General features: G+C 41.4%; 3 protein-coding genes across 3 annotated transcripts; all 3 read left to right on the top strand.

Moving 5' to 3' along the window:
* Positions 1–25,140: 25,140 nt before the first annotated feature.
* On the top strand, positions 25,141–42,919 carry RAB21 (RAB21, member RAS oncogene family). The gene is made up of 7 exons (XM_061639732.1): positions 25,141–25,689; positions 36,936–36,995; positions 37,144–37,251; positions 37,647–37,710; positions 38,483–38,537; positions 39,801–39,889; positions 41,147–42,919. The coding sequence occupies exons 1-7, from the start codon at positions 25,525–25,527 to the stop codon at positions 41,284–41,286; spliced, it is 681 nt and encodes a 226-aa protein (XP_061495716.1). The 5' UTR covers positions 25,141–25,524; the 3' UTR covers positions 41,287–42,919.
* Positions 42,920–46,760: 3,841 nt separating this feature from the next.
* On the top strand, positions 46,761–101,386 carry TBC1D15 (TBC1 domain family member 15). Its single transcript, XM_061639730.1, has 17 exons — positions 46,761–46,878; positions 55,651–55,749; positions 55,956–56,030; positions 65,246–65,384; positions 66,917–67,127; positions 69,044–69,137; positions 70,350–70,547; positions 70,653–70,781; positions 73,008–73,111; positions 74,703–74,797; positions 75,800–75,916; positions 79,976–80,076; positions 81,063–81,162; positions 82,028–82,125; positions 83,569–83,685; positions 84,916–85,002; positions 100,021–101,386. Exons 1-17 carry the CDS (start codon positions 46,855–46,857, stop codon positions 100,222–100,224), a joined length of 1,992 nt encoding a protein of 663 aa, XP_061495714.1. The 5' UTR covers positions 46,761–46,854; the 3' UTR covers positions 100,225–101,386.
* An 11,052-nt stretch (positions 101,387–112,438) lies between these two features.
* TPH2 (tryptophan hydroxylase 2) lies at positions 112,439–203,727 on the top strand. The gene is made up of 11 exons (XM_061639729.1): positions 112,439–112,557; positions 124,085–124,237; positions 125,905–126,088; positions 126,190–126,290; positions 135,652–135,719; positions 144,109–144,305; positions 152,029–152,164; positions 163,185–163,311; positions 197,454–197,549; positions 201,979–202,112; positions 202,216–203,727. The coding sequence occupies exons 1-11, from the start codon at positions 112,453–112,455 to the stop codon at positions 202,388–202,390; spliced, it is 1,476 nt and encodes a 491-aa protein (XP_061495713.1). The 5' UTR covers positions 112,439–112,452; the 3' UTR covers positions 202,391–203,727.
* The last annotated feature ends 5,131 nt before the right edge of the window (positions 203,728–208,858 follow it).

Below are 208,858 nucleotides of genomic sequence, written 5' to 3'. Positions count from 1 at the left end.
TATCCTTGAGATTGAATCGAACGCTGACTTAAAGTCTATAAAAGCTGTATAAAGAGCACCACCAGAGGATGACATGCACTTTTCCACCAAATGGTGGAGTACCATTCCCTGGTCAATAGTAGAGCGTCCTGCTCTGAAACCTGCTTGTTCTTCCGCTAAGATGTTTTCAACCTCCAGCCAATCAGAGAACTTAGCAAGGAGATGGCTGGCGTAGAGTTTGCTGATAATGCTCAACAAACTGATAGGACGGTAATTTGCGGGATCAGCTCTCTTCCCTTTTTTGTAGATGGGGATTATGATGGCTAAACTTCAATCTTCAGGGATAAGGGCTGATTGATCTATGCATGTAAATAGAGCTGCCAAAATTGGGGCCCACCAATCTATGTTATTCTTAAGTAGTTCAGGGGGGATATTGTCACACCCGAGCTCTTTACTCAGTTTAAGATTATTGAGCGAAGTAACAATTTCAGAAATGGAAACTGGGGGCCATTTGGGGAAAGTATTCAAATCAATATCCTCCCCCCCTCTACTCGAGCTGGTGTGCCTCTTGGCAAAAATAGATCTAAAATGAGATTCCCAGACACCAGATGGAATGTAAAATCCTTGCTGGCTAGCGAAGACTGCCTATCCTTGGAGACTAGACTCCAGAAAGCAGCTGAATCTTTCAATCGGGATGCTTTTATTAGATTTTGCCACATCTCTCTCTGAGCTTGATTCTTTTTCATCTTAATTAAGGTTTTATAGCGTTTCTTAAGCTCAAAATACTCAGCAGGGACTGATGATAGATCAAGGACCCTATATGATTTATATGATTCAATAAGTGAGTGCTTGAGGTCAATACATTCACAATCAAACCTGGGTTTAGACTCGTAGTAGAAACCACGATGCCTGTTCAAACTGTTGAAAGACAGCTTGATAATAAAGGCAGCGGGACAATTCCTGATAGCATTCTACGGCTGCTTCGGGAGACTTAGCAGTTATTATGGCCTCACGCAGATGTTGGATTCTCCCTAAATGGAGGAAGTTTGTCATGTCCTTGGCTAATTTAAGAGACCATTTAATAAACGCGGCCCTTTGTTCCGCTGCCAGATTTATCATCGGCTCATTGGTCAACTGGAACGGTTCGTGTCCGAGGTTAAGGCGCAAAGACAAGGGTAAGTGATCGCTATCGTCATGGGCGCCTACACAACAATTGGTCACCAGATTTAGCAAATTGTATGAAACAATAAAATAATTGTGGGTCTGTGTGAAAACAGAACATGTTTAGAGTTGAGCTTTGGGCTGGGAGTGGGAGGGAGCGGGGGGGGAGAGAGAGAGAGATCTGTACGTTTGCAGCAGAAGCTGGCTGCCTGGAGTACTGATTAGCAAGCAATCTGATGTAGCTAAGAAACGAATAACTTAAATAATGGATCAACGAACAGCTGAGCTTATTCAAAAAAGCAGGCAACAGATCTGAAGGAGGAGGAGCATGCCTCACAGATGAACCAGCTTTTGACTCCCCAATGTATGCATCTGTCATTTTAAAAATCACTTGTGATTCTGCTCAAGGGATGCTCCTGCCACTGGGAGCAAAGTCAGGACCCAAGCAACCTTGTGTGAACTCTAGGCTTAAATGACTGCTAAAACATCTGAAAGACCTCTTTCAGACCCTCTTGCATGTTGAGATCAGCAGAGGGGATCCTTTTGGTAGTGCCACCATCTCAGAAACTGGGGGGGGGGGGAGAAAGTGCATCCTCTGTGGCAGCCCCTAAGTTGCGGAACTCCCTACCCATTGAGGTGTGTCTGGCAACCTCACTGTACAACTTTAGGTGATTGCTGAAGACCCTGACCTTTGACATCTGAGACGTATATTTTTAGGACCCACCCTATTGTAACTCACCCTGGAACCTCTGGGTGAAGGGTGGGCAATACATGCTAATTATAAAAAAAAAGTGGAAGATTTTAAGCATGCTTTTTAAGATAGCCTACTGGATAAGGCAGCTTAGGACAGGGGCTATATGGAATCTATCGAATTTTGCAAACCTACTTCAACCCAACCCTTAGAAGCAACATGCTTGCAGAAGAGGTGCAGCAAAAACAGAAGGGGATTAAATATTAAGATGGCTGTATTGAAGAATGGTGTATGTTCAGAAAAAGTATACTTCAGAACGTAGTGCAGGGGTGTGCATGCTGAGCAACTGATCATTTTCCTCATTTTAAAAACTCCTTGCCCAAGAGAAACTAGGATGTTGGCTTGTGGACAGATAATAGCTTTTGAAATCATTTGAAGTGGCATTGTAGACTCATTGTCTGCAGAGAACACACTTTGTTTCTGTTAATGCGAGTCACATTCTCCAGTTAAACCAGATTTGCAGGTTTTGTAACACTTCAAGAAATACCAGGAGGGGAAGCTGAAAATGCCTTCCAGCAGCAACAGGGATAGCACTGTTGCAATAGACACATAGGCTTTTTGTTGTGTCTGTTGTGGGAGCCAGTTAGTATCTATGATGAATGGTTCTTCCTCTTTTCTCTCCCACCCTTCAGTGTTCTTTTGAAAGGGTGTACTGTATCTTAAATATGGAAAACATCTGCACAGAGACTCTTCCTTTAAAGGGCTGTAAAATTCCTTTCTCTGGCAACAAGGTTAGGTGCCCTGGCTCCATTGCTCATCAGGAATTACCTATATACAGTCACGGAACAACCAGCTTGCCTCTGCTGCCCATTTCAAAAGGCTGAGACTTTTTGCGAGCCTATGCAATAAGCTGTCTTAATTCTGATCAGACTCACTCTGTAAGATTCTGTAGATCTTGTGTCAGAATGAATGCCTTTCCTTTGGTGTGTCAATTGCTAAACATGTGTCTAAAAAAGGCAGGCTGATGCTATCGTTCTGACATGAGAAAGTTGAAATCTTCAACTGAGATGCTATATTGCTGCTTTATCCTTGTCATGGCATATTATCATTGCATAAGAATAGTTTCAAATTGAGAAGGCATTCCTATATCTAAACAAGTAGAAGTAGGCAGGTTCTAAACCATGATGAAAACTATTTTTGGGGAAAATATTGATGACGCATACAGCTTTCTAACCTCTAAAGGCAGAATGTTATCTTTCAAAAAGTTGCTAAAAATAAGCAATGAAGAACAAAAGGTCCTATTTCAGATGACAAATCTGAGTTTTTGCCCCTCTCCAAAGTGCACTGTTAGTGAAAGTGTTACACAGAGACCACCTAACAATATTTCATATTCCTGTCATCTGTGTGTCTAGCAAGGTAGTGCATTCAACCTGACAATGTAGTCCATACTTCCTAAATAGATCTGTAATTAATCTGCCAATTACAAAATTCCAAGTTGCACTTTTTGAGATCTGAAGTACTTAAACATTTTCTACAATGAGTGTGGAAGAAGAGAGAGGCTTTAGGCAACTAGTATTGCAGAATCGTGAGGATGGTGAATGCGGAGAGAAAGGGAGGTGGTCAGGACTTGAGTGAGTTATTGCATATTAAATACTGTCAGTAGAAAGACCCTATTGTTTCAGCACCGATCCATATAACTTTGCTCCTATTTTATAAACACATTGGGCATGCATGAATAATATATTACAATGGCTGGTGTATGGAAAATGCATTGGTTACAAGAACAGGTATTGGGGAGGCAGGGCTGATAAAAATAAATTTTAAAACATTTAAAAAATGAATATTTTTATTTAAATTGGATTTTTTATTTAGATTTCAAAATTTTCTTAAAACAATTAGTAAAAAAACAGCCTAGGTCAAAGATATCATCATAAATACTAATAATACAACTTCTTATTCTATGAATATGTTAACAGCAGCTTATGGAGATAGGAGATAACCTAGGCCACATTCACATTGTAGATTTATTCCACTTTAAACAGTCATGGATTTCCCTCGAAAGAATTCTGGGAAGTGGTTTGTGAAGGGTACTCAGCTACAGTTCCCAGAGTTAAACCACTCTGAGGATTGTAGCTCTGTGATCAGGAGTCTCCTAACAACTCTCAGCACCCTTCACAAACCACATTTCCCAGAATTCTTTAGGGGAAGCCATGGCTGCTTAAAGTGCAATGATAGTGGAATAAATGTACAGTGTGAATGTGGCCTTGATCAGTCCTATTCTGCAGGCCTTGCCCCTCTCTGTAAATGCAAAGATAGAGAAGCTCAATGAATAGAGAATTTGGGGAGATGGGGTAGATCTGAACAAGGAGGGACCACTGAAATTGTAATCCGGCTTTTAACAGCAATAACCTCTTCTGCAGGCGTAGAGAGAATTTCTTCCTTTGAGAAATAAGTTGGGAACTGAAAAAGCAGGAAAGCTATTTCTTTTCCAGATAATGAACAAGGAAGACAAAGATGAACAAGACTATGCTAACTGTACCACCCAACAGTTTTAAGTTTTTCATGTTGACTTGGTTGAAATTGCCTAAATTATGTTTTTTAAAGAACTTTACATTTATCTAAAGCTGAAATAGTTAGCCATTCAAAATCCATGTGCATGTTTTGTTAATGTTATTGTTTGCTGAAGAAGAAAGCTAACCAGAAGAATAAACAATCTTATTAGTACAATTTAAAAGCCTGTTTGGTGGTGGTAATTCTGGCACATCATGTCAAAAATATCATTATTAACTGAACGTTTGGTACATCACCCAAATCACTAGTTCATTCTGCTTTAGTACTAAAATGACCAAATTATCCAATTTCGTGAAAATTAATCTGAAAACAATTTGGAATAATTGCTTAGTGTGTACCTACCTCTAATGAAACCTATATCCCGAATATGTATTAAGGTTATATTAAACAATAATGTTCTACTTCTAAAATAATGATGATTAAATAGAAACTTCCTCACTAGTGATTTAAACTGATTTAAATAATTAAAATCGAGTTCTTCAAAGAAGTGATTTAAATGATTTAAATCAGTTTGATTTATGATTTAAATTAAATCAACCCTGTGGGAGGGGTCAGTGAAGTTCAACAAATGAGTAGCTAATGGAATCCAAATCCACAAGCTTGTCTGGAAATTCTTGTAAAATAGATTAGCAATCTGAATAGAATGGTTTCGACTTATGGGTCTCTTATCTGATATTCTACACTGACATATTTTATTTATAGATAGTACAATGTACATATTCACGTGAAGATAGCAGGGTCAGCCCTACTAGGAGGCAAAGTGAGGCAGCCCCATGATTGTTCCTTCTAAACTCTCCTGTCATTCTCCTCTTTTAGAGGAAAGAGCTGTATACGCCGCACAGCCCAATTCTGGGCCCCTGTAACCTGGCCTACTGCTGTAGTGGATGCTCTCTTGTCACCAGTGTTGAAGTAAAGATTGAACTGCCAATCAAACCGGCTTCTGTGTATGGAATGGGAAAGAGCACCATCTTATTCCTTGCCTCGGGCAGTAAAATCTCCACTTATTCTCCGATACTCTCTATAAAGCACCAGAGTGTTTTGTTTTGTTTTAAGTTTCAAGTTCCAAGTTCTGTGAACATTCTGGAAATGTTCAGCAATTCAAATGCTGGTTCCACTATAATGCTACAAAAATGTAAAGCCTGTATGAACAACGTAGAACAAGTAGAATATATGTCATTTTTATAGCATCATATGTTCTCTCCTTACCACAGGCCTACATAACCCCTGACAAACTGAATTGAATGGAGTCTACCAGCTGTGCTTGGCAGTCTATCAGAAAATTGATAAACCTCCTTTTCAGGCTCCTTGTCTACAACTGCAAAAACAGGAGCAATTTAGCAAGCGAAAATACTTGACTATGTGTCTAGCTTACTGAATCCAAAGTTGTGCAAGCCTGTCTCTTCACATTTCATAGCGATTATGGTGTATTCATTACACACCTACTGTAAGTTTTAGTAAGGGGAAAATATCCAGAAAAATAGACAAGAGATAAAAGAGAAAGGAACAGAGAAAATGGGCATAAGGGGGAAGAAGAGATCATGGAGGTATTATTCCTAGGAAGAGCACCAGCTGTTTATTTCTACAACTTAATTCTGTTAAGGCCACATATTCACTTTCTCAGAATGATAAGATTCCAGCAGAAATGTTTGCTGAGCAACATTTTATTATGATCTCTGTCTCTGATGTTGAAATTAGACTTTAAAAAGCAATTATTGACACTGGAAATTGCAATGGGTTTTCTCTTACTGGCTGCATCTTCCAGTAAATAAGGCCCAGCATTTGTTTTGTATCCATTTTGAAATTATGAGACTGAATCGTGACTGTAAAATATAATAAAATATGTGGTTTCTAACATCTTGGTTTCTAAAAATAAATTTCAAAGAGAATTTATTGAGTAAAACAAATAGATATGATTACAAACAACTAGAAGAAAATTTTCCAGGGCCACTTTTTGGTAATACATACAATTACTTAATATTTATTTATTGACTGATTTATTTGATTTATATCCCGCCCTTCCTCCCAGCAGGAGCCCAGAGTGGCAAACAAAAGTACTAAAAACACTTTAAAACATCATAAAAACAGAGTTTAAAATACATTAAAACAAAATCTTTAAAAACATTTTTAAAAAGCTTTGAAGACATCTTAAAAAAAGGTTGAAAACATTGTTTTTTTAAAAAAGGTTAAAAAATATTAAAAAGCAGTTACAACACAGACACAGACTGGGATAAGGTCTCAACTTGAAAGGCTTGTTGAAAGAGGAAGGTCTTCAATAGGTGCCAAAAAGATAACAGAGATGGCGCCTGTCTAATATTTAAGGGTAGGGAATTCCACAGGGTATATGGAATTAAATTAAATTCATTTAATTAAATGAAATAAATTTAGTATTTAATTCATATTAATGTATGTGGTACCTATCTTCTGAGCCACTGGGAACACAATAATTGACAGATCACTTTCTCTCCAACTCTTTCCAGCCTCTAATTGAAAATGTGGCTAAGGCTGCAAACACACTAGTCACCAGATCAAAGCATTTCCACCAGCCACACCTGGAGGGGAAACGGTTTGATCTGCTGATCAGTTGCAAAATCTGTGACACTGAATTTTAAAAAAACCACTCAAGCTGATCCCACCAGGTTTTACAGTAAAAAAGGGCAGGGTTTGACTAGTGTTGTGTACCCCCATTTTCGGAAAAGAGGTGGAAACACACTGGAACCAGCGGAATAGTGAGTGTTTCTACCCTAAGAGTTCAAACCTGACTCAGTTGTATACAACCAGCTTTCACCTGCAGATGGTTACGCCCACAAAACCTCACCTGCAGATGGTTACGCCCACAAAACCACACTGCTGGAGTCAATGAAACTATGCAACAGCTCATCAGATATTGATAAGCATATATACTTTTCAGTTTTTGGAAAGAGATCTTTCATCAGAAAAAAAGCTGCAGTATTCTTACAACAAGGATTCAGGTACAAAATAAATATTTTAATTGTTTGGGCGGTGGAAGGACTCTTTAAAATCCTGCAATATATTAGTTGTTCACCAGAGTGTCAGCCAATTTAACCAGAAATTAAACAACCACAAAGGTACTTTTAAAAATAAAAAATCTACTAAAAAAATGTTTTCTTTGTACCAGCACACACAGAAGGCAATTATTAAAGCATTGAGGAATTAACTGGCTAAACAACTAATTTGTTTTTCTAAAGCCAGATAAATGCAGCTTTTCTTCTTTAATTTGTTTTAGAAACCTTTCACTTTGAGGGGCGTGGGAGATAGTAGCATACAAGCTGACAACAAAGTAGTAGTACAGTTTTCATTCAAGATTATTTCTAAAAATTTAGGTAACCTAAGTAGGGATTTTTAGAAGCCACTACCAACTTCCTCTTCTCACCAGTTTCTCTTTCTTTCCATTCCTCCCACTACTCTACACACACTCCTTTTTGTCCCCATTTCAAAGCTGCTTGCCCTCTCAAGTTCAGCTGTATAACAAAACAATGCAGCCACATAAAAAGGGTTTTTTTTTTTAATTGCTTACAAGGACAATTTGATCTGAAGTGCTGCTGCTGCTGCTGCTTGGTTTTCAGATCCCTGCTGTTTGCGGCCTTATTTGTTTGGTTCAGCCTTCCTGGAGGAGAAAGAGGCATCCAACTGACGTAACTACAGTGTGCTGCCTGTGCTTTAGAATTGGAGCGATTTGGTACCTCTATTCACCAGCTGCCTACCATACACTTACCCAACATGCAATGCCCAAGGGTTCATTGGGTAATTTTACAGTGGACGGCAGTTGCATACAGGAGTCAATATGCTCTAATTTAAAACTATCACCTATCTGCCCAGTGCATTAGGTCCAGGCTCCTGGTGGGGTGGAAGGCAGCTGGCGAATGGATGTATGTCAGGTTGGTGGGCCCCTCAGAACCTGTGACCCAGGGCCAATATCCCACCTGTCTAGGGTTGCCAGGTTCTTGGCCTGAGACTGATCCTGTATCTTTAGGAGAAGAGAAAGTCAGTCAAGTGCAGGTGGTCTTGCAACACTGTAATGAGAAAAACCACAAGGTGGGATTCTCCCTTCCCCCTGCACAACTTTTAAAGATACAGAAGACCTTTTGGTTGCCAGGCCCAGCCTCCAAGAGGTCTTCTGTATCTTTAAAAGTTGTGGAGGGAGGAGGGAGAATTCCACCTTGTGGTTTTTCCCATTACAGAGTTGCAAGAACACCTGCACTTGGCTGACCTTCTCTTCTCCTAAAGATACAGGATCAGTCTCAGGCCATGGACCTGGCAACCCTACACCTGTCCCCACTAATGCTGGCCCTACCTCTTCCATTAAATGGTGTAACTTGCTCTGCAACCATGTGACACAGAGCTACCTATCTGTGCACATTTATAAAGTGTGGCGGCACCTACCCTGTGGAATTCCTTCTTAAATATTAGACAAGTGCCATCTCTGTTATCTTTTTGGCACCTACTGAAGACCTTTCCCTTTCAACAAGCCTTTTAAGTTGAGACCTTATCCCAGTCTGCATCTGTGTTGGAATTGTTTTTTAATATGTTTTTAAACCTTTAAAAAAAGTTTTTAACCTTTTTTTTAAAGATGTTTTGAAAACTTTTAAAAAATGTTTTTAAATATGTTTTGTTTTAATGTATTTTAAAGTCTGCTTTTATTATGTTTTAAAGTGTTTTAGTGCTTTTGTTTGCCACTCTGGGCTCCTGCTGGGAGGAAGGGTGGGATATCAATCAATCAATCAAATAAAATAGAAAGCAAATGAGAGAGCTACAAGATGGCCAAGGCAATCCTTTCCCATATTTTGCCCTCTATTTGCACAACCAGATGGAAACCTTTTGGGTAGTGACACATTGTAGGCTTACAATGCAGTCGCCCCATTCTTTGAATCTGAGTACTCACAGCACCATCAACAATTCATTTGCAATTGTGCTTGTTTCAGTGCTTCTCCAGCTCTGTTTATTGAAGCCGGAGACACACAACTAGTCAAACCTCACCTCTTCTTATTCAAAAACCTGGAGAAATGCAACTCCAGTGCCGTTCTCAGTGTGCTTTCCATGTTACAGGTGCCACATAGTACAGAATCTGCCTTATACCAACTCAGGCCATTTGGTACCATCTAGGTCAGTAATGATGACATGGACTAGTGTTGGCTGTCCAGCATTATAGGCAATAGCCCAGATATTGGATTTTGGACCTTTGCATGCAAAGCGTGTGCCCTGAGCTATTTTCAATTCACTAATGAATCTAGGGCAGATCCACACCATTTACTTAAAGCACATTCAACACACATTTGAAGCATGAATCCCACCACAGAATCAAGGGAACTGTGGTTTGTTAAGGGTGGTGGGAACTATTACTGTGAGGGGGAAACAACACTTCTCAGAATTCTTTAAACGCAAGTTGGATGTGCTATACATCTGTTTTGGATCTACTTAATAAACTTTGCCTGCATGAAAGTAATTTTAATTAGTTTTTAAAAACTGAAATCAACTACAAAGTTTACTGGGTGACCATGGGCTACTCACCTCTCAGCTTAATCTGCACAACAGAGGGGGACCATGACCACCTCAGGAAAGAAAGTCACACTTAAAATGTAGAGGAAATAATAATCTACAACCATAGTGTGAAATCAGATATTTATCAGGGCATAGTATGAAGGAATATTTATAGAAGCATGATTGTCAAAGATGATTATTATTTACACAACCTGTAATGATACTTATAGTGCAATCCTATGCATGTTTACTCAGAAGCAAGTCCCAATGTATTCAATGGTGCTTACTCAAACAGGGAAACATGCACAGGACTGCAAACTCAAGTGATAAGGAACTTTACTCACTCAACCCAAAATTCAGAATCATGCCACTTTAAGCTATTTTGCAAGTTTTATGCTTGTTTTATGGTTATTGGATTTTAAATGGATTTATTTCTTGTTGTGAGCTGCCTTGGTTTCCAGCCCTACCTCACACAGTTGTTGGAAAGATTCCATGCACACACACACACTGGAGATGTAAAAATATGTACACCTCATATAATAGTGTATGGCCAAAACTAGTTGGTCATTGTAGAACGTTTTTTAAAAAATCAGTATAGGTAAGCCCTACCTAATTGCTTTAAAAAATAGGATTGGTGGGAGACAGATTTACAACAAAAACACAATTCTTTGCTATGTTCGATTTTTATTCGATTTATTAATCACCCATCTGGCTGGATTTACCAGCCACTCTGAGCGATGTACATAACAAAACATATAAAACAACAGAATAGCTATGTTCACTCAAAAGTCCCCTTGATTTACAGCACAATCCTAACCATGTCTACTCAAAAGTAAGTCCTATTGAAGTCAATGGGTTTTACTCCTGGTGTGTTCAATTAGCATTGCAGGTTTACTCCCAGAAAAGCAAGTATAGGATTAAAGCTTCATATTGGGAAGGTTTTCAAAACAAGCTGTGGATTAGACAAATAATAGCCCAGGAAAATTTAAACTTCTTTTATATTTCTGTGTGAAAGATAAAATGTACAATATGCTATTTTTGCAAGTAATTTTAAAAATCCTGCATGTACGCTTTTATTATAATCATAACTGAAATTATTTATAGTAAACAATTGCCTAAGATCCTGCTGTGATTTTTGTTCTATTTCTCCTAACCTGCATATAGACAGAAATAGACTTTCACTACTGCTGAAAGCTATACACTTACTCAATTATGAGATTTTCAGACAAGCAGGAAAAGACAAGTGTTTTCTGAATTTACAATGGGTTCTAGATACTGCCTGGAGGTCAACAAATCCCTTGTAAATCACAACCCTGACTTCACTTATTGGCTACAAACCTGAGAGTGTGGGGTTAGAGCAGCTAGCTATGAGCTCATTTAACAGAAGTTGTGGGGGGACAGCAGCTGATATTAGTGTATATCTCTTGAACCAGACCACCTAGAAACTATTTTTTTAATGAAAGCTGAGAATTTGAGATTGGGGTGACTCACCCAGAGACCTGGAAAGGACCCCAAAAGCCTGCAGTCTCCAGGGAAACACTGGAGACCTGGTAACCCATCCCTCCAGGTTTTATAGTAAAACAGGGCAGGGTTTGACTAGCATTGCATGCTCCCTTTTTCAGAAGAGATTGGTGGAGACACTGGAACCAGCAGAACCATGAATGTGTTCCTACCCTCCGTGAAATCAGCTTGAAAATGAAATAAAAATTGTTTGGTAGTTCAACTCGTTTTTACTCCCTGCTGTGTCCAATGAAAAGGCTTTGCTGTAAGTTGGACAGAGATAGTGACTGGCCCAATGCTTTGCTGTGGGCGGTCCTAAAGATGAGCAATGGGAAAGGGAGTTGTGTCCAGCCATGGACAAACATATTCTGAACATGTTTTAAACCAAAGCGAGATAAAATGGCCTGGGATGTTTTTGAAGCAGCTAGTATGTCTGCAGTCTGAAATACTAAGTTTTGATGCAGTATAAAGAAAACCAGCTTCAGAGAAACAGCTCTGACTTCCTGTTTGAGTAGAGAATCCCAGGTGTATACAATGGAAACATTTCCTGGGGGTGGTCCTACATGCCTGAGGTCAGCACGGTGTCTGTGTATATATTGTTGAGGAGCATCCCATTTCCCACCCACCCACTGCCTGTTCACTGCAATTGTACCCTTGTCTACTCAAAAGTAAGCCACATTGAATTACTCCCTGGTAAGTGGGTTAGGACTGTAAGTCTTCCATTTTAAAACAAGAGGTGGTGAGCAGTGGGGAATATCCGTGCTCATCTTGGCACATCAGTCTCTGTAAACAAGGGAGGGATCTGTCTCTTCTCACTCACTTTGATTATTTAAAGTGTCAATACCAGGAGAAACAAGAAGATGATTTCCAGGGGGATGGAGTTGGAGTGATGAAAGCTCCACCAATAGGAACTGCGGTGGGCAGAGGAGTGGGGAAACCGGGTACAAACAGTGGGTGGCTGGAGATACTGGGATGTGCAAAATTGAATTGAAATGCTGTGAGAAAAAACAGACTTGCTGCCTCTGCATAGCCTTCAGTTAGCAGTTTGTATTGTGCAGATTTGTTTTCTACAGCAGAGGAATACAGAGGCATAAGAACACAAGAGCCTGCTGGATCAGGCCAGTGGCCCATCTAGTCCAGCATCCTGTTCTCACAGTGGCCAACCAGGTGCCTGGGGGAAGCCCATAAGCAGGACCCGAGTGCAAGAACACTCTCCCCTCCTGAGGCTTCCAGCAACTGGTTTTCAGAAGCATGCTGCCTCTGACTTGGGTGGCATAGCACAGCCATCATGGCTAGTAGCCATTGATAGCCCTGTCCTCCATGAATTTGTCTAATCTTCTTTTAAAGCCATCCAAGCTGGTGGCCGTTACTGCATCTTGTGGGAGCAAATTCCATAGCTTAACTATGCGCTGAGTAAAGAAGTACTTGATGAAAGTGTACTTGATGAAGTATCTACAAAAACATTTTATAAAAAGAGACAAACAAGTGCATCAAAGCAGAAGATTGCTTTCTGGGGTATGAGATTGTTACTTAAAAATCATAACCTGATTTGAGAAAGATAAGACTGCTGGACGCACCAACTAGTGTGTTTTTCTTTCAGCATAATTACAAATCATAATTGAAATGAAAATGTGACTTCCACCCCCCCTCTTCCTTTAGGTACATCTAGGAAAGCTGGAGGAATTTTCTCTGGGCACATTTCCAGAGTTCTCTGGGAAGAGGGACTGACTGTTAAACCACTCAGATTATAGCTCTGTGAGGGAAATAGGGGTCTCCTAACAACTCTCAGCATCCTTCACAAACTACCCTTCCCAGGATTCTTTGGGGGACGCCATGCCTGTTTAAAGTGGAATAATAGTGCAAGAAATGTATGGTGTAAAATGTGGTAGCTGAAAGAAACCTCACCATGAAACCTTCATCTAGAAATAATTTTAACTAGTGACTAGAGAAGGGCAACTAACAGCCCCTTCCCAGCCTATTTCACATACAGAAGATGAATAGACTGGCGGGTCAAAATTCCAAACATCCTCTACCACACTTCAGGGCAACAGGCTAGCTTAGGCAGTGCAGGACATGCTGCAGGGCACAAAGAGCTCTGTCCTCCAACACTTTTGCTTCCTGAAGCAGTTGCCCAGTTGTAATGCCTGATATTCTGCAGTTCATATCTTGAACTAATAAATGAAAAGCAATTCCAGCCCAGGATAGAACATTTCAATAAGGGGTGGAGGTGGGGTGCAGGTGCGGGTGGGAAGAGAGAATGAGACTGAAACGGACTACACATCATAGCCAAAAAGTGCTTACGTCAATCCTTTCATAGTTATGCTGTTATTATTGATTTATTTGACTTATTAGTTGCTTACTATAAGAAAAGTCTCTTAAGTGACTTATAAAAATATAAAATGATACATTTGAATAAAACCATTCCAACAACTCATAAACACAGCATAACAACAACAAAAACGTTAGCAGTGAGAACATTTCATCCAAAATAGGCCATCAACCAGCTTGTCATAATCCATCAATTGCCTGAGAGAAGAGAGAAGTTTTAGGCTGGTGACAATTTTGTCAGAGGAAAGTCTTTTCTGCATTCTCCGCCTGAAATAACAGTATACTTCACACGCTCATTTATTCATAGGAATTATAAAAAGTGTTTGGACTCAAGTACCCAAGGTCCTCCTCATGGATGTATTAGAAAGGCATCACACAACAAGTTTTCAATTTATCAGGATCAAAATACCTACATGCCTGACCATTGGCATGTCACATTTTACATGCCCCTGTGATATGCATTTTCCTTTCTATGCCTAGGGTAGCCAGATTTAAGGGGTATCTGTGCTCTTAAATGTAACAGTAATGGACAGAAGATATTTCTGCATGGACAGTTTTTCTCACTCCTATTGTAAGCTGCACCGGCTACAATTCCTTCTCTTACACAACTTTTTAAGATACAGGAGTCCTGTCCTCCACCTCTTTGTGGAGGGACCACTTAGTTTAGTGGCAGAGTATACATTTGGCACACAGAAGGTCTCAGGTTCAACCTAAATAAAAAAAAAGAGAAAGCTGGTTTATACCAGGAGAGACTATGGTTCACCCTTTAAGTTTCAGAAAAAGAGACTCCACAACATTTAATATCTATTCCCTCTACACACACACACACACACACACACACCAAGGTGCTGGCTGGGAAGATGTGAACTGGTTTTGATGATTAGTCATTGTTATGGGAAAGGAAACTTTTGCTGGGACACTGCCCTCCCCATTGTTATTTCACATGTACTAGATACCATATTTTAATTGGAAACAGGATCCAAGAAGACTGATGACCTCCTTTATTGAGCATTGATATAAGAATGATAAATGCTGATTTGTGGGTATGCCCTGGCCCAATTTAAGTCCTTTGTATAATGTTACATGAAATGTTATTTTATAATGTGAAAAGACGTAAATCATGTAGTGATTCAGAGGAGGGAGTGCCACCTACTGGTTTTCTCATGCACTTTCTGGCAGGCCTGGAGCTGGAAAACCAATGTATTAAATCTAATTTGACCATAGTCCAAGAACAGACACACTAGACTTTTAAAAATAAATTCACTTTCCATCATACGTTCTCCCAGGCCTACTGCTCAGGATATCAGCATGACAATTTAAATTGCATCCTGGGAGTCTGCCATTTTTATATTTACTGTCAGAAATGTATGTCCTTTTAAAAAAAAAACATTTTCTGCTAAAGTCCTGTGTGCACTTGCCTGGGAGTAAGTCGACTGAGTGAGGCTTTCTTCTCAGCTTACATGTGTAGGATTGCACTATTAATTGCCCTTAAGGAAAAAACGTTCATTATAATGTAATTAGCCACTCAGAAAAGATGTAGGCCCCAGAGCTTGGAAGACGAATTACTTGTAATTCATTACTGTTTTGAGGAACGAGTGTGTAATTCCTTTACATTTTGATTGTAATAGAACTAGGAGTAATTTTATTACTTTTGTGGAGTAATTGTAATGTTTCCAGCATTACTTTTGGGCATTACTGGGGGGGGGGAAGTAGGGGAAGTCTTCTGCTCCTCTGATTTGTGGATGAAAATCATGTGCCTCAAACTGGGCTTCTGTGCAGCGTTGCTCTTCCCTCATGCTCTGTTGGTGGGTAGGAGGTGACGAGAGATGAGGTGGAGAGTGAGATGGGGGTGGAGTGGAGAAAACAATTGTTTTAAAAAATGGATGGTGGTGGAGAAGAATGGAGTGGAGGGAAAAAGGAGCTGGAGGGCAAGAACATGGATAAAGGAGGAGAAGGAGGCAGCAGCAGAATGGAGATAAAGAACTGTGGGGGTGAAAGATAACATGTGTGTATGTGTGTGTGTTTACACTTGGCACACAAAGTGGCCTCCACCACCCTCTCTGGCTACTGAGCTGCATTTGCAGTATTTTAACTTTTTTGTATCTCAGGGGAAAATGTTTGCTTGGGTGAGTGTCCCTTAGTTGGTGGCAGGGTAAGGTCCGGGAGGTGGTTAAGTGAGAGAGATTATGCTTGCTGGCTGAGTGGGAGGGGGGTTGCACTTGGTTTGACATGCAAAGACCTGAGTAGTGGCCTCTGCCTCCCTCCCCACCTCCCTTACCAGTGGAGAGGGCACCATTGCTATCTTATGGATAAAAAGAATTATTCTACTACCTCTGCATGTGTGTGTTTATTTTTAATGTTGTTTTAGGCTACTTAGATGTGCAAGCAGCCAAGGCCAGCACCTTGTAGGCATTTTTTTTAAAAAGTAACTGAAATGTAATTGTAGTGATTACTTTTGAGAAAAAGTAAAGTAATCAGTTACTTTCAGAGCAATTGTTATTGTAATGGTAATTACTACTTTTTGGGGCCATGTAATGGTAACTAATTTACAGTATTACTTTTTATTAGTAATCTTCCAAGCTCTGGTAGGCCCCATATGCACTATACATTTAAAGTAGTATCATGCCATTTTAAACAGAACACTGGGGACTGTAGCAGGAAAGGCTGCTGAAAGTTGTTAGAAACCCCCTGTACCCCGCACAGAGCTAAAATTTTCAGTTTCCTGGGAAAGGGATTTATTGTTATCTGAAACTGTAGCTCATATAGGGGTCTCCTAACAAAGCAGCCTTAACAAACTACAATTCCCAGGATTCTTTGGGGAAGCCATGACTGTTTAAAGTGGTATAGCACAGCTTTAAATGTACAGTGCAAATGGGGCCATAATTATATTTGCTCTGCATCTAAAATTAATTTCCGAGCCAAAAACTATGAGGATTAGGGATTCTTGAACACAGCTTGGTGCTCATGGGGAGGGGGGGAATGCAGCTCTGGGTCTGTACCTTAGGCAAGTGGAGCTGCTATTTTTGGATTGAATTTTATTTTGGTCAGAGTTGTTATGTGCCTTCAAGTTGACTATGACTTATGGCGACCCTATGAATCAGCGACCTCCAAGAGCATCTGTCATGAACCACCCTGTTCAGATCTTGTAACTTCAGGTCTGTGGCTTCCTTTATGGAATCAATCCATCCCTTTTTTGGCCTTCTTCTTTTTCTACTCCCTTCTGTTTTCCCCAGCATTATTATCTTTTCTAATGAATCATGTCTTCTCATTATGTGTCCAAAGTATGATAACCTCAGTTTCATCATTTTAGCTTCTAGTGACAGTTCTGGTTTAATTTGTTCTGACACCCAATTATTGGTCTTTTTCACAGTCCATGGTATATCCACAAAGCTCTCCTCCAACACCACATTTAAAATGAGTTGATTTTTCTCTTATCCGCTTTTTTCACTGTCCAACTTTCACATCCATACATAGAGATCGGGAATACCATGGTCTGAATGATCCTGACTTTGATGTTCAGTGATATATCTTTGCATTTGAGGACCTTTTCTAGTTCTCTCACAGCTGCCCTCCCCAGTTCTAGACTTCTTCTGATTTCTTGACTATTGTCTCCATTTTGGTTGATGACTGTGCCGAGGTATTGATAATCCTTGACAAGTTCAATGTCCTCATTGTCAACTTTTCTGATATACATGCTTCTGATATACATGCGTCTATGCAATTTTTTTGCAAAGCAATTTCCCCTAAAATAATGCATTTTTGTATGTTTTCACCAGTATATGCATTTTTTATGGACACTTCACCCCACTATATGTGCTTTTGTACCCATTACTTGGCTGGAGAAATGCACTGAAAAACTCAGAAAAGTGCAAATTTTGAAGGATGGCTTCAAAGCTTCTCATAGTGTTTCGGTTCTCATATTGTTTCAGAAAGTGTGAATTAGGTGGGTTCATATTTAATTGTGAACTGAATCTAATTTCATCCTCATCCCTACTCATAATCAGAAATCGCTACATCTCAGGTTCTTAACCCTGAAATCCCCCCCCCCCAAAAAAAAAACTATTCTAGGCAGAGCAAAATTATGATAGCTGGTTTTCAACAAGCCATGTTAGAGACAAGGTAGTGGGGAACTTGGCAAGATGTGGGCACAACAGTGGAGCTAATCCAGTACTCCCACACTTCGGTGCTGCTTCTCCCTCTTGGTAAGCAGCAGGACGTCCAGTGTTTGAAAGTCAGGTAAGCAAGGCTGCCACACTACTGGGTTAAATGTGCTGTTCAAGAATCCCTTGAATCCCTCTTGTGGGAATCCCTCTTAGCACCTTCCATTGAGCTGCAACCTGGTGGCAAGGGTTAAATACGCTGTTCTCTCTAGAGCTCTCTCTAGTAAGAGGAGAAGCCTTAAGGATGATGAGCAAAAATTGCCGCCCTGGGCTCCTACTGGGAGGAAAGGTGGGATATAAATCAAATAAATAAATAAATGCGGTTTCTCCCATCAGAGATCAAGAGATGGTCAGCAAAGTTTCTCAATTTCAAAGTTGCCGCTCTGGCTAGCTCTCTCTTGCTTGCTCTTCCAATAATCACCTACCCTTCTAAAAACATTTTAAAAGATTTTACAGCAGGAGTTCCACCCAAGTTTTGTTTAAAGTGAAGGGTTACACCATTGCAGAAAAGTGGTTCTCACTGCAATTAGAACAACTGTCCAAGAACATTCATTCTGCTTGTGTATTGTCTCCCCCTCTTTCTCCAGTCACAGCCATCTAGTTTTTACATAATCAATGCACCCCACATATACATACACACACACGCACATACACACACACACACAACCCAAGAGATGTAGACCAGAGGTAGGGAACCTGTAGCCCTCCAGATGTTGTTGGACTACAACTCCCATCACACATGAGTGACTGAGTTTCCTATTTTCCTCCTCTCTACCAATCCCTTTTCCTTTTGTGTCATGTCTGAGGGCAGGGACTAGTTAATCAATAGTTAACTAGTTAATCAATATTTGTAAACTGCTCTTGTAGCCTTTTCTTGGCTGAAGACCAGATAAAAATGCTTTAAATAAAATAAATGGCTTTTGAAGATATGCAGGTGCCACTTGAGCACTTTCCTTATACGTTTTGCCCATTTTTAAAATTAGAACTTTTGTTCTAAAATGCAGCGTCTCTTTCAGTAGCAATTTGTCCATAAGTAGCAAAAGGAACATTTGTAAATTGCTTTTCAAAGCACATTAGCGACAATATAGTGCAAAGGCAATGGTACAAATCAATTTGCGTCTTCAGCAGCCAGAGTACCTAGCTGTTGTAACCACATTATTTAAAGGTCACTTCTAAAAATGCATTCTTTGCAATCTGTTTCTTGTCTTTAAGCTTTAAAAATGGTTTTCTGATAAATGACTTTCATATAAAAAAGGTGGCATGATATAATGGTTTAGTTTGTTCCTATAAGCTCTAGCAAGCAGAGTTACTCTAAGAAAGTAGATACAATTGTTTACAAGGTGGATATTAAAGATGTGGAAAGTTAAGGTCTGATAAATCGGAATGTACATATGTGATCCAAGGAGCAGTTATTACTTCATCTCAAAAGAGAGCCATACTTGAATATACAACAGAATATACAAAGTGATCTAAAATGGCTGTGTGATATGTATTGGTGAGGCAAGCAATGCTAGCCCTACAGCAACATCAGTCCTATCTCCTCCCCCAATAAAACTCACTAACAGGAAAAAAACCTTGCGGTTTAAGAATGTACCAATAGCCAACAGATATTTCTAACAAACTTTAAAAAGCAGGGAAATTGAGTGTATAGTGAATGCACCAGGAAAGCAGGAGACCTGACCTCCACTCTGAGATATTGTACTGCCCTACATGTTTGTCAAAATACAAACACAATTTGGATTGGTCTTTCCCAGTCCAATCCACTTCCTGTGTAGTTTGGAAGAATTTGGTAACGTGTCTCTGAGCATATGGTGAGTGGTGGCAACACCTGCAATCATTTTGACGAATTTGTAGGGCAGTCCAATATCTCACAGAGGAGGTCAGATCTCCTGCTCCCCTGGTGCATTCACTATAGCTGCCCAATTTCCTTGCTTTTTAAAGTTTGATAGAAATATCTGTGGGCTGTAGCTACATTCTTAAACTGCAAGGTTTTTTTGCCTGTTAGTTAATTTCTCTGCTTTTTAACCCAGGAGGTAAGAAATGGGATCCTGTTCAAGTTTGCTGAGAATGGATTAATCATTTGCATGCTTATTGAGTTAGTGGGATTTACTCCCCTGCAATCATGCTTAGGATAGGTGAAACTTGACCACAGGGGATGGGAGGAGGCGGGGGGAGGGAGGAGGAGGGCAGGTTTGATCATTTGCATGTTTATTGAGTTCAGTAGGATTTACTCCCATGCAACCATGCTTAGGATAGGTAAAACTGACCATGGGGATGGAGGCCTGGAAGGAGAGGGGAAGGAGTGGAAAGTCAGGTCTGATCATTTCCATGCTTATTGAGTTCAATGGGATTTACTCCCCTGCAATCATGGCTAGGATAGGTAAAACTGACCATGGGGGAGGGGAGAGTAAAGGGAAGGAGGAAGGGGGGGAGAAGGGAGCAGGAGGGGATTGGGGGAAGGAAAAAGAGAGGGAAGGATGAAGGGAGCAGGAGCAGGAGGAGGAGGAGGGGGAAGGAGGGGATTGGAAAGGGAGGGGCAAAATACAATCATGCTTAGGATAGGTGAAACTGACCACAGGGGATGGGGAGAGGAGGAAGGGCAGAGAGGGGAAGGAAGGCAGTTTTGATCATTTGCATGCTTATTGTCCTGGCGGATGCTAAAGATTTTATCCTGGAAGTGCCTAGCTTCTGAGGAAGCTTAGCAGTCATGGAATAAGAGGAGAGGTCCTCTTGTGGATAAGGAATTGGTTAAGAAGCAGAGAGTAGGAATAAACGGACAGTTCTCCCAATGGAGGGCTGTAGAAAGTGGAGTCCCTCAAGGATCGGTATTGGGACCTGTACTTTTCAACTTGTTCATTAATGACCTAGAATTAGGAGTGAGCAGTGAAGTGGCCAAGTTTGCTGACGATACTAAATTGTTCAGGGTTGTTAAAACAAAAAGGGATTGCGAAGAGCTCCAAAAAGACCTCTCCAAACTGAGTGAATGGGCGGAAAAATGGCAAATGCAATTCAATATAAACAAGTGTAAAATTATGCATATTGGAGCAAAAAATCTTAATTTCACATATACGCTCATGGGGTCTGAACTGGCGGTGACCGATCAGGAGAGAGACCTTGGGGTTGTAGTGGACAGCATGATGAAAATGTCGACCCAGTGTGCGGCAGCTGTGAAAAAGGCAAATTTCATGCTAGGGGTAATTAGGAAAGGTATTGAAAATAAAACTGCCGATATCATAATGCCGTTGTATAAATCTATGGTGCGGCCGCATTTGGAATACTGTGTACAGTTCTGGTTGCCTCATCTCAAAAAGGATATTATAGAGTTGGAAAAGGTTCAGAAGAGGGCAACCAGAATGATCAAGGGGATGGAGCGACTCCCTTATGAGGAAAGGTTGCAGCATTTGGGGCTTTTTAGTTTAGAGAAAAGGCGGGTCGGAGGAGACATGATAGAAGTGTATAAAATTATGCATGGCATTGAGAAAGTGTATAGAGAAAAGTTCTTCTCCCTCTCTCATAATACTAGAACTCGTGGACATTCAAAGAAGCTGAATGTTGGATGATTCAGGACAGACAAAAGGAAGTACTTCTTTACTCAGCACATAGTTAAACTATGGAATTTGCTCCCACAAGATGAAGTAATGGCCACCAGCTTGGATGGCTTTAAAAGAAGATTAGACAAATTCATAAAGGACAGGGCTATCAATGGCTACTAGCCATGATGGCTGCGCTCTGCCACCCAAGTCAGAGGCAGAATGCTTCTGAAAACCAGTTGCTGGAAGCCTCAGGAGGGGAGAGTGTTCTTGCACTCGGGTCCTGCTTGCAGGCTTCCCCCAGGCACCTGGTTGGCCACTGTGAGAACAGGATGCTGGACTAGATGGGCCACTGGCCTGATTCAATTCAATTCAATTCAATTTATATACCGCCCCATAGCCGAAGCTCTCTGGGCGGTTTACAACAAGTAAAAAACATCTGACATACAATTAAAACCTCATTAAGCAGTTTAAAAATAAGTTAAAAATATCAAGAATTAAAACATAATTAAACACACACTAAAATGCATATTAAATACTAGAGTATAAATTTTATTGCAAGCTTAGCCATAGGCCATGTGCAAAATACAAACAAACATTTTAAAAAGACATATCTTGAATCAGGACATCTTGCATTGGTTTTGTCCTGGCTGTCATCTCTAAAACAAAGGACTCTCTCAATTTTTGGGCCGCTATTGCAAAATTGACAGTAGCGGTAGTCACTAAGTTTGAGTTGTCGACTAGGAGGGCAATTATCATCTCTCCATCAGAACGGAAGTTTACAGAGTTTAAAATTGGGGATAAAAACTTTTGCCTAGGGTCATCATAAAGTGGGCAATGAAGTAAGTAATGCGCAAGCTCTTCAATGGCCTTGCAGCCATAGATGCACTGGTGCTGGGCCGCTGGAATGCCGAGAAAACGCCCTTCCAGGTAAGCCGTGGGCATTACTTGGAAGCGGAGGGTTGTAAATGCTCTTCTGATGGGTGGTCGATCCAAAACTTCCAGATAATTTGACATAAAATGATTTAGTTTAATATAGGGGTACCATCTTGAAAAGGGGGCCATCTCTATGGATGCACGATCCTGGGCTGCATCATAGTCAAAAATCCGTTCACGGAGGGCAGTATTACTTAGCTCCTGCAGAATGGATGGAGAGAGGTCGTATTTGGACAGTATCATCTGCCATTTTGCAGTCCCATTAGCGGACTGAGTTTGTTCTTGCCAACATTGCTTGGCCAGAGTTGTATCATCCATATTGGTAAGGCGAAGCCAATATCTTAAATAGGCCAGGTCAATGCGTGCTGCTATTGAAGGCAGTCCCAATTCTGCTCCAGCAGGCTCTTCTTATGTTCTTATATTCATTACAGCAGGCCTCAGATGGTTGTACCATGGCCCTGAGGCCAGAGTGTAATAGCCCCTGGACAGTTCTGAAGAGCTCTGCTGGGGGGCAGATTGATGATTTGATAGTGGCAGCAAAATATTGTTTTTTTGCTGCCCTTACTGCCCATAAATACAGCTTACCATAACATCTTTCACTACAAACACGGTTTTTTTCAAAGAAACGGAAAGAAAAATAACACATGCTTCTATCAAAATTTGCTAGTTCACTTTCTTCTGCCTTTACGCTTTCATTTTAATTTCAAACTCTAATCATGTACATTGACTTGTAGATAAATCAAAGTACGTAGCCAGCACACTTCCCTCTGAAAGTGTTCATTTTAAGTAAGCAGTCTTCCGACTTTATCAAAAACCTTTTATTCCTCCTTACAGTAAGCAATGTCACAGACAAGAAAAATGTAATATCAGCATTCATTTAAAAAGAGTCTTTTTTAAAGATTCTGGAAAAAATGTAGATTTGAATGGGTGACATAGTGGGGACAAGATATTGGATCAGATATACAGTAGGACCCCACTCATATGGCAGGTTAGGTTCCAGACCTCCGCTGGAAAGCGAAAACCACTGAAAAGCAGATCAGCTGTAGTGCAGGAGTCTGGAACCTAACCCGCTGATCTTCCCCTCCTCCGGCGCAATCAGCTTGAGGAGGGAGTCTGATCGTACCAGAAGAGGAAAAGATCAGCTGTAGCCAGCTACAGCTGATCTTTCCCTCCTCAGTGCGATCAGCTGGAGTGCTCGAGTCTGACCGCCCCCATGGAGGATAAGATCAGCTGTATTATTTGTGGAAGGCATTAGCCTCTTTCAATGTAGCAGCTAAAATTTGTTTTGAAATGGAAACGGTCCTCCCTCAAGTCGATTCTGACTTTTGGCAACCCTATGAATAGAGGTTTCATGGTAAGCAGTATTCAGAGGGGGTTTAGCATTGCCTTTCTCTGAGGCTGAGAGACAGTAACTGGCCAAGGTCATCCAGTGAGCTTCATGGCTATGTGGTATTCAAACTCTGGTCTCCCAGGTTCTGGTGTCCAACACTCTAACCACTAATAATCTTCAAATTCTTCTGCACACTCTTGAGATGAACAGGAACACACAGAAGCATTTTAGGGAAAGGGTTCTACAGAGCTTCTCACAGGATTCTGTTATTGATTACAAAGGTAGCTGGCAACAGGTGAACCCTGCACCAAATTTGAACAGAGATCCTTCTCTTGCCAGGAGCAGATCTTGTGCAGTGGAGGAAGAAAGCAAGCAAGGAGAAAGTGGAAGTAAGCAGGGCAGTAAATAAAGTAGCCGCAGCAGCAGCAGCTGGGAGAATTGTAGAGGAAGGATTTTGCTTGCTTCCTTAAAAGGAGTCCTGAGCAAATCTGATTGCCAACACATTCGTGATAAGGTTACAGGTGCAGCATCTCCCTATCTGAAATCCCAAAAGCTGCCTGTGATACTCAAGAGACAATGACTAAAAAAAAAAAGACTTTCTCAAATCCCCACGGTTACCCAATTTCTAATTAGCACCTGCATCAATGTCAGTATCAGGAGCCACAAATTTATCTATTCGTGGGAAAAAACCGCTGCTCCAGTTATAAGAGGAATACTGTACATGTTTCTATGTAATGTTTCGACTGCAATCCTGTACACCTACAGGTATGCCTCATTATAATCAGTAGGCTTACAAGAAGCAAACATGCAGGTGGATCAAGCTTTAGAAATAACACCCCCCCCCGCCTTTTTCCCCCCTTAGCCATTGGGCCAGAAGTATGTGAAATACTGATTCCTTTCTGTTTCACAGCAACTGCTGCAGGTAGCTTTTTAAAACATCACTGTTTGCCGCTCTGGTGATGGAATTGCTGCAACTGCATGGTTCAATGAACCCTATGAGCGATGCCATCAGGAATCATGTACTTCCAGCAGGGTCACCCGTGGCAGTTAGGTCAAGGGAGACGAACCAGACAAAGAACGATCCAAGAATGTCCTCAACGGTAGAACAGGTGGAGGATAACAATGTGTGTTACAACGACTGTGAAGGTGGATGAAGGCTGCTGCAGATAAAGGACTTCCAATCGTCGTGGTACCCATGCCATTGGATCAAAGCCTTTTTCTGTCAAAATTGTGTATTAATCGTGGTGCGCAGATCTCCCCTCGTAAAACAAAATCACGCACAAGCGTCTTCCATAACAAAAGTCCCATGGAAAGACTAGTTTGGAAGACAATTTTTCACGGTCACGAGTGATCGCCAAGCACACCCCAAAGGAGGAAGCGGGTTACACCCATAGCTACCACCCTATCACGTTCGTGACAGGGATCTCGCGCTGCCTGTTGTTCTCTGAGCGCGCTCTCGCGGCGGCTTCCAAAAAACTTAACAAAAATCTTCCTCCTTTCCTCCTCGCCCTCTCCTGCTTTTGCTTTTTTGGGGCGGGGCTTCTGATAGCCCGAGCATCAACAGCCAGCGGCCTGTCGCGTGACTACACGCCGTGTGACGTAGGAGGAAGAAGAAGACGCCATTAGAGAGAATCTGAGTGAGCTGCCCTGGTATAGGAAAGTGAGTTTCACTTTCCTTCAGTGACCCTTCCTCCCTTCACCCCCACTTCGCGTTTGCGTGCGGCCTCGCTGCTTTTCGTTTTGGTTCAGTCCGGTCCTTCCTCGGCGCCCCGCGTTAGGAGTTGAGCGGGGTGTGGCTGTCGCTGATGTGAGGCCGCGGCAGCGGTGGCCACTTCGCTGCGGATGGCGACGGCAGCGGCGGCTTCTGGCGCAGGAAGCGGCACTGCTGGCGGGCGAACCTTTTCCTTCAAGGTGGTTCTCCTCGGGGAAGGCTGCGTGGGGAAGACCTCGCTGGTTCTCCGCTACTGCGAGAACAAGTTCAATGACAAGCACATCACCACCCTCCAGGTAGGCCTGGTAACTAGCTGCAGCAGGAGGCTGTGTGTGTGGGGGGGGCTTGACTTGGGTTTCACTCCTCAAATTGGCGTACCTTTGTAAAAGGATGTGCGTGCGGGTGTTCCTTTTTTCCACGCACACGAACGTATACGTGGGCCTCGCAGACTGTCTAGCCGAGGCTGGGTTATCGAGTCCTAAGACTGTATTTAAGACAGGCTGCTACTCCTCAATATGCTTTCATCTTTTTCTCACTCTTAATGCTTCTAGTTACATGGTGAGGAGGAGCGGTGCTTGGAGCTGTTGTGCATAAATGTTTCTAGACCAAGCTATAGATTATCAGTATGGTATCCAGCTCAGAACTAGTGCTAAATAAGTAATTAGTAGTCATAGGTTTGTAATATTTTTGTGGCATAAGATGACAATCCTCCTCCAAGAGTAGTTATTTTGTTCAGAGGTATCTGGTATGTATCTCCTATGATGCCTAAATCATCTCTGTGCAGGTATGAGAGAACACATGGAAGTGCACATGTGTTTTGTGGACCTTAATGGCTGACACATTTATTGGCACATTTACTTTTGCAGGCTGGATTCCGCTTCATCAGATAAGGAAGTGCATCTGATGAAATGGTCTCTTCTCACAAAAACTTATGCCACAATAAGTATGTTGGTTTTTAAGCTGCCACAAAATATGTGTGTGTTTTGCAAGTGGCTAACATAACTGTCTTTCTGAAATTTGAACACATCAAGCCTTTTAATGTATACATAAGATTCTGGAGCCCATTCACTATTCTGATTTAATTTCTAGCATTGTTGCATTTGGTAAGTCTGTCCCTGGGAAGTGTTTCCCACTATGATTGCAAAAACTAAGGGACAGCTACTCCAGAAGAAACACAGAGTTTTCTTACATTAAGAAACAATTCCTTGAAATAAAACATTCAAACTCTTGGTGGATATGGCAAAACTGGAAGGGTAAGGTGAGTGTTGAGGATAGGAATATATAGAGAAACTGCAGCTGTGTGACCTTTTGCAACACTGTGGACTTGACAACAAAAGGATAGGATTGTAAACAGAAACAAGGAAAGAGGCTGATTATGTTTGATGTATAAGCTTTAAATTGTTTGTGATGGAATGCTTTTTTGTGGATATGTATGCACTGCTGACTTCAGGTGCTGGGAAGAAGGGTTTTTGATCAATATAACCATTTTTTTTATTATCCCAGTAGGAGCCCAGGGTGGCATTCATTAATAACTACAACTCCATTAACAAAAAAAACCCCTCACCAATCAAAGCAGGGCTGTGTGATCTTAAATTAGTAAATCAAGGCATATTTGTGCTTTGCAACCTACAAAAGCGTTTACAAATTGGTTACTATATTTAAACATGTTGATTTACGACTAAATAGCCCATACAGTGAAAGAGTTGGGGAAATCCAAAATGTTCCTGCATCTCATATGCTTTCTGAGTTGCAGTGCACTCTGTTGAGAGACAGAACATTGTGAAATCTGGAGCATCATATTATTATTATTATTGAATTTATATGTCATTTTTCCATACAAATATGCTCAAAGTGGCTTACAAAAATGCAAATGATGACATGAATAGTAATCAGTTCAAAAAGTAACAATCATTTCAGATCATTTCAAAATATGACAATCCAACAATAACTCCAATTGATTACCTGAACGTTATCACATTTAAAGTCATCATAAAAAAGTTATCAATCAATTAAAATATATCAAATTAATAACATTTTAATATGAATAACATGCCAATACAAAAGCATAAGAAAACAGTTTTTGTCACTCTAGCATTAATGTTAAAAATGTCTGCTGATGGCTGTTATACGAAGACTCCATGTTCAGAGACAGACTAACTAGGGGCACCGGTGGCTGGAGAGAACCCACAGTGGGAGAAGGGTATTGCTTGTAGGCTCCTCCAAAAAGCAGCCAGATGGGACTTCCCGGAAGTGAGTGCTCAGCTGGTGACTGTCTCTGAGAGATCTCTACCTCAGAGGAAGCTTTTTTCAGCTTAAAAGCCAGCCAAGAGGAAACTTTGACTGGCTTAAATGTTCTCCAAGGTATAGGAGAACCGATCAGATTTTCCACAGGACTTCGTTGAGCTGTCGGCTGCTGGAATTGATCAGGAAATCCCTGAGATAAGAAGGCATGCCGATCGGCTGAAGATGGAGTCAGGACTTCCAGCAAGCTGTACTGGAAAAAAGCGAAGCGTTTTTTCTTCTTCTTAAAAAAACGTCCTTAACCAGCGAGCCTACTTCTGTCTAAATCTTATCATTTGGCTTAAATTACTACAATAAAAGGGATTTGTTTACGAATCAGCAACTGAGAAATCTGGGTGAGTCATACTTTTTCTCTTTTAAATATAATTAAGGAAGAAAGAAAATGTAAACAACTTATATATTTTTTTTACGACAAAAAGCTGGCCTGAATTTGGAGTTTTAAAGTTTAAAAACGGATGAGAGGTAATTATTATTTGATGGAAATATATTTTGGACTATTTTTCTCCTTGGACTATTTCTTTTTGGACGAATCTGCTGTTCGTATATGTTACTAATCGCTTGGTGTTGTGAACCAGAATTGTTTTGCATTCCTGGACGTAGATAAGAACTGTGCTGTGCTGGCTGGACTATAGTAACAGGCCTGGAATATTAACTCTTTTGTTGGTGGAGGAAAAAAAAAAGAAATAGACTGCCTCTAGGTTTTGGAACAGTGGTTAATATCAGAAATTAAAGGCTTCTTTCGAGAATGACAACTAAAAAAGCAACTAAGGCCCAGGAGCGAAGAGGTTCAGTTGACCCACAGGAAGGGGCTATACCCCCAGATATGTTTCAAAAAATAATGGAAGGGATTAATGATATAAAACAGGAAATGAAAACTGAATTGATAGATATAAAAGACTATATTAAAACACAAGTGGATGAGATTAAAGGGACAATTGGGCAAATAAAGGAGGATGCAAAAAATACTAAAGAAAAGGTACAAATCTTGGAGAATAGAACAGATATATTAAATCTGGAATTAGAAAAAAACTTGGACTATATGGCTGTGACTGAATTCAGAAATAAAGAACATTGTTTGAGATTCCGTGCAATCCCTGAGGAAACAGGTGAAGACATCAGAGATAAAATTGTTAATGCTTTAGTAAAATTTCTGGATTTGAATGAAGATCGGATGAAATTTGAAATAGACAAAGTTTATAGAATTAATTCCAGATATGCAACAATGAAAAAAATTCCAAGAGATGTGCTTGTTCACTTTATAAAGAAGACGACCAGAGATATGGTATTACAACAACAGTTTAAAAATACCTTTAAAATTGATGGTAAGGAAATACTGGTGAGGAAAGAAATTCCTATTAGACTTTTACGTAAGAGAAAAGAATATGCTTTCTTTACAGAAAAACTTAAGCAATGCAAAATTCAATTTAGATGGGATGTTCCAGAAGGAGTGATTTTTACATTCAGACAACAGAAATATAGATTGAATACTGTTCAAAAAGCAAGGGACTTCTTGAGAAAAGCTTCAAAAGACATGGAAGAAGATAAACTCAAAGATATGGATATAATTCCTGGGAAACAAAGTCAACAAGAACATGCAGAGGAGGGGAAGGAAGATGATGGATTAAAAGGAGCATCAGGCACATTTTAAAATACACTCTTAAAGATGGATTACAAATATCTAACTTGGAATATAAACGGAGCCAACACGGCGCAGAAGAGAAAGAAAGTGTTTCATTATTTGAAAAAATTAAAATTGGATATAATTTGTTTACAAGAAACTCATATTAAGAAGAAAGATTCCAAATATTTGATTTGTAAAAATTTGGGTGAAGAATTTATTTCGGCTGGACCAAAAAAAAAAAAATGGAGTTGTTCTTTACATTAACCCACAATTGCTTCCTAAATTGGTATTACTGGATGATAGTGGTAGATTTGTGGGGGTTGAAATTACTTTACAGGGTACAAACATTTTGATAGTGGGTATTTATGCCCCCAATGAAGATAAAACAAGGTTTTACACAGGACTTATGGAAAAATTGTCAGAGTTTTCATATGATCATTGGTGCGTCATGGGTGATTGGAATGGGGTAATCTCACCAAAAATTGATAGACTTTCTTAAAAAAATATTAAAGAGACACAGGGTAAATTACCGAAGATTTGCTTTGAACTGATGGAACATTTAGAATTGGTGGATACCTGGAGATATATAAATGATAACGCAAAGGAATTTACTTATTTTTCAGAAAGACATAAAACATTCTCGAGGATTGATATGATTTGGATGTCTAAAATTCTAGCGAAGGATATTTTTAAAATGGATATATTACCAAAAACTTTTTCGGACCACAATCCTGTGATATTAACTTTAAAAAAAAAAATCTTGGATTTAGGTGGAGACTAAATGAATCTTTATTACAGAATGACAAAGTAGTACAAGAATGTAAGAAGAAATTAAAAGAGTTTTTTGAACATAATTTACATAAAGGAACAAATGAAAATATCGTTTGGGATACAAGTAAGGCATTTATGAGGGGATATTTTATTAAATGTAACTCTGAATTAAAAAAAAAGAAACAACAGAAAATGCAATTAATTTTGGAAGAAATAAAACAAAAAGAGGAAGAATTGAAAAAGAATCCAACTAAAGTTTCTATTGTAAATCAAATTAAAATGTTACAGAAGCAAGTATCAATGCTGATAGTTAGAGAAATTGAAAGGAAACTAAATTTTGCTAAACAAAGGACTTTTGAATTTGCAAATAAACCAGGGAAATGGTTAGCATATAAATTAAGAAAAGAACGTCAAAAAAATATTATTTTAAAGATACAAGAAGGAGATGAGACGCTGACAGATAATGTAAAAATCAAAAAGATTTTTCATCAATATTATTCAACATTGTACAAGTGTCAGGAAATTCCATCTGAAAAAATAGAAGAGTATATATCTAAACAGAATTTGCCTAAAATTACAGACTTTCAGAGACAAGCTATTAATGGCCCTATTACGTCAAGAGAGATATCTGAAGCTATAAACAAAATTAAATTAGGAAAGGCGCCAGGACCAGATGGGTTATCTGCAATGTATTATAAATGTTTGGAGGAAGAACTCTTGCTACCTTTACAGTCTACAATGAATTTTATTCTGCAAGAGGGAAAGATACCGGATAGTTGGAAAAATGCTAACATAACATTAATACCTAAAGAGGAGCAAGATTTAACTAAAACAAAAAATTATCGGCCAATATCTCTATTGAATAATGACTATAAAATTTTTACAATGATCTTGGCAGAAAGATTGAAAATAATATTGCAACAATTTATCCAGGAAGATCAATCGGGGTTTTTACCTAAAAGACAATTACGTGACAACGTCAGGAATGTCTTGAATGTGTTGGAATATTTAGAACATCGAAATGATAAACAAGCAGCTTTGATTTTTTTAGATGCTGAAAAAGCATTTGATAATTTGAATTGGAAATTTATGTTTCAGGTTTTGGAGCAAATGGATTTTGGAGACAATTTTATAAAATGGATTAGATCGATTTATACATCTCAGAAGGCTCAGATAATTGTTAATGGAGATTTAACGGATTCATGTGAAATACAAAAGGGTACAAGACAGGGATGTCCTTTATCTCCCCTTTTATTTATTCTGGTCTTAGAAGTGCTGCTTAGAGATATAAGGCAAGATAAAAGGATTTCGGGATTAAAGATAAAAAAAGAAGAATATAAATTGAGAGCATTTGCTGATGATTTGATAATTGTACTAGAAAACCCTTTGGAAGGAATTAATGTATTGATGGACAAATTAAAAGAATTTGGACCGTTAGCAGGATTTAAGATCAACAATCAAAAAACAAAGATGTTGGTGAAAAATTTAACTTTAAGGGAACAGAAAGAGTTAATGGACAAGACAGATTTTACAATAGAGAAAAAGTTGAAATATTTAGGTATCATTATGACAAATAAAAATTCAAAGTTGTTTCATAATAATTATGAAAAATTATGGACAGAGATTAAGAAAGATTTGCTAAAATGGGATAAACTACAATTGTCATTAATGGGTAGAATATCTGTGATAAAAATGAATGTTTTACCGAGAATGATGTTTTTGTTTCAAACAATACCTGTAATATCCTCTGATTTACCTTTTAAACAATGGCAAAAAGATATCTCTAAATTTGTATGGCAAGGAAAAAAACCAAGAGTTAAATTTAAACTACTACAAGATGCCAAAGGAAGAGGAGGACTGGGATTACCAAATCTGAGACTTTATTTTGCTGCCTGCTGTCTAGTCTGGATAAAGGAATGGTTATTATTGAGGAATAAAAGACTATTGGATTTGGAGGGCCATAATTTGAAGTGGGGATGGCATGGATATCTATGGTATGACAAAGTAAAAGTAAATGTAGACTTTAACAATCATTTTATAAGACGTCCTCTGTTGAAAATATGGAATAGATATAAACCAAGGTTTTATTCGAAAATACCATTATGTGTCTCAAGTCAAGAAGCGTTTTACAGAAGAGAAATGGCTGGAAAAGAGAAATGGTTAACTTATCAAGAACTATTAGAAAATGTACATGGAGAATATATAATGAAAGAGAGAGAACAACTGACAAAGGAAGGATATAGTTTTCAATGGTTTGCCTATTTACAATTGTTAGAAATATATAAAATGGACAAGAAAATGTATGGGTTTGAAATAAGTAAATCTGATTTTGAAGTAGGATTGTGTACAAATGATGAAAATATAATTGCGAAAATGTATAAACTCTTACTGAAAATGGATATGGAGGAAGAACAAGTAAAAGAGTATGGTAAAGTGGGCAAAAATTTTTGGTTATAACATACAAATGGATCAATGGGAAAATATGTGGAAAAAAGGCTTGAGATTTACACTATGCTATAATCTTAAAGAAAATTTCTATAAAATGATGTACCGTTGGTACATGACTCCAGAAAAGTTGTCAAAAATGTATAGTAATGTTTCTAATGTTTGTTGGAAATGTAAACAACAAGAAGGATCATTTTATCATATGTGGTGGCTGTGTAAAAAGGCAAAATCATTTTGGGCACAGATAGGTAGGAAGATGCAAAAAATTCTAAAGATAAATATTCAGTCAAAACCAGATTTTTTTTTATTGGGTTTTATGGATAAACAAATAGAAAAGAAATATGGAAGAATAATATTATATATGATTACGGCAGCAAGATTATTATGTGCACAAAAGTGGAAAATGGAATCAACACCAACAACGGAAGAATGGCTATTGAAATTAATGGACTTAGTAGAAATGGATAAATTGACATGTCTACTTAGAGAAAAATCGACAGATACATTTCTTAAGGAATGGAAGCCTCTCTTAGACTTTTTGTTGAAAGATCAAAATAAAATGATGATATTGGGATTTGACGATTAACTAAGACAGCCTATGGAGAAAAGTGATCCTGTATGTATACATTAAGGGACAGGTTTGATGTATACTATATACTTATAGCTGATCTGCGACAAATCGGAAGTCAACTATTTTTTTTATTTTTGTTGTTGTATTGTTATGTTTTTTGACTTTGTTTTGTTTGTCTTTTGAAAAATTTGAATAAAAATTATTAAAAAAACAAAACAAAAAGCAGCCAGATGAACACTGCAGAAAGGCAAGACGCTGGACAAGGCAGTGCCTCGGTCGAGTCCCCGACAAAACAGACCAGCCAGAGCCTGCACAAACGCTCCCCAGAATACATGACGCATCCCCACTCCATCGCTTGCTGCCCCACCCATCTACACCAGGCTCCATGACGTGGCAACTGCAGGCAGGCGGGCGGACTGGTAACCTTGTGTACAGCTCTGCAGGCAGCTCCTTGCCCCAGGCGTTGTGCCAGACTCCTCCAGGTGCCCCTCCTCACTCTCTCCTCTGCTATGCTGGGGGAGACAGCCACGGTAGCATTGGCCACTGGCTTCAAGTCCTCCAGTGGTGGCTCCTCATACTGTTTTTCCGTGGGATCCTGTAGCTGGACTTGGTGGGGAGCCATCGCATGGAGGATGATAAAATGTGAAGCAGCCCTCAGAATAGCAGAAATCAAGCACAATAACAGAGTGAGAGATCATATGCATAGTTGAGCTCATTGAAACAAAGGCTGCACAGAGCCAGGCTACTGTGGATTTGTTAAGAATATATACATCCAAGGACACAGAACAAAGCCATTTGCTTGGAGGCGGAGTACTCATAAACAAGGCCTGATTTTACATGTCCTGTAAAGAGCTTCTGTAAATCATAAGTACACCAAGCATGTAGAACATATTCTCCATGGTTCATAATGGACTTCTACAGGTTTTTTTGAACAAAAGTAACTTTTGTAAAAACCAAAGAACTTAGTAACTGTTTCTGATATATTGCATCATTACCAGTGTTTTGGGAAAATAAGAGCAGAAACTTAAATAGTGGAAAATGTGGAGTTTCAGTTGTGTTCATTTCAAAACAAGAATTTATCATACCAGTTTTGGAAGTTTTAGATCTTATTGGAATTGTATTGATTCTTAGAAAATTGCCCTGTCGCAACAGGAGAATAGGAAGACTTGCTGAATCAAAATCCCACATAATTCTGTGTTGCTTCATATTTAAACAGTCTGTGTTTTGCACATTGACTCATTAGTTGGTGGCAACTTAACTATGGTACAAGTAATGCAAGATCAAGGCTAAGTCACTTAAATAACTGTGAAGTCACTAAGTATCACAAGATCCACCATACTGGTGTGTGTGTGTGTAATCAGATTTTGAAGCTCGCTTCTGAGAATTAACTTGTGGCCTCATTTTTTAAAAGCGATATCCAGAAGGTATTACTCTAGTCTTGCAATGTGCTACGTTCTTTTGATGAATAGCAGGGAGGCAAACCTGTATTTATACTAGCCTGAATGCGTTGTTCCAACACGGCCTTGCAAAGTATGTGCTTAGAGATGTGAAGGCGTTGGGGGGGGGGGGGACAGAAAAATTTGGAAAAAGTGTTTTTCCTTTTTTTCCAGAAGCCTGTTCCCCCCCCTCGAAAAGGGGGGGGGAATGTTTTTTCTGGGTTTTTCTGGGCCTTTATATCTCTGCTTCCTGTGTCTCCTGGCATTAAGGTTAGGAGGAAGGAAGAAGAGAGACTGACAGTGCAGCTTCCCAAGCATCCTTCAATCCTCCATTATGTGACCACGTATTCTCATGTTACTCTCATGTTCCCTTAATGCCAAGGGAAAAGGAGATAATTTCTCTGGCTAGGGCACTGCATCTTTCACTCTCTCTTCTGAACTAATGTGATTTGGGAAAATACATTCATTATTGTAGTTCAGTGGCTGTGCTACTCAAGACATAGGTAGAGAAAATGTCTAGAAAACTGAAATAACATGTTACTTATTTTCTTACTAGTTCTTCACTACTTTAAGAACATAAAATGAATTATGTATAACTTGGTATTAAGCTGCACTCTTTGCTATAGTTACTAAATTTAAAGTATAAATGCCTTTGTTTTAATCAAACAATAGCAGCAAATATACCCAGTGTTAATGTGTTTGATTTTCTGTTGGTCCATGCCATAAGATATCAAAAGAGGCCCTGCTGACTGTTTCATCAATGGCTGTGGTCTGTTCTGTGTTGGTGCAATGCAGGGCCTTCTCAGTTATGGCATCCCAGTTGTGGAATTCTCTTCCACCGAAAGTATGACTGTCCTTTAACATCCTTCTGATTCTAAGTAGAGACATATCATTTGCCCCTGGCTGTTGAGGACAGATGAGATTAGAGGTAGCTGTCTACTGTAGGAATTATGTTATTTGTTGGTTATATTTTTTCACTGTCCTGGGGACCTTCAGGCTGAACAGTGGTTTAAAAACGTAGTAATAAAAACAGAACAGCAAGCTACTGCACTTCAAGATACTATTCATGTTGAGTTTTGCCAGTTAAGGAAAATGGGGTGGGGGTGGGGATTGTAGTCAACAAAATGAAACTTCTGTTTGAGCTTAAGCAATGTCATCTCCACAGGAAGCATTATCCGAAACACTACCATACCAAAAAAAACCCCCTGCAACGCACTGTATACACACCAAACAATAACTTTCGTACTCTTAAGGACCACAGTATTATCTGAAGGAACATGAGACCGCAACTATCTTAATGAAGCTAAGCAAGTCTGGGTATACTCGGGGCCTGTATAGGTGACTACCTGGGAACTACATGAGTGCTGCCTTTAGTCTTATGATGCAAAAAAGTGTGATATAAATGTAAAAAGAAGCAAAAGTACTATCAGTCTACAATATAGATGAATTGTAATTAACTATTTAGTGTAGCTAAACCAATCTTTTAAAATACTGCTTTAAATTTTTTTTTATTCTAGACAACAAAATAGTTCACAGGGGTTTTCATTCTTCCTCTCAAATTTCCAATTTTTCTTCTGGAAGAATGGAAGAAAATAGTTTTTTGGGGGGTAGGGACAGAGATGGGGAAACATTTTCCCCCTGTTTTTCTGTTACGTTTTCCTGGGCCTTCACAGCTCTAGTAATGGGCCTTATGGATACATGCACGTGCTGGAGTCCCAAGTAAAAAGGCACATGGAGTAAATTGTGAACTAGGGCTTTGCTTTATTAGTGAGGCATTCTGTCCATTCTCTTTCAAGTTGCTTCTGTGTATGTTGCAGAGAAACCTGGCTACTAAATGCATGCATATTTCTTAAAATGGATGCTACTGCTTGCATTTTGTCTTTGGATGTCTATACCTGAGTACAAAAAGTTAAAAGTGAATTGACTCTTTGAACTGCTTTTTCAGCACTAACGGTGTTATATGTGCTCGTAGTATGACTGGGTTTTATAATTTGTAGGAAAACAGTTTATTTAAAATACGTACACTGACTTTGATAAAAATATATAATGGCAGTTCACAATAAAACAAAAAATGCAACAAACAATAAATACAGCAGCAACAAAGTTAGGATGAACTCAACACACTAGTATGAGTGTCATCAGCAGACCCTGGGAGAAGCAAGCGTTTGGTGAGCACCAAAATGTAAGTAGGAGTTTGCATTGTCTCAGACATGTCTCTTGTTGGCTAGATCCTATTGAACTATATTTTTTGCACTAAACAAAGCATATGTTTGTACAGCTGTAGGCAAATAAACACCTTGGATGCAATTCTATGGCTGCAGAACTCCTGAAATATTTCAACATATCATGAATCAGTTTGTTATCAAATATTTAATGTTTTTGTGTTCTTTATTGTAGGCATCTTTTCTAACAAAGAAGCTAAATATTGGGGGAAAAAGAGTAAACCTTGCAATATGGGTATGTGCTTATTGATTACATTTATTATATTATGTTTCTAAAGATAGAACTTTATTTACCACACCAAAATATCAAGTATCAAAATAACACTTACTTTATTTTTAGCAGCTTAAATAAGAACTAACAAAAATATCTTTGCTACATGCAGGATACAGCAGGGCAAGAAAGGTTTCATGCACTGGGACCCATTTACTACAGAGACTCTAATGGAGCTATTTTAGTGTATGATATAACAGATGAAGACTCTTTCCAGAAGGTAACTATACCCTTTCTGTAAAGGAAGTAAGCTCAAAAGTGTCCATGCTGACTGCATATTTTCTTCAAACTAATATTCACACCCATTGGCTTTGGAAATGACTATTGTGCAAAACTTAAGCAGTTGTCCTATCAACTTGGTTTCAGGTAATGGTTGTACACTGAACTGAAATCCCCTTGATTTGCAGTCCTATACACTTACTGGGAGTAAGTCCCATTGAGCACAATGGGACTTGCTTCTGTGTAGACAAGCACAGGGTTGCTCTCAGTGTTGGAGAGATTAACATTTCTGCCTGATGGTACTAATGGTAGATGTTTTAAATTAGACCCTCTTCTAACCTACTGCTTGCTGTACTACTGAAGTGAAACAATTTAAATTTCTTCTGATTCTTTCAGGTAAAAAATTGGGTCAAAGAATTAAGAAAAATGTTGGGAAATGAAATCTGTCTATGCATAGTTGGTAAGCTTTTTGTTTTACACATTATTTAATGACTGGAGAATCTTTTTTGTTCAGTTTAAGTGCTAATTGCATTTTAAATTAATGTGCACCTTAAAAATGAAGTAATGGAAAAGGAGAAGGTAAAATGGAAATAGAAATAATGTGAAAAGCTTCCTTGAGCATTAGATGACAAATTTTTAAACATCGTGTTGTAATCCTGATAGGGAGTTCTTTCCTAGATATCTGTCTTTAAGAAAACAATGCAAGACCTCTTTGGGAACAAGCTATAATTTACTTAGCATTGCTAATTGTTTAGATTGGTGAAGTATTTCCAAAAAGTGGGATTATACTGCAGTTACTAAGGGTTTTTTTTACAAGAAATGTCAGTATCTTCTTAAGATTAAGTTTGGTTAAAGCTGAACTGTGTTGCAGTAACCGCCGCTTCCTGTGTAGTTGCAAAAGTGAACACATTTCAAAGAGTTTGTTGCAGCGAGAACTGTTCAGAGTAGAGGAAGGTGCTTTTTGCTGCTTTCAGTGGTAGAGTGAGGGACTGCAGAAAGGCCCCTTGAGATCTTGCTGTCCATTCCCACTGCATAACAATTTCATAAGTGATTTTGGGAGGTATGAGATGGCTGTGATAACTAGATAACAATTGGATGAATGAAGGAGCAGAAGAGCTAATGTCACATGTGCTTGCAAATGGAAAAGAGAGTTAAGGATATATACTGAAAATGTTGAGTAGTGTGTGTTTTCTAATTTTTTGGCCACTTAAGGAACTCTCAATTCTTGACAGGTAACAAAATAGATTTGGACAAGGAAAGACATGTCTCTATTCAAGAAGCAGAAACGTAAGTTCTCAATTTTAATAGTGCTTGGAAGAAATTATTGTTCACTTTCCCAGCTGTACTGCATGAGGGTTGCAGCAGTTCTCCCTGAACTTTGCACAGTGTGTTCCTCATGATAAAATAGTGACTTCTGATTTAATTTTCTCAAATGTAATTTTTTCTACATTCTGCTGACTTAAAAGAAATGGTGCTAGTTACAATGAATCATCGAATGTTTGAAATAGATTGCTGCAAACCTAACCGCATTTACCTGGGAATAAGGCCCACTGAATTCAATATGACTGCCTTCTGAGTAGACATAGTTAAGATTATACTGTAAATTATTAGGGACTGGGCTCTGGTGAATGATGATCAGTAATACAACAGCCTGTCAATTTCCTTTAATTCTGTGACTAGGCACAGGAGAGAAGTACTAGTTTGTACACTAAGATGTGTCTCCTTTTTAGAAGTATAGGATGAAGCTCTCTAGAGCCTGAGGCTACTTGGTTCCTTCATGATACCAAAGAGTGCCCTATAACTTTCCAGTTGCACTTCTTCACTCTGCTAAGCTGCTGGCAATTCATAATTTGCCAAGGTGTGGTTGTTCCCAGGCTTTGGTATTTCTTGCCAAGAGGGGCCTATCTAGCTTCTCTAATCTTCTGGCAGCAAGCAAAAAACATGCTTATTTAGACTGACCTTGAGGCACCACAAGCTGACTTGTTATAGCTACATGCTGCAATTTCAGTGCTTGTAGTCAGTTTTATTAATGTGTTTTTATATGATCTTGTGTTTTAATATTATGCATTTTACTTTGGATTGAATCCAACGGTGTCTGCTCAAGTGGTATGCTCACTAAATGGGATTAGCTTTTCTCTCCTCCCCCTGAGTGCTCTGTATGCCTCCAAAAGCAACAGCGGGGAGAAGGGGAAGTCCCATTGCATAAGCAGAAGTTGGATTCCAGTCTTTGTAATTTACTGATAAGTCACCTTGAAAACCATCTGGTGGAAAGGCAGGATATCAACTGAGCAATTAGTTACATTTATTTATTTTATTTTTATTAACATATCTTGCCCTTCCTCCTAAAGGAGCCTCTTTATTAGTGTTAGTATTAACTGGAGTTTCAAATATAGCACTTGCTACTAATGTACATATTTTTACCTGTGCTAGATGCTGATGGATATCTAAGTTTTGTACTTAACTACAGCATTCCCTTAAAATGTGGAATAATATGTGTGAAGATTGTTCTTGTCTTTTTAGTTGGAGGGTAAAGGCTTTCCTTACTTGCAGGTATGCAGAATCGGTAGGAGCAAAACACTATCACACATCAGCCAAACAGAACAAAGGCATAGAAGAACTCTTTCTTGACCTGTGTAAAAGTAAGTTTCTTTTGTGTTGATCGTTGCTGGTCATGTTGCTGCTGTGAAATTAAGAAACTTTTGAGCAAGATAACAACTCTTGAGCTATGCATGATCCTAAATGCAATCCAAATGAAGCTAGTATTAAAAAGGCTTTTTGGCATGACGTGTTGATCTTTTTATTCATTTAGATGCAGCCATGGTATATTTGTTCTACATGTCCGCCAGTCACTATGCAATTTTGAATGTTCTTGCCCATTGTGGGATGTTATTGCATGTTCAACTAATACTAATAACTTCTGCTAATATGATTTTATAGCTTAATCTATACATCAAGTTCCTGGCTTACTTGGATCTTGTCTTGCAATAAAAACTGCATCTATGTTAAGTTGTTTCTGCTCTTGACCTTGAAGGTTTTTCTTAACTGTGTTGAATAATCACATAAGCTTCTAGAATATAGATGCTGGCAGCTTCCTGGGAAAAATGGCCCTGGGCAGCAGCACTTGATATGCTGCATCAAAACCATCCATGTTTCAGTTCTTGTGTCCCCATTTGATGGAATGTTCCTCAGACATCTCTGGTATTGTATTATTAGTAATTCCAAGTATGCCCAATAGACAGTGCAGGTCAAAGCATAAGAATCATTTATACCACCCAACAATACTGAAAAACTGTTGCTATACTTGCTGACAGTTGGGCTTGCTGGTGTTGAATCATTTGGGGCTAATGATCTCTACAATAAAATAATAACTTACCAAAGGGGTGAGCAGCCCCATTTATTATTTCCGGCTAATAAAATATTTTCATCAATTGCATTTACTGATAAAACTGCCAGCTATCACCACAACTGAACTTCTATAGTCAGTCTCCAGGAATCTTGCTGTTGAACCTGGGCTGGATTCAGAATTGGTTGTGCTTGTAATAGCCATGACTAAGGTTGCAATCCAATACCTGGGAGTAAGTCACACTGAACCTAGTGGAGCTTTCTTCTGAGTAGACATGTATTGGATTTCACTGTGAGTTTCCCACTGATTTCAATGGACCCACTCTAAGCATGATTTAGTCCCTATATAATGGTGCAAGAACTTATTGGCTGTTTTAATATTCATCTTCCATTTATAAACATTAGGATGGTTAACTTGCAAATCTGTCACAAGTCCTTTTTGCATTTTTTGAAAGCTTCTGCATATGCTAAATTGAACCAGTGTGATTTAAATTGCTTTTATGAGTGAGCATTTATAGTACTGTCTAACCTAATGCAATATCCTTAAATTCTAGGAATGATAGAAACTGCACAAGTCGATGAGAGAGCACGAGGCAATGGTTCCAGTCAGTCAGGAACTTCAAGGCGGGGAGTACAGATAATTGATGATGAACCAGCAGTTCAGAGCAGTGGAGGCTGCTGCTCATCTGGCTAATTGTATAAGACTGTGTTTCTTGCCCCCTTAGCAAAGACTGCCATATTCAAAGTCTCATTCTTTATCAGTGGAGAATCGGAATTAACAGTATTCAAAATCATTTCTAACCATTCAGTACCATTAAGTGCTAAACTAGTGGAGTATGTGACCAGAGAATTGGCGTTTTCTACAATGGTTAACAAAGCAAACCAACGGCCTTTTTACATATTTCTTCAATAATGAATAATATTGCATGTGGAAAAGACTTATGGCTTCATTTATATTTTAAATGAGATCATTATTTAATAACTTATATACACGATTGGAATGAGACATTTTTGCAGCCCTTTGTATTTTGTGGTAGATTGAACTGTATCACTTCAAAATTGCAACCTAGGTTTTTTTTAATTAGCAGATACCTGAATACTATTTTTGCAGGGTTCGTATCAACCTATAACTGTCTGACTACTTTGATATATTCGTTCTGTACTCCATGCTGGTGAAAATAAATTGTAAATTACATATTAAATATTTTATCTGCTTTGACAAGTGCAGGTGCAGAAATATGCACATTAGTCTTGTCAGTGATTGTGAAGTGAGTTAACAGTTGATGAAAAAAACAAATTTCATTATCTACTGTTCATTTTTCCCTTGCTACATTATGACCATTCTTGCTTGCTCTGAAGTTTACATATTTTTGGGCAAACTTTCTGGCAAGTATTGGTCTCTATAACACGTTAGGTCCAAACATCTACTTGGAATATTGTAAACTGTTGCTACACTTAAATCTACTAATAGAAGTTTGACATGCCTAAAATACGCTTTAGCTGCTTTTGTCACACAGGAAATGAACCATAGGAACTGATAATCACTAAACAAGAGCTGATAACAAAACTTCCGTTCTTATATCGTTGCTTTCTCGTGTCAAATTGTTCTCCCAGTTAACGAAATTAAGTAAAAAATAATTTGGCTGCAATATTTTTCTTTTCTCTACAGGCCAGTGAAATTGTTAGGAACACCATATGTAAATCCACTTGGTTTTTCAATTGGAGGGGTTTCAAATAACTAAGTATACAACAAATGTGTTCTGAAGGAACAGAATATGCATAATAACCTAGAGCTGTTCTTGTATTGGAACTAGAACAGTAAAGCTAAAACAGAATATTTCTTGACTTGCTGAGGGCAATATCACTTAAGGTGATGTTTGGAAAATGAGTATATGTTGGTGTGGAAGTAGAGTACATGGTTTAGCCTTGGAAACTGGCTTGTGTGATCCTCATACTGTCACATATGGTGCTTTGAATTTTCAGTAGTGCAAACAAAAATAAAGTTGCACTGGGAACTTGGCACAACCTCATTAACTTCACTCTCCAAACTCTGACACAATCTTTAAGAGTAATGGTTTTCTAAAACGCTGCATGGATTCATTAATCACAAGTTGTATGAAAATCAGCTGAGGTCTATGGGAAAATTAGCTGCCACACATGGCCATAATCTGGATAATTTAATATGTACACTGTACTCTGTACCTTAATCCTAATTGTAAATTAGATGATCTATTAAAGTACATCTGTTTAGCTTGGTTACTGTGACTTCTACCATGTGCTGCTGTAAACTATTCTATCTTCATTAAATATTCATATTTAGTACCTTCTATTTATAACAACTTTTCTGCAGTGGATACTGTGTAGCATAGTAGTTACAAATGAACATATTTTTAAACAGATGGATCTGAAATGGATTTAGAAGGCAACATTTGTGCCAGTTATTTATTTGCATTACAGTTCATGACTCTAAAAAATATCATTTGACTCTTCCAGCTCTGTCAAATCAAACACCATCTTGCATAATAAAACAAGAGACTAGTGTACTGGTCTGAAGTTCCTACAGAAGAAAAATATTCTCAGATGATGCAAGCAGCAGCTAGCAAAGGCAACATTTCCTGGTTCACTGACCACTTGATTTGGACCGGGGTTTGTAAAGTCATTGTGACCTGAAGGCAGTTGCTCCCTGAGCTTCTATAGGCAAACTGTGTCAGGTACAATTCCAAACCAGCCAGCACAGATATATGCATTCTCTTCCAGCTATTTTAAAGTAGCAGTCAAGTGTACTTAGTCATTGCTGTGGTTGTGCGAGCATTTTTGCTTTCCTTTAGCAGACTGGTGATGTGGTTAATCTGGAAGTATTGGACAATATGCAGTTGCACAGGAGTGGGAATGAGTTTAGATGTCTCCTTTCCCTTCTGCTCTTTGACAAGTGCTACTAGAAGATTCAAACTCATACAAAGATGAAAATAGTGTAAGACAAAGTTGTGCATTTAATGGATGACTTGATTGTTTTCATTTTACATCCTTGATAGTAGGGCTTTTGAGTAAGCATGTGTTTCTACAGAGAATCTAATCTAGAAAATTTTATTTCCCTCATTCATCTAGAAACCTGTATCAAATTTATTTTTATTAATTTCAAAACCTTTTCATTGGTCAATGTCATATGATGGTAAAGACAGTCTTTTTTGTTTCCAACTGGAGGTTATGCTCTATTTCTATTTTGGGCACATTAACTGTTGAATCTGAAACTGCACTTTGATGTAAACTCAGACTGATTACAATATGTTGCTACTTAAGCAATGACTCTAGCTGTTGGAAAAAACAAACTTGGGCTGCCCAAGATGTGTTTTCAGCCTGCTATGCTTAAACTACTCCACTTAAGGAAAGGTGGGCATGGTCAATTAAAAACAGAGCACACCTAGAATTTTGCTAGAATATGTTTCACCTCTCACTGTTTTATCTTGTGCAAACTGAGACGCTCTTCATGTCCCTTGGAAACTATTCTGCAGAACAGGCAGTGCCATTATTCCACAATTATTTTTGGAGCTTTTTATTGTTGCAAAGTGCTGTACTTCACATATTCACAAACAGAAGCAAAGAGGGGAGAGAGAGGTCTGATAATTTGCATGCTTATTGAGTTCAGTGGGATTTACTCCTGTGTAATCATGGCTAGGATAGGTAAACCTGACTGTGGGGGAGGACAGGAGAGTACAGGGAAGGAGGAAGGGGGGAAGAGGGGAGGAGGAGGGGAATGGAGGGGGAGGGAAGAGGCAAAAGGTGACGGGGAGGAAAGGGAGGGGAGATTTGATCATTTGCATACTCATTGATCATTTGCATGTTCATTGGTAAAACTGACCGAGGGGGAGGGCAGAGGAGGGGATGTGGGAGGGGAAGTGTGGGCTGAAGGAAGGGAGGAAGAGGGTAGGTTTGATCATTTGCATGCTTTTTGACTTCAGTAGGATTTACTCCTGTGCAATCATGCTTAGGATAGGTAAAACTGACTAGGGGGAGGGAGGGGAGGAGATTGGGTGAGTGGGCACTGGGGAAGCCCCTTTCCCAAAGGAAAACATTGTGAACAGTATTTTTTTTAGGGTTTCCCCCACCTTTTTATTCTATAGCAAGCACATGTAGCCTCCCACCCAAATTTAAACCAAATCTGTCCCTGGTCACATCCACACGAGACATTTATTTCACTTTAGACTGTCATGACTTCTCTGAAGGAATCCTGGGAAGTGTCATTTGTGAAGGGTGCTGAGAGTTGCTAGGAGATGCCCTGTTGCCCTACAGAGCCTCAATCAGTGTGGCTGACTGTTAAACCACTCTGGCCACTGGAGCTCTGTCAGGGGAATAAGAGTTTCCTCTCAGCCCCCTTCACAAACTAGACTTCCCAGGATTCTTTTGGGGAAGCCATGACTGTCTCCTGAAATCAAAATCTGGTGTGTCTGTGGCCCCCTGATTAGGCAAGCTCAGCAGCTGTGAGTCTGGCTTTTAGAACACTGACAGTTGGTTCTTACTGAGCATGCCCAACATTATCATTGAGTTCAATGCTAAACTTCTTAATTAAAAATCAGCTAGGCCTTTTTTTTACTTTTAAACTGCAGAAGATGAAGGTCAGAGTATGAGGCAAGGTCAGTAATAGGATTACAGGTACTCTGTGAACATGAATGATTTTTAATTAAACAAATTATGAGAACTCTGACAAAAAAGTCCAGATGGGGTCTGGTTTCTCTCTCTTTTTGTACTTTGAACTCTTGAATCTCTTTGACTGTTTTGTGTATCACCATGAAAATTGAGAGGGTTGTTAAGTAAGCATTTCTGAGTTCAGGCCTATAAGTTTTGTAAGGTTTTGTTTTGCAATGAGCTTATGGGAAGCATCAGAATGGCATGTGGTATTTTCAGTTTAGCATTGTGGAATGAAAAATCCATGCTGACTGTAGTATACAGCCACTCTTGTGGCTGTATAATAAATAAATAAATAAAATTATACTGTGTTACATCACTAGTCCATCAAGGTGAGTATTGTCTACACACTGACTAGCCATGATTCTCTAGGCAGGGGCCATTTCCAGCCTTACCTGGAGCAGCTAGGATTGAATTTGGGACCTTCTGTATGCAAAGTAGATGCCTTACTATCAAGATCACTGTGTTCAGTGGTGCTTACTTGAGAAAGGTCCTCTAGTATCAGTCGTAACACATTGGGGAGGGTGAGTTATTTAGCTTTGCTTTGACAACATGTGTTTTGCATTGTTAAGACAGCTTCCTTGAAAGCTTACAGGGTGATCTTATGCATGTTTAGGCAAAATCCCACTAGTAGTACAGTGGAAAGTTCAGAAATGCTGGGTCCCTTTATGATAGTCACACCATGCTTCTAGGATTCACTGTCTCTTCTGCAATTTCATAATTATAGAACTAGAATAAAACTACTGTGTGCATAGGCTTCCCCAGTCCCTCAATCTCTCTCTGGGGGCTAGATGTCAGAAACATTTTAAGAATTCTGAAATGAAGCCAAGTGTGGTACTAGGACGTGGGAGAGCAAGGTACTTTACCATGAAGCTCACTTGACATTTACGCTAGGAGCTAATCAGCGTGAAAGGAGAGCCATGTGTTAGCTACTAAGAAGAGTCTTCTCGGTGTCTGACTCGCCTCCTTTCACTCTGGCTCCAATTAGCACAAAAGGCCAAGGAAGTCTGTTGTTAGTCACCTGAGAAGGCTCTTCTCAGCCGCCAACACATTTTCCTTTCACGCTGGTTGGCTGATACATAGGGACCCTGCTCCCAAAAAAGTAAGCTGGTCTAGGACCCCTCTGCGACCCCAGACGATTACACCCCCTGAATGTAGAAGAGAGGTTATTGTGAAAGCATGCAGCTGTCACAAAAACAAGGCAGCGCGTTCGTCAAAAATACAGTATCCCTTTAACCTCTCAAGGTCTATCTGGACGAGAACTTCCATACTCCAGAAGCAGTACGTCCAATTCAAGCCGGCCTTACGACCTACGCCGCTCCTCGAAGGTCTCGCCCTTTCCCCTTTCGGCAATTTCCGTTGGTTTCCGTCTACTCTTAGTACACAATTTTTTTTCCTCTTCTTCTCTCGGCCCCGCCCCACCCCGCCCGGCCGCCCGGCCCCGGCCCGCCCCTTTTTCTTCTTAATAATAAAGGTGCGCATGCGCCCATCCGCCAGGATTTGCGACGCGGGGCTGGGGTTGTTGTGAAGCCGCTAGGAACACGTGAAGAGAGCAACGTCATCATAAACACTAGTAGCCAACATGGCGGCTCCTGGGAGCGGAAAGGTAAGAGGAAGAGAGAATGAGGAGCGCGTTTAACCCACAGTGGGGAAGTGGCGGCTGGTGGAAGGTGGCCTTGAGGGGTTCCAATAGTGGAAGAAGCTCTTTCTCCCTTCAGTGTTTCTGAACGCTGCATAGTTGGGGGGAAATGAAGACGGTGGAGGGAGTGACTCGGTACTCTTGGCTGGGTGGGAAGGTGGTGGCCTTTAGCTGGTGGTGTGTCATGAGGAAGGAGATGTTTGGTGGGAGACGGAGTTTATCTTGACTTGCTTGGGTAAGAGATGTAGGGCTCTGACATGTGGGAGATTCTCCCTACCCTTGGATTAGGTCTGGGGCTGTACTATACGTTGAGGCTGCGTGAAGGCTCTCCTGCATGACGGTGTGCAACGTAGGTTTCATTGGAAGAGACTACCTTTTAAGGCTGACTAATTTATTTGGCCTGTCATACATCATTTTGCAGTGCTCAGTTATTAATCCTTTTTGCAGTATCCCTGACTTATTTGGGAAAGGGAGTCTGCCCCATCCTATCCCTTTTGCTGCTTTCTGACATACGAGATGTACAATAGAGGCTTTTTGGAAAAAATGTGTATTGGGAAACGTGTATTGTGTCAGTATAGGTCCTTGATAGATTCTTATCTGGAGTCAACTATGTTGTTAAAATGCTGACAAAAACTATCTGACACATTTACTGTTAGAGTGTATTTATTATTAATTTTTTTCCTGATAGAAGAAACAGGATACTAATGAAGTTAACTGTCTGTCTTGTAAGCAGTAGTGTAGTGGCAAATTCAGAAGTGCAAGGTCTCTTCATGATAGCCATGCACCTCTCTCTCTTTTTGTTGCTGGGTAGAGAATGAGATCTGTGTTAATGCCTTCTCCCACAACAGATGTCCCTAGGAGCTGATAAGCACAAAAGAGGAGAGTGTTAGCTACTGGAAAGAGTTTTCTCAGTGGCTGACTCAACTTCTTTCACTCTGATTGACGCCAATCAGCAGGAAAGGACAAGGAAGCATGTTAGAAGACTCTTCTCAGTGGCTAACATACTCCCCTTTCATGCTGGAGACATTGGGACCCTGCTGCCAAACTAGTAAGGAGTCTAAGACCCTGTGAGATTCTGGACAACTACACCACTGCTTATAAGTGAAATGCTCAAAGAGTCAGTTAAGAGTGCAACTGAGAAATCTAGCAAGTTAATGGTCAATAGTGGTTGTGGGGATTCAGTGACTTAGCACTGACAGGGTGCAAGACATAAGAGGAATAGAGGCATTTTTATAGGAGGCATTCTTGCACCATAGCTGTGAACATATCACAGTGACTGCTGCAACTCTGCTGGACCAGAATGACTTAGACAAGTGGCTTAGCCATATGTAGTGATGAATTTGCAAGAGAGCATCAAAATGTATGGCTTGGGGAAGTTGTGATCTCTTATCTTAACCTACATTGGCTGTTAAGATTAATGAGATAATAAATAATGAAGCACTCCATATGTTGAAAAGTGCACCAACTTTTCTGTAAAAGTTTCAGGAAACCCTAAATTCTGTACAGTTTGTGACCTCTGTTTAAGATTTCAGTCTTGTGCAAAATTAGGCATGCTTAAAACATTGATTTTAGTGAGCACAGACATGCCTGTTACACATGATTGTGTTGCATGTTGATCAGAAATCATTTTATGCGGTGTACAACCCATAGCTAGAGTTTCAGCTGGACATGAAGTTAGGCTTGATGAGCTCTGCCTGGCTTTCTAATGCTAAACAAATCCAAATTGGTCTGACTTGTAAGAGGAGTCCTGCTGAATCCAACAAAAGGTCAGCCTTGTCCAGTATACTATTTTCCACTGTGGCTAACTAGATGTTTCTGGGAAGTTCATATAGTGGCATAGAGCCTATAACATAAACTCTGTGTTAGACACTCCATTTAGATATCATGTAAGTAATAACTCTTGATAGATAAATGCCAGGTGTAACGAGAATGACCTGTAACAGAACGTTGCAGTATGGAAAACAGCTGTTCACAATTCCAGCTGCTCCATTTCATCCCCTCCCCTGGTTTTTGGCTCTACCCTCACCCCCCTACAATTAGCATTCTGTAGCCTCTGAGCATAGGGATGTTTTTGGGGTCGTCCCCTGAACATTTTTCCTAAATATATTTTCATGTACTTATACAAACCTTGGGATTGCCCAAGACTTGAGCTACATAAGCAGAAGCACTCAAGCCTGAACGTTAGAAATAAAGTGAATAAGCATTCTCTTTTAATGCCATCTTAATGGCAGAGGTTTCCATATATTTATTACATGTCGTGTAGAGAAGTACTGTTAGTCTTAAATCTACTGCTAATCCACTTCATTGGATGACTTTCAAGTTCTGGTATTGAGAGAGGCAGTGGAGAATCTCCATTTCCTCCATACCCTGCATTATTTTATAAACATTTATCACATCCCCCCTTAAATCTTTTTCCCCTAAACAAAAAACCCCCAAATTCTTTAGCCTTTTTGATGGGAAATTGCTCAAGCCTCTTGATGATTTTGGTTGCCCTGTTCTGCACCTTTTCCTACAATATCATATCCTTTTTTGAGACCAGAATTGCACATAACATTCCAAATGAGAGAGAACCAGTGTGGTGTAGTGGTTAGAATGTTGGACTAGGGTTCAAATCCCTGCTCAGCCATGAAGCTTTCTGGGTGACCTTGGGCCAGTCACTGTCTCTCAACCTAATCTACCTTACAGGGTTGTTGTGAGGATAAAATCAGGAGGGAGAGAAACATGTTTGTATGCCACCATGAGCTCCTTGGAGGAAAGGTGGGATATATATATTTATTTCATTATCCTGAGCATGGAATTCATCTTTTTCACAGCTGCCACACACTGGGTTGTCATCTTCATTGAACTATGCTACAATCCCAAAGTCTCATTCCTGGTCAGTTACCACCAGTTCAGACCCCATGAGCATTCATGTGAAACTTAGATTTTTCTTGCCCCGATAAATGCTGCTGCATGCTGGGTCAACATTTTCATTGAGCTATCCACCACCACCCCAGAATCTCTTTTCTGGTCAGTCACTGGCAGCTCAGACCCCATCCATGGTGATGTGAAGTTAGGATTTCTGCAACTGTAGGTTAATACAGCTGTGTATTACCATTCTGTACCTATCCCATTGGTCTCCTCCCAGCTGAGTTCTATAAGAGCAACAGTAAGACTAAGGACAAGGAAGCTGGCAGCCAGTGCCATCTACTAGACCATTTGCAAGAAGGCAGGCAGGTGGGGCTGGCTGAGGACTAACTGAGGTTGGTGGTGCTTTAATAGACCAGACACCAGTGGCCTAACACTTTAATGCCCGTAAAGGAGAGAAAGGATTGTACAACTGTCCCAGTGAAAGAACTTTATTTAGAATGAATACACGGACAAGGTAGCTTTCAAATTTGCTCTTACAAATAAGGGCACAAGTATATCTGACTGTTACTGCTATATCTAATTTAGCACAATGGAAACTATAACAGAAAAGTTATAGCAACAAGTCTGAAAAACAGGTGAGGCACAAGTTGGTCCCACAGCCAATTTTGTATTTGACTACAATTTTACTTTGTGTTTCCTAGCTCAGGGTAGGTACACTTATTTTAATTTAGAGAAATTCCTTGAGGTATATATGTTTCTACATTCAATTATTTTGCAATATTTGCCGGAAAATCTTATGTATTTTGGCCCCAGTTTCTTTTTTGGACCCACTATTCAAATAGCAATATGTTTAAGTGAAACTTGATTCCTGTTCACTGCATAAATAATTTAATATTAGCTGGTACAGTTGCTCTCATGCACCCATCCCACAGTGGCTTGCATGGTGTACCTTCCTGAGCAGAGATATGGTGAATTTAATAAGAACACTGCATCCCAGAGTGCAGGAGATGGAATAATGCCCTCAAGTTACAGGAAGCCAGATTTCAACTGAACATTAGGAAAAACCTCCTGTTAGAGTAGTACGACAATGGAACCAATAACCTAGGGAAGTGGTGGGTTCTCCAACACTGGAGGCATTCAGAGGCAGCTGGACGACCACCTGGCGGGTATTCTTTAACTTGGATTCCTGCATGGAGCAGATGGTTGGACTCAGTGGCCTTATAGGCCTCTTCCAACTCTACTATTCGCTGAGTCCATAATTTGTTTTTTAGGTTGTGGTGACGGCAGTAGCATAACACTGTTAACACTGAAACTGCCGTTTTGGTTCATAATGCATTTAGTGCTGTGTTTTATTGTGCAAAGTATCGGTGTATATTTTTGAAGGAGAAGAAAGATACCTTCAAAAGCAATTGTGCAAACTAATGTAGTTGTGGTAATGGTGAAAATCAAGGGATACCTGCTCCAAAATGAAGAATTTGTGTTGTTAATTTGATCTGTTTTATTACTAGGTTGATTTGTTTGCTACATTTCTATCCTTTTCCTCAAAGGAAGAAGGGTGGCATATGTGGTCCTTCTCTCCCCAACTCATTATACAGTCACAAGAGTGGCTGTATACTATAGCCAGTGTGGATTTTTCACATTCCTCAATGTTAAATTGAAAATACCCCCATGCCATTCTGATGCTTCCCATAAGCTTATTTCAAAACAAAACCTTACAAAATTTACAGTCCTCAACTCAGAAATGTTTGCTTAACAACTGTCTAAATTTTCATGGCGATACAGAAAACAGTCAGAGAGAATAGAGAGTTCAAAGTCTAAAAAGAGATAAAAAACCCGAGAGCCCTTTTGGACTTTTTCTCTGAGTTCTCATTATCTGTTTAAATTAATTAAAAATCAGCCATGTTCACAGAGTACCTGCAATCCTAATACTGACCTTGCCCCCATACTCTGACCTTCATCTTCTGCACTTTAAACGTTAAAAAAAAATGCCTGGCTGATTTTTAATTAATTTAAGAAATTTTGGCTTGAACCCAATGATAGTGTTGGGCATGCTCAGTAAGAACCAACTGTCAGTGTTCTAAAAGCCTCACAGCTGCTGGGTTTGCCTAATTGGGGCCACACCCACACCAGACTTTGATTCAGGAGAGACAGCCATGACTTCCCCAAAAGAATCCTGGGAAGTGTAGTTTGTGAAGGGGGCTGAGAGGAGACTCCTGTTCCCCTGACAGAGCTCCAGTGGCCAGAGTGGTTTAACAGTCAGCCGTTCTGATTTAAGCTCTCTGAGGGGAACAGGGCCTCTCCTAGCAACTCTCAGCACCCTTCACAAATGACACTTCCCAGGATTCTTTGGGGGAAGCCATGACTGTCCAAAGTGAAATAAAGGTCTGGTGTGGATGTGGCCAGGGACAGATTTGGTTTAAATTTGGGTGGGAGGTTACATGTGCCTGCTGTAGAATAAAAAGGTGGGGGAAACGCTGAAAAACAGTGATACTGTTCACAATGTTTTCCTTTTGGAAAGGAAAGGGGCTTCCCCTCTGCCCAGTGCCCACCCACCCAATCTCCTCCCCTCCATCCTCTTCCTGCCCTTCTCCTCCCCTCCCTCCTTCTTCCCTCCTTCTTCCCCCCTCCCCCAGGTCAGTTTTACCTATCGTAAGCATGATTGCACAGGAATAAATCCCACTGAACTCAAAAAGCATGCAAATGATCAAAACTGCCATCCCCTCGTCCTCCCTGCTATCCCCTCCCTGTTGCCCCTTCACTCCCCCTTCCTTTGCCTCTCCCTCTCCCTTCCCCATTCTGTTCCAATCCCCTCTTTCTCCTTCTTCTCCTTTCCCTTCCCCTCCTCCTCCCCCATAGTCGGTTTAACCTATCTTAAACATGATTGCACGGGAGTAAATCCCATTGAACTCAATAAACATGCAAATGATCAAACCTGCCCTCTTCCTCCCTCCCATCACCTTCCTTTTGCTCCTTCCCTCCCCTTCCTTCACCTCTCCCCCTCCCCTTTCAATCTCATCCTTCTCCTCTTTCTGCTCCCCCTCCCCTCCCTTCATCCTTCCCTCTCCTCTCCCCTTCCTTCTCCTCCCCCCATGGTCAGTTTTACCTATCCTAGCCAGTGCCAGTGCCAGAGGGCGGCCAGGTCAGGCCCTGGCTGAGGGCCCCTGCATCCCAAAGGGCCCCTGAAGGGCCCTTCCTTAGGGTGGGTGCGTAGTGCTCCTTTCCACAATCCGCAGCAGCATCAGCTCGTGACCCTGCCATGGATCGCAAGAGGGAGCTCCAAGGGAGCTGGTGTGGATGTGGGTAGGGACAGCTTTGGTTGAAATTTGGGTGGGAGGCTACATGTGCCTGCTGTAGAATAAAAAGTTGGAGGAAACGCTGAAGAGCAATGTTACTGTTAACAATGTTTTCCTTTTGGAAAGGTAAGGGCCTTACCTTCTGCCTAGTGCCCAATCTCCTCCCCTCCCCTTCCTCCTACCCTCCCTGCCCCACCCCCAGGTCAGTGTTGGACTACGACCTGGAGAACAGCATCCGAATCCCCACACAGCCACGAAGCTCACTGGGTGGCCTTGGGCCAGTCACTGCCTCTCAGCCTCAGAGGAAGGCAATGGTAAAACCACCTCTGAATACTGTTTACCATGAAAACCTTATTCATAGGGTCACCATAAGGCGGGATCGACTTGAAGGCAGTCCATTTCCATTTTCAAACATGATTGCACAGAAATAAATCCCATTAAACTAAAGAAGTGTGCAACTGATCAAACTCACTCTCCCTTCTCCCTTCTATCACCTCCCTCTTGCCCCTTCCCTCCCCCTTCCTTTGCCCTTCTCTACCCATCCTCATCCCCTTCCAATCCCCTCCTTCCCCCTCCTCCCCCTCCCCTTCCTCCTCCCCCTCCCCTTCCTCCTCCCCATAGTCATTTTTACTTAAGCATGATTGCACAGGAGTAAATACCATTGAACTCTGTAAGCATGCAAATAATCAAACCTGCCCTCCCCACCCCCTTCCTTTGTTCCCTCCAATCCCCTCCTTCCCCCTCCTCCTCCCCCATGGTCAGTTTTACCTATCCTAACCATGATTGCATAGGGGTAAATCCAATTGAACTCAGTAATCATGAAAATGATCAGACCTGTCTTTCCCCTCCTTTCCCTCTCCTCTCCCTTCTTCTTCCCCCCTTCTTCCTCCCTCCCTGCCCATTCCAGCCCTCCCCCCCGGACAGTTTTACTTATCCTAAGCATGATTGCATGGGAGTAAATCCCACTGAACTCAATAAACATGCAAATGATCAAACCTGTCTTTCTACCCCTCCTGCCTGCTCCCCTCCCCCTCCTCCCCTGTGCCCTTCCTCCCTCCTCCTCCCCCTCCCCATCCCCTGTGGTCAGTTTCACCTATCCTAAGCATGATTGCAGGGAAGTAAATCCCACTGAACTCAATAAGCATGCAAATGATCAGTCCATTCTCAGCAAACTTGCACAGGATCCCATTTCTTACTTGCTGGATTAAAGAGCAGAGAAATTAACTAATAGGCAAAAAACCTTGCGATTTAAGAACTTTAAAAAGCAAGGAAATTGGGCAGCTATAGTGAATGCACCAGGGGAGCAGGAGACCTGACCTCCTCTCAGAGATATTGGACTGCCCTACAAATTTGTTAAAATACAAACACAATTTGGGTTGGTCTTTCACAGTCCAATCCACTTGCTGTGTAGCTTGGAAGTATTTGGTAACGTGTGGATAAGAGAAAAATCAGCTCATTTGAAATGTGGTGTTGGAGGAGAGCTTTGTGCATACCATGGATCACGAAAAAGACAAATAATTGCATGTTAGAACAAATTAAACCAGAACTATCACTAGAAGCTAAAATGATGAAACTGAGGTTATCATACTTTGGACACTTAATGAGAAGACATGATTCACTAGAAAAGACAATAACGCTTGGGAAAACAGAAGGGAGTAGAGAGGAAGACCAAACAAAGGATGGATTGATTCCATAAAGGAAGCAACAGACCTGATCTTACAAGATCTGAACAAGGTGGTTTATAACAGATGCTATTGGAGATTGTTGATTCATAGGGTCGCCATAAGTAGTAATTGACTTGGAGGCACATAACAACAACAAGCCAGGATCATAAACCATGGCTTGATCCTGGCTTGTTTGAACAAATCATAGTTCGACTTAACTTGAGAGAACTCTTGTTTGGACATAATGAAAAATGATGGCTAGTTTAAAGTGGATGCTTCCGATCTCATTGATTGAACTGGAGGTGTGAGGGGATGGATGAGTCCAAGGCTTGTTTCTGCTTGTGAATGTAACACTAAACCCATAGTTGAGCATTATGTCTGAAAAGGGCCAATTTTACATGAGCTAGGTCATTGTCACCCACACTGTGCCTGCCTTTTATCCAGTCTTGGCTTTTTCTTTTATGAATGAAGCTAATTGAAGTTGACATAGTTAGTGATACTTTAATAATCATTGCACCATTTCTGACATCTTGGTACAGCACCCATTACAAAATTGTAATCCTGTTTAATTTCACAGCTGGACCAGCATAGTAGGCATTACCATGGCCTCCTGTAACAGAAACCCTAGACAGTTTGTTATATGATTGTGTCACATGGTGGCAGGCAGGTGTTGTCATCCTGTCTCAGAGGTGGGGAACCTATGGCCTATGGCCCTTTAGAGGTGAGGAACCTGTGGTCCTATGACATCCCTGTCCATTGGCAATACTGGTTGGGGCTGATGGAAGTTGAGAGTGAGTCCAACAACATCTAGAGGACCACAGGTTGTGTTACATCAGTTGGTCCTGTCTCCAGAACCAGTTCAGGACATCAAATTGCCAAAAGTGCTTTTATGAAACAACTTTTCTTAATCTTTTTATTATTATTTTTGGAAGGTTGTTTATGAACAGGAAGGGGTTTTCATTCACTCCTCCAGTGGAAACAATGACGATCAGGACTGTTTGTTATCTGGGATACTGCGACTCATAGAAAAGGTATTAAATCAATATTTTATCTGTTGTATCTAGCATGAATTTTCTGTGAATTAACCTTCTCCCTTCCCATCCTGTAAAGGTAATGTCTTCCTGGCAAAAATACATGGAGTGCAAAGTAAATGAAAGCATTATTTTTGTATATAGAAAAAGTATAACCTTAATAGCATTATTGAGTCATTTGAATAATTGAATAATTTGTTTTGTAGGATACTGAAGTGGTAGTAGATTGGAGATCACTGGATGATCAGTTAGACTCATCTAATATACTATATGCTAGAAAGGTATGTTGATTACTTGCAGAAATCTTTTTTGAAAAAGTAAAATAATAATATGGATTCTCCAAAACCATATCTGCATGTTACATGGTAAAGTATAGCATAAAGCCTAACAGTACCATCTGATAGTGAAATTCTTTTCTATTGACATATGCTGTTCTTCATATTGGTACATAAAATTGAGTGCTTTGGTTGAGATCTTTCTATCTCAAATGAAAATATACATTGGTGAGAAAAGGGTATGAAAAGTTTACTTGCTCAGAAGACCTTAGTGGGGATTGTCAGGATCCCTCCTGCTTCCACCACTTGTCACGTCCCACCTTGTGTGCCCCAGCTCTGGTCACTACCACTCAGGATCCTGGTTTTTATTTGTTCTCTCACTGGCCCTAGCACAGATCTCGCAAGATCCCACTGCTAGGCAGCACCACCAGCCACTCCCTATTTCACAATATTGCCTTGAGACTTTGCCTTAGTCCCCTTCTGGCTTATTGTTACTTTGTGTCTGGGTACACATGCAGGCCACAACCCCCCTGTATCTTTGTGTCTATAAAGCATACAGCCCTGAGTTGCTCTGGATACTTGATGATGTTACACTATCTCTTCACTGCTGCCACCATTTGATACTGTTTCTCCACCTTGGTAAATACCCTGTCCACCCTTCTGGTCTGTGAAAGCCCCAGCCAAGGATTAGGCTTTTGGTAAACCAAGAAAATATTTATTTATAAACACCAGGAAATAACAAGATTACTTAAGATATATTTAACAAGCATAGGGTTTCATATATTGCGTTACTCTTTATGTTTCTAGTCATATATAATCTGCCTCAATACCAGCCTGATGCAATCCAACCCACAACTCCCTCAACTCCTCACAACCCAAAACAACAACCCTCTCTCAACTGTCATCCTCTCATTTATACCTTCAGCCACTCAAACACTCAGCCAATCATCATACAGCATTCTCCAGCATTCTAGCCCTCTCACTCAGTCCACTTACCATATATACTTTAATAAACCTGCACTTTCCATATTTACAGTAATATCTATATACAGGGACATCACAGGGACCATCAGTAAGAATGGTAGACTATGTCCTGTACAGTAATTTTATACATTTTCTAGTATAAAATTCTTGGGGTAGTATTCTGCATGTTTTATAGATAGTGATCAGTGAAAGATAATCTATCCAAATTTGTTGCTATAAATAAAAGCCTCAAAGTTCCTTGACTCAGCCAGACATACTGTCATTTTGTTCTTGTTTTTAAGAACTTAATTTAATACAACTATAGGTTTTGAGTTCTTTCATTGTATTGTGCTATGAATGACTTCTGCCTTCTAAACTAAAAGCCCTTAGGTCTAACTTGGCAAATAAAAACAGCATGCTCAGTGTTTAGCCTCTATGGTTTAGGCTTGTTTTAATATCATAGAGCCACAGTCTACTATAGCTTGAAGGCTAGAAGTGGGGTGTGAAGAAGAGACTGCAGTGCCTAGCCAATTGAAGGGTACAATGTTACTACTTTTGCAAGCAAGTTTGCCTTGCTATTTTTTTGGTGGTGGGAAATTAACATGCAGCTGTTTCTTCTGAACTGAGCCATAAATCAAAACTTGCTCTCTCTTTATTTATTTCTTAAATGTCTGGGTTAGAATTGCTTTTAATATGTTTTCTTTAATAATATGTTTTAACCCTTTTTTGTTTGTTTTTAAAGATGTTTTTAAAGCTTTTAAAAACATGTTTTTAACGTTTTGTTTTAATGTATTTTAAGTTCTTTTTATGATGATTTAAAGTGTTTTTAGCATTTCTGTTCGCCGCCCTGGGCTCCTGCTGGGAGGAAGGGCGGGATATAAATCAAATAATAAATAAATAAAATAAAAATATCCCACCCTTCCTCCCAGTAGGAGCCAGTAGGTGGCAAACAAAAACACTAAAAACACTCTAAACTAAAGCATCATAAAAACTAAAATATGTTTAAACAAAACATCTTAAAAAATCTTTTTTAAAAAGCTGTAAAAACATTGTAAAGTAATTCCAACACCAGACACAGACTGGGATAAGGTCTCTACTTAAAAGGCTTATTGAAAGAGGAAGGTCTTCAGTAGATGCTGAAAATATAACAGAGATGGTGTCAAGCCCCAGCTCCCTCAAGGGAACCAAGGAAGGGGGCTGGATGAGTTGCAGATCCCTCAGTTAGAGCAATGGGGAGAATCAGAGGGTGCAGACACTTTTGAGGATCATGGGGGAGGGGGTGTGGTTGACTCTGTGCCAGTTCCCATGGACAGTTCTCCTTCCGAAGAAGACTTCGCGCCACCTCCAGCCACCTCAACAGCCATTGGAGGATGTCCTGGCATGCACGCCATCTCAACCCCCCCGAGCTCCCCTCTTGAAACTTCAAATGCACCCCCGCCTCCTGAAGCCGAGCCGGCACCTATCAAGACTGTATTGTCAGATGAGCCGACAGAGACGCGCCCCCCCTTTGCCCAGTGTGAGACGTCGCGAGAAGCACCTCATCCAGAGGGAGGCTCCTTGAAGTAGTCAGAGATTACGGATGAAGACCATCCCTACTTAAGCCAGCGCCCCCTGATCTGGGTGCTGAGTTAACTTCTCATGCTGCAGAGTATGCTTAGGTAGCTTAGTTGGGGACAGTAGTGAGTTAGAGTAGCAAGGTCTATGAAGCGTGCTGCCTTTGATGTCTCATTTACTCTAATAAAACAAGAATTAATTTCATCCTCGTCTCCATCTCGTGAATCACACTCTGGGCATGACAGTTCGACTCAGCCACCATCCCTCTTCACCGACGTTCCCATGACTGATAACATGGAGGCGAGCAGCGCCGCAGAAGGGGGAATCCCAGTCACAGTTGAGATCTTGTATGCCGAGATATAGAACCTCAGAGCAGTTACCCAGAATCTGCAAATCGAGAATCAAAACCTCCGTGCCTTGATCGCCCAGAGAACTGCTGCGCCAGCTGCAGTCAAGTCCCTCATGGGGCTACCTTCCCGTTATGGTGGCCAGAGCGACCAGTTCACCACATTCTTAGCCCAGTGCAAATTGTACATTCGTGTATGCCAAGCCGAATTTCCCACTGATGATGCGAAGGTGGCATTCATCATTAGTCTCCTAGAAGGAGAGGCAGCCAAATGGGCCACCCCGTACCTGATCAAAAACGACATTGTTTTGCAACAATATACAGCTTTCACGATGGTCATGTCAGAAATGTTCCGTGATCCTCAACGGAAGGAGACGGTGGCCCGCCAACTGGGGACTTTGAAGCATGGAAAGGGGTCCGTGGGGGTGTATACCAATGCATTTCGTGTATTATCCCAAGAAACGGACTACAATGACCCGGCCTTGATGTACTTTTACAGGAATGGACTTAGTTCGGAAGTACTGGACGAGTTGGCATGCTCCACTCCGCCAAGCACCTTGAAGGGCTTGAACCAGTTGTGTATGCAAATAGACAGTCAGCTCAAAGGACGTCGGTTGGAGAGTAAGGCAGAAACCTCCCATACCCAGGCACTGTTACTTCTCCCCCACGTGTGCTATCCACCTAGCGTGGGAACTTCAACTCCTTCAGGGGAGGAGCCTATGCAAATAGGCGGGGCCAGACCGCACTTATCAGAGGAGGAGAGGGAGAAGTGCCGGAAAGATGGACTCTGTCTATATATATTGCGGGAATAGCAGACACCTGGCCTGAGGCTGCCCCGCCAAGGCAGGAAAGTTCCAGCCGCCGGAAAACTACAAATCCCAGCTCTCATAGAGGCTGAAGAGTTGGGAGGTAGTGGGACAACTCGGCCTCCACAACAACCCCTTCCGTCCCAAGGCGCTCTGCTGCTGCCCATCCGAATTACTCTGTCCTTGGGGCAGAGCTTTCAAGCCAAGGCTATGAGTGGGGCCTTGTCAAGTTTCATGGACAGCAATTTCATTCAGGAGCATGGCATCCCAATCCGAGAACAAACAACCTCTGGCATTCGAAACCATAGATGGACGGCCTTTAAAGTCAGGAAAGGTGACCAGAGCCATGGAGAAATTAGAAATGGAGATTCCTGGGCATCAGGAAGGACTGTCATTCTATGTGGCGTCCTTACCTCGCTTCCTGGTGGTGTTGGGAATGCCTTGGTTGGTCCAACACAACCTGACTATTTCCTGGGATGAGGCAGTGGTGGTGTTCACCTCAAAGTACTGTCATCAGTGCTGTCAGCCATCGAAAGAGCTTGAGCAGGAGGTGGTGGCTGGAGTGCTTCCTCAAGAGGAAGCATCCTTACCCGCCAAGTATGAGGAGTTTCAGGATGTGTTTGACAAGAAAGAGGTGGATCAACTGCCATCCCACCGCCCGTACAGCTGCACCATAAATTTGATGCCAGGGGCGTATCCCTGCTGGATGGATTTACTCCCTGTCGGAACCAGAGTTGGCAGCGCTGAGGGAATTTTTGGACACCAAAAGAGAGGCTTATCCGCCCCTCTCAGTCCTCGACTGGGGCACCTCTGCTGTTTGTCAAGAAGAAAGGTGGAGAATTACTCCCATGTAACGACTACAGAGCTTTAAATCAGATCACCATCCCCAACAGCTACCCCTTGCCACTCATCAAGGAGATGTTGGAGCAGTTGCAACACGCCAAGATACACACCAAGCTGGACTTGAGGGGAGCTTATAACTTCGTGCGGATGAAGGAGGGGGGATGAGTGGAAAACTGTGTTTAAGACATGCTATGGACAGTATGAGTATCTAGTAATGCCTTTTGGATTGTCTGGCACCCCAGGAGTCTTCCAAAATTTCATGAATGACATCATTAGAGACTATGTGGACCGCTTTATGATTGTGTATTTAGATGATATCTTGTTCTACTTGGACTTCCCCGAGGAACATTAAGCACACGTGCAAGCTGTATTGCGGAAGCTATGGGAGCACCGCCTCTATGCCAAGTTGGAAAAGTGTGGTTTTGATCTGGCCACATTGGATTTTGGGGAGTATCGCATTTCACCAGCAGGGGTGGAGATGGTCCTAGGAAGGTTCACTGCATTCTCATGTGGCAGCCCCCCAAAACCAAGAAGGACCTACAGCGTTTTCTGGGATTTGCCAATTACTACCATCGCTTCATAGCTAATTATTCTGACCAGACAGCGCCTCTCATGGATTGCCTGAATGGCTTGGGTCCTTTCTGTTGAACAGAAGCTGTGCAATGAGTCTTTGAAGAACTGAAACAATGGTTTGCTTCAGAACCCATCTTGCAGCACGCCAACCCCACGCGTCCCTTTGTAGTGGAGACGGATGCATCAGACGTAGCCATCGATGGGGTTCTTTTTCAACCAGCGCAGAGAGGGGGAGGTCTGAGACCTTGCGCTTACTTCTCACGGAAGTTGACTGATTCTAAACAAAATTACACTGTGTGGGAAAAGGAATTGCTGGCCATCCGGGATGCCTTCGAAACTTGGCAACATCGTTTGGAGGGGGCGCAGCACAAGATTGAGGTGTGTACGGATCATCGGAATTTAGGGAGCCTCCACACCGCCTGCAAGCTCAATCAGAGACAGGTGCGCTGGGCGCAGTTCTTTGTACGCTTCCATTTCAAAATCCATCATATTCCTCAAGCCCAGAATAAGAGACCAGATGCTCTGTCCCGCAAACCTGAGTACCTGGAGAATCCCACTCCGAAGTTGCCACAGTTCATTATTCCTCCCGAGAAGGTGGTAGTCGGTGCATGTCAGGATTCCTGGATATCTGATTTACGTGCATCACAAGAGCAGGACCCATTCGTCAAAGCTAAGCTCTCTGATTTCGCCATGCAGACTGATTTGGGGCAGCAGGGCTTTACTTGGAAGGAGGGGGTGTTATATCACCATGATGCCATTTATGTACCCCTTGGAGACACCAGAGCCAGAGTGCTGCGTCAGTGCCATGACCCCCTACCGCAGGACATTTTGGGGTCTTTAAGGCTTTACAAGCAGTAATCAGGGAGTTTTGGTGGCCCTGGATGAAAAAGGAGGTGGAGCACTATGTTTGATCTTGCACATGTGCCAAACACGCCATGGGATGGTTGGTGGGGCTCCTAGAACCACTCCCCAGGGTCCCTGGCAGATGGTCACTATAGACTTTATCACAGATGTCCCTACCTTGCAAGGGAAAACCACAGTGTTGGTGGTAGTGGATGCCTTCACAAAAATGGCTCATTTCATTCCGTGTACTGGACTCCCTAATGAACAAGAGATGCTTAGGTAGCTTAGTTAGGTACAGTAGTGAGTTAGCGTAGCAAGGTCTATGAAGTGCACTGCCTTTGATGTCTCAATTACTCTAATAAAACAATAATTAATTTCATCCTTGTCTCCGTCTTGTGAATCGCACTGTGGGCAGGAGAGACGGCGCCTGTCTAATATGTAAGGGGAGGGAATTCCAAAGGATAGGTGCCACTACACTAAAGGTCCACGGGACGGACCTCCTGATGTTATCTGCAGGAGGACCTCACCTGCAGAGCATAGTGATCGACTGGGTATGTAAGGGGTAAGATAAGCTATATTCAGTGAAGGATGTTACATCTCAGTTCACTCTATTTCTTAGCTTCAGTTTGTTTATGACAAAAGAACAATATAAGAACCCATGAGCCCTGTTGGATCAGGCTAAAGGCCCATCTGGTTCAGCACTCTGTTTTCACAGTGGCCAACCAGATGTCCATGGGAATCCCACAAGCAGAACCTGAGCTCAGCAGCACTCTCCCCAACTGCAATTCCAAACAACTGGTATTCAGCGGCATACTGCCTCCTAGAGTGAAGGTAGAAATTACCCATTGTGACTGATAACCATTGATACCCGTATCCTCCATGAATTTGTGTAAGCCTCTAAGCCATCCAAGTTGGTGGCTGTTGCTAGCTCTTTGGGGAACAAATTCCATGGTTTAAACTGTTCTCTGTGTGAAGTACTTTCTTATGTCTGTCCTGAATCTTCCAACATTCAGCTTCATTTGTTATGCTTGAGTTGTAGTATTATGAGAGAGGGAGAAAAATTCTATCTACTCTCCATAAAATGCATAATTTTATACATCTCTGTCATGTCACTTGTGACTTGCCTCTTTTCTAAACTAAAACTTCCCAAATGCTGCAACCTTTCCTCATAGGGGAGTTGCCCGGCCCTCTTGTTCATTTTGGTTGCCCTTTTCTGAATCGTTTCCATCTCTATAATATCCTTTTTGACGTGACCAGAACTGTACATAGTATTCCAAGGGCAGTTGCATCCTATATTTGTATAACAACTTTATAGTATTGGCAATTTTATTTTCAATCCCTTTCTTAATGATCCTTATCAAATTTGCCTTCTTTACAACTGCAGCACACTGGGTTAACATCTTCATAAGCTGTCGACTACAACCCCAAGGTCTTGTTCCTGGTCATTCACTGCCATTTCGGACCCCATGAGCATATATATGAAAAAACTTTTTTGCCCCAATGTGCATTGCTTTGCACTTGCTTCCTTTGAATTGCATTTGCAATTTTAATACCCATTCATGCAGTCTGGAGATATTCTTTTGGAGCTCTTCACAAACCCTTTTTGTTTAAACCACCCAGAACAATTTTGTATAATCATCAGACTTACTACTTCACTGCTCACCTCTATCTCTAGATCAGTTGTTCCCAACCTGGGGGCCATGAAGTAATCCAGAGGGAGCCACGAATAGTAAAGAAATGAATTATTTATTATTATTATTATTATTATTATTATTTTAAAAATCACCACCTGGATGCTATCTGCTCCCCATTGCTGCTGCGGATGACACCTGCCCCTTGCTCCAAATGAGAGGGGAGGACTTTGCTGAAGCACAGGAGCATCTTTCAGGCATGCCAAGGTCAGGCATCTGCATAAATAAATATACCACACATAGCATATGCCAAAGGAGGCTGAGGGAGGTGCTACCAGGAAGAAGAAGGGATTACTATCCCAGCTCCTCACACTGCCACAGCTAACGACACCCATACTCAGAATGAGAGAAGCAAAAAGAAGCAAGGCTGCAAGGAAAGGCTGCTTTCCCCCTTCCTTCCTGACAACCAGCCTGCCTGCCTTTCTTGACTCCTGCTTCGCTGCTACGTCCTTTTAAAAATTATTCTTATTTGTGAGGCCCTCCAGATCTCACCTTTGGCCCGGACGGAGCCAAAGAGCAGTGAGGAAGCTCTGGACTTGCTCGCCACCCCATCTCTGAGGCTTAGTGTGCATTCCAGTGTCTGCCCCTTTCTTCCACATACATTCCGTCCCCCCAACCTCTCTCTCCAAGATGCTGCAGCAGTTGAGGGTTCCCCCCTCCCACATGCCCAAATGCATGCATGCCTGCAGATGCTTGCAGGAGGGGCAGGTGTGTTTGTGTGTGTGCGTGCGCTGATATGTCTTCTGCTCCACTCCCATTCCCCAAGTGCACGCTAACCAAGTTATCAGTTCTGATGATCATCCCAAGGCCTAAAAGCACTAACACCCCTCCTCAACCTATACACTCTTTTGTCTTCACAGTCTAGCATCGCTACCACTACCATATTGCTGCTCTTGATGATGATTATTTTAAAAAAGCTCAGCAGGTTGGCTGAGGCTGGGGTCCTCATACTGCAGCTGAAATGTATTTATTTATTTAATTATTATTGAATTTATATCCCACTTTTCCTCCAAGTTGCTGAAGGTGGTGCACACGGTCCCCCCTTCCATTTTATCCTTACGCCAACCCTGTGAGATAGGTCAGGCTGAGAGAGTGTTTAGCCCAAAGTCACCCAGTGGGCTTCATAGTTGCATGGGGATTTGAACCTGGATCTTAGCCCAACACTGTAGCCAACTGGTGTTGGGAGACAGGACTGTACATCTTCAGACTATGGAGTGGGGGGGGGGACAGGGATCCCAGTTTGATTGGACTTTTGCATTAAGAAAAAGCCACACTTCCCTGTCTGCAGGGAGCTTTTTATGGAAAGGGATATTTGGAGATGTGATTTTGCCACGCACCAGTTTTTCAATTAACAGAGGCTAAAATTACAATTAGCGGGGTGGGAGAGTCTCAAAATGTTTTGAGCTTTACAAAGGGAGTCCCATACTCATAAAGGTTGGGAACCACTGCTCTAGATTATTTATGAACAAATTAAAAAGTACAGGTCCCAGTACTGATCCTTAGAGGACTTTCTTTAGCAAGATCATGGAAATTAAACATTGTTTGTATCACTAGCTGCAAGAAAAAACTGTTTTTGATATTTTATTTTGGTATCTTATTTAGGATTCCAGTTCAGTTGTTGAGTGGGCACAGACTCCTAAAGAGAAGACTCTGCGAGGACCAGAACATACGAACAGTTATGAGGCAGAATGGGATATGGTCAACACAGTATCTTTTAAAAAGAAGCCACAGTCAAATGGAGGTACATGAAGAATACTGTGTATAAAAATATTTCTTTTGTTAGTCCAATCCATGTAAGGATAGTTCCAGCCACAGAGGTTTCTACATGTGGAAGGGATCCCTGGGATTATGTACAAAGTGGTCCCCTTTATTTGGAAAACAACAAGTATAGCAAAAAGCTGCATAACTAGCACTATGCTTGTGGAGCTTCCCTCAGCTGATAGTGCTGATCATTTGTCTTTGGTGGAAAGGTGGGATTTGAAGCTCTGAATTGGAGTGAATTTGTGTGAAGGGATGCACTCTAAAAATATTCTATCTATAGCAGGGGGCGCCAACACCTTTCATTTTTTCCAGCTGAATTGTCTGTATCCACAAAACAGCCTGTTGCTTCCTTGTCCAGCAATCTCAGCTTTTGGTTGCTGTTGAAATGAGTGAAGAGGCTTATACTTAGCCAGGTTTTAGATAACTGGTCTTCCTGTCGGTTAATTAGGATGGGCAGGGTAGTGCTGCTTCCTCAGCATGGTAGTATCTCTTAAATAATAAATAATTTAAAAATGTGTTTTTAAATTTGTATATTTGTTTTTAATGTTTTTAATTGTTGTAAACTGCACAGAGAGCTTCGTCTATGGGGCGGTATACAAATGCAATCAATCAATCAATAAAAATAATGAATATTTGTTTAAATATATTTGAAGTGTATGGGTGGGGATGGGAAATAAATAATGTTTTAATTTAATACATCAGAAGATGATGGCATCTCTTTGGACACTGGGGTCATACAGTATTTAAGAGTTCGATAACTTTTCCTCAGATTTCTATGGATGGACCAAATAAATTTGTAATGATGTGACTATCTGATAGAAAGTCATCAGCTTAGGACCTTTCTTGCTCATCTAGAGCAAATAATAATTGCCCCTGGATTAACAGCAGAGTGGTGAACTGTGCCTACCATACATGATTCATAAGTGGATAAAAGGCATACATGCATTTGATATCGTGAGCCAGCTGCACATGTAGCATTTTTTTTGTCTTCTAGCTGTTAATGTTATAATACTAACTAAATCAGTGGGTGTGATTTTTCTAATTACAGTTCTTACCATATGTCTTCGTCAGAATACAGCATGTTTCTAAATGTACATGATATGCGATGCTATACTACCTATTGGTTTGGCAGGAAAAGTAGCACAAATACTTCACCATGTGTGGATGCTATTCAAATTTCATAGGAATATATCAGATGCCTTATACCGTCAGACCATTGCTCCATCTATGACAGTTGAGGTAGACAGTACTGGACATGACTGTCCAAGGTTTTGGGCAGAGGACTTTCCCGTCTTCTTACTTCAGATTCTTTTAACCAGAGAGTGAACCTGGGCTCTTCCAGAGGCATACCATCACTAAACGACTTCCTTTTCTTAGTGGGAAAATCTTGTATTCAATGTATGCTGACATGATGTTCTGTTCACTTATTCTTGGGAAAAGTATTAATATATTCCAATGTTGTGCATTGCATATTGACAAAACTAAGAACTAACATACTATTTTCCCCTTCAGATGCTGCTGTTCATACAAAGGGAGAGAACAAATGGTCCTTCCTGTTTAGTTTAGCAGATTTAAAGTCCATTAAGCAAAACAAAGAAGGAATGGGATGGTCCTATTTGGTGTTCTGCTTAAAGGATGATGTTGTCCTCCCAGCTCTTCACTTCCATCGTGGAGACAGCAGCTTATTGATTCGGTCCCTTAGAAAATATGTGGTACTCTGTGAGTAAGTAAGCAAGGATTCCTTGAAACAAATATGCTCGCATTACTGTTTGTATAGTTATCCTAACAGTGAGATGATTAACCTTTAAAGAAAAAACTGACCAGTGACTAAATATCACTTCTATTCATAGTTCTAAAACCCAACATCAATAGGCTCTATAGTTCATACTGTGGTTTTTCAAATAAATAAATAAATCGTAATGGTCAAACACAACTTTACAAAGAACCTGTTGTGTTTTGTAGTGTTACTACAGGATGCTATTTGGTTGATGTTTTGCTCAGAAACTCATATGTAGATGATCTGAAGCTGAAAGCCTCAAGCTATAGCAAGCAGGGTAGCAGTGAAGATGGTAGATAGGAATGCTGGATTCTGAATCTCCTGTGCCATTGAATTCTCCTATCCCTACTGGCTGTCGACAGTAGTAAGAAGGTGGGATGCAGAATAGAGTACCCCAGCCAAGATCAAGTATCCCCCCTGCCCACTGTGGCTATAGCTAACAGGAAAGCTGAAAGAAAAGCTAAATACAGCTTGCCAAGAATGGCAGTTCGTCTGGAAGGCACATCTTGAGGTGCAGTGACCAGGCTTTTGTAAACAAAACATCCTTATTGTAAAATAATATATTGGGGATAGAGAAGCCACTCCGCTCCTGTAGCTGGGTTAACTATCTTGCATCGGGGACAACCTTTTGCAAGTGACCAGCCCCCTTCAGTCTTTCCTCTCTTACCCCCTCATTTCCCACGTCTATCTCTTCCAGCTTTCAGGACTATCCTCTTCAAAGACTTTTTCTCTAGTGACTCACCTGGATCAAAATGGGTGATCTAGGTAATTAGAAATAAGTTATTTCTTTTGGAGACTAGTAATAGAGAAGGCCGCTTTCTCTGACAATACAGTATAGAAACTGAAATTGCAGTACTCACTGGTCAGAGGCCAGAGGGGGTTTCTGTAGTGGGCTGAACAAATACTAACCTAGGATAGCATTGTCCTCATGTAAAAATCTGATTGACTGAGATTGTCTCCCACATTTGTTTGCATCCTATATTTTGTCCCTGACCATAACTGAGCATCTTCAAATGACTTTTAAAAACATTCTCCAAATGAATAGGCCTTTTCTCATTACCACTCAATCTGTCAGAAGCTTTCAATAATTTTTAGTAACTAAGGTCAAATTAGTAGTTTGAGGGAGACAAGAGAGTAAATAGGATTTTGAGAATTTAGTTTAATGTTGTTGGAGCAATCCATATTTCCTTGGTAACAAATATTATAAATAACTGCTCTGAACAAATGAATAGTGCCAATTTTTTATGAATATTATCTAAGATGAGTTTAATTAAAATGGAAGTGTTTTAAGAGGTTTTTCATTCTGGTGCATTAGCTAAGTGTTGACACATCACAACCTTTGCTTCCTCTGCTATATTAGCAAGCCTCAGTTCTGGTTTATTAACAGTCATGTCATCAAGACTGATTACATAGCCTCTTCTGACTAAGATGCAATCTCTTGTTGAATTTCATATCCTGTAGCACAAATGCTACATTCTTTCAGGCTAGCACTGGGAAGCGATAGTGTTTATTAAAAGCCTTATCTAAGGCTTTCATAACAGAATAGGTGGTAGGTGTTCAAGGTAACAATGAATAAAAGTAATGGTATTTTGTTGCAGGACCTAGTAATAGTGAATTCAACCAGCTAATTTCCGGAATAAGCCTAGAGGTGGCAATCAAATACTTCCAACTTTCTTGCCGGTGTTGTCTTACTTTTTCTATATTTGGGTGTGCACATACATATGTGTAAACCACCTCATAAAATATTGCACAATGAGTTTAATTTTCTCAGTTGTAATGGCTATAGTGTTGAATTGCCCCAAAGAGTGAGCCTAATTCTAAAAGAAGGTGTAGGGGAAAATGGTTTCTGTTTTTGTTCACAGATCTCCACAGGACAAAAGAATTCTTGTGAACTGTCAGAGTATTTCACAGTCCTTTGAAAATCTCCTTGATGAACCATCATATGGTTTAATACAGGTTTGTGTGATTTACTGTTTGTTGTATTCCTTCAGTTTAAGATTCAAGATATTAAAATATCAGTTTCTTGAAGGAAACCAAATTTCTGAACTGGGAATTTTTACAGGGGTAGATCTTTTTATTTGTTTTCTATATGAAATGAAGTATTTATTCTCTTTTTAAATTTCCTTATATGTGTATCCTGCCCTTTCTCCCAATGGCAGCACTGTATGGCTAAAAATACAGTAATGTAATGGCAGTACACAACAGTAGACAATATTAAACACATAAACAAAGAAGGTTGGTTACATTCCAGGTATCTGCAGTTTTACAATTAGTTGTGATCTCTGTCTGAAAATGTTTCCAAGTAATAAAATTAGTATACATTGTCAACCACTTAAATAAGTATTCATCACCTGTTCCAGATTTTCCCTTTGGAGTGCTCTAGGGTTTCATCATGTTCATGTTCATCCCACGTTCAGTGTAGAGCTGAGGGCAGAGGATGAAGTTCTGCCAAGATCTGACATTATTTTTCTTTCTAGTCAGAAGCTGTGGTCTAGGTCCTAATGCAGAGTCTTGCCTCATTGAAAGAACAAATGGGCTGCCCCAGGTCAGAGATGGGTGGGAACTATTACAAAGCTCCATTGGTTGTTTCGGTCAGGTGATTACCCAGTTTTCTTTACCCAAGTGTTTGGTTAAATTGGAAATTCTAACTGTCCTCACTGCAGTATAGCTGCAGTGAGTGGTTAATTTATTACTGATTAAACTTTATGGATTCTGTAACTTTTCTATATTTTTCTGTATATTTTCTTTTATTGTTTCCCACTCTGGGGTTAAAATATTCAACAGAGAACAGCTTATAAATATTCAATTTTTAAAAAGCCTTGTTTTCAGATAAACCAGATGAATCCAGAAAATGAAGGTTGGCAGATATATTTTCATTGGGGTTCAGCATCCTGTAGGTATTAAAATGCACAGACATGTAATCTTGCTTTTCTCTTATTTTTTCCAACCATATCTAGCGAAAGAGGCTGTAATTCATTCTGTTGGAATTTTATTTGGCATCTTTCTGTAGCCTTTTGGGCACAACATATATCAGTTATTACCCTTTAGACATTTGGTTTTTTTTATGTACAAATTTCATGCCATAAATATTTCTAAAATCTTGTTCTAAATTTTTACAAATTGTATGAACCATTCTCAGAATGTTTTTTACCCCCACACTATCCTCAGAAGTTGAAGACTGATCCTTACACAGCAACAATGGGAGGATTTTCAAAAGTGACCAACTATATTTTGGATAGTTTACGAGGAAGTGACTCAGCAATTCAACAGCGGCCTCCCTCAGAAATGGCAGACTTCATTAGTGATGCTATACCAGGATTAAAAATAAATCAACAGGAAGAACCAGGATTTGAAGTTATTACACGAGTAAGTGTTTTTGAAAGCTTAGATAGCAAGTCATTCATCTATGGGTGGTTATAAAATATAAATTATTGCCTTGGTAATATAACAGCGTTTTGGTATATATTTTAGATTGATTTAGGAAAGCGACCTGAAGTTCACAGAAAGCAGCCATTGTCAGTTGAAGAATGGACTAAGAACATGGATTCTGAAGGAAGAATTTTAAATGTTGATTCTATGAAACAAATGATATTCAGAGGGGTAATATCTTAGAATATCTTTTTTTTAAATGTGTTTGACTCCTTATTGCTAGCTAGCTGATACATGTGTGAAATTTGGTCAGCCCCCACAAAAAACATTCATTGAAATTCTGAATCGTGAAAGTGGCAATACCCTGAAGTGGTGTACTGTAAACCAGGAATGGCTAACGTGTCCCTCCAGAACTTGTTGGACCCAAATTCCCATCAGTTCCAGCCAGCATGGCCAGTGATCAGGGATGATGGGAGACATAGTCAATGTCTGGAGGCCACAGGTTAGCAACCCCTGGTATAAACTCTGTAAGTTCTCTTTTGAAGTCATTGATAATTTCCTCAACTTCTAATACCATGCTTGGAGAATCTTACTACTTTTCATGACAATCAGGTAGCGCAGGTGTCACCAACTCATTGCCTGTGGATGCCATGGCATCCTCAAAAACCTTCAGTGGCACCCCCAGCAGGTAGCCAAGAATCTGACCTTTCATTTTTTTCAAAAGCCAGTCTCTAGCCCTCCTAGAAAGAAAGTTATGGAACAAAATATGCAGCTGCCCTTCTAAGCAGTTTCTGTGAAATGAGCCAGCCTGGTTGCTCCTGCCTGTCAGTGTTATTAGCTAATGAGTGAAGTCAGAGCTGTGATAGGTGAGATGCTTGGATACCAGGCAATAGGACTCCCAGCAGTCCTAATGAGCTGCAGTTTTACCCTCCCTTTTAGTGTACTTTTCCTGGTTTTTTTTTTTCTAGTTCTTCGAATCTCCATACTTTGCGCTTCCTTTTTTTCCTAGCAGCCAGGTTGCATCTTTCCTGTTCTGGGCTCATATGTGATCAGATAGTGCTCATTTTCTGCAGATACTACTACCCAATAAGTGTGGGTAAATGTTAAAGAATCCCTCTCCCCTCAGAAGATTAAAGTGAAAATTGTGCAAAGAGTCTTTAGGCATACCAGAGATTCGTTAAGAATTCACTCTAGTTAACTTAGTGTATGTAATGTCTACTCAGAAATAAGTGTTTAATGGGGCTTATTTCCTGGTAAGTGGGTACAGGATGGTAGCCTAAGCTAAGGATTGGCGCTAGGGGAGAAGAGGGTTCTTGTGCCTTTAACAGCTGTATGGCAGGCAGAAATTCAACAGACCAAGCCTTTTCTAGTATGGAAATACTATTATGGGAAATGTTTACCATGATTACTCTGGCAGCTATTTAGTGTTATGCTATGCCCCCATTGGCAGCCATTTTGTGACTGGTGCCTTCAGTGCACCCTCAAAATTTGGTTGGTGATCCCTGAGGTAGTGTGTAGATATTGCCAATTGTAGCACTGTTTTTTGAGCTGCTGATACTGAATCAGGCTGAGATCTAGTAACAATAATACATTGGAGTGAATTGCATAAAAATGCACATAGCAAATAAACAGTGATGTCTGCTAATCTTTTAGGACAGAAATTAGTATGCACCAGCCTTTATGTAAGGTTTAAGTAGAGAACAGTAGAGCCTTAACTTACTTCGTAACTGTTTTTAGAAAAGAACCGCCTTGAGGAGAACATTTCCTCTAAAGCAGGGATGGGAAACTTGTTTTCTTACAACATCAGGAGGGTCACATTTCCCATCTTTCTTGACAATGCTGGCCGGGGCTGCTGGGAGCTGGCTCCCAAGAACATCTTGATATCATAATTTGTGTAAAGCACTTGCATAAATTTTGTTTTTACATAACTCTTAAGTAAAAGCAAGTAGGACTAATTTTAGAACTGGTGGAAAATTATTTGTAATGTTTAAAGTTTGGCTTCTCCACAAACACTGGCTTTAATTTAACTTGAATATCATCTTTCGAATACTTCAGAGTAATAATTTTAAATATCATTCATTTTTGTCAATACTTAAACTAAATGCTTTTAGGGAAATCTAGAAAAGATACGGTTCTGACTTAAGACCTACAAATCTAAATATTGATAAGATGTGATGCAAGAGGGAAGGGAGGATGGAAAGGGAGATAATATGGAAAAACATCTACTTTATGAATGTCAAAGTTGATAACTTTGTTTTTTCACTTTTACGTTTATAAACATAAAACAGAAAAATATTAGGAAGGAAATCCAGCATAGAAAACAAAAGGAAAATAAGTAGCAATAAAATAAGGTAATACTACCTATTGGACAATGACGTCGTTCCGTTGAATGTGACGTTACTATTATAAAGTGCCTGATGTTGACTTTACTATTTTATTATGTTGCCTTTTCTTCAGGGGCTTTGTCATGCTTTGAGAAAGGAAGTGTGGAAATTTCTTTTGGGTTATTATCCTTGGCACAGTACTAGGGAAGAGAGAACAAATGTACAGAAAAGGAAAATGTAAGTACAGCCCCCTTTAAGAAAATGTATAAACAACTTTAAAAAAGACCCTCCCTGGACCCAGAAAATTTTAATAACTATAGGCCCGTGGCAAATGTTCCATTCCTGGGCAAGGTCCTTGAACGAGTGGTTGCAGGCCAGCTCCAGACACTCTTGGATGGGACCGATTATCCGTATTCATGTCAGTCGGGTTTCAGGCCTAGTTTTGGCACGGAAACAGCCTTGGTTGCTCTGTATGATGACCTCTGTCAGGAGACAGAGAGGGGGAATGTGACTCTGTTGATTCTCCTTGGTCTCTCAGCGGCTTTCGATACCATCGACCATGGTATCCTGGGAAGACTGGCTGAGTTGAGAGTGGGAGGGGCTGCATTGCGGTGGTTCTGCTCCTGCTTGGCGGATCGGCTCCAGAAGGTGGTACTTCAGGAACATTGCTTGGCACCCTGGACTCTCCAGTATGGGGTTGCGCAGGGGTCAGTTCTGTCCCCCATGCTGTTCAACATCTACATGAAACCGTTGGGTGTGGTCATCCGGAGTTTTGGAGTGTGTTGCCATCAATATGCTGATGACACACAGCTCTATTTCTCCTCATCCTCTTCAGGTGAAGCTGTCAATGTGCTGACAATGTGCTGACAATGGTGCCTGGCTGTGACAATGGACTGGATGAGGGCTAATAAACTGAGGCCCAATCCAGACAAGACTGAGCTGCTGCTAATGGGTGATTTTTCTGACCAGATTGTGGATGTCCAACCTGTCCTAGATGGGGTTGCACTCCCCCTGAAGGAGCAGGTTCATAGCTTGGGGATTCTCCTAGAACCATCTTTGTCACTTGAGGCTCAGGTTGCCTCGGTGGCACAGAGTGCCTTCTACCATCTTCAGTTAGTGGCCCAGCTACACCCCTATCTGGACAGGGATAACCTGGCTTAGTTGTCCATGCTCTGGTAATCTCCAAGATAGATTACTGCAATGCGATCTATGTGGGGCTGCCTTTGAAGATGGTTCGGAAATTGCAGCTTGTGCAAAATGCAGCGGCCAGATTGGTAACAGGGACCAGACGGTTCGAACATATAAAACCGATTCTGGCCAGCTTGCATTGGCTGCCTGTATGTTTCTGAGCTCAATTCAAGGTGCTGGTTTTAACCTATAAAGCCTTACATGGCTTGGGACCACACTACCTGATGGAACGCCTCTCCCGACACAAACCCACCTGTACACGCTCAACATCCAAGGCCCTCCTCCGGGTGCCTACTCCGAGGGAAGCTTGGAGGATAGCAACAAGGGAGAGGGCCTTCTCAGTGGTGGCCCCCAAATTATGGAATGATCTCTCTGATGAGGTGCACCTAGCGCCAACACTTAAGTTTTTGGCACCAGGTCAAGAGTTTCCTCTTCTCCCAGGCATTTCAGCATGTGTTTTTAAATTGCTTTTTAAAAGTGTGTTTTTAAATGTGTATATTTGTTTTTAATGAGAGCTTCGGCTATGGGGCGGTATATAAATGCAATTAATGATGATGATGATGATATAATAATTGGAGTAAATTTTGCATACTTGCAAGACAACTGTTAATGTTATTACCACTCAATATCTTTCTTTCAGAGATGAGTATTTCAGGATGAAGCTTCAGTGGAAATCTGTCAGTGAAGAACAAGAAAAAAGAAACTGTAGACTGAGGGACTACAGAAGTCTTATAGGTAATTTAAAGAAGTATAGAAGGCAAGATATGCATTGGTGATCAGCTTTACTACAATTTTCAGAACTGAGATGCCCTCGTTTGAAAAGAATTTTGCATAAATTTTGCAACTCTTTCATAAATATCTGTGCAAATAGGCATACCTTCCATGAAAATCTTGAGAAAACAGGTCTTGGAAGGCTCTGTTGTTCAGTTTTTATTCATATCAGTATGGCACCTGCGCAGTGCATGTTGACATACATAGGTGCTGTGCAGCAGCTTCTGTTGAGATCCTGGTTGTTGGTGCAGTTTTATTTTGTTGCTAACTGAAATAAAGGAATGTTGAGTGTTTGAATTGATTTCATTTTCAATAATTTTTTACAGATTGCCAATCATGTTTTAGTGTCCTACTATTTAAACCAAAAAGTAGCATCAGACTTCATTACTCTCTGCTCTTACTAGCATTTGCAAACATTTTAAATGATTTAAAATCTTCTTAAATGTGGAAAGGAAATGTATGGAACTAGGAAGCTGAAAATAAGTTGTATTCTTAAGAGTGGAACTACAAAAATCTGCCATGGAGAACCTATTCCTTGACCAATAACGAAAGACAAATGAGCACCTAAAGTCAAGGTCTAATAAAACATGATATATTCTGAAAGATACGCAGAAATAAATGATGGAAAATATGGTTTATGGCTGATAGCCAAACTAATGCACAATATTGACCAACTTCTAATGTACATGCAATTTACTCCCACAAATTGTGATGTAAACTGCTTGCTGTGCTGACTTGAACCAGGTCAATGTGTTTTAATCAGACTCTAGCATTGTGAACAGTGTGATATGTTAAAGTAATGCACAACTGTAGAGTCTGTTATTTAAGACTGAGCAGAAAAACTACTTGGTAATCATTAAAGAAACATGAGAAATTGGAAATTTAAAGAGCATCTTGCATTTTTTTAGATATAAGCTTAACAGAAACTGTTTTGAAAATATATTAAATCTTTGTGCTATTTTTCAGAAAAAGATGTAAACAGAACAGACCGAACAAACAAGTTTTACGAAGGTCAAGATAATCCTGGATTGATCTTGCTTCATGACATTTTGATGACTTATTGTATGTATGACTTTGACTTGGGTAAGTAGGGCTCTATTTATGTCCATGTACTGTTGTATCTGATCTAGTGTTATCTCTAGAAATTAGCCTTCAGAGAATTAAGTCTTAAAAGACTGATTCAATTATTGCATTTTACCATTGGGGAAACAAGTGAGACCTGCAACAAAATGTTGCTGTACATCCCCACCCCAAAGACATGTGCTTGTGTTCAGGGTTCCTTGTAATGTTAGGCCTTTCAAAAATAGAGAGATTCACTAGGAGGGAAAGGAGAAAATATTCCCTTAAGGCTTTCTCCTGCTATGCTGTATAGTGCTAGAAGTTTTGGGTTTGTGACTGGCATAAAGCTAGATCCCCACTTGCTCTGGAGAACTCAGTTTGTGCTGATTGGAAAGGGGACATGGCAGTCTGTCAGCAGCTGGCCTTATTCTTGTGTCCTTATGGTGTTCTGTTGCCTTTTTGCAGCCAATTGGGTAGTGGGATGCTTGGGACCCTGAGCAAGCTGGAAAGAGAATTTCTCTTCTCTGGTCCACTCACTGATGCCCTCCACTGACTGAGCCACTGTGTTCCTAGCCTGTCCACCCTGTTCTCATTTGTCTTGTTGCTTTATCATTAAGCAGTTAGCCTGAAAGCTTTAGGAAGAATTGATGTAGGATAATATGCATCATAAATGACATGTTTCGTGTTGTAGAGATGGTCAGTATATAGAGATCTACAAAGCAATAGGCAATAAGGGAAAGAGACATCAGTCTTCTTAATTTAAAGCTGACAAAATTGAAATAACCTATTCATTGAAAGAAAAAATTAGCTTGTATACTCTTTATCAAAAGTAATACCCACCCTCTCTAAGGCATTGAGATGGTAAATCTATTTTTAGGCTGTGTCACTTCAGACTGCCAACATGGGAGCTCACATGATTGAATTCTTCTCGATGATAAAACTAATAACTAAAATTCCCTTCACACAGAGAACTGGCATGTTGGTAAGAAGGAATGTGTATATCCTTCTTCCTGACATGTAAGTCTTCTATGTACATGGAACGATTATATAGTGACACTATTGTGTCACTATAAGCAATACTCTTGTGTAATGTATAAACAGTATCTGCATATGAAGGATGATTCAGTCATGTAACCTCCCATCTATAGTCTGAAGTGCTATCATTCAGACCAGACTTACCAATTCAGTGAGAAGTAGTCTAAAGTTTGTTGTAATAGATTCTTGGTCTTTTGCCACAATGTTGCTTGTATATCTTCTCTCCCATACTCCTTACTGGATGTTCCCCGTCTCTTATCTACTAAAAGGCTGAGATTCAAAGGGATTTCATTATCAGAATTTAGTGAGAAATACCTCTCTTACAATGTAGTAATCGCTGCATTGTTTTCAAGGTGCTTACACATGACTGCTTTATAATCAGCTCCAGAGTTTTCCCAGGGATCGATGTCAGACTGACTGGTCTGTAGCTCCCAGGTTCCTCCTTTTTGCCCTTTTTGAAGGTAGGGACATTAGCCCTCCTCCAGTCATTTGGCACTTCACTCATCCTCCATTATTTCACAAAGATAATACATAGCGGTTCTGAGGGTTCTTCAGCCAGTTCCTTCAATCCTCTAGGATACAGTTCATCGGGCCCTGCAGATTTGAACTTATTCAAAGTGATTAGGTATTCCTTGACCATTTGTCTGTCAATCTCAAGCTGCAATCCTGCCCCTTCACATTTCCCAGGAAGGTCATAGACCCTCTTTTGGGAGAAGACTGAGCCAAAGTAGGAATTGAGCACTTCTGCCTTTTCTTTGTCATTGTTATCATTTTGTCATCCTCATTGAGTAGCTGTACAAGCATTTCTTTTCTTTCTTTTACTGTGGATGTACCTACTACCATGTTCCTTTTATTCCTTGCTCCATTAATTTTAATCCAGACACTCGGTGGAGCTACCAAGCTCATCCTCCTGTATTTCTGTGCAGGGATATATATTTTTAACATACAGCATGACTCCGCCTCCCTTTCTATTCCTTCTGTTCTTTTTGAACAAGTTATATCCTTCAATTGCTGTATTCCAGTCATGGGAGTCATCCCACCAAGTTTCAGTTATTCCTATCAAGTCGTATTTACTCTCCTGTAATAAGAGTTCAAGTTCATCCTGTTTGTTTCCTATACTGTAGGCATTAGTATACAGACATTGAAGATGATGTGATTTACAGCCTGACCTCCTTCCTACATTTTTATGAAGACTATTACTGAGTCCCATTAGAGCTGTTCCCTCAGTTCTTCTTACTTTGCACAAGCCTTTGTTAGTTGTTACCACCAAGTTTATGTCTTTCTCCCCCTTAGGATTCAGTTTAAAGCTCTCCTGATGAGTTTCTTCATGCTGTGGCCAAACACATTCTTCCCAGTCCCTGTGAGGTGCAACCCATCACTTGCCAGCAGTCCATCTTCCAGGAAATGTAGCCCAAGGTCCCAGAATCCAAATCTCTCACATCAGCACCACCTTCGTAGCCAGTCATTCACCTAAAGTATTTTTCTTTCCCTTTCTGCTCCTCTTCTCAGTACAGCAAAAATGGACAAGAAAACTATCTGAGCTCCAAAGTTCCTTGAGTTTCCTTCCTAGAGCTTTGAAGTCTGATGTGATTTCTTCATAGCTCTGCTTGGTAGTATCATTCGTTCCCACATGGATGAGAAGAAAGAGATATCTGTCAGCAGGCTTTATGAGTGATGGCAACTCTTCCAACACACCCCTAATCCATTCTCCAGGGAGGCAGCATACCTGGCGAGTCCATGGATCTCCTCGACATACTTGGGTTTCCATCCCACGCAATAGGGAGTCTCCCACTACTAATACACTTCTCTTCTTGTCATGGGGTATGGTTTCATTGCCTCTGCTTGACTGAGCTTCAGCCTCTCGATCGCTATCATGTGGGATCTCCTGCAATTCTTTTCCTGGAGGCTGTCCTCCAGTCTCATCCTCAAGTGCCTGTAAGTGGTTCCATAGTTCCACTGGTGAAGGGTGTCTTCTAGCTCTTCTGCTCCTAACTGTCACCCTTTTCCATGGAGTTTCCTTCACTTCATTGTTGCTCTCCACAACAGTCTCCTCTTCCGCTTCAACATGCTGCTGTTCTTCCATCTCCTGTAGTTCTTGTTGCTGTTGTTGTTCCAGCATTCTAAGAACTTGTCTCTTCAGTGTGGCTACCCACTGTTCCAGGCCCCTCACTTTTTCTTCCAACAGCGCCACCAGTATGCTCTTGTTGTTCTCAGGCAAGAAAACAAACATTGCACGTCACCAACACTGGAATGCCTTTCCCATCCATACTGCCTTTTGTTTCTTTCTACTTGTATTGGAACAGCCTGTGCTTTGTCCTGTCCTCCTTCAGGGTATTTATTTATTTATTTATTTTATTACATTTTTAGACCGCCCTATAGCAATAAGCTCCCAGGGCGGTGTACAGGGGTAAACAGAATCCAGCTGGTATCTGGTGTGCTGCACAAGAGGAAAAAAAGTAGGGACCTCCCCTCTGAATGCCTCTGCCAACCGCCTGTTAGCTCTCCCTGTTTGCTCACTCTCTGAGCGCTGGCTCGCTTTTATCTCCTCTGAACCAGCTGACAGCTCCCCCTGCTCTGCTCAGTTAGGAGTCAGGAAACAGAAGGAAGTTCTTATGTTGTATTCTTGTTATAGGAAGGCATTTTGTCTCACCTGTCAGACTTCTCAACTGTGTTAGTGTATTGAGGAGGTTTCTCAGTAGAACTTACCCAGGATCCAGCTCTTCTTACAGCTATTAGTTTTTAAAAAATGCCACCTAGTAGTCTGCAACAGAGAGCATTTATTTTCATTTTCAGTACATTTATATCCCACCTTTCTTCCACCATGAAACTCATGGCGTACATGGGGTTCCCAGGCAGTCTCCTATTCAGAAGCTGAGAGCAGACCTGTGGAGCTCCAGTATTTGTACACTCTTGATGTTGGAGATCATATAAAAGTAGTAGAAAGTTTGTACAAATACTTTAGGAAGAGGAAGGAAGAGACTAAATCAGTTATGTTTAAAGCTTTGGGGTAAAGTTTCTCTATTCAAGAGTTTCTCTTCTTAATTTAAGGCTATGTTCAGGGAATGAGTGATCTGCTTTCCCCTATTTTATATGTGATGGAGAATGAAGTTGATGCTTTCTGGTGTTTTGCATTATATATGGATCAAATGGTAAGCCTTTTCATCTTCAGTCCTATTGTCATACTCAGTTAATATTTCTTTAATTTCTGTTTATCACTAAATGTTGTTAGCAATTTATGTAGTATTTCTTTTGTAGTATGGAAGTAAATACCCTAAGATATCCAGGCAGAAGGTAGCAGTTTGAATATTCTGAACTGAACCTATGTAAGTCACAAATGCAAGACGTCTTCCAAAATAGGTTTTAAATAGAGTCTGTGTGGGTTTTTTGTGTGGGTAAATTCTCATCCATCCACAAGCAACATCTGCTAGTACCTCCTAAATGCTACTTTTAAGAATACCTGCACCAGAGTTGCATTTTGTGAACTTCCTTTGTACCTACCGAAATGATCGCCTGGCATCGGGAGAGTCCAGGGCATAGAAGTGCGCTCAGTTTATGTTGGGGAACTGAAGGAGGCTCTTGGCCTGCCTGGGATGATGGCAGATCGCAGCATGCCTGGCACAGCAGTAGCTTGACCCTTGCAAGGCTGCACTCCAACCCTTTGGAGCAGGTTTGGGAAGTGCGCAGGGACTATTAGAGAAAAGGAGGGACACAAGGAGAGGGATGTGGTTGGATGTCACCCAGTATGTTATGAAATGCAAGACAGCACTTTAACGAAACACACTTGGACAGGTACTGTGAATGGCTTAGAAATCAATCAATCTACTTGTATGCAAGTTGCTACTTAAATACAGTTTAGGAGGATACAGTGCAGATATCACTGAGTATAAGACCTTAGACTTCTGTGTTAATTTTTATTATTAACTTCAAGTGTTTACTGGATTAAAGTTATCAAACTAATATATGATCTTGAAAGTGATCTGCATATAGAGCTGTTAGCAAGTCAACCAATGAGGCCAAGAATCACATTCATGCTTTGCTTTGTGACTATATATTTGTTTTGACTTAATACTGTTATCATCTTAGCTGTTATGTAGAATATAAATATTCTAGATATTATTTCAATTTGTTTCCCAAGCATCAGAATTTTGAAGAGCAAATGCAGGGTATGAAGACACAGCTAATTCATCTGAGTACTTTACTTCGCTTATTAGATAGTGGATTTTGCAGTTACTTGGGTATGTATAAAACTCAACAACTTACCATTGTTCTCACTTAGGATGTAGACAGTGGCCATGTTCGCACATCACATTATGCCAGACTTTCTGACTTATTGTGGTTTACTATAATGAGCAGAATGTGGTGCATGCTGGCCAGTCGCTCCCACTTAATTTCTTCCCTGGCATGAGCAGAACAAGCAAATCAGGAAGCCATAGTTTCTCATTATATCCAAACCAGAGATCAAGATTTGTTGCTCCATGATCAGCAAGCCAAGAACAAACCATAGCTTCAGATTGGCTAGCAATCATGACTTACTGAGGACTAACAAACCCTGATTTGTATATAACGTGAGGCCAAGGCTTCCTAGTTTATCACACTCACACTAGGAAAGGAATGGGAGCGAATGGGCAGAATGCATTGGCGCACTACTCATTGTCAGTAAATGCAATAAGCCAGAAAGTCTGACTTACCATGGCATGCAAACATGGCCAGTTGGATGACTTTCCTGCATCAGTTACTTTCTCAATTCTTGTAAAGAGAGGACGGAGTTACTTAGATATAGTTTCAATCTGTTCTGTCACAACAGCTTTTATTTGTAGTCCTAGAGCTCTTTGGGTAGCAGTGATTAGACTCCTATCCTGAATTAACAATGGATGTTCCAAGAGACCTGGCATTATTGTATGAATAATTGTTTGTCCATATTTTCCTCAATTTCTCATCTCAATAAATTTTAGACCAAACAGATTTTTAGTAAATAACTATCCAGTTGGGTTTTCCTGTGAAACTGTTAAACTACATTTATTATATGAATAGCTCTAAGTGATTCACAACCAGCTTTTCTGTCAAAAATTTATGTGTGCATTTTTCTAAAAACTGTTTTAGAATCTCAAGATTCAGGATACCTTTATTTTTGTTTCCGGTGGCTTCTAATCAGATTTAAAAGAGAATTTAATTTTCAAGATATTCTTCGCTTATGGGAGGTAAGAAATAGCCATTTAGTTTTATTTTAGCATCTAACACCTTCTTAAATGCTGAAAACATAATTCTGCAGGCAGAGCCATAAGTTTAGTTAAACTGCATCATGTTACGATGGCATCTATTTCACTGTTGCCATCTGGGTAGTTTGGAGGCATGGAGGGAAGAGGTGTTGCATGTGGCAAGTCGGCATTGAGTCTGTGCCCCGCTGTATGGGTGAGAAAGAGCAGAGTGGATCAAGAGTGGAGACATCTTCTCTCCAGTTTGCTCTTAGGTCACTTAGAATTTCAGAATTGAAGGAGCCTTTGTAGGTCATCTCATCAAATGCCCTGCTCAGCGCAGAAAATCCGGAACTATCCAGAGTTAGAGCATCCTTAACAGATGGCTGTCCTACCTCTGGTTGAAGACCTCCAGAGAGGGAGAGCTCTTGGAATTTAGCATCTTGTTCCCTTATAATGAATGTTTTCATTCCTATTCAAGATTTTCTCTTGCATGCACGCTATTTAATAAGGTGCTATTGAATAATAGCTCTCAAGTTCTCCTTGGCAAAGAGAATTTCGCTTCGAATTTTACTTCCGCACCATGTGAACGTGCATAAATAAACCAAATATTCTTGTCCAAACAAGAAGTCAATACAAAGAATAGAATTAAACTTTCTTAAATAATATCAGGAAACCAGAATACTCAAATTGAACTATAGTAAAAAAAATTCCGTATCTAGAGAGATTTGCTATATTCATGCTATATAAAACATATTAACACCATCAGAGAAAGAAAAACAGAAATACAGAAAGAAGATCACAAATTCCTTTATTTTAATTGATTGACAAAACCAAAAGAGGGACAATATGATGAAGCTGGCAGTACTCTAACACCCCTTTCAAAGGGAAAAGCTTAACCTGTACCCAGGGTAAGCAAGGAAACTTTGCAGACCATGGAAGGATATATTGTCTCCTGGGCAACATACCAAATATGTAAAGCATAGCGTAAATTATTTTCAGTATGTTTTCCTCGTAACCACATTGCACTGGAAAATTCCTTATTAGGTGTTCTCATCTTAAGCTAATGCAGAACTAGTAGATTTTGCATTGTCTTAAAACCATGTTGGGTTTCAGGAAGCTAATGTAATCTCAAATGAATCCAGGACTGGAGGATCTACAGCAAAACAAAGTTTCCACCAAATATAGAAATAGTTGTTTGCCATGAATGTGAACTGTAACCAAGCCTTCAGAGAGTTGGGGACCCTCCAGAGCAGATGTAGTGGGGCATGAGGCACTGCTGGGGGGAGGCGTAATCATGGAAAAATGCTTCCGTTTCCTGTTGACAGAGGGTGAGTGACACCTTTGGATACAACCCTGTATTATTAGGTTGTTAAAACCGTGTTATTCTTACAGTTCTAGAAAAATGTTCAAGTTCTGGATTCATCAGCAACTTTAATATTCTGTTAGGTAATGTGGACAGACTTGCCTTGTCAGAACTTCCACCTTCTCATCTGTTGCGCTATCCTAGAATCTGAAAAGCAGCAAATAATGGAGAAGCATTATGGTTTTAATGAAATACTGAAGGTATATGTTGCACGTTAGCTTTAATCCAAATTATTCCTTTTCTCTCTTTTTCCCCCTGTGTTTGAGAACCATTAGTATAGCACAGTGGGGAGGAGAGCCTGGCTGGGAGTCCAGAGTCTGCGAGTTCAAATCCCCGTTCGTGTCTCCTGAGTGTAAAGGGCCAGCTAAAGATCACCCCCACAGTGAGTGGTTCAGGGGTTATGTGCCCTGCCACATGTGCAGCTGTGGGCAAGCTACATAATCCCAAGGAGCCCAGTTGCCCCCCAGCTGGCAGTTGCGGACAAGGAAGGGGCTGGCTTGTGCAGCTGTGGCAAGCTGAGCAGGCCCTAGCCAGCTGGGGAAGACTAGCCTCAGAGGGAGGCAATGGTAAAGCCCCTCTGAATACCGCTTACCATGAAATCCCTATTCATAGGGTCGCCATAAGTCGGGATTGACTTGAAGCCATTCCATAGTATTCTATTCCACAATCCTGTGTGAGACAGCATAACAAATGTTAGTACTTTGCTTAATTTCTGTGATGGAAGATAGCTGACATTAACTTCTAATTAGCAGATACTAACTCATCAAGTTGAGAGGAACTGTTACGAGTTATCATACAGCTCTGTAAGACTGGTTATTTGATTTTCAGAACTAGTAAAAGGATTTCTTGTTTGCCCTGAAGTAGCCATATGTTTTTTACAAGTGAGCTGCCCTAAGCCAGAGAATTCCATTTGAAATAGGAAGTTCCAGTAGGACCCAGTGACTTGGCTTCAGGTTATGGTGTGGGGGGATGTCACACATAGACAGCAGACTCAACAACCTGCACTTCAGTGTAAGACTATCCTAGACTGCAGGGGATTGCACAGGAAAATGATAGTCCTAGGGCCTTGTTCTACTCTTCTTAGCATTACTTCTGGAGCTTGCTGGTGGTGGTGGTGATAATGGATGGCTGCCACCAAGGCAGGGAAACTGCCCTGCCTAGGACTGCTAAATCATAGAACTCCAAATCTAAGCAGCAAACATAGAATAGCAGAGTTGGAAGGGGCCTATAAGGCCATCAAGGCCATAATTTACACATCTTTTCTTAATCATATGCTAATTATGCAAGTGTATTAATCAAGTTAGCATATTTAACTAAAGGTTATGCTAAAGCTAGGAACCAAAATTCTACAACTCAGAAACATTTGCATTTAGCATAACATTTCCCATCCTTTGGTGTGCTATGTCATTCTTTTTTGTTATATTTTATAGCATATCAATGAACTGTCTATGAAAATGGAAGTGGAAGATGTACTTTGCAAAACAGAAGCCATTTCTATGCAGATGATGAATTGCAAGGTAAAAATAAAGCATATTTTATGAGCATTGCATGAAGTAAACACATGGTGAGTTTTAACTAGGTGGATCATTTAATTGAATCCTTAAAATATGGATACTGTGTTTAGTTATGGTAAATATATGCTGTTTATGAAGAAATATTTAAGACTGATTGGCTACCTAGACACTGCTTTTTGGATTTGCCACGTGCCAATGTCAGTTTGTGCTCTTCCCTTCTTTTTTCTTTTCCTCCTGGATTTCATACCAGAAATGGAGGCAGGATGCAGCCACTGTAGCACTCAAGATGCAGTGTTACCCATATCTTCTGATCTTAAGACTCTGGGGGGGGGGGAAGCACTTGCGGCACCTCAATGTGATTTTAAGGCCAAGATAGATATTGAGACCTTCAAGACTGTCACCAACTCTTTGTTTCCTTGATCAGAGAAATGCAAAGTAATGGGAAGTGGAACATCTGGAGCATGGGATGCACTGGTCTAGAGCAGGGATGAGTAATCTGTAGCCCTCTAGAAGTTGCTGGACCCCCAACTTCCATCATCTCTAACAATTGACCATGCTGCTTGGGGCTGTTGGAAGTTGGAGTTCAACAACATCTGGAGAGCCACAGGTTCCCCATCCCTAGTCTTGATCATGTGGTGGATGGCCAATCTTCAGTTTTGCCTTTCAACTTTCTGAACATCAAGGGTGCTTGCATGTGAGAGTGATGTATTAGAAGTTTTCATGGGTCTTCCCCTCAGCTTTGTTAACAAACCAATTGATTAAAGATAAAATTCAGAAAACAATACAAAATCATTTCATGGAGAATAAGGAAGGGATTTCATGTGGGTTGCTATGGGAAGCTAAGAAGGCGGTAGTGAGGGGCATATGTATTAAAGAATACAGTGTTTTAAGGAAAAACAGAAGGGAAGATATTCAAAAATTGGAAAAAGATAGAAGCATTGGTAAGGGAATATAAAAAAACAGGATCAAACAGGAAATATAGCTAGAATTAAAAAGATGGGAACTAGACCTTTTAGACACAAAGTAATGATTAATTTACTGCATATGAAACAAATATGAATATGGAGGAAAGTGTTATAGGTTATTAGCATGAAGAAGTGAAAAGAAAAGAAAAAAAGCAAGAATATATTGTTTAGTGAGAGAAGATAGAACTAATTTGTATTCTGCAGCAGACATAAAAAGTTTCTGATTTTTAAAAAAATTATATAGATCTACGAAACTCTCTCCAGAAAACATAGTTTTAGATTCTATAGTTTTACCACGGGTATTACAAGAGGATAAAAAAAAGGTAGAGAATCGGATATCCAAGGAGGAGATAGAAGAAGCTATAAAGCAATTAAAAACTGGAAAGTCTCCAGGTCCCAATGGGTACACGACAGAGTATTACAAAACATTTAAAAACCTCCTCATTCCCTATTTAGTAAGATTATGTAACAATACAATGGATATAATCACTACCCAGAACATGGCTAGAATCTAAAATTGTTACAATTCTGAAGCCATTTAGGGATCAAACAAAAGTTGACTCTGATCAGCCAATCTCATTAGTTAATCAAGACTATAAGATATTTGCTGCAGTAATGGCTAATTAGGTTAAAGAAGATACTAACAAAGGTGATTGGCTTAGACCAGACGGGATTTGTCCCTCATAGGCAAATGGCAGATTCTATTTGTAAAATATTAAATATTATACAGCCACAAGAGCGGCTGTATACTATAGTCAGCATGGGTTTTTCGCATTCCGCAGTGTTAAATTGAAAATAACCCCATGCCATTCTGATGCTTCCCATAAGCTCATTTCAGAACAAAACCTTACAAAACCTATAGTCCTGAACTCAGAAACGCTTGCTTAACAGCTTTCTAAATTTTCATGGCAATACACAAAACAGTCAGAGAGAATCGAGAGTTCAAAGTGTAAAAAAGAGAAAAAACAGACCCTTTTTGGACTTTTTTCTGTCAATGTTCTCATAATCTGTTGAAATTCATTAAAAGTCAGCCATGTTCACAGAGCACCTGTATTCCTATTACTAACCTTGCCCCATACTCTGACCTTCATTTTCTGCAGTTTAAAACTTTAAAAAATGCTTGGCTGAATTTTAATTTAAGAAATTTAACATTGAACTCAAAGATAAGGTCAGGCATGCTCAGTAAGAACCAATTGTCAGTGTTCTAAAAGTCAGACTCACATCTGCTGGGCTTGCCTAATCAGGGGGCCACACCCACACCAGACCTTTATTTCACTTTAGATAGTCATGGCTTCCCCCAGAGAATTCTGGGAAGTGTAGTTTGTGAAGAGGGCTGAGAGGAGATTCCTATTCCCGACAGAGCTCCAGTGGCTGGAGTGGTTTAATAGTCAGCCGCTCTGATTGAATTATGGGTACAAATCAAAATTTTGTTGAATAATCCAGAAATAAAAAAAGCTGCAACACGCAGATTTACCAGATTTTAAAAATTAATATTAACATATTCAGATGATTCAAAGGGCCTGACATCCAATACATATAAAATCTAGGTTGATTACATAGGAGGAGAGACATCAGAATTAATATTGTGGTAGGAAAGGGAACTTGGAATTGAAATAGATAGGGAAGAGTGGGTAACACAATGGAGTAAGCCACCACACAATAGTAGCTAAACACAGAGAATTGTCTTTGAAAATCCTATATCAATGGTATCTGACACCTAGAAAAATAGCATTGATGAATCGAGGAACATCTTCAATGGGCTGGAGGGGGTGTCAAAGAAACAGTACATATATACATATGTGGTGGGAGTGTCAAAAAATTCATAGATTTTGGGTATCTGTGATTAAGGAGATTGAACAGATAACCCAACAAAAAATTACGTTGACACCACAGTTAGCAAAATTGAATTTATTTCTGAATGAAGATCTTGATATTAAAAATAAGAAGTTGGTAAGTTTTTTGTTAGCATCAGCAAGGATTACTATTGTGCGATCTTGGAAAGATCTTAAAGGAGCAAATTGGTATAAAACAGTTTGGGATATAGTTCTACTCGAAAAACTAACAGATAATTTAAAGAGAGCAAGAAGACAAAGTAAAGGGACTAATTTCATTTCAGTATGGTATGATTTTATCAATTATATAAATCTACAAGATACAAAGATCCCCCTGCCAATGGCATACACATTAAAATGTTATTAAGTGGTCCAGTAAATGAAAGAATAGGAATGATATTCAAAAATCCTGTAGGAAAGGAAAAGAAAGGGGACCGTATTAATGTATGCATTAAAATTGCATTAATTCACTATGGATAATCAAAATGTAAACTTTACAAGCAATATGATTATGATCTACATCGTGTAATAGTTTGTTATGTTTATATTTTGTTTATTTTGAAAATAAAATTTATTAAAAAAAATTAAGGGCAATAAGATAGTTCAGAACAGCTGCCACAGTGGTGTGCCATATCTGTCCTACTTTGGAAATGTAGTGAAGTTCTGCAGCAGCAGTGGGACTGTTGGCTCTTTATATTTTGCTGCTTACTTGGCTACTTTCCAAGAGTTACTTGCTGTTCATCCCAGGCAAATAGAAAATTGTGTGGCTTGATTGGATTAATGCCCTTTTGTACAGTCAGTATGTGTACAATCTCCATCAAAATCTACTTCTGTGCTGAGAAGTCGAATCTTGTTTAGGATAGAATTTCTGTACATGCCATAAACTATTGCAAATAATGTTCAAAACGCTACTGTGTCAAGAGAGAAAGTCAAATCTACCCATATCAGTAAAGATTCTCTAGTCATCCTAGAACTTCCGGTGGGGAGAGTGATGGCATCGGCTGCTGTTTGGCCAATATTTGGCCAAGCTCGCGCATAGTTGAGTATGTTACAGCTTTTTGAGCATACACAGTTCAGAGCAATCTAATTACCCTCGAAATGTTTGAAGGAAGGGGGAGTATGATAAGAGATTGTTCCTAGTCCAACTGCTCTGGCTGCACGCGCTATAAATTCTGTCCTTCCTTTGCTTATCTGAAAGACTCCCCAGTTAAAGAAAAATAAGCCAGTCAAGATTGGACACGAAAGAAATGAAAGAATAAAGCCAAGCTGGCATGGAGTAAGCAGTTTTGTGTCGCATGAACTGTTAAATGACAGAGGAACCCTGTGAATATTGCTCGGGTCGCTGGTTATGAGTGTTTGATCCACGTTAATTGTCAATAGACAAGTGTGGCGGTGGAGAACTAAGTTCAGAAGCCCTGCAACTGCTTGACTATAACTTATACTCTAGCAACTTTTGCAACTCATGACCAAGTCCCAAGGGTATCTTAGAAGAAAAAGTTATAGCAAAATGGTGCTAACATGAACGGGGTATAGGACCTTGGGAATTCCTCTCCCTCAGGATGTCTCTTTAAAAGGGAGTGGCAACCAGATGAAAATCGCCCAGTTTCTCACGAAGACGAAGACGAGGGAAGAGAACCGCATCGAAAAGGAGTGCTCATGTCTTGACTGGTCTTTGGACACTAAGGGCGTCTTAGCAGACTGCAAGGTCAATGATGTTAAGGATAATGATACCTACATTGATCTGGCACGTGAACTTTCATTGGCGCAGGCTGTAATTCAGCCTAGCCCTCTCTGTCTATCGGCACAAGACACTTTAGATAATCGGGAAAATGAATTGATTCCTCAGCGAACTCCCGAGTCAACCCTCCATAAAGCCGGTGTAAATACGCAAGAACTGCCTGAGAAACTGGATACATTGAACTCAGGGGAACTTCCAACTGAAGGTTGGCTATTCCTGATCTCCCAAGACATCAAACTAATTAAATCTTTTCTAGATAAAAGCAATAGTCTTCTAACTTCTCTTAATTGAAATTCTAATGGTTGTAAAAGTGAAACAGCCGAGAGAGGAGTTGGGCACTTTGCCAAGTGTGAACAAGTTCCCTAATAATCCTTCAAAGGTACCTAACTCTAGGAAACTAATCAAAACCGCCAGGAGCAAGAGTTCCAACAACTTAAAAAAGAGCAAAAATATTAAGAACTATAAGTTTCCGAATTATAAGAAAATGAAATTTGGGAAACTCTTCAGGCAATTAGAAACCAAGCCTGTTCAGAGGCTCGTGAAACAGAATAGTGTATCCTCTAGCAATAAGGAAAGTATCAAGGGTAAGGTTTCCTTACAGCCAAAAAACGTTCTTGGCTTTCACCCGCACTTGGCTCCCCCAATGCACAGGACTTGCCGATTAACACTCTTTCTGAAACTAATAGTTGTATGGTGAAGAACTCTAAGGTTAATAGTTGGAATTTAGTTTTGAACTGCAAAAAACTGATGCTGTGCAACTATCCAAAACCTAGGGGTCTGTTAACTCAAACAGAGCGGAAACTTCACCTCCTAAATATCCTGAAGGAATTTCTTCCAGGCATGTTTTCTCTACACGATTTAGTCCGGGTAGAATATCTCTACTTTAATGGATTCAATGCCTGGGCTATAAGAACATAAGAACATAAGAAGAGCCTGCTGGATCAGGCCAGTGGCCCATCTCGTCCAGCATCCTGTTCTCACAGTGGCCAACCAGGTGCCTGGGGGAAGCCCGCAAGCAGGACCCGAGTGCAAGAACACTCTCCCCTCCTGAGGCTTCCGGCAACTGGTTTTCAGAAGCATGCTGCCTCTGACTAGGGTGGCACAGCACAGCCATCATGGCTAGTAGCCATTGATAGCCCTGTCCTCCATGAATTTGTCTAATCTTCTTTTAAAGCCATCCAAGCTGGTGGCCATTACTGCATCTTGTGGGAGCAAATTCCATAGTTTAACTATGCGCTGAGTAAAGAAGTACTTCCTTTTGTCTGTCCTGAATTTTCCAACATTCAGCTTCTTTGAATGTCCACGAGTTCTAGTATTATGAGAGAGGGAGAAGAACTTTTCTCTATCCACTTTCTCAATGCCATGCATAATTTTATACACTTCTATCATGTCTCCTCCGACCCGCCTTTTCTCTAAACTAAAAAGCCCCAAATGCTGCAACCTTTCCTCGTAAGGGAGTCGCTCCATCCCGTTGATCATTCTGGTTGCCCTCTTCTGAACCTTTTCCAACTCTAGAATATCATTTTTGAGATGAGGCGACCAGAACTGTACACAGTATTCCAAATGCGGCCGCACCATAGATTTATACAATGGCATTATGATATCGGCTGTTTTATTTTAAATACCTTTCCTAATTATTGCTAGCATGGAATTTGCCTTTTTCACAGCTGCCGCACACTGGGTCGACATTTTCATCGTGCTGTCCACTACAACCCCGAGGTCTCTCTCCTGGTCGGTCACCGCCAGTTCAGACCCCGTGAGCGTATATGTGAAATTAAGAGTTTTTGCTCCAATATGCATAATTTTACACTTGTTTATATTGAATTGCATTTGCCATTTTTCCGCCCATTCACTCAGTTTGGAGAGGTCTTTTTGGAGCTCTTCGCAATCCCTTTTTGTTTTAACAACCCTGAACAATTTAGTGTCGTCAGCAAACTTGGCCACTTCACTGCTCACTCCTAATTCTAGGTCATTAATGAACAAGTTGAAAAGTACAGGTCCCAATACCGATCCTTGAGGGACTCCACTTTCTACAGCCCTCCATTGGGAGAACTGTCCGTTTATTCCTACTCTCTGCTTTCTGCTTCTTAACCAATTCCTTATCCACAAGAGGACCTCTCCTCTTATTCCATGACTCCTAAGCTTCCTCAGAAGCCTTTGGTGAGGTACCTTGTCAAACGCTTTTTGAAAGTCTAAGTACACTATGTCCACTGGATCACCTCTATCTATATGCTTGTTGACACTCTCAAAGAATTCTAATAGGTTACTGAGACAGGACTTTCCCTTGCAGAAGCCATGCTGGCTCTGCTTCAGCAAGGCTTGTTCTTCTATGTGCTTAGTTAATCTAGCTTTAAGAATACTTTCTACCAGTTTTCCAGGGACAGAAGTTAAGCTAACTGGCCTGTAATTTCCGGGTTCCCCTCTGGATCCCTTTTTGAAGATTGGCGTTACATTTGCCACTTTCCAGTCCTCAGGCACGGAGGAGGACCCAAGGGACAAGTTACATATTTTAGTTAGCAGATCAGCAATTTCACCTTTGAGTTCTTTGAGAACTCTCGGGTGGATGCCATCCGGGCCCGGTGATTTGTCAGTTTTTATATTGTCCATTAAGCTTAGAACTTCCTCTCTCGTTACCACTATTTGTCTCAGTTCCTCAGAATCCCTTCCTGCAAATGTTAGTTCAGGTTCAGGGATCTGCCCTATATCTTCCACTGTGAAGACAGATGCAAAGAATTCATTTAGCTTCTCTGCAATCTCCTTATCGTTCTTTAGTACACCTTTGACTCCCTTATCATCCAAGGGTCCAACTGTCTCCCTAGATGGTCTCCTGCTTTGAATGTATTTATAGAATTTTTTGTTGTTGGTTTTTATGTTCTTAGCAATGTGCTCCTCAAATTCTTTTTTAGCATCCCTTATTGTCTTCTTGCATTTCTTTTGCCAGAGTTTGTGTTCTTTTTTATTTTCTTCATTCGGACAAGACTTCCATTTTTTGAAGGAAGACTTTTTGCCTCTAAGAGCTTCCTTGACTTTGGTCGTTAACCATGCTGGCATCTTCTTGGCCCTGGCGGTACCTTTTCTGATCTGCGGTATGCACTCCAGTTGAGCTTCTAATATAGTGTTTTTAAACAACTTCCAAGCATTTTCGAGTGATGTGACCCTCTGGACTTTGTTTTTCAGCTTTCTTTTTACCAATCCCCTCATTTTTGTGAAGTTTCCTCTTTTGAAGTCAAATGTGACCGTGTTGGATTTTCTTGGCAATTGGCCAGTTACATGTATGTTTAATTTAATAGCACTGTGGTCACTGCTCCCAATCGGTTCAACAACACTTACATCTTGCACCAGGTCCCGGTCCCCACTGAGGATTAAGTCCAGGGTTGCCGTCTCTCTGGTCAGTTCCATGACCAACTGGTCTAGGGAATAGTCATTTAGAATATCTAGAAACTTTGCTTCTTTGTCATGACTGGAACACATATGCAGCCAGTCTATGTCCGGGTAGTTGAAGTCACCCATTACTACCACATTTCCTAGTTTGGATGCTTCCTCAATTTCATATCTCATCTGAAGGTCTCCCTGAGCATTTTGATCAGGGGGACGATAGATCATTCCCAGTATTAAGTCCCTCCTGGGGCACGGTATCACCACCCACAACGATTCTGTGGAGGAGTCTGCCTCTTTTGGGGTTTCGAGCTTGCTGGATTCAATGCCTTCTTTCACGTATAGAGCGACTCCGCCACCAATACGTCCTTCCCTGTCCTTCCGATATAGTTTATATCCAGGGATAACCATATCCCACTGGTTTTCTCCATTCCACCAGGTCTCCGTTATGCTCACTATATCAATGCTCTCCTCTAAGACCAAGCACTCCAGTTCTCCCATCTTGGTTCGGAGGCTCCTAGCATTAGCGTACAGGCACTTGTAAGCAGTGTCTCTCTTCAAGTGTCTTTGGCACTTGTGGTTAGGCCTGTGGTAATTTTGCTCTTCTGAATTTATATCCTGTGCCCCTGCTCTCACAATGCCTACTTCTAGGCCTACCCCTTTTAAAATTTCATCATTTCTTTGGTTTTTATCCCAGGGGGGAGGTTTATTCCGAACCGGACCTTTCTCAGCTCCTGTCGGGTTTCCCCCCTCAGTCAGTTTAAAAGCTGCTCTGCCACCTTTTTAATTTTAAGTGCCAGCAGTCTGGTTCCATTCTGGTTCAAGTGGAGCCCGTCCCTTTTGTACAGGCCCGGCTTGTCCCAAAATGTTCCCCAGTGCCTAACAAATCCGAACCCTTCCACCCGACACCATTGTCTCATCCACGCATTGAGACTGCGAAGCTGGGCCTGTCTGGCTGGTCCTGCGCGTGGAACCGGTAGCATTTCAGAGAAAGCCACCTTGGAGGTCCTGGCTTTCAGCATCCTACCTAGCAACCTACATTTTGCTTCCAGGACCTCACGGCTGCATTTCTCCATGTCGTTGGTGCCAACGTGCACCACGACCACTGACTCCTTCCCAGCACTGTCTACCAAACTATCTAAACGACGGGCGATATCCGCAACCTTCGCACCAGGCAGGCAAAACACCTTGCGGTCTACACGCCCATCACACACCCCACTGTCTATGTTCCTAATGATCGAATCACCCACTACAAGGATCCCTCCACCCCCTGGAGATATATCCTCGGCACGAGAGGATAGCTGCTCATCCCCCAAGGAATGGGTCCCTTCTAAGGGATCGTTTCCCTCTTCCTCAGCTGGATGCTCTCCTTCCCCGAGACCATCGTTGTCCATGATAGCAGGAGAGCTATCATCGTTGGAGTGGGACACAGCTATAACGTCCCTGAAGGCCTCCTCCACACACCTCTCTGCCTCTCTCAGCTTTTCCAGGTCCGCCACCTTGGCCTCAAGGAAATGAAGTCGTTCCCGGAGAGCCAGGAGCTGATTGCACCGAGAGCACACCCACGACTTCTGTCCAACAGGCAGATAGTCGTACATGCTGCAGGCGGTGCAAAACACTGGAAAGCCCCCACACCCCTGCTGGCTTCTTACCTGCATAGTTTTGTTTAAGGTTTATTACGTCAATGGGTTGGAGACTGCGGTTTAGTTGAGGTCAGGGAACAGACGGGCAGAGTGGGGGGCCCTGGCCTCCTCGCTCTGCTGCCGAACTCGCTGTGCTGCTTTGTCAGCTGGGGCCTTGACGCTTCGTCAGCTGGGGCTCCCTCTAGCTCGTGGGCTATGATCACTTTTAGGGACTGGAGCCTGTCTAATGCCTTACTGGCATGTCGTGATACCCTCCACAGATATGATATACTTGTCATAAGAGTCTTTGAGAATGCTGTGCCCCATTGGCGCTGATTACCGCCCCTCGAAACTCTGTAAGCAATTGTGTGCTGGAGAAAACGCCAAGGCCCATGAACCAAATCGAACCCGGTGCCAGCAAAAGAAACCTTTGACCACACAATGAGCGGAATATAACCTCCCACACGAAGACTTATGATAGCATGGATGTAACTAAAAGACACCCTCTCAGCAACGATGCAATTTCATTCGACATTGAAGAAAGCAGGTTGCTAGACTCATTTGGAGTGTTACCAATAGATGCCCAAATGGAGATATTAATGAGGTTCGAGGCCTTGAAAGCCCGCAAGACATCCCTCAATCAAAACAAAAGTGGGATCCGAAGCGTGGTGCCTAGAGATGATGAGGAACACACTGTTGTGGCACAAAAGGAGATGTGCCTCAATGATCGGAAGCTCATTCAGGAAAGGATGCCTGGAGCTAGATGCTTCCAGGTTTCGGTCGACATCAACCCTGTGGCCAGGAAACGGGATTATAGTGAGACTTTGGTCCCTATGACGTGCTGTCCTACCAACAGAAATCCAACAATGATCAAACCGACGCCCTCTTGGACAGAGATGAGAATATTGGAGGTGAAAACTTAGTATGCCGGAATTAATACCTATCCAGAATGAATTTCTAAGCAAGAACCCGGGCCGCTACTACTCAAATGTTAGCAGATGGAGCCCACGTTTGGAGGAGATTGAGCTCCTAGAAGAAGACACTGAGGCTCATGAGAAATTTGAGGACATTAGTAATTTGCAACGTGCAGTTCAGAACAAGCAATCTGAGATGAACATCCGGGACCACATACTAGCCCCTGCGGAGAAGGCCAGTCCCAAAAACGGAATGGCAGGAAAGACAGCCCCTCCCCCTACTTGACAGAAACCCATTCAGCATAATGCCCAAGTATTGATGTTACCCTGGAATGTTGCTGGTTGGGCTAACAAGTGCTCTGATCCATCTTTTCTTATGTATATTAATGACCATGATATCATTTTTATTCAAGAGACTTGGCTGCGAGAAGAACCAGTTGTGAGCTGCTTTGCCACTTACTCTCTCGAAGCAGCCCCTAGTGCTAGGGGGGATGCCCTAAAGGCGGCGTAGCTGTGCTAGTTTTGACCAAACTGGGAATACATATTAGGAAAATTGCAGAACTGGATAATATCATGATTGCACTGTTGCTTAAGTTCCCCTCATTCCATCTATTGCTGATTAATGTCTACCTTCCCCCTCGGCTTGGGAAACAGGAAATTAAGGCCCCCTGGGGGAAGTTGGAGGAGTATATTAGCAAATTGATGAGGGAATACCCCGATGCTTTCGTCATAGTGGCCGGGGATTTTAACGCCAGAATTGGACCCAGTGATGAAGAGCTGTATTCCCATTTCCGTCTTGTCCCGCCGAAAGCGGAGACGGCTTGCCCCCTCCCTGTTAGACATGCTAAAGACAAGAAATGCAATTTTGCGGGACTATGCCTATTACAGATGATAAATACCCTAGATTTAGTGATATTGAATGGGAGTGTAAGGGGCGACAGAGGTGGTGAATACACCTTTGTAACAAACTCGGGGGCCTCTACAATTGACTTTTATTGTTTCTTACAGTCTGTTAAATCTAGTGTCAAATTGTCGTGTAGGCGTACGTGATGACAGTGATCATTTACCCCTGTCTATGCTCCTTAATCTTGGATATGAACCACTGCAGCTGGACAGTGAGCCAATGATAAATTTGGCAGCGGAACAAAGGGCCTCACGCATTAAATGGACTCCCAAATTAGCCAAGGATATGACAAATCTCCACTCAGAGGGAACCCAACGCCTGCGTGAGGCCATAATAACTGCCAAGGCTCCTGTAACAGTAGTAGATCTCTACCAGGAACTGTCTCGTTCCTTTTATAATCTGTTGTCTTTCAGTGGCTTGAAAAGGCCCCGTGTTTCTTACTGTGAGTCCAAACCCTAGTTTGACCTCGAATGTATTGATCGTAAGTACTCCCTCATGGAATTAAGTCATATAGAATCCTTGACCAGAGCTTGGAAAAGTTACTTTTTTGAACTACAACTCCCATCAGCCCAATCCAGTGGCCATGCTGGCTGGGGCTGATGGGAGTTGTAGTTCAAAAAAGTAACTTTTCCAAGCTCTGTCCTTGACTTACCATCAGTGCCCCTTGAGTATTTTGAGCTTAAGAAACGCTATAAAACCTTAATTAAGGTGAAAAAGAATCAATCTCAGAGAGAGTTGTGGCAAAACTTAATAAAAGCATCCAGATTGAAAGATTTGGCTGCTTTCTGGAGACTTGTCTCCAAGGGTGGGAAGTCTTCTCTTGTTAGTAAGGATTTTTATATTCCAGCTAGTGTCTGGGAATCACATTTTAGAACTATTTTTGCCAAGAGGCACAGCAGTTTGAGTAGAAGGGGGGAGGATATTAATTTTAATACCCTTCCTAAATGGCCTCCAGTTTCTATTTCTGAAATTGTTACTCTGCTTAACAAACGTAAACTGGGCAGAGCGCCCAGGTGCGATAATATACCCCCAGAATTTCTTAAGGACAACATAGATTGGTGGGCCCCGATTCTGGCAGCTTTATTTACATGTATAGATCAAACAGTTTATATTCCTGAAGATTGGAGGCTTGTTATTATAATCAAAAAGAGGAAGTCAAAGACCAAGATGCTGGAAAATGGGAACTTTTATTTTTGATAAAACCCAACGCGTTTCAGCCTGTTATCTACAGGCCTTCATCAGGGGATAATAGCTTGTAAGATTATAAGACAAGCAATTGAGACCTTTGATATTGGTACAGTACAGAAAGCTATTTGCTTGTCTTATAATCTTACAAGTTATTATCCCCTGATGAAAGCCTGTAGATAACAGGCTGAAACGCGTTGGGTTTTATCAAAAATAAAAGTTCCCATTTTCCAGCATCTTGGTCTTTGACCTCCTCTTTTTGATTTCTCATTTGGATGCTAGCCACCCTCTGCTTATTCTTAGTTATTATAATCCCCATTTATAAAAAAAGGAAAAGAGCTGATCCTGTAAATTACCAACCTATCAGCTTGCTGAGCATCATCAGCAAGCTCTATGCCAGTCATCTCCTCGTGAAGTTCTGTGACTGACTGGAGGATGAAACATCTTAGCCAAAGAACAAGCCGGTTTTAGAGCAGGACGCTCCACTATCGACCAGGGACTGGTACTCCACCATTTGGTGGAAAAGTACATGTCCGCTCCTGGTGGTGCTCTTTATGCGGCCTTCATAGACTTTAAGTCTGCATTTGATTCAATCCCAAGGGATAGACTCTGGAAGACTCTGGATAGACTTGAAGAAACTAATATTGACAGGCGGTTATTAATTTTAATCAGGAGCCTTTATGGTAAAACATATCTGAGGGTAAGATGTAACCGCGCCGGCTACTTGTCCGCCCCAATTCCAACGTTCAACGGAGTTAAGCAGGGATGTATACTTGCCCCTTCCCTCTTTAACTTTTACATTAACTCCCTATTTAATCATCTGGTGGTGGTGAATTCACACACCCCCAAGTTGGCAGGCAGATTTCTTTCCGTCCTGCTTTACGCAGATGTGGTCCTCCTATCCTCAGCTAAGGTGGGCCTCCGTCGCCTACTGAGAGCGCTAACTTCCTTTTATACGCAAGAAAAGTTAGAAATCAACTATGATAAGTCTTAAGATTTTAGTTTTCTCCCGCAAAAGGACAAAACACCGTTGGCAATTAAACAATCATTTAATTGACCAGGTCTCAGTTTTCAGGTAATTGGGAATAACATTCCACTCCTCTGGTACCTGGAAAACGCATATTATCAATGCAGTTGAGAATGCCCAGAGAAATGCAAGAGCACTGCTTGCCTTTTTCTTTTCAAAAGGGGGTCAGTACATCTCTTCGGCGATGCAAGTGTTTAATGCCAAGGTTACTCCCCAGATGTTATATGGCTCTCAGCTCTGTGCACATGGTAACTATGCCCCTCTTGAATGTATTCAATCTAAATTCCTAAGGAGCATCCTTGGTGTACCAGGTTGTGTTCCAAATGTAGCCTTACGTCTGGAAGTCGGGGTTCTTCAAATGGAGTCGCGTGTCTGGATTTACAGGTTCAGCTTCTGGCTCAAGATGATATTTTCTCTTGTAGGCTTAGCCCCATTTACTCTTGCAGATACCTTCCAATCACAATGGAAATATTCCATGAGTAACAAATTGCAATTTTATTTATTTATTTATTAAATTTATATACCGCCCGACTAGCATAGCTCTCTGGGCGGTGAACAACAAATTAATACAAAATCCAATAAAATCCAATAAAACGAACCACAAAGTACAGAGAATAGGAGATCTAAAAACAATTACAATACAATTTAAAACAGAATTATGAAAGCGGTATTAGACCTTGGTTATTACAAGGCTAAAGAAACCATCACTCAACGAATAATGGATATTGAGGCGCAAAACAATATGAGTTTAGTGGCAGCTTATTCCAATTACGGATTAGCGAAGTTTTCTCCGCACCTGCGGATTACCTAGCTAATCTGAGTATTGCCAAGTATAGAATGGCATTTACACTCGTGAGATTTAACGTACTTCGCTCAGCGCTCCTGGAAGGCATATATAAGAGAGTTCCCTATGACAAACGGGTCTGTGCCTGTGGGTCTGGGGCAGTAGAATCGGTGGACCATGTCATATTATATTGCCCCCTATACTGTGATCTGCGTTACACTTTCATTTACCTGCCTCTGTACAAAATGTGCAGAGGCCCCGAGACAACTGCTGTTTACCAACTTCTGGAAGATCGGGACCCACGGGTCACTAGTATGGTGGCAAAATTCTGTGTAGCCGCCATTGCTTGCAGGAAAAAGTTGACTCAGAGATTTTAAAAGGTTTTATCAGTTTTATTAATCATGGCCAATCATTTCTCTTGTAAATATGCATTTTATGATTACAATTTGTTTATTTTGTACTTGCTGGTCTTTGACCGAAATAAACTTATTTACATTTAGTCATCCTAGAACTACTACTTCAATTTAGATACGTTTACCTTCCAGAATTAAGAAAAGACATATTTAACACAAACTTTAAATGCATTCAAGAATATGCTACTTATGTAGTTAGCATGTTAACTTTAAAGAACAGCAACAATAACAAAAATCAACCAGTGCAACATTTTTTTTATAGGAATTGCCTCAAGCAGTCTGTGAGATCTTGGGATTAGAAAACAGTGCTGCAACAACACCAGATTCAGACACTGAGGAGGATGAGACTACTGGTGGCAGAAGTCACCCTGCATCAGCCTATCCAAATATCTCTCAGCCTATTGCTGCTGCCAATGGAACAAACAAAAGTATTGAACAAGTCCCCCACACAGTGCTGACAAACTGAATCTTGCACAATTGTTTGGTTGCATTTTTGATGAGACACTTTATTATACCTGTTTTGTTTCTTGCAAGCACTTGACGTGGATATTTAAAATTTTGTGTTGATTAAGCTTTAAAGATTTGGGAAACAGATCATGTACTGTAATACTCTTACATCAAAGCTTTACAGCATGACTTAATTATTTTTGTAGTTTCTTCTACCAAAGTAGCCTTTTCCCACCCAATAACATTCCTTATTACATTTATAGCCAAATGCATTTTTTTTCTCTTTAGTGAAGTGGGAATCAGATGAAAGTGAATGGCTTGGAAATAAATGCGTCTTCAGCATGGATGGTTCTTGGACGTCATAAGATTCAAAAGTCTTCTATTTCCAATATGAAAAGATGCTAACTTCATAAACAGTGCTTTGTAAATGAAAGGATTATGTCCCTTCTCAAATGTTTACAAAAACACTTAAGTATTTGTGGTGATTGAATGTAGATTTGCAATGATGATTTTCATTTGTGCAGTTCCCTGATCTTGAATTTTGTAATCAAGGGATGGCTGAACAGCACATTTTACATGTTAACATCTCTACACTTATACATATGTATAAATTAGTTGCATATTCAAACTTAGGAGTATTAAAGGATAAATCTATTTTTGTCTAAGTAAACTTGGCTGTTCATTCAGGCAATTTTGACCAAATTTTAATACATAACTATAAACCTGGCTATTTTTGAAAAATATTTTTTCTTAATAAGGATAAACGTGTAGATATATTTAGGTTCTCTATCTGATTCCTTTTGCAATGGCTTTCTTGCTGGCTTAACTAATGTTTCTTTGCTGAATAGTATGGTAACTGATAAATAAAAATCAACTTTAACTGCTTTTATGCTAGTTGATTTTAAAAAATAAAATAAAATAAATGCAAAGTACTAATAATCTTGGGCATGATCTCCCATTTAGTTTGTGCATAAGCTGCCATGCAGGTCACTGAAGAATCTTACGGTGGATTGTGCCCATTGTCCTTAATATACTACTTGCATATGAGCAAACTATAAGCTTGTACTATGTTATTCTTTGGCTTTTTATAGTACTGTGGAATCTGACATTGATTCAGTTGTTTTTGTTTCTTTTTGAGAACCATTGTACATAGTATGAAATAAAATGCAAAGTTTACTTAATGTGCTTGTTTAAAAGAAACTTGGGCGGGTGGTTTGTGTTGGAGAAAGGTTTTCAGGATTTCAATGATTTGCACCCACATGTATAGTGTACAGTGAAGTGCTATCTAATCCTCTGGCACAACATTTTGCTGTTGACAGATGGTAACAGTGGGGAGAAAGTTGAATGTTTTTGCCCCACCGGAAATCTGTGGTACTGTATCCACAATTAAGCCCTTCAGTTTCACCGATTTCATTAGAACTTGAGCACCCAGTATGCTGTTTAGTAATGTTTGGTTCCTGGAAGCTTTCTTTACAATGCAGCTTACTAATCCATGTACTGACAGTAAAAAAAGCTACATGCTTTTTCCTGCCCATTGAGCTGGTTTATACACTACACTAATCCATAAACCATGGCTTAGTGTGAACTTGAAGGTGCCACTATATTCCATGATTGTCCTTCTGCTGACCTGCCATGAGCGAAGTCATGATTTGGTTTAGCATGAATCTGAGGTTGTGGTTTGTCGTCTTTAGACAAAAAGCGAGTTGTAAAACCAAGAATAAACTTTGGTTGTAGTTTTTGGTTTGCATGGGGCAAGGCAAACTTAAAAGCCTGGGTTTGGATGGCACATTAAGCCAAACCATGACTTACCTCATGGCAGGGCAGCTGCAGGAGGTCCAGGGGAGGAGCACAGTGTCTGTATTACTTTCTAGGAATTCCCTGTGTTTGTGCTAAGCCATGATTTGGCTTAGTGTGACCTGCAGATCTAGCTACTGGGGAGGAGGAGGAAGAAATTATCTCTTCTTGGATTATGCCGCAGGGTGGTATCTAATGTTGATAGTCCTGTGGTAAAAATGAATTTGTCAGCAGTCTAGGGCAGAAGGCCCTCCTCTCATCTACAGTACACCACAATCTCCCTAAAACTGCTTCATTTTGGCGTGTATAGGGATCTTAAAAAATTGCTTCCATCCCTGTTCTGGTTACAGATTCCCTTCTGTCAGTGGACAGTCAGCACCCACTGTCTCTAAAGGGTTATTTTTCTCAGATACCTTTCCGAGAAAGAATTTATTGTGAGTAAATCGCAAATGTGTATATGTGGGCTCGGTCACAGAAGACAAAGGCGAGGAGTTGCTGCATTAACATGGAAGAACTGACAAAACTTTCAGTTTTTATGAGCACATAAATCAGAAGGTGAAATCTCTACAGTTCTTGGCTTTAATATCGCCAGTGTGTTTATCTTTTATCAGTTAATAACTAAAGAACCCATTCTGCAAATGGCAACAATTCAAGGCCCAGCAGCTGTAGGCTTTCATTTCCTGCTTACAGGAAATAATTTCTGAACTGGTTTGCCCTTGTTTTCTTGTAGAGCTTTGGTTTCTGCATTATGTTGTACATGGTACTAGAATTTAAGATTTTTTTTCTAGTACACTCTAATGGCTAAATGCAGGGGAACGTTGGGGGGGGATCCTAAATTGTCTTAGGTTTGAAAGCCATTTTATGATACTGAGAATATTATATAATTCATGAATGGCTAGATGTTTTCATAAATTCCAGAAATGTGTTGTGGCTGGAATGGGAAAAAGGATTGTATGGTATGGCTTCCATGACTATATGTTCTTTTAGATTTTAGTTTGTGATTTTTTTGTTTTGGACATGAGGTCCACTAGAACCTAGTATAAGTAACTTTCACAGAAGTAGCCTAGAGGCTGTCTAAGGACACTTATGCGTTTGGGCTGAGATGGATGATTTCTATGAGTCCCCTTCCAGCCTCTGACTTGGAATCCTGTACTTGGAGGTGGGCTCTGCAGCAGAGGGTTAGATGAGTCTCTTTTGTTAGACCCATTAACTCACCTGGCTACTCTATTAGACTATCAAATGCCCATTAACTGGATCAGGGAGATCCCATTGTTGCTGAAACTCTTCAGAAGAGACCCCCCACCAGGATGAAATTGGCTTGTGTTTTGAGTTGAGTCTTGAGGAAATGCTGGGAGTTGGAGACAGGCAGAGAGGCTGCTTCCTGAACCATGGCTTTAGGGTGCCTCCTGTAAGCCTGAAGGAAAAGAAAGATCTGTTGGACTACTGATGCTTTGAACCCCTCCGTCTTAAGCTCTGGTTGGAATGTGTGTAAATAAACCATATTTCATAAAGACACCACAGTCTCTACTGGCCTTCTTTCCAAGGAAACCAAATCCTGGGTAACAGCTCTGAGATTGGGGTGGTGTGCAACAGGCACAATCCACCTTCTAGATACACCGGGCAGAGGGGCTGCTGGATGCTGCGTAGTAGTGGTGGAGGAGGAAGGGTGTTTGTGCCACTAGGGAACTCGGCTGCCTCCTGGGCTCAGCTGAGGACCAGCCATCTCAGCCAAGACTGGTGTATGTGAAGCTGGCAGAAGGTCTGAAAAAGGGGCATTCTGGGGACATGTCGGGGTGGAACTGAGGGGAGGGGACATATGCCGCATCCTGAGCTCATTCAGCTCAGTCTTGCGGCCCTCCATCCCAGCGGTCAATACATTGGGAACGGCTGGCAGAAGGAAACACACATTTCATTTCCTTCCACTGCACCCTGCTGGCTCAGCCAGCATCCTCCCTTCCAAATGGCTCTTGAAGGGCAGTTGGATATGGCAGCCCCTTCCACTAGCTCCTCTCCTCCTGACTTCCTCTGAATTGGATTGCTCTGCCTGTGAGATAGCAAGTTAGAGAGCTTCTCAAGGCATCTATAGGAGTTTTCGTGAGTACACTGCACTTCATTAGTACTTTCTCGTCCTTCACCCCAAGGTCCCAGGATGGGTTAAGAACATAAGAAGAGCCTGCTGGATCAGGCCAGTGGCCCATCTAGTCCAGCATCCTGTTCTCACAGTGGCCAACCAGGTGCCTGGGGGAAGCCCGCAAGCAGGACCCGAGTGCAAGAACACTCTCCCCTTCTGAGGGTTCCGGCAACTGGTTTTCAGAAGCATGCTGCCTCTGACTAGGGTGGCACAGCACAGCCATCATGGCTAGTAGCCATTGATAGCCCTGTCCTCCATGAATTTGTCTAATCTTCTTTTAAAGCCGTCCAAGCTGGTGGCCATTACTGCATCTTGTGGGAGCAAATTCCATAGTTTAACTATGCGCTGAGTAAAGAAGTACTTCCTTTTGTCTGTCCTGAATCTTCCAACATTCAGCTTCTTTCAATGTCCACGAGTTCTAGTATTATGAGAGAGGGAGAAGAACTTTTCTCTATCCACTTGCTCAATGCCATGCATCATTTTATACACTTCTATCATGTCTCCTCTGACCCGCCTTTTCTCTAAACTAAAAAGCCCCAAATGCTGCAACCTTTCCTCGTAAGGGAGTCGCTCCATCCCCTTGATTATTCTGGTTGCCCTCTTCTGAACCTTTTCCAACTCTAGAATATCCTTTTTGAGATGAGGCGACCAGAACTGTACACAGTATTCCAAATGCGGCCGCACCATAGATTTATACAACGGCATTATGATATCGGCTGTTTTATTTTCAATACCTTTCCTAATTATCGCTAGCATGGAATTTGCCTTTTTCACAGCTGCCGCACACTGGGTCGACATTTTCATCGTGCTGTCCACTACAACCCCGAGGTCTCTCTCCTGGTCAGTCACCGCCAGTTCACACCCCATGAGCGTGTATGTGAAATTAACATTTTTTTGCTCCAATATGCATAATTTTACACTTGTTTATATTGAATTGCATTTGCCATTTTTCTGCCCATTCACTCAGTTTGGAGAGGTCTTTTTGGAGCTCTTCGCAATCCCTTTTTGTTTTAACAACCCTGAACAATTTAGTGTCATCAGCAAACTTGGCCACTTCACTGCTCACTCCTAATTCTAGGTCATTAATGAACAAGTTGAAAAGTACAGGTCCCAATACTGATCCTTGAGGGACTCCACTTTCTACAGCCCTCCATTGGGAGAACTGTCCGTTTATTCCTACTCTCTGCTTTCTGCTTCTTAACCAATTCCTTATCCACAAGAGGACCTCTTCTCTTATTCCATGACTGCTAAGCTTCCTCAGAAGCCTTTGGTGAGATACCTTGTCAAACGCTTTTTGAAAGTCTAAGTACACTATGTCCACTGGATCACCTCTATCTATATGCTTGTTGATACTCTCAAAGAATTCTAATAGGTTACTGAGACAGGACTTTCCCTTGCAGAAGCCATGCTGGCTCTGCTTCAGCAAGGCTTGTTCTTCTATGTGCTTAGTTAATCTAGCTTTAAGAATACTTTCTACCAGTTTTCCAGGGACAGAAGTTAAGCTAACTGGCCTGTAATTTCCGGGATCCCCTCTGGATCCCTTTTTGAAGATTGGCGTTACATTTGCCACTTTCCAGTCCTCAGGCACGGAGGAGGACCCAAGGGACAAGTTACATATTTTAGTTAGCAGATCATCAATTTCACATTTGAGTTCTTTGAGAACTCTCGGGTGGATGCCATCCGGGCCCGGTGATTTGTCAGTTTTTATATTGTCCATTAAGCTTAGAACTTCCTCTCTCGTTACCACTATTTGTCTCAGTTCCTCAGAATCCCTTCCTGCAAATGTTAGTTCAGGTTCAGGGATCTGCCCTATATCTTCCACTGTGAAGACAGATGCAAAGAATTCATTTAGCTTCTCTGCAATCTCCTTATCGTTCTTTAGTACACCTTTGACTCCCTTATCATCCAAGGGTCCAATTGTCTCCCTAGATGGTCTCCTGCTTTGAATGTATTTATAGAATTTTTTGTTGTTGTTTTTTATGTTCTTAGCAATGTGCTCCTCAAATTCTTTTTTAGCATCCCTTATTGTCTTCTTGCATTTCTTTTGCCAGAGTTTGTGTTCTTTTTTATTTTCTTCATTCAGACAAGACTTCCATTTTTTGAAGGAAGACTTTTTGCCTCTAAGAGCTTCCTTGACTTTGCTCGTTAACCATGCTGGCATCTTCTTGGCCCTGGCGGTACCTTTTCTGATCTGCGGTATGCACTCCAGTTGAGCTTCTAATATAGTGTTTTTAAACAACTTCCAAGCATTTTCGAGTGATGTGACCCTCTGGACTTTGTTTTTCAGCTTTCTTTTTACCAATCCCCTCATTTTTGTGAAGTTTCCTCTTTTGAAGTCAAATGTGACCGTGTTGGATTTTCTTGGCAATTGGCCAGTTACATGTATGTTTAATTTAATAGCACTGTGGTCACTGCTCCCAATCGGTTCAACAACACTTACATCTTGCACCAGGTCCCGGTCCCCACTGAGGATTAAGTCCAGGGTTGCCGTCTCTCTGGTCAGTTCCATGACCAACTGGTCTAGGGAATAGTCATTTAGAATATCTAGAAACTTTGCTTCTTTGTCATGACTGGAACACATATGCAGCCAGTCTATGTCCGGGTAGTTGAAGTCACCCATTACTACCACATTTCCTAGTTTGGATGCTTCCTCAATTTCATATCTCATCTGAAGGTCTCCCTGAGCATTTTGATCAGGGGGACGATAGATCATTCCCAGTATTAAGTCCCTCCTGGGGCACGGTATCACCACCCACAACGATTCTGTGGAGGAGTCTGCCTCTTTTGGGGTTTCGAGCTTGCTGGATTCAATGCCTTCTTTCACGTATAGAGCGACTCCGCCACCAATACGTCCTTCCCTGTCCTTCCGATATAGTTTATATCCAGGGATAACCATATCCCACTGGTTTTCTCCATTCCACCAGGTCTCCGTTATGCTCACTATATCAATGCTCTCCTCTAAGACCAAGCACTCCAGTTCTCCCATCTTGGTTCGGAGGCTCCTAGCATTAGCGTACAGGCACTTGTAAGCAGTGTCTCTCTTCAAGTGTCTTTGGCACTTGTGGTTAGGCCTGTGGTAATTTTGCTCTTCTGAATTTATATCCTGTGCCCCTGCTCTCACAATGCCTACTTCTAGGCCTACCCCTTTTAAAATTTCATCATTTCTTTGGTTTTTATCCCAGGGGGGAGGTTTATTCCGAACCGGACCTTTCTCAGCTCCTGTCGGGTTTCCCCCCTCAGTCAGTTTAAAAGCTGCTCTGCCACCTTTTTAATTTTAAGTGCCAGCAGTCTGGTTCCATTCTGGTTCAAGTGGAGCCCGTCCCTTTTGTACAGGCCCGGCTTGTCCCAAAATGTTCCCCAGTGCCTAACAAATCCGAACCCTTCCACCCGACACCATTGTCTCATCCACGCATTGAGACTGCGAAGCTGGGCCTGTCTGGCTGGTCCTGCGCGTGGAACCGGTAGCATTTCAGAGAAAGCCACCTTGGAGGTCCTGGCTTTCAGCATCCTACCTAGCAACCTACATTTTGCTTCCAGGACCTCACGGCTGCATTTCTCCATGTCGTTGGTGCCAACGTGCACCACGACCACTGACTCCTTCCCAGCACTGTCTACCAAACTATCTAAACGACGGGCGATATCCGCAACCTTCGCACCAGGCAGGCAAAACACCTTGCGGTCTACACGCCCATCACACACCCCACTGTCTATGTTCCTAATGATCGAATCACCCACTACAAGGATCCCTCCACCTCCTGGAGATATATCCTCGGCACGAGAGGATAGCTGCTCATCCCCCAAGGAATGGGTCCCTTCTAAGGGATCGTTTCCCTCTTCCTCAGCTGGATGCTCTCCTTCCCCGAGACCATCGTTGTCCATGATAGCAGGAGAGCTATCATCGTTGGAGTGGGACACAGCTATAACGTCCCTGAAGGCCTCCTCCACACACCTCTCTGCCTCTCTCAGCTTTTCCAGGTCCGCCACCTTGGCCTCAAGGAAATGAAGTCGTTCCCGGAGAGCCAGGAGCTGATTGCACCGAGAGCACACCCACGACTTCTGTCCAACAGGCAGATAGTCGTACATGCTGCAGGCGGTGCAAAACACTGGAAAGCCCCCACACCCCTGCTGGCTTCTTACCTGCATAGTTTTGTTTAAGGTTTATTACGTCAATGGGTTGGAGACTGCGGTTTAGTTGAGGTCAGGGAACAGACGGGCAGAGTGGGGGGCCCTGGCCTCCTCGCCCTGCTGCCGAACTCGCCTTGACGCTTTGTCAGCTGGGGCCTTGACGCTTCCTCAGCTGGGGCTCCCTCTAGCTCATGGAGCAGGCTCCCTTGCTAGGGTGCTCTGACTTTATATGTGTGGCTGGTTCCTCCCAGCTACTGCTGCCAGCCAATGATGTGTTACTTGAGGCTGATGGCTATCAGCTGGGGCTTAACTCTTTAGTATTCTCTCAGGCTTCCTTCCTGAGCGAGGGGCGGGGCTGTTTAAGCTTTTGGCTGCTTTTAATCTTAGCAAGGGGCTGCGCCTTCCAGGCAAGTCTTTTGTGTTTGTTGTTTTCCCACCTAGAACAGCCTGACCTTTCTTTAACCTAGGGAAACAGAGCTTGTGGTTGTGTTTCCGGAAGGCTGAAGCTGCCCTTTTTAGCAAGGACTCAGCTGACTCTCTCCCTGTATGTATCGGTGGAGTTTCCTTTTCCCCCTTCTCTCCGACTGGAATTTAGCCTTGTTTACAGTGTCCCCTGAAGCTTTCCTGCTAGGGTGGTGTTGAAAACTAGCTTTCTATACGCTTCCTTCTCCTAGGATCTGTCTCCTAAGATATAGGTTCTTTCAGGATTTGGCTCCTAGCTCAGGGTGACCTTGGGCTGCCCTTATTAGTTATTTCTCTGAGCTGTTTTACTTCAATTTAAATAATGGAATAAATGAGAGCTACTTACCTTCTTTTTGCTCTGCTGCATAACTCGCCTTGACGCTTTGTCAGCTGGGGCCTTGACGCTTCGTCAGCTGGGGCTCCCTCTAGCTCGTGTTAACATTTTATTTTATTTATATCCCACCTTTTTTCCAAGGAGCTCAAGGTGGCATACATGGTCCTTCACCTCCTTATTTAATCCCCACAACAACCTTGGTAGATTAGGCTGTGAGACAGTGACTGGCCCAAGGTCACCTAGCTTCATGGCTGAGTGGAGATTTGAACCCTGGTCTCCTGGGTCCTAGTCCAACACTCAGCTCAGTGTGGAAGCTTCCCCCAATGTTGCACAGGTTAGATGGGAGTAATGTGTGTGGTCCTTTAGACCTTATGTGTGTGCACAGGTCACAGCGTAAATTCTAGGGTAGCCTCTCAACTGGCCGCCCTCCAGATGTTGGACTACAACTCCCTTCATCCTTGGCCATTGGGGGATCAGGTTTGGGCTGATGTGAGTTGGAGGACACTAGTTTGCGGAAAGGCTGTTCTAGGGATGAGATCTTTGAATCAATTAGAAGTGCTTTCTGTTATTCACCTTGCAAAGTTATTTTTCTCAGATACGAAAAACCAGAAAAAAACTCAAACATCCTTATCTTATACACTGAACAACTTATTAAATATTTTGGTTTCAAAAGTATTTTGCAGTAAATGTGCATGTGAAGCATATAGCATGTTTCACTATAAATGAATACTAGGGAGACACACTTGGAATTTTTCCACTCCCACTTATACTAGCAGCGATATTCAGGGAAGCAATATTTTAGAGTATCCAATAAGGTGTGAAGTTCATAAAGGTTTGGCTTATAAAAACATTCAACTTAGATGCAGGGTGCATTTTATACCAGCAGTACTTAGAGCACTCTCAGTGATCAGATGATGGTGCTCAGAAACCTAGTAAGAGGCACAATAAATAAATTAAAATCCATGCATGTTTCTCTGACTTGAAATGGATTGAAATGGCAGCTGAAATCTATATTATTAGGAAGTTCAAACCCAAACAATGGAAAACATTAAGATGTTTGTACTCTTCACATGTGCCATCCTGTTATGCTAATCCTTTTTTTCTTGGGGATCCACAATTTTTCACACTCTTAGGTTTTTCTCTGGGTGGTATTCAACTAAATACTTGTGCTAGCACAATGGGATTTCCCCCTCCTCCCCCCATGTGTGCCCCACCCCTCTTCAAATCTGCACCGGAGGGTTGAGGGAGCCCCCAAGAACAGATTTAGGGCATCACGGAGGGGAGTGGGAGAATATTTCATTGTGCATGAAGAAATCCTTGCACTGAGTTAGTGCTACATTGAATACAACCTTATGTTTTTTATCATAAATAAGAACTCTGTGAGATGTGAAAGTTTGATTATTTTCACTAAGACATGAATGGTATAATCTTTGCTATGTTTGACACTCATTCTCTGAGGACTGGCCCGGTACCAGCAGGCAGTGAGGTCGGGCTCTGGCTGAGGGCTCCTGTGGCTTAGATGGGCTCCTGAAGGGGCCCTCCTTAGGATGGAGCTCCTGCTCTGCCATCTGCATCAGCTTTGGGTAGCAAAATGCAGTGACCCGATGCTGCTGCAGATTGCAGTGTGGGAGCTCCCAGGCACCCCCCGATACAGGGGGTGCAGGCTTTTAAAAGCCCATCCTCCCCACCTACCTGTTGAGTCAGCACATCAGTGTGCAGGCTCCATGTGCTATGCTACAAACATGGTAGCAGAACTGTCCCTAAGGGTTTGACGGCCCTGCCACCATCTTGAATGATGGCAGGCATGAGTGCACAGCACACAGGGTATACACACTAAAGTGGGAGATAGGTGGGGCAGGTTGGTCTCTTTAAGCCCCGTGCCACCTGCATCAGATAGAGGTGTTGGGGCATGCCTAGTGCTGGCCCTATCTGAGGATTATGCAACTAATTAGCAACCAATACAATTTCTAAGTTTTAGATTAGACTGATTCGAACATGGTCTCACAAGATAATCCTATCTCAGGAGTAAACAAAGTAGTGCCCTTCAGATGTTGTTGGACTTCAGCTCTAATTTTCCCTGATCGTGAGTGATGGGAACTGGAGTCCAAGAATATCTGGATCTGGAGGACACCATGTTAGCAAACTCCTGCCCCCCCTTTTTGGTGTTTGGGTTCTTTATTTTTCCATTTTAGTCCTAAATAATACCCGAAACAAACCATTTGGTAGAATTCTGTGTTGCATACTATCCTGTGGGCTGCATCACTCCTAATGATCCAGCAGTGTTCTTGGTCCACAAACAATTCAGAGCACCTTTTCAGGGGCCTGGAATGGGAAGGAGGGATTGGTGAAAATTGCCCCCGCAAGCAGGAATGCTGCTCGTGGAAAATCTGGATCCAACCTATTCAATTTATCTCTTTTTTTTTAAGCAGACTGTATTACATTTCTATCAATAATAAAGGAAATTTTGCACAAACATGCATATTATAACTCATACAATAACTAATATTTACATTTTCAGATGATTAATCCTACTTCAGTAAGCAGTAGATGGCTGCCATGGGTCTACTAATGGCAGATGGTAAACCTCAATATTCTTTATCTGTATTTTAAAATATGCCAGGTTTCTCACTAACATATTCAAAATATTTGAAACAAGAGCATGGGAAGTCAAGCTTTAGTGGTAGTGGAGGCACAGCCTTGGTGTACAACTTCAGTAATACTCAGTCTCAGTGATCAGATCAATTGGTTTCTACAAACATGTAGGGAGGGATCGAATATAGTTATTGACTGCCACTGTGAAAAATAACAAATAAACAGAACACAAATTGACCCTTTCCTTCACTCCTTTTCTAAAACATTAGCAATCTTTACTCCAGGAATGAGTGATCTGGTTTATATGTTGCTTGTTAATGGAAGCACCAGAGATATAGGTGGCTCAGGTGGCTCTAAGAATCAAACTCTGCTAGTAACGTTTTATCCAAATTTGTTGTATTGTCTTCCTTTGATGGCTCCTTGTAAAGAAACACATTGCTAACTATATATTGAACTTTACAAATACAGCTAATATTTAAAGCTCATCAACGTCTGAAAAAAAGGTGTATCGGGGAGAAGCAGCCAGCAGGCTGAGATTGCTAGTTAATATGCTGGCATTTGGAAGGCAGCAACAACAGTGAGTGGAGAAGCATGTTTCCCTGCCACTGTAGGGCTTTAAAAGTGGCAGCTTCAGCGAGGCTCTCCTAATCAGCCTTTCATCAGTTCTTGCCTAGGCGTATAAAAACCTTCACCAGGGAGAAACTCTGGGATCGCTCCTTGTTCAGCACCAGGAACAGTGGACAGCTCTCTGTAGGCAGACCTGAAGCCGTTTCCTCCCTGCTGTGGAGAGAGATACTACATAGGCCACTATGCAGCCAGCAATGATGATGTTCTCTAGTAAATACTGGGCAAGAAGAGGCCTTTCTCTGGATTCAGCTGTGCCCCAGGAACAGCCGCTACATAGCAACGTAACTGTAAGTATCCAGGTCTGTCTCAATCTAAAAAAAAATAATCATGTGTTTAAGATAGCTTTGGGCTTTTTCAGTAACTTCTTGAAACACATGCAGCCTTTTTCTTTTAACAGGTTTGCTTATTCAGACTATTGTTATGTTGGGTCGGACTGATTTATCAGTTCTCTCCCCACCTCCCCTTCAATCCCATAGCACAACTTTTTATGCACATGAAAAATCAAGAAAGGATTTTATTAGAAACATAAGCCTTTGCAGGGGGAAGTTGTCTCTCTCTCACACACATCCCTTCAGTTCTGCTGAAGATGTGCCTAGGTGTGGAATTTAATCTGCTTTTGTACTGAAAGCTCACTTTCTCCACCTTGGAATTTCCATTATCTACTTTGTGATTAGATTTTTATTTTAGTTGTAAATCCTAACTTTTCTAGCCTTTTCTGACAGCCTAAGGCTGTGATCCTAAGCATATGTACTTGGAAGAAAGCACATTTGAAGTAATGGGACTTTCTTCCAAGTAGAGTAGTTAGAACTGAAGTGTTCAATTTACTTTTAAAACCAGTGATACCTACAGAATTTTAAGAGGGAAAGTGAACCATCCCTGTTGAAATGCATGGCTATGTTGTGCATGATGACTGTTGGCCATCACTGATTATGATATTTAAAACCAAAGTAGATTTCTGCAGTATTTAGATCTCTGTGGACATAGTTTTAATAATAAAATAAAAGGTTTTGATGAAAATAATGGGTTGTATTCAACAGTGTGTCCCTTAGTTGACAGTAAGGCTTCTGTCAGGGGAATGAGAAGGGAACCTATTTTCAGCAATCCCCCCTCTGCACTACATCCCCTGCAACTGCAGTAACCTGCTTTGAGAGGGTTGGGAGACCTCCAACTGAACAACACCACTGGATACAACTCAGTGTCTCTTTCTTAACTGTACATTCAAAAGGTAATTTCATGAAATGAAGCTTCCTTCGTGATTTCTTTTATTAAATAATGACAACTCTATGGTGGAGACAGCAAAACAGTCAACAGCAACAATAAGAACAAGCATGTCAATAAATGGCGCACTCACTAAATGAAGTACAAAGTGTTGAATGTCTTAAGTGAATTCTGCGTATACTTACTGTTGGATTGACAATAGCATGCAGGTTAAGAAACTTACTTGCTGTTATCTGCTTTTTGAGACATTAATTTTTGTTGAGATTCTCATATTAGAAAAATCCTTTTTTGGTTGTGTCAGTGATTTGTTGGTTGATGCTTCCTCCCCCCCCCTTTTTTTTTTTTGCAAATGGACTTGTAAACATATCATCTAGTTTGACCCTACATTTGTAGCTTCTGCAGTGGTGATAGCAAATGTCTGGAAACTCCCTCAGGTAATACAATAGATATGTTTCCTGTTGAAGTGGAATAATGTATTCCTTTGCAGTTTTTGTTTGGTGGTGATATCAATGGATATACTTAAACAGATAGAGTTAGGTCAAATTCTGCCAGTTTGTTTTATCAGTTTAGAATTTCTTCAAATGTGATGAATTTCCATCTTCCACATAGAATATTGTATGCAAGGTATGATAATGAAAATAATTTCTAGCTACATATGCAGGTCCTCCTGAGGAGACAGACTTGCACAGTATCTCAACAAGTCTACACTATATGCACATGCACCAAAACAGGGAAATCTATTACTATTGTAACACAGTATTGTCCTCCTTAAGCCAATAACAGTAGCCACAGCATGTTCTAGATTTCACTTGAACGGAGATGTGACCATGCAGCACCAGGTCAAAAGTTCATTAACAGATTGGTTTATTTAAACACTTTAGTACAACATACATAGGAGAAAACAGCTAATAAAAGCACATACAAAGCAAATTATTATGAAAATAAATCCATCATCTTTAGACACCCAGGATTGTGCCTGCTGTTTGATTTTGCAGAGTTTGAAGAGAGGGGAGCCAAGTGTCCATGGTTGTACTTGGGATTTTTATTTTTTATTAAGATTTCTTTCTGGGTTCTTCCACTTCCCTGGCTCTCTGACCTGGTTTCAATCCTGATTGGTTCTTATAGGCAAAATATCCTTAAGAGTCCAATTTAAGTGTGTACAAATATAAACAGCAATGTCCCCTAGTAGCACCTTTCACAAGTGGCTTTGAGCAAGGAGTATAGGTAGGTTTAGCCATCCTGGTTGCCCCAGACATGACCCTTGGTGTGCTTCTTTGCATTTTCTATATGTAGCCATTATATGTGCATTAGTTAAATCACCATGAAATCACCAATGTGCATTAGTTAAATCACCAAGAAGACACTGTGTCTTAAGGTGTTTCCTGCAGAGGGGCCTTTGACCAGCTGAACCACAAATTAGTAAATGTATTCTTGCTCCCCTGTCTTCCCTTCAATCCAGCATGTAGACCACCTCACCATATAGACAAAAATTTTCCATTCCCAGAGTCTCTCTGATACAACTTGTTCTAATTAGATCCATGTCCTCAGATCTTGGGGACTTGTTTCAGTCTGATTGGGGTTCCAGTCTTGTTACATCATCTTATATGACAATGTGCAAGCATTTTGCATATAATGTCTTACAATAAATTGCAATCTGTTTAGGAAATTCATCATGTTTGATGTGGCCCTAAGAATCCTTTGATTAAGTATTTTATCTTGTTTGCTTTCATTCTTTGATTATACTTGCAATTTTCTAACAATTAACAATTGTAAAGAGTGGCTTTCAGCATATTACAATTTTTCATCTATTTCACATATTAGTTTTCATACAATTATGGGAAAGCATTGACTTTAATAGAAACAGCCTATTGAGTGCCCTCAAGTTAAATGATGTTGAGTACCCCATCAGTTTGCACTACAGAGTGCTAATTCAACATATTCTCTCTTCACAATGTAATAGATACACAATGAAAAATATATAGGTATGAAGTAGGATATGTATGCCAAGAACAAGATTCAGTATGAACCCTAATTTGCCATTTTGGAAAACACCGCTGCCCAATTTGGCTGGGGGTCTAAGGTTACATCTGCTTCAGAAAAATAAAAGCTTGTATGCAGTGCAGTGCTATTTAAGCATCCTGTCAGCGCAAGGGTTCCCGCTTGTGCAATGGGACTTTCTCCCCTTCTCATCTCCCCACATGCCACCTAAATCTGTTCTGGGGTTTTCCCCAAGCCCCGGAGCAGATTTGGGGAGGGTGCAGGGTGAGAATCCTTGTGCTGACAGGATGCCTCATTAGCACTGCATTGGATACAAGCCCAAGCTTTGCCCCCCCCCCATTATTATGGAGAAATAAAAATGGATAGAATTTTCCTCTTTTGGCAGAATTAGATGAAATTTGCAGACACAATGGCTCCTCCAGAGTGGATATAGCCTGTTAAATTAGACGAATAGGTACAGAGATATTTGTGGCATATTTAAAATTTGATTTGGTTTTTTCTTAAAAGACTATTTTAAACTTTAAATTTTGAACAGAATTGGATGAAATTTACCACAGGACAAGCTGGTGGGATATCAAAAGGAGAATGCCTTTCTGTGCTGAAAGCATGGAGCTGATCATGATGGGCATGGCTGTCACACTGTCCACAGAATAACAGGTTTATAGCTTAGGAGTGTTCCTAGATCTGGGTCTTGTCCGTGTAGGTTGTGATCAGTGCTTTTTATCAGCTTCACTTGGTAGACCAAATATGACACTTTCTGCAAAAGAGATGTTTCACCACTGTTGTGCAGACCCTGGTAACATCTTAGCTGGACTACTGTGATGCACTAGGTGGGATTGTCCTGAAAAGCAGCATGGGAAATAGAGTTGGTCCAGAATGCAGAAACCAGAGTAGTGGAGTACAATACACCAACACTGTAAGAGCATACTAGGTACCAACTTGTTTCTGGGCTAAATTAAAGTCCGGAATTAAAACCTTTAAAACCCCATATAGCTCACACTTGGGCTGTGTATGAGGGAACATGTTCTCCTTTATGCTCCTCCCCATTCCTTGAGGTCTAGAATTGTAAGCTTGTAAGTCTGTGAGCAGGGCCTGTGCTTTTACCTTGTCTGTATTGACTTGCAGTTAGGAAATTTAGTTGTTGTTTTTTAAAAAGAGCAGCAAGCTCTTGTTGTGTGTGGCAATTCCAACAGAGATGAGGCTAAATTCTACAGGTAATATTCTCCTCAGTAGTGTCCCCACATTTACAGAATTTCCTTCCAACAAATATTTGCCTGCTCTGAATGTTTCAGCCATTTAGGCATGCCATGAAGATCTTTCTGATAGGCAGGCTTTAAATAATTGTGTAGCTTTAAATTTCACCATCTCAATCTTTTCTGTGTTTCTCCAGCTAATTAATAAATGTTGAACAAGGTCCTGAGGTATCCCACGGTTGCTTCCATATTAACCTGAGTATTTTCTAGTTTCCAGACATAGACTGCTAACTCTGAAAGCCAATTTAGCAATTCATCCATATAATTAAACAATCACTTCATTAAACATTTAGAGTTAATTGTGTTTTAAACAAAGCAGGTTCCTGTGAAAGGGTATTCAGGGCTGAAGATTTTATTGTCAACAAATGTGTATTTTGATGTAAGTTTTGAAGTGATTTTTCCAGACAGTTATATGTTTCAATGTTACTTTCAAGGAAAACTATTCTTTCAATATCTTCCAAGTGTTACATGTATGGTAAAATGTCCCAATCAAGCAAAGCTAATCTGTGAATAGATTCATGTTCTTTTGCTGGATTAGATCCACATACTGATTAATAAATGGATGATAAAAACAAAATTTGACACTAGTAAAATAGGAACATAAGAAGAGCTCCACTGGAACAGGCCAACCTGTTCTCACAGTGGCCAACCAGATGTCTATGGGAAGCCTGAAAGCAGCACCTGAGCACTACAGCACTCTACCTATTTGTGATTCCTTGGAACTGGCATTCAGAGGCATACTGTCTCTGGCAGTGGAGATAGAACATAACCATCGTGGCTAATAGCCATTGATAGCCGTTTCCTCCATAAGGAGTGTTGGCCACTGTGAGAACAGGATGCTGGACTAGATGGGCCACTGGCCTGTTCCAATGGAGCTCTTCTTATGTTCTTATGATACATTGGAAGGAAGGTACTAGACATACTGAACATCTGTTGCCTAGTTTGGTATATATACCCCTTGTACCTGCCATCTTCACTTGTTGCTGCTGCTGCTGCTGCTGCTGCTTCCTATCGTAAATATGTAAGGCAGGATTGTTCCATATGGATAATGCTGAGATGAAGGCAAAATCCACAAAACACACCTCTTTCAGGGTAAATTTTCACTGCCCACTACAAAAGGCCACCCCATCCCACATCTCTCATCAAATCATTTTCCAGTTCTCCAAGATTTAAGGAGGAAGATCTGTCCAAACATTGAAGACATAACATAACTAAAACAAATCATAGCTAGTCTTTCATTTGGTTTATCAAAGATTGTGCCACTTTCCATTTTGGCCCTAAGACACAAAATTGCCCCCTCTAGGATGCACACCTTAACGTGGTGAGAGCTTTTAAGATTGTTGAAGAAGCTGAGAACAATAATGTCAGGAGTCTAGACCAGCTTTTCCCAACTAGTGGGCCACCAGGTGTTGTTGGACCACAACTCCCATCAGCCTCAGCCAGCATTGCCAATGGTCAGGAAAGATGGGAATTGTGGTCCAACAACATCTGGTGGCCCACTAGTTGGGAAACGCTGGTCTAGACCAAGAGGCTAGACTCCTAGCAGGGGCACCCAAGGCGGAATGGTCAAAGCTGAGACACCAGACTAAGATGCATCCAGACTCAGATGAAGGCAATGGTAAACCACCTCTGAATACCTCTTTCCATGAAAACCCTATGAACAGAGTATCCAAAATGCAACATGAGATACTGCTGAAAGATAAGACCCCCAGGTCAGAAGGCACTCACTGAGCTACTGGGGAAGAACAAAGGACAAGCATGAGTAGCGCTGCGACTAATGACACAGCTGGGTCAAAGTTGAAAGGAAGCCCAGAGGCTGATGTGCACAGATGAGGAAGGAGAGTCCGGAGTTCTACGACGCACACAATAGGAACATGGAATATGAGAAGCATGAACCAGGGAAAGTTAGAAATTGTCAAGAAAGAAATGGAACATATCAATACTTGGTGTGAGTGAATTAAAATGGACGGGAATGGGACATTTTCAATCAGGAAACTACAAAATATTTTATGCAGGAAATGAGAAATTAAGAAGAAATGGAGTTGCTTTAATAGTGAGAAGTGATGTAGCAAAAACAATTTCTTTATTGGATGAGTTTCAGTTGGTGCAGCTCGAGGAAGTGGACAAGGTGCTTGGAATGGTTCGGGCGACCACGTCTGTTCTGGATCCTTGCCCATCTTGGCTAGTGAAAGCTGGCAGGGCTGGAACCACCGGTTGGGCCAAGGAGGTGGTTAATGCCTCCTTGAGGGAGGGAGTGGTCCCTGGTAGCCTCAAGGAGGCAGTAGTGAGACCTCTTTTAAAGAAACCCTCCTTGGACCCAGATAATTTAAACAACTATAGACCGGTGGCGAATGTCCCTTTTCTGGGCAAGGTTTTGGAGCGGGTGGTTGCCAGCCAACTCCAGGCGCTCTTGGATGAAACCGATTATCTAGATCTGTTTCAATCCGGTTTCAGGCCCGGTTTTGGCACCGAAACAGCCTTGGTCGCCCTGTATGATGACCTGTGTCGGGAGAGGGACAGGGGGAGTGTGACTCTGTTGATTCTCCTTGATCTCTCAGCGGCGTTTGATACCATCGACCATGGTATCCTTCTGAGGAGACTCGCAGAGTTGGGTGTCGGGGGCACTGCTTGGCAGTGGTTCCGCTCCTACTTTGCGGATCGTCACCAGAAGGTAGTGCTTGGGGAACATCACTCGACACCATGGACTCTCCATTGCGGAGTCCCTCAGGGGTCAGTTTTGTCCCCCATGCTTTTCAACATCTACATGCAGCCGCTGGGTGCAGTCATCAGGAGTTTTGGAGTGCGTTGCCATCAGTATGCTGATGACACGCAGCTCTATTTCTCCTTTTCATCTTCTTCAGGTGAGTCTGTTGATGTGCTGAACCGTTGCCTGACCGCGATAATGGACTGGATGAGAGCTAATAAACTGAGACTCAATCCAGACAAGACCGAGACATTGTTGGTGAATGCCTTCCCTGCTCAGATGGTGGATGTTAACCCTGTTCTGGATGGGGTTACACTCCCCCTGAAGGAACAGGTACGTAGTTTGGGGGTTCTTCTCGACTCTTCCCCGTGACTCGAGGCCCAAGTGGCCTCGGTGGCACGGAATGCGTTTTACCATCTTCGTCTGGTAGCCCAACTACGCCCCTATCTGGACAGGGACGACCTCGCCTCCGTTGTTCACGCTCTGGTAACTTCAAGATTGGATTACTGTAATGCGCTCTACGTAGGGCTGCCCCTGAAGACAATTCGGAAGCTTCAGCTGGTGCAGAACGCAGCTGCCAGACTACTGACGAGGACCAGTCGGTCTTCGCATATAACACCTGTCTTGGTGCGTCTGCACTGGCTTCCTATTTGCTTCCGGGCGAGATTCAAGGTGCTGGTTCTTACCTATAAAGCCTTACACGGCGTGGGACCTCAATACCTTGTGGAACGCCTCTCTCGATACGAACCTACCCGTTCACTTCGTTCAGAATCTAAGGCCCTCCTCCGGGTACCAACCCATCGGGAAGCCCGGAGGGTGGTTACTAGATCTAGGGCCTTTTCTCTGGTGGCCCCTGAGTTGTGGAACAGCCTCCCCGAAGAGGTACGCCTGGCGCCTACACTTTTATCTTTTCGGTGCCAGGTAAAGACCTTTTTATGCTCCCAGGCATTTTAATTTTCTTAACCATTTTAATCTTTTAATCCGTATTTTTAATTTTTGTCGTATTGTGTTTTTGTAGTGTTTTTTGTTGTTTGTTTGTATATGTTTTTATGATTTTTATTATGATATATTGTATTTTATCTTGTTTGTTCACCGCCCTGAGAGCTATTCTGCTAAGGGCGGTATATAAATTGAAATAATAAATAAATAATAATAAATTAAGAGTTATAACGCAAGGTCTGAGCGAGTTACATCAATGAGATTAAACAGGAAACCTATTAACATAACCATCATCAAAGTCTATGCTCCAATGGCAAATGAAGAAGAAGAGGAATTTGAGAGAGTTTACACAGAAGTACAAGAAGAAATTGATCACACACCAAAACCTGATAATCATGGGGGACTGGAATGCAAAAGTAGGGAACAGAGAACTAGGAATTGTGGGGAAAAGGGACTTAGGAGATAGAAATGAAGCAGGAGAAAGACTTATTAAATTCTGTGAAACCAATAATTTGTTTCTCACGAACACATTTTTTGAGCAACCAAAAAGACGACTGTACACATGGACATCACCAAATGGTCAATATAGGAATCAAATTGATTATATAATTGGTAACAGAAGATGGGGAAGTTCCATACTTTCAGCAAAAACAAGACCAGGAGCAGACTGCGGTACAGATCATGAACTGGTCGTATCGAAAATAAGAGTAAAGCTAAAGAAGAAAACAAAGTAATCATAATGCTAAAATACAAATTAAATAACATCCCAGAAGATTATAAAGATCAAATAAGGAACAGATTTGAGGCTTTAAACTTAATTGACAGAACCAGAAGAACTATGGACTGAAGTCAGAGACATTATCAGGGAAGAATGCAAAAAGACAATACCTCTAGTTAAAAAGAGAGAAAGACCTCAATGGATGACAAAACTATTCAAATGGTTAAAGAGAGAAGGAAAGCAGAAGCAAAAGGAGATAGAAACATGGTTGGAACCCTAAATACAACAATACAGTGACTAGTACGTAGGGACCAAGAGAACTATTACAATAGTTATTGCAGAGCTTGGAAAAGTTACTTTTTTGGACTACAACTCCCATCCAGTGGCCATGCTGGCTGGGGCTGATGGGAACTGTAGTTTAAAAAAGTAACTTTTCCAAGGTCTGAGTTATTGTATAGAAATAGAAGAGAACAACAAAAAGGGTAGAACAAGAGCTCTATTCCAAAAGATTAGAGAAATTAAAGGGAAATTTAAACCAAGAGTAGGGATGTTGAATAAATCAACAGGGGAACAGACTGACTGACCAAGATGAAATAAAGGAAGATGGAAGCAATACACTGAAGAATTCTATAAAAGAGATGTCAGAAAGACAGATTCATTCACGGAGGAACCATATGATGAAGAACCAGGAATTTTAGAATGTGAGGTGAAAGCTGCTCTTAAAATACTTGGAAGAAACAAATCACCAGGAACAAATGGCATACCAATAGAGTTGCTACAAGTTACTGAGACGGAATCTGTCCAAATGTTGTCAACATATATGGAAAACTAAACAACGGCCCACAGACTGGAAGCATTCAAGATACATCCCAATTCCAAAGAAAGGAGATCCCAGGGAACTATTGCCTTAATATCCCATGCAAGTAAAGTAATGCTCAAGATTCTGCAACAAAGGCTCTTACCCTATATGGAGTGAGAAATGCCAGATGCCCAAGCTGGATTTAGAAAGGGAAGAGGCACCAGAGATCATATTGCAAACATACGTTGGATAATGGAATGGACCAAGGAATTTCAGAAGAAAATCACCCTGTGCTTTATAGATTACAGCAAAGCCTTTGACTGTGTAGATCATGAAAAACTATGAAATGCTTTAAAAGCAATGGGGGTGCCACAGCATCTGATTGTCCTGATGTGCAACCTATACTCTGGACAAGAGGCTACTGTAAGGACAGAATATGGAGAAACTGATTGGTTCCCCATCGGAAAGGGTGTGAGACAGGGGTGTATTTTATCACCCTACTTGTTTAATCTATATGCAGAATATATCATACAGAAACTGGGATTGGACCAAGATGAAGGTGTGAAAATTGGAGGGAGAAATATCAATAATTTAAGATATGCAGACGATACCATACTACTAGCAGAAATCAGTAATGATTTGAAACGAATCGTGATGAAAGTTAAAGAAAGCACAAAAGCAGGACTACAACTGAATGTCAAGAAGACTAAAGTAATTTATGCAACTTTAAAGTTGACAATGAGGACATTGAACTTATCAGTACCTCAGCACAGTCATTAACCAAAATGGAGTATAGAAATCAGAAATCAGAAAAAAGCTAGGACTGGGGAAGGCAGCTATGAGAGTACTAGAAAAGGTCCTTAAATGCAAAGATGTATCACTGAACACTAAAGTCGGGATCATTCAGACCATGGTATTCCCGATCTCTATGTATGGATGTGAAAGTTGGACAGTGAAAAAAGTGGATGAGAAAAATCAACTAATTTGAAATGTGATGTTGGAGGAGAGCTTTACGTATACCATGGATCATGAAAAAGACAAATACAGTAGGCCCCCACTTTTCGGCGGCCCACTTTTTGACATTCCGCTAATACGGCAACTAAAATTAGAGTAAGGCCCCACTCATATGGTGCTTTTTCCGTTTTTATGGTGTTTTCTGGGTGTCGGGCGCCATTTTATTTAATGAGTTCCGCTTTACAGCAGGTTTTACTTTTAGGCAGGGGTCTGGAACGTAACCTGCCATATGAGTGGGGCCCTACTGTAATTGTGTGTTAGAACAAATTAAACCAGAACTATAACTAGAAGCTAAAATGATGAAACTGAGGTTATCATACTTTGGACACATAATGAGAAAACATGATTCACTAGAAAAGACCGTAATGCTGGGAAAAACAGAAGGTAGTAGAAAAAGAGGAAGACCAAACAAGAGATGGATTGATTCCATAAAGGAAGCCACAGACCTGAACTTACGAGATCTGAGCAGGGTGGTTCATGACAGATGCTATTGGAGGTTGCTGATTCATAGGGTTGTAATCGACTTGAAGGCACATAACAACAAGACAAAAATTGCATTAGGATGCTGTATAGTAGGACTACCAATTGTCCTCCAACTTTCACCGAAAGCTCCTGCCCCCACAAAACTCCGTAAATGTAGAAGTGTTTAAATGGGAAAGCAAGAAGTGAAAGTGCAATTCTCATTTAATAAAATTGTTAACAAAGTAATTATTGACGATGCCTTTCCCCTTCACTAACAGCTATAAAAGGAAAGGTGCCAGTGATGTGCAATTTTGGCATATAATGTTCTATGCGACTCACATTTGATTTTATAATGCAGAACTCGGGAACCATAAATGTTCTGCAAAACCTGAGAAGTTTAATTTCTAATTGGCAGGAGATCCAGCACATACAGCCAGAGTTTTATTAAAGAATTATATCTTTAATATGCCACAACAGTGGGATGATATATTCCGTGATGCTACTTCGTTGATCTTCTTAAAAAAATAATTCATTTCCACTTGTGACCAGTAATTCTTCTTCTGAAAACATTTTTCAAAAGGGGAAAAACTCACTTTTGCAGGAGATACCTACATGCTAAAATCAAACAAGAATCATCTGCTTGAATGGAAAGTGGTTTTTTTTTTCAGGAGTACATAGAAATCCTATTTTGCAATCTATTTTCTTTCAGCTAAACAGAACTGATTCTGGTAAAAATGTTGATAAAAAGGACAATAAAGGTGCAGGCAAGAATGAATCAACATCAGAAGGTGGAAAGACTGCTGTGGTGTTTTCTTTGAAAAATGAAGTTGGTGGCTTGGTAAAGGCTCTCAGACTTTTCCAGGTAAAGAGGTTCATATTGTATTTTTTAAAAATCAATTGATTGGAGAAATCCATCATGTGCAGATCAAAGTAAAATATACATTTATGGGTGTTTACTTAAATCCCCACACACTTTGTGGAATGATAGCTGTTAATTTGAAGCCTGAGGCCAGACAAGATGGAGATAGTGATCATTGGGAGTCTTAATTAAATGGGGCTAGGTGTTCAACTGATTCTGGAAGGAGTTGTGCATTCTCTGAAATATCATGACCTCAGCTTAAGGGCATTCCTGGACCCTGTGCTATCCTGCTAGCAGTAGCTAGATGATTTGCTAGTTTTACCTGGTGCACCAGCTATGGTCTTTCTTAAAGAGACATAGATCTAACTGCAGTAATTACTGCTTTGGTTACATCCTGATTAGACTACTGTATGTGAGGATGCCTCTGAAGTTTCCAGACTGTCTCCAATTAGTAGAAAATACAGCCGCTGGAGGTAGGTTTTAAGTGTAGTCCATTGATTGGATCACATCAGAATATTTTAAGAACTGCCTCCTCCCACATGACCTTACCTACTATGTGATGTTTGGTGAGCAGGTGCAAGAGAGGGGGCCTTTTCTATAGATAATACTGGGCTTCTACTGGGAGGAAGGGTGGGATATAAATCTAATAAATAAATAAATCTCAGACTATGGCATTAGCTCCTGGTGTCTATATACCTGGCTCCATCATTGGTGGCTTTTTTGCATGGCAGTTAAAAATGTATTTACTTCAAGGGGCATTTTGTTGCAGAGCAGAATATAATTTGTTTTAATGCTCTTGTTGTGGTTGCTTTTTAACTGCTGCTCTTTTGTTTCTTTGTAATATGTTTGTGGATGTTATCTCCATATGTTATGGATGTTATTTTACTGCTATTTGGTATGCCATTTTGGTTATCACTGATAGAAAAGTGGAGTAAAATAAAATCTAAATTAAATATTAATAAAATATTAGTTGTTTTTAAAATCTTATTCTTTTTATTACATCATTAGATCTAATTTGACATACTACTTCGTGGCATTAACACCTTATTAATTAATGTTTTATTACTGAACAGTAAATTACTGCTATTGTATACTCACCTCCTTGGACTAAGGCTGCAATCCAATACACACTTACCTGGGAGTAAGACCCATTGAAGCCAATGGAGCTTACTTCTGAGTAGACGTGTTGGATTGCAGCCTCAATCCCAATGAATTTAGAGAGAGCATGTTTAGGATTACACTATAGGACTGTCAGTGCTGATTAGGCCTTGGCCCAAAGTATGCTAGTGCTCAGACTAAAATAGATTGAAAGACATATTGTTCTTGTATCTTCAAGCTATTTCTGCCCTTTAATTTAACTTGCCAATACATATGGCATACTTTTTACAGCAAACAACTGTTTTATAAGAAATTGCCATGGTAAATCACTTTTAATTACCCTATTTATAGTTTTCATCCTAGACATCCAATGAAATGGAGCAATTAATACACATAATTTTACAGCAGTCTTATTGGACTAAAAATAACAAATAATTTAATGCAGATCAGGGATTCACTTACATGCCTTTATATGCATATCAAACTACATCCTGTTCAGTTACAACCATTAAACCACTTCTGTTCTAAATGAATTTAGTGTGTCAATGAACCCATCTTTCTTCTGCCTATAGGAGAAGCATGTCAGTATGGTTCATATTGAATCAAGAAAATCCAAGAGAAGGAGTTCAGAGGTAGAAATATTTGTGGACTGTGACTGCAGCAAGAAAGAATTCAATGAGCTCATTCAGTTGTTAAAGTACGAAACAAACATTGTAACTCTGAATCCACCAGAAAATATCTGGACAGATGAGGAAGGCAAGGCTGTGTTTTCTCTTTCATTTTATTTTGAAGTTAGCAAAACTTTGTGAAGAAGCAGTGAAAATCTGATGCCTCCAATCACTCTGTGTTTTCTCCAGAGCTTGACTGTGTCCCTTGGTTCCCCAGGAAGATTTCTGAATTAGACAAATGTTCCCAAAGAGTTCTAATGTATGGCTCCGAACTGGATGCAGATCACCCTGTAAGTGTTCAGTAAAGGCAATGGGTCAAGTAAATATTTGTGACAATTGAATGATAAAGAACTGAGCAACACTTTTTTTTTGCAATTAACTAGAACGCTTTGATACTGGTGTTGTCTGGTAATGGCTCAAGACATTTGTTGTTGCTGCGAAAAATAATTCAGTTATTATTTACAACTAATTTATTTGTTTAATTTATATCCTGCCTTTCCTCCAATGGTACCCAAGGTGGCAAACAGTAATCAGAATAAAATACAAAACAACAATAAAGCAGAACATTAAAACTTGTTATACGGTGCATTTTCCTAAGGGCTCAGAGTGCTTTGCATACAATATTACAGTGACTTTTACAACAAGCCCATTTTTTAAGAAGTACTCCTCAGACTTGTTTTAGAAATGATCAATTGTTTAGGCTGAGATATAATGTCTTGTTGCCAAAACAAAGCCATGAAATCTACAATATAACAGGCAGGAGCATTTTTCTAGAACTGGATGTATTTCTTTATTAACTGAGCTTGATTCCTTCAACTCATTTCACAACCATAGTCCATTCCAATAACCTTCACTGAATGCAAGAGATTTCTTTAGAGATCCACAGATCTTTGGTGACATCTTCAGATACATAGGCACCCGATGGAGTTTTCTGAAAGCTGCCCCTTTGTGATGACAGTTCGCTACATGGTCCAATTTCATAGAATCTGTTGTAGGCCATCTATTTCATTTATTTATTACATTTCTATCTTACCTTTCCTCCAAGGAGCTCAAGGTGGCGTACAAATCACCTCCTGATTTGATCTTCACAACAACCCTATGAGGCAGGTTAGGCTGAAAGACAGTGATTGGCCCAAGGTGACCCAGTGAGCTTCATGGCTGAATGAGGATTTAAACCCTGGTCTCCCAGGTCCCAATCCAACACTCTAACTACTTTACCACAGTGGCTCTCAATTCCCTTGATGCAGGAAATCCAGAGCTACCGCATTCCCAACAGAAGACTGTCAAGCTTCTACTTAGAGACCATTCTGCAAGGGGGAACCCACCAGCATGTTAGATAAATGATTCTGTTGTTGAATTGCTTTTAGTAAGAACATAGGAAACTATCTTACACTGCAGGGATGAGGAATCTGCAGCCCTCCAGATGCTGTAGGACTGCAACTCCCATCAACCTCAGCCAGCATGGCCAATAATCACAGACAATGGGACTTAAAGTCCAACAACATCTCTGGAGAGAAGCAGCTTCTGCATCTCTGTTATACTGATTCAGAACATTGACCTTTCCAGCTCACTATAATCTACCCCAGAAATGGGGAACCGGTGACCATCCAGTTGTTGTACTTCAACACCCATCAGCCCCAGCCAGGATGCCCAATGGTCAGAGATGGTGGAAGCTGTGTTCTAGCAATATCTGGAGGACCACATGTTCCTCAGCCCTGGTCTACACTGATGGCTAGAGGCTCTCTAGGGAGGTTTTAGGCTGGAACCATTCTCAGGCCAGCCCTACCTTGAGATTTCAGGAATCAAACCTGGGACCTTCTGAAAGAAAAGCATTCGCTCTGCCACTGAGCTACAGCCCTTCCCCTGCTCTTATTATTACACAACTTCTCCTAATGTTCAACGGAAATCTACCCTCCTCTTGCTTAAGTTCGGTAAAACTAGCCCTTCCATCTGGGGCAACAGAGAAGAAGTCCTTTCCCTTTTTCTGTTTCACTACTCAGACTGGCCCTCACTACTTGACGTGCTTCTGTGCAACAACCTGTTTCCAGGAATATTCAGTGAATATATTTTGGATTAAGGTGCAAACCCACTTAAGTCAATTTATGACATGCATCTTCTGATTAAGACATGCATTACAGGACTTTGGAGAGATGTCTTCCAGTCCCCACTTTGGCTAATATTCAGTGCTTTCAGCAAGTCAGAGCAATAGAATGTATAAAATAAATAAATAAATAAAAATTCACACACACCCTTTTTTACTTTCTAGATTTTTTTTTAAATGGTGCATGTAAGAGTTGCTTTTCTAAATCACTTGAATACTTACACTCATGCCCACTGCTGTTTCACTTACGAGAATATAGATATTAAATGAACATTCCTACTGGGGTGGGAGGAGAAAGAAGACAGCACTTGCAAAGCTGCTCACACTCTGGGAAATAGAAGTAGAAATCATAGCATACTTTGGGCTCAGCAGGGATGCAGCTTCCCTGTGGGTTCCTTGTGTTTCTTCCCCCTTTTTAATACAGTTCTCTGTTTCATCTCATATTTCACACTCTCTATGGGCCCACATCCTGCCACAAACCATGGATCCAAAGCCAGGAGAAATTAACCTCTTGAAATCGTTTGCCTTGCCTTCACTTTCCCCCCTCCTAGGATTAACCTTGGTTGCATACAGTTGGAGATCTGAACCCATTCTGGTAACACAAATAAAATGATGTGTATTGAATCATAATAAAAAAATACTAGGGGGTCATATATTTCATTCTGTGACGGGCACAGGTGCCCCAAACCTTCAATGGCCGGTCACGCTGGACAGATCAGACGAGAGGGTATCAAAGCCTACGGCAAACTCCTTCCACTTGGATGTGTTCTACATGCAAAGAACACTTTAGCCCAGGGATGGGGAACTTGCAGTCATGTGGATGTTGTGAAGACTACAGCTCCCATCAGCCTCTCAGCTGGCACTGTCCAACAGCCAGGGATGATGGGGTTGCAGTCCAACAACATCTAGAGGGTTCCCCATCCCTGCGTTAGTAAATCAGTTCCTCACTCCTGTTTTGAAATCACAGGACTTGAGAGTCGCTTCTCTGGCTAATGAAAAGATTTATTGTGGAAAACGTGGGCAACCAGCAAAATATATTTATCAAATGGTGGGGAATGGAAACAGATATATACTGTAGCTATTCCTATCATTGCTCATCTTTCTGTGCCCATATTGATTCTTGACTCTTGGCTTTCATGCTTTTTAAGCAAAGCAATTGCAGGGGAAAGCACTAATAGTTCCCCATGCAATTCCTAGGGGACAGGGGCATGGAGGGGCTTTCCGAAGGTGTAGGGTTGTAGGTTTCCTGAGCAGTATTTTCTCACCCTCTTTCCCTGCTTTCTGACAACACCCCTTCTTCTTCTATCAGTGAAGCAGCCTTGGAGGAGAAAGCAGATAGACTCTCACAGTTGTCTGAAACTCAAGTAACATCCACACCATACATTTAAAGTACATGGCTTCCTGCAATAAACCTTGGGAGCTGTAGTTTGTTAAGGGTGTTAGGAATTGTACTTCTGGGAGGGGTAAACTACAATTCCCATGATTCTTGGGGGGAAGCCGTGTGCTTTAAATGTATGGTGTGGATGTGATCACAATTATAGAAGATTCAGAAACGCATCAGAAAAAAAGCTGGTTCTTCAAATGAAACAGGGACAGCACTGGCCCTACCATTAGGCAGAGTGAGGCAGCTGCCTCAGGTGGCAGATGCTGGGGGGTGGAGGGAGGTATTGGAGGATGGAGTTGTTTGTCTGTGCTGCCCTTCTAAACTATACTGCTGCCTTCAGGTGTGGTGCAGAATGCTGTCCCACTGACAGTGTTGAAGTCATATTTAACCACCAGTCTGGTCAGATTTTCTACTGGGATGGGCAGGTGTAAATGAGGGCAGGGATCCTGCACCTTTAATATAAGAGCCAATTTAGCAATTAGGATTCCTTCTTCTATACAACTATTAAAGGTGCAAGACTCCTGTTCTTTTTTTACATCTGACCATCCTATTCTGTATGTGGAATGGGGTGTGGGACACCATCTTGTCCTTCACCTCAGGCTTCAGTATGTCATAGCCAGCCTTGAACAAGAAATCCCTGCTGTAGCACATATTATGCAATTCTTTGGATCCATCCCTTGTTTTGATCCATCTCTCCCCGAGGCAGTTACATAATCTGCCACCCCAGTCTTCTGTAATGTCCAAGACTGTCAGCTGCTTTGTCCCTCAGCAACAAGTGGGTCTAGTGTCTTCCCACTGCCATGAGCGTCTATGACTTTGGTCCATAAACAGTGCTTTAACAGCAACACTATGGCAATGTCAGATCCATATCCAAAATTCCAGAACACCCCAAAAGGTGAAGTTTGCTTCTAGACAATTTCCTGAAATGTAACAGTTAAAGTCCACAAGTATTAGAGGAGGGATTGCCAATGTGGTGCCTGCAGGGGTCTTCCTTGGTACTCGCAAGGTCCTGTCCCCCTGCCTGAAATTTGACTTGAAAGAAGCAATCTATTGTATCATCATCACTACCACCACTACCATCATCATCATCACTGCTTTTTTTTTTTGTAAGAAATGAGGGGCCAATACTGAAATCTTGAAAAAAGTACCATGGATGTCAGCAAAAAATGGCAGCAAAAAAAGGGGTGACAGTACTCCATACCAGTGAGTGCCAACAACTTATTGTTATTATTTAAATTTATTTATGTTTATTTATTTAAATTTATATCCTGCCCTTCCTCCTAAGGAGCTTCGGGCAAATATATCAGTACTAAACAAATCCATTAAAACTTCTAAAACCAGTTACAAACTCCTAAAACAATACAGGCTATGCTTTTAAGGTCCCAGGCTATGGTCTGAAGGCACTTAAGGCCAGCTCTCTGCTGAAGCTAAGCAGGGTAAGGTCTGGTCAGTGCCTGGATAGGAGACCACTTAGGAACCATATGTAAGCCACCTTGGGTTTCTATCATAAAAAAGAAAGGCGGTGTATAAATGTAATAAATAAATAAAAGCAATCACCTACTCTCAAAACTAATAATTTCAGGGTGTCCAGGGACAGATCTTTCAGACCTCAAATGCCTGGATAAATGGAAATATTTTTTAAATTTCTTCTAAAAATTAATTATGGAGACCTCACTAGGGAGGGCATTCTACAAACGGGGAACCACTCCTGAGAAGACTCTGTTATGGCTCATCGCCAACTAGGCAACCCAAGTGGTGGCATTCCCAACAGGGTCTCCCTGCTGAATGTTGGGCCCAAGATGCAGGGTCAGCCCCAGGCATGCTGGGGCCCTTGGGCATCAGCTTGCCCTGGGCTCCGATGAGTGTGTGTGTGTGTATGCATGCCTCTGCCCCCCCCACGCATGCCCCCACTTACCTGTCTCCTGTCTTTTAGCATTGCCATTAACCAAGATGGCGGCCACGGTTTCCCTAAGGGGATGAAGCCTCCGGCGCCATCTTGGTTGATGGCACACGTGCGTGCTACGTGCACCATCTCTGCCATCAACCAAGATGGCGGCAGGGGCTTCAACACCTTAGGGAAACCTCAACCGTCATCTTCATTAAGGGCAATGCTAAAAGGCAGGAGACAGGTAGGTGGGGTGAGAGAATGGCGGGCAGGCAGAAGCTCCTGACCTGCAATCCACGGCAGCAATCCTGCCACGGATCGTGGAAGGGGAGCAGAGGGGCCCTTTAGAACCAGCCCTGCCAAGATGCTTAATATTGGGGAAGGCACTCTTTTAGGTACTTAGGTCCCAAGCTGTTTAGGGCTTTGTATGCTAGTACTGATATCTTGAATTGGGCCCAGTCACTGGCAGCCAGTGCAATGCTCTAAGGCCTGATGACACATGGTCCCATCGAACTGCCCCACTTATCAATATTGTGCCCTAGCTGCACCCTCCATATCTTTTTCAAGGGCAGCCCCCCACAGTGTCCATTGCGGTATTCCAGGAGGGAGGTCACCAGAGTATGGACAACTGAGGCCAAGCTATCTTGATCCAGGAATAGCTGTAGCTGGTGCACCAGCCTAAGTGGGCATAAGCACTCCTAGCTATAAAAGCCACCTCAGACTCCAGGGACAAGTTGGAATCCACGAGTACTCCCAGACTACAAACTTGTTCTTTCAGAAGGAATGCTACCCTTTAGATAACAGATTATGCACCTAATTCCAAAACCTGCGAACCACCTACCCACAGCACCTCAATTTTATCAGGATTCAGCCTCATTTTATTGGCCCCCATCCAGCCCATCATTGGACACCCATCCAACACTTTTACAACCTCTCCTGATTGTGATGGAACGGAGAGGTACAGCTGTGTGCTATCAACATACTGATGACACCATGCTCCAAAAGCCCCGGATTTCAGGTCCCAACAGTTTCATATAGATGTTGAAGAGCAGAAGAGATAGAATGGACTCTGGCAATACTCCGCAACAAAGACCATGGGGCTGAACAACAATCTCCTAGTGCTACTTTCTGGCAGTGACTCTGCAGGAAGAAAAGGAGCTAGTGTGCTACAATGCCTCCAATTCCCAATTGTAGACAGTTGGTGCCCATGATAGTTTCCTTGGTTTGCAAATGTGCCTATGGGCCCCAAAAGGTTGATGGTCCCTGCATTAAAGGCTCATTTTGCATCCACATGGAAGACAAACCCAGATCCCCACAGCTTGTTTATATGGAAGACTGGCTGCTGTGGTTTGGTGTCTTCCACACATTGTTACTTTCCCCAGCTGGTAGACTGGTAGACTCCCCTCCCCTCCCCGTAGGAGTCTGAAGAGGGGATCCAAACACATTCAGCTCCATGTAATCAGTTCTCAGTCCTGTCCTGATTTTTAAGTGTATTCATCTGCATATGCTTAGAAGCCCTCTTGGGACTTCTGGCTCAACATGGGAAGGTTGAGGCAGCACAAACAGCACAGGGACATGGACAGGGTTGGGGTGTGTGCCCACTAAACACTTCCCCCTCCAGATGCATTGCTTTAATACCTAAACAAGGCTTAAGTTTTTCTGAAATCCATTCCATGGAGCTGTATTAGTAGCAGGAAAAACTCTCATTCATTCACTCACTTCTCAAATTGATGAAGTGGTCTCATGAGTGAATAGGTGTATTATACAGCCACAAGAGTGACTGTACTATAGCCAGTATGGATTTTTCACGTTTCACAATGCTAAATTGAAAATACCCCCCATACCATTCTGATGCTTCCCATAAGCTCATTTCAAAACAAAACCTTATAGAACTTATAGTCCTGAACTCAGAAATGTTTACTTAACAACCCTCTAAGTTTTCATGGTGATACACAAAACACTCAGAGAGAATCGCGACTTCAACGTGTAAAACGAGAAAAAAATCCAGACACTTGTTGGACTTTGTTCTGTCAGTGAATTTTATAATTTGTTGACATTAATTAAAAATCAGCCATGTGCACAGAGAACCTGTAATCTTATTACTGACCTTGCCCCGTACTCTGACCTTCATCTTCTGCAGTTTAAAAGTTAAAAAATGCCTGCTTGTTTTTTAATTAATTTAAGAAATTTAACATTGAAGTCTATTATAACATCGGGCATGCTCAATGAGAATCAACTGTCAGTGTTCTAAAAGCCAGACTCAGAGCTGTTTGGCTTGGCTAATCAGGTGGCCACATGCACACCAGACCTTTATTTCACTTTAGACAATCATGGCTTCCCCCAAATAATCCTGGGAAGTGTCATTTGTGAAGGGTGCTGAGAGTTGTTAGGAGATCCTGTTCCCCTGACAGAGCTCCAGTGGCCAGAAGGATTTACCAGTCAGCCCCTGTTCTGGGGATTGTAGCTCTGTGAGGGGAATAGGGCCTCTCCTAGCAACTCTCAGCACCCTTCATTAACTACACTTTCCAGGATTCTTTGGGGAAGCTCAAAGTGAAATAAACTGCCTAAAGTGAAATAAAGGTCTGGTGTGGATATCAGTACCATTATTCCACAATTGTTTTTGAAGTTTTTTTTAGTGTAAATTTTGCGAAGTGTTGCTGTACTTCACATATTCACAGAAACAGAAGCAAGAGAATGATTTACTATAAGAAACTTCACTAAAACTGGAAAGTAAATCAAACATATTTAAAATGACTATCTGAACTATATCAACTGTCTTAATATTGTCACTTCCTCCCTGCTAAAACAAGATCAGCACAGCACATGTCTTGTTTCTATTATTTGAGCTGATTATAGGTATTGCCACCGCTCACCATATGCTCAAAGGCACGTTACCAAATTCTTCCAAGCTACACAGCAAGTGGACTAGACTGTGAAAGACCAACCCAAATTGTGTTTTGCATTTGTAGGGCAGTCCAATATCTCAGAGAGAAGGTCAGGTCTCCTGCTCCCGTGTTGCATTCACTATAGCTGCCCAATTTCCCTGCCTTTTAAAGTTTGATAGAAATATCTGTTGGTTATAGGTATGTTATTAAACTGCAAGAGTTTTTTGCCTATTAGTGAATATGTAACTTGGGAATAAAGAGAACACTTTTTGTAATACAAAGTGAGACGAAAAGGTTCAGCTAAGCAAGGGGTAGCACAAACAGTGTGTTTTAAATTATATTAAACTATAGTTGTATCGTATCCTGTGACCTAAAGGGCGCTCAGGATGGCCCAGCTGCTGAAGAGCTGAAATCACCTGATGGCGATTTCCAGTCACATAGCCAATAGAAATATAACAAAGAAACCAAAGCTTATATATATCTCTTTCTCCCCCCATCCCCCCCTTCATAAATCTGTGTTCTTCTATTGATGTGAATGGTGTCCAAATGAGATGAATAAATCCAGTGGGAGTTCCTGATTCCAGGCACCCTTGTGGTGGGCATGTGGAACTGTATATGTAGGTCCCATAGAACAGAGTTTTTAAAATTCTAACAGTGGCCCAGTTCGTACATAACACTAAAGCAAACCATGATGAAGGGTGAACGAGCAAGTGTGCAGGTACACAAAGCAAAATTTGTGACAGTTTCGCTTCTGCTGCTGTGCTACCTAGAACCAAGCCATGGTTTGACTTCGCATTACATGCACACCCGGGCTCATGGTTTGGTCTTCCCTAAACAAACAATTACTGGTAAGCCAAGCACAAACTTTGGTTTGTTTGGAGTGAGATAAACCACAAGCCTGGGTTGCACATAATGCTAAGCTAAACCACAACTTATATGTGGGTAGCACAACAGCAGCCACAATTTTGTTCTGTATATCTGCATGCTTGCTCATTTATCTTAGCCATGGTTGAGCCATGGTTTGTCTCAGTGTTCCATATGAACGAGGCCATTGTGACTAAGTCCTATAAATGCTTACTGCTTGAAAGCCCAGATGTGTTAGTAGTGTTCTTATGAGACATTGAAGCTGTAGTCTGCAGTCCCCTTGCCACAGATTTGCCCTATTCATGTGGCTGCTTGGGGTAACTGGCTGGAAGACTTCAGCTGTAGTAAAGTTTTGCTGTAGAAAAGGCTGTTCTTTTCCTAACATATATATATCATTGTATTTGCTAAACAGCTCCATAGGTGGCATGAATTAGAATATTAATAAGCATTTTTAAAAACCACTTTATTTCTTTCTTTTTTAAAAAAAACTGCTTCTCTTTGCTATACATTAATTTTGTTTTATCTGCTTTAGGGATTTAAGGACAATGTCTATCGGCAGAGAAGGAAATATTTTGTTGATATTGCCATGAATTATAAATAGTGAGTATCGAATTTTTCTTTTATTTCTGGAATTGCTACTGATTCTGAAAAAAATACTCCATCAGCTTGTTCTTACTGTGAGCTTTGTGAGAGTCAGGTGGCAGCCATTAACCGTGCGTAGCTAGGGCCTATTTGCACAACTGAATTGGTATGCTGAGCACATAAATTGAGCTTGCTTGAGTTGAGTTGTGGAAGAGAGGAAGCTGCCTTATACCAAGCCAAGCCATTGGCCCATCCACTTGTAAATCACTGAGCTACAACTCTTCCCTATGGGTGGTGAAACTCAGGCCCAGGGGCCAAATGTAGCCTCACAAGCCTCTTTAGCTGGCCCTTGGGACTCTCCCCAGGCTATACCTTCTCCTGAGCCACGGCCCTCATTGGCCCTGCTTTGCACCCTCCTTGAGTGTTGTTGCCTGGCTGCAACGTGTCTCTGAACTCTCATAATGCTCGAGGATGTGTGTGTGCTACAACAAGCCCACTGTACAAAAGTAAAATTCACAGTTATTGCTTGGCCTACTTTTGCCTCTGGGCCCGTCCACAAATCAGGATCTCATAAAAACATCAATAAAAACAATTATGAAAAAGACAGGGTCAGCAATTTAAATCAAATTACAAAAACATTGCCTGCCTCACTAAACAAAAGCCTGCCAGAACAGTAATGACAAGTCTTCACCAAGCAACAACCAGCGAGAAACTGTGAGGGAAGGGGCCAACTGTTTGTCACGGGGCAATGTATTCTGTAGGGTTTTTTGCAATCCACTTAAAGGTTCTATTCAGGGGCGTCACTAGGGCGGTGCGGCAGGTGCGGGCCGCACTGGGTGACACCACCAGACGGGGGTGACACCCAGAGCCGCCCCCCCCAGGCACCGCCTAGGCACCAATGAGAGCCTTCGCATGCCGTGCCAGCCACCTTCCTCGGCTGTTAGAAGGTGGAAGTGGCGGCAGCGAGGCAGCAGCGTGCTTCTGGGCCCTGTTGTTTGGTTGTGCACGCGCTGTGCATGCGCAAAATCACTCACACTCTCAAAGACAAGGCGCTGCAGGCTGCACCAGATGACACCACCCCTAGTGACGCCACTGGTTCTATTTACAATCAAGTGGTATATAAAGTCTGATAAATAAATATATAAGATAGTCTGGGTGCAGCCGGTAAGAAGGCCTGTCTTTGGTCCAACCAGCTGTGCTTCTGGGGTAGACGGAACACAGAGAAGGGCCTCTCCTTCAGATGTCAGGCACCAGGAGGATAATGCATTTACTGTGCCATTCTTCAAGCAACGTTGAGTTCTTGCATTGCATATTTGTGCTGGATTCTGAGTTTTACACAGTGAGAAGTACTGGCCATTTTAATATGAGTGCAAGAGAGAGCCAGTTCACATGAACCTTGGGCCTGGGGCAGCTACTTGAGACTCTTGCTCAGGTTCACATGAAACTCTGGTTTACTAGGACTGCATGAAAGTGTAAGGCTCCCAAGAGGAGGCAGTAGTACCTTTGCTCCTCGCTGGTCCTTTTACTACCGCAGTGCACTGAGAGAAGATAAGGTTTGGCTCACCGTGTTGTCTGAACCCAGACTCGCGGTTAAGTTCTTTCCTTCCTAACCAAAAGCTGCAGGCAAGGAGAAACCTTGGCTACAACTCATATTTAGATGACAATTGCCATCAGCCCCAGCAAGCAGGGCCAGCTCCAAAGGGTGGCCAGGTGGGGCCCTGCCTGAGGGCCCCACAGCCCACAGGGCCCCCTGAAGGGCCCCTCATTATGGTGGGGGAGTAGCGCTCCCCTTCCATGGCAGGCTTCCTGCCGCGGATCGCAGGGAGGGAGCTGCCCGGCTGCCCGCTCCCCTGCTCCCTTGCTCTCTGCCCCTGCTGGCTCCCTTGGTCACCCCCCCAGCCTGCTTGCCCTCCTCCCACCTGCTTGCTCGCTCTCCCTCTCCCTCACTGGCTCACCCACTCACCCACTGTCCCTCCCCCTTGCTCGCTTGCCTGTCCCGTCATCCTGCCCCCTGCTCGCTCACTCGCTCACCCCCACCACTTGCTCGCTTGCCCAGCGTCCTGCCTCCCCGCCCGCTTGTTTGCCTAACTGACCTCCCGCTCCTCCACCCACTTGGTAGATAGGTAGGCATGCCTGGGGCCGGCCCTGCCAGCAAGCATGGCCAATGATCAAGGAAAATGGAAGGGATAGCACCAGCTTGTAGAAGGCTGCTGGAAGGGCTCTGAGGAGACCAGGGTGCTTTTCTTCCACTCATTCTGAGGCCAGATTGTGCCAAGAGCCCTCTAGGTGTGAACATGAGGCCAGCAAGGTATGGCCTCATGACATGTGCTGTATCACTTGACTAATGGGCTTCCTTGAAAGGATGTTCTGTGATTGGTTGCAGATTTTAGTCAAAATCCTATAATCCAAAACAGTGGTGTGGGAGGAGTTTGGAGCAACACGTTCCATGCAGGGGCGTCACAACCGGGGTGCGGAGAGTGCAGCCCGCACCCAGGTGTCACCATGAGGGGGGTGACACCCAGAGCCGCCCTGCCCCACGCTGTTGCCCAGCAAGGCTGCTCCAACTCCTCCTTGGAGGGTGGGCGGGCGGGCGAGACCGGAAGCAGCATCGGCAGGGCGAGGGAGGCGCGCATGCGTTCCCAGGCCTTCTCCGGCTGGGTACCCCTCCGGCACGCGCCCTCCCAGGGGCATGGATGGGGTGGCTGGCCTCGAGTGTGCGCGCACATGCGCACGCATGCATGCCCAGCCACCTCGTCCATGCCTCTGGGAGGGCGCGCACTGTAGGTCCGCACCCCCCCGCACTCCTGCTAGTGATGCCGCTGGTTCCATGGGAGTGTTTTTAACGTACATCTCCTCTTTAGTTAGTGAAGTGTTTTGCTTCCATAGGGGCCAGAAACAATTTAGGATTTAGATTTAGCCAGACCCTCCTGTGCCCTGCTCCCAGTGCACCCTTTTGGCCCCTATGCCAGCAGTGGTGAATGCTGGTGCAATGTTACACTGGCATAGCCAGAACCAGCAGATCTCCAAGATAAGCTGGCACAGTAGACATTTCGACCAAATCCAAAAGAGCTCCAGCTGGTCTAAATTTGCCATGGGGACTGCACCTTTAGTGTCTTACTCTGCAACTAATAATATACATTCCTTCACTTCCAAGTGATACATATCCATACTTTCTTCTTTAAAAAATATTGTCTTTGCAGAGCAAGACTACATTCTGAATTTATTACCTTCACCAGGAGTTAGTAAATTTCCAGCGCTTCCTACAAATACTTGCTTTTTTTTTTGCAATTTTCTTGTCACACTAGCTTCCAAGTCAAGCTAATTCCAATCACATTCTCATTTTACTTGTAATGGGCCCAATTCTTCACACTCCCAAGAAGATACATGCTAATTTGATGTAGTTTCCCATTTTAAGCTTTCTTTTTTAAATTTTCATTCCCCCCCCTTGTTTGTGGTTTCTGCTTAATTCTTGGAGTCCCCTAAGCACACAATTGGGGTGCGGGTGGGGAGATGAAAGCATTTCTGTTTTGCAGCAGAGAGAACAACTTGGCGGGAAAAGAGCACACTTAAAAGCTCATAAAAAGGCTTTATGTTGTGGATATATATATATATATATATATATAATACACCATAAGAAGAGAGAGGGAATTTGTGTCTTGTGAGCAGAGGCAGCAGTTTTTCACTCTGTATAGATCACCGCTGTTCTATTAGCATTTTATATGGATATGGATCTCCTAAATGTGCCAGTGCAAGCGCCTTTTTCCATATCTGCTCTCAGCTTAAGCTGTACTAAACTAGTTTCAAACCAGCCTGAACCATTTTTTCCACTTCTACCCTGCTGTGATGGTGTAAGAAAATGGGAAAATCTTTAAACAAGTGTGCAATTGAGCTTAATTAACACATGCAAATGAGCAATGGTTCCCCATCCTCTGGGTAGGGGATGCCTATATTTGGCAGCTGTTATTGCGTCCTCCAAAAGACACCACCAGCATCAGTGACGGGCCATTTTTAGAGTACAGTACAGTACATCTTCTGTAATTGTCCTTAATGGTCAATTGGATAAATCATACTGATAGCAATTACTGTGCATTGAATTTTTTAAATTTTCATTAATGTACACCCCACTTTTCTTCCAACACGGAACTCAAAGTGGAATACATGTGGTTCTGAGGAGTTTCCTCATCCAGGCACTGAGCAGACCAAGATCTCGTTAGCTTGAGCAAGGTGGTAGTCTCATGTGGCTTCAGGCCATGCCCTGTGATCACATAATTCTATTGTTTCTGGATGTGTGATTTGAAACTTCAAATTTCATGATGTGGGACTTCAAGGCACCTTACAGGTTAGCTTCCTGGATTCTTAAAGAAATGTCTATCATCACTTCTTTATTTTGCACAAAGGTTGACTGTTCGATATGTGAGCTAAATAACAAGCTGGGCCTAATTAACAGGAGTGGGCTTAAGCCCTCTGACCTGGGGATCTTTTCTCCAAAATTCCAGATGTACGTGGTCTGGTCATGGTTGCTTACTGGGGAAAGAGCAGCACTCTGCACATCCTCTGGAAAGCAAATTCTTCCATATTATAACACTAAGCTATAGCCTTGAAGATGGGTTCTGGACTAGCTCTTAATAAGCCTAACTCCAATCAAACCAGGACACCTCTTCAACATAAGTAGATATATTCTCAGATATAGCAACTGTAGCCATCCTGCTCCTTGCACCAAACTCTATCTATCTATCTATCTATCTATCTATCTATCTATCTATCTATCTATCTATCTATCTATCTATCTATCTATCTATCTGTCTGTCTGTCTGTCTGTCTGTCTGTCTGTCTGTCTGTCTGTCTGTCTGTCTGTCTATCTATCTATCACAGATTTTCAGATTGACTTTGGCTCGTCTTTACTTTTGCTAAATACCTAAAAAAACCTTTACTTTTGCTAAATGCCCACCAAGAAGGTATGGCAAAAGAGAAAACATACATACAAATACATTCCCCACCAATAAGGTAAACATAAGCTATAGTTTGGGGAATGGAACCTGAAAGAGTAGATAAAGTCGGGAAGATGAGGGGCTAAGTAGGCCTTTCCCTCTTCCATTCCCAGTCACAACCTTGAATATTGCTTTTTAGTACATAAAAATAATGGAAACACGACCCTTCTTTGCAGACTCTTAATGTCTCATACATACCTTCTTATTTAGTCCTTAGGGATGTCTGTGAGCGAACAGGACAATGTGAATGGGGAATACAAGTAGCGTGAATGGGTATTTGTGTTTTGTGCATGAATGGTGAGTGAGCACATGAAATATTAAAAACATTACTTCCATTTTTATAGGTCTTCTGTATTCTCAGTGTTGAGGGCTGCTATATTGTTTTGTGGATGTATCTGTATGAGTCAGTACTATATGGTTGTGTTTTCTTTTTTTACTTAGCTCCTCTGCCTTTAACACCTAAAAAAAGGAAATTCAACAGGTAAAGCTTTTCCAGTTTGCATGCTGGGAACTGCTTCACTTGTTGAATTGCTACTTGCCCCAGCTGACCCCTGCATTTCCCCAGCAATGTCCTTATTGCAAAAAGTCTGATCTTTTGGTGCAGTGGATTCATTGTGCAAGACTTCCCAATCAGCTTTAATTGAGCAAGCTGAATTTGCCAGTATGTGATGGAATCCCTCCTGAAAACGGTGACAGTCTGGAAGTAGCCCAGCTGCTAGAAGGTACAATTGAAAGACCTGGTTATGTTTAGTCTGGAGAAGAGAAGATCAAGGTGAGGTGTGATAGCTGCCTTCTAATATCTGAAGGGCTGTCACACAGAAGATGGAGTTGGCTTGTCCTCTGTTGCTCCTCCAGAGGGGGAAGACCAGAATGTATGGGTGGAAATTACTGTGGAGCAGATTGTGGCTAAACATTAGGATAAACTTCAAAATGGTAAGGATTGTTCAATAGTGGAACAGACTACATCAGGAAGTAGTGGGCTCTCCTTCACTGGGCTGTCACCTGCCAGGGATACTGTGGTTGAAAGATTCTTACAGTGGGCAGGAGATTGGACTGGGTGACTTCCAACTCTATGATTCATTTCAGCCATCTGCGTATTGTCCATTCAGTTCCACCCTGATTTGCTAACAACATTCTCTCCCTTCCTGTCCCAGCAAAAGCCTTGATGCTGCTGTTTATTCTTAGCAAAAGAAAGAAGTGAAGGTGGGAGAAAGGAAAGGAAGACAATTCTGCTTAATGAGAATTTGCACCCTGAATAGGCAGCCTCAAAGCACATTAATTCCAAATGGTTCTGTCTCCACAGGGGATACTTATTGTTGGAGTAGCTTCTACAGTGATGACTGGTATCAGATCTTGCATCTAAGAAATATACTGAATAAATCCTGCTTTACTGTAGTGAAGTCTCGAAAGAATAAGACAGAGGGGGGGAGGGCTCATCCAGGTAGTAAGAGCCCAAGACTCGGGTGCTAACCTATTGTTCTAGATCTTTTCATATTCAAACTGCTTTATCATGTCAGATTCACAGCAGCCTTCTGAGAAATGTCATTGTCCAGGTGGAAGGCTAAGATCACATCCTCACTACACATTTAAAGCACATTTATACTACTGTAACAGAATCCTGGGAAATTTAGTTTACCTCTCACAGTCCTACAGTTCCCAGCAGTCTTAACAAATTACAGTTCCCAGGATTCTTTAGAAGAAACCATTTATGGTGTGGAGCCAGGGGAGACTGGTGGCTCCAATGTCAGTGAATCTACTCTGGGTTTTAGTCCTCACTTTCAAGGAGCTGTCCAAGACGCTTTAGGATACAGTAGGGGCCCACTTTTCAGCGGCCCTCTTTTTGGCATTCCGCTAATACAGCAGCTTTCAATTAGAGTAAGGCCCCACTCATACAGTGCTTGTTCTGCTTTTACGGCGTTTTTCTGGCATTGGGCACCATTTTATTGACAGAGTTCCTCTTTTAGGTGGGTTTTGCTTTTAGGCGGGGGTCTGGAATGTAACCCGCTGTATGAGTGGGGCCCTACTGTATTGCAAGAGTTCATCAGGAGTCTGAACATGACTGTGCATCCCTAGTCCCAGTCCAGGATCTGCCTGATCAAAACAGCACCTTGAGTGTTTTATTCCAGCTGTACCAACTTGATCCAAAGAAGACTTGCAAAATGGCCTATAGCAATGACGAAACATTACACAACTTAGGTGGCAGAAGGGAATAATATGGCAAGAGGCACCTCTTCTAATTTAGCAGACCTAAAGTAAGAAAATAAAATCCTGATGTTGATCTCTGACTTAACCCTTTCTCCGTTGTCAGCCCAGCTGAACAAGCCTCCAAAGTAGTGGCTGGATGGAAAAAGACATTCTGTCAAAATGCATTGGTCCAATGCAACATGTTTGGTTTAAACTCTTTTTGCACCTATTAGGATCTCTCTCTTTTTGTGCTTTCCATAATCATACAGACCTACGTTGCAAACTGTTAAGATCACTGAAGTTACTGAGATTAATGTATATGATGTGCTCTGAATACATAGGAAAAGCACTTTATCAGCCTTCTCCAACCTGGTATCCTCCAGATGTTTTGGACTTCAACATTTTATCATGGAGTTGGAGTCCAAAATAAGTGGAGGGCATTATTATTATAGTAGCATGGGGGAAAGTACACTATAATAATAACAACTCTCTTTTGGATTGTGCACTGTTGATATCAGAATTTTTAGAGAGCACAGGTCAGATCCTATGGTACTAGGGTTGCCAGGTTCTCGGCCTGAGACTGACCCTGTATCTTTAGGAGAAGAGAAGGTCAGCCAAGTGCAGGTGTTCTTGCAACTCTGTAATGGGAAAAACCACAAGGTGGAATTCTCCCTTACCCCTGCACAACTTTTAAAGATACAGAAGACCTCTTGGTTGCCCTCCAAACCATGTTCCAATCAAACAAAAACACTCAGGGAGGCTGCAAGATAGGGCAGTGAGTGGTGTGGCCTGTGGGGAGTCTTGAGGGCCAGATAAGGAGGCCTGAAGAGTTGTGTTTGGCCCTAAGGCCTGCGGTTTCTCACCCCTGTCCTTAAACATCGTATGAACTGGACAGTGAACTTCTTACTATACTAGTTGAGAAGAGAATGTCTTGAGGATATACTTTGGCAGTAGCACTAGGAGACATTTCTGGGGGTGAAGCAACCACAATATCAGGCTTTGCTGGAGACAGGAGCAGGTCAGGGATGCAGCTTGTCAGTGGGTTATCTGAAAAGTACTTGTTTCTTCTTTTGAAGCACCGGGGCTGCCCATGTTAGGGGATTTGGGGCGGGGCTTCATTCATTCATTCAGTTTATATCCTGCCCTTTCTCCTGATGAAAGGTTGGTGAGAGGATATAAGTGGAGAGATGCTTGTTTTCAAAACTATTGTGTCTTTTGTCATTTTTTTCCCTAAGCGGCCAGCCGATTCCTAGAGTGGACTATACTCCTGAAGAAATAAAAACGTGGGGAGTTGTGTTCAGGGAACTGACTAAACTGTACCCTACTCATGCTTGTCGAGAATATTTGAAAAACTTTCCTTTGTTGACCAAGCATTGTGGCTATAGAGAGGATAATGTCCCCCAGCTGGAGGATGTTTCTATGTTTCTTAAAGGTAAGGGCTTCTAGCTGAACAGGGTGCTGTAAAAATGTGAGAATAATTGTTATCATGAAGTAAATGTTTTCAAGTGTCACAAAATTGGCTCAGACCAGCTTCCTGTTGAGCGAGGGCCAAATAATGAGAGTTGGTTATACTTTTATTCTTTACAGGACAATTATTCATATTGAGTAAGCAGAAACAAATCTGTATGCAGGAAAAAAGCCCTTCAGGAGTCTCTACATTTTCTCCTTGGAGGAACTGTTACAGCGAGAAAATCCTCGCTGCTGTGCTGAGGAAGTTTTGCATAAAAGTCCCAGCAGACCACTAATCCCTCAAGAACTTCTCTATTATGACATGTGTCTTTCTGAATATGCATGCCCTAAACCACATCTGAATACAAAACAAGCAAGTAAACTCTGTACTTAGAAGCCCAGTGCACCAATGAAATGTGCACCGTTAGTCTTATAATACTGTTGTGTGCCTCCCCCAATCTCCGAGCAGTGAGATTTCAGGGGTCCCTGCACTCATCCAGGGTTTGGTTTCCTTTGGGAAGAAGGTCAGCGGAGACTGCGGTGTCTTTATGAAATATGGTTTGTTTATTTATTTACACACACACATTCCAACCTGAGCTCAAGGATGGAGGGGTTCAATGCATTAGCAGTCCAATATCCAGCTTTTCCATCTGGGTGCAGGGGCATCCTATAGCCATGATGCAGAGGGATAGCCTCTCTGCGTGCCTGCAGCCCCAGCCATTCCCTAGAACACACTCAAACTACTAGCACACCTCTGCTAGCTCCCAGGAGAGGGGGAGGGGAATCCTCTCCTGAAGAGTTTCAATAACAAAAGGATCTTCCTGGCCCATTTCACCAATTGGTGGGGCAACTGATCGGCCCATCATCTTACCTGGCCACTCCATCTGATTAACAAAGGAGATTCATCTGGCTAGCAGAGCCAACCCCCAGGGCATAGGATTCAGAATCAGAGGCTGGAAAGGTGACCGATAGAAATCATCCATTCCACCCCCCCCATGCTCATAACACTACACCCTTCTCTGAAAAAAAGGTCTGTCCCAGACCTGCAAACAAACAACAGAATAACAACTTTTCCTACAAAGAAATAACAGATACAGGTTAGCAAGACATTGAAATATACATCATTAAAACATAGTCATATTACAGTCTCATTTCCACACAAGTACAAAAAACATTCCATTCCCTTACAGCACTTTTTCAATTAATTACTCTCTCTTTAGGCTTCCTCTTCTTTCTTGGAGCTCCCAGTCCTCATAACTTGGCAGTGGCCAAGATACTGAGTTCCTGACATGTTTAAGCATGCCCTCAACCACATGCAGATTTTTTCTTGCTCCCCCAACCAGTTGTACATACACCCACAATCCAACAGTCACAGAATAACAAATCCTAAACATTAAAATCTTATTACAAAAAAACTATCAGCATAATTCCTAAAAAATCATTAAACAACAGCATTAAATCAACAGCATTTCAAAAAGGCAATATACTAAAACCATCAGAAAAATTCCTACAGCAAATCAGTACACAGTCCCATCAGTACACAGTCCCATAAGCACGAAGCTCACCCCCAGACCATGCGGTCGGCCACATGGTGCTTTGTCTTGGGGCTTCATGGAGTTCCCAGTCCAGGCTGATCCCTGCTGCTGCCTGCAGGGGGTTGGGACTCCTCTCCAGGAACAGATTTGTTTCCTCACCAGCACATGGCAAGCTGTAGCCATTTTTCTGCCCACTCTCTGCCCTGAGAAAAAGTCTGTAAGCCAGTCCACTTGGTCTCCTGCCCCAAACGCCATATCAAAGTTCTGCCACAAGTCTTTATCTGGGGGGATCTTCTTCAGGATTAGCTGGCCTAGTCCACCCAGGCTGGCAGAAAGGAATCTTCTCTGTTCTACCACAATCTCCAGTATGAAACATGGGCCCAAACAGAGGCAGGTAACCCTCCCAGTGTCTCTTGCCCTCCAAACTCACAGGGTGCTGGGTGCCTCTCACTGCTGTAATTTGCCCAGGGACTGCACCCATCATAGCAGCTGCATCCCACCCCACAAGACCATATGGGGCACCCAAGGGACAAAGTCACTTGGGGATTTTATCTCACCCATCTCTCCAGGCGCTGGGAGCTCCTCTTGGACTTCCACTCCCACCTCAGGCCTCTCCTGCACTTTTTCTTGCACAGCCATTTCTCCAGTTGCTGGCAGCTCCTCTCCAGCCTCTAGTTTACCTTTCTCCAAGGCTTTATCTTCCTCCTGCACTTTTTCCTTAACAGCAGGCACACAGGGAGCAGAGAAATCTATCAGCAGCATCTCTTCTCCAGACTCTGGCTCACTTTCTTCCGAGGCCTCTTCCTCTTCATTTTCCAGGCTGTCCTCCTTCAAATCTTGGGGCTTCATTTCCAGCTTTCTGCTGTCTTCCCCCCTGGCAGGCTCCTGGACAATCAAAACTTCTTCCTTCTCTGCTACTGACTGCAACTCCTTACAGTCCAAATCTGCTACCTGCCCATCCACTTTCTGGATCTCTTTAGCCACCCCAGTCTGGGTGCTCTGCAGCTGGACTGGGTCACCCTTGACCCCTTGTAGTGGCTGATCAGGCTGGGCTCTCACCTAATCACATGGGGTCTCCTTCTCCTCTTCAAAGGTACTTCCCAATATCTCCCTCATTTGTTGCCAGTGCTCCTGGCGATCTCTTTGTCTTTGCTCCCATTCCTCTTGGTGCTCACGTTGCCTTTGCTCCCGGTCCAATTGCCTCTGCTGCTGGTCCTCTTGTTCCTATACTGCTGGAACATCAACCTCATCTGTTCCAGGAGGGTTACTGTTATCCCCTTTATCTTGACTCAGGCACACCTTGCTCCCAATGCTTCTCCCAGGAAACTCAATCCCGCTCTGACATCAGTGTTGTGCGCCTCCCCCAATCTCCGAGCAGTGAGATTTCAGGGGTCCCTGCACTCATCCAGGGTTTGGTTTCCTTTGGGAAGAAGGTCAGCGGAGACTGCGGTGTCTTTATGAAATATGGTTTATTTATTTACACACATTCCAACCTGAGCTCAAGAATGGAGGGGTTCAGTGCATCAGCAGTCCAATATCCAGCGTTTCCATCTGGGTGCAGGGGCATCCTATAGCCATGATGCAGAGGGATAGCCTCTCTGCATGCCTGCAGCCCCAGCCATTCCCTAGAACGCACTCAAACTACTAGCACACCTCTGCTAGCTCCCAGGAGAGGGGGAGGAGAATCCTCTCCTGAAGAGTTTCAATAACAAAAGGATCTTCCTGGCCCATTTCACCAATTGGTGGGGCAACTGATCGGCCCATCATCTTACCTGGCCACTCCATCTGATTAACAAAGGAGATTCATCTGGCTAGCAGAGCCAGCCCCCAGGGCATAGGATTCCAGATCAGAGGCTAGAAAGGTGACCCATAGAAATCATCCATTCCAACCCCCCATGCTCATAACAATACGTTAATATTAACAATGCCTCCTTGTTCACTGCATTTTGTCTTTATAAGATGGGGAGTCCATCTATCCAGGGTCATAACAGTCACACACCCTAGGGCCTTTTCATGCCGCATGAGATGATTGTAAAGAAGAGTGGAGTGTGAGTGTGAGAGTGAGAGTGAGAGTGAGAGAGAGAGAGAGAGAGAGAGAGAGAGAGAGGAGAGAGAGAGAGAGAGAGAAGAGAGAGAGAGGAGAGAGAGAGAGAGAGAGAGAGAGAAGGAGAGAGAGAGAGAGAGAGGAGAGAGAGAGAGAGAGAGAGAGAGAGGAGAGTGAGTGAGTGAGTGAGTGAGTGAGTGAGTGAGTGAGTGGAGTGAGTGAGTGAGTGAGTGAGTGATGTGAGTGAGTGAGTGAGTGGAGTGAGTGAGTGAGTGAGTGAAGTGAGAGAGTGAGAGAGTGAGGGAGTGAGTGAGTGAGTGAGTGAGTGAGAGAGTGAGAGAGAGTGAGAGTGAGAGTGAGAGTGAGAGTGAGAGTGAGAGTGTGTGTGTGTGTGTGTGTGTGTGAGTGTGAGTGTGAGTGTGAGTGTGAGTGTGAGTGTGTGTGTGTGTGTGTGTGTGTGTGTGTGTGTGGTGTGTGTGTGTGTGTGTGTGTTGGGCTTCTCCAATTTGAAACAGGTTGGCAGGTGCTCCCTGCTACCTTTACCCTGAGGTGATAACTGAGCTGGAAATTTGTGTACTTTCAGGCAGAGCCTAGCTGGAAGATGCACCTGTTGGGTTGCTCCAAACCTTCTATTTAGATGGAAATATTGTCTGCCAGTTTTGCTACTTGTGACTCATCTTCTGGGAGGCTGGGGGGGGATGGCAGGGAAGGTAGTTTCTCCTTTTTAAACCCTCCCAAAGGCAATGCTCATCTGCCAGGCTTCCCTGCCTACCAGAGCTTGGAAAAGTTACTTTTTTGAACTACAGCTCCCATCAGCCTAATCCAGTGGCCATGTTGCCTAGGGCTGATGGGAGTTGTAGTTCAAAAAAAGGAACTTTTCCAAGCTCTGCTGCCTACCAGCTTACCATCAAATCTGGGATGGGCTGAGAGGCAATCTAATTTCAGTTGCATTCTGTGTAGTCAAATAAAAACACTATCCTCTTCAACTTCTCTAATATGGTCATTACATTTGTTCCATAGCACCGCACAGTGGTGTCAGAAGGCTTCTCCTTCTAGCCTTTTGGAGAACTGTTTTTAAGTCTTATTTATTTATTTATTTCACTTTAATCTCACCTTCCCTCCAAGGAGGTCATGATGGCTTATATTGGTCCTAACAACAACTGTGTGAGGTAAGTTAGGCTGAGAGGGAGCAAGTGGCCTGAAGTCACCCAGTGAGCTTCATGGATAATTAGGGATTTGAACCAGGGTCCTAGTCTGACACACTAACTCAGGGATAGCCAACACAGTGCCCTCTAGACGTTGTTGGACTGCAATTCCCATCATCCCTGACCATTGGAGGTACTGGCTGGGGCTGATGGGAGTTACAGTCCAACATCTAGAGGCCATCTTGTGGGCAACCCCTGATCCAATCACTGTATCACATACACCGACTCTATCATATGCTGTCTGTTAAGACCACAATCTTATTTATTACATTTATACCCCACCTTTCTTTTCATGATAGAAATTTATTATTTATTTATTTTATTCGATTTCTATACCGCCCACAGCCAAAAGGCTCTCAGGGCGGTGCACAACAGGGAATAAAATACAATAGAATCACAAGAAACAGTAAAAGCATACATATTAAACAATTAAACAATAAGAGCTAAAAATAGATTAAAATAATAGATTAAAATGCCTGGGAGAATAAAAAGGTTATAGAAACCCAAGGTGGCTTACATATAGCTCCCAGGCAGTCTCTCATCCAGGCACTGACCAGACCTGATGCTGGCCTCGTGTGCCTTCAGACCATAGCCTGGGTCCTTCCATATCCTTCCACTGATACGAAGTGGGGCACATTCATTTTAGCCTGGGTAAATGTCACTGAAGCTGCATGTGCTGCAGTCTGTAGAAATTGCTGTGGGAGGACTCTGAAGAAAACAGTTTTAACCGATGAAGATGAGGCAGATGCCAAACTTCTTTGCCCTTATCTCTTAGTTCAAATCAACCTGATAGTTTGCATTCACTCATTGTTCCATGCCCTCGATGACCTCTTTCGTGTTTCAAGGCACAAGGAAGTTATTAGTGAAGAAGTTCTGAGAGCCTATCTTTCTTATAAAGATTAAATGTTTAACTTTGCGGGGGAGGCATCCCCTCCCCCACCCTCTAGAAGCGCAGCAAAGTCAAAGCAAATCTGAGGAAGATTTTCCAATTGACAATAAAAAATAGTGTATGCCGTGAAAAGCTAACCTGCCCCAACTCCCACTCCTTCCTTTATTCTGACTTTATGGCTGCCAGCACTTAACGTTAATTGGATCGCTGCTTTTTGAGCCTGCTCCTGTCTTTCAAAGGTGCTTCCTGCATTGTTCTCTTGGTCCCTGAGGAAGGACGTCGAAGTACGATTCCTTTTTTCCCTTTTGCTTGAAGACAGAAAAGCACTCTTAGGTTCAAAATTAGGCTCTCAACCAAACAGTCATAATTTTTTTTTGAAAGGGACTATGTTTGGCTCATTCTCCAATAAACAGTAACTAATGAGAGAAGAAAGAGCTTCGGAAGAACCAGCCTGTTCGAAAGCAATTGTAGGTTTTGGAATGGCTCTACAGAGAGATGTTTCCGACAAGGAGTAGAAGGAAATGGAGGGAGTGCGCATCTGAAGTTGACGTGTTTGTATTGAAAAAGGTTGTTCAGGGCTTTCTTGCATGTAGAAAATAACTACACATTTAGCTTAAATTTCATTTCTGGGTCGTCAGCCACTGTTGCTTTTAAAATGTTATATAGACGCCAGAATATTTTAGGCCTACTTGGAAATGTTTTCCCAAGTGGAAGTTGTGTGAGCCTCTTTCAGCAAAAATAACTAAGAGTCTTGTGTCAACTTAAAGGCATAACATGTTTGGCTTAAGATTTCATGGACTACAGTCCACTTCATCAGATGCCTGAAGTGCTATCCTCAGTTGCAGATACACAGGCTGTCAATTAGGTACGGGCTAAGTTCAAGGTGCTGGTGCTGAAGCCCATAATGCCCTATATAGTGTGGGACAAGGACACCTAAAAGATTGGCTCACCCCTTACATACCCAGCCTATCACTGTGCTCTTCAGGGGAGGACCATCATATGAGATCCACTGTACAGTGTAGGGATTGGGCCTTCAGTGTGGTGTCACATACCCTTTGGAACTCCCTTCCGGTACATATAAGACATGCATCATCTCTGCTGTCTTTTTGGTGTCTATCGAAGACCTTTCTTGCTGAAAGCCTTTTGTAGAGATTTTTATCCTAGTCTGTATCTGTAGTGAACCTGAGATTTTTTTAAAAATATGAAACTGTTTTAATGGTTTTATTGTTAAATTGCTTTGATATAACTTTATAGGAAGCAATCCTTAAATGGAATGGAATGATAGACAGATAGATTGATAAGATAACTTTCACCATCTCTACTTTTCTGTATTTCCTTTCTTTTTGATCTCATTGTTTACAGTCACCACCATCCCTGCCCCATCATGTATATATGTACCTGCAACTCAGGATAGCACTTTATACATTTGATGAACAGGACTATAGTCTATGAAAATTTATGCTGTAATCCAGTTGTTAAACTTTTAAGGCACCACAAAACTCTTTGTTGTTTTAGAATGTTTGATGATGATATCCAAATGAATAATCTGCCATCAGATTTCATGAACTACCAGAGGCTTCACTGGCACATATACATAGAAACAAATCAGTGTTTGCTACCAGATGTACACAAAGCAGGAAATTGCTTGCCATCGAGATAATTTTTGCATCTACCTGCATGATACAACTGCTGGCAACATGTATTTGCTGGGTGCACATGTTAACAATTTTATGAGTATGCTAAACATAAAATGCTTTGTTCAAACCTGTACTAAGTATAGTGTATGAAGTGGCCCTGATTTTCTTTCCCCATAATTTGAAGCTGTATATAAAACAGGAGAATGATTTGTGATATTGGCACATTGTAAACTTGGTGTCCCCCCCTCCACTAAATTATCTATACCAGTTCATCCATTTTATTTTGCTAAGAAATGTCTGCTTGGTACAAACAACATGCAATTCTTTAGGAACAATTCTGGTAAGAATAGCTTATGTTTTCTTTTTTCAAATAATTTGGTTTTTCTTTGACTTCAGAAAGGTCTGGCTTCACAGTCAGACCAGTTGCTGGATATTTGTCACCTCGTGATTTCTTAGCTGGCCTTGCCTACAGAGTTTTCCACTGTACCCAATACATACGCCATGGCTCTGATCCTCTCTACACTCCTGAACCGTGAGTATCATTTGTCACAATCTAGCATCTATTACATTTATTTCCTATGCTTCCTCCAAGTAGCTCAGGGTGATGTATATTGTTCTCTTCTCCCCCCACCCGTGCCCCATCATTTCTGGTTCTTATAACAACCCTGTGAGGTAGGTTGCACTGAGAGAAAGTGACTGTCCCAAGATTACCCACTGAGCTTCATGACTGGGGTTTTAAACCTGGATCTTCCCTGTCCTAGTTGATCACTCTAACCATTACTCCATGCTGGCTCTTGTAAAAAGGTAGTGAATTTTAAATTCTCAACCAAATTACAACAGTTTTCATTGGAATCTCTGAGACTATTCCAGAATAAGGCTGTAATAAGAAGAGTAAGCACCACTGGACTCAATGAGAGTTACTTCTTTTGAGTAGACATGTATAAGATTGCATTGTAAACATCTTAATGATTACCACCCAGGTAAATTTAAACTTTTCAATATAGAAAACAAAGTCATCTGATTCCACTCTTGCTTGCATTTTTTTCATTGATACTTTAAGTAAAAATGCCTCACTTCTTTTTTCAGTCAGATATTTGCTGGCATCTAGCACAACTTATGGTGAATACATTACCCGTTAATTAGGGGCAGTTTATGCTACAAGTTTTATTGAAAAGGTCCACTGGGAGGTGGACAATCTCTGTAATTAATTTATTCAAGGTTGCTTGCGCTTTGAATGTGTGTGAAATGGTGATGGGGAGGGCACTGATTCACATCAGGATTCAACAGCCTATGCTTTGGGTTTGCTCAAGATTAAATCACACTGTGGTTTACAGTTGAAGAGCATTTGCTGTGACTAAATTTTCTGTACGTCATAACAACCAGAGATATGGGTGTTGTTTCTGAGAAATAATTGCATGTTGCCTCAAACACAGGGAGAAGCATCTGCCTCTGCTCCCCCAAAATGGAGAATGCTCCTGTCTGAAAGGAGCTGCTCTAGTCTCAGTGTACACAGAGAGACAGGGTAGAAACACACTCACTGTTCTGCTGGTTCTGGTGCGTCTCCACCTCTCTCTTCTGAAATCGGCACACACCACTCTAGTCAAACCCTGCCCCTTTTTACTGTAAAACCAGATGAGATCAGCTTGAGTGCATTTTTTTAATCAGTTTCAAAAAGATTTCACAAGTGATTAGCAGATCAAGCCATTCCCCCTCCATGTGTGGCTAATGGAAACACTTTGCTGTGGGCGACTAGTGTGTTCACAGCCACAGTGTAGTTGCTTCCAGATCACATGTTTATTGAACATCTGTCCCGATTTGCTTGCATAATGCTTTTGTGGAGGTTAGAAGACATCAGCTGTTGATTGTGCATTCATTCTGATATGTTTGTGGGGATGTTGTGCAGTGCCGCATCAAGCACTTTCCTGTGCATTTCTCCATCACTTTCCTTATTGCAAAAAGTCTGCTTTTTTGGGGGGGGGAGCAGGTTTGCTGTGCAAGACCACCAAATCAAATCTGAATTTGCCAGTATGTGATTGAATTGCACCCAAAAATAGCAACAGTCTGGAAGTATCCTGTGTGTAGTTTAATGGGTTAGAGTGCCGGACTAGGGCTGTGGAGCCTTAGGTTCAAATCCCCACTTGCCCATGAAGCTAACTAGGTGACTTCAGGCCAGTTGCTTTCTCTCAGCTTAACCTACCTCACAGGGTTGTTGTGAGGATAAAATGAGAAGGGAGGAGGAGAGCAGAGAACACTGTACACAGCCCCCTGAGCTCCTTGGAGGAAGGAAAGGTGAGAGGAGAAATGTTAACAAACACTATTGGTTTACTAGGTTAGAGATGTTGCAGTATTTCACAATGCTTGCCATTTAATTTCTTTTTCTTGGAACTGTTTCATGCCTCTGGGCCAAGCACACACTGTCAAAATCAAGTGCATTTGCACACTTCCCACCTCCTTTCTCTAGGGTAGGGTCCAGCTGTTTCTACTGCCGCTACTATTAATGGTCTGTGTAATGACAGAGAAGCAACATCCGTGAAACTCACCTAACGTTCCAGAAGAGAGAAAATTATCCTATTGTGCCGGGGAAGGAAAAGGAGCACCTGCCCTTTATGCCATGGCTTCTTTTCTGTATCTACCTAAAAGTAGGAAGGTGCAAAGCAGCAAACAATGTGGACAGGCTCCAGGGATGCAGGGCATTCACAGAGCACAGGCTTTGCAAGCTCCTGATGTCATTTTTTTTCTGAAATAAATGCCCAGGCCTGCTGTGATTGTTGATCAATTATTAAACAAGATGAGCCTTCGTTGTTTGAGTTTGTTACCATCTGGCTTTTATCTGTATAACAGCAAGCACCTCAAGAGTGTCACTTAGCGTGAGATAACTCTCTAACTCTACTGCTGGAGGGCATCGTCTCTGAAGAGCAACATGTATTGAGCTGAATCTAGAGACTTCATGAACCCTGTCTTACACTTGCAGTCAATATTCTAATTCCAGTCTGTTCCCCCCCTCTATGATGCCTATGGCGCATTTCAATGCTGGCAATTCTTTCCTGAAACCGAATCCTAGAACTGAGTATGGTGTGAAGAACATTTCAAGCACATCTCTTTTTCCAAAGAATACTGAAAACTGTAATTTGTTAAGGGTCCTGGGAATTGTAGTTCTGTGAGGAGTAAACTACAGTTCTCAGGATTTTTTGGGGGGGGGGAAGCCATGACTATTACAATGGTATATATGTGCTTTAAATGTATGTTGTGAATGTGACCAAAGGGGTTCTGTTGTCGCTGTCTCTGTCATGAAATTGTAAATTTCTGTGCATTTGTTAACATGGTTTGTGTATCATGGCTCAGTTACAAGGGACCATGAGAGTTACATCTTGGAAGAAGACAGGCCTCTGTGAGAGGAAAATTTTAAGTTTTGTTTCCAGCTGCAAGCAGTTGGGGAGGCCTGAACAGAAACACCTGTTTATCTCTGCTAATCAGTGGGAGCCTGGTACTCAAGGCCATGCAGGCTTGAGAAGGTTGAGATCAGAGATGGGAGGGGGGCCTGCAAGGCGCGAAAAAGTGAAGAAGCTTCAGGAACATGATTACATCAGAAAGCCCTTGATTGGTTAATCCATCCTGGACCGTTGGGTTTCTTTTTCCTTAAGTATAGGGTCTGAGACCCATAGCCTTTGTTCTCCTGGATTTCCATCTTGATGGGTGATTACCTATGTGGGGTTCCACTACTTCTTGTTATCCTGATACTATTCTCTCTGAGGAGAGATGAGACCTATCAACAACTACCTCTAAGTAAGTAGATGAGGCTAGATAGTTTATTATATTCTGTTGTGTGTGTGAACTCTCTTATGTTATACCTGAACCCCTGGTTGGGTGTGAGGTTTTGAGGAATTGTTTTGCTGCTATATATTAATGTGCACTTATATTTTAATAAAGCTACTTCTTATTAACCTGGTGTGTTCATTGAGGGGGAAGGTGGTTCTGAATCCAGCACCTTGACAATTTGACCACAAAACTACCAAGAAGTTAAGCAGAAGTATATTTTGGTTTTACCAGAGGTTTCTGGACAAGGAGTGTAAGTTTGGCTCTTGTCTCACTGAACCTTGGTTTACCTATTTCTGGGGTCTGAGTTCCCCTAGCTCAGAGTTGCACCAGTGAAGGGGTGGTGGCAGCCTATCTTCTACCTTGCAGGGTTGGTGTTTGCACAGCCTTGGCAAGGGGAATTTGGTGATTGGGTTCCAGATCAATTGCCCTAAGGGTGGGAATTGGGTCTGAAGCATGCAAATCTTGGCCCTTGGGGGCAAGAGTCCATGACAGTCTCTATTACTGAACTTGGATAGTAAGTGCCAACAGGATTGGAGCCCAAACTGGGACCACTGAGAAAGAAGAGGGAAGTACCAGCATCCTCAGGAAAACCCTGCAGTTTGTAGGACCAGAAAAACCCTGATGGGAACAAACAAAAAACCCAGGAAGCATGCTCGGTAGCCACAGAATATTGACTGTCAGTTGGGAAAGAAAACCAGAAAAATGGAAGGAGGGGAAGTGGAGTGGCTTGCTTGAGGTCTTTCCAGCTGATAGTGTCCTCAAGGAGGGCAAGACTGACTGGAACCCCGAATGCAAACATTCATGCTAGGAAGAGGACATACTGCAATATTTTCTTGCGGATCCAACTTGTTAAAAACTACTCAGAAGCAAACACTGCAGATATTATCTACATTCATGTTCCAAATGATCATATAGCCATTATTTCTCATGTTTTAAGTTAGGGCACTTTGATAACAGAATAAAAATAATAGATAAACATGTTGAAGTAATAATAATGAAACAGAATAGGGTTTTTCATCAGTTTTGTACATGTCCAGCATTGCAGAAGTTAAAGACAGTCCTACCTTGAAATGTAATCATGGTTGTTTTAGTCTCTGTGTCTATATGCACATCTCCACTGGCATCCATTTTGAGCCTGGAGATGTTAGGGTGGTCCTATCTTTAGAAGCTCTTTTCTGAAATAAGAAAATGAAATATTCTGTTCTAGACAGGTTGGCCAGGTGGGTAGGCAACAGCCGTGGCCCCACGTGCTTGGAATGGCCCATCACCACCTTGGCTCAACCTGGCCACACCACTAATTGTTAATCAGCTAATTGTTGGACCCCCATACCTTTATATATGGCAGTCAGATTAGAAGTGGATGCACAGAATAGAGCAGCTAGAGTGAAACCATGATGAATTAAGATGGAGGACACTTTTGTGCTGTGTGAGTCATTCTGGTTGAAGGCTACTTGTAGTTCTGTAAATGTTGCACTTTCCGTTGCCAGATGAGAGCTTCTGGTAAGAAGTTGGTACAGTGATGTTGGATAGCCAAAACAATGTTGAACTGAAAGAATACTACAAATGTGTTTTTGAAACTCTGTCACAGGTACCAGTAGAAAATCACTGATGCAAGGACCTTAGGGGCTTGTTTTATCCCCCTCCTAGTCAAAGTGTGGGAATTCATGGTCTGCATATTTTGGGAGTTCACCCGCAATTATTAAAATTCATGTAATATTATTGGATAATTCCAACCCCTGATCTAGTTTTGCTGGTTGATATAAAAGTTGTATTGAGCTGTTGGTGTGTTAGCTGTTCTTTGGTGGGGAGGGGGGGATTGCCTTTGGATTACTTTTTCTTATTTTCTTACTGCTATCTGTTCTCTGCCCTGAGTTTTGTTTTGCGAAACAGAAGGTTTCAGGCCTACCCATTCGTAGGTAATATAATATTATAGGAAACTTAGAGTAAAATATACGAGTAGTGGGGCTGGAGGGTGTTAGGAGGAAAATATATTATTTATTCTGTTAGTTCATATTTTATGGTTTTAATTAATTAGCTTATGTAAATATATATTTCACATCACTTTAAGATATTTTCTAAGTTATTTTAAGTTGCTGTAGTTTCAAATATTATCTTTGTTTTATTTTCTATCAGTCCTATAGTATCATTGGAATTGGACTGCCTTCAAGTCGATTCCAACTTAGGCGACCCTTTGAATAGGGTTTTCATGGTAAGGGGTATTCAGAGGGGGTTTACCATTGCCTTCCTCTGAGGCTGAGAGGCAGTGACTGGCCCAAGGTCGCCCAGTGAGCTTCATGGCTATGTGGGGATTCAAACCCTGGTCTCCCAGGTCCTAATCCAACACCTTAACCACTACATCACACTGGCTCATAGTACCATTAAGTTTATGCAAACATTACCAATGTAACTTTCAGTTATTTTATTTTGTTCTATCATTTATGATTATAACATGGTTTTTCATTACAAAATCTAATTCTTGAGAACTTTGTAACTGATGTTTTTGTTTCAGTTACTGTTCTGACTTGGTGGTTTGTTTGTGTTTTTCCTCTTCATTTCACTGCGTTGCTGCTGACCAAATAGAACCTGAGTGATGAATCCGCTGAAGGTTGATGCATAGGCCAGAGTTTGGCAGTGTATGCATGGGCCTTGATTGGATCTACTAATTGACATTTAGAACCCAATTTTTACTAATACCCCTCCCCCTCTTGCCAGATTTTTTTCAGTGGTGGTGCCTCTTTTGAATTGAAGCCAAGCTGAGATTCCATCTATGACGATTGCCTGCCATTTTAAGTTATCTAAAATATGATGTCCTAGCCTATAAATCTATGAAATTCATAGATTTCCTACATCTGTGGGCCAGGATGTTGTATTTGGGGTAACTCAAGATGGCAGACAGCTAATATAGATGGGAGCTAAGCTTCGCTCCCAAGCACCAATGCCCATCCATCACCAAATAGTGTGAGGGGCCCCAGTGGAGTGTGGCAAATAGTGCCACTCCCAAAGCAGCAGTGGCAGAGAAAGCATGTGGCTGCCATAGCCACTACAAGTAGAACTGAGGAATTGTATTGATATTGATGGATACTGTTTTTGAAATATCTGTGGTTTCTTGGCATTGAATTATTTTATTTCTTTGTTTATTATAATGTCTTTCAACTCATGCTAGTAAACATTACCATCCAAAACACTTAACTGGCATTGGTGTTGTTTCTGTGGTAGCACATTTGCTATGTTGCTGTGAGTCTGGACATGATGTTGAAAGTCATGACAGATTTAGGGAAGTCTTCAGTAACTTAGATCATCTGTCCCACAGGTAATCAGTACACTGAAGCACCTGTCCATGGACATCATCTCCTGGCTCTGGAATTGCTCATGTGTATAAAAGGATATGGATTTTTTTTCAAAGTCTCATACTGCTTTGGACATACTCTAGAATCTTTTCATGCTAGCAACAATCACTAGCTTGACTAATGGTTTTTGGCAAACCTTGAACCAGCTGCAACAGAGGGATAGAGAAACATCCAAAAGCAACAGAAGAACAGTATCTTGATTAGGGCAAACTAAAATGGCTCAAAGTAGTGAGCAGCCTTTTGAATTCACATAATTAACCCCAAACAATGGGACCTGTAACAAAATGTTTCAGTGTGGAGTGCTCCTGCTCAGTGATAGCAAGCTAGCCATGCATTCTTTTAGGATGTGCCATTCCATCCCCACACCACAACATAAAAACCAACAACAAAAAATTCTATAAATACATTCAAAGCAGGAGACCATCTAGGGAGACAGTTGGACCCTTGGATGATAAGGGAGTCAAAGGTGTACTAAATAAGGAGATTGCAGAGAAGCTAAATGAATTCTTTGCATCTGTCTTCACAGTGGAAGATATAGGGCAGATCCCTGAACCTGAACTAACATTTGCAGGAAGGGATTCTGAGGAACTGAGACAAATAGTGGTAACGAGAGAGGAAGTTCTAAGCTTAATGGACAATATAAAAACTGACAAATCACCGGGCCCGGATGGCATCCACCCGAGAGTTCTCAAAGAACTCAAATGTGAAATTGATGATCTGCTAACTAAAATATGTAACTTGTCCCTTGGGTCCTCCTCCGTGCCTGAGGACTGGAAAGTGGCAAATGTAACGCCAATCTTCAAAAAGGGATCCAGAGGGGATCCCGGAAATTACAGGCCAGTTAGCTTAACTTCTGTCCCTGGAAAACTGGTAGAAAGTATTCTTAAAGCTAGATTAACTAAGCACATAGAAGAACAAGCCTTGCTGAAGCAGAGCCAGCATGGCTTCTGCAAGGGAAAGTCCTGTCTCAGTAACCTATTAGAATTCTTTGAGAGTGTCAACAAGCATATAGATAGAGGTGATCCAGTGGACATAGTGTACTTAGACTTTCAAAAAGCGTTTGACAAGGTACCTCACCAAAGGCTTCTGAGGAAGCTTAGGAGTCATGGAATAAGAGGAGAGGTCCTCTTGTGGATAAGGAATTGGTTAAGAAGCAGAAAGCAGAGAGTAGGAATAAACGGACAGTTCTCCCAATGGAGGGCTGTAGAAAGTGGAGTCCCTCAAGGATCGGTATTGGGACCTGTACTTTTCAACTTGTTCATTAATGACCTAGAATTAGGAGTGAGCAGTGAAGTGGCCAAGTTTGCTGACGACACTAAATTGTTCAGGGTTGTTAAAACAAAAAGGGATTGCGAAGAGCTCCAAAAAGACCTCTCCAAACTGAGTGAATGGGCAGAAAAATGGCAAATGCAATTCAATATAAACAAGTGTAAAATTATGCATATTGGAGCAAAAAATCTTAATTTCACATACACGCTCATGGGGTCTGAACTGGCGGTGACCGACCAGGAGAGAGACCTCGGGGTTGTAGTGGACAGCACGATGAAAATGTCGACCCAGTGTGCGGCAGCTGTGAAAAAGGCAAATTCCATGCTAGCAATAATTAGGAAAGGTATTTAAAATAAAACAGCCGATATCATAATGCCGTTGTATAAATCTATGGTGCGGCCGCATTTGGAATACTGTGTACAGTTCTGGTCGCCTCATCTCAAAAAGGATGTTATAGAGTTGGAAAAGGTTCAGAAGAGGGCAACCAGAATGATCAAGGGGATGGAGCGACTCCCTTACGAGGAAAGGTTGCAGCATTTGGGGCTTTTTAGTTTAGAGAAAAGGCGGGTCAGAGGAGACATGATAGAAGTGTATAAAATGATGCATGGCATTGAGAAAGTGGATAGAGAAAAGTTCTTCTCCCTCTCTCATAATACTAGAACTCGTGGACATTCAAAGAAGCTGAATGTTGGAAGATTCAGGACAGACAAAAGGAAGTACTTCTTTACTCAGCGCATAGTTAAACTATGGAATTTGCTCCCACAAGATGCGGTGGTGGCCGCCAGCTTGGATGGCTTTAAAAGAAGATTAGACCAATTCATGGAGGACAGGGCTATCAATGGCTACTAGCCATGATGGCTGTGCTCTGCCACCCTAGTCAGAGGCAGCATGCTTCTGAAAACCAGTTGCCGGAAGCCTCAGGAGGGGAGAGTGTTCTTGCACTTGGGTCCTGCTTGCGGGCTTCCCCCAGGCACCTGGTTGGCCACTGTGAGAACAGGATGCTGGACTAGATGGGCCACTGGCCTGATCCAGCAGGCTCTTCTTATGTTCTTATGTTCTTATGTTCTCTCCCTACAACACAGGGTTTATTCTAAGCTTTTTTCCCTACTGCACAAGCAGCCAGCACACTGCCCGCCCCCAAACTATTCAATAAATTAGTCCCATAATATACCATTAGGAGGGTGTCTTTTTGTGACAGTGTTCACCAGTATGGAGTACCTGCACTTCTTTTTTTGCTGCCCATGCCAGCTATTTGTGCTGGCACCCACAGTACTTTTATCAAGATATGAGTACAGAATGCTTTTTGGTGTTCTGCTAATACGGCGGCTTTCAATTAGAGTAAGGCCCCACTCATTCGGTGCTTGTTCCGCTTTTACGGCGTTTTTTGGGCATCAGGTGCCATTTTATTGATGGAGTTCTGCTTTTCGGCAGGTTTTACTTTCTGGCGAGGATCTGGAACATAACCCGCAGTATGAGTGGGGTCCTTCTGTACTGGCAGCTAATTTTTCACCGAAAAGGCACTGACTTAAGAGTATAAGGTTATGAAGATTTGAAAGGAACCAGTTTTTATTCTCATTTTTATTTTTTTATTTTCTCATCTTTTGCTTTTTTAGAAACTACGTAACTCCTTATAAAATCCCACATGCTCAACTGCATAGAAACTTATTTCACACTGCACAAAATGTTTTGCCATTGTACAAAATAAAATGTGTCTAGCTGCACGTTAGAATAAACCTTACAGCAACAAACCCTCAGCATTTTGTGGCTGAGCATTATTAGTCCTCACTGGGTTATTTTGGGGGTTTCACAAGATGTCTCACTTATATGTCTGTTATGAAAGACCCTATGTTACCCTCTAGCAGCAGCTTTCGAAGGGTCTCATACAGGGGCAAAAGGTCTTTTTCAGTCCTGCTACTTGAGAACAACTGAAATTGCAGCAAAGAATGGCTGATAGCCAATGTTAGTCATACTTAAATGCATTCATTTCAATAGGTCTGTTCTATGACTTAGTTAGATATAACCTCCTTTTTTTTGTCACTGAGTGACCTTACAGCCCTGTGCCTGTGAGGAAAGGTTACTATAGTAAGTCAAGTTCCAAAACCAACAGAGGTGATCATTCTGTACTCAAGAGTGTTCTCACGTCTTCTGTAGAGAAATGCTTGGTACTGGAAAGAAGGGGGCATCGTAATGTGAAACTTGACACATGAGCTTCTCACCTGCAGCAGAATTTGGATTATTGTTTACCTGGTAACAAGGTGGTCCTCTTTCCAACAATGAAGTCTTTTACAGGAAGCACAAGGTGGCAGTTCAGAATTGAAGATGAATGCTAAGTCTCTATTCATAACCCCCATGATGTCTGTTTCTATATTGTCCCAGATATATGAATACAGAAAATGGACAAACTAGGGAAATCCTGCTTGCTTCTTATTGTCCTGTTCATGCATAGCATGTTTCTTGTGTGCATGTCTGTGATTCCGTGAACAATAGTGGATGGGCTGATATTAATAACTCAAGCACATACTGTGATCTTTTGATGGGGGACATCAGGATTGGAATATAATGGGGAACAGAGCATAGCATTTTTTTTAAAAAAAACCAGAATAAATATGTCAGGTATTACTTTGCTTGAAAACAGAGACAATGGGCACTTATTTTATTTACACCAAAATCTATATCCTGCTTATTCCCACCCAAAGGAGTTGTTCAAAGCAACTAACAACATGTAAAACACAAAAATAAAGATTATAGTATCCCATCACTTTTTAGTGCTGAAAAACAAGAACGATTAAGAATTTTTCAGTTAACTGGAATGGGTTTTCTTTCTTTTAGTGACTGAGTGGCACTGCCAGATTTCACATTGTTCAGACCAAAAAATACTTTGGAGAAGATAAACGATGTGAATCTGGACGGAAAGTTTAAAAAGTAACAACCCACAATATTCTCCAGCTACCAAAGATTAATTTTTGTAAACAAACCTTTTAATGGTTACAAAGGGAATTTTTTTTTAAAAAACCCTACTGAACTGTTTCAGGACTGGTGAAAAGGTGCGCATGTATCAGTGCTCTAAATCCAATGATGCTTTTATATACATACTAATTTTACTTTTTAATTCCCTGGCAGGGATACATGCCATGAACTTCTGGGACATGTGCCTCTGCTCGCTGACCCTAAATTTGCTCAGTTTTCCCAGGAGATTGGATTGGCCTCCCTAGGAGCATCTGATGAGGATGTCCAAAAACTTGCCACTGTGAGTCACTAAGTTTTTAGAGTGTGAGTTTTGCTTAATTCTTAAGAATCTGTCATGTTGAATAAATGGAGTGTTTTTCAGGGTGAAAACAGGCCACCCAGTTCCCCTAGCTCAACATTCCCACCACCCTTACTCCTTTGAATGGCCTGTGGTTAATCTATGCGTGTGAGCCTCAGTGGCACAAAAAGTCCTGGCAGCTGTGAGTGTATTGTTAAAGGTAGTGGCATAATGGTAGGATTCTGATTCTCTCTCTCTGTTTTACAAAAGCTTAACCTCTCAAATTCCAAAACAGTTTCCTTGAGTACCTCTAGAACAGCCTTTCCCAGCCGGTGTGCCTCCAGATGTTGTTGGACCACAACTCCCATCAGCCTCAGCCATTGGCAATGCTGGCTGAGGCTGATGGGAGTTGTGGTCCAACAACATCTGGAGGCACACTGGTTGGGAAAGGCTGCTCTAGAATATAGATTTGGGACAATGAGGTATGTTGGACTCATTATATTGTGTTTCCCAGCGTATTTTTTTACAAACAATATTATAAAAGCTTTTATCATGATGCCAGCCCATTGGGTGAAAAGCAAGCTGCAACGCTAATTGTGAGAATGGGGTTTCCTCGTTCATTACAATGCTGAGGAAAGCACTGCGTGCAAAGGAGAAGAATGTAGTGGAGTTCTGTCTGGCACAGTGGAGAGAGGAAGACCTTATGTGAGTGAAAGCTCTGTCTGATCAGAGCTCTAACATATGTACTAGGAACGTCGGAATCAGGAAGGATACTACATATATGTATGGAACAGCTGTCTCTTTTAATACGTTTGTTGTTGTTGCAGAGAAAGACAAAACCCTAATATTGCTTTAAGTCTTTGTGTTGAATATATGGCTACAGTGGAATGTAAGACTATAAATATTGAAAGAAATTTACAGTGCACAAGGTTTAAAAAGTCATGGAAGGGGGAATCAGAAATATTTGTGAAAGTGTGCAACAATGCAGAAAACAAGCGGCTAATGTGCAAGCATGGTGTATGCCACATAAAATAGATCAATTAGGTTTTTGGACACAGAATCCTTCTGTTTTCACCATGACAGTGATCAGCAGCTTTGGTGTACATGTAGAGCTCCACTCATGCAGGTGCTTCATAGTGTTTTCTTCAGTGACCTGAGAAATGATTGGTGCTTGCTTGCTTGCAGTGGGGAATCTATGGATATGTGTAAGCCCCTACAGTCATGAGGCTTGAGTTCACACCCAATATTTAGATATTTTTGGAAATGAGTGTCGCATCCCACAATTTGTTTGTCTGTTGCATAATATGTAATGTCATGGTTTGTGAGATTCTTGTTTAGTGATTAGTGTGCTTATCCTTATTTGTTAGTCTCAGTATGTAGGTCAAGAGATTAATAGCCATTATTTTGGAAATGAAGAAGTCAGTATTCGGTGTACAAGCCTTTTGCAGCTTCTTCTACTACACCTCTGTCTACAAAACTGTCCAATTCAAGAAATTGCTGTCAGGAATTAATTGGCTCCACTCAACTCTTTCAAGTCACCCCTCCTCCTTCATTTTTGAAGTAGCTTACCAACCTCTGTCTTTAAAGTATTAAAAACTCCATCGTTCCCTTCTTTTTCTTGGTAACATTTATTGTGACATTTTAATCTAGATCTGGGGAATGAAAATGAAACCATTTCTGCTTTTTTCCTACTGATCTGTGTACAGAAATCTGCAGAAATGAATTGCTCCTGAAACTGGGAGAAATTGAGGGTGTAAAAATGCTTATAGAGCTTATTTATAAATATACATGGTTTTGAATGGTAAAGGTGAAGTCTTTTTAAAAATAGATCTATCTATATATTGTTGCATACCACCCCAATCTCTGAGTGGTGTGAGACTTCCAGGGGTTCCTACACTTACCCAGGGTTTTATTTCCTTGGAAAGAAGGCCAGCGGAGACTATGGTATCTTATAGGATATATGGTTTTTATTTAAACACATTCCAACCTGAGTTTAGGATTGAGGGGTTCACAGCATTAACAGTCCATCAGATGTTGCTCCCCATTGCCCATAACCTTAGCTGTACAGAGAGCAAGCAAGCACCTGTGTCTGTCTACAGTTCCCAGTTTCTCTAGACTAGACTAAAAACACAAGCCTCTCCTTGGCTCCATGATAGGGGGAGGAGGGCCTTTCCCCTGAAAAGAGTTCTAATAGCTGCCTTTGGATATGCAGATTGACCATTCAATAAGGCCATTAACTCACAAGCTAGTTTAACAAAGGAAACTAGCCTGATCAGTAGAGCAGGTTTCTTGCTTGCATATACCAATCTCAGATATAAGATTACAGGCTTGAAGGGGACACAAATAAATCATTTATCTCATCTCTCAATCCCATAACAATGTATTTGCTTACATATGCCATAGAATTGTTCACGTTAAAGGAATATTTTCTCCAACTAGGGAAATTAAATAAGATTTCTGCTGGCTATCTCATCAACGTAATGAATTGAAGGCTTTCTTTAAACATAAAATAGCAGTTATTGTGGTCAAACCATTAGATTCTGTAGCCTTTCTTCAGATGCTCTACCTGCATGCATTTTCCAGGCCCAGTCATTTTTTTTGTTGCCTCTTTCTGCTAAGCCACTTTCCCTATTTTTGCCCTTGAGGCCTATGTGTGTGCCTTGTCTTGGTAGATTGTCATACTTCAGATCCCTCCTCAGCATTTCCTACAAGTTAACGAGGCTTGAGGAATTCATTCTTTGCATATTCAGATATGAATTGACCTGATCCTGCACTTCCTGGATGAATGTGGGTGAATCAGAATGTAGCTATCTGATGGATATCACACTTCTCTGAATGTTGTGATGAACTTCTTGGCACAAAACATGGATGAAAATGTATTTTAAAATGTCTTTGTTGAGAAAATATGTTTAGAAAACCATATTTAGCCAAAAAAAAGCATTCAAAATATTTATGTGAATTTTCATGAAGATTAAAACAGCAACACTGCAGATTAATGCAGAAAAGGGATGGAACGAGTTGAACACAAGTGAAAATGATATAGAATGGAAACAGACCATTCCTCCTTACCTATGCTGCATTTCTGAGTGCGAGGAGTGGACATACCTTGACTCTAGTGCCCATGCAGGCACCATGCTGTGCACAACCTACTATTTCACCTACTGCAGCTGCTGAGGAATATTTTGGATTGTGATAACGTATTGTCAGACTAATATGTTTTTCTGATATTCACTTATTTATTTAGGAAAATTTATAAACTGTTTAATCAAAACAAATATCTAAGTGGTATACGTAATACAAAATAACTATCAATAATATGCAGATAAAATCAAGAGAATGTAAGAACAGATATGCATAACTAAATAATATGTCAGATAGGGTTGCTGAAAGTTTTTTTTTTAAAAGCAGGCACGTAAAACAGGATGGTGAGAGTGCCTGCCTAATGTTAATAGGCAGGGAGTTCCAAAGCATATGTGCTACCACACTAAAAGATTAAGGCTTCACACATTGGAACCAATATCATATGGCACTTGTAAAGCTGCAAATTGTGCAGATCGAAGCAGTCAAGTAAGGTCAAGGTGATCCCTCAAGAAAACTGGCCATCATCATCATTGCCATTGTCGTAGTCATATACTAAGAGTAAAACCTTAAACCTTAATAGATCTTTAACCAAAGAACAAACACTACCTTGGCCTTTTAACTGGCAGAGGACAGGCTGTTTCAGCATAGATTAACATGACACTCAGCAGGCAAAGGAGAGCCTTCAGAAATATCTATCCGGGTTTGTATGCTTGGACTGTGATCTTTGGCCTGACAACCGGCCCTGCTGGCAAACCTACCTATCATGCAGCAATGATAATTTCCTCTGCATTGTAGCCCATAGTTTGATGTCAAAATACCGTCCTTTCCGTAATGACTGCAGGGTCTGAATTGATAGGCGTCCGCACACATGGCAACTAGACATCATTTGTAGACTCTGTGGGATATCCTGAAATTGGGACCCAGGCATGAATGATGTATTTATTATGCTGAGCATGTCTTAATTTATATTCCTCAGAGTTGCAGATAGCTGAGAGCAGTAAGCAACATTTAGGGTCCTGCAACATTTCTTAGATCACAAGTGACTACAGGTTCCAGGTCAAGTAAATTAAAATACACTTATCAGTTATGCAGCACTTTAGTGTGCTTAAAGTGCTTCACATACATTATCTCAGTAATCTTGACACCAACTATTTAAGTATGCCAGTATTGATATCCTCATATAGCAAAGGTTAAGAGAGTAGTGGTTTGGTGAAAGCAGGGCTGGGGAAACAGTGGTCCTCAGGATGTTGTTGGACTCCAACTTTCATCAGCTCCATCTAGCATGGTCAATGGTTGGGAATGATAGCACTTGTGGTTAAACAATATTTGGAGGTTCTCCCTATCACCCTTAAGACAGTCTACTGAATCCATAGTAGAGGGATATTTGAACCAGGAACTTCCTAGCGCACCACTATGCCACCCTAGCGCACCACTATGCCACACTAGCACTTGAATTGCACAGAGAGCCACTAATTTAACTGATGTAACATGTACAAGCTGAATCAGGGTTTGGTTTCCTTGAAGGTTGGTGGAGACTATGGTATCTTCATGATATATGGTTTATTTAAACATATTTACAGTCTAAGCATAAGATGGAGGAGTTCAGAGCATTAACCGTCCATCAGATCTTTCTCCCCATTGCCCATAGCTTTCAGGCCTCTCTCTGTGTCTTTTCAGCTTCACCCCCAAGATGAGACTAAAAGAGACAAGCCTTTCCTTGACTCCAGGATGGGGGGCGGGAGGAGGAAAAGAGTTCTAATAGCAACAAGATCTCTCTTGGCCACATCCGTTTGGATATGCAGACTGACCACTCAAAAGCCCATTAACTCACAGGCTGCCTTCGCTAATCTATTAGGTTAACAAAGGAAACTAGTCTGACCAGTGGAGCAGGTTTCGTCCTTGCATATCCCAACTTCCAGAAACAAGTTCACAGGACCCAAAGAAACTTGTCTATTTCAATGGCCAATCCCATAATAGCATATTAGGCAAACTGCATACAAACGTGCATATTAAGGGAAATTTGCATGAAAATGCCCAGGCCTTTTTTTAAAAAATTGCAAACTGATGTGTAAATGTGGAGAACAGAAGACTGGAAAAATGAGAAACTGAGAGAAACCAAAACGGACAGATTCACCCATTCCTACTTTTTACATAATGAGGGAGGGGGAGGAGGGAAAGGAAAGACAGAGATTTCCAGATGTGCAACAGTGTGACAAGCTTGTGTACACTTCTCATTAGATCTCCAGTTCTCACCCCTTTCAAGGGATAACTGAATGTCTCCATTCATTGCAAGTGCTGTTCCAAGGCCTGCAACATCTTGGAAGCATCTGAGACACTGCATGCCTAGTAGGGCTCCAAGAGGACTCGGGGATGGTGAGATGGTGTTGCCTCCTCCAGCCCTATGATCGTTCCCTTCCCACAGACTGTGGTACAGGGTGGGGGCCCGTTTCATGATGAAGGCATTGGTTTGTACGTATAATGTAGATGGTGGCCACCTCCAACTCCTATTTACATTAAAGGATCCTACACAACTATGATCAGGATGGCACCCAACTCCCGTAAAAGGTGAATGCAATAACATGCAAATTTATACAAAAAAGAATTATTTAATTATGAAGTTGTTAAAAGCTCTGAATAATATTATTTATAGTGTTAGGTCCAAACCGAACACGTAGGCCGTCACTGTCTACTCAGCCCACATATACCCGGGAAGGTGCGGAGTTGAGATCAATAATATTTCCATACCTAACAATAGTGTAAAATGACATTTGCACTAATAGAAATCTGCTTTCACCAATCCTTATATTGGAGAGCAATGCAGAAAAAAGATGTTGAGCTACCCAGAAATTTAGAGGTATATAACACGCATATCTTTATGTTTTATGGTGATGTCTTCAAAGGGCTCCTATAATGAGCACTACCCTGCATGTCAACTTTCAGGCACAAAAATGTAATAGATTTTGATATTCAAGTTAATAAGAGAATAATGTGAGCCTGACAAAGCATTTGCATGCTCATTATGTCTGCTATTTTCAGGGAAACATCATCATCATTAAGAAATTGCAGAATCGGCAATCACAGTCCTCGGCTGAAGTTCAATCACTCATGCTGTGAATCTGTGATCTGCCAGAAAGGGGGGGGGTTGGAGAAAGGAGAGAGAAAATGAAAAGAAATCCTCTTAAAAATAGCTTGATGAGTTCTGTAGTTTTCAGGAATAACTGAAGTAATTAGTTAAGTAACTAAGGTCATACCCCAAGCATTTTGCTTTTATAGACATATGTATTTCATTTTGTTTTCATTTGCTTATTTTTGATTGTTATATATGGAGTAGAAATCAAACTAGCAAAGAAATATGTGTGGGTGGAATACTGACCCCATTAACACAACTCAATGGGGATGAGAATTCGATCAAACTTTTTTAAAAAGACCAGAGGAAACTATAACTCAAGTTCTGCCTTAAACCAACAACAAAAGTATTAGTTCATAGCCATTGTGAATTTATAATTTCTATGGCTATCCAACAAGTACATCCAGCAGCACAAAGATTTCTGCTTGTGCAACAGAAGTCCCTCTCCTCTCCTCTGGACCCTCCCCAAATGTGCTTGGGTATGTTGGGAAAACTCCCAGAACAGATTTATGGGGGCACATGGGGAGAAGATAGGGAAGGTTAAGCCTCATCTTGAGTACTGCATCCAGTTCTGGACACCGCACTTTAATAAGGATGTAGACAAACTGGAACAGGTTCAGGGGAGGCGAACAAGGATGATCAGGGTACTGGAAACTAAGCCCTGTGAGGAGAGACTGAAAGAACTGGCTATGTTTAGCCTTGAGAAGAGAAGACTGAGTGAGGGGAGATATGATAGAACTCTTCAAGGACTTGAAAGGTTATCACACAAAGGAGGGCTAGGATTTCTTCCCAATTGTCCCAGAGTGTAGGACACAGAATAATGGGCTCAAGTTATAGGAAGCCAGATTTTGGCTGACCATCAAGAAAACTTCCTGTTAGAGCAGTATGACAATGGAACCAATTACCTAGGTGGTGGGCTTTTAACAGAAATTTAGTATGAACACAAGGAATTAAATGACTGTCATATTTTGTTTAAAAAGAAAAAAGATGTTAAGGACACAGTGAACAAGGTGATACCACAAGGTATCCTCCTTGAGGGTCCCTCCTAGTCTTGTTTCTGATCTTTAGATTTTCCTTCCAGTTGGACAATCAAGGGAAAACTTTGTAATTGATTGCTATGTAAAGGACTAACTATGTAAAGGACTAACTAAGTGATTGGAAAATAATTGTGGAAAGCAATTAGATTTTTATTTTTTACTGATTGCTGGGTTCATGCCCAGAAACCTTGAAAAGGCCTCATGCTGAGCTGCACACACTGGAAAAATCAGAAAGGCCTGAGATACAGTCTAGATGGCCAGCCAGTCAGCTAACTGTAGTGTGCACAGCAGTGTTTCTATTCCTCTAGGGCTGTTTTCAACCTTTGCCATAAGTTCTCAAAAGAAGAAGAAGAAGAAGAAGAAAAATGGCCACTGTGTTAGTGTAGTGAGTGCTTTAAAAGAGTAAAGAGTAACTTAGGGTAGTTTTTTTTCAGATCACTTTAAGTTATCTCTTTATTTCACCCTTTAGCAATAAGCACCCAATCCTGCTCTACTCATCATAATAACTGCAGAATAAGCAAACTCTTACTTCTTACTGCAGGCAAACATGCTTCTTTATTGTGGCTGTGTAGAGAACACAACTGAAACTGAAAAGCAGAACAAACCAAAGCCCAAGGGGTGGAGTTTAACTCTAGTCCATAATACAAAATTCTAATATTTAACTCAGGAGTCATATATACTATACAGGCTGCTTTTTCAAGATCGCTTAAGTAATTATAGGGAGGTTGTGATCATGAAAAATCCACCCTCAGTCAAGGAAAGTCTTGAGTGAACAGACTTTTGTGGGATCTTCCAGATGAAGCTCTTGTGCACTCACCCTGCCTTATTCACTGAATTTTTCAGAGGGTTGTATTCTTAAATTGCTCCTGTTCTTATATTGCTCCTGTTCTTAAAACAATCTGTCATTCTTTAAATGAAGGCTGTCATTGTAGGTCATATCACAAATTAAAAAGACAATTTACAAACAAAATCTGAGGTGAGGGGGAAGCACAGCTCAGGGAGAGGCATTTGCCCTACCCTGGCTACAGGGCTGGGTAAACACCAGGATAGAGACCACACTTGGTGTACTGTCTTCAGTTGTGGTTGCCTCACCTCAAAAATGATAATGTAGAGCTGGGAAAAATGCAGAAATGGGCAACTAAAATTATTAGAGCAATTCCCCTGTGAGGAAAGGTTCAACAGTTGTGGCTTTTTAGTTTAGAAAAAAGGCAAGGAAGCTGGGGACATGATAAAGTGTAGAAGGTTCTGCATGGTGTGGAAAAAGTAGATGGAAAACAGTTTTACTTTCTCACTCATAACTAGGGAACATCCAATGAAGCAGAATCTTGGAAGATTCAGGATGGACAAATCAAAGTACTTTTTCACATAGTGCATAGTTGAACTATGGCATTCACGCCCAGAAGATGTGGCAATGTCTACCAACTTGAATGGCTTTAAAAAGGGATTAGAAAATTCATGGAGGATGTCAGGGTTTCCCCTGGTTCTTCAGTCTCACTTCATAAACAGGCTTCCTTAACTCTTTGCTTCCACCAATTCACACAGAATACTTCTTTAAACCCTTCTAGTAGTGTCTATGGAAGTCTTTAGGTGTGAGATGACACCACCACTGAGAGACAATATAAATCTTAAGCTATGTTTATAGTTTTATTAAAGGGATATTATTTACAAAGGATATTGTTACTTATTTTAAAGGTGCTTCCTGACAGGTTCTAAAGACTTCAAGGACATGGTTGCTGTCGCCAGCCGTTAAATGGCTCTCCATTCAGGCCAATTTCCCTAAATCTCCACCCCAGCCAATTAATTCCACAACCAATCCAGCTGCTGGGGCCAATCTGCCTCTGTACCCCAAAGCTCTTCTGGTTGTGCTCCCAACTGTTTGGACAGTTTAGCTAGCATTATAAGCCCACTTGTGCCATTTCCCTCTGGCTAGACCTTTCTTCAGGGCACACTGTCTCAGTCACCAGCCTCCTTCTGACCTTTGCCAGACCACTATTAATGACACTCTGGGTATTAAAATCTAGGCCTCAGTTCTTCCCTAAACTGTTCTCACCAACCAACTCCTCATTCCAAGCATCATCAACCCCAATTGCTCTCTCTAACTGCTAAGCCCTAACTGCTAACCCTAACTCCCCACTGCCTGGAACCTCCAGCCAATCAGAAAGAAGTTACCTTTTCCAGGTCCCATCTAATATAGGATCTTAAAGCAGTCATGTCTCCCACCTATCAGAACCTGTCACCAAGCAACCACTGCCAAGCAGGCCTGGAGCAGTATACCAAAACAAGACCTCATGGCTTCATAGAGGTCATATAAGATTTCTTTAAACACAAAGACATACATAGCATTTCTCCACAAAGTATATAAGGCTATTAATGGTACTTCCTCCAGTAGCAGAGGTGGTATACCTCTGAATGCCAAATCAATTTGGTGTAACCCAATTCTTTTTCTCTGCTTGAAGCTGGGTAGGGTGCTTTTGTTTCTCTGGGAAGCTGAACAAATAAATAGAAAATGGACACAATAGCCAGAAAAGGCTAACTATTTGTGTAGGATAGGGCTTAATTAATTATTTGATGATACAGCTTAAAAGGGTTGGCATCTTAGCATTAAAGGGCACCAGGAATGCTGTGATATGATCTGTTTGTCAGAACAGCTTAATGAAATTTTTATAAACCTGGCCGTCCCTGCGTAGAACCAAATGGGAGTTTTGCCATTGTCTTGAATTCCCTCTGGAACAAATTATACAGCCATGAGAATGGTTGTATACGATATCTAGCATGGATTTTTGCATTCCGCAATGTTAAATTGAAAATACCCCCATGCCATTCTGATGTTTCCCATGAGCTCATTTCAAAATAAAATCTTATGAAACTTATAGTCCTGAACTTAGAAATGCTTCCTTAACAACCCTCTAAGTTTTCATGGCAGTACACAAAACACTCAGCTTCACTCTCTGAAATTCTTTCCTCTATACAACTACAATTGTACAATTCCTTCAAACAGGGACATATATTTTATTTATGTTCTTACCAGTCTTATACACCACCCTTTGCTGATGAGGCCCGTGGACGATTTACATCAACAGCAATAAAAATATTTTTAAAATACAATAAAATACAGATAAAATATAATAAAAACAATTCCATAACTTTACGTAACAATTAAAAAACCAACCAGCATTACATTATGTTAACCAAACAGGCTTGGTCAAACAGATCTGCTGACAGAATGGAATGATGCTGTCTATAACTATGGCCCTATGTGTGCTATACATTTAAAGTAGTATCACAACACTTTAAACAGTTGTGGCTTCTCCCCAGTGCATTCTGGGAACGGTAGTTCGTTAAGGGTGCTGAGAGCTGTTAGGAGACCACTGTTACCCTCACAGAGCTACAATTCTCAAACTGGTTTAACAGTCAATTGTAGCTCTGTGATGAAACAGATTTAGTATTTATTTATTTGATTTATATCCTGCCCTTCCTCCCAGCAGGAGCCCAGGGTGGCAGATGTCTCCTAACTAGTGGTGGCTAGTGCCCATTGAGACTGGTAGAGCGAAGACAAGGAGCAAATGAAAGGCAGAGCTAGTTTTGTGCTCATCCTCCCTGCTGAGTTCTACAAGGGGCAACACTGAGACTAAGGAAAAAGAGGACGCTAACAGCCAGGGCCACCCCCTGGGCTGGTTATAAAGTAAGAAGACAGGCAGGTGCAGGAGCCCCATTAGTCCCAATGGACCAGCCTCTGCTGCTCCTACAACTTTCAGCACCATTAACAAACTACACTTCCCAGGATTCTTTGGGGGAAGCCATGACTGTTCAAAGTGACGTGATAATGCTTTAATTGTATAGTGCAGATGGGGCCTATATCTGTGTCCAAATATTGTGGCAGCCATTCCTAAATTCAGCCATGTTTTGACAAATCCAAGACATGTTCACCTGGACATAGGTATATTGAACAAACATTGTGCATTCTGTTTTTGAGCCCAAACATTTACAGTTTCGCAAATCAAAATAAGCAGACCCAAGAATGGTCGTTTGTGTAGATTTAGGTCTATAAAATCTATGATGTGACATTGCCAGGATCAAAACACAAAAAGGTAAACATCCAGCATCATGAATGAAAGCGAGCAATTCACAGTATTGCTGGAATTTACACACAACCATAGCTGGCTGAAATTTGAGTAGCTGGAAAGATTTTATCAAAACTCTGGAGATGGTATTGAAAATGGAATTCCTCCCTTGGGATTCTTTTGTTACTAAACAGTAGTTCCAGTAAGGAAAGGTGTAAGTCCAGGGCTGCTTAGCCTGCACAACTGCCAGAAGGGCCAGAGAAGCAGCAGAAGATAGGGGAAGCAGTGCAAAACAGATAACTGTGTCAGCACCCAGCAGGGCAGCTGCATACTGGGGCTGATTCTGGTCATACTGCAACATCCTCTTTAAACAAACAAACTAATCAGCTGAGAGCAGAGCAACCAGGTGGCATGGAAGTGAACAGTACAGTAGCCGGGGCAGTGAGTAGTGGTGATGGAGTAGCCAGGGAGGAGACCCCCAGAGGGCACACCTGGCCTCCCTCAAAGCTGGCACAGCTGCAGCTTCTGACCAATGAATGATTTGTTCTTTTCTAAAAAAAATGAACCACTCTGTTTCCCCATGATCTTACTTCTGCACCTTCCACCAAGATACTAAATGGACCCTTTCCTCCTCAGGATTTACTTGTTTGTTTCTGAGAGTTCAAATATGTAATTAATTCCCCCAACCTGGTACATAAAAGCATGCCCATCCTACTTTTCTGCTTTGCTTTAACAAGACTTCTTGACATTCAAATGATGGACTTTGTATTGTCACTAATAAAAAAAAACCTGGTCTTAACCTGACCCTCCTGGGAAATGTGATATTGAAGGGGCAGGATTGCAGCTTGAGATTGACAGACAAATGGTCAAGGAATACCTAATCACTTTGACTGAGTCCAAATATCCAGGGCCCGATGAATTGCATCCTAGAATATTGAAGGAACTGGCTCAAGAACTCTCAGAACCACTGTCTATTATCTTTGTGAGATTGTGGAGGATGGGTGAAGTGTCAGACAATTGAAGGAGGGCTAATGTTGTCCCTATCTTCACAAAGAAGATTTACCTTCACTAAGGAGCCCTGACATTGATCCCTGGGAAAATTCTGGAGCAGATTATAAAGTGGTCAGTCTGAAAGTGGAAATGGACTGCCTTCAAGTTGATTCCAATTTATGGTGACCCTATGAATAGGGTTTTCATGGTAAGCGGTATGCAGAAGGGGTTTACCATTGTCTCCCTCTAAGGCTGAGAGGCAGTGACTGGCCCAAGGTCACCCAGTGAGCTTCATGGCTGTGTGGAGATTCAAACCCTGGTCTCCTAGGTCGTAGTTCAACACCTTAAGCACTACACCACACTGGCTCTCGGTCAGTCTGTAAGCACCTTGAAAACAGTGCAGTGATTACTAGAAGCCAACATGGATTTATCGAGAACAAATCTTGCCAGACTAATCTTATCTCATTTTTTCAGCGGGTAATCTCTCTGGTAGATTGTGGGAATAATATATCTTGACTTCAGCAAAGCTTTTCACAAAGTGCCACATGATATTCTGATTAGCAAGCTAGCTGAATGTGTGCTGGATGGAACAACTATTAGGTGGATCCACAGTTGGCTATAGAATCATACTCAAAGAGTGTTTATCAATGGTTCCTTCTCAAACTGGGGGGAGGTAACAAGTGGGGTATTGCAGGGCTCAATCCTGGGCCCAGTGCTCTTCAACATTTTTACTAATGGCTCGAATGAGGAGGTGCAGGGAATGCTTATCAAATTTGCAGATGATACAAAATTGGGAGGGATAACTAATACCTTGGAAGACAAACAAAATTCAAAGGGATCTTGATAGGAGCATTGGACTGAAAACAACAGAATGAAATTTAACAGGGATAAGTGCAAAGTTTTACACTAAGGAAAAAGAAACCAAATGCACAGTTATAAGATGGAGGATACTTGTCTCAGCAATACTACATATGAGAAGGATCTTGGGATTGTTGTTGATCACAAGCTGAATATGAGTGAACAGTGTGCTGTGTCTGCAAAAAAGGCAAATACTATTTTAGGCTGCATTAACAGAAGTTTAGTTTCCAAATCACATGAAGTATTGGTTCCACTCTGTTCAGCACTGGATAGGCCTCACCTTGAGTACTGCATCCAGTTCTGGACACCACACTTTAAGAAGGATGCAGACAAACTGAAACAGGTTCAGAGGAGGGTAACTAGGATGATCAGGGGACTGGAAACAAAGCTCTGTGAGGAGAGACTGAAAGAACTGGACATGTTTAGCCTTATTCATTCATTTATTTAAGCCATTTCTATACTGCTTAATATATATATAAAAATCTCTAAGCGGTGTACAGAAGATAAAACAACAGTAAATATTATAAAAATATACAATAAAGCCACAATACAAATGCATACATAATGTAAATTAACAAATAAATATTAAAACAATTGCCTTGAACTTCTCCACTCAACATCTTTCAACCTCCTGGGTCTCACCCAGGACTCCACCCATCCACCCTGGCTCTCACCCAGAGTGCAACAGACACAAATCACCCCCAAAGTCTCACAAGCTTCCCAGGGGATCCCAAAAATGGTGGACAGAAGGATGCGGGGGCAGCTGGAGGCCTGGGCTGCCCCCGTGCTGGAAGGCGCCATCAACAAGGATGCTGTTTTTGCCGAGGCAGCGTAGGTAGAAGTGTGGGGTGAGGAAGGTGAGCTCCGGGTGGTGGCATGAGATGAAGCTGGAATGGCTCATGTTGAATTCCATTGAGTCCTGCGAGGAGCTGCGGCCCATTGTCACCGCTGCCCACCACATCACGAACTCCAGGTCGCCTTGAGAAGACTGAAGGGAGATATGATAGAACTCTTCAAGTACTTGAAAGGTTGCCACACAGAGGAGGGCCAGGATCTCTTCTTGATCGTCCCAGAGTGCAGGACATGGGATAATGGGCTCAAGTTGCAGGAAGCCAGATTTCAACTGGACATCAGGAAAAACTTCCTGTTAGAGCAGTACAACAATGAAACCAATTACCTAGGGGGCTCTCCAACAGAGAGTGGGCTCTCCAACAGAGGCAGCTGGACAGTCACCTGTCAGGTATGCTTTAATTTGGATTCCTACGTTGAGCAGGGGATTGGACTTGATGGCCTTATAGGTCCCTTCCAAGTCCATGATTCTACCTCACAAAACTTTTCTGACTGTCTCTTTTTCATAATCAAGAAGAGCTTTGGATTATGGAACCTTCAAAAAGGACAACTATTTAGGAAAACCAGCATGGGCTGCAGGAGGCTTTTGAGTTAAATATTGACTAGATTCAAACTTTGTCCTGAAAACCACATATCTTATAACTTGCTGCAGAGCTTGGAAAAGTTACTTTTTTGAACTACAACTCCCATCAGCCCAATCCAGTGGCCATGCTGGCTGGGGCTAATGGGAGTTGTAGTTTAAAAAAGTAACTTTTCCAAGCTCTGACTTGCTGTTTATTTTTATTTTGTTTGTTCAGCTCCTTTACCATATGTTTACAGACTTCTGAGAAAACTCAAAGGTGAGTCACTACTCAAATCTATATTTATGGCAGATTTTTTCAGATATGCCCTCACTGCTGAAAAACATCCCAGCAGGTTCTAAATTTTTTTTGAAAAAAAGATTTTTTTATTAGAGCTGAATTTGGAGAATTTTATTAACAGCACAATCAGGAGGTGCATAAAAATCCATCATCTCTTCTGCTCCCAACCCTATGAGTTACACTTTTGTGTTGATGTATTGTTCAGTTTCAAACTTATATTTTGATACAGAAGCCTCCTAGGTTTACAAAATAGTAACATAGATGATCATGACTCTCAGAAGTTTATTTGATTTAAAACAGAGACAGGGAACCTGCAGCCCTCCAGATTTTGTTGGATTTCAACTCCCGTCAGTCCAGTGGCGGCTGTTGGCTCCATTTCAGTGGGGCCATAGAAACTGCTCCCCGTTTTAGTCCGAATGTTCAAAGAGCTGTCCAAGGTGCTTCAACAGCATAAGACATGGAGCCACCAGCTGCTGCTGCATCAGTCCCAGCCAACATGGGCATTGGTCAAGGGTGGTGGGAGTTGTAACAACACCTGGACGGCAACGGATTCCCCACCTGTGTTTTAAAGTATTCCCATGGTGCACCACCTTTCAGGGTAAGGCCTGCCCAAGTTGCTTACAAAAACATAGCAGGAGCATATACATAAGACAAACATCTTATTTCCAAATGGTTTACCGTACAGTACAATTCATGTGCAGTGCTTCCAGTCTAGATAAAATATCTTCCTTTTATCCATCCATTCTGCCATGGCTATCCACCAGAGTTGTTCCTGGTGCTTGTCCTTCCTCCAGCCTAGATTAACTTCCCTTCATGTGTTGTCAGATGCCTCAATCTGTGAAACTTTTTTTGAACGATGGACTGATTTCTGTCAAAAGAATACAGTCTTTACCATAAAGCAAGATATATTAAAAAAACATGTTTGTTTAAACAAAAATGAAAGTAACATAAACCTGTAGTTAGTTAAAACAGGTTTTGGATGGATTTTACCATCAAATAGATTTTAAATAACACACACTACCCCTAGCCCTGGTCTCTTGCCATTTTTGCAGGACAGGGTCCAGGAATGAAAATGTATGCCCCATCTTGTCAATCAAAATTAACAAGTGATGTACTGTTTAAGTCAATGGCACCGTGTTTTGTGTGTCTGTGTATATTTGTAGAACTAGGGCTGTAAGAGGCAGCTCTATCTACTGATAAGGTGGTTTCTCCTTGTTAGCAGCTAAATTAGGTCTCATGAGACCATCCAAATGAACTCGCTATTCATGACCCACTGTCAGGAGATGCAGCCAGCATATTCTGAGATCCTCTTGATGTTGTTCCCCTGGGTGTAACTTCATAAGCAGCAACATGAACATGGCTATTATACATACTGTGTATCTATTATCACAATAGCTACTAAGACAGGATATTGTTCATATTTTGGCCATGATTCCAAAATTAATCCTAATTATAGAAGGTAATTGTAAAAGCTGGCTGTCAAACAAAAGTACTACTTTTGAATTCTAATTTGAGAACTGTGACATTTCTCTTTGAGATGCAATAAAATCCTTATATTTATTCCATTTCAAGCCTACCTTTTCTCCCAAGGACTCCTCATTCATTTTACCCTCACAACAATCCTGTGAGGTATGTTAGACCGAGACAGTGACTGATCCAAGGTTATCCAGTGGGCTTCATGGCTGAGTGGGGATTTGAACCCAGTACCCCTGTTTCTAGTCTGATGTTCAACCCACTACACCACACTAGCTCTCATGTACATCCAAGAGTTTCAGATAGCTGCCTCCAGTCCATTAACCATGTGAACTGTTCCCGTTGAGTTCATATTAAAACAACCACTTCAGTGCATCTCACTCACTGTGTAAAACTTACCATGACAAATGCTATGATTGAGGGTAGGATTAGTAAACTGGAAGCCTGTAGGCTTGAACATAAACAGGGAAGCAGTTTTGTTTTGCTCCCCATGGCCCTATCCAATTTTAATCAAGATAATAAACAAATCCCAGTTGAACTTTTAAGGAAAATAAATTTATTCTCATAAGCGGTGTGTGAGAGACAGACACCACACATTAACTCTATGAGGTTTTTTTGGAGGGGGGTTCTATATACAATGCTCTAGTTGTGTCTGAGCACATCTGCTTCCTAACTCTGAAACTCTAATTTCTAGGTGGCACCAACTTTATTATAGAATCTGAATGCCCATTAGAAGTTTTTTGGTTGTGGCAAAATGCACTTTTTAATCTTTTTTGAAAACTCTCTCCTCATTTCCCTTTGAGGTTTACTCTCGGTTGTTCTATGCCATAAAGCTGGAAAAAAAGCTGCCCTGTCAAGGAGCTGTAAATTTACATTTTTCCCATTGTTTTTATTTCTTGGATGTGTCTTCCCTGGGGTTGTTATGTGTTTTTAACATTCAACGATTATTTTCTTAGTTGCTTAATTTTGGAACTGCTCCCATATCTATGGCATATCTATTGCATGGGGGCATTGATACTGTGATATTAGTCCACATAGGGTTAACAAAATATGGTTAATGCTAATAGATTTGCCCTATTTACAACTAAGCACAGTCCTAACCATGTTTTCTCAGAAGTGAGTCCTGTTGAATTCAATGTGATTTACTCCCAGGGAAGTGGGGTTGGAATTGCAGGCTAACAGTCATTTTTGAACCAATGTATGAGCAGGGCTTCACTGACTAAGCCTCACTCCTGCTGTCAGGCCCAGTGATCCACCTCCTGTAGTCTGTGTGTTCAATGCAAACATCTGGGGTCAGGAAGACACTGGATGTACAGCTGCTTGCCTGAAGGCAACCACACAATCTACAACTCCATGTGATCAGAGTTCTATGTTGTGTGGGTGTCTTTACGCATAGACCTGCGTATGTCAAGGCTTCCTTACTGCAGATGTTCACAATGAATACTCAGGCGACAGAAGTCAGGACAAGCTAATGTGTCTGACATCAGAGGTGGAGCTGGTTGGCATAGCTCTCCTTACACATTGCTTCAATATGTGAGCATTAGTTGTGAACAGGACTTCTGATGTTGCTCTTGTTCTTTTTGTTTTTGCTGCTTGGAAGGACCATTAGTCTTTGAATAGAAAAATCAGTGTCTATAATGCTCTGTGTAGAAAGAACTCTTCACTAAAGAGCTTAAAATACAATATTAGTTTATGGAGAAGAGGACAAGGAAGATGGCATGTACATAGACATCAAAGAAGAAAGGATGTATTTATCATGGGATTTTGAATAAGAACCAGATGTATAAAGGCCTATTTTTGAGGCAACACACAAATCACAGACTTGTATATATACTTTTCTAACAGGTATGGAAAAAGAGAAGGAAAGGTCTCCTTCAAAACAGGACAAGGGACTGTCCTCTCCCCAAAAAGACTGGCAAATTTTTCTCAATGTGCTATTTTGAGTGGCTTTGGACATTCTAAACAATTGCTGGTGATTGTGGTGATGGTGGGAATTAAATCTCCTCTCCATCACCACAATGGACACTTTCTCCTAATATATGTATTTTTGTACCCATTTTTGGGTTGGAGAACTGTTTCAGAAAATGAGGAGATGTGAATTTCAAAGGATAGTCATTTTTCAATGTATGTGTTGTTTTGGAAAGTGTGAATTGTGTAGGTTTGCATTACAATGTGAACTGACCAGAATTTCTTCCTCATCCCTAGCTTGTGCATCTTCTTCCAGCAGGGAAAATTTTAGAGTTTATGCTTAACATTTAAAACCAGAGTTGGAAGAAGAAACATCTTTCCCTATTTGAATATCTTAGGACACTCTCATAATGGTGCTTGGCCGAAGTTCCATCAGTAGATCTACACTCCCAGTTATAATTTGTTCAAGCAGCTGTCATGTGACACATCATCATCACTTCTTGAATATTCTCAAAGAACAAGGAGTCTTGTGGCACTAACAAATTTATTATGGCATATGCTGCTTTTGTGGACTACTGTAGTCCAGCACTTAATAGACTGGTCTACCAAAGCTACCAAACAAAGGTGCTACAAGACTCATTGCTGGTTTTGCTGCAAGAGACTAACACAGCTACCCCTCTGAATATTCTCACACTTTGGTCCACATTAGTGGCAGTTACTGGGGAGGGTGGGAAGACATACAGCATAATGATGATGTGTCCCCATGGTGACACCTTGCATGTTGTATGCCCATCTTGTTGACTGCTGGAGAGGGTAACAGAACCACAGAAAAATGCCCTGGGTGATCACATATGTAATACAATTAGAAGAACAGAGTGGGCATTCGTGAAGCACAACTCTAACTCCTGAAGTATTTGTTTTAGTTGATTCTGTGTGGGATATTTTTGTTGTCCTCAGAAAGAAATGATGGCAGCTCATATTTCCTAACGCTGATAGAGCATTACAAAGTCCTCCTCAAGCAGCTGAATGAATCTAGCCCCTGCCTTGCAAAGGGAAATGATGTTTCAATTATTTTTATGGATGGCAGAATCGCTGGTGAAGGGTGCGGGAGGACAGGGATGATATATGTTTACCCTGCTTTTGCTTTGTGGCTTGGCATTCAGATGATCCCTTCTTTAGGAGCCCTGGAAAGAATGTCAAAAGGCTGATTCTGCTTCCCGTGAGATAAGCGTGAAATATTTTGGACAGCCAAAAGTAGAGCAACAGCTTGAAAAAGCAATGACTTAAGCTGCTCAAGAGAACTTTGAATATAAATGAACATGACACACTTTTTTAATGTCAATTGGAAGGGGAGTTGTTTTCATTGCATATTGTTCTTGCTTTAGAATGCTAGGATAAATTAATAACATTCAATTGCAGATCTTTGAACCTGCCAAAGATAAAGAAACAAATGATTAGGGAATGAAAACTTTCAAATATCCACATTGGGATGGTCTGTTCTTTTTGTCCAGGAGAGCTAGATACTAGGGTTGCCATACTGTCCAATTAGCTGGGTTGTACCTAGATTCTAGCCATGCTACCCAGTGCCCGCTTGGCCCATAAGTGGCCCGGATTTCCAGCTTGAATTTAAAAAAAAAAACATCTCTAGCCCTTGTGGATGCAGAGATACAAGGCAAAATGTGGAGGCAATTTTCTACCCAGTCATTTTGTGAGAAATCAGCCTACTCCCACCTTCCATTGTTTTTAGCCAATGAGGGACACCACAGCTATCCTGGGAAAATTAATAATTTTAGTCTGCCTGTCTGCTGCATATGCAGAATCTATACAGTTTAGAAAACTGTGAATGCTCACTTGATCAACATGTGCATACACCCCTTATCCACAGACTTTCTTGTTGAGTTAGCAAGGAGAAGTAGCCTTCATCTCAAGACTGCCTCTGTGTCTCAGGGTATGTGTCTTAAGTGGTGAATGCAGTGGGAGGGTCTGCTTGCCATCGTGGAGGATGAAATAAAGGGGTCCGAATCCACCAAATGCCTTAACTGGGAACAATATATTCCAGGGCTATGGGAAATTCTGATCATATCTTCAGTAAGAGGTAGTGAAAGAAAATGAACAAAATCTATTTGAATTACTTCACATATCTCTTTTTAAAAAATATATATACATGGAAAATCTAACAAACATAAAAAATAATTAAGGCTGCAGTCCAATACACACTTACCTGGGAGTAAATCTCATTGAACCCAATTGAGCTTACTTGAGTAGACATGTATTGGATTGTGCTGTAAATGATACAAGTTTGCTAGTCTCAAAAAGCATATCTAAAGTTCATTTAAAAGTACATCTAAAGAGACATTCTGATCATATATTCTACTACAGTAATCAACACATTTTTTCTGTTTCTGTACAAAGATATATTTTGTCCCTCTACATCGAATATTTACTCCTCATCTTTTCAGCTCCATTTTAAAAAAACCTATAGGATAACACAGGGGCAGAATGGCTATAATATGTGGTCAATGCAGTTTGTAGCAGTATACTACACAGGAGAATGTTATTATAAACTATGAATCAAAGTCTATGTAGAACATTGGTGTGATATTAGAGTTACCCAAGATAAAAGGTTTTAAATCTTTTACAGAAATTGTGAAAGGATTTTAGACTTGATTTTGTAGACTAGACAAGAGATTAGCAGGACCTCCTCTATGGCTAATGTATGCTCTTACATTGATCCCTTTGGGTTGAACATTGCCTGGGACTCAGGAGCCGCCAATCCCCCCCCCTCAAGGGCCCGTGGCACAACTTGGCTCACAGCGAGAAACACCATCCCCTGGACTCACCATAGCAACCTGACCAAGCAAAGGGCAGCTGCGGTAACAGCAAAAAATTACTTGCGGGCAACACATTCGCCAACCAAAGTTCTAAAAGAAAAGGCAAGGAAGTGACGTAGGCTTATGGGCTTTATGCATGGAGACAGGTGTCGCTGTAAAGCCCTGGTCATCTCTATGGTGAAAACTTTAATACTTTGCATTGGAAGTCTGGGCAGAATGGGCAGAAAACTGTCTCCATGTTTTGCCTTCTATCTCTGGGTCCACAAGGGCTAGAAACTAGCTTTTTAAAAAACAATGAAAGCTGAGAATCTGGGCCACCTAATGGACTAAGCGGGCACTGGGTGGCATGGATAGAATCTGGGTAAAACACGGCTAACCAGGCAATATGGCAACTCTAATTGAGAGTGCCTATCTCTTCCGGTTATGTGTCTTCAACTATGATTCCATACCAGAGTTCTTTATCTCTGCTTTTTTGCAATCATCTGGAAGCTGAATTAAAATAGCGGCTCCACAGAACACTTTTAATTAATGGAACTTACTCAGTAAACGTCATAGAAAGATTTTGTCCATGGGAAAGCGCACTGTTAAATAATATAGTGCTATATTAGGTCTGTGTGCTTATTTTTGTGTTGTAGCAGAAAGAGTATTGTTGGCAATACATTATCATGTTGGAATCAAGTTTCTGAAAGTTGTTTAATGCTCACACTCTTAGAATATAACCACTCTTTGTGAATTCTGAGGAACAAGAAGCCTTCATGGAAACTTCTAACCATAAATTTCCTAAAACCTACAAGGCTACAAGAAGTGATTGGCTTCTTTTTTATCACACCTTAATTCCCCATCCCTGGACTAAACTCTATAATCTTATCATGAGTAAAAAAATTGACAGAGGAATGAAAGACAGGTAAACTGTGGGCCACAATTCAACATAGCTGGGCACATTTCAGCCCATAGGTTTAAATTGGCTTAAGGACACCCAAGACTTTGTTAGAATGTACCTCCAAGTTGATCATTCATCTTATTTACTTAAACAAGATTTTATGGACTTTTTTGTTTTGCTAGTTTTATTATTTCCAGTACGTTTACTTTTTCTTTTTTCCCATTTATAATTTTATTTAAAGAATGCTTTAATTACTTTTGCATAACGCAGGCTTGGACAGTTCTGCTAACAGCTATTCCCTGCTCCAAATAGATTATAAATAGAAATATATGTACATAGGAAAACCCACATACTTTGATGTCAGTGTGGGTGTGTTGTAAGTTAAAAGTTATCCTCATGTCTTCTGCTTATAAAGTACAACAAAGCAATGCCACACTTGCTCAGTGTTCTGTTATTATAAATAAACTTTTCCAAAGTATGTGTGTTAGCAAAAGCCCTAAGTGCAAAGTAGTGGGAGAATGGAGAGAAATACAATGCTGTTAGGAAAAGAGTCATGTTTGGGGAGTCACAAAAGAAGCTGATGCTTGCTGAGCCTAAATGCATTTTAAGGTAGTAATTTACAGAAAATGGATGAACAAAAGAATCTTCTGAAAACAGGCTCCATTTGCGAGTTGTTTTTTTTTAGAAATCAGGTTTCTGTTTTCAATGATTTTTTTTTTCAAAAGTGAAAAATGCATAATTTGTGCAAATAATTAGGCCTCATCATTTTGTCAAGATTTGATCGGTTCACTCTGTAAATGACTATTATTCAAGATTGCCCCTGAATTTCACATGAAATACAGAGAGAGAGAGAGAGAGAGGATACATTTTTCAGATTTAAAGATCTCACAATCTATGTCATATTGATTAGTTTCCTCAGGATATTATGGGAATCTCCTCTTTTTAATGATTATGCAAACTGCAAACATATGACTTACATTTTCAGATTTTTACTATAATCTACATGCCATTCAATATACAAACACAGCAAACATTTAAGATTCTAATCTTAATGACAACAGCTCAACATCACTGGTACATGCATTCTTACTAGCGATGTTCAGTAAATTGAGGACTGCATCTAATTTTATATTATAAATACATGGTTGCACTCTTGGAAGAGACAGCCATAACCATGTAATGTCTGACTGATAATAGAATAGATTATAGATAATAGTAGAGTGGAATGTAGAGTAACTCTGGAGGTCGTGTGTGCCATCTCTGAAATAACTGTCCTTTATTATTCAGGGATGACATTGTCACAGACCTTTAGGTATATGGGATTCTTGAGCATAATCTTGCATAAGTAATGTGAGAAGCATTGGTAAATGTATTTGAAGAAAGTAAACATTAAAAATCTGTTGTGGCTGATTTTTAAACAGTAACATTAGCCCACTACTCAAGATAGATTTTTCACATGCCTACACATTTTCAGGTTTAGCTTGTTGATGTAGGTGACTATTTAAGCTATTGAACCATTTTGTCCCTAGCTCTGCTAAATGTCATGAGAATCTGGACAATCTACATAATTTTTCTACTGTATTCATTGTGGAAAGGTTTCTCCAAAGGTTTCCTTCATCTTAAGATAGTAAATTTAATAATAAAGATATGTATATTAAAATTCTTCGTAAGCACCTAATTAGTTGTTGTAGCCAACAGTTATTTAGAACATGTCTTAGCACTATTAATACCATAGGCATAGTGGTGACACTGTACTTACTGTGATTTTGAATTGATGCAAAATATTTTGTAGAAAAGAGATGAGCAAAGTTATGCTTGCGGGAGAAATCTGCCACTCATTTAAAGAGAATGTTGGTTGCAGAAAAAAAATCATTTGTCTTATTCTTTTGTCTACTAAGCTAAAGCCACACTGGGATTGGGCAGTTTGACCATGTTAAATCTGTGATGGGTCAGCTGCGCTGGCTCCTAGTCCATTTCTTGGCCCAGTTTAAAGTGCTCCTTTAAAGCCCTAAACCACTTAGGATGACTAGGTCACTTGAAAGACTGTTTTCTTCCATATATACTTAAGTTCCTCTTTGGAAACCCTGCTCTGAGCTTCATTCTGGCCAAACGAAATGTGGCAGGTAACCACCATGAGGGCCTTTTTAGTAGTGACATCCCTGTTATGTAACAGCATTCCAGGGAAGCTGACCAGCCACCATGTTTGTGGTCTTTTCAGCATAAGGTGAACATCTTTTCAAACTGGGTGAAGACCAGGTCTTAAAAAAACTTATGTAATCTTGTGTTTTAACTTTGGGGGTGTGGTGAGTTTTGGTTTTTGTCATATTAATGGAGTTTTGATTTTATGTCTTATTTTGTATTTAGTTTTTAAAAAAACTTATTTATTCTAAGATGCCCAGAGAACTTGTCTTATGCAACAGCACACAAATGCTTTAAGTAAGTAAATAAGGCTGCAAACCTAGCCCCTCTTTTAAGTCCCACTGAATTTTATAGAATTAACTTCTGAGTAGACATGGTTAGGACTGTGCTGTATTCATTCAGTGGGATCTTTATATCTTTATTTAGTTTTATATCTATATTTAGTTTTATTTGTTGATTTAGAATGCTCATATTTAAATGTGAAATATATCTTTTTAATCTTACTGTTCTGTCAAAAAGACAAGCTCTAATGGATTTAAGATTTCAGCAAATGCTTTCAACTATCTTGGATGGTCACTGTAGAAATGCTCCTGTTGCCCCTTGATGTCTTTTGTCCTGACTTTGCATATCCCTCATTATCTACCAGACTGGTCCATTCATAAAGAGACCAGAGGTTCTTTCCTCAACTGCCCAAGCAAAATATATTCTTCATTTTTTAAATTAATCTGTGGCCCAAAAAGATGCTGCAAGGAAATGTCTTTCTGGCTCTATCAAATAAATGCAAAGTAGAGTAAGAAACTTTGTTGCCCTTTACCAACTGAACTTCTGCTGGCCCTGCATGTTGCATTGATCATTTCCACAGGAGGCCCCAATTTAATGGTCCAGCAGAATAAACTCCCTGCCAGCCGTACATTTCTAGGCTTCCTCTGGTTCCTGCTGACATTAATGGGACAATTTCCACTGGCCCAAATTCAAGATGCCTTCACACATGAGCAAACATCACCTTGCCACCCCGGGCTTCCTGGGAAGGAAAGGCAGGATATACATTTAATAAATAAATATATAAGGAGGTGAGTTTGGGCAAAGGTTCTTGATTTCGGTGAAAGGAACTGGAATATGCATGTGTAAAAGCACTTTCTGCTGGGATGTCAGGGTTGCAACAGCAGAGATAATAGCTGCAATTGTGAGCAGTATTACTACATGAGACTCACCCACATCAGATGCATCCATTAAATTTAAGAGGAACTGCCTGTGTCCTGCAATGCCCATCTGCACCAGATGTGTTTGTGCAAATCTCCTTTGATGGACAGAGGTAAACATTTTTATAGCCAATATATCCAGATACCTTTATGTATAGAAAGGCATCTAAATTAAGAATTACTATTCATTTCTCCTGCTACATTGTTTTTGCAGTTGTAGAAGGAAGTGATAAAAAATAAATAACACAAAATCTCTAATAATTGAATTGGTTTGAGGAATGCTTTTAATTGCTCCCTTTTAATTTAAGAATATATTTTTAAAAACCCTTAAAAGGCTTAACAGGATAATGAAAATTCAGTGTGTTAGTTAAAGAAATTAAGGGGAGTGCACAGTGAAGCCTGATGGGAGCCTGCTCTTCTGTAAAATCCTCTATTTTTAGTTTATCTTTTCTTAATCAGTGTGGATTTATTGCTAGAATAGTTCTCCAAAGCAGTGAAATCAACAAATATAGTACACTGAATATTCTGTAAAGGTTAAAATAATTGCATTAAAGACTAACGATCTGAAGATGGCAGCATTGGGTGAGATACCTCATTCTCTGGCCTAACAAAGGCTTTGCAAACCAGAGTCTGCCATCGCGGCTGCATACAGCAGATCTATTGCCTTTGCAGCAGCTTTTATATTATTCATATGAAAGGTTGTTCTAAATATACTGTATTGATAAAAATTAGAACTTGGCAGATACAAATTACATTTTACCATCTGGGCATTTTATCTTTAGTTTATCTATATATATTTTCAAAACTCAGGCTTTTCAAAGACTGTTATCCCCTATAAAATGAAAATGAGTTATTTTGGCATGTATATGTGGTGATGGAATGCATCCCTTTTTAAAACACTAATTCCAGTAGTTCTCTGTTATCAGCAATTTTACACATAAACATAAGTGAATTAAGTGCCAGAGCATTTTTGGCAGACGGGTAAATAATACCCCATTTCTTCTACAAATGAATAGATGTGACAAGAAGATTACAAACCAGCACAGCAACTATTCCATACAATGAACTGGATCTTTACTAGGCATCCACAAAGGGAAGGGCTCTTCAGTTCACAGAAGGACTAAGATCCAGTAGGATCCTGCCAGCAGAAGCGTGGGAGGCATTTGCCAATTTTCTCATCTCCCTGCAGACCCCTGCAGTACCTCAGGCTGCTCCAGAAGGTTTCCCAAACCTCTGAAGTAGATTTTCAGTGGACACAAATGGTGGAAGTGAAACTAGTGAAATTTCTTCCCCTTTTCACTGGTGGGAGCATCCTGATGCTAACAGAAGCCTAGCTAGGATCCAAGTCAATGTTATGGCCAGCTTGGTTATAATTTGGTAACTGAGAGAGGGGGGACTGAGAATGAAAGAAGCGAAAAGCCCATCTTAGCTATCTTGGTTCCTGGAACTAAATCTGCGTTAGCTTTAGGGTTGCCAGGTCGGAACCATCCAAAAATCTGAGAAAACGGGGGCGGGCCCTAGTAATGTCACGGGGTGGGCCCTAGTGACATCATGGGGTGGGCCCTGGTGATGTCATGGGGTGGGCTCTAGTGACATCACGGGGTGGGCCCTAGTGATGTCATGGGTGGGCCCTAATTATGTCATTAAGGATGATACATTAAGTATCAACCACAGTTGCTTGGAGCATACAATTAAAAAAAAAATTCTCTGATTGGAAATTAAAATAGAAATCTTACCTAAAAGAGGGTGTTCCCAAGTCCAGCTGAAGTGACAAGGTCATTCCTTCTCACAAGCTTAGGGAGCATGGATGCAAAATGGAAATGGACTGCCTTCGTCGGTCCCGAATAGGGTTTTCATAGTAAGCGGTATTCAGAGGTGGTTTACTATTGCCTTCCTCTGAGGCTGAGAGGCAGTGACTGGTCCAAGGTCACCCAGTCAGCTTCATGGCTGTCTGAGGATTCAAACCCTGGTCTGCCAAGTCATAGTTCAACACTTTTAGGGAACATTTAATCTAGCTTACTTGCTTCTGGCAAGAAGGGTTTACGTGCCCTCAGGCCAGGCCATTATAGGAAGAAAGGAGCTTAGTGTTGCAGAGATGTTAGATGGGAGCACAGATGGATGCTGTAGTTTGTCATGGGTGGCGGGAACTCTAACTGCGAGGGGGAAACTACACTTCCAAGGATTCTTTGGGGGAAGTCATGCACTTTAAATGTGAGTTGGATGTGCATTATTTCTTGCTGTGAGCTGCTTTAGTTTCCTCTAGAAGCTAACAAGTAGGGCCCCAATACCAAAACAAAAAAATAAAAATTAACACATGGAAGGAATACACCAGGCATAGGGAACCATAGGACTTCCAGTTATGCCTCTGGTCCTGGGGAGTTGCAATTCAGAGCCATCCAGAAGGCCTAAAAAAAAAAACAAGCAAAGCCCCCCCCCTTTTTTTTAAAAATTGAAATAAAAGAACATAAGGTTGCCAGTGGTAAACTTACCAGAGCCAAACCCACATTTTAAAGGAATTTATACACCTACACACCTGATCATGTGCAAACAATTAAATAGCTGAAGTTAGTTCAAAGCTTGTAACTAAGCTACAATCCAATACACACTTACCTGGGAGTAAGTACCATTGAACCCAATGGAGCTTACTTCTGAGTAGACATCTATTGGTTTGTAGTAAGAAGTGGGGGATGATTATATTGGATGGCAGTGGTGAAAACAACCCTTAAGCCTCTGCTGAATTTTCCTCTGAGTAGCTGCTTTTTGTGTTTATTTATTTAAGGCATTTATACCCCACCCTTTAGCCAAAAGGGCTGGGAGACTGTTACTTGCGTCTGCTGTATAATGGCCAAGGGTGTTGCTAGCAGCAATGCAGTGGCAAATTCAGGAGTGCAGGGTCCCTTCATGAAAGTCACAGCCACACCCCTCCCACCTTTCCCTCTTCTGCTGCTGGGTTGAGAATGAGATCCTTGCTAATGCATTCTTCCACAACAGAGGTCCCTAGGAGCCTATAGGCATGAAAGGGGAGTGTATTAGCTACTGAGAAGAGTCTGCTCAGTGACTTACCTCCTTTTACTCTGATTGGCTCCAATCAGCAGGAAAGGACAAGGATGCATGTTAGAAGACTCTTCTAAGTGGCTAACACACTCCCCTGTCATGTTGATTGGCTCATAGAATGCTGGAAACACAGGGATTCTGCTGAGACCCTGCTCCCAAAAAAGTAAGGCATCTAAGACTCCCCGAGACCCTGGACGACTACACCCTTGTTGCTAAGTTCTTGAAAAACTCTGGGCAACAATCTGCATAAATGTATACAGTGCTTCTGGGCAAATTAAAATAGTGTGTGTACACACAATATATTTAAAGCATGTTTCTCCTTCCCCAAAGAATCCTGGGAACTGTTGTTTGTTAAGGGTGCTTGAAATTTTAGCTGTGAGGGGTAAACTACATTTCCACAATTCTTTGTGGGAAGCCGCACACTTTAAATGTATGGTGTGTATGCAGCCTGGGATCTCACTGGCACTGTAGTTTGCTGCCCTATGAGCAAAATAAAAATAAACATGTGTTTTTAAAAAGTGGGGAGTAGCAGATCTGGGTCTAGCAGAAAAGACCCAGGGCTCAACCTCCCCTGATAATGCCCCTAGCGATTGCAGATTATTATAAATAATAATTAATGCAGTTTATAGCAAGCAAGAAAGACGGGTCTCTGCCCTGAGATGTTTAGAACAGAAAAATAAGATGAAGTCTTTCTTCTGGTTGACCCAATTCATTTTAGAGGAAAAGACTCTAAAGCCCATCCCAAGCCTAGTTACTCCAAAGCAATCCTCACAAAATTCAGTGGGCTTTCTCCCACCCAAGCGGGTTTAGGATTGCAGTCTTCATCCTGGAGGAAGAACATGCTTTCTTGGAAGTAACTATCATAGGAGGTTCCCAAAGGGGGCACAAGGCTGCAGCAAGTTTTTCTGAGTAAATGAACACTTACAGAGAAAGAAAGAAAGAAAGAAAGAAAGAAAGAAAGAAAGAAAGAAAGAAAGAAAGAAAGAAAGAAAGAAAGAAAGAAAGAAAGAAAGAAAGAAAGAAAGAAAGAAAGGGTGGAGAGCAATTTCTGGTTTCACCAGCCCATGTATCTCCACCCCGAGCAGAGAGTGAGTCTGCTACAGGCTGCTGGTGCTTGGGAGAAAAAGGCTCCCAAGCATGCAAGAGAAGAGGTGAGGGAGCCCTGGGATCAGTGAGGGAAAGAAGCGGAAGGGGGGATAGAGAAGGGGGAGGGAGAGAAATACCAATGTTTCTCACGCAAAATAAAAATAAATAAACAGACAAAGAAATCAAAGGGGGAGGGGAGAAAGGGGAGGGAAGTCAAGGACAGGGAGAGAGGATGCCTCTAAATGCAGGGGGGGGGGAAGGTGGGACGCTATCCTGGGTGAGCTGGAGCTGGAAAAGAGGCAGCGCCCGATGTGTCATCCTCTTATTGCCTGCACTTGGAATACCACTGCTCCCCGGCCACAGCTGCTCATCAGCTCTAGAGCAGCTAGAACTCCCTAAAACCCTCAAAGCCGGGGCATTTGCCAGCCAGCCAACTCACCTCCTACTTGCTCCAATTTGCTCCACCCCACGGAAGAATGAGAATGAGAGGTGGTGCTTGGGAAGGCAAATGGAGTCCTTCCCCTGAGGTGTGCACGTCTGCATGCAAAGGAGAGAGAGAGAGAGAGAGAGAGAGAGAGAGGAGGCAAAGCAGATAGAAGAAGCAAGGGGAAAATTGGTGTCTGCATGACTGGCTCCTCGCTCCTGGGAGTCCACAATAGCAGGAGATTAAACAACATGGGGGCAATTCTGGCCGGAGGTGAGAAAAGCAGGGGCGGGGCCGGAGTCTCCGGCTGTTTGCCGGAGACCTGGCATCGCTAGTTAGCTTAGATCAGGGGTAGCCAACATGGTACCCTCCAGATGTTGGGCTTACAACTCCCATTTTCCGTGACCATTGGTTATGCTGCTGGGGCTGCTGGGAGTTGTAGTCCAGCATCATCGGGAAGGAACTACATTTGCTATCCCTGATTGTTGTCTTCTCTTTGCAACAGGAGCAGTTGCATCAGACAGAATAAGCATGAATACCATTAATATGCAACCAGGTATCCCTGTCCAGAAAGCTGCCATTATTCATTTCCCAGTGCTAATTTGTTTGTCTGCCTGTACTTATAGGTATCTTAATCTGAAAGATCGAAGCAATTCACAATAAAATCCATAGTAACCTCAGAAAACTACCATCCAATAGTATGTATTATGCTACAGAATAGTACTTTGAATGCATATTCAGAGTAACCCAAGCAATTCATAAATCCCCAAAAATATCCACACACCAGAGGAGATAAAGGCCAGGATCCATGGAGAACCATGAAACTTGCTCAATGGGCCTAAATGATCTTTTTTGAGGTTTTGTTTTCCACAAACAGCAGTTTCCAATGCCTTATAGCAAACTGATGAAAACATTTTTTAAAAGCACTTTCTGATAAGCGATGGAGGTTAGGTGTTCCATGAAAAGTCCATTATTCCACTTTGGCTAGTGCAAGCCCTTGCACATGCTTAAGTTTTTGGATCCCTGACAATATCTGATAACACCAGAGAAGTTGGTTAAAATCAGGAGTAAACAAAACAGCTTTGCAACCTTGTGTTTTTTCCTAAAGTACTTCAGAAATACCACCTGGTGGCAATCATAGTATACTGTCAGGCTGGCCCTCTGATTGTGTACGACTTGACCATTCTACATTTGTTTAATAAACTGACGTTAATTCAGGCCACTGATTTCAGGTTTTTAAGAATGACTATGCGTTGGCCTTGGATCAGATTACAAATTCACACTTACAGGCTCTTTCATAACTTTTGCATCTCCTCTTAAGAATCTTCCAAAACTCATTGCTTGCACAGGTGAACAACTTGCATGAGTAGTTACTTCCATAACTGCAGTAATGCCACCAACAGAGGTGTGGTGGAGCAGAAATGTGGAGGAGGAGTGGGACCTTTTTTCAGAGCAGGACACATCAGGGCAAGTGATGGACCCTCCTTGCTTTGGCAAATGAATGAGGTGATCATGAGGCCTTCAAGCTTTACTATTGTTTGAGACAGTTTAGCACAGACTGTGTAGAGGAACTCTGAGAATGAGGGGGAAAATCAAGCAGAGGCTGGATGCTCTTTTCTGCTAAAAGGATTCCTACTTTATGCTGTCAATTTCAGTGGTTAACAGGTCTTTGCAAGATTGTTTGCAATGCTAAATTAAAAGCTAAAGGATGCATTTCATCTGGTTGAAGATATTTTAAGTACTGGATATATATAAAGAAGAAAATAAAAATAATATAAAAGAAGAAAAATATATATAAAAGAAGAAAAACCTGAGGAAAAAAAATCTACATATCAACTAGTAGTTACTAAAGAAGGAAGTGGTGACAAAATAGTAAGTTGCCTTTCTGTCTATCGTGCTCCCTGTCCCCCCCGCCCCCGATTCAGCTTATTTGTTACAAGCATTGGGGCTTGACACCCAACATTAATAAAGCTATATATGTTATATAGGATGACCTTTGAGTATCTTTGCGTTTAATTGAGGTGACTCCCAGGTAACTATGCATAAAATTGTAGCCATGCCATATGACTGATCAGGGGTGAGAACCTAGGACTCCCCAGCTGAATTCCGACATGGTAACTACTTTCCAGCTATGGACTGATTGTCAGCTGATCCTAATAACTGGGTGTTCCATTATGTACTGCTGCTCCTGGGGGAGGGGAGGGAATGTTAATATTGTACATCTATTTATATGGGTCAGTGCCGCGGCCTGCATTTTGGAATCCTTGGTAGCATTTCAAAATTTATCTCTATGTTACTGGCCCCCAAGAAATGACTGGAAACAAATTAATAGAATTGATAGTTTGTCTACATCTGAAGTTATGCTCCCAATGAAATTTCTGAATGTCTGGGTAATTTATTTTATTATTTATTTATTTCCCATACATCTGTCAATGAAACTAGACAATGAAACAGACAGAAGGAAGTACTTCTTTACTCAGCGCATAGTTAAACTATGGAATTTGCTCCCACAGGATGCAGTAATGGCCACCAGCTTGGATGGCTTTAAAGGAAAATTAGACAAATTCATGGAGGACAGGGCTATCAATGGCTACCAACCATGATGGCTGTGCTCTGCCACCCTAGTCAGAGGCAGTATGTTTCTGAAGACCAGTTGCCGGGAACCTCAGAAGGGGAGAGTGTTCTTGCATTCAGGTCCTGCTTGTGGGCTTCCCCCAGGCACCTGGTTGGCCACTGTGAGAACAGGATGCTGGACTGGATGGGCTACTGGCCTGATCCAGCGGGCTCTTGTTATGTTCTTAAACTAGAAGTTCTGAAGTTATGATAAGAGAAGGAAGTGAAAAATTGTGATGATCAATCCACCTCTGCATGGTTCAGATAAGTCAAGCGAGTTTCATATGTTTCATTTTTGCTACTATAAATTCCATGAGACTGACCAGGACTAGTGAGCAGAGATGGAATTGTGTTACTGGAGAATTGCTCGTCCACAGGTAATTCTTGAAGGATCACATCCTTGCACGTAAACCAGCTTGAACACTAATGCTATCCTCAGCGACCCTTCTGTAGACACCCCTGCCCTCCGAGAGATAGGCAGGGGACTGCAGGAAAGAGAGGCCTTTTGATTGTTGCGGCTTGCTTTGGAACACTCTTCCCGGGGAGGCTTGCCTTGTGCCCACTCTCATGTCATACACACGTCTAGCAAAGACCTTTCCCAGGACTGTTAAACTCTGGTAGAATAGATTCTTATTCTGCTGCTATAATTTATATGCTTTTACTGTTCTCTTAATCTTACTGTTTGATATGTGATATCATTGTTAACCATTTTACATGATTTTGTAGCCACTCTGGAAGCAGGAACCTGGAGGGCAGGGTTTCCTTCCTTCTTACAGATTGCTCTTGTTTATTGTTTATTTTCTTTTGCTCTTTCATTCATAATCTTGGATATTGTTTTATTGGCTGTAATTACTGCTGTGAATTATCTGTATCTGTAGCTACACATACAAACACACACACAAATAAATTGTATAAATATATACAAAATGTATGTATGTGTAAAAGTGCTGTTGAGATATGTGCATTACCCAAGACCTGTTGGAGATTACACATAATGGTTGGTGAATATACAAAATGCAGTTGAGAAAGGTACACACCCCAAGGAATGTTGGAGATTATATACTGTATATTGAATAGGAAATGAACACAATTCCTTCTTCATGGATAGATGATGTGCACATTCTCCATGAGGTATGGTGAATGTACACCATGGCAAGTTGTTATGCACATTAAACCCTCAATTTACATAATCCCTAACACACACACCCATGTGCCTTTTTTATTTTGTAGATTTTGTGGATAGGTGGGGGAAGATGGTTTGGGATAATTTAACATATTCAACCAAGCACCTCATTTACTGGCTGCTGCACAAATACATTGCTGCCCTAGGCTTCTGCTGGGAGGAAGGGCGGGATATAAATCTAACAACAACAACAATAATATCTTAACTATAGGTGCTTTCTTTCCTGAATCATGCTGATTCTAATAGCGATTCTTCTTATAGAGATTTATGAAGGGGCCAGAGGAAATAAATCAGTATTCCTGATTTTGCCCTTTGTAGGAAAATTACATTTAAAGAACTGAACTGTAGATGTCCTTGACTGAACTTTTTTTAAAAAACAAACACATGGAATTCTGAAGAAGTGGTGTAAGCAAGTGAATGCCCTGATGACATGCTTTCTTTGAACTTCTGCCTTCATCTAGATTTATATGTGTCTGTTCTTCTTTCTCACAGTGCTATTTTTTCACCATTGAATTTGGCCTTTGTAAGCAAGATGGGCAACTACGGGCTTATGGAGCAGGTCTTCTGTCTTCCATTGGAGAGCTCAAGGTATGAATGTAAACAATACATATTCAAAAACCTGTCTTATGTCTGGATAATAACCAAGTCTCTGTTTGGTGCATAAAGATGCATTTTTCAGTCTTTGAAAAATATATTTCAAAAAGCTGTACAATTCCAAATAAAACTGATGATCCTTTTCTGTCAGTGAATGGCTTTGAAAGAAAAGGAGTAGAAAAACTGATGAGCAGAGCAATCTTAGCCTCCTATCCACACTGCTGGAAAGGGTTAGGGAGAGGCAGAGCTGTTCCTCTCCCTGCTGCTGTGGAGGCTCCTGCTGAAAGCACAGTGAAATGATATTGATAAAAACATCAGCTTGATTCCTGATATATATTTTTGGTACTCTTAACCATAAAGTCTCCTGTCATTTGTGGAAACAATATATAACATTCCAATTGTCGAAATGATATAAAAACATCTGAAAATGTCTGTTGTCATAGGCAACCTTACAACATTTAAGTATGCACTTTCCAAATATTTTATTTTCTCGAGCAGAATAAAAAAACCAAAACAATGTAGTGACTGTGACTCTAGCTACTTTGTCTTACGTGTAGCCTACAGAAAGGTCAGAAATTACCGCTCACTTCTGCTTTCCTCTAACCTTTTACTAACTGATGTACTTGCCTTAGTTCATTGGCAACACTGATTTATTGTATCCCAGACTTTTGGCTCAGAACAAAGAGATCCTACAATGACATTTTAAAAAATGTGTATTGTTTTCTGAACAAACAAAAATGTAATGTTAGTAGGAATCAAAGTGTTCCATGAGAGCGTGTATAGAGGGAAACAGTAGTGTGGAACACCAGCAGAGAACAAGAACTATAACGTGTTTAACTGAAGTTTGTTGGTTCCATAGTTCAATGCACCGCAGCATAATGTTACAAAGTTTACAGCATACTACAAAAGATACTACTATGCTACATTATGCTTATGCCTACCAATAGAAAACATACATAATGTATAGCATTTAGAGTTATTTGAAGTCTGAAAACCATTTAAACCAAAGCCCTTTAAACCTGTTGACTCTACTGCTTTAAGTCACAGATTCAGTTTAAGTCAAGATTTAGTTACTGTTAACCTTCCAGAGAGCTTCGGCTATGGGGCGGTATATAAATACAATAAATAAATAAAATTCACTCTTGGTCAATCAACCATTTTGCCAATCAGTTAAAAGGAAAATGTAGTCTCTAGGGAATCCAGACTTGTTCCGCCGCTGCTCACAGATTTAGTTAGTTTTTAAGGCATTTATATACTGCCTTTCATTATATACATCCCATGGCAGTTTACACTACAAATGAAAGCAATAAATAATAAAGGCAGAAACAAGTGCCAATACAAGCACTAAAATTACCAAGTAAGTTGCACAGTAAAACAGTTTGTAGTTTAAACATATGTAAAAGGAAAGGAAATGTACTGCCTTCAAATCGATTCCGACTTATGGCGACCCTATGAATAGGGTTTTCATGAGGCTGAGAAGCAGTGACTGGCCCAAGGTCACCCAGTGAGCTTCATGGCTATGTGGGAATTTGAACCCTGGTCTCCCAGGGTGTAGTCCAACACCTTAACCACTACACCACACTGGCTCTCAAATATATGTAAGAGGTAATTAAAAAACATGGGAGAATAAAAATGTGCCTAAAGGATACCAGAGAGGGTGCTAGGTATCCTTCATTGGGGAAGGAGCTGACTAACCAGGATGCCACAGGTGAAAGATCTGTCTCTCTCATAATTATCCACCTGGAGAATGCCTTCAATAGTCAATATTAACATCTGGGCAGGTTGATGTGGGGGTAGGTGTTTCTTTAGCATTCCTTAAGCAGGCATCCCTTAAGGTACCCATGGAGAGAGAAGAGAGTCTCCTTCTCTGTCTAAGCCTCAAAGGCATGTTTTTAGCCCAAGGGCCGCATTCCCTTCTGGGCAACTTTCCTTGGGCCACATGCCAGTGGTTGGTAGGGCCAGAGACAAAAGTGGCCAGGGCAACATATGTAAATTTATCTTTGTATAATATGCTAGTTTCTACATACACACATATCCTTCATCCAGACAACCAACAGGCATTATCAGGATTCAAGGACACATTTCAGCCAGGGAAAAACCCGAAAGGAGGGTGTGAAGTGTGGCTGGTGTTGGGGATGGCCTGGGGAGAGGATGTGTCCTGGGGAGGCCAGATAGGGAGGTTTCGAGAGCCATATTTGGCCCCCAGTCCTGAGACACATCCATAAGCTGTGAGCTTACTGCTCATAGCTGCTCTTGCAGGTATACAGTGGATCCACCTGCTTTTGCTTGCCTGCTCTGCAACTCCTAGCAACTTCTGTTGCTGAGTGGAGAACTGGGTGATGATAAAACTACTTCTTACAGACCAGCTGGATCTGATCAAGTTCAATGCATACAGTGTTGGTGAATCAGTCCCCCCTTCATAAAAACAAATGGAGTTGGCCCCAGCATTTTACTTCAGTGCTTGATCCAGAAGCAGAATCCACTAGATCTTGTCTGCACTGTCCACAACACTTACAGGCTAGCAATCCTCTCACGGAATGATTGGGTAACTAAGAGTGCCTCTCCATTTTTGGAATTTTTGTTTTAGAGCAAGATGGAATATACAGCTGCCTAACCAACTGTCCTATAGAAGAAGAAATGTAAACTTCTCTTCTGGATATGTGATTTATATTGGAACAGTCACCTGCAATGGGTGACTGATGCATAGCCCTCTAGAGCAGACTTCCCCAACCTGGTGCCCAACCAACATATCTGGAGGGCACCAGGTTGGGAAAGGCTGATTTAGAATATGTTATAACATACGAATTTGATAATACACAGTTTGCAAAAAGGTATACTAATACTTCGGCACTTTTCATCTGTCTTTCCTTTGAGTGATCCTTTTTGCTGTTAATTTCACAATTTTCTTAGTATGTAGGAACATTATTTTGCAGGTTCTGAGCTTCAAAAAATCTTTTAGCACCAGACTAGACCTCAATGGTAAATATGGTCTGAGATATAAAGCACAGGTTCCAATTGCCTGAATGTTGTTTAGAATTACCGTTTCATTTAAAGCACTTAGTCTAGTTAATTGAATCCACTTTATCCTTGCTGTTCTGAGATCATCTTAATATAGAATTATCTGTGGATCCATATATGCATATTAACATGGGGAATAATGGAACAGAAATATTTACAATATTAATTTCAAAAGTACTATTTTCAAGGACCATCATGAAGCAATCCTATTGCAAGATGGTCATAGGATGGTTAATGATGGAGAAGTGATTATCATTCCAAGGAAATTTCAAACATTCATAACCACCTATTCAATTTCTATCCTGTTGTGCCTAACGAATATCATGATATATGACCTGCCTTCCTGAAAGTGCGATATTTGACAATTCAGTCCAGTTTCAGGCAGGTGAGCATACAAGAAGAGACCATGATGGGTGTCATTCTGCACTCTGGTTTAGAGAGCTGTGAATGAGCTAGCCCTTTCCTGGGCTTGCATGATCCCCCTTCTGGAAGAATGTTTACCCAGACAGGTAAAATTTAGGAGCTTTCACTTCTGCTTTTGTCTAATCAGGGTTTATAATTGTTGTCTGAACTAGCAAACTGTGATTATGCTTATCTTCAAACAAGACAACTTCAAACCATGGTTTCTGAAGCTGCCTTGTTTAAACTCAGCATAGTTAATGTTAAATATAGTTTTGGGCCTGGTAACAAAGCAAACTGTGGTCAAGCTGTGCAGGAGAAGCACAAGGGAGGGGAGCCCTGGAGGAGGCTAGGCTCATTCATGTCCTGCTAAATGCAGCCTATTTCTTTCTTTTTGCAATCACAGGGAACCTGATCTATTCTGGAAACAGTTACATGTCCTTTTTGCTTCCACCTGTGTTTGCATAGTCCTTCCTTAGCAGCATTTGTATGGAAGGGTAATGGCTTTTATCAACATAGAATTGTATAAAATGGTCATCATATATTCATGTCACTTTTAGACCTAAATACATTGTAATGATGTGATATTGACTGTGACACAAATGACATAAGTTGTGTGAATTACATGATAAGATTTAAATTTTACCTGTCTGGGTAAACATTTATTGCTTGGAGAAACTGATAATTTTCACTACACCAGTAATTGTGGTTGAAATGTTTACTGACAACCATCTCCTCAAATTTGAGGATTTAATCCCCTTTTGTATACAGGGTAGAGATATCTCTTGGTTGTTTTTGATTATGTCATCATTTGGAGGAGAGACTCTTACAGCAACTAATAGATTTTTGAATGAAAATAGATTTATCCTATTGATGAAAACCTCTCTGAATAAAATGTGTGAAACTGGCAACTGTTGAGAGCATACTATGCTATAAAAGATGGCTGTACAGAAACACTTGAGCATTCTATAATATAATTTAACAGATGCTGTGGTGTATTTTGCAGCATGCTCTGTCTGATAAAGCCAATGTAAAAACATTTGATCCAAAGACAACCTGCTTGCAAGAATGCCTTATCACGACTTTCCAGGAAGCTTACTTTGTCTCGGAAAGTTTTGAAGAAGCCAAAGAAAAAATGAGGCAAGCTTTTTCTTTTGACCCTTAAAAACAACCCCCAAATCTAATTTTCTCTTATCTGTAGGTGCAGAAATAGGAGTTAATTTTCCTTTCTTTTTACTTTCAGGGACTTTGCAAAATCAATCAACCGTCCCTTTTCTGTATATTTCAACCCATATACCCAAAGTGTTGAAATGCTGAAAGACACTAGAAGTATTGAAAATGTTGTCCAGGATCTTCGGAGTGACCTGAACACAGTGTGTGATGCTTTAAGCAAAATGAACAGATACTTGGGGATATGACTTCTCCAGTGTTGTGGCTTTGGAGTGTAGCTATCCCAGCACCATTATGCGATGCACTTGCTTTTTTAGGACTGTCTGTTCTCTCTGTTGCATGACCATCACACTTGCTCAGTGTGTAATTTCATCTAACTTTAGCTTCAGATACACCAATAGTAATGTGCAAATTCACAAGGAAATAGGGCATGCATTCTTTATTTATTTGCTTCAATGTTTAGCTTGCCACATGGCTTTTAAAAAGCTCCCAAGGCAGCTTACAAGCACATAAAACCAATATGCATAAAAAATCAGTACACATCAATAAAAACAAATACATAAATAAAAGAGCATATTAAAGACATAAAAAATCCATCATCATCATCATAAAACAATAGCAGCCATAAAAAATACAAGAACTATATTTCTTAAAAGATTTCCTCATGTTATGTCATCTTATCTTTACTAGTTTCATGAAAATTTCAGCAAACAGACCTGATGACTTTCATTGGGGGATGTGCAGCATAAATTTGGTGTCACAACCAAAAAGACCCTGCTCTTTGTGTTAGCCAACCTGAATCTGGACAATGCTGGTACTTAAATCAGGGCCTGACCTGATTATCCTAGCAGCTGGGGAAGTTCATGCAGTATCCCTGTAGGTACTCGGGGATCAGACCATTTAGAGATTTAAAAGTTAAGACTAGTGCTAAATTCTGTCTGTAAACAAACTGGGAGCTAGGGTGGTTCTTTATGCACAGTCACAATGTGCTCCTGTGTGGCCTACCAAGCAACGCAGGAGCAGTGGGGCAGAAGACAGTGGCAAATCCGCTGCAGCATCCCATGATCTGCCATATTCTGAACCACGTGTTTCTGGATGGTCTTTAAAGTAGTACCAGATACAGTATGTTACAATAGATCCATTCTTGAGGTTACCAAGGAATAAATGGTCGCGTTACTTTCTCTAAAACTGACTGCACAGTTGAAGTTGCTGAATGGCACCTGTTGTAATAGATGCTACCTAGGCTGTAGGAGCACAGCCTGGTTCAGGAGGACTTCTAAGCTTATTTTTCAAAGAGAGTGCAACCTCATATAGAACAAATAAACATGCAACTCCGTAATATAGCCAGCAGTTCACAACAGATGAGTTGGTTTACACATGCTCATTCATCACTCTGCTAATGCAAATTCAAGTGTTGACTTGCATGTGCCAGCCAAACACCACATCATCAGTTCAACCACAATGCTTTGCAGTGCAGTCTACACATTCAGCCGTGGGTCATCAAATGTTCAGTAATAAAGTGATGTATACAGATATGCAAGACCACTCTGACATCATGCATAAATGTGGTATTGGAAAAACCTGACTTGGCATTGATTTTCTTTTCTTTAAGAGGTAGGTTTTTTATTTTAAAAAGCAAAATGGAAGAAATTGCTCCTTTTTTCCATTAGTGATATACATCCTCATCCCCCACCCCTCTTTAAAACTACTGGGTTCCCACTAGTACTTGAGAGGCTAAAAAATCTGCAATGTTTTTGTTTTCCTTGTACATGGAGACACATTTCTTGTTTGGCGGGTGAGGACTATTTTTCCTCCTGTGCTTTTATGTTTTGTGATTAGCTGAATGGTGATTTATGTAACATGGTGAAGAACATAATATATTTCAGTTAAATGGTCTTTGGGGGAATGCAGAGGATAATATACATAATGGACAAAAATTTCCAAGCATAATTACAAAGCATTGAAACACCTCCTCTCTGTCTGTCTGTCTGTCTGTCTGTGTATGTGTGAGAGAGAAAGGCAACACTTCTATTGATTTATGCATTGTAATATTTCTTTTCATCTAATAGCTAAGAATGATAGAGATAATTGACCAAGTGCATATTTACTCTGAAGCAAGCCTGCTAAGTTCAATAGATTGCAGCCTAAGCATTCTTTAATTTCTTAACACCTGCCATATTTTAAGAAAAGTATATGGAGAATGGTGTCATGTATTTTGTGCTGCTTGGTGGAATCTAGAGATTAGGTATTATAAAACCACGAGAATGGCTGTATACTATAGCCAGTGTGGATTTTTCACATTTTGCAATGTTAAATTGAAAATACCCCCCATGCCATTCTGATGCTTCCCATAAGCTCATTTCAACATAAAACCTTACAAATCTTATAGTCCTGAACTCAGAAACGCTTGCTTAACAATCCTCTAAATTTTCATGGCGATACACATAACAGTCAGAGAATAGAGAGTTCAAAGTCTAAAAAAAGCGTGGGGGGGGGAACCCAGACCCCTTTGGGACTTTTTTCTGTCAGAGTTCTCATAATCTGTTGAAATTCATTAAAACTCAGCCATGTTCACAGAGTACATGTAATCCTAATACTGATCTTGCCCCATACTGTGACCTTCATCTTCTGCACTGTAAAAGTTAAAAAAATGCCTGGCTGATTTTTAATTAATTTAAGAAATTTTGGCTTGAACCCAATGATAATGATGGGCATGCTCAGTAAGCCAGACTCACAGCTGCTGGGCTTGCCTAATCAGAGGGCCACACCCACACCAGACTTTGATTTCACTTGAGACAGTCATGGCTTCTCCCAAAGAATCCTGGGAAGTGTAGTTTGTGAAGGGTGCTAAGGGGAGACTCCTATTCCCCTGACAGAGTTCCAGCGGCCAGAGTGGTTTAACAGCCAGCCACTCTGACTGAAGGTCAGTGAGGGGAACAGGGCGACTCCTAGCAACTCTCAGCACCCTTCACTAAGTAGACTTCCCAGGATTCTTTGAGAGAAGCCATAACTGTCCAAAGTGAAATAAAGGTCTGGGGTGGATGTGGCCAGGGACAGCTTTGGTTTAAATTTGGGTGGGAGTCTACATGTGCCTGCTGTAGAATAAAAAGGTGCGGGAAACACTGAAAAGCAATGATACTGTTCACAATGCTTTACTTTAGGAAAGGAAAGGGGCATCCCCTCTGTCTAGTTCCCACCCACCCAATCTCCTCTCCCTCTCCTCCTACCCTCCCTGCCCCTCCCCCAGGTCAGTGTTGGACTATGACCTGGGAGACCAGGGTTTGAATCCCCACACAGCTATGAAGCTCACTGGGTGACCTTGAGCCAGTCACTGCCTCTCAGCCTCAGAGGAGGGCAATGGTAAACCCCCTCTGAATACCATTTACCATGTAAACCCTATTCATAGGGTTGCCATAAGTCGGGATCGACTTGAAAGCAGTCCATTTCCATTTTCAAACATGATTGCACAGATATAAATCCCATTGAACTCTATAAGCATGCAAATGATCGAACCTGCCTTCCCCTCTCCCTTCCTTCCCCCCCCTCCAATCTGCTCCTTCCTCTTCCCCCCTGGTCAGTTTTACCTATCCTAACCGTGATTGCAAAGGAGTAATACCCATTGAATTCAATAAGCATGCAAATGATCAGACCTATCTTCCTCTCCTTCCCTTCTCCTCTCCTTCCCTCTTCCTTCCTCCTTCCCTGCCCTCTACACCCCTCCCTCGCTCTCCCCCCATCAGTTTTACCTATCCTAAGCATGATTGCATGGGAGTAAATCCCGCTGAACTCAATAAACATGCAAATGATCAAACCTGTCCTCCTCCCCTCCCTCTCCTGCCTGCTCTCATCTCCCTTCTTCCCTCTGCCCTTCCCTCCCTCCTCTTCCCCTCCCCATCCCCTGTGGTCAGTTTCACCTATCCTAAGCATGATTGCAGGGGAGTAAATCCCACTGAACTCAACAAGCATGCAAATGATCAATCCATTCGCAGCAAACTTGCACAGGATCCCTGTGACGATCCCACCCTGGCACCACCTGTGGCACTCTCACCACCCGTGGCTACCAGCAGTCAGAATCACACTTTTTATTTTTCTCTAGCTCGCCGTAGCACAGATCTCGCAAGACCCCACTGCTAGGCAGCACTACCAGCCACTTCCTGTAAACAATACTGCCTGAGACTTTGCCTTTAGTCTCCTTCTGGCTTCTTGTTACTATGTGTCTGAGTGCCCTTGCCGTCCACAACCCCCCTTGTACAGGCATACCCCGCTTAACGTCACTTCACTTAATGTCGCTCGCTATAACGTACATGCTCCATATGCCTGTATTTCTCCATAAACACAGCTAGCAAACCACTTACAGGGTTAGGGTTAGGGTTATGGAGAGGCACGGCAGCGCAGCAGCAGCAGCTTTAGCGCGTGGGGGTGGAAATAGATGCGATCGCGCCATCGCAAATCAGCTGGGAGGTGCGATGGCGATCAGCTGGGAGGCGGCAGCGGGGCTTTGAGGCTCCGCATGAAGGAGAGGTAAAAAAAGTTTTACTGTAAAAAGTAGTGCTTCACTTTATGAACATTTTCGGTTTACGTACTCGCTCTGGTCCCATTGAGTATGTTAATGCGAGGTATTACTGTATCTTTGTCTATAAAGCATACAATCCTGGGTTGCTCTGGATACTTGACGATGTTACAATATCTCCCTTCACCGCTGCCACCATTTATTTGATACTGTTTCCCTCCAGCCTTGGTAATTACCCTGCCCTCCCTTCTGGTCTGTGAATACCCAGCCAAGGATCAGGCTTTTGGTAAACCAATAAAAGTATTTATTTGATAACACCAGGAAATAACAAGATTACTTTAGGAATGTTCAACAAGCATATGGTTTCATATAGTGTCACTCTTTATGTTTCCAGTCTTATATATTCTGTCTAAATACCAGCCAAATATAATCCAACCCTCCCTCAGAACTCTGCCAACCAACCCATCCAAATAAGTCTCCACTAACGACTCTCCAACAACTCTCACCAACCGACCCCCTCTCAACTGTCATCCTCCCATTTATACCTTCAGCCATTCAAACACTCAGCCAATCATCATCCAGCATTCTCCAGCATTCTAGCCAATGTACTCCCCCCTCTCACTCAGTCACTTACCATATATTGCTTAATAAACCCGCACTTACCATATTTACAAATATTAAAATACAGGGACATCACAGTCCCATTTCTTACCTCCTGGATTAAAAAGCAGAGAAATTAACTAATAGGCAAAAAACCTTGTGATTTAAGAACTTTAAAAAGCAGGGAAATTGGGCAGCTATAGTGAATGTACCGGGGAGCAGGAGACCTGACCTCCTCTCTGAGATATTGGACTGCCCTACAAATTTGTCAAAATGCAAACACAATTTGGGTTGGTCTTTCACAGTCCAATCCACTTACTGTGTAGCTTGGAAGAATTTGGTAACGTGTGGATAAGAAAAAAATCAACTCATTTGAAATGTGGTGTTGGAGGAGAGCTTTGTGCATACCATGGATCATGAAAAAGACAAATAATTGCATGTTAGAACAAATTAAACCAGAACTATCACTAGAAGCTAAAATGATGAAAATGAGGTTATCATACTTTGGACATTTAATGAGAAGACATGATTCACTAGAAAAAACAATAATGCTTGGGAATACAGAAGGGAGTAGAGAGGAAGACCAAACAAGAGGTGGATTGATTCCATAAAGGAAGCCACATTAAAAAGCAGATACATTCACTACTAGGCAAAAATCCTTGCAGTTTAAGAATGTACCTATAGTCCACAGATATTTCTATCAAACTTTAAAAAGCAGGGAAATTGGGCAACTATAGTGAATGCACCAGGGGAGCAGGAGACCGGACCTCCTCTCTGAGATATTGTACTGTCCTACAAATCTGTCAAAATGCAAACGCAATTTGGGTTGGTCTTTCACAGTCCAATCCACTTCCTGTGTAGCTTGGAAGAATTTTGGTAACATTCACCTCTGAGCATATGGTGAATGGTGGCAACACCTGCAATCAGCCCAAATAATAGAAAGAAGATGTGCTGTGATGATCTTGTTTTAGCAGGGAGGAAGCAACATTATTAAGACAGTCGATATAATTCAGATAGTCACTCTAAATATGTCTGATTTACTTTGCAATTTTAGTGAAGTTTCCTATAGCAAAACATTTTCTTTTGTTTCTGTTTCTGTGAATATGTGAAGTACAGCAATACTTTGCAAACTTTACACTGAAAATCTCCAAAAATAATTGTGGAATAATGGCACTGACTATTCTGCAGAATAGTCTCCAGTGGACCTCAGGAGCATCTCAGTTTGCACAAGATAAAACAGCAGGAGGTGAAATATATTCTAGCAAAATTCTAGGTGTACTTTATGTTTTTAATTGACTGTGCCCACCTTGCCTTAAATGAAGTGGCTTCAACATAGCAGGCTGAAAACATGCCTCCTCTTTTCCCCCACAGCTAAGAGTCATTGCTGAAGTAGCAACATGTTGTAATCAGTCTGATTTTACATCAAACTGCATTTTCAGATTCAACTGTTAATGCACCCAAAATAGAAATAGAACATAACCTCCAATTTGAAACACAAAAGTCTTCACCATCATGTGACATTGACCAATAAAAAGGCTTTGAAATTAATAAAAATAAACTTAAAATAGATTTCTAGGATGAATAATGAGAAAAATATAATTTTCTA

Source organism: Rhineura floridana, chromosome 8 (assembly GCF_030035675.1).
Source record: "Rhineura floridana isolate rRhiFlo1 chromosome 8, rRhiFlo1.hap2, whole genome shotgun sequence".
NCBI classification, from domain to species: Eukaryota; Metazoa; Chordata; class Lepidosauria; order Squamata; family Rhineuridae; genus Rhineura; species Rhineura floridana.
This window is presented reverse-complemented; position numbering and strand designations above follow the sequence as displayed.

Coding starts and splice junctions, on each gene's coding strand:
- RAB21 (XM_061639732.1), top strand. CDS start 25,525: ATGGCGACGGCAGCGGCGGCTTCTGGCGCAGGAAGCGGCACTGCTGGC. Junction 25,690..36,935: donor AGCACATCACCACCCTCCAG/GTAGGCCTGGTA, acceptor TCTTTATTGTAG/GCATCTTTTCTAACAAAGAA. Junction 37,252..37,646: donor ATGAAGACTCTTTCCAGAAG/GTAACTATACCC, acceptor TGATTCTTTCAG/GTAAAAAATTGGGTCAAAGA.
- TBC1D15 (XM_061639730.1), top strand. CDS start 46,855: ATGGCGGCTCCTGGGAGCGGAAAG. Junction 56,031..65,245: donor ATATACTATATGCTAGAAAG/GTATGTTGATTA, acceptor TATCTTATTTAG/GATTCCAGTTCAGTTGTTGA. Junction 85,003..100,020: donor TGCAGATGATGAATTGCAAG/GTAAAAATAAAG, acceptor TTTTTTTTATAG/GAATTGCCTCAAGCAGTCTG.
- TPH2 (XM_061639729.1), top strand. CDS start 112,453: ATGCAGCCAGCAATGATGATGTTCTCTAGTAAATACTGGGCAAGAAGA. Junction 124,238..125,904: donor AGGCTCTCAGACTTTTCCAG/GTAAAGAGGTTC, acceptor TTCTGCCTATAG/GAGAAGCATGTCAGTATGGT. Junction 202,113..202,215: donor GAAGCCAAAGAAAAAATGAG/GCAAGCTTTTTC, acceptor TTTTACTTTCAG/GGACTTTGCAAAATCAATCA.